The sequence below is a fragment of the Gadus macrocephalus genome, chromosome 21, assembly GCF_031168955.1.
Source record: "Gadus macrocephalus chromosome 21, ASM3116895v1".
Classification (NCBI taxonomy): Eukaryota; Metazoa; Chordata; class Actinopteri; order Gadiformes; family Gadidae; genus Gadus; species Gadus macrocephalus.
The window spans coordinates 16,728,622-17,016,979 of NC_082402.1; the positions used below are offsets into that span (position 1 = coordinate 16,728,622).

The 288,358-nt window shown below is 45.1% G+C and overlaps 7 protein-coding genes and 4 long non-coding RNA genes across 14 annotated transcripts in view; 7 read left to right on the forward strand and 4 right to left on the reverse strand.

The window, feature by feature from the left end:
• Window positions 1-1,530: 1,530 nt before the first annotated feature.
• On the forward strand, window positions 1,531-2,572 carry LOC132450392 (uncharacterized). The gene is made up of 3 exons (XR_009523823.1): window positions 1,531-2,014; window positions 2,185-2,306; window positions 2,401-2,572. It is a non-coding gene; the product is annotated as an uncharacterized LOC132450392 (long non-coding RNA).
• Window positions 2,573-18,762: 16,190 nt separating this feature from the next.
• Window positions 18,763-28,045, reverse strand: LOC132449676 (kinesin-like protein KIF25). Its single transcript, XM_060041441.1, is given in 14 exon segments — window positions 18,763-19,238; window positions 19,639-19,793; window positions 20,178-20,354; window positions 20,683-20,850; window positions 21,023-21,097; window positions 21,185-21,252; window positions 21,367-21,403; window positions 21,498-21,583; window positions 22,056-22,159; window positions 24,422-24,426; window positions 24,897-25,033; window positions 25,221-25,343; window positions 27,096-27,161; window positions 27,341-28,045. Coding segments are annotated over 14 exon segments (1,713 nt in total). The 5' UTR covers window positions 27,410-28,045; the 3' UTR covers window positions 18,763-18,795.
• Window positions 28,046-28,181: 136 nt separating this feature from the next.
• Window positions 28,182-30,775, forward strand: ccdc167 (coiled-coil domain containing 167). The gene is made up of 4 exons (XM_060041440.1): window positions 28,182-28,344; window positions 28,690-28,784; window positions 28,876-28,928; window positions 30,048-30,775. The coding sequence occupies exons 1-4, from the start codon at window positions 28,189-28,191 to the stop codon at window positions 30,164-30,166; spliced, it is 423 nt and encodes a 140-aa protein (XP_059897423.1). The 5' UTR covers window positions 28,182-28,188; the 3' UTR covers window positions 30,167-30,775.
• Window positions 30,776-93,188: 62,413 nt separating this feature from the next.
• On the reverse strand, window positions 93,189-95,718 carry LOC132449830 (uncharacterized). The gene is made up of 3 exons (XR_009523673.1): window positions 95,466-95,718; window positions 94,582-94,663; window positions 93,189-94,420 (listed from the first exon to the last, which is right to left on the reverse strand). It is a non-coding gene; the product is annotated as an uncharacterized LOC132449830 (long non-coding RNA).
• Window positions 95,719-102,814: 7,096 nt separating this feature from the next.
• LOC132450115 (G-protein coupled receptor 6) lies at window positions 102,815-106,798 on the reverse strand. The gene is made up of 2 exons (XM_060042119.1): window positions 104,851-106,798; window positions 102,815-104,649 (listed from the first exon to the last, which is right to left on the reverse strand). Exon 2 carries the CDS (start codon window positions 104,589-104,591, stop codon window positions 103,611-103,613), a length of 981 nt encoding a protein of 326 aa, XP_059898102.1. The 5' UTR covers window positions 104,592-104,649; window positions 104,851-106,798; the 3' UTR covers window positions 102,815-103,610.
• A 127-nt stretch (window positions 106,799-106,925) lies between these two features.
• On the reverse strand, window positions 106,926-200,004 carry fig4a (FIG4 phosphoinositide 5-phosphatase a). 3 transcript variants are annotated; one of them, XM_060042100.1, is made up of 23 exons: window positions 199,661-200,003; window positions 198,843-198,941; window positions 189,036-189,159; window positions 186,864-187,020; window positions 186,498-186,548; window positions 183,720-183,883; window positions 183,178-183,306; window positions 180,665-180,765; window positions 180,120-180,282; window positions 167,959-168,056; window positions 165,760-165,893; window positions 164,789-164,905; window positions 162,377-162,422; window positions 161,653-161,801; window positions 161,102-161,268; window positions 143,334-143,472; window positions 139,078-139,136; window positions 138,693-138,840; window positions 137,137-137,220; window positions 126,503-126,701; window positions 121,119-121,207; window positions 114,748-114,822; window positions 106,926-107,494 (listed from the first exon to the last, which is right to left on the reverse strand). In XM_060042100.1, the coding sequence occupies exons 1-23, from the start codon at window positions 199,721-199,723 to the stop codon at window positions 107,317-107,319; spliced, it is 2,733 nt and encodes a 910-aa protein (XP_059898083.1). In that variant the 5' UTR covers window positions 199,724-200,003; the 3' UTR covers window positions 106,926-107,316. The 3 variants fall into 3 exon arrangements, with proteins under 3 accessions (XP_059898083.1, XP_059898085.1, XP_059898084.1); XM_060042101.1 differs by lacking the exon at window positions 106,926-107,494 and adding an exon at window positions 113,230-113,923 and having other exon boundaries at window positions 199,661-200,004; XM_060042102.1 differs by lacking the exon at window positions 186,498-186,548.
• LOC132450137 (uncharacterized) lies at window positions 144,097-145,379 on the forward strand. The gene is made up of 2 exons (XR_009523803.1): window positions 144,097-144,321; window positions 144,376-145,379. It is a non-coding gene; the product is annotated as an uncharacterized LOC132450137 (long non-coding RNA).
• Window positions 172,609-176,517, forward strand: LOC132450133 (uncharacterized). The gene is made up of 2 exons (XR_009523799.1): window positions 172,609-175,924; window positions 176,432-176,517. It is a non-coding gene; the product is annotated as an uncharacterized LOC132450133 (long non-coding RNA).
• A 291-nt stretch (window positions 200,005-200,295) lies between the features above and the next one.
• Window positions 200,296-202,068, forward strand: LOC132449921 (adenylate kinase 9-like). The gene is made up of 7 exons (XM_060041819.1): window positions 200,296-200,378; window positions 200,489-200,603; window positions 200,839-200,902; window positions 200,980-201,032; window positions 201,118-201,214; window positions 201,340-201,452; window positions 201,895-202,068. The coding sequence occupies exons 2-7, from the start codon at window positions 200,511-200,513 to the stop codon at window positions 202,051-202,053; spliced, it is 579 nt and encodes a 192-aa protein (XP_059897802.1). The 5' UTR covers window positions 200,296-200,378; window positions 200,489-200,510; the 3' UTR covers window positions 202,054-202,068.
• A 57-nt stretch (window positions 202,069-202,125) lies between these two features.
• On the forward strand, window positions 202,126-214,967 carry ak9 (adenylate kinase 9). The gene is made up of 28 exons (XM_060041818.1): window positions 202,126-202,263; window positions 202,462-202,536; window positions 202,644-202,736; window positions 203,052-203,203; window positions 203,287-203,594; window positions 203,805-203,944; window positions 204,556-204,706; window positions 204,810-204,891; window positions 204,977-205,050; window positions 205,370-205,564; window positions 206,793-206,923; window positions 207,436-207,639; window positions 207,878-208,117; window positions 208,238-208,359; window positions 208,515-208,734; window positions 209,243-209,314; window positions 209,660-209,884; window positions 210,149-210,367; window positions 210,813-211,014; window positions 211,136-211,337; window positions 211,725-211,871; window positions 212,036-212,253; window positions 212,849-213,045; window positions 213,196-213,365; window positions 213,477-213,575; window positions 213,674-213,776; window positions 214,189-214,303; window positions 214,408-214,967. The coding sequence occupies exons 1-28, from the start codon at window positions 202,180-202,182 to the stop codon at window positions 214,614-214,616; spliced, it is 4,449 nt and encodes a 1,482-aa protein (XP_059897801.1). The 5' UTR covers window positions 202,126-202,179; the 3' UTR covers window positions 214,617-214,967.
• A 28,177-nt stretch (window positions 214,968-243,144) lies between these two features.
• si:dkey-119f1.1 (Structural maintenance of chromosomes protein 6-like) overlaps window positions 243,145-288,358 on the forward strand; it is a 201,691-nt gene continuing 156,477 nt past the window's right edge. The window contains exons 1-17 of one of the 2 annotated variants that reach the window (XM_060042093.1): window positions 243,145-243,292; window positions 243,774-243,891; window positions 259,146-259,272; window positions 259,364-259,469; window positions 259,903-260,039; window positions 260,278-260,339; window positions 260,432-260,512; window positions 260,640-260,741; window positions 260,904-261,023; window positions 261,152-261,250; window positions 261,525-261,671; window positions 262,149-262,237; window positions 262,348-262,512; window positions 262,741-262,919; window positions 263,845-264,046; window positions 287,827-287,941; window positions 288,041-288,195. In XM_060042093.1, the coding sequence (XP_059898076.1) occupies window positions 243,775-243,891; window positions 259,146-259,272; window positions 259,364-259,469; window positions 259,903-260,039; window positions 260,278-260,339; window positions 260,432-260,512; window positions 260,640-260,741; window positions 260,904-261,023; window positions 261,152-261,250; window positions 261,525-261,671; window positions 262,149-262,237; window positions 262,348-262,512; window positions 262,741-262,919; window positions 263,845-264,046; window positions 287,827-287,941; window positions 288,041-288,195 (2,003 nt within the window). In that variant the 5' untranslated portion in view covers window positions 243,145-243,292; window position 243,774. Of the gene's footprint in view, window positions 243,298-243,773; window positions 243,892-259,145; window positions 259,273-259,363; window positions 259,470-259,902; window positions 260,040-260,277; window positions 260,340-260,431; window positions 260,513-260,639; window positions 260,742-260,903; window positions 261,024-261,151; window positions 261,251-261,524; window positions 261,672-262,148; window positions 262,238-262,347; window positions 262,513-262,740; window positions 262,920-263,844; window positions 264,047-287,826; window positions 287,942-288,040; window positions 288,196-288,358 lie in introns of both variants that reach the window. The other variant, XM_060042095.1, reaches the window with a different exon arrangement.

The window sequence follows — 288,358 nt, forward strand, 5'->3', positions numbered from 1 at the left end:
GTGTGTGTGTGTGTGTGTGTGTGTGTGTGTGTGTGTGTGTGTGTGTGTGTGTGTGTGTGTGTGTGTGTGTGTGTGTGTGTGTGTGTGTGTGTGTGTGTGTGTGTGTGTGTGCTAACACGCTATTTCATGTTGAAATGCGACTGGGTTGGCTCTCAGATAAACGTGTTTCACGTCACAGGGTTTGGGAGGAAGGGGCGGGCCTTCTGAGAGGGGGTTCCGGGGGTTTCCCTCCGGTCGGGAGTTCTGGTTGTTGTAGTTTTCCGGTGGAGCTGTGCCTGCCTGTCCGATTGTGGAATCCAATAAACCTGTTATCAAGCTTACTTCGCTCAATACCTCGCCTGTGGTTATTACAATATCATTTAAAGTTACATAAAGTAACGGTTTAATAACACAAACACAGGAAACACGTGAGCTGCTAGTTTAGCGAAAGCAGCGTCCCTCGCAACCTGACGTCGTTGAAACATGCGAGCGAGCCGATTAAATCTTCCTAATAACTATAAAACTAAAGATCAGACACAATCACTGACTGAAGATTATGCAAGTAAAAAGTATATTTCTCGCTAGAAATGTTATTAGAAACACGTTTAACGGTGAATCGATCCTAAAATATTGCATTTCCCATTCAGATAATAAAGATCATACACATTCACTGACTGAAGATTATGCAAGGAAAATGTACATTTCTCGCTAGAAATGTCATTAGAAACACGTTTAATGGTGTATCTGTCCTAAAATATTGCATTTCCCATTCCGATAATAACGATTAATATGGCTACGCGCGTCCCGAGCAACCACGAGCGTCCACGAGCGGCCCCGAGACTTCAGAATGTCGTTATTTGCATGACCGCTAGAGGCGCTACATTTTGATACGCTCCAGTGGGTCGTAATTTGGGGCGGTACAAACGACCTATGCGGTCGTATTTTCTAGGAGGACAGGCTGGTCATTGAGGATGACCCAAAAGACATGAGCTTCAGCCTCAGTCAACAGTCAAGTTCAAGTGAAACCTCCAGTTGAAGTGCCTCAGAAGAGCAAGGGGAGTGGGATGAAAGAAAATGGATTGTGAATGAGTCTAGCATCATGCAACTGTTTAGAACATGCCATATATGTGCCGCACAAATCACGGATAAAAAAGTGACAACTACAGGCAGCCAACTAAAGATTGAATGGACATGTTTGAATAATCATCATGGCAAGTGGGCATCATGTCCTGATGCAAGAGGAATGGCACAGAATAACTTGCTTGTTTCTGCTGCTACGCTTTTCTCTGGAACAACTTTCACTGAAGTACACGAGTGGGCCAGCATCCTAAACTTGCAACTCTTGAAGAAATCGCAGTACTACTCCATCCAATCCGACTACCTTATTCCAGTAGTACACTTTGCATACAAAGAGCATCATGAGAATCTCATCAGGCGACTTATTAGACAAAAGGCTGAAGGCGAGTCCATAGAACTGTGTGGAGATGCCAGGTCTGATTCACCAGGTGAGTGTTTTTTTTTTCTTTAATACAATAACATGGAGGTATGGATTGTAAGACTGTTGGAAATGTTTTCCTCTGGATAGTAAGGAGGACTCACATGTTGTCACACTATTACATTCTACAGGCTACAGCTGCAAGTATTCCACCTATTCGTTTCAGCTTCTATCCAGTAATGAGATCATTCACTTTCAACTACTACAGGTAAAACTAAAATGCTGCTTGTCCGATTTGTGAAACTATACTCTGGGTGACAGAGTATAGATAAAGCATTATTCAGTGGGTGTATTGTATTTGTTTTTTTGCTATTGCTCATTCATTCATTTCTATTCTCTTTTGTCAATAGGTAACGGAAGCTAGCAGTTCAGTTGCCATGGAGTCCCAAGGCTGTAGGAGGGGCCTCAACCATCTCATTTTCAATGAGGGAGTAGATATAGACCTCATCACTACAGACCGGGCCACATCAGTTCGGAAAATAATGAGGGAGGAATTCAAGAATGTTCACCATGAATTTGATCCTTGGCATGTATCAAAAGGTAAATAGTTGTATCAAAACAATGTAAATTGTGAGTGACTCAATGACTCATCAAATCATAACCTGATAGACCTTCCATGTATCAAGACCACATATCTTGTACTGTGAAGGAGAACCTTCACATTTGGCTTACCCACATTTGTGGTAATGTGTTTCATTACTATTACACAGGCATAAAGAAAAAACTGGTAGCACTCGCCAACAAAAAGGAAAATCGGGTCCTGCAGGGCTGGATTCGGGCGATCCTCAATCACTTTTGGTTCTCATGCTCATCTTGTGGTGAGAGTGCTGAGGTAATAACCCCAATGTATAAAGAATGTATAAAGATTGCACTGAAATCCAGTCAGAAGATTATCAAATAGTCTTGAAATGTAATATATTCTGTAGGAACTGAAGCGACGGTGGACCTCAGTCCTCCACCACATCTGTGGGGAGCACACATGGGAGCAAGATGGAAGAAAGTGGGCATGCCCTCACCCTGCTCTAAACCCAGATCGGCAAAGGACAAAGCGATGGCTCCAGCCAGAGTCTCAAGTGTTCAAGTCTTTACGGAATATTGTTGAAGATAAAATACTTCTGAAAGACCTTGAGCAGATGACTCGCTTCAAACATACAGGTATATAGCATTATGAAACAGATCTATGCAACTTTTCAACCTATGTAGTCACTCTCTCAATGTCTAATGAAACACTTTAATTTACAGGATCTTTGGAAGTGTACCACAACGTTATGCTAAAATATCTGCCCAAACGACTGCATTTTCGGTACGACACCATGGTAGCCCGAACACAACTAGCCATCCTGGACAACAATTACAATGTCGGCCGACAGCAGACAGAGACTTCTGAAGGTATTGAGATTTCATAAGTAAGCCCCTAAATGTGTTTGTAACAACTTGGCTAAGAAATAATGTTCTCTGTGTAGGACTTCCAAGATACAGTATGGTGTTCCCAAAACAGAGAGGAATGGGTAGCCAAGAAGATCTATGAGCCTACAAGTCAGTACTTCACGCAACACCTTGTGAAACTCGTGTTGGAGAGAAGGGAGGAAAGAACACCGGAAGACATACCACATGTCCAGCGGCCTGCAAACATTGCCACTAAGGAGAGACCCCCCAAGGAAGATGTAATCTGGAAACATCAATCCAGATTCCCTCGCCACACTGATGCTTGAAAAACCAAGGATCCAGATTGTAAATTTGTTTATGTGTCAGAATCAGAATCACTTTTATTACCCCTTATTGTACAGTAGGCTACACAAGAGCAAAATTATTAGGCTTGGTTCCTCAACATACACATAGCTGCAAGAAAAAAATATAAAATAAGTATAAAAAGAAATAAGTATAAAAATAAATAAGTAGCAGCATTAATAATAATAAAGTAATGAGGTGTAATAAAGTGTGAAGTGTAGGGTGTTCAAGTGGTAGTGTTGTAAATGTGTTTGTAAATACAGTCGGCCTATGTCTCCCTTTACCATTAGTAAAACATGTTTAGGCCTACAGACACTAGTGCACTTTCTAAATAAAAACCTCAAAGATTTTTGAACAAAAGTTTTTTTATTGAGAAGAAATTAAAAAGTAAACGCAATGCAGTTAGGTAGGAACAGAAGGTAGGAACAGAAGGGTAAGATATACATTGGAATAAGAATAAAAATAATGAATTCAGAATAATTCCTCTATCTCACTGGGTTTAAACCCAACATACTGTCCAGTGGGGGATGGGAACACATCCCTAACAGCCCACACCACGCAACTGGGTAATGCAAGGCGATTTCCTCGTCCCAGTGGTTGACCTTTGAGGGCCCACTCCAGAATGACTCGATAAGCCACAAGTCGGTATTGCCTGAGGGTAACAAAACATGGATAGAGCAAAGACTGGGTCAGTAACTACTAGTAATGAGACGGTGGCACAGTTTTCAAAAACATTATAGTCGAGCTACATGCGAATTATACAAATTGGCATCTGAATATGAAATACATTACATCAATGTAGCTTACCTATCTGACAGTTGGCCATTCGGTCCTTCGGGTGTGGGGCGTTTCTTCCAGTTAATTTTAGGGACCCAGAAGAAAGTCTCCAGCACGGTTTTATTTAGGAGATGGCGCACTTCATTTAGAGTGATGCAGGGCGACACAGTCTCGTCGACCGAGACATTGAGGTTGGCCATACCAGCTGTGACGACAAGGTCCCACTCCGTGCAGCACCTACTTTCGTGCTCCGTCGGCATCTGCCTGCACTTCCCACAGGCACACCACCAATTTCCCGTGATCCTGGGGACCGCTTCAGCCGGAGCTTCAGGCGCCTCCCCGTAGCCCTGGCCTCCATCTCCCGTAGCTCCTCTTGGGTGAATTCTGGTTCATACCGATATCCTCTGCCGTCAAACTCAAAATCGAGTGCGTCCTCCAGAAGCCACCTTTCATATTCCATTTTCAATGATTTTCCCTAATCCGAGACTTCAAACCAACGTAAACAGCCCACCTTTCCGGTTCGGCGGAGTAATATCAACGAGCAGTAATGAGTCTTCCAACTGAAATCAACTGGCGATAAATGTGCAATAAAACACGCCAGAAACCATATATTGCGCCGATATATTTTTTTTAAACTTCACGAATGCCACTAACCACTCGGTTACTTGCACATTTTTGAAAACGAACGTTTAGGGTTGCTGGGTTGACAGGTTTGTGTATGCACACAGACAACCATTGTGAAGCAGGCAGGAGCGATTCAAAATGAGCCAAATACCCGAGAAAGGACTAATAGTTAAAATTTCGGTGTCACCCACTCTATTTCATCCTAAACAAACCAGAAAGGGGGCTCAATGTTCAAAATACCGGAATTGTCCTTTAAGCACCGTGTCTACTGACACAGTGCTTAAATGGGCTCGGTAGGAGGGGGAGACGCAGGAATGTTGTTGGATTCAACTATTTGTGCATGGCAGCAAAAAAATATCTCCCCATCAAGGCCAACAGCAGAGTAGCCTATGAAAATAATAGACTAATATGAATGCTTCTAATTTTAAAACACGATTGATTAGGCCTAGGCTGACATATGCTATATCAGTCCTAATCCTGAACGCACCGTGCGTACATTTTTCACGGCATTTTCCCCGAGACAGACAGACAGACACTTTATTGACCCCAAACTAACTTTCATAATCCAGCAGGTTACACAATACAAATAACTCTTACACAAATACAGACAGCCTATACAATAATACAGCGACCACCTCAGCAAAAGGCTCAAATGTAAAAAGAAGATATAAGCTACATTTAAAATACATGATGCTGTAGCCTACATAAAAATACAGATGCCACATGAAATATGAAAATAGGATACAATGTATAAATCAGTGTTTCCGCTAGAAGAAATTGGTGCCGGTCATGTGACCGGGAAGGTTTCATTTTACCGGTCAAATTGGAAGAAAATCGGTCGGATATTGTCCGTGTTTATTGCACTTAAAAAAATTGATAGGCAGGCTATATAAAGAAGAAGTGTGTGATCATATTTTGATTCGCCATGGTTGTTAAATACCGGTGCTCCGCAAAGCTTGCCGCCGGCTTTCGCTAGCTTGCCGCCGTTTAGTTCATAAACCTACGGTAGTCTATAGGGGAGCGTGTCTATGTTCCCCGGGTCCTATGTTCCCCTCTTTGTATGAGACTGGGGAACATATCCCATGTTCCCTGCTTTTCCCAAAAAAGGGTCCTATGTTCCCCAATATGTATGTGACCGGGGAACATAGAACCCTTTTTTTAAAAAAGGGTCCTATGTTCCCCGGTATAACTACCATTGCATGTCTTCACCTTTTGTGGAAGAGGGAGAGACGTCGGAGAACCTGACGCAGTATATTCATACGCCGGTAAACATACCCCGAGAAGCCCAATCCCTACGAGAGCTCCCCGCGCTACGGCCATCCGGAGGCGCACAGAGCTTATGGCCGTGATATTATTATACAATTATATTATATACTATTATATAAAGAGCTCCGGGAGTCGCAAGCGGCAAGAATCACTTTCTCCTCCATGCTGCAGTTCACCCCGGACTGCACTGCACTGAGTTGGCCGGTTGAACGCTGATTGGCTGTTACGTTAGACATGTCACTCTGTTGAACGCCGATTGGCTGTCATTACGCGAATGCCGCGTCAAAGTTTAAATATTTTTAAAGATTGATAGATTGCGGGGAACATAGGACCCTTTTCTGGGAAAAGGGTCCTATGCTCCCCGGTATGTATGGCTACAGGGGAACATAGAACCCTTTTTGGGGAAAACGGGGAACATAGGACCTGCTCAATTTTTTTCTGCTCAATGGTTGAATCTCCTCGTGACTGAATGTTTGTATACAGCGCGCATGCTGTATGAGCGCAGGGTTGATGCGCTCCACTTTCTGTGGAGAACCAGCGCCTTGAACATTACGCATAAAACGAAACCGGATCGTTTTCGCCCGTTTCGGCTCCGTGTGGACGGGGCCTTATTTCCAATCGGTCATTCTGACCGGAGACATTTAGAATTTTCGGTCCTCCTCATTTTTTTCCGGTCAAAGACCGGTAATTACCGGACAACGGGAACTCTGGTATAAATATGCAAAACTAGGATATAACTAGGCTATAATGAGAATACTTGGTTACAGCTGTGCAATGATTTTTGTCTATGGAATGATCCTGTCACTTTACTGCCACACATTGTGTGTGTCAGTAAAGTGATAGAATATAGGAGGTAGGAGAATCCGTGTATGGTTCGTTCTTTGAATATTCCGATTTAAAACAAAATCAGAAAAAAACAATTAACAGGATTGTTTTTTGGATTTTCTGATTTGGTTTTGAAACTGAAAAAGGGCAAAAGGAATAAACAAATGAACAGCATTTGATTTGTGTTTGTGTGTTTTGTGTGTTGGTGTTTTAAACCCGAAACAGAAAAACAAAAACAAAAATAGATACATGTATAGTTATAGGCTACACCAGAAGGCAGAACGCAGCGAAGAAAAAAGAGCCAACCACCTAAACCAGCAATAGACTGTCTAATTATATTTAGCCTTAATTATGGCCGCACTTGAACCTTATGGTGATTTTATTCGTGAACTATTTGACACTGGAAAGACACACAACGCGATCAGTACCTCTCTAAAGCAATTTGGTGCCCTGAAGTGCTCCGTTATGACGGTGAGGAGGTTCTGTGTGGAGCACAACCTTCAAAGAAGAAATCTAGTTTCCGATTTAGTTTCAGATCGTCCACTCGCAGACTAAGTCGCCGGCTCCCATGGGAAACAATAAAGCTGGCCATTGTAGAATGTGAGAGACTCGATGGAACGTTTGAAACGTCTTTATATGTATTTTTATTTATTTTTTAAAACAACCTCTTGCCTACAGAGCAAGCGTCTCTATCGATTGGGCCACGGCCACGGTGACCACACTGTTGTAACTGGATTTACTAATATATATTTATATGACGCTACAACTAACAACAAATGAGGAGAACTCCTCAAAGCAGATCTGTGCTGGCTGAACTGATTGGGTCTGCTTGTCTTGTTCAGCGATTGGGCGCAAACACTTCAAATGCATTGGCTGAGAGAAAAGAAGGGCGGAGATTATTAGCATACTAGAGAAACAATGTATTTAACGCCGTTGTGATGTGCACAAACGCAGCGTATTTTACGAGCGGTTTGATGTTCAAAACTGCGCTTTTTACTCACGCTCTTGAAAGGCTTAATTGGGGCGTAAAAAGCGACGCTTTTTTGCGCATGACGGCGTAAAATACGCAGTTTTTCTACATTTTACAGCGTTTTTTTCAGCGTAATGAAGGTGATACACAACTCAATTATGGCGTTTTCTGGCAGGGTTGGTTTGCCATAAATTGCGGCGTAAAAAGCTGTGTTTTTTTGCGCATGACGGCGCAAAATACGGCGTTTTTCTACATTTTTCCGTTTTTTACGGCGTAATGAAGGTGATACGTGACTAATTGATGGCCTTTTCTGTCGGGGATGGCTTGCCATACCGGTGTGGGCTAGTCAGAAACGTGCGGTGAGGTCCGTCGCTGGTGAGGCACTGACTTTTTCAGAGTCATATTTACAAATAAATATATGAACCCAATTGTTATATAGTACCGGCCTATTACATTAGAGGGCGCCACCTATGTAGGGAGGGTTTGTGCAGAGTCACAATGTTTATAGTCGAAACAGAAGATTATGTTAACAGGGCTGTACAGTGCGACAGCTTTGATCGCATTTGCTATTAATAGCAATTCCACAATTAGTATTAGTATTTAATTAATTACATACTCATTCAATACAAATAAAAGAATGTACTGCAGAATGTACTTGAAAATGAAGTCCATTCTCCTATCCTTCTTGACAAAGATCTCTGTGACTTTGTTGTAGAAGGCCTCCTTATCTTCTTTTAGTTTTAAAAGTCTCTCCGTCTCAATTGAGATGGTTGCCAGGGATGAAAGTCGTCCTTGGACAGTCCGAATCCGACTGTATGTTTTCAGTCTTTTCAGAGCAGAGAACGACCTTTCCACGGACGCTGTTGTAGCCGGTATAGTCAGCACCAGCTGGAGCAACTTTGCCGCCTCAGGAACAGTCTGCATCAGATCCTTCTGGGCTAAAAAGCGGAGGAGTTGTCCAGGGGATTTACATTCATTCCTCACTGTTTGTGAGCTGTACAGTCCGATGAGATCAGCCTTTAGTCTCACAAAGTCAAAGAACTTGGCATATTTGAACAGGCTCTGCAGTTTGGTGTCATCAAAATGTTGAGACATGTCATTACATTTTGGACAATCGACCAAACCAAGGAAAGCTAGCTCATCAAAATGATTAAATCTAACTTCAAGTTGAACTCGGATATTGTCCAGAATATTATGAAACATTTGTTTCCTCACGTCTCTGACTGACTCTCTTCTTCCGTCATCTGTCAGTTGGAGTGTGGCGCATTTCTGCTCAAATCGCTCATAGAAACTGTCAAACTCCTGTCTCTGGCGTTGGACCACTCAAATTGTATCGCGGATTCGCGCACAATAAAATCCCATGTCCATGATTTTGTTTTGGTGCACTCTGAAGAGTGCACCAAAGATGTCACCGAAGATGTCCTCATATGCCATAATGATAAAGCATGTTGATGCTTTTGACAGCCACCGCTCATATCCAACTGCCATCATTAGGGTGTCATTATCCCAATTATCTGGATTTTCGCCCATAATACGGAATAAATCCCGCAGATCAGATTGGTGCATGCTAATTGTCTGCTCTCGGTAGACGTCGCTTCACAACTTCATCCAATAAGTGGGATCGCTTTGTGGATTTACTGAAAAATGACGCTAGTCCCTCAGCGGTTTAAAAAAAAATCTACACTCAGGCATGCACTTTGTCGCATTCAAGAGCACCAGGTTCAACTTGTGTGCGTAACAGTGGGTAAATATGGCCTCAGGCACCCTTTCTTTAATCTTCGCCTGCACCCCGTTAAGCTCTGATGACATCACAGCCGCTACGTCATAGGTTTGAGCTACTAGCTTTTCGACACAGTTGTATTTCGCCAACACTCCCAGGACATACTCAGCTATAGCCGGGGCTCGTCTGTCATCGCTGACATCATCAAAGCCCAAAAAAGCTTCCCTCACTTCACAAGCCAACTCACTTTTAGCCACATAACGTAGAATGACAGAGATCTGGGCTTTGTTTGTGACATCTGTTGTTTCATCTACTTCTAAAGCCACAAATGGTGCTGCATTAATCTCCGTTTGGATATAATTTCTTATCACATCACCGATTGCTTCGATTAAATTGTTCTGAATTCTGTTTGACACGCCAGAAAACACAGTGGATGTCTCCAAATGTCTAGCTAACTTATCATCTTTCTCGGCAAAAGCATGTAGTAGTTCTACATAGTTTCCACGGTTAGAAGAGCTTGCACTTTCATCATAACCACGAAATGCCAATTCCTGTTTGGCAAGGAAACAGGTTGCGTTTATGAGGTCTTTTAAAATCTCTCGGTTTTCCTTTACCTTAGCATTGTGGACGCTAGTGTTGAGTCTCCGCTGTTCGTTCAAAGCCAAATCTATTCTTGATGATCCAAAGGTTTTCAAAGAAATTTGGTTTTGAATGTGAATTGTTGATCTTTCATGTTTGATCAGGCTTCTCGGTAGGTTTATCCAGACATTTTGTTGAGATGTTGAGAACAAAAGACAGGGAAAGCAGAAAAGGCGATTTCTTGTAGCACAGCCACACAGCCAGTCTTTTCGGCAGTGCCACTCGGTTTGAAAAGACTGTGTTAATTTCTGTCCCGTTGATTGAAGCAACCCGTTAAGCTCCGGCATTGGTCTTCCATCATTAATTACCTCTTTTTAGAGAATTACCAGTTTAGAGAAATTTCTGAGCTTGGCTATTGAATCATTGTCTTCCATGTTTGCAGTCAGAAATGTTTTTTTTTAAATAAACAAACTGATGTAGTGCACTTGACGTTAACGGAAGCATCTTACCCCCTTCAGTGAGGCAGAGGAATGAAATGAGGCAGCCAGTACGGCTGCCGCATTTCATGCTTTTTCAGCGCGGTTTTATGTCAGATCAGCATATTTAGTCTTTTTTCAAGACTAAATATGTTATACACATACATCAAATACATTAAATAGTTTAAGTAAAGTGCGATCATACAATAGAAGTGTCTACAAACATTACATTGGTGACAACGGTGAAATAGCAAAATGGGTTGAGCGCATGCGCTCTGAGGGATTTCTCAATTCTCGGTGAGGCAGCATTGCTTGCTGCCTCAGCCGGCCTCAACTCGCGTATCTCTCAGCAATTTTGATAATAAAAATGATTCAAATTATTGGAATCGTACATTAATTACATTTAGACCACAGATCAGTAGACAAATACCAATATATAATATATTTTAATTATTTAAAGGTTGGGTATGCGATTTGCGAAACGCCAGCAGATTTTGAAAATACACAACTCAAATGGTCCTACCCCCTCTCCTCAACGCTGACTCTGACTCCACCCATTCCAAGTACCTGGACGCGCAATCATGCACGAGCGCGAATAGAGATGCGCGAGAGCGAGCCAGGCTAGCGTAGGTTTTCGTTTAACAACATGGCACTACATTCAGCTGTAAGTTGCACCCAGTACCGCGGGAAGTAGGGGTGCTGGGGGTGCTGCAACACCCCCTGTCCGAGGCCCTGTCTTATCACAGAAAACGATCATTTCTAAAAACTCCGGCCAAAGTGGAGATTTCTGAAAACGCCGGTTATGTGTTGTCGTGTCAACGGGGAGAAACGGGATTTTAGGTTCTGAAGCGTCACATTATGCACCAGGAAATGCTTAACGTCATGTGAGCGCCCGCTGTACCGTATTGGTCCGAATATAAACACAAACCCCATTGTAAGACGACCTATATTTGGAAAAAAGATTTGAAGACCAGATCTTGTTTTTATGAATAAATAAATTGTATTCATTGAAATAATATACGAAAATAAAAAGGCATAGAATAAAACACTGCATTGCCACTAAACAGGATGTGTACACCAAAGACTATTCCTGACACTCCTCTGCCCCGCTGTGTTCGCTCTGGTTGTGGTCGCTCCGAACTGTTTCGGCCCGTGGCAAAGCGAGTCATCCTCGCTGCTGTCCAAGGCATTTTGAGACGCAGCATTTATTTAATGTTCATATGACCTAGTGCTGAAAAAAGGTTATATGAAAAAGTGTGAGGGTAGCGGTGGTGTGCTAAACTTGTTCTGTGAGCAGCTGGATGTGAACCATGGTGTGAAGAAAGTGAACACAACGATCGATTTTCAACTGTGCGCGCATGCACTGGTGTAATTGAGCTGCGCTGCTATATATCTTTTTTATCAATGTAACGAGTTGCGAGTCTAGTGCAGGCTGAGTTTTTTTTTTCCAGCACCCCCTGCTGAGAATACGTTCTCGCGGCTATGGTTGCACCAGATGTTATAAACATTAAACGGTCACATAAATCATTACTATTTTTAGAAAATGTATGTTTGTTTCATATAATTGTATTGGAAGTCCTGGTTTTCACTAGGGTTGCTGCGGTGTGGACATTTTCACAACGAGTAATACACTCGTCTCAACACCGGTATTACCGAGTATAAACGGTATAAACTTTGAAACTATGTCAACCGCCACACAAGCATCGGTTTTTAGACCCTTCTCGTCCTTCAGTTGCCGCCAACGTTCGAAAGCAGCGCCTAGGATTATTCTTGATTTCAGTTTTTCTCTTTCAGCGTTTTTTATTATCAATTACTCTCTGAAAAAGAGTTTTCCTTCTCTTTGCTGGTGGTGGTGGTGGTGGTGGTGGGGATGGCGTCTTCCATGGCGTCTTGTCTGCCATGGAAATTGTCTTCTACTGCTAGGTCCAAATGTGGATTAACTAGTTCCAGTAGCTACCGCAGGATAACAACAAACAGGAGCTTGCTCTGGGTCACGAGCTCTGGGTCACGAGTACTGCACGAAGGGGTCGCGCGCGGGGCGCGGGGGAGGGGGAGTGCAGTACGACCGTTTGATTGACGTACTTACTGTCCAATGCAACGAGGTGGCAATCCAAATGATTGGCTGGAGTTTTTCGAGCCCTGCCCGTTCCACAGATGATTGACTTGTTTAATTTTCATGTCAGTACTTCTAACTCAGTGGCTGTAAGCGGGTTATGATAAGGATTTCAAGTAATTTTGCAAAAATGGCCAAAAAAGCAAATTCCGTACCCAACCTTTAATTTTATCATAATTCGTTTTTTCTTTTCAGGATGACAGGTGAGGCACTGCCTCACCTGCCTCCCCTGACTGCACGTCACTGGGGCTAGTACATCCTGAATAATGGGAGCTGACTTTTTGACGCGCCACTTCGGCGCCGGTGTGTGCGGTGGAATCCCGGCGTCAGTCTGTGCTGTTCTTGGGTCCAACCTCACGCCCATTACAATTTCTTGTTTCACTGGTGCTAAAATGATTAATCTATTGGAAATATGATTGTTATCTGTCTCAAATGTATTCAAACTTGATCACTAACTCTTCACTTTATTTGTTTCCAACCATTTATCATTTAAATGGTGTGCAAGTTAACATTGATTACTCCTTTTAGACTCGAATTTAAATTGCAGTTAAAATCCCTTCACTTGATCCCTTCACTTGCCATTTAACATTTCTTTATGTCTTAAACTATGTGTCTTTATTTAAACAGATTTTCAACCTCACTTTGCACTACAGCACTCTACATTTTCTGCAGGAAATTCCTTTCCTAGTTTGTATCCTCATCTTTCTGCTGATAACTGTATTCGATGAATGAGTTTGAGACCAGATGAGCTTATGCATCGTACCTTCAACCAAGCAGGCAATATCAATGATGAAGTTTATATGAAAAAGGTAAGTTCAGCGCCAACATCATAGGACATTATACCAATGAAATATGAAGTGAAATGAGTCCACGCCTTAAACATGCTTCCTCCCCCACCTGCATGCAAGCCTTCCCACAGTCCCTCGTCAGTATGTCCCTATAGTTTAATACACACCATTCAAGAGTGGGACAGCACTGTTGCTTTTGTTGATGCAGACATTTATTTGCATTTCAAGGTTGATGATGCACTGGATTCTGGTGACTTGGAAATGTTTATAGATCACTCAGGACTGCGACACAACTCCGATTTTGTGACCACTCGTCTCCAACACTGCTCTTTGAATATATCAAAGATTTATTTGACATGCAGGTTTATACATAACGCAGATAATTTAGATTGTAATTTACAAAAGAACTGAAAACTTGATCACGATAACCGTACCTTTCAGTCAAGATGAGAATCAGAGTATCTGTTCATAGAATTCAAAGGCAAACCTTTCATGATTGACATAGTGTCTAGTTTGCTTAGAAACTATGTCAATCATGAAAGATTTCAGCTTGAGTCGCCACTACAACTACTACAACTGCACTGAAAATAATAACTTGTTGCACTTAATGTTGGGCCATGGTTTTTCAGTATTGTGCCATCATTGAATAATGATGTACGTAAGCCCTTTGCACTGAAAACAATACTGTTGTTTCTATTAAAACAAACTTGTATTAGTCATATAGATATGTTAAAAATGCATTTGAGCATGGAAAAGATGGAATTAATGCATGTTGGTTCAATATATAGGCTTAATAAATAAATAGGCTATGAATCTGAATGAATTTTTAGCGGCCTTCCCCTATGCACCAGAATACAGGAAATCACATCTACCAAAATCAAAATGTTCTTCGGGAGGACTCCCAGTCCATGCCGAAAAATTGTGGCCCTCTATCATATAAGTTGCCCATCCCTGGTCTATACGAATGGTTGCATATAGCGTGCTTTGATTTTGAAGCATTTGACACAAAGCAACTTAAGATGCAAAAGTTATCTCCATTCATGGTTCCTTTAACGTTTCAGGGACACAACAGTGTACAGTGAGAGGTGGTGCTTCACAGCGTGTTTACTTATATAATAAAGGTTGTCATAGTAAGCCTCTTCACTAAACTAATGCCAAATATTGCTAAGTCGCACTACAAATTAATTTGAACAAAAACACTTATTTTGAACATTTGATACTCTATTCTATGACAATAAGCTTGTCTCTGCATTTGAACACTAGAAAACTGTTTGGGTCGATCCTTTCTTGCTATGAATATGAATACTATGAATACAAAAAACACATGATAATGTTCTGTGCTGGCATGAATTTTAATAATAATATTTTTTTATTTCTACCAATATCTCACCGTTATAACATTCTCAGTCTCTCACTTTTGCTTGAGGTTGTTATTCTTCCTGTGCGACACTTGCTTGTGAAACTGCCGAGCCCTTGAGCCAAAACCCAGGGACTGGAGAGACTCCGAGATGAACCGCTGGGCGGGAGAGATGCAAAGCATCACAAGCAGCTTAGCATCTCCACTTAGTGGGCGAGAAGAGGAACTTGAGGGTTAAGGCCTAGAGAGGCAATTTACTTTAGAAGCATTTTGTCATACTTATCATCTGTGGCTGTCGCAGGCCTGTATTGAGCTCTTCTTCTCAATCATTATATTTGACCCGAAAGGAAGTGATTAGATTGCATACCTGTCTGACTACCTCCCTACCTATCTGCACTCAGCCTAGTGTGAGTGCACCCTGCCTGAGTCCACATGGCTAGGCAGCCTTCTTGCTGAAGCTGGAAAGCTATTCCTGTGTTTTGGGCCCTATCTTGCACCCAGCGCAATAGAGCTCGTAAGTCGCCATTGCTCATGGGACCTATGAGACCGAAAAAAGTCAATGGAGAGAAAGTAATTATTTTCTGATCCCAGTCTTTATATGCCCCAGATTACACATATGACATGTTGTTTGTGGATTTAAATGATCATTTTTCATGCAAAGAAAACTATAATTTAGTGGGTAGGAGTTTGATACGGTTAGTTTTTGTGTGCGGCGCTTTGTGGACTACAACTCCCGCTGCTCTCGACGCGTATGATATACGTCACCACCACTCGCAAACAGATCCCGCAGTCGGAACATGGCTGTGTCTTTTTGTATGCGTACACTAAAGTCACAAATGTGTAACAGTAAATATGAAGTCCTAAATATTTATTTTGCATGTGTACTCTAAAGTCATAAATGTGTAACAGTACATTTGATGTCGTAAATATTTTTTCTACCATTGTAAACACTAAATAGGGTTTACGAGTTCACAAGTCTGTGTTACAGGTGCACAAATCTTATCCTGTGCATCACAACTTCAAAGAGTGATACACTTGACACTTTTGCTACATCATTACAGCGCAGTTTGCATTTGTAAACCCAAATGTGAACTAATGCATCAGAAATTAGACATCTGTGAAATATTTCCTCACAAATGAAATTATATAGATCGCTATGTTCAATGAGCAATTTAATTAGCGAACACAAGTCCATCGGTTATACAGCGGCTCGACTCTGCTGCTACGAGTCTCGGCCGTTGTTTTTCTTGCGGATACTTTTGCAACACGTCTTGCAAAAGTACACATGTAGCCTACCACCTAGACGTGTTGTAAAACTACCTGCAAAAAACCCCACAGCTGAGACTTGCAGGAGCATATTGGAGCAGTTGTAACGATGGACTTGTGCTCGCTCATTAAAATGCTGAATCAACATAGCGTTCTATATCATTTTATTTGTGAGGAAATCTTTCACAGATGTGCAACTTCTGATGCATTACTTCACATTTGGGTTTACGAATGCACACATTTTGGGCATGTTCTCAGATTATAAAACACGGGTGTGCGAATGTGTTTTGCACCAACTGCGCAGCAATGATTGTAGCAAAAGTGTCAATTGCATGACTCTTTGAAGTTGAGATGCACAGGATAGGATTTGTGCACCTGCAAACAGACTTGTGAACTCATAGACCCATTTTGTGTTTATAAATAAAAATATTTAGGACTTCAAATGTACTGTTACACATTTTTGACTTTAGGTACACATGCAAAATAAATATTGTAGCGACCCAGCAGGACTAATATAATAATAATAATACATTTAATTTATAGTGCCCTTTTCATCCGAAGATCTCAAAGGGCTACAGGTTAAAAGCAAAAAAGCAAGAATAAAAAGAAAAAGGGGGTTTAAAAACATCTAAGAGTGGGAGCCAAAGGTTTTCTTAACAATAAATGTTTTAAGACCTTTTTTTAAAGCTAACAGTGGATTGTGGTGGGGGGGGGGGGGGGGGGGGAGTTTGTGGGGGGATGGAGTTGCCCTAGTTCAGCCTGATAGGCCAGTTGGGATAGGGGGCGGGAACAGCTAGCCTCCAGAGTTACAAAAATACATTACAGCTCAAATGGAAGATGACTTCATGCAGAGAATGAGCATTGCAATGGAGCGTGCAATGCTTAATAGCTCTAGAGGCAGCATAAGGTCCATGATGGGGGAATCACAAGGATGCGTTATAAAACCACATGAAGCGGGGAGCCATGCTGATGCTAAAAAAGCCAACAATGACTATGCAAATATGAGCAACAACTATACTGGCACCTACACAGCCACTAACGACGCTCATGCAGCAGTTGCTCTTGACAGAAATGCTAAGGTTCCCCTCAACGTACCATATTCCAAGTCTAACCACCAGTCTGGGGAGGGTACGGAGGCAGCTACTTTCCCTAGGGGGAGGCTTGACGGGTGTAGCCCCCCCATCGTTAGTTCCAGCTAGCCAGTGTTCGGGTTCGCCATATTGTTTTGGGCACTCCTCCAACCCCGTAGTTAGTTGCACGGAAAGGGTTATAAAGCCTGGTTCTCCGGTTAAACGTCATCATCAGCCCCGCAGTGTCGGGCCGCAAACGCTACAATATTTACGACTTCAAATTTACGGTTACACATTGGTGACTTTAGTGTACGCATACAACATCTGCAGTTACAGGTGCTAAAACTTTTGCTACGATAATACATTCATACAATAATACCTCCAAAGATTTCCCCCCGCAGCAAACTCGCGCCACTACACTTGCGCCCTGAGAGGCGTGTCGGTGAAAAGCAGAGGCCTGTTCCGGCGCAATTAATACATGGTGCTAATTTACGGGTCGAAAAAGCATTGTTAGCCCAGTTGGTGTTGCTATTTTGAAGCACCATGGCAGGTCCCAAACATGCAAACGATTAGCCTAATTGAAATATTATAACGATGATATGGATTGTGGAGAAAAAAAAATCCATAGGGGCTGCATGAATGATAACAATAACAATAACAATAATAAACTCGAGCAAAGTAGGCTATATCCCAGCCTTCCAAAACAAAAAATATAATGTTGGTTAAATTATTTGGGAAAGAACAGCTGATACAGTGGTAAGAAGTTGAACTTTTAAAACAATGCATCTGCAAACACCGTAGGCTACAGCAAACCCATATTTTCTTAACACAGACATCGTGTACAAGGTCATAACTTTTAGGTTTGACAAGTATTTGATCGTGAGAAAACATGGTTTTACCGTGTTTTACTGTTTAAACACACGCAAATTAAACCCCTTTACGCATAATACAGTCAATGGCAATGTATATTAACAGGGGGACACATGCATATTACAAATAAAAGTCGATAACGATAATGTAAACAACACTGGTAAGAAACTATGTTTGTTAATGTATTGCAGCATTTCATTAAATACTCCAACAGTAGCGGCCACAGGACCGCATATCATATATTGGTTAAGTTCTCTTAGCCGAAATTTACATGACGACTCTGAAGTTGTAGAAGAAACACTAATCCATGTGTGAATTAGGCCTATTTTTTCCCCATAGACTGAGCCATTTGAAGTTTGAAATTCATGTGGTCCTGCATCTGTCTTAAGCGGAGACTGCAAACACGCTGTCAAAATATTACCTCGTCAAGTTCAAATGCGCTCATGGCTCTTAAAGGGGATGGGAGATGGCACTCTCATGCACAAATTGCATGTTACGTCCAAAACCCACCTACGGGTTTCAGACCATCCCATTTTAGATTTGCGTCGGGCGCAAGATTAATTTATACGCCGATATAATCGCAACAGTGCCAGAGTTCCGCCCACAAAGCTACTTGCGTTTCGTGCTTCTCACTTGCATTTCAGACTGTTAAAATAGGGCCCTATGTCCGTCCGATGAAAACCAATTTTAACCCCTTGGCATCACTAGCACAACCACATAACGGCCAGTAACACACCGATAGCGTCCTGCAGCAGGTGTGTGAGCTTGCTGTTGCGGTACGGGACGTGAGGTCTCTGCTCCGCCAGCGCACCCAGGACGTCCGCCGCGCCCGTCACCCCCGACATGCCTGACCACATACAAACACACACACACACACACACACACAAAAAGTTCATAAAGGTGATGTCGCTGATAACTTCTGTGGACCAATCAGAACAGTAGTCAACAACCAAAATCTGTTCGCGTTTCGGTTTGCAAAACGCAAACAGATTTTGCGACATCGGTTTGCGACATCTCTCTGAAAAGTATTTTGTGGGGCCAATAAGAAAGCAGCAGGGGGCGACGTCACAGACATCTCCTCACCGACACACTCGCTGCCGGCCAGGTCCACCAGCTGGAGGCTGGTCCGAAAGAGGCCCTGGGCTCTGCCCGGCCGGGGGGAGGGGCATTGGGAGTGGCCAGGGAAGGAGAAGGAGGATGAAGGGGAGGCGGTGGCAGCAGAGTGGTCGGCAGAGGCGTGGCGGGGGGCGCCATTGGCCCGGCGACAGCGCGGGCTCCAGAAGTCGGTCCTCGGGCAGCGCTGCAGCTCTTGCTTGGCGCTCTTCAGACGGCGGGCTGCAGAGAGGAGACAACACAACAAAAACAACAACAACAACAATAAGGATCCATTTAGCTCATTTCTTCAGACGGTGGGCTGCGGAGAGGAGACAACACAAAAACAATAATGATCCGTTGAACTAAATGAATCCACATTACATTTGAATTAACTAGTTATGTAAAGATATAAGTAAATTTCATTCAAGTCATTCACGGAGCATAATTAGGAACCTCAGTGAGGAATCGCCTCATCACGTCTTAGCGTCTCAATGAACAGACAATCACTTGTTATTAATATCTGTCCCATATCTGTTAACTTTCTAACTTGACTTCGGACAGATCATGGGAGGATAATACAAGCATCCCGATCCTGAGGCGGTGAGTGTGAACAGTCAGTGAGTGTGGGGCCCCCACCCACCCAAGGCCAGGGCGTGGGGGCTGTTGGAGGAGACGGTGAGCGTGACCACCAGGTGGGAGCGGGAGGAGTGGGCGTGCACCAGGGTGGGGCAGCGAGCCCTCAGCTTTACCACTGCCCAGACCAGCTGCATGACCTCGGGGGCGCTCTTCACACACCTGCACACACACGCACGCACACGCACACACATGCAAAAGACTTTTGGCATTAAAGGTTCCTAGAATTTCTGCATCTGCTGGCAAGCCAAACCCAGTTTAGTTTATAAGATTAACAACTAGCTTCTGTGGAAATAAAATCGAAAAATAAGAAAAATCTGGTTACCCTTTCAACATCAATAAAAAAAGATTTCTTCACTATAGTCTAATCTTAGAACTGTAGGATATAAGAAAAGTTGCATAAGATCAGACCAGAAGCCCCGCAGGATTCAGCCCATCGATGGCATTAAACTCACAAAGTTCCATGTAGTGTAAACTAAAGGACCTGAAGAAGCCCTGCGGCCAGTTGATCTCCACACTGAACTACCCCTCCCCTGCTCTACCCACTCATAAGTGAGGGAGGGGACCTCGCTGGGGCCCGACGCGGTGGTGATGACGTCCCGGCGCTGGCCCGGGGCTCCGCCCTCCCCGTCGCGGGACAGGAGGTCAAACACCTCGTTGTTGTAGACCTCCACCACGGACACCTCCACCACATGGCTCTCGGACGGCTTCCCTGAGATCAGCCTGAAGCGACAGAGACACACACACATTAATCCTGAACAATAGATATAAAAAAAGTTTAACCCAAATGTACAATATATATTAAAAACTGATTAAATATATATTTTCAAATAATAAAATGTCGTCATGCTCATCTTCAAAACCGTTGATCCGGGGTCAGGTCACGGGAGCAGCTTCTCTAGCATAATATAATGTATTTTTTAATAATAAGATCACCCCAAAGATATGGTATTGTCTGTCCAATAGTGATGCAAAAAGGAGGCGTACATATGATGGAAATGTGTTGTAGGAAACAAGCTGGAGACAGAGAGCTGAGGCCTGAGTGTCTCACCTGAAGAGCTCCACAGCAGCTTGGGGGATGATGCCCTGCTGGTCCCCGGGGGAGGAGACACCCTGGGGGGCGCCTGGCTGAGGGGACCCGGGGGGCCCCTGGGAGCCCATCATGGTGTGGGTTTTTCCACTACCCGTTTGCCCGTACGCCATTATACACACATTATACCTGCAGGACGACTATGGATTAAATAGTCGTCCTGCAGGTATAGGACCTGAATCTATCACACACACGCGAGCCGGCACACACATACCCCCACACACACACACACAAACGCACATGAGCAGGCGCACACACAGATGCACACACACAGACACACACATATGGAAACACGCCTCAACCATCCAGCAGGGATGTGAGGAGAGGCTTCACCTCCTCAAACACTACGTTCTGGGAGTCCTCCGGTCCATGCACTCTGTCCAGAGAGAACAAGATGTATCCAGAAACATGAATATATATACAGAAATGTAAAGAGAACAGGCAGTTCCATTTTGTGCTTTACCTCACAAATTCAAACACCTTGTTGATGGCTGGATTTCCATTTTGAATGCAGTTCACCAACACGGTGTCCTTGATAAATGTCAAATGAAAAAATAATTAGCTGAAGAATATTACATGAGACTGGACAATGAAATTGCAAAATTGAAACAATCTGAAAATCAGTTAATCTGCTTTGAAACTCACCTCGCTGACATGAATGACCTCCTCTGACGAGATCACCCTGAGAGAAATAAAAAAACGTGAGGATGAAAAAAGCTTTTGTTGTCCTCAGTTGGCCAATAACATGCTTGTTTTGCTTTGAGGGGAGACCTCACCCTGATGGGGATGAGCAGGACTGGACCTGGTCCAATGGAAGCACAGGACGCACCCTACAGTGAACCCTGATGTTCCCCCTCAGCTCCTGGAGGTTGAAGAACAGACAGTTAGACACACACACACGGAAAAGACTCAAGACTCACTTGTGCATAGCCAACCCCCGTACCTCACCACCTCCCTTTACGCACTTATCGTATGTTGTACGTCCTGGCACTTAATGTACACACTTACTGTATTTCCTACTTGGTTACAGTACTCGTGTAGTCGTATCGTTTCTTATCCTACCTATCTTTGTTGTATACAGGGAATGGGTTAACCTAGGGATTGTTGGTGCTTGGCACTTGGTTCTATGAACATCCTTACTGCCCCGTAAGGAAGCAATATATTGTTGCTTATCTATCTTCTGATAAATGTATGTATTGTAAGTCGCTTTGGATAAAAGCGTCTGCGGAATGCCCTGAATGTTAATGTAAACGTAACACAGCTCCTCCCAAGCCTTTGTTTAGAAGACAGTTGGAACACATCGTTGGGAACCAAAGAGTGATCTCAGCTCTCACCACCAGGGTGTTGTGGATCTCTCTCCTCCTCTGCTTCTCGGCCCTGCACCTCTCCTTCTCCTCCACCAGGTCGCGCTCCAGAGCCGCCATGTGGGATTGCAAACCTGGCGGGACAAACGGGGCGGACGGTGTTCTTAAAAAAAGGCCAACATATTCAAGATATAACACTTCTAATCCAAGGTAAGAGAAGAGTACCAGCACGTTGCCGGACTCATTAAGAAGGCACATTTTTCCATTTGCCAGACAAAGCTATACCATAGCACTGCGTCTAGTCCTTCCCTGTTGAACCTTTTAGCACATAGACACAAGTAGGAGACTGAAACTGTCCTTCATTTCTGAAATGGATTAATTAGACACAATAGTGACGTTAGTATTATTGACCACAGCCTTTTATCCAAGCTGGCTGAGGGATGCCTACAGTTGACACAGTGAGGACTGAATCCAGAACCCTCCAGCTGGGAGTCAACATCCCTATCCTGCCCCCTATTTGACCCATTGTCTTATCCTGATCTGAATGATCTCATAGCGAGAGCTATGCTCAGCATCAGAACCGAGCATGAATAACCCAGAGGAAACTCCAGATGTTTGTGCCTAGGCATTGTGAATCCACAGAGCCCCCCCTTTCACCCTGACCACCAGCTACTGTGGGAGCAGCATACAACTCCAAACGGTAGAAACGTCAACCTTGAGGAAGCCAGTAAGGTACGGCTAAGGGTAATTGGGGGGCTAATCACCACGGCAGCCTAAGCCGCAGCAGTGCATGGCCTATACATTAGGTAACTTTAGATCAGAGGGACAAAGACAGACAGACAGGCTGAGGGGGAGTGATAAAGGGAAGGAGAGACAGGAGAGGTCAAACAAAGCAAGATAAAGGTTGATAGGGGGAAATAGTGGATAATGTTGACATTTGATCATGATAAGTGATGTGAAATGTTTATGTTTGGCCCGCTAAAGAAACAGTAATATACTTTGACACAATCCCAGAATAATGAACAACATATGAAGTGCAAGAACCACTACCTTGTGAGGAGAACACCTCACCTGTTTTAGTTAAAATACTTAGACAACAACAACTGCCACAAACAGGAAAAAACACAATAGGATGGGAAACCAAGAGCTCCTGAGTGAATCTGCACATCTGTCCACCGAGTCTGTGAGGTTAGGCAAGGCAAGGCAAGGCAACTTTATTTATATAGCACTTTTCATACACAAGGCAGACTCAAAGTGCTTCACATATTAACATTGTCATACAATTAGATAAAATAAGTAAAAGAAAAACATATGCAAAAAATAGAAGTTATTAAAATAGAAAATAAAGGCAAAGTTAAAAAAGCTTTTTTAGAAAGTGCAATGTATTTAAGATTGAGCAGAAAGCTATAGCAAACATAAAAGTCTTCAGTCTTGTTTTAAAGGTGCTCAGAGTTGGGGCAAGTCTTAAATCCTCTGGGAGTTTATTCCAGCTATTTGTTGCGTAGTAACTAAATCCTGCTTTCCCATGTTTTGTGTTTACTCTGGGGATAATTAACAGATTGGTCTCAGAGCTTCTTAGTGGTCTAAAAGGCTGATGTAGAGGAAGCATATCAGTTAAATATTTTGGGCCTAAACCATGTAGGGATTTATAGGTAAGCAACATGATTTTAAAATCAATTCTTTGACCTACAGGAAGCCAATGTAACGATTTCAGAATTGGTGTAATATGATCAAATTTTTTGGTCTTTGTTAGAACTCTAGCAGCAGCTTTCTGAACAAGCTGAAGCTTCCTCAGAGTTTGTTTTGGGAGACCTGTAAGGAGACCATTGCAGTAATCAAGCTTACTAGTGATAAAGGCATGTACAAGTTTTTGTAAGTCTGAGCCCTCTAAGTCTTGCTACATTTTTAAGGTGATAATATGCCGATTTTGTAACTGATTTGATGTGACTGTCAAAATGTAAATCTGAATCCATGATAACCCCTCGATTTCTGGCTTTGATTGAGGTTTTCAGGGACAGAGAGTGAAGGTGTTGGGTTACTTTAAGCCCTTCCGTTTTAGAACCAAATACAATTATCTCTGTTTTGTCCTCATTTAGTTGAAGGAAATTTCGGCACATCCATTCCTTCACTTGCTCAATGCACAGCAGATCTATGGGCCGATAGTCATTTGGTGATAGCGATACATAGATTTGCGTGTCATCAGCATAGCAATGATGGTCAATATTGTTATTTTGCATGATTTGCCCTAGTGGGAGCATGTAGATGTTGAATAAAGAGGGTCCTAAAATCGAACCTTGTGGGACTCCACATGTCACGTTGGTTGATTCTGATACAAAGTCGCCAATGGAAACAAAGTAGTTCCTATTTTGTAGGTAGGACCTGAACCAATTTAAGACAGTGCCTGAAAGCCCCACCCAGTTTTCTAACCTTTCCAGAAGTAATGTATGGTCTACAGTGTCGAATGCAGCACTGAGGTCAAGTAGCATTAGTATTGAGGTTTTGCCAGAGTCTGTGTTAAGACGGATGTCGTTTACAACTTTAATAAGGGCGGTCTCAGTGCTGTGCAGGGGTCGAAATCCTGATTGGAAGGTGTCATAGCAACCAGTTGATGCCAGGAAGTGATTTAGTTGCTGGAGGACAACTTTCTCAATGATTTTACTTATGAAGGGTAGATTTGATATTGGTCTGTAGTTGTTAATAATAGAGGCATCTAGGCTCCGCTTTTTTAAAAGGGGTTTAATAACTGCAGTTTTCAAAGCTTTTGGGAAATTGCCTGACTGGAGAGAGTTGTTAACTATCTGCAATATGTCTACTGCTAGGCAGTCGAAAACATTCTTAAAGAGGTTGGTAGGTTAGGGTTACTCAGTCTGCAGGTCATTTCCATGGCAACTGTTCAGTGTTGCCCTGGCCCCGTCCAGCTTCTCCAGGATCTGCTTGCTCTGGCCCTCCAGCTCGGCCACGCCATTTGCATACACTGCAAAGATCTCACTCAAGACCTGCTTCAAATTCTGCATGGAGTACACACGGAGATAAGATATAGGCCTGCGGTGGCTGTGTGTTCATCTGGTTTATACAGAGGCCTTATAAATGGGAGCATGGACGCGGACACCCACATTTACAGAGGATGAGTCTTGCCCCAACGTGATTTTAGGTGGACAGGTGGAATAACAGCATTTATTCCAGTTAATTGTGTACCTGGACTTCAGCAAGGAGCTTCCCCAGAGTCAACTGGGTGATGCTCTGGGCTTCCCTCTGGTGATGAAGTAGTGTTTTGGCCTTGGCCTCCCCCTCATGGCCCCGCCGCAGTCTGCCCAGACACTAGAGAAGGAGAGAGAGAGAGAGAGAGAGAGAGAGAGAGAGATGGGCTGTTTCCCAATGTCAAGGAAGCATGCTCAACGGCCGCCCTTTTAAGGACGCTACGTCATAGAACGCCGACAAGCACTGTTCCAATGTTGAGGACACTCGAAAGCCGCGCCATTTTTGCGTCCTTTGTTTTTGAGAATTTTTTCAAGGATGCATCGCTGCATCCTAGACGAGCCAAAACTACCCACAATCCTCTGCGTTCACTGGGCGGGTTCTTGAAAATGGCAGACCAGTACACGTTCAAATGAAGTGAAGTTACATTAGTTTTCAGAAATATTTTGTGCCGTATTGCTTTTTATAGATTCATCATGTTAATGCAAATAATCAAGCCTAAAGACCTGTGCCACTTTTCAAACGTTTTTGCAACTTAATGATACGTTGCTATATTTTGCATGGACGTAGCTGGTGTTAAATACCACTGTCAATTTACTCGCTCACAAGATTACATTATTTAAGTATACCTATTTATGTTTGTGTTGAATCGTTTTTTTTAGGGTCAGCCCAGCAAACGGAGGCTTTTGTGCGCCTTAGGGTGGCGCACAACATTTGTTTACCGGTGGAAGGGATAGTGCCACTATTCAATGTTGTAAAATTAATGCACAACCGATCATTTGCAATGTTTGTAATTTTGAATGAACGTATATAATTGTATTTTATACGATATACTTATGTGTTCAAAGCACTGGTAGATTGTAGGCATCAGTTAAATAATATATCCAAATAAATACATGTTTATCATCTCTTTCTTTGTCCCCCTGCATAATAGTAATCAACCGTACTGTAAATGTGATGCATGAATTAAGTTCTCAGACAATTTCACTTAGTTTTATAAAAATTGAATGGATTTTCCTTTTAATAAAGACGATTCGATCAACCGCAACAAAGCTTTTGTGACTTCCCCAAAAGAGGCTCCATGCGAAGGAGACATGACCGCATTCATAACAGACAAAAGTCAAATAAATATTGATCAGCTTGATTGCTGCCATGTTTTATTCATAAGCGCACATGTGTTTACAAGCGGACACACAGTATTAAAAAGCGGAAACGGAAGCGCTTCCACACTATCAAGTCGTTCCAAAGTCTGAACGTTACAAACGCTAGGAAGCACTCGAGCTAGCACTCTAGTCTCATCTCCATAGGAAGCAAGGACGGTCCTAGCAAGGCTGCAGCCTTCACTTTGGGAAACAGCCAGAGAGAGAGAGAGAGAGAGAGAGAGAGAGAGAGAGAGAGAGAGAGAGAGAGAGAGAGAGAGAGAGAGAGAGAGAGAGAGAGAGAGAGAGAGAATGTTTTTCAAAATTGTAAGGTTTCGATGGGAAAATTTGATGTGCATAAAATAAAAGTCTTGCTACTCAGTTGCCATAGTGCCCTCCCTCTTTAGACTGTTGATTCTTACTAGACATCACTACCTTATGATTGACAGGGATGATTGCACCCAACAAAAAAATATGACTGCACATTAAGTTAAGGACTGTAAACTAAATTAAAGATGTACTGAAAGTAGCCTATGTACTTCCATCTATCATATATTTCTCACAGAAAACTCATTCCCACATGACAATTTGGGATTGGATGGAATAGACCAGGCTTATAATATGATGCAACCATATAGAATGACATTACATTAGAATATTCATATACTAGAATATAATAGGCCATATAATCGAAAAGGTATATCAAAGAATAGGATAGAATACTTTTTGATCTTACCTCAGCAAGCCTCAAATGAAGAATTGCCTTTTCTGTCTCCAGCTCCAGAATACGCTCCTCTTAACTCTGACAAAAACAAGGTGACATTAGCTTCTCACCTCTTAAGGTTATCAACTGATAGAGGAAGAGGGTTGAAATGCTATGGAATGTTGTTCAATGAAAGCTACAAAAAAATTGAATAGATTAGGTCTATAATGTTAATAAGTAACTAATTTACACGTTCAAATCTAATAAGGCCTACTTACCCTTAGTTTGTGCTCTAAAAGATGAACTTGATGTGCAAAGATTTGGTCTTGGTTAATAAAGAGTGACATTTAGACAAAGAATTTAACAATACAAGAGAAACAACTTCAAAGGCCTCCCTCGGTCTTCTCCTGTGTCGATCCGGCACCACTGTTTTCTGTCAGCGAGGCTTATGGGATTAGGACGCTGTGGTATCAAGGTTTACCTTCTTGTGCAATAGACACAACGTGGTGTCTGTGGTCAGGTTGAGGAAACAGGATTTGTGAATGTTATTATTTCATACAGTATCTCTATATTGATACAATAATAATGTTATTCAAGCCTGATTATAATGTGTGTTTGCATCTTTATTATCAATGTGACGCATTTAAAAATGTGAACCACAGCGCTATTAAACTGCCGCGAATCACGGCATCCAAACCAACTCTGCAGAAACCAGAAGATAAAATGTAGTTGAGGAAGATAAATAAAAATACAGCCACCAAACTCCAGCATCTCTCTTAGTGGGCCTAGTCCCAGAGCGGGGTCATCAGTGGGCCTCACCCCGTCCAGGGCAGGGTCATCAGTGGGCCTAGGCTCCCACCCAGGGCGGGGTCTTCAGGGGAGAACCGCTGGATCAGTTCTGGATCAGAAAGTCCACTACTCTCGTGCAGAGACACACTTTTCTCCATGGTTAAACATTTGAAATGGCTTGTCATGAGCTATTTCTAATTTCAATTAAAAAAAAAACACGATTGGGGAATCGCCCCAGTAGTTTGTTAATACTGCAATATAGTTTTTATCCGCTTGGGAGCAGCAATGGGCAACATGTTCATCCATAGAGCGATGAGGAACACACGAAGAAGGGAGGATGAGACTTCCGTGTAGACCAGCACCGGAATGGCGACAGAGGTCTGCAGGACGTCAGACCTCAACAAATTATACCTCAATACCAGATCCACAGTGTCGTGACAAAATGACAAAATCAAAGGACAAAAAACGAGAGAAAATGAGTGTTGCCACTGAAGTAAGACATTACCTGTACTCTGCACCACTTACGGTCCGTTATTATATGGTGCAGAACAGGATCTTGTTACCATGACCCGAGTAGGGTCAACTTTACTGTCTCTTTAGTTTGTGAACACTGTTGAATGAGTGTCGAGGTGTCCCTGAGCAAGATAGCTCACCCTAACTGCTCCCAACGATCTGGATGTCGCATTGCAAGGACACGCCGTTGGTGTGTGAATGTCTGTATGATTAGGTGAACGTGTGTATGAATGGATGAAGTTTAAGCAATATTGTAAAGGGCTTTGAGTGGCCATTGAAAAGCACTGTATAAATGCAGTCCATTTACAATTCTCTTGTCTAATAGATTGATCGTGTGGAAGAACGACGGACTCGGTTCCAGGACAACATTGAGAAGGCAGAGTTCAGGACCAGACGCGAGGTGCTGTCGGACAGAGAAAGGTATGACGAGGACAACAATCATGAATCATCACTCACTTTGATCATCACATCAATGATTCATTTGAGCCCATTTCTATTTATTTTTCCACAGACAAGATTTGGAAGATGAAATTACCATCATGCGCGAGAGGGTGCAAAGGTTAGGTAGGATCTCAAAGAACTTGAAGGACAATTCCGGTATTTTGAACATTGAGCCCCCTTTCTGGTTTGTTTAGGATGAAATAGAGTGGGTGACACCGAAATTTGAACTATTAGTCCTTTCTCGGGTATTTGGCTCATTTTGAATCGCTCCTGCCTGCTTCACAATGGTTGTCTGTGTGCATACACAAACCTGTCAACCCAGCAACCCTAAACGTTCGTTTTCAAAAATGTGCAAGTAACCGAGTGGTTAGTGGCATTCGTGAAGTTTAAAAAAAAATTATCGGCGCAATATATGGTTTCTGTCGTGTTTTATTGCACATTTATCGCCAGTTGATTTCAGTTGGAAGACTCATTACTGCACGATGATATTACTCCGCCGAACCGGAAAGGTGGGCTGTTTACGTTGGTTTGAAGTCTTGTACCGTGAGCACTTCGGATTAGGGAAAATCACATAGAAAATCACTGAAAATGGATTATGAAAGGTGGCTTCTGGAGGACGCACTCGATTTTGACGGCAGAGGATATCGTTTTGAACCAGAATTCACCCAAGAGGAGCTACGTGAGATGGAGGCTAGGGCTACGGAGGCGCCTGAAGCTCCGGCTGAAGCGGTCCCCCCAGGATCACGGGCGGGTGGTGTGCCTGTGGGAAGTGCAGGCAGATGCCGACGGAAGTCGAAAGTAGGTGCTGCACGGAGTGGGACCTTGTGCGGAAGTTTATATGCGGTTGTGAGGTATCTGAAAACATAGTTCAATTTAGCAACTAACACGGATGGAAAACATATATTGCGCCGATATTTTTCTTTTTTAAACTTCACGAATGCCACTAACCACTCGGTTACTTGCACATTTTTGAAAACGAACGTTTAGGGTTGCTGGGTTGACAGGTTTGTGTATGCACACAGACAACCATTGTGAAGCAGGCAGGAGCGATTCAAAATGAGCCAAATACCCGAGAAAGGACTAATAGTTCAAATTTCGGTGTCACCCACTCTATTTCATCCTAAACAAACCAGAAAGGGGGCTCAATGTTCAAAATACCGGAATTTTCCTTCAATTGTGATCGTTGCGGTAATCCTGTAATGCTTTGTTTAAAGACGCAATGTTGTTTAATCTATTCCCCAGACAAGGACCTTATTACTCTACGAGGTGAGAACCGCCGGAACATGATGCTGTCCGTGGCTCTTCTGGCTCTCAGTGCTTTCTTCTACTACACCTTCATCTATGGAGATGAAGATCTCTGATCTCAGAACAGAACTCGACTTCAAGTCAGCTCGTTTTGTACGATATGGAGCAATGGCCTCTTTCGACTGGGAGGACAGATACATATATCTTTATCACATGTTAAAATGTTTTTAAATTATATTTTCGATATCCGAGTTTTGTCTTGTGCTTGCGAACTGAAATATTGTAATGGATTTCTATTTTGTAGCTGTTCAGCTCAGTGGAAAACGGCAATAGCCTGACAACCACATGTGTACATTGAATTTTCAATTTATATAAAAGCACATTCCTGTTAAGCTCATACAGAGCTGCCCCATTTCATTCATTACTTTACTTTTTTGCCTAACATTACTTATTTCTTTACATTCCTTAATTGAAGCTGTCTTAAATGCTTGAATGGCAAATGCATTTTAAGGATAGTAGTTGGATTTGGTTGAAGTCATACATTGCCAAAAGCTTTCCTTGTTGGGGGCAGAATTTGGACTAAGCTATTAAAACATGCCAACGTTTGTATTTCCATTTTCATGAGTTTGTTAAACGAATATATCTCAAAGGATATTCATTTATGTTTTGTTTACGTTGTTTGTACACAATACAATAAAGGCTTTAATACTTTTTCCTTACCATGATTAGGATATTGGTTGAATTACTTTAGTTCTGACTATTGATTAGCCAAATTATATTTTGATCCGTTATACCCTATGTCGGTTTGTTAAAACGGACCAACTTGGAAGTCGGCCGTGGAAACTATTTGAAAGAGGCAAAGCAGGGGCCTCTTAAGTATTCAGTTTTTTGCTTAGGAAATGTCCTTTCCTAACGAGATGACCCGGAAGTATGTGGAGGAAAGGTTGTTAAAAATCTAAAAATGTTTAGGAAGGTGCCTCGATGCAACGTCCTTTAGCATAGGTTACTCCTTAAAGGAGAAATCCGGTTTAAAATGGATCTGGGATATGTTTAAGATGATAATGAGATGGGATGTTTGTTTGGGAGCACAAAAGCGCATGTAAACGCATTCTTAAATAGGCTGTTCTACCAAAACGCTATAAACTGGGAACCATGGGGGCATCTTGTCATGGTAAAAACGAAATCGTTATTTTAAACAACTTAAAAGGCTAGAAGTAGCCTGACACTTCTTTGATAGTATAATATGGGTCTTAAAATATAAAACGAGTCATTGAGAACTTTGTAAGTGTACAGATTGTTTATTAGAAAGTACATTTTATACACACAATACCATCAGTAGATCACCCGTCTGTTGTGTGTGCAAACACTACGCGAAACACGGGAGCCTCATAAGTTCAACTGTTTACTGAAACTTATCCCAACGGACACACTCACCGGAAACACGTCATCCGTTACATTAACATACAGGCATGCTATCAAAATACGGGCATGCCGTAAACACTGTCATGGATACATAACATTTTCCCCCCTCTCCAGGGGAGATCCAACCCACATCCCTGAGTGAGATATAACACGAATATTATAGTATATAATAACAATAATAGGGTAATTATAGTAGATGATCAGAATACATTGTTAATGACTTCAGTCCGGCCCGAACATATTATGACAAGGCTATTTAAAAGGTAAAGTGCTTTAGAACACCAGACTAAAGTAACTCGAACAGTCTTGATGAGGTTAAAACCTGCAAGATAAAATGCAATTCATTCAATACATTCAAAGATAGTAATTCAATAAATTCAATACATTCAAACATAGTAATTCCTGAGGTAGCCCGGTTTGGCACGGGCACGGACTGGTAGTGCTGCAGGATTGACTGGGCCTCCAGAGTCCGGATCAGGATCTCGGCTGGCCTCCAGGTCTGCCGCGGTAGGTGTGGCCACTTTGCGGAGGCGGCGTGCATGCCACCGCGTTCCATCTGAGAGACGAAAGGTGGCAGGCCCCAGTTGCTCAGTCACCTGGAAAGGCGCTGACCAGAATGACAAAAGCTTATGGCCCCTTGTGGGCCTCCTGACCCTGACCCAGTCCAGAATGGTGAAAGCTGGGTGTTTGGCCCTGTGGGACCGGTCAAAGCGCTGTTTAGTTGCCTGCTGTCGTGCTGAGACTCGGTCACGTAGCTGATCAGTTGTTTCCCGCTGGGCCCCCTGTGATGTCAGGTGAGCAGGAACACGAAGCGATCCAGGGGTAGTGATAGCTCCCGCCCCAACATCAGAAGTGCTGGTGAGCTGTCTGTTGTAATGTGTTTAGCAGCTCGGTAGTGCAGTAGGGTCCGCAGGAGTGCTGCTGAGAATTGAAACCCCTCTGCTAGGTGAGCTCTGATACCATTTTTCAGCGTCTGGTTCATGCGCTCCACACCCCCATTCGCCTGAGGGTTATAGAAGGCTGTGCGTATGTGTCTGATCCCCCGCTCACTCAGAAAAGTCGTGAACTCTGCCGAGATGAATTGCGGCCCATTGTCTGTGGTGATTGTTGTGGGCATGCCCCAACGAGCAAAAAGCACCTCCAGAAAGTCAATGACTGCCTGTGTGGTGACTGACCCTGTAGAGACTGCCTCAGGCCACTTAGAGTACAGGTCATAGGCCACGATGAGGAACCGTTGGTGATGTGGGACGCCACGGAGCTCACCACAAATGTCCATTTGGATGTGCTCCCAAGGCCCAGCTGGCCACTGCAGTGGCTGAAGGGGAGGAGCTGGTGGGGGGCCGGTCTTTCCACTCACCAGGCAGGCTGTGCAGTCTCTCACCATAGCCTCCACATCGCCATCGATTCCTGGCCACCAGACCACTTCCCTGCAGCGCTGTTTCACTTTGACAATGCCCAGGTGGCCTTCATGGGCCATGGACAAGACACGTGGCTGTAAAGCGGAGGGTATGACTGTGCGATGGCCCCTTGCAACGCAGTGGTCGTTCCAGCAAAAGAGTTCATCTTTAAACCGGCGGAAAGGAGCTAGACTGGCTGGTAGGCCAGAGGCTGGAGGCCACCCGGAGTGGATGAAAGTGCGGAGCTGTGAGAGCACTGGGTCCTGTTCAGAGGCCTGTTGGAGATCTTGAAGTGACACTATTGCCTCGAGAGGGGAGTGGAGGAGCTGAATGAGGTCCAGGTCGCTGTTGTCTGGAGTCGGCTCCACAGCTGGAGGTGGGGTGGAGCGTGACAGTAAGTCCGCCACCACATTCTCTCTTCCCGGTGTGAACTGCAGTGTGAAATTGTACTGGTGAAGTCTCTCATACCAGCGGTGGATGCGCAGAGGCCTGTGCCCAGAACCAGATGTGGCCAGCAGGGCTGTAAGCGCTTGGTGGTCCGTACGTAATGTGAATGACCGGCCATACACGTACATATGCCACCGCTCACAGGCCCAGACACAGGCTAGGGCCTCTCTCTCCCCCACGGAGTACTTCTGCTGTGCTGAATTAAGAGCTCGGGAGGCAAAAGCAATCGGCCGCTCTGTGCCGTTGTGAAGCTGAGACAGCACAGCCCCCACTGCGTAGTTGGAGGCATCACAGGTGACCAGCGTCGGGCTGGGTGGGTCGAAGTGGGCGAGTACTGGTGGTGCGATGAGCTGGGCCTTCAGCTGCATGACCGTCTTTTTTAAGGAGCAGTCGTAGAGGGGTAGTGGTGGAAGAATACTGAGGAAGAAAACGCAAGTAATAGGCGGTCATGCCCAGGAAGGAGGCAATTTGGGCAGGGCTGGAGGGCATGGGCAGCCGTTGAATGGCCTCCACGTTAGAGTGCAGTGGGCTGAGGCCTTCTGGGGTCAGGCGAAACCCCACAAACTCCACCTCGGACGCAGAGAAAATACACTTCTCCCCATTCAGTGTGAGGGCATGGAAACCGCTAAGCTGCGGAGAAAACCGCTAAGCTGCGGAGGTCGGCTATATAATGCTGTACTGACTCACCCGCTTTTTGCCTACGCTGCCGGAAGATTATTCGGCGGAGAATTACCGTCTGTGGAGCAGCAAAGTGTGCTTCAAGGAGTTTTGTAGCTTCTCTGTACTTTTTTGCCTGTCCCAGGGTTCTGAAAATGCGCTGTCCCTCAGTACCGAGGCAATGAACAAGGAGTGCTCTTCGTCGCGGGTCGCTAGCATCCTCCAGTCCGAGAGCTGCGAGGTATGTTTCAAACGACTCCAGCCAACGAATCCACGGTACCGGAGGCTCGCCTGGTAGTGTAAGGAAAGGTGTAGGTGGTGGGAGTGAAAACTCCATCCTCGTCGCCAATGTTGTGTGTGCAAACACTACGCGAAACACGGGAGCCTCATAAGTTCAACTGTTTACTGAAACTTATCCCAACGGACACACTCACCGGAAACACGTCATCCGTTACATTAACATACAGGCATGCTATCAAAATACGGGCATGCCGTAAACACTGTCATGGATACATAACACCGTCGACGCCATTTTGTTTTCAAGACTCGATAAGTAGATTGACGAACACAGACTTTGTGAAATCCGTCAGCAACACACAAGCTCTGTGTTCGTCAATCTACTTATCGAGTCTTGAAAACAAAATGGCGTTGACGGGTGATCTACTGATGGTATTGTGTATAAAATGTACCATGACAAAATGCCCCCATGGTTCCCAGTTTATAGCGTTTTGGTAGAATCGGCTAAAAACAGCCTATTTAAGAATGCGTTTACATGCGCTTTTGTGCTCCCAAACGAACATTCCATCTCGTTATCATCTTAAACATAACCCAGATCCATTTTAAAACGGATTTCTCCTTCAAGGTATTATTGTAGAAAAAGTCTTTAGCACCTGTAACTGCAGATTTTGTATGCGTGAGTAGTAGATATTATATGCTCTTTGGGTCCATTCCTATCAGAACTCACTTCCGGTTGGGGGAGGGGGTGGGGGTGGAGGGGGGGTCCCTATTCACAGGGGCACTTCCTGTTTATGTTTTATGACGGGTCATAAACAAAAGTTTTAAAAAGGGGGCGACGGTTGCTGTAGGGTCCCCGCATTCATCAAGTTGTCTGCAGTGTTCTTTTCATTCAACATGGCCTGCTCATCAGAAGAAACCCCCCGATCAGATAGTGCTATTTGGTTGTATAGGGACCCTCGTACCCAGTCACCAATGGCTTCTCCCGCCATGGACGACTCTGTGTCGAGCAATGAGGACATTGAAAACCAGAGGCCTGACGGTATGTCCGACTTTAGTACGCCGGTGTCTAACTATGTCAATAGTTGTGGAGATGCGGTACTGCTTAATGCTCCACTCAAAAGAACGAGGCCTGTTTTAGGCTTGAGAGACCGGGGTGTCGGGGATTCATTCACCCACGTTGGCGAATACGGCTTGGAGTATGTAATATCATGGATCGATGGTTGGGTTATTTTGAATGTTAAAGATTGTGCTACAGAGTGGCGGTTGAACGTTCACGAATGGAATTTTTTCTTGGAGAATTTATGCCCCATGCTAGACGGTGTCCGGGGTACATGGCATGCGGGAACCCATGTATTCCAATGGACCTTTCAGTATGAATCGAGGATTCATCGCATGGATGCAAACTATCATACGAAGAGACCACAGGATTTCATTTTTTTCAGACGCTGTGTTGATACAGACGAGCTACCACAGTGCTATGATATGCATTGCATCGGTAGCTCTCCTCTACGCACCAGTGTTTTAGAAGCTGCTGATTATTTTGATAATGTCTTTTTCATGCAGTGGGCTGATCTGTCTACACTACGTGGAATTTTTGCAGAGATTGATTCTCTGGCTAAGACGAATGAAGCACCATGGAGCACACCTGATGATGAATGCCGAATGTGCCTGTTTGAGTCGTCTGTGTTTGATGAGGGGGTACATGGTGTGTTTGAGTATGTTTAGGGTTATGCTAGCATTAGAAAATGTCAGCAATGTATAAGAAGGTGGGGGTACATGCTAGTAGTATTAAGTGTGTTTTATTTTCCTTTTTAAATGTGTTTTTGATAGGCTATACCTTATATTAATATGTGTGTGTGTTTTTATTTTCATATTCTAATGGTATATTTTTGATACGCTATGCAGCACAGGTCAATGGTGAACATGTGCAAAGTGGGGGTGTGTCTATGGAGACTGCTGATTTAAAGGCTGTACAACCCGGACCCCACTGGCTTCAAGAGTATGCCATCTACCTGACCGGATTGAATCTGACCTTCCTACACATCGGAGAGGACAGTGAGCTGGAGGTGGACACTTCTATAGGAGATGACGGATGGCCTGTATCAATACAGATCCGTTTAAACCCTGCATCGTTGGCTGTTCTGCGATTTACCACGGGGCTCTGTGTGGTCGCCATCATCAACCATCAGAAGCAAGCGGCCTGCTGGGGATGCCAATGTGATTGCCCAAGTCAACGACGCCATTCATGCCTGCAGGGAGCGACACATCATCACTACGAATCCCACTATCATGACATCTGTGTTATCCTGGACAGACGCCCCTTCCTGTTACTTTTAGAAACTGTTTTAAAGAAGACTACAGGGTTGACTGTGTCCCCAGGAAAAATCTATGGCGTGGTCGAATCTTTTCTGTGTGATTTAATATGCAATACCTATGATACCGAAAAACTGGATTTAATGACCACCGAAGGTGTGTCCGATGAACATCTGCTTCTGATATATGAGGCCATACAAATGTGGCGTCCTACATTGTCACTAGGCAAACCAAAACCTGCCGACGGGTGGCGTTTATAATGGGGATTTTGTTTTCTTATGCGTATGATGTGGATAGCAAGTCTGTATCAGATAGACTAGCTGTTTTGATGCATGCTGCCATAGAAAATGATACGTATGTCCAACATAATGCTTATATCAAATGTACGTATAAGGGTTGGAATGATCTGGTCATGAAATTCTTGTGTGATAAACCTACTGATCAAATGTTAGCTGAAATATTTACCCATTTCCCCGATGGTGACTGTTTTAACGTCGGACATGTCATGTGCATATGTGCATTTGTATCGGATGTCTTGATGTTGAATAATGTCTCAAACGCCGAGGGTATTAGAACTGCTAGAATGATGGCTTGTAAAATGGTGCAGAAAAATGAGACTGTCTGTAAACTTTATTTGAGAATTGTTTTGAGCGGACAGACATTTTAAATAAAAGGATGGATAACTCTGAGCATTGTTTCAGTATTCGTTTTTTGTCACAGACATACGACATGGATAAACGGCTGCATAAGACTTATTATGATCCCTCCGGACCAGGGGGTTACGGCGGCATCAATAAACTAAGAACGGCCCTCGAGCATAGTGAGGGTGCAGCGCCTCCACTAAAATATATCAAGAAATGGCTGCTGAAGCAGGATCCCTACACCCTGCATGTACCTGCACCGATACATTTCCGCAGAAATAGAGTATTGGTTAGTGGGATAGATAGACAGTTCCAGGCTGATTTAGTGGATATGTCAGAGTATGCATCCGAAAATGATGGTGTGCATTTTCTGTTGACATGCATCGATGTATTCTCAAAACATGCATGGGTTCGTCCGTTACCAGCCAAGAGGGCTATCGACGTCGCTAAAGCTTTTGATGATATTCTTGGCGAAGGGCGTACCCCCGATAAACTGCAGACTGACGCCGGCAAAGAATTTTATAACAAGATCTTTCAGCGTTTGATGGAGCGGTACAACGTCAAACATTTCTCTACATATAATGAGACCAAGGCCAGTATAGTGGAACGCTTCAACAGGACTCTGAAAACCCGCATGTGGAGATATTTAACAGCTGCCAACTCCAAACGATATGTGGATAATCTACAGGATATGGTCCATGCTTATAACCATTCATACCATAGATCGATAAAAATGACCCCGGTCAGCGTTGATAAAGATAATGAGAAAACAGTGTTTAACACGCTATACAAAACCACTCACGAGCCGATGGTGGTGTTTAGATACGATGTTGGTGACACGGTTAGAATTTCAAAAGTCAGAGCTACATTTCGAAAGGGGTATGTGCAGACATTTACAGATGAATATTTTGTAATATCGCAGCGCCTAGCAAGGTGTCCTCCAGTCTATAAGCTGCAAGACTATGCAGGTGTCCCTGTCCATGGAACATTTTATGGGAAAGAGCTACAAAAAGTTATAGTGTCTAAAAACAAGGTGTATAAAATAGAAAAGATTATAGATAGAAAAAGGGAGGGGTCTAAGAATCTGATATATGTCAAATGGCTGGGGTGGCCGGAGGCATTCAATTCATGGATAGCTGAAAAGACACTAGTCGATGCATAAAGAGACATACAATCCGTTATAACCAGAGTGTACGATGGATAAGGAGGTGTCTGGGGGTTTCTATGTGACTCTGGCGAGTAATGCATCGGCAGGGATCTACCCACAAAATAAGATATGGAATTTTAGAACTAAATTAGCAAAAGCTATACACACCAAGCAGCCCTATGAAGTAGGCCTAATTGAAGCTCAGTACCCATGCAGCTGGCATAGTTTTCCTACCGAGGACGCTACGATGACCGTTCACGATAGTAAAACGGGTCATAGGACATCATGTCTATTAGTTGGCGGGCTTTATGAGAGTATCGGATCGTTGTTACTACAAATCAACAAGACTTGGGCCAAACATGATCCTGACTGTAGAGCCATACTACATCATGAAGGTATTAGAAACCGCGTTTATGTAGTAGGAGACGACCACATATCTATCGTCTTTAGAGGAAAACTGGCTGCTATGCTGGGTTTCGACGCAGGGGTCAAGCATGCAGCTCATAAAACGTATGTAGCATACGCCCCCCATCCCACCGATATTCACGGCGGGTGTTACAACATGTTCATATATAGCGACATTGTCGACCATCAGCTGGTCGGAGATAGTTATGTCCCCCTGCTCAGGAGTATTAATATAACCGACACCCGCAGGAGACACTGCATTCACATGTTCGACAAGCCGCATTACGTACACGTAGCCCGAGACCCTCTTGGAGATATTGAAATCGATCTAAAGTCTGACCAGAATACAAATATAAAATTCACATATGGTAAAGTGATACTCAAGCTGCATTTTAGACCTGTAAAACAGTAGAATTCATAGCACCATCTATAGGGATGAGGGGGTATAGACCGCCTTACGACGAGAACAAATATGTTCAGTATTATTTAAACCAAGCAGGGAGTGGGCTACCTGGCTATGAGGGCAGCAGCACACAATATGGAGCCGGTATCGGAGGGATGTTCCGTAGCCTCTTTAGAATGGCTATACCGCTATTTAGGCGTGGGGTTAGCATAGCAAAGCCTCATCTGAAGACTGCTGCTAAACATATTATAGGCGACGTTATGACCAACATAGCCCATGCTGCATCTACGCCCAAACAGCAGGGGTCAGGCATGAGGGTATATGCCAGAAGAGCAACAAAGTATCCTCCTATAGGTTGTGGGCGTACCCGTGCACCGGCACGACGCCGTAAACAGAATAAAAGATTGGCATCTATCAAAAAGAGACCCAAACCTAAAAGGGTCAGGAAGGCGGCAGCCCGTCGTTTTAGAGGGGCGGCTAACGATATATTCATCTAGTATAACAATGGCGCTGCTACATAACTTGTCAGACGAATGCATTAAGAGTGAACTGGACCTCTTCTCCCTGCCGATGACGCAGACTTCGATAGAAAAAAGTACATATATTGAAATACCCCCACTATCGGCGCTAACAGATGGTGGACCCATAGAGTTCTTTGTATCGGCCAGCAGCGAAGACTATATTGATCTAAACAATACGTATTTACACCTGAGGATCAAGATTACTAATGCCGATGGAACAGACTTGGCTCTGGCAGCACCCGTGGGACTGATTAACTATCCAGGATGCACATTATTCTCCCAAGTAGATATTACACTGGGTGATAGGCTTATCACCCAGTCGTCAAACACCTATCCGTACAGAGGCATAATAGAATGTCTGCTAAACTATGGAAACGGAACATTAGACACCCAATTTGGCTGTGGTCTATTCCAGAAAGACACACCCGGACATATGGATGCGATTCTTCCCGGAGGCCTCAATCTAGGCTTAGCGGCAAGGAGCGTATATACGGCGCAAAGTCGTATAGTGGAGCTGATATCTCCTATACACGTCGATATGTTTTTTCAGGAGAAACTGTTGATTAACGGAGTTGATCTCCGCATGAGATTCATTAGAGCAAAAAATAATTTCTGTCTCATGTCCGATGGTGCTGCGGAATACCGTGTCTCTATAGCGTCTGCAAATGTTTTCATTAAAAAGGTATCGGTAGCACCAGGCGTCAAGCTGGCACATGCCCGTGCGTTAAACCAAGCCAACATTAAATACCCTGTTGATAGGGTATGTCTAAAGAATGTATCCATCGCGGCGGGCAGCCGTATATGCACACAGGATAATCTATTTCTAGGACAAATACCCAAGATGGTTATTATAGGTTTTGTGAATAACGAAGCATTCACAGGGAGCTATGCCAGGAATCCTTTCAGCTTCCAGCATTTCGGCATGGAGTTCTTATCCCTATATTGCGACGGTCAAGCATACCCCTCTAAACCCTTTCAGCCTGACTTTAGAAATGGCCTCTATACACGAGAATATTTCCAGCTCATTCAGGCTACAGGTCGACAGCTCAAAGATAGAGAAATAGCCATTAATCATAAGGAATTTGGGGACGGGTATGCATTATTTTGTTTCAACCTTGAGGCAGATGAGGGCTGTGGACAACATGTATCGCTAGTCAGAACAGGGAATGTGAGGCTAGAGGCACGATTCAGAGCAGCATTGGCTACAACGGTCAATTTGATATGCTATGCAGTTTATGATTCTGTTATAGAAATATCAAATAGACGGCAGGTGCTGTTGGACTATTACTGAGAAAGGTGGTGCGATATGAATACTATAGAGCTAACAGCCGTGTGTCAGAAAATGGCACACCAGGCATATTTTCTTGGTGCGCTACCGTGTAATCACCTACCCCGGGAAATTCATCAGAGGCCTGCAATGGTGGTGGTCAACACCGAACCTTCACACATGGCCGGGGCACATTGGCTGGCTGTATATATTACGGCTGAGAGCCAGGGCTTCTTTTTCGACTCCTACGGCAACCCTCCCTCATACTCTGAGTTTCCTGAGACCATACAGCGTTTCCTCGATCAGCACTGTATAGACGTTGTTCATTCTACACAACAGGTCCAGGATCCGTCAAGTACCGCATGCGGGCAGCATTGTGTTTTTTTCTTGTTTAATATGCAAAAAGGGGTATCCTATCAAAAGTTTTTGAAAATGTATGGAGATAATTTACCCCGTAATGATGAAAAGGTTTATGACTTTGTTAACCGTGTACAACCTAATGTCTGTAATGAACATGATATGATGTGTGTGCAGTCATGTGTATGCGGATGTAACATGTAGCATGTGTTGTTGCTGTTGTTATGGTTGTTTTCTGTATTGATAATAAAAATACAATAATTTGATTACAGTTTAGTCGTACCGTTTTCTTTTATTTTTACGGATAACACATACATTTAGATACATAATTTAAAATGGTATCCACTCGGCCATATGCATTCCAGGGGAAGTAATAGATGACAATGGCTGCTTGCGCTTCCTCCTTTTAACAGACGAGACAGGCATAGATGCCGTCGCATTGTCGTCCGTAGTGACGGGGTTATGCTTATACATGTCTACAGTTTGTCTGAGCTGTTTATTAGGGATAGCCGATAGCGGTATATTATTACTGGCTAAAGATTTCAGAAATACATTCCATCCCTGTGGTCTGACAGATTCGACAACATTATAAGGGGCGGTAACATTCTTTAACAGATCAAACATATGGGACCCCTTAATAGTTTCGCCATGTAATATGATCTCCCCCTTGTCCGTCCATGAAACATTTTTAGATTTCTTTAAAGAGTCCAGGATATGTCTGGTATTGCTCTTGCTTCTGACGGGTATATGTTTCATTATATCCTTATAAATATGATCGCCGGTGCCATCATCGCCATCAACACCATGCGGTGCCGCCATAGACGTATGAACTGGGTCCCCCTCAGCAAGTGACAGAGTTAATTCTCCATGCTCGCGCTGCCCTTGCTTTACCATGGATAGATAGCGCTGCAGGACCGCTCCGTACCTAGCAGCTTTTTCATATAGGTCTGTATCGGGAGTGTTCAACACCATCGCAATTGCCTTATCCAGCTCATTTTCAGCAGTCTGTCTAACAGAATCCCTGGGTTGGGTATGCTTTAAGGCATCGAGTTGATGTTGAGGAACTAGATACATCTTGTGCGTATGATCCATTATAATCACCCTCCTCTTGAGAACAGGCTTGTAAACAACGGTATGGCCACAGACAGCAGGGGTAGGAGAAATCCACCGGTCTGATTGATTAGTCTTTTCTTTCTAGATATTAGTACATTTTTATTGGCGAGTATTCTGAGGTCCTTCTTTCGTCTACGCAATTTCGTATGCTGGCGTGGAGTCAGAGGTATTTTGCCTTGTAAAATGTTCAAGGCTATTTCACACAGCGAGTTGATAAAGTCGGCGTTGGCTGTCCTGAGGATAACTTTACGATGGGCCGGAGGGGCGCTATATAGTTGCTTAAGACGCTCACGATTTCTACTTATACGTGCGGACATGGTCTTTTGGGCTAATCACTTTGGCTCTCTGAGTGTATACAACATGCCGGTCTGACAATATAGCTGTTCTAAGTCTCATGTTGTCTGGGGTCATGGCTTTAAAGTCTACAAGCAGATAGCCGTAAGGCATGTCGGTAGCATCGTTAAAGGCTTCTAGAAAATATTTTGTCTTGCACGGAAACATCTGTTTGGCTATCAACATAATCTGATATTTGTCACGAGGGTTCTTAAACAAAACCATGTAATTGGTATTTAGACTAATCGTACGGCTGGTTTTACCCTGCATAAATAAATTCTGGACCAGATACATACAACTGAGATTACGATGGTGTACATATTTGGTAAAAACGTATTGAACCTCTATATTATTGCATGCATCGTTCATCAAGTCGTCAATAATGAGCAGATTTCTAGTATGGACTGGTAAGATTGCATCATCACATAGAGATTTGGGGATCCCTTCTACAAAGTGAATGTTCCTTATTTTAAGCAAATCATCATATATGGGCTGCCAGCATGAATAAACATATACTATATTTTCAATCTTTTCTGAGAATAACCGATCCATATTTTCAATGACTGTTTTGACAAAGTAGGTTTTGCCGCTGTTTGAAGGTCCCGATACTACCATGCTGAACGGGTGTTGAAGTCTAGGGTCGAACGTAGAGTGTACAACAGCCATCTCTGCGGTCTGTGTGCATCCCCTCTGATGGACGGGTGTATTGTGACCATAGAACATGAAACATTTGACGGTTAACATTCTTTATTAGCACGGTCATTCATCATTAATACATGATGCATAAAAAGTATATTCAGATACATGATGATACATATACATTTAACATGTGATTTGAATTTCTTTTAGCACAATATGAATACCCTCCAAAATATAAATGAATAAAAAACATGGATCATTTGAAAACAATATGTAAAAAGAAGAATAAAAACATGGATCATGTGAAAAAGTGAAAAACAATAAACAATATGGTTAATAGCCGTAAGGAAGCGTGGTGTAGTCGGGGAAGACCCTGCGCTTGTTGTAAACCACCCTAAGCCGTTTAACTACAGTAGCGTTTTTAAGCAGAAACCTAGTCTTATCCCGCTGGATGGTATCTACAGTGGTGGTGACGTCGAGGGATTGAGGCCGATGGTTGACAAAATCATCCAATAGACATTTCAGTGTCTGCTGGGTGACCACTTTAGAATTTGCTGCATTTAAAGTCACCCCTTTGCTTTTGACGACAGACTTGTGGTGACGGGTGTGGTAGGCATAGCTTTTAGGACCTGTTGAGACATATTCGCTAATGTAATCCTCCTGTTCGGTACCATACAGATCACCATCATTTATCTCATCGGTCAAGTCGCCCAGATAAGGGCCTAAAGGGGGTACCCAATCACCCTCCTTAGAAACAAAAATGATGCTGTCTGTGTCGCAATAGAGGACACGTTCCTGTAGTTTGTCTAGAAGATCGTAGAGCATGAGCCTGGCATGGGCGGTAGTCACAGCCCCCACAATCACGTTGACATCCCGCGCCCTGGCGAGACGTGCATCTACATGTTTCCATTGTACAAGGGCAACTTCATCAGAGATAAAGCAAAAGTGACTAATGTGATAGCTATCGCTAAACATGAGCTGAGTGAACCTTTCAGGCGCAGAAATGAGCTCACAAGTGGGTAGGTCTGGTCGTAGTGAAAAGCGACCCCACAGACTGTTTAGAATCAACTTGTTGCAATTACGCATGGCCTTGTTCGCACACATGTTGTCGTGATCCAACTGTATACCTTCCTTTTCCAGGTAGTTTTGCACATACGCCCGCTGTTTCGCTGCAGTATCCACTGTGCTGGGGTATCCTGAAGCCTCCTGTTTACGCTTGAGAAATGTTTTGACATACCCTTTAAACAGAGTCTTTGACAGTTTGGGGTAGTGCCACACCTCATGCATTTGGATTAGCACGTAGCCCATTTCAACTGCTTTTTGTAGCTCAAAAGTCACCCAGGTGCCTGTCAGAGCCCGTTCATCGTTGCAGTGATGACACGCGGCTGTCTGATTGAGCTCAGTGGCGCATGTACCACAGAGGGGGAACATCAGCTTCCCATGACACCTGTAGGGGAGCACGGGATGGTAGAGACCTCTGGGGGGCAACACGGTGCATTTGATGATGCCGAAATACCCATCCAAAGGACCAAAATTCCTGAAAATGATCTGGGGGTGCCCTACAGGATAAGGACAGCGAGCCTGTACTGTGGGGTAGAGAGAGGTAAAGTCATAGTAGCGTATTTTCTCACCGGGCTCGGCCTTGTGATACATTTTGATGGCATTGGTGCGACCCCCATAGAGAGAGTCTCGAGGATCAATCCTGGGTTGTATCTTCAGAGTAGCCAAGAATGCCTGCACTGCAGCATCTGTCTTTTTCAGACGGTGCCACTCACACTCCCACATGACCACGACTCTTAAACCATGATCTTTTTTGAGAGCCTTGACTTTGAGGTGAAACTGCACCCACAATTCGCCATAGGTCTTCTTGAGGACGGGGTTCTGATGTCCTGCATTGTAGCACTGTTCACACCCATGATAAAAGCATCCTGCAAATTCATAGGCTGTGTTTATAGACGGTGCATGTCCGTCTAGGAAGAATGGTCCATATTTAGCCTCTCCATGGTTGAGAGCATGCCGAATCTCCATGTTATTGGAGCGGGATAGATATTCAAGCCACTGGATGGATGCACATGAGAACGACTTTTGTTTTTTCTGATAGACCCCCTCGTAGGTCAATGCCAGGACGTTTTTCTTCAAGAACGACTTTTTGAAGGTGGCCATGCACGCCGAAGCCAGAGTGGCGTAGGACAAGGGGTCTATAGTGGCACACTCTATGAAATTTTCCCTGTAGATCCTACACGCCGTGTATAGGATCATCACATCATTGACGCAGTAGAGACGCAGCTGTTTCTGAAAGTCAAATTTTTTGTGTCGTACAGATCTGTACCAAATAGCGAAATCTGTCTTTTGATCGCTAGTCATGGCATCATACCCATAATATGAGATCTCAGGGTAGGCACCGACATAAGACTCGTTGGCCCGTGTGTTGAATTTATGCGGAAAATTACCTTTTGCCATATCATCAAAATCCAACGCCGCCGGTGCATTAGCCAATCGCATGGGCAAGAAGCTAAATGAGTCGACCCATCTCTGTTGGTAGGCGTCATCACGCATCAGAATGACTCTGCTACCCTTCATGACTATATTGGGTTTAATACCCTGCTTGGTCATGTAGTCCAGGACAAGATAGTTATCAAAGCCCGACGCATTGTGTGCTACAAATGTATACAACGAATACTCCCCTCTTCTGTAGCGTATCACAAACTCTCTTACACAATCTAGACCGGTAGCATACCATTCTATGCCTTCAGACGTTATAGCAGCCACACAGTTTGCTTCGTGACGACCATCATGCATGCGCGTTTCGAAATCATAGTATATGTATTTATCAGGCGGAGCGTCGTCATCATCAGAGTCATCCGGTGGACCCCCGCGACCACCCCTGCGTTTCTTTTTCTTTTTCTTTTTGTACGGCTGGATATAGCAATCATGTATTCCATCATCGGGCCTCGGCTCACCACAGTTATGACACTTTGCCACGCTGCATACGTGACCATTATCCTCCTCCTCCTCCTCCTCCTCCTCCTCCCCCACCCCCTTCTTCTTCTTCTTCTTTTTCGATATGATATACTGTCTACAACAACGATCGCAGTATTTGAGCTTTTCACAAGGTATCATGTCATGTTTGGCAGAATGCTTCTTGTGTGTGTTGTAGCAGACCTGCGAGCGGCATATACGACTACAGTCCTTGCACTTTATCGTGCGACCTGATAGTCTATCGCACACTGTCAGACACACATTGCAATGGATCGGGCATTTGTGTAATAGAATTCCCTCATGGGCCTTGTAACAATATTCACACACATATCCCGTACCAAAGAATGCCGTTCTGTTCTCTATGCAGTGATAATGGTTATCATGGAGGTACAGCCATACTGTTTTTGGATGCTGGGCCGTATGTGTCTGGAACATCTCCAGCTTCCTGAATGCATCATTATGATGAAATATCAGGATTTTAACATCTAGATGTCTCTCAAATTTGGAAACATCCGAGAAACCCACAGAGTGATCTGGGCCAAACCCCAGATCACTGTGTAATTTGCGAGCCGCCTCCAAATTAGTCTCTATGGCCGCTGTGTCACCCCCGGTTACCCCCTCATGCAGAAAATGTGTCATGCATAGTGAGAAACACAAATTGTCGTGAGTATTACTCGGTGTGTAGAGACTTAGCTTCTTCTTGTGTATGATTTCATCATAGGGAATGTTTTTTAACTTCAAACGTGCCCCACCCCGTTTGTTGTGGACCCCTGTGACCACCAACTCTAGCACATCATCCGTCAGACCTGTGTCGTTGCTCTGTATGACTTGGCTAATATGCTCCATAAACAAATCCGCATTGTAATCGTCACCCGTTACGAGCACAGCCTGTACATCAGAGGCCAATGAAGGGCCTCTCAGCACCACGTTTAAGACACTACCATCGGCTGCACTTTGCGAACAGCTTGTTATGACACCCGACAGCCTCTCCCTAATCAAATCAGGGACCTCCTGTAAATTTGCAAGGGATATACTTCTCAGATCAATGGACTGTCTAACCTCAAAGCCGTTAAACCGGGGGAATAATCTAGTATGCAACTCGTCATTATCTCCCCCCGTTACAACAGGCACAGGCGTACCACCATCAGCAGCGCCACCGTCAACATCACCGTCACCACCGCCATCATCATCAACAGCGCTATCGTCAACGTCACCATCACCGCCACCCCCCACCCCGCCAACACCTCCACCCCCCACACCATCACCACCACCACCACCGCCACCACCCCCCACGCCCCCACCACCGCCACCACCCCCCACGCCCCCACCACCACCGCCCTGTATAATCGACTCTATAGGGACCCCTACCACCACCGGGGGGTCCTGAAAACCCCCGCCAACCCCTTCATCACGCTGCGACACCTGCAATACATCGATCTGCGCTGATGTGTATAGACTCTCTTGTGCACTATCCAACCACCCCCCGACGGCGTTAAGTACATCTCGGGTGTTTGCCCCCGCATACAACACACCCCTTGTGTCTAAATCTCCTGGCTCCATGTCATCTAGACCTGGCTCGTTCGAAACATTTATCTGTGCTGCCTGATATAGAGCATTAGCCATGCTATGGCCCCATGCCTCAGCTGCCATTAACACACGCCTAGTTCTATCTACGGCAACACATATTTCCCGTATGTCTAAACAACCTTCTGCATGCATGCCCCCGCCCCCCACATGTCCTACGGCCGACAAATGAGACGTATCGTCGGTTGCGTCATACCTCATTGCCAGCTCTTCAAGTTCTAAATCCATAATGCTACCCCCACTATCAGATCTACGCCGTCTCTTGGGATTACCGTCTATAGATTTGAATTTCCTTTTTCTAGGGCTAATGGCGTTATCCATAGTGTACAGCTATAGTTTTTATTTTATTTTATTTTTATGGCAATAGATAGAAAAAAGAAATATATATATATAAATAATAATAATAATAATAATAATAAAAAAACGTTAATTAGTCAGGTATTAAAAGAAAAAAGTTTTATTACATGCAGTTTAAAACAAAAATACCCTCTCCACGAAATAAAAGAAAAAAATAAAACATTTAAAAACAAAACAAAAAAACAAAACAAATCAAATAGCATTCATCGTAAGCGTTGCTAGTGTGTCATTTATCACAGACATCTCGGTACTCATTGCCCGATAGGCATTGACGTTAGCCTCGCTAGCAGATTGAATTAGCCAGAATTTTCTAGCGGTTTTAGCAGCTCTTAACCTCTCTTGCGCATTAATTCTCTCTATCCCCTGTTTGTTGACACGCACAGTTGCCTCGGCCTCCAAATGCTTACGCTGAAGAGCAACGATAGCGCGACCATTACGCGTCTCAGTGTTTGGGGATTCAGCAGTCATACGATCACTCGCAATCTCGGCCCTGATGGTAATGAAGGACTGCTTAGTCTGCTTTTCGAGAGTCTGATATCTAATGTCAACACTTTTAGCAGCCGCCACACTCAGTTTACTCTGACGAGCAATGGTTAAGGAGTTTACATCCACCGATGCAGTTAACAATGCTAATTTATCAGCAAATTCTTTACGCCATTTAGCACATCGCACCCCTGCATGGTGTTCATCAACCGCAATTACGGGGGCAGCTGGTAGCAGCGGCACCGATACCTCTTGAGTGCTGAGACTCACGATGCACTGAGGGTCGCCGCTAGGGTCTTGAAGGGCGTGTAGGGATCCAGATGGAGGATCTGCAGGCTGCTGGTGTTGCACAGTCTCTGCACTGGTAGCCCCTAAGGATGTAGCAGGAGAGTCGATCCACTGTGCTGGAGTGAAGTCTCTATGTTCCAGAAACGATGAAGTCCAGGACAGGATGTCGTCAAGACCCTCCAAATCATAGGCGGTCACCACTGGTGATGGCGCACACTGGGGATCTTCAAGGACTGTTTGTAATAGAAAAAAGAAAAAAATCGGTATCAGTCCCATCATAAATCATTACACTCTATAGAATATATATATATATATATATACTTTTTTCATTTAATTTCCTACCGTGTTGTATAGCCCCATTCGGTTGCACTGTGACGATCTCTGTAGGGGATGCAGGCACATGGACCTCCACGGCACCGATCACCTGGCGTTTGGCATCGGACCATACAGCTCCATGTTGCGCGATTTGTGGGTTTATGACGGCCTGTATAACATGGTTAAAATTCTCCGGAGCTATAGCACTATGTGCGGCGTCCTTGCGCGTCTTTTTATAAGGAATTTGCGGCTGCTCTATGGTCAGCGATGAGCCGGCTATAGCCGCATCTATCCCCGCCGGCCTTTTCTTGGATAGTCGGCTCAGTCCGGGGGATCGCTGATTCACGGTGGCCGCGATAGGTACTAAACACGGATCAAAAAACAAAATACAAAAGTAATCATGGGTTAGGTTTGGTTGTTTTAGATGTTAAATAAATAGATAATTTATTTTGGTAATACGTCTATAGATATACTATTAGCGGGGGCGTATTAACAACTTACCAAAACTACCACTTGTCAACACATTTGTCTGGTCGGCTAGAATCGTTTGTTGAATGTCGAGCCATATATCATTCGAACCTGTTACACATGGAGAAAACACACATTTAATCGTTGTTCTACATGAATATACCATAACAACTAATAATAATAATGATAGAGCGATTGTATGGAACTAAATATTATACGCTACTATAAAAACAATAAAAAACAAACATACTTCCATGTGGCCCCAGCTGATGTTTCGCGCTCTCACCGACGGAGCCCGCAAATCGCTGCGGGGCCGCAGATCGCTGTGGAGTAATCACTGATTCAGTCAGATATAAACAGCTGATTCACATAGACAGTCATAATATAATCATAATACACTCATGTGAATACTTACAGTCAGTCGGCATAGTGACGCAGGACGGCTCGATGTTTTTTTTTTTCTTCCCGCTGCAACGATGCGTTTACTAACGTTTGGGGTCAGAGGTTGTACTCTGCTGATTCATTACCTCCGCATATTTATGCCTGATAAACGCCCATCTGCAAACATTCGCACCTGGGCCCACAACGTCATAGACTCCTGGCCAATAGGCACTGATCCCACCCCATTCGCACCTACCCCCTCGCCGTCATAGACTCCTGTCCAATAGGCACTGGACCCACGTCCATGTAGCTACCTATACTACCTATGACCTCATATTGATAAAATAAAGTTAATCCAAATACACTATATTAGATGAGAAATACTAAACTATCTTAATAGTATCATGACATCACCTAATATATTGTCAATGTGAACCATCGTCCGTATCTTCACTATGATAGTTCTACCATCGGCGGAGCCCATTACTTTTTTAGCCCTACTATAAATATATCTAAAATATTTATATATACATATATATCTATATCCCTATACAGATGATTACGGCCCTGTTATTGGCATCCCCATCACTATATATAAATGTATCTGCCAAATCAAATCAATCTGACTATAGTGACTAGGGTACATCAAACAGCACTTGTTTTCCAGTACCACCGACAGTGTCCCATCTCACACGCTTTATGACCGTGTCTACATCCCCCCCTTCCTCCATCAAGGGCCTCACCACACAGTCCGTATATACGACTGCCTGTCCTTCCAACGCACCTGTGCCCACACAACAATCACCCCTACAGAACACACACTATTGCATTGCATCCCCCTAGTACCCACACACCCACACACACACACACATACACAAAGAATTGTATCATATAATGCTGCTGCTGCTGCTGTCCATATATAATGCTAATAGAATCAAATCACTCTGCATACAGTATCGGGAGAGACTTGAAACAGCACTTGTTTTCCTGAAACATCTGTTGACACATTCACACACGCACACACACACACACACACACCCGCACACACACACACACACACACACACACACACACACACACACACACACACACACACACACACACACACACACACACACACACACCCACACACCCATACACTCCCTTCAAGATCAATCTGCCTATAGTGACAAGGGTACATCAAACAGCTCGTGTCGATCCACCTTTCACCAGTGTCCCATCTCACACGCTCTATGACCGTGTCTACATCCCCCCCTTCCTCCATCAAGGGCCTCACCACACAATCCGTATATACGACTGCCTGTCCTTCCAACGCCCCTGTGCCCACACAACAATCACCCCTACAGAACACACACTATTGCATTGCATCCCCCTATGACCGTGTCTACATCCCCCCCTTCCTCCATCAAGGGCCTCACCACACAATCCGTATATACGACTGCCTGTCCTTCCTACGCCCCTGTGCCCACACAACAATCACCCCTACAGAACACCCACTATTGCATTGCATCCCCCTAGTACCCACACACACCCACACACACACACACACACACACACACACACACCCACACACACACACACACACACACACACACACACACACACACACACACACACACACACACACACACACACACACACACACACACACACCCTCATCTACATACAGACCCCGCATCCCAGCGCCCCCTACAGGATCACCACTGTCATTACAAGGGTCATCCCAACACACAGGACTATGCTTTTATGATCTGTCATAAAACATAAACCGGAAGTGCCTCTGTGAATAGGGATCCCCCCTCCACCCCCCACCCCCTCCCCCAACCGGAAGTGAGTTCTGATAGGAATGGAACCAAACAGCATATAATATCTACTACTTGCGTGCACTAAAGTCACAAATGTGTACCAATAAATTTGAACTCCTAAATATTTATTTTGCATGTCTAGGCCTACTCTAAAGTCCCAAATGTGTAACTACATTTGATGCAAATATTTTTTATACCATTATAAACACTAAATAGGGTCTACGAGTTCAGAAGTCTGTTACAGGTACACAAATCCTATCCTGTGCATCACAACTTCAAAGAGACATGCACTTGACACATTTGCTACTATCATTGCAGCGCAGTTGGTGCAAAAACACATTCACACACCCGTGTTTCATAATCTGAGAACATTCACAAAAGTTGTGCACTTCCAAACGGAAGTTGCACATCTGTGAAATATTTCCTCACAAATGAAATTATATAGATCGCTATGTTCAATGAGCGAGCACAAGTCCATCGATACAACTGCTCGAATCTGCTGCTACGAGCCTCAGCTGTTTTTCTTGCGGATATTTTTGCAACACGTCAATGTGGTACAAGTCCATGGACTTATTATAGAATGGACGCAGGATTCCAAAATGGCGCCCTGTAGTGTTTCAGTCACTATATAGTTCTAAAACAGTTTAAGAAGAAGTTGACGGGCACACGGCAGACTGATGACTTAATCCAATCTTTTATTTGAAATCCACGGTAACAACCAGCGCGTGTTATCTAGGTCGAGCAGAGTACCAAGAGAGCACTCTGGTGGCGATTCTGCCTACCTATATGAACAACCAATAGATGCCCGCCACCTAATGCCAACCAATCACAATGGGGAACCTGCAAACGGATACAACTACTGTATAACATTCTGTGTTGGGAACACCACACACGCCCATTCATTCCTATGTAAACTGCTCAATGGCGCAGGGCAACATCAAGGAGAGATATGCTTCCGCATCACGGGAGCCTAGCCACGCCCTACTTCATGACGTACCGGATGCAGGAATATCAATGTTTTTTTAGCATTTTTAGCATTGTAGCATCATAAGCGAGAGGTCTGAGCGATCGCAGTCGCATTGTTTACCGACCATGGAAGTATAAGTTACTAATCCCCCGATGATTTTTCTATGTTTAACAATTATTATTTTATATTAGTTTGCCCCTTTTTGACTTAAGAAAAGCACCTTGTATATACCTTGATAGCAACACAACCAGTCATTTTCGTCTTGATTGATGACTATCTTCTCGACTGAACGGGAAGCATGTTTGCATGATCAATTTATAGAGAACGCATTGCCCATCCCCCACTCCGATCCCTCACCGTAGTTCTATTTCATGTAGGCTTCGCCTTATGGGCTTGTCCCGTGCACGTGCTCGTGCGCACTGAAAATTTCAACTATGCACCAATCGATTGTTGATTGATTGTTTACGATTAGGTAACCATGGCGCCACGGGCGGCAGCCTCTGTGTTTCGGTGCGCATTGTTTTGTATTGTTAGGGGTCCAAGCCAACAGGTTGGATCCCTATTGTTTTTGTAAGGATTATTATTATTAGGGGTCCAAGCCAACAGGTTGGATCCCTATTGTTTTTGTAGCGATTGTTCTTATTATTAGGGGTCCAAGCCAACAGGTTGGATCCCTATTGTTTTTGTAGCGATTTTTCTTATTATTCCCCCCGTGAAAGTGGGACTACAGCCCAAACCGTAAATGGTGCACACGCGCCAATTGCATGACTAGAACCAGGTCCGGCACCGCTACTCAGATAACAAAATCCAGACACGCCGGTTCCTAGGTGGCGCTATACCAAGGAATACGCGTTTTGGGCTATAACTCCCACACCGAACCTCCCACAGTCCAAAACGTTATACCCACAGATGCACTGGAGTCTGCTGCATCTTTTGGCATAGGCCACGCCCATTTGCGTTTTTTTCGCAAAATCGCGAAAACCGCTAAACTGTTTTTTCCCTATTCCTCCCACATTTCTTGACCAATCAACACCAAACTTTGCACACGACATCTTCAGACGCACACGCAAAGAAGTTATTGAACACTTTTTTGATCCGACCTTCGAAAACGAAACGGTAGTGTTTTGAATATTTGTTTATTAGCTACGTTACACTTCCCGTAGCTAAAATCCCCAAAAACCCCAAATTACACATCGGATCGAGTCCAAATTGAACATGCATGTTGGTGCTACCCTTAATGTCATTTCGGACAATTTCGCAATTAGGGGGCGCAATAAACTAGGAAATTGTATATCTTCTACAAAATTTCGCCATTAGGGGCCGCCATAAACGAGGAAATTGTTTATCTCCTAATTGGCCAAAGGAATGTTCTGAAAACGCGTTTGGGGATATAACTCCCACACTGAACCTCCCACAATCAAAACCTTTATATCCACAGGTTCACGGTAGCGTTTTGGACACATGCTTCGCGTTGTGCCGGCGAAATGCACATTTCTTGGACCCCTGCATAACTGCTTGCAGTTCTAGTTTTGTTTGTTAATTCAGTTTTATGCAACACCCAGAGCTTTGGACATTAGAGGAACAACTCCAGAGGATTTATTGTGAACTTTTCTGTTTTTTTTTCTGTTGTGAGGACATCCAAGCAGTGGACCAGTGAAGCGGTGGAGAACCTTCAGGCGTGTTTGGCTGCACCGACTCGGATGTGTTCAGGTCTGCCACCAACTGTCTGGACGAATACACAGAGGCTGTGACGTCATACATCAGCTTCGGTGAAGGCTGTTGTATTCCATCACGCACCAGGGTGAGTTATAACAACGACAAACCCTGGTTCACAGCCAAACTCAGGCAGCTACGGCTGCAAAAGGAGGAGGCGTTTAGGAGTGGGGGCAGAGACAGCCTTATAGAGTTGAAGTACACGTTTAGCAAGGCGGTGCGTGAAGCTAAGCGTCAGTACTCTGAGAAGCTCCAGCATCAGTTCTCAGCCAAAGACTCAAGATCTGTTTGGAAGGGGCTCAAGCAGATCACCAACTTCAAACCAAACCCCCCTCGATACATCAACAACCTGCGCCTTGCAAATGAGCTAAATCTGTTCTACTGTCGCTTTTGATAGACAAAGGGACAGACCTGACACCATCCCCCACGACACCTTCTTCCAGCCTCATCCCACTGACTCCCCGACCACCAGCTCTACAGGACCTCCACACCTTCATACCTCTGTGTCCCCCACCTCCCCCACCACAGTGACGACTCTCTGCCTGCAGGAGTGGGACGTCCACAGGCTCTTTAAGAGTCAGAAAAGCAGCCGGCCCAGACTCTGTCTCTCCATCCAGCCTTAAGCACTACGCCGACCAGCTGTCTCCAGTGTTCACGGACATCTTCAACTCCTCGCTGGAGACCTGTCACATGCCAGCCTGCTTCAAAGCCTCCACCATCATCCCCGTGCCCAAAAAACCAAGGACCACAGGACTCAATGACTACAGACCCGTCGCCCTGACCTCTGTGGTCATGAAGTCATTTGAGCGCCTTGTGCTGCCCCACCTGAAAACCATAACCGTCCCACTCCTGGACCCCCTGCAGTTCGCCTACAGAGCCAACAGGTCTGTAGACGATGCATTAAACATGGCTCTGCACTACACCCTCCAGCATCTGGACTCCCCAGGAACATATGCCAGAATCCTGTTTGTGGACTTCAGCTCTGCCTTTAATACTATCCTCCCAGCTCTGCTTCAGGACAGGCTCTCCCAGCTCCACGTGCCCGATTCCACCTGCAGGTGGATCACAGACTTCCTGTCTGACAGGAAGCAGCGTGTGAAGCTGGGGAAACATTTATCTGAATCCCAGACCATCAGCACCGGATCCCCCAAAGGCTGTGTTCTTTCCCCTCTGCTCTTCTCCCTGTACACAAACAGCTGCACCTCCAGTCACCAGTCTGTCAAGCTCCTGAAGTTCGCGGACGACACCACGCTCATCGGGCTCATCTCTGGCGGGGAAGAGTCCGCCTACAGGTGGGAGATTGACCATCTGGTGACCTGGTGCAGCCAGAACAACCTGGAGCTTAACGCTTTAAAAACAGTGGAGATTATTGTGGATTACAGGAAGAACCCAGCCCCATCCACCCCCATCATCCTGTGTGGCTCCCCAGTCGACTCTGTGGAGTCGTGCCGCTTCCTGGGCACAAATCATCACCCAGGACCTAAAATGGGAGCTCAACATCAGGTCCCTCACCAAAAAAGGCCAGCAGAGGATGTTCTTCCTGCGCCAGCTGAAGAAGTTCAACCTACCAAAGATTATGTTGGTGCACTTCTACACTGCCATCATTGAGTCTATCCTCACCTCATCCATCACTGTCTGGTACACTGCTGCTACGGCTAAGGACAAGAGCAGACTGCAGCGTATCATACGCTCTGCGGAGAAGGTGATTGGCTGCAACGTTCCATCCCTCCAGGACCTGCACAGCTCCAGGGCTCTGAGGCGGGCAGGCAGGATTATGGCCGACACCTCCCATCCTGGTCACAGTCTATTTGGAACTCTCCCCCCTGGCAGGAGGCTGCGGTCCATCAGGACCAAAACCTCCCGTTTCTTCCCCTCTTCAGTTGGGTTCCTTAACAGGTCCCAGGACCACCACCCCCACTGACTGACACTGACTCTGGCACTCATACCCAATCACCAATCACCAATTTGTAAATTCTTATACATTTTTAAGTATCTTTTACTTTATTATAATTTTTTTATTTATTCTATTTTATTCTATTTTATTCTATTTTATCCTATTTTTAATTGATCACTTATGTCCCTGCTTGTTTATATTGTGTTATATACATATCACTGTTTGTTCATTGTTCATTGTTATTGTCTTAATGTATGCACCTTATTCACCAAGCCAAATTCCTGGTTGTAGGAAAACCCTTCTTGGCAATTAAATCCTTTCTGATTCTGATTCTGATCAACGTGGGCACCGCCCACATTTCCCACGGTACCGTGTATATAAGGCGGCGCATACCGCCGCTCATCCTCCCTTTTCTTTCAGCAATTGTACTGATCTACGAAAAAGAAGAATGACTTCCAACCTTCAAACTGGTGGCAGCGGCGTGGGCGAGGCGACGGACCAACGGCCCTTTTCAGGGCCACTCGAGAGCGAACCTATAAGAGCTAGGGGGCCCTTTTCAGGGCCTCAGTGCGCCTCCTGTCCCGCTTCCCTGGCGCTGGGTGACGGGCACACGTGTTTTAGGTGCCTCGGCACTGCCTCGGCTGCCATGGGTGCTCCCGCCTCCTGCGCCGCCTGCCGCGCGCTGCCTGAAGAGGGGCACCTCTCCAGGCACCTCTTCTTCTCCCCGTCGGTGGACCTCTCTGAGGCCATCGACATCTTTAGGGCCGGAGTTCCGGACATCGAGGACGTCGACGACGACCACATCAAGGTGGACGACATCGCCTCCTTGGACGACGTCTTTGCAGACTTTGCGTCCGGATTCTCCAACTCTAGGGCTTCCACCGAAGCCGCGTCGTCCCCAAGGAGAAACCACGCCGGATGGCCGATCTTTTCGGGGAGATCATGGGCGAGGCGGCGGCCATCAAAGGCATCCCTATGCCAGCCCGCCTCTCATCCCCATGTCGGATGACATGCAGGGCGAGTGCTTTCGCACCCTATCTTCCTCCCAGCGGGCTACCCAGTGCCCCCTGTTCCCACCGGTTCAGCACCTTTTCACCGCTGCTGTTGGGGACCCTTTTACTCTGAAGGCCCCGGTGAAGGCCATCACTGACTTCACTAACGTGGAGGGGTGGGCTGATACTCGCCTGGAGCCTTCCCTGGCAGCGCTTCTCTGTCCCAGCGCCGGATGGCGTCCTAATGAGAAGCCGCTGCGTCCCGACCGCCTCCAGAAGCAGATTACCGGCCTGACGGACAGAGTGTTCGTTTGTGCCTCACAATCTGCGGCGGTCGACCTGCTCTCCTCTGCCCTGGTCTCCTTGTCGGCTGGCAGGGAGGCTTACGGCCCGGAGGAGGCCACAAGATGGCTGACGGTTTCCCTCTTCTCCAGCGGCATCCTCCAGCTATGCCAGCCGATAGCCGTTTCGGCCGGCCGGCATATGGCATGGGCCACCATGATTCAGAGGGCCATATGGCTTTCTCACACTGCGGTGCCGGAACGAGAGCGGGCCCAAATCGGTTTGGTGTTTGCGTTTGCGTGTGGGTGGCGCACGTGTCCTGGCTTGTGTGTAAAAACACTGGCTCCGATTGGCTACCATGAAGCCAATATATATGCCTTAGCCAATCATAATCCTCGACAGCACACTATCATTCCAAGCACACATCAATAACATCACCTGGTCTGCCTACTACCATCTACGCAATATCAACCGCCTCCGCCCATCCCTCACACCCCATAGCACAGCCATCCTTGTTCACACCGTGGTCACTTCCCGCATCGATTACTGTAACTCCCTCCTCTTCGGTCTCCCCCTCAAGTCCATCCGCAAACTCCAACTGGTCCAGAACTCTGCCGCACGCATCATCACCAGAACCCCCTCCATTAATCACATCACCCCTGTCCTTCAGCAGCTTCACTGGCTCCCGGTCAAAACCCGCATCCACTTCAAGATTCTGCTCCTCAACCTTCAAGGCCCTCCACAACCTCGCCCCTCCATACATCTGTGAACTCCTCCACACCAATACACCCACCCGCACTCTCCGGTCCTCCTCTTCCATTCAATTCACTGTGCCTCCCGCCCACCTGGTTACCATGGGGTCCAGAGCCTTCAGCAGATCTGCCCCCCACCTCTGGAACACCCTCCCACCTGACATCCGTAATTCCGACACTCTTTCCACTTTTAAGTCTCGTCTCAAAACACATCTTTTTAAACTGACATATTCCATCTAACCCATTTCACCCCACTTATGTAAATTGTTCAATGTATCTTGTTCTTGTGTTTTTTATGATTGTTGATTTTGTTTTTTTGTTTTTAAACTACCCTGTAAGGTGACCTTGGGTGCTTTGAAAGGCGCCCTCAAATAAAATGAATTATTATTATTATTATTATTATTATTATAATCGCTTATCTCGTTGTTAACCCACCCGTTCTCCTCACTAGCAGTTTGTGTTTGGAGCCAGGGGTGCGTTCGGATTACGCAGTTTATTCAATCAATTCATAGTAACGCACTGCATTTTTCGTACAGTAACGGTAACGGCGTTGACGGAAATAGTAATTAATTAGATTACCCAGTTACTGAAAAAACAACGGCGTTACGTAACGCCGTTCTTTTAAACAGCGTTATAACCAACACTGCTTGGTTCACACACAGTGTGGAGACGGTAGGGGCAGAGGAATACGGGTTATTCCTGGACAGCGTTCCTCAGCTGTCAGCTCTCCCTCTCTCCGAACGCTATGCGTGTTGGCAAGAGCGGTGCGTTCTACCATCGTGGTTGGACAACACGTTGAGATGGGGGCATCCCATACAGTTCAAGCGCCGTCCCCCAACCTTTATGGGTTTGGTGGAGACCAGGCTACGGGACCCAGCGGCAAGCACGGCTCTGGCAGCAGAGGTGGCCCGTCTCTTGGAGAAGAGGGCCATCACTGCCGTTCCCCCCCACGAGTCACACCTAGGGTTTCACTCCTGCTACTTCCTGGTTTCCAAGAAGTCAGGGGAGAAGAGGCCTATTCTGGATCTTCACGAGTTCAACAGATTCGTTGCCACGAGGAAATTCAGAATGCTCAGTATCAGAGCGCTGCTCCGATGTGTGAGAGAGGGCGACTGGTTCACATCCCTGGATCTCAAGGATGCTTACTTCCACATAGTTTCTCCGTTTTGCCTTTATGGGGGTGGCGTACGAGTACCAGTGCCTGCCATTTGGCTACTCCCTGGCCCCGCGCACCTTCTCAAAGTGTGTGGGGACGGCGTTGGGACCGCTCAGGCGTCAGGGAAAGAGGGTTCTCTTCTACCTCGACGATCTACTTATTCTGAGCAACTCAGAAGAAGCTGCGAGAAGGGACACCATGACGGTGATAAACTATCTCTCTTTCCTGGGTTTTGCCATCAACTGGGAAAAGAGCTTCCCGCTCCCCGGCCAGCAGATAGTCTACTTGGGGCTTTGCCTAGACTCAGCCACCATGAAAGCGATGCTCTCACCTCCTCGGCGAGACGCCATCCTGTTGGCACTCTCACCAGAAACGTGACCGCGCTATCCACCATGCGCCTGTTAGGGCTAATGGCAGCCACCCATCCCGTGGTTCCCCTGTGTCTGCTCTTTATGCGCAGACTCCAGCGGTGGTTTGCTCGCCAACGGTTGGACCCCATGCGACACAAGCTGGAATATTGGGGAAACCCCCCCGCATCAACACTATCCAGGGTGCTCGTGCACCTTCTACTTCTTCCCTCTATGCGGCAAAGTGGTGTGCTTTCTCTGATTGGTGTGACAGGAACCACACTGTCCCATCTCAATGCGAGGTGCTTGCGTTTGTACAATACTTATTTGAAAAAGGTTTGGCCTTTTCCACTATCAAGGTCTATGCGGCAGCCGTTTCGGCTGGCCATGCAGGCTGTGATGGTGGACTGATCTTCAGCCATCCACTGGTCAAGAGATTCTTGCGTGGGGCTAGACGGGTTAGGTCTGTTTTGCAATTGCTTACACCACGCTGGGATCTCCCCACGTGTTGCGAGAGTTGTCCAGGGACCCTTTCGAGCCTCTGTCTCAGGCCACTTTGGATGCCCTGTCCTTTAAAACGGCGCTCTTATTCGCTTTGGTTTCTGCCAAGCGGGCCTGTGAGTTGACTGCTCTGTCTGTCAGCCCGAGCTGCTTGTTGCTAAACGAGGACAGCTCCTTTGCGCTGCTCAGACATAATCCTGCATTCCTCCCAAAGAAGATTAATAGTTCTTTCCGAAGATTAATAGTTCTTAATAGTTCTTTTTTCGAGAGATATTGTGCTTAAGGCTTTTCACCCCCCGCCTCATTCTAGTGAGGCGGAGGTGGAGTTGCATCTCCTGTGCCCGGTGCGGGCGCAGGAGTTGGCGAGTTGGACTTGACTGCCAGTATTTCTCTCCTGCCGTTTTTCAAATGAAAAACGGACTAGAGGGGTTCCTATTGGCCCGCCAATTGACGAGTTGGTTTTGTCTGCCAGTATAGCACTCCCGACGTTTTTTTTCAAATAAGAAACGGACGAGAGAAGCCCGTTATTGGAGAGTCGAACTCCATAGCTCCGCCCCCGGTGGTAGCGGACCTAATGGAAACCGTATTACTTGATCATCGCCTTGGTTGATCTAGGAGGATTTCGTTTTTTATTAAGCAGTTGTGTTTTGCACATCCTCGGCTTATTTGAGTCTTATGTGCCCTGGTGACTTAAATTCTTTTGACTGGGGTCCAGCAGGAGTACATTGATTGGGCTCCACTCGCAGCTTCTCCTTCGCCCATAAGAAATGGAACGATAGTTATGATATTATAACTCTAGTTCTATGATTGTAGGCATAGCCATCTAGTTTCCCACCTGCTGTACCCTCCAAATGCTGAAAGAATAGTGTAGAGGATGAGCGGCGGTATGCACCGCCTTATATACACGGTACCGTGGGAAATGTGGGCGGTGCCCACGTTGATAGGCGCATAGTTGAAATTTTCAGTGTGCGCGAGCACTCGCACAGGACAAGCCCATAAGGCGAAGCCTCGACGGCTATGCCTACAACCATAGAACTAGAGTTAAAATATCATAACTATCATTCAATATGCGCAGCGTCGGCTCATCGAAATCCAAAAGGTACATTGTAAAGTTTCTTACAGTGGCTGGAGTGCCAGGGCAACCCCCTATTCAAAGTAAGTATTTAGCTGGTGAATATATTCACCAGCTAAATACTTTTTATATTCACAGAATCACATCTTGTATTGTCTGTGTGTTCCCTAATAGGACAAATTATTAGAATTACATGATTACTGAATTCATTCAAATACTGCATATGACATAAGCTAACTACTGAATGCATAGGATATATTAAGCTGTATTTGTCTATATGTTAACAGTCCATTGGAAAACAATCAATAACAAACAATTTGTGCTACATTTTCCCCTCACTCTGTATTTACATGTATAGTAACCTGTGTTTTGTAATCTTTAGGGCCAGAAGTGTGGATTATCGGGGACAGCTACGTCCGCCATGGAGAGAAGAGAGCCAGGGAAACCTGTGGCCCCCACCATGGCCTGGAGGCCAGGGCCAGTTGGTTTGGCTGGGGCGGACTGAGATGGAAGACCCTCATCCCTTTCTTCCTACAGGCCCTGAGAGGAAGAACAGCCCTGGATGTCCTGCTCATCCACTGTGGCGGCAACGACCTCGGACACCTGGAGGGAGTTGAGGTTGTTGCCGTCATGAAGCAGGACCTTCAGTACCTCCACCGGCAGTTCCCAGCGATGCTGATCGTGTACTCCCAACCTCAACGAGAGACGCCGGTGTGATGAACACATTTGTTAGTGTACAGCTAGGAGGCAACAGCGTAGAGCATCCTGGGATACGGGACAACTGCTGTGGTTTATACCTAAAAGACAAGATTCATTTCACCTATAGGGGATTTTTTTTTTTTTTAAAGCATTTCAGTCTCTTGAAGCGATTATCCAGAGTGGTTGAAACTGACACTTTCAGGGCCAAAATGTTCAGCTTTCTCCCACTCTGAATTGTAATTTCAACTGAGTTTTCAATACTGTAAAATATAATCCAGGTCCTTAACCTTTATTCAATGATGCTATTGATGATGAATGATGATATTTGATAAATCAGTAATTAAAACCTTTTTTGGTAGTCATTTGTGTTTATCACACTGTTCATTCATTCCCCTACCTTTCTTTGTTCCCCCTTCCACTCTTCTGCCCCAGCCAAACTGACTTACTCTCCTCTCCACGTTGCATGTAGCTTTCCCCCAAAAGAAAAAAAAAAAGAAAGTGTTCTGTTAAAATTGGGGGTGGGAGGATATTTGCAATAAAAGCTTTCTTATTGTAACACTTTTTGATCAAGTCCTATTTCTTACACATGCAGCCATTTGGACACCATTTTATGATAGCTGATAACCAAGGTGCACACTGTAATACTATAATCAAGAGGACGTAGGCAGTTCAAATAAAAAGAGATATAACTTTATTGATCTTTGAACTTTATAAATATGAAAGATTGCTCCATATAACACTAACAATATAATATAATACAACAATCTAATATAATATAACACCAACAACATAGTAAATGTATGTAGGCCTAGAAAAAATACAGTTCAATGTTATTGCTTAAGAAACAGATTCCTTCCAACTAACTTTACGAAAAATGCAATCAATAACTAATGCACAAATAAATGGTTACATATCAACCAGCAACGAAGTTGGAGTGGCCTACACACATAAATAATTGTAATACACCAACATTGTTAACTGTCATACATAGCTAAACAAGCAAATGACAAATGTAATACCAACGCTACTGAAATGTTAATTAGACTATTAACAATAATATAAAATAATACCGTAATGCACCTGTTCTTTGTCTTTCGATCTTTTGAATAAATGGATCAATGTATGGTGAATCGCAATGATCGCAAGCAGAGGAACGTGAGCAGGGCTGGACTGGGACCAAAAAATGGCCCTGGCATTTTTGGCCATGGCAGCCCACTATGATTATTTATACGACATGCGGAGGCACACAACATACCAGAGGATATATCCGCATATTGTGCTATTTCAACAATTAAAATAAAGCGAAAAAAAATTGATACGCTCTTTCACTATACTTGCAGTAGTTTGGTCTGGCTTTGCGAGACTATACTTGCAGAGACTTTTGCAGCTCGGTCAAATCCCCTCTGAAATTACTTATGCTTATAATATATGGAGTTTGAACCGTCTCACAATCAGCAAAAAATGCAAGAACACAGAACAACAGGAAGAATACAAAATATATGTATTATTTTATTAAGGCCTACACTAACTAAAACACAAGAAATTATAACACAGTAAGTCAAAGTGGCACCCTAAACTATAGAGAGAGAGAGAGAGAGAGAGAGAGAGAGAGAGAGAGAGAGAGAGAGAGAGAGAGAGAGAGAGGAGTCTCCGCGCCTCCTTTACGTTTCTTCTCCATTTTTCTGTCAGTTAGTGACGTGACTGATTGACAGCCGAGGCCCAAGGGGCGGGACCTCGGCCCTCTGCTGTGTGTGTGATAGGGCCAGGGCCAGCCCAGAACCAATCATAATGAGTTATGGCCTGGGCCAAAGTTTTATTGAACTTTCAGGTTAAGTTGACAGCCCGCGTGACCGAGAGGGAAGGAACGGACCTCGGCCCTCGGCTGTGTGACATGGCTGGCCCGGGCCGGATCCATTAAAAAAAATATATAAATAAAGTAAACCTCAAGTAAACCTCCTCGGCCCAAAAAGGCCTGCCAGCCCACCGGGCATTGCCCGGTTTGTCCGATGGCCAGTCCAGCCCTGAACGTGAGAGTTATTTAGCAGCAGCTGAACCAGTCTAAAAATCTGACACGTTAACGGAGCACTGAACTAGGCCCTCTCGGATGCCAGGTTGAAACAACATTTGTTTCACTACGACTCCTTTCATCTGCCCACCCCTCCTTCTCCAGAAAAAGATAATTAGAGAAAACGGCTAATAAAACGCTTGAGGTGGCGTTTTGAAAAGAAAAAACATGTTTTTTTAGTACATGGCATAAAGATAATTATGAGCCTTTAATTGATATCCAGAATTTTTTTGCGGAGACACATTCCTGTTCCCCACCGCTGAGCACTGGTGGATTGCGGAAGTATGCACTGTTCCTGTGGGCTTGTATGGCGACACTTCCATTGGACTCCGTTATGTCCATAGACATCTTATATGATAGACGGAGCATGGAATGCTACCGCCTACTGCCGCTGACGAGACGCGGGGCCGCCATCTTGGAGTGGTCATCCGCTCCACTCAGTGTAATCCGTTTGGCTGGAGCAATGAACTGTCAGCGCATTCAATCAATCATACCTCACTGAATACCACTGATTTTCATGCGTTTTTTTGTCATACGTGTAGCTATGATAAAGGCCACATGGTTTGGCGTGTTTTATTATTCAATACCAATTATACCAATAGAACGGTAATGTTGAATCTTAAGTAATCCCCCGATTTGAGCAGGAATACGCTGAACAACAGCCCGGCATCCTGTTTCTGCTGCTGTTGCTGCTCCCGGTTGACCACTCCAAGATGGCGGCCGTATTTCTCGCGTCCCAGCAGCCAATGCTCCGTCTATGCTATAAGATGTCTATGGTTATGTCCACATGACTCCGTTGTAGTGTTTTTTGCCGCCTACTTCCGGGGTATGGAGCCTCGCATAGTTCCAAAACATCAATTCACGGCGTAGGAGGTCATTCATTTCCATTGCTGGCCATGTGGTAGAAATTAACCTTACATTTTATGTTCAACTATGATTATTATTAGGCCTACATATCATATAGATACTTTAATAGTGGAAAACAGCTGATCACCTTTAGCCTAGATGTTATTTGCCATGTGGCACCAGTGAGTGAGTCCAGTCCATTCCCATCTGATGTGTCACACCAGTAAGAGAGTCCAGTCTACTCCCATTTTGATGTACTCTCTGAAGACAATGCTTACATTCACACGTGTGCATCATCTCTGTTTGTATAAGGATAATATATGTTCTAAGGTCACATTGGGATCCAGAAGACATGAGAATATACTGACATCCACACAGTGTGACCCAGAAAAACATTCTATGCACATCAATATTTGACGAAAGTCCAACTTTGTATTGAGTAAAGGATTGGGGATATAAGGAGCTGTACGGGATTCATTCGGTAGTGTGTATTCGCGGATACCATTCGGCTTTGTTGTCTCTCGTTTGCGGGTGACAATAAACTCTCCATCTATACTTGACCTGGACTCTCCGATTCTTCTTTGCTTATAGCTAGTTGAAGTGAATTAGATAAGTTGTTATTATTAATGCCACCACAGCCGCCAGTGGAGAGGAGACCTCGGGGAAGACCCAGGACTAGGTGGAGAGATTATATCTCAACACTGGCCTGGGAACGCCTCGGGATCCCCCCGTCAGAGCAGGTCAATGTGGCCCGGGAATGGGAAGTCTGGGGCCCCCTGCTTGAGCTGCTCCCCCCGCGACCCGACCCCGGATAAGCGGATGAAGATGAGATGAGATGAAGAGATGAGACAACTGAAATGGTCCTACCCCCTGTCCTTCAACGCTGACTCTGACTCCACCCATTCCAAGTACATGGACGCGCAATCATGCACGAGCGAACAAAGATGCGCGAGAGCGAGCCATTAGCTAGTTAGCTAGCTCCAGTAGCTACTGCAGGATAACAACAAACAGAAGCTTGCTCAGGGTCACGAGCTTTGAGTACTAGGGCTTTGACTCCGAACTTCGTTATTCGAATATAATTCGACTATCAAAAAATAAATCAAAATTCGAACGAATAATAGGCAGCCTTAATATTCAAACCTGTTATGGGCAGGCCAAGAGTAGGAGACATCATAATATTGTAATGACCACGGAAGAGGCAGTGAATGAAGTATTGATTAGACAGCGATTTATTAGAAACCTAATAAACCGTTGGAACGCGCAAGACCGGTAACCATAGCAACGCCGGTAAACAAACCTTGCGAAGCCCAATCAAGGTCTTACTGAAGGCATTTAATGGTCAAAATATTATTAATAAATGTTCGAATATAGTTTAATATTAATATTAATAAACAAACAAACTTTGAATATGATTTTTGGGCAAAAGTCAAAGCCCTATTGAGTACGTGCACGAAGGGGTCACGCGGGGAGCTGGGGAGGGGGAGTGCAGTACGACCGTTTGATTGACATACTTACCGTCCAATGCCACTCGGTGGTTCTGGAAATCATTGGCTGGAATTTTCGAGCCCTTCCCGTTCCACAGATGATTGACTTGTATAATTTTCATGTCAGTACTTCTAACTCAGTGGCTGTAAGTGGCTTATGATAAGGATTTCAAGTAATTTTGCAAAAATGGCCAAAAAAGAGAATTCCATACCCAACCTTTAAGGTTAAGTTTCTATTTAGTTAGTTATTGATGTAGGATTACTAGGATCAATAATAATAATAATAATAATAATAATAATATATTTAATTTTGAGGCGCCTTTCAAGGCACCCAAGGTCACCTTACAGAGCATAAAGTCATCATAAATCGTTTAAAAACAAACCATTGTGGAAAAACAAAAAAACAAAAACAAGACAAAACAAACAAACAATCAAGACAGTGATCAGTTAGACGTTGTGTGCGAGTGTTGACTTGAAGGTTGTAATGGTGTCTGACTGTTTTATGTGTGGGGGGAGGGAGTTCCAGAGCCTGGGTGCTGAACAGCTGAATGACCGGGCACCAGGGGCGGACTGGGACAAAAAATCGGCCCGGGCATTTTGAACCAGACCGGCCCACTAAATTCGATAACACACCTTTTCAGTCTTTTTGGTCTCTCGAATGTCTACACCAACCAGGCTTTTAGCTAGCAGGGTGTCTGCCCTATAGTCTACTAAAAAATAAGAAGAAATGGGACGCCCTACTTTTAGGCAGGACGGCCTAAAGACGCCCTATTTTTCTCCCGTTTTACCTGTTAACTTCGCTGAATGTGATCAAAATTCACAGTTTCAGTCGCTTCAGTGCTTAGCGAAGTCTAGAATCATACATATGCCCTGCCAATTAGAAAATAGCATTGCTGTATTCCCGCTACAACAACGTTACATCATGATTCCAAACGAAACATTGATTCACAGGCTCGCAGAAGCTACAGAAGACAGCTGTCTCACCGCACGTCACTGAACCTACTACTTTATGAGTTCAACAAGAGTTTGTGTGTTAAGGTGGTGGTCTTAATTAATCTAAATTCAATACAATACAATATACATCATACACTTTAAAGTTGTGTAGAAAGTTGTTTCTTTTTGTTAAAGTTGTTACTTGAATTTTGTACCTTGTTACCTAGTTTCAGTTACACGCTCTCTCTCATGGTGTCTTTCATCTCTCTCCCTAGCACTGTCCTCTTTTGGGGATGCAACCTCAACCTAGCACAACAAAACATGACAGACTGAGACTGAGGAATAGTTTTTTACATAATGATGCAGTCAAGTCAAGAATTATTACATTCTCTAAATAACAGACACGCATGCTGCATAGGCAATAGACACAATTATATACTTTAAAAAAAAAAGTGATATTCTTCCATTTCTGTTCATTGTCACTAACCAGCTACATAACAACTGCCTAACAGATTTTTCTTTATTTTTTCAAAAAAGTAGCTCAGCCTTGGGTTAGCCTACTACTCATCCCACAAACATAGGGTTGGCATTTGGCGTTAGAAGCTATTCTCTAGCACAGGGGTTTTCAACTGGTTTTGTCCCAGCGACCACAATTTAACTTCAAAAGTACACGGAGGCTATGCTTAACTGCAAATGCTTGTCAACTTCACGCACGGGACTGTACATTCTGAATAATGCATGGCATGACGTTAGGGCGCAATGCATTAACATTAGCACTTCACAGGCTACCATAGACTGGATATGTGCAAGGCTAAATTATGACAGTGTGAATCTCATTTATAATATTAAACTATTGAATGTGATTTACCGAAAAATACCCCTGGACCTTCTTCCCACAAGTCCGAAATATCTTTACTCCGACAAAATTATACCCACTGTTCCGAAATCCCATTGTTTCGAAAAGTGGAGCTGAATTAATTTTTTGTGGTGGAGGTGGTGTGGTTCCCGCCGCATCTTGCAGCACTTCGCACGCCAGTGCTACCACTGTTTTCACGTCTTCATAAATGAACATCATAACATCATCATACAGTACACCATGGCACATAAATGACACCACCCTATCAGTGTTTTCCCTGCTCGCAACTTTTTCTCAGACAACTTGTTGCTTTACCTCTGTGCTTCTCAACATCAGCATATATTTACTATGGAAACACCATAACTTCACCACAGTAGCCTAGCATTTTCATTTGATGTAGCCTACCAGTGGACTGCTATGTTCACAATTTCGGAACAATGGGCTGTCGGACTAATGACTTTCTTGTTGTCGGAGTATAGGGCTATCATAATTCGGTATCTGGACCGCGCACCAATAGGCTAACGGGCTAGCCCACCACTCAAACACACAACATTAGAGTGTAGGCTAACGGCTGGCTGTTTCAGAGTAGAGTAGGCTGAGGGCTAGCAACAGCTACAGACTTGTCTTGTATTTACAATGCAAACCAACTTGGCCATAGAACATAGGTCCTAAGTCAAACATATTTTAGAGACGTTTTAATTCATGATCAGTAAGCTTACCGTAGGTCGTTGTATCGTATCGCCACCAGCATCACTGTCATCCACGGGAGCTGATGATGGCCCTGCCGTGGCAAACATTTCTGATATTTTGCCACGTTTGGCAGCGTTGGCTTGAAGAGCAAGCCTCTTCTTGTCTCGCAGTTTCTCTGCACCCCCTTTTCTCTTTCTCTCCATTTTGGACTGGAGGATTCTCACGAAACATGCGTTTCTGTGCACCGACCAAGCTAAAGGTAGAAGGTGTTTGGTGATATGATTGGACGAGCCCCTAGTCAGTAAAGAAGACAGCCAATGGGCCGCAGACTAGCGTGCGCGTGTCAAGAATGTCAAGGCCATGGGCCACACTGAGTTTGTTTACCGTCCTAATGCATTATGTAGGCAGGTCCAAATCGAAAGGGGTTGGTGTTGGGTCAGCCCAGGGGATGTGATTGGGCCAGCCCAGTGTCAATAGGGCCGCTGATGAACTACTTTCTTGGGCCAGCCGGTCAGACCATTATATGAAAAAAAAAAAATAATAATAAAAAATTCGGGACTATCGGCCCATATTGCACCTCGGCCCACCGGGCAAACGCCCGGTATGCCCGACGGCCAGTCCGCCCCTGCCGGGCACCCATTGTAATGAGTCGTGATGTGGGGATACATAGTAGTCCAGCAGAGGTTGAGCGGAGGGAGCGGGAGGGAGTGTATTCTTGGAGGAGGTCGCAGAGGTAACTGGGAGCTAGATTGTGGAGAGCTTTGTAGGTGAGGAGTAGGGTTTTGTATTGGATGCGATAGTGTACTGGGAGCCAGTGAAGTTGGATCAGGACAGGGGTGATGTGGTCAGATGATTTGGTGCGGGTGATGATCCGGGCGGCTGAGTTCTGAATGATCTGCAGTCTGTTGATGAGTTTGGTGGGGAGTCCGGTGAGGAGGGCGTTGCAGTAGTCTATGCGTGATGTGACAAATGAGTGAACTAGGATTTCAGTGCTGGATTGGGTCAGTGATGGGCGGAGTCTGGCGATGTTGCGGAGTTGGAAGAATGCAGTCCGGGTGATGTTGTGAATATGGGTTGCGAATGAGAGGGTGTTGTCCAGGATGACGCCGAGGCTCTTGACTTTGGAGGAGAAGGGTACTGGGAATCCATCGATGATTATGAGTGGAGCTGGGGTGTGTTGTGATTTGGTGAGGGTGGATTTGGAGCCGATGAGCAGGGCCTCGGTCTTGTTTCCATTGAGTTTCAGGAAGTTCCTGCTCAACCAGCTCCGGATGTCTTCCAGGCACGTGATGAGGGAGGTGGGGGGGATGGCAGCGGTGGGTTTGGTGGAGATGTAGACCTTGAGGCGAAGGCTGCTTGAGCTGGCTGGTGGTGGCGAAGGATTCAAGATTCAAGATTCAAAAAGCTTTATTGTCTAGTATGTTGCCATACTAGAAAATTGTCTTTTGACTGAAGGCTTGGGTGTGTGTGTGTGTGTGTGTGTGTGTGTGTGTGTGTGTGTGTGTGTGTGTGTGTGTGTGTGTGTTATTTGTGTGAGTTCTTTGAGGAATGAGTGTTCTGTGTGTGTATAGCTATGGGGATGAATGATTTTTTGTAGATAGCTTTCCTGGCCAAAGGCATTCTGAATCTTCTGCCAGAAGGAAGTAGATCAAAACAAGGATGGAGTGGGTGGGAGGGATCTAAGAGGATGGAGTTGGTCTTCCTTCCCACTGCCTGGATATACAGATCCTCCAGCGCTTTCTGGTGTATTCCTATTAGCTTGCTTGCTTGCTTAGTTAATCTATTAAGTCTGCTTTTGCTTGCGTTTGTGAGGAAGCCGTACCAGGATGTAATGTTGCAAGTGATGATGGATTCCACCAGAGATTGGTAGGCAGTTGACAAAATGTCTTTACTGACATTGAAGGTGTCTAGTTTCCTCAGGAGATACATACGTTGTTGTCCCTTCTTGTAAACCCCATCTGCATGCTGGCTAAAGGACAGACGTTGGTCGATCTCTGTGCCAAGGTATTTGAACTTCACCACCTGTTCAACCACTTGTCCTTCCAGGGTCAAAGGTGAGGAAAGTGGATGTGGGGTGTTAGATGCCCTCCTCCTATGGCAACACAGTTCTTTGGTTTTGCTGATGTTCAACTGCAGTGAGCTTTCTTTGAACCACAGGGTCATTTCAGTGATATATTGGGTGTACTTGGACAGGGTGCTTTGATCTGTCAGTTTGGCCACCAAGGCCAGATCATCTGCATATTTAAATAGCTTGAATCCACTGATGTTGCATGTGATCTCATTGGTGTATATTGAGAACAAGATGGGAGACAAGACACAACCCTGTGGGACTCCAGTGTTAAGGATGATGTTGGACGATGTTACACCCTGGACCTTTACATGCTGGGGTCTGTCCTTTAAAAACTCCTTGATCCAAAGTGTCAGTGCTGGGTTGACCTGAAGCTGCTGAAGGCGATGCAGGAGTGTGTTGATGTTAACTGTATTAAATGCTGACGAGAAGTCCATGAATAAGACCCTGACCAAGGAGTTCTGTGAGTCCAGGTGCTTTGTGATGGTATCCAGTAGATGTAATGTAGCGTCCTCCACACCTCGTTTTGGCTTGTAGGCAAACTGCAGTGGATCCAGATTCTCACCGATGGTGGTGGTGAGCTCTCCTGCAACAACTCTCTCCATGCATTTGCACAGGATAGAGGTGAGTGCCACTGGTCTGAAGTCGTTCAGAGCTTTAGCCCGGGGCTTTTTGGGAACAGGGATGATGGTGGTCTCCTTCCACGCCCTGGGAACAAAACTGGCATCTAGGAAGAGCTGAAACATTTCCGTCATTACACCGCCCAGCTGACTTGCACACTCCTTCAGTATTCTGCCCTTCAGCCCATCTGGTCCAGGAGCTTTGGAGGAATGGAGATGGGAAAAGATGGATATAACCCGCTTCTCTTCTATGCAGATAGATTCTGGGGGGTATAGGAGAGTGACCATTTCCTCCATAGAGTCAGTGTTGTTGAATCTGGCATAGAAGGTGTTGAGTTCTTCAGCAAAGGCAGCAGGGTCTGGGCATTGTACTGCAGCAGTGTTCTTATTCCTGCCCATCATGGTGTTTAGGCTCCTCGATGCATGCCTTATATCTCCACTGATGAACTTCTCCTCCATTTTGTTTTTGTAGTTGAGCTTGGCCAGCTTGGTCTTCTGCTTTAGCTCCTTTTTCAGCTCTTTAACTCTCTGCTGGTCACCCTGGATGAATGCAAACTTTTTTAAATTGAGACAGTTCTTAAGGTCTTTGGTTATCCATGGCTTATTGTTTGCAAAGATCTTAATTTGTTTGGTGGGAATAACACTATCAGCACAGAATGTGACGTAAGAGCATATGGTATCGTACAACAGGTTAAGGTCACCATTGCATTCCCTGAAGAATTCTTCCCAATCTGTCAGCTCAAAACATCCTTTCAGTCTTTGAATGGAGTCTACCTCCCATGCCATGATGGTTTGGGCCTGTACTTTTTGGGTCTTCAATTTTTGTCTGTACTTAGGCAGTAGTAGTATTACATTATGATCTGAGGACCCAAGGGCAGGGCAGGGCTTGGATACATATGCACCCGGGATGTTTCCAAAACATAAATCTAGCGTTCTATTCAGCCGTGTTGGCGTTGTTACATACTGTTCTAACTGTGGGAGAAGTGCGGTGACGTCACATGTGTTGAAATCTCCCATCAGAAACACGGGCTGGTCAGATGCCCTGGAGACGGCATTGTCATAACATTCTAAAATGCGCTCTGCTGCCAGCGCGTTGTCAGGGCCAGGGACATAAACAAGAATTACTGTTATTAATTGAAATTCACGGGGAAGATAGTGGGGACGAAATGACACAGACAAGATTTCGTAGTGTCGTGAGCAGTGCATCTCACGAACTGTGAAGTTCGTTGCCCATCTGTCATTTACAACCATGCAAAGACCACCTCCGACTGATTTCCCCGTTACTTCTTTGTCCCGGTCAAAACGTATGAATGTAAAGCCATCCAAGCACACTGTAATGTCCTCAGTTAACCACGTTTCAGTGAAACAGAATAAACTTGTACTCCGATAATCTGAATCAAGCTTAACAAGTGCCGCAAGTTCATCCATCTTATTACGTAGCGATCGCACATTTGCCAGAGTGAAAGCAGGTAGTGGTAGTTTACTTCCCCGTCTCCTGATCCTGTTCCTGATCCCTCCTCGATCCTCTTTTCCTCCTTCTCTTCTTTATAAGCCGGTGTGTTGGTATGAGATCCAGCTGTTCTGGTGACAAATCAACTGTTTTGCAAGCATATCGCAGCTCCAGAAGGTCCGCTCTGGTGTAGGTGCGTCTCGATGCCATTTGATGCGCGGTGACCCCAGCAGAGAAACTATCTTCATATTCCGTCGTGGATTGATGTTTTAAATCAAACGATGCAGAACTCTCACTATCCATACTTCACAAACGTATTGCACCAGTCTAACTGGACAAAACTTGAAAAAAAATTCGCTATATAATGTTTAAAAAAGCCTTCAATCACGAGTCGCTCAAAAGAGGAGCGCCCCGCGTCGTTGCCACAACAATATGGTGGTGCACAAACAGGATGGTGGTGTCGACTTCTGCAGCTAGTGGTGGCGGCTTGTGCTGGCGAAGGCAGTTGGTGGTGGCGACTGCTGGTGGCTGGTGGTGGTGGTGGTGGTGGCGGCTGCGACTGCTGCGATTGTTGTCCTTCCTTTCGACCTGATGCACTTTACTATCCTTAACCTCAGCCTGATGTATGTGGAGTGTGATGGAAAATCCACATGTTGTATTGTTTTGGTCTATGTATGAATTTAAGTTTTGTTGCTATTCTGTGTAATTTTACATAGTGCCTACGTTCTACTCCTTGTGGGTCATCTAAAGTGTAAACCTTCAAGGGTCGTGTGATGCATTTTTATTGCCTGCCCTTTCTGTTGTTTTTCGTGTGTTGTAAATCAGCTTCCAAGCAATGCTTTGATGTATGGGCCGGTTCCTCGACCCTCTGGCTAGCGTCAACGAAGCCAGAGGGTTACATTGCACGGCCCCTCAAATGGCATCGGGGGGAGCTTCAATTGTAAAGATTACCATCTGGTAAACAAAGGCTGTTGGTTTATTGGGGGACACACCTCCTCCAGAACCCAACCCAAGGGAATAAGAACTCATCGATTCAAACACTCAATGGTCTGAGCGTACCTTCAGAGTATGAAGTAAGACGCAACGAGAAGCTCCCATCTGAGGCCATTGAGTTATATTACAAATATATATAACCAGCAATTGCCTGCAAGTATTGTGTGCTTTTTGCATCTAAATATCTCATCTGCTTAGACGCAATATCTGATAAAGAAATTGCCACGACAGGAGTATTTTCTATTAATAACTTATAATATTCCTCCCTGTGCCTTCACTGTGTTCTTGTTTTACAAGTTAGATATACACACACACAGAGGCGTCGTCAGGCCCTTTTTACTGGGGCACGTGCCCCAGTAAAAGTCTCCAGTGCCCCAGTAAAATTCCATTGATCATCATTAAATTAATCTGCAGAAGCGCCGCTCTCGCTATGGAATCGGCAGGATTCATCAAGTGCATCTCCTGCTGCCTCGGGAGTCTTCAGTCGAGCCTGCCACTTACCAGCCAATCAAAAAACGAAAGGGGCCACATAAAAGCCAATCAGAAAATAGCACTACTGTATCTGGGTAAGATTTAACGCAACAACCAATGAAAAAAATCAGTTATTTCCGGATTCGTCCACGTGACTCTTCTGAATGTTTCGTTGGAAACCACGGGAGCTGGAAACAGCGCAGAGTATAGTCATCTCCTGTTTTAACGTTACAACAAATGCACAACTTGTTTGACGCTAACAATGACAACTTGATTGCTGTTAGAGAATGTTGCCCACATAAATAGCACCAGTTTTTCAATACTGAGCGTCTGTAGCCTGTCGTTTTATAACACACACGCACGCACGCACGCACGCACGCACACACACGCACACACACACACACACACACACACACACACACACACGCGGAAAATGAATAATCTTCCAAATTTGAGGAAGTTTTAGTGGCCAAAAACTTCCTTAACACTAAAAAGGAAATTATGGATAGACAGGGTGTTTTTAACATACTGGATCCAACAATGTTCCCAACACTGAAACAGATAATTCAGATTGCACTCACAATTCCAGTAAACAGTTGTAGTTGTGAGCAATCTTTCAGTGTGTTGAGAAGGCTCCACACCTGGCTTAGGTCAACCATGGGGCAAGGAAGGCTTCACCAACTTTCTCTTTTGTCCATTGAAAGGGAGCAACTGTGCAAAGTGAGTCTAAGCCAAATTATTGACCGCTTTGTCACCATGAAGGCGTGGCGATACAGCTTAATAGTGAAAAAATAATAATTTAAAAAGGCTCTATGCAGTAGTGTATGGCCTTATTTAGTTAAATTTAAGAGTTTTGATGTTCTATAACAATTTCCAGGTTGATTGGTGACAATGAGCCACCTCACCTTAAGTCAGAAATTATATTTTAAACCTTGTTTCTGGCCTTTATAGTCCATGTCGTTCTGGCAAAATTATGCTGTTTCCACACAGCTTCTAAATAAATATAGATGTGTAGACTTCTCCTGATAAAGAGGTGAAGGTCATAAAGAGACTTTTTGTTTATTTGTCAGTTACCTTATTTGTAAATCTTTGAGATGTGTATGTGTTTAAATACATATCATTGTACGGTACTCATGAATCTATCTTTTAATCTTTACCTTTACCAGTGCTTTAATATAGCCTACAGTATGACAGTGACAATGATTTTGAAGCTCGTACATACCCTTCTGTATCCATCTATTTCATATTGTGCCCACGTAAGAAAATAAAATAAGTATTGGCAGTTGGGGGCCTGTGCCCCAGTAAAACTCTAGGTCTAGCAACGCCCCTGACACACACCTGTTTGCACATTTGTTGTTCTTGTTCCACACATGACTTACATTGTTTTATTTATTGATTCCCCCTGGCTCTACTTTGCTGTTCTTGTTCACTTACTTTATCTTTACTTCGTTGTACTTAGTCCTCGTTCCCACTTGTTTTTGGTTCCACAAACCTCAGCCTGATATATGTGGATATATGTATATGTGATATATATATAAGATTTTTTTCTAAACACTCAACATCTCAAACACTGGGTCCAGCTTTACATGGTGCATCCACCTTTGCAGCGTGCAGATGATAGGCAGTGGAATCTGCATTTGGGGGCTTTATAACCAGTGGTCCATTTTACTTGTATTGCTTTTTTAATTGTCTCCTTTTTCTCACCGTATTCCTCTCCTGTTAACACTTATATATACAATATTCTTCCCTGTTCCTTCACTTTGTTCTTGTTTTTCAAGTTGGATACACACACACACACATTCTTGTTGTCTCAACCATTGTTTAATAAAAAAAAATACTATTCATTCATCCAACATACATTTTTTATTCTTTAATATATGTGATACTTTGTGTATGGCTTAGTCTTAAAAGTATCATGGTCATGTGGTCAGCTCCTGCCTCATCAGAAGAAGTTGCCTGGAAACTAAATGCTAAATGGACAGTTGCTACTCTGCTTTCTCAATCGCTCTCTGACCACGGGTAAGTGAATCGGAATTACAAGCGAAATCAAGAAGATTCAATAGTCCAGTTGCGCAAAAATGAACATCTAGAATCGTCTATGATTTCAGAACAGATGTAGTAAGGTTAAGTCACTAAAGTCAGTAGCCTAGTGCTACCCATGCTAACACGAACGTGAAGCTTTCCCTCAAACTCAAAGACGTATCTAAGTAGCTTGCAGTTGTCACCTTACCAGTCCAAATGTAAAACGGATATTTACAAATATGCAACAAAAAAAAAAGTACTATATATGTGCTTTTTAATTTATATTTACCATTCAATATTGAAATCGCTGCTGTCAGTCCCATTGAAGAACGCGGCAGCGCGGCCTGTTTTGGAACTATACAGGCTTATATACACGTGACCACCCTGCCGGCGAGATCAGAGAGTGTCGCAACTCTTCTCTCTCTATGGCTCTGACATGGACCACCTAGACGTGTTGCAAAACTACCTGCAAAAAACCCCACAGCTGAGACTTGCAGGAGCAGATTCATTAAAATGCTGAATCAACATAGCGTTCTATATAATTTTATTGGTGAGGAAATTTTTGACAGATGTGCAACTTCTGATGCATTAGTTCACATTTGGGTTTACGAATGCACACATTTTGGGCATGTTCTCAGATTAGGAAATACGGGTGTGCCAATGTGTTTTGCACCAACTGCGCTGCAATGATTGTAGCAAAAGTATAAATTGCATGACTCTTTGAAGTTGTGATGCACAGACTTGTGAACTCCGAGACCCTATTTTGTGTTTACAATGGTAGAAAAAATATTTACGACTTCAAATGTACTGTTACCCATTTTTGACTTTAGAATGTACATGCAAAATAAATATTTACGACTTCAAATTGAATGTTACACATTTGTGACTTTAGTGTACGCATACAACATCTGCAGTTACAGGTGCTAAAGACTTTTGCTAAAATAATACCTTCATATAGGCTACTCCTGACCAACCTTTACGAAAGGAAAGGAGATATTTGTAACCCATAATCCTTTACGGCGGCAGTATTTAAAGCAACAGGCCACTAACGGAGATTAACCGAGATTTAAAACACTTAAATCTCGCCCTGACTAATTTAAGAGAGAGAGTGCAAAAGAAATCGAGGGGTCCGGAGCAAGAATTGACAAAAGACTTTATCGTGCAGAAAAACAACAACGACAACAGCCTGATTAGGTTTGCAAAGTCACTGGCTGAACTTCGGTCCCAGCCCTCCTTTATACACATACAGGAACTTCTTTAATACAATGGAGGTTCCCTTTGTCCCTAATGAGGTTTCCGCCTAGTCTCTTCGTCTCAGCGTGTTATCAACCGTGCCCCGGTCTGAGGTCCGCAGGGATTAGCCTTGTTAGTCAAAATGACCCACGCCTGAAAGGTGGAGGTCAACATGACTTGACCCCGCAGTTCCCAGGACATTTCTGCGTGCCTACCATCTGGTGTGAACCCAGACTCAGGCGTCATGTGCTTTCCACTATTTAAAATATTAAGCCTATTAATAATCATGGTTTACTATAGAATATACTCACTAATTTCTACCACACATCCCCCCTTTGTGACTACTAAGGTCACAACAAAAACATAACAGTCGTTTGGGTCATATTTTGCACTACATTTGATCATCGTTAAAAAACCTTTAAACATGTTCAGGAGTCTCAACCTGGTTTAAGGCAAAAAAGATCTATCAAATGTTCAACATGTCTAACTAGAATTCACACATAACACAGTATTTTCAGCATGCATTGAAAATAAGCATTTCAAAATATATGACATAAAAATATGAAACTCAAAAAAATTATATTTCAAAAAATAAGTAAACAATAGGAATTAAAACTAAAAGAAATTAAAAACTGAGAACTGTCAACAAGCTTGCATGGATTGGGATAGTTCTGATTATTGTCATGTACCGGTATACTATATAATGTGGGGGGTTTGGGCACCGTAGTAGCCTGGAACCCATTAGTCCAATGTCCATTTGTTATCAAATTCTCGGCATCTTTTCATGATTACATTCCATGGCATTCCGTCATATTTATCTTCAAGATATTTGTTATGTTGACTTGATCCTAACAGCAGAAAACATTTCATTGAACATATAACATACTTTTTCTGATATGGAATACCTTCTGTTCGTGTTGTATTTAAATTGACCTCTATATCATACTCCTGCTGTGTCCGTTCTTCTAAGCAAATTTCAAACGCTGTAGAGCGGCGACCAATATGGCGACACATTAGTGCCATAATTCACTAATGTGATAAAAGATGCATTCGGGCGTATTATATAATTCCACACGCGTAGATATTAACTGCGAGCGCGCAAATGATCTCTGCGCGAGCAAAACAGCCTCTCGCGCGCGCAAATTACCTCAGCGCGCGCAAAACAGCCTCTCGCGCGCGCAAATTACCTCAGCGGGCGCAAAACCTCTCGCGAAAGATGTTTTTACGCTCTTGCTCAAATTTAATTTTGGCACTATGGGGGAGGGAACCAAGGCAGGGCGGGCTTTCCTATGATTGGCCGTTTCTGATGCACGATATTTGATTGACAGCCCTCCTCAGCCCTCCTCTCATTCAATTCTGAATTGTACAGTAAATGGCTGAAACGATAGTTACTTATTGTAACTCTAGATTCTATGAGTAAAGGCGCAGCCTTTTAAGGCTATCACTATTGGGTTATCCCTAGGCGTGAGCCGTAGCACTGAACATTTTGTAATCCCCGACCACCAACAGCGTGGGCCTCAATTACGTCCGCGTGAGGCGTGCCTCAACGACGTCCGCATTTCGCAGATATAGTCGGGCGCCGGCGGACATTCTGCTCCCAATAAACAGCTTTTCTTCAGCTATTTAAAGGACAATGAGGCCGACACTTCTATGGCCGATTCTATGAGTATAGGCTGCGCCTATACTCATAGAATCTGGAGTTACAATACGTAACTATCGTTTCAGCCATTTACTGTACAATTCCGAGTTGAATGAGAGGAGGGCTGAGGAGGGCTGTCAATCAAATATCGCGCTTCAGAAACGGCCAATCATAGGAAAGCCCGCCCTGCCATGGTTCCCTCCCCCATAGTGCCAAAATTAAATTTGAGCGAGAGCGTAAAAACATCTTTCGCAAGAGGTTTTGCGCGAGCTGAGGTAATTTGCGCGCGCGAGAGGCTGTTTTGCGCGCGCTGTGGTAATTTGCGCGCGCGAGAGGCTGTTTTGCGCGTGCAGAGATCATTTGCGCGCTCGCAGTTAATATCTACACGTGTGGAATAATATAATACGCCCGAATGTGTCAGGGTGTGGGTGTCTCCCTGTGTTTCCCTCCTGTGTTGATTACTGTTCCCTCCCCTAATGTGTCTCAGCTGTTCCTCGTTGTGTTTGTTATTTAAGCCCTCGTCTTTCCTTTGTTCCTTGTGCTGTCATTGTGGTTAGTTGTGGTTGTCCGTGGTTGTTTGTGGTCGTTAGTCTCCCGAGTTCCCTGTCGTCTCCCGAGTTCCCTGTCGTCTCCCGAGTTCCGAGTTGTCTCCCGAGTTCCCTGATTCCTGTGCCTTAGCCTTTAGGCCTGAATAAAGTGCTGTTTCCTGAAACCGTCTGCGTTTGGGTCCTACCTGCCTGCATGCACCCTCAGCACCTTAACAGAATGACAGCACCACGAATGGACCCAGCGGACGATCAGGTTAGCCGTGAGCGGCAGGATTTATTTATTTTGAAGGCAATAGATCGCTGGAAGAGTTTGGGGTGCCACCCGGTTAGCCGTGAGCTGCAGGATTCATTTTTTTTGAAGGCGATAGCTCGCTGGGAGAGTTTGGGGTACCACCCGGTTCCTCCTGGCACTCCAGCTCCCGCTTTGACTCCGGTCCCCAAGCCCTGTCCGGTTCCTGAGCCCACTCCTAGCCTTCCAGAGGGGGACCGGCCTCTTCGCCTGCTTGAGGTGGTCCGCCCTCCGCTCCTGCCTGAGGGGGCCCGCCCCCTGCTCCTTCCAGAGGGGGACCGGCCTCTGCTCCTGCCGGAGGGGGTCTCCCCTCCAGACCGTCCAGGGGAGGCACGCTCCCCGCTCCTGCCTGTGGGGGCCCTCCTCCACTCCTTCCCGAGGGGGGTTCCCCTTCAAGGCCTTCCACCAGAGGGGACCCGCCCCCTACCTGGCCTTCCACCAGAGGGGACCCGCCCTCTGCCTGGCCTTCCACCAGAGGGGACCCGCCCTCTACCCTGTCCACCGGAGGGGACCCGCCCCCTACCTGGCCTTCCACCAGAGGGGACCCGGCCCTCTACCTGGCCTTCCACCGGAGGGGACCCGCCCTCTACCCTGTCCACCAGAGGGGACCCGCCCCCTGCCTGGCCTTCCACCAGAGGGGACCCGCCCTCTACCCTGTCCACCAGAGGGGACCCGCCCCCTACCTGGCCTGCCACCAGAGGGGACCCGCCCTCTGCCTGGCCCTCCTCCTGAGGGGACCCGCCCTCTGCCTGGTCCGCCTCCTGAGGGGACCCGCCCTCTACCTGGCCTGCCTCCTGAGGGGACCCGCCCTCTGCCTGGCCCGCCTCCTGAGGGGACCCGCCCTCTACCTGGCCTGCCTCCTGAGGGGACCCGCCCTCTACCTGGCCTGCCTCCTGAGGGGACCCGCCCTCTACCTGGCCTTCCTCTGGAGGGGACCCGCCCTCTACCTCGCCTTCGCCGGCCTCCTGAAGGGTTCCGCCTTCACCGCTGCCGGGCTTCTGAGGGGGTTCTGTGCCACTGCAGGTCTCCTGAGCGACTGAGCCCTCATCGTCCTTGCCGCCGGCCTCCTGAAGGGTTCCGCCGTCACTCTGCCTCTACTTGCCCCTCAGGCCGTCCGCCTGAGGCTCCCTGCCATGGCCTGGGGCAGTTTTCTGGCCGCCCGCCTGACGTCCCTCGGCTCTGCCCCAGTCCATTTATTTTTTTTTTGATTCCCCCCTCCTGGCGCCCCTCCACCCACCCGTTTTGGGTTTGACTTTCTTTGTTTTTTGCTTGTCGTGGGTCGCCTGGGAGTCGACCCTTAACGGGGGGGTACTGTCAGGGTGTGGGTGTCTCCCTGTGTTTCCCTCCTGTGTTGATTACTGTTCCCTCCCCTAATGTGTCTCAGCTGTTCCTCGTTGTGTTTGTTATTTAAGCCCTCGTCTTTCCTTTGTTCCTTGTGCTGTCATTGTGGTTAGTTGTGGTTGTCCGTGGTTGTTTGTGGTCGTTAGTCTCCCGAGTTCCCTGTCGTCTCCCGAGTTCCCTGTCGTCTCCCGAGTTCCGAGTTGTCTCCCGAGTTCCCTGATTCCTGTGCCTTAGCCTTTAGGCCTGAATAAAGTGCTGTTTCCTGAAACCGTCTGCGTTTGGGTCCTACCTGCCTGCATGCACCCTCAGTTACCTTAACAGAATGCATCTTTTATCACGTTAGTGAATTATGGCACTAATGTGTCGCCATAGACCAATGCTTAACAGTTGTTCGTTCTACAAGAGTCTCTTCAAGAGACATGGATGTTGATGTAAAGATCTTTGTCGCCATAGTTTATTTTTGATTACACAAGGATCTTCTGCTTCTAATGTAAAATTAAACGTTCTGTCTGACACTGCGTTAAAAAATATAAATTCTCTCACGTTCAATTGATAATTTCCGTTGTAGTCCCATGTTCTTCCTGACGTTACTTTTAGACACCATTTCATTGAATCAAATTGGATATGTAATTTACACCGATCTTTCCTATGTGCATGTTCATAATTCTGGCGGAGGGTTAATGCACATAGGTGTTCGTCATCCGACATAACAGTATACACAAAGTCATTGATTTGGTCTTGCGGTGGTATCTGAGCATACAAGACTATTTTCCCTTTGTTGTCAACCAGTCCTGAATGATTTTGGGCCGGATTATCCTGTGTTCCTCTCGGGCTTTCTTCAGTAGGCCTACCACCACCTAATTCCTGGCCCTTCCAGGTTTGTGTTGCCCCCGTGGTTTCATCCTTCCTCGGGGTCTGTGCTTGTGCCAGCGGAATCTGGCACAACCCGTAAAGGATCAGAAACAGGCTCCCCGTTTTCAGCATCATCATGTTGCTGTATCTCTTGGCTCGACTGGATCTGGGCCTGGGGCAGCTGGTCAGCCCCACGTGTGTCTGCGTCTGGCTCCTCCTCCTCACTCCTCACGTGCAGTGGTTGAGATGATACCACGTGGCACTTCCTTCCACTTGGATGGCTGTTGGTGTTGCGTTGGTGACTTTGTATGGTCCTTCTCTCCTGGGTTCGTTTGTTCCACTTTCTCCTGAAGACTCTGAGATACACATGGTCACCTGGCTCCACCCCCCTTGGTGGCTCCTTCTCCAACTCTGGAACTCTGTCTTTCTCCTGTTAAAAATAAGCCTGTGTATGCCAGTTAGTTGTCCCATATAGCGTCTTAATTCAGTTTCCAATTGTTCCAATGGAGGTCCTTTATGAGGCCCTCGAATGACAGGCGAAGGCATGGGTCGACCCGTAAGCATTTCATGCGGGGTTAGATGCATCGTTCTGTTAGTTTTCATGCGATAACTCATTAGTGTCAGTCGTAGTGCATTAGTCCTTTAAGTTAGTACTCTAATTTAATTTTGTTAATCTTTGTCTTAAGCGTCCGATTCCTCTCTCCACCATACCTTGTGGTTTGAGGAATGTAGACACAGCCTAATCTTTGTTTGACATGCAGATGTTAAATCACTTGTTTGAGTGTTTTCTGAATAAACGCTGCCCTATTGCCTGAGCTAATTTGTGACGGAATTCCAAACCTTGGCATGACTTCTCTAGTCAGAACCTTGATTACCGTAACCGCACTTTGGTCTTCTGATGGGACTGCTTCTACCCATCTGTTGAACACTGTTTTTTCAAATATTTCACACTTATTTAGCTGGATGTTAATCATTGTTTGCAAGTATGGTGAAGAAAAACCTTGTTTTCAAAAAATGTCCTAATTCTCCTCAATACCTCCCCCCTTGCGCAATGGTCAAAGCCATGCGCAGTAAATGATAAGCAAATCTAATAACGCCGTTGGTGCAACCAACGTCGAAACGTGTAACCTTAAGCATCAGCAAACTGAAACCAATCTTTTGGGAAGGGAAATCGAAACCTGTATGTTCAAATCCAAAGCCCAATATGGGTGGGTTTACCATCAGCCGCCTGAAACCACGCTGTTCCAAAGTCATGCACTAAACCGAAAAAACGTACATGCATTAGTGGCCTTCTATACCACAAAGGAAAAATTAAATAAAATAAAAACGCGACATGCCCCGTTCCAAGACCACTTCTGCTGCCATAGCTGACATATCTGACTCCTGTTCCCCCTCCACCTTTCATCAGCCGGCTTTTCCTATGATGGTTGCAGTCCGTCACTCCATGATCAAGTGAGCCAGTGCTCACAGTGACTCTGCCAAGTAATCGTGACTGTGCCTGACTTAGGTTGTCCCGGGCTTCAAGGTGGGATCTTACCCGTCGTTGGCTAACCAGCCTTCCATACAGGCTTATTGCAGGATGCCGTACCTGGGATACGATCAATCCCCACCTATATGGTGGTATAGATCGCAAAGTGGAGGGATGGAGACAGAGTCATCAGCCGCATCTGCCTTATGCAACCATATGTGTGCGTAATGAATACAAATCAGGGCGACTATAAAACAAAAGATAATTTATCAGAGTTAAAATTATTAAAGTGTTGCAGCAGTATTAGTGGCATTTGAAGGTAAACCCACTACTTCCGAATCCAATTTGACAACATAGCACGTATGACTCCTTCCCAGCAGATGTGGCGTCAACCCACCTACTGTCCTTTACTAGGGAGATGTGAAAGAAAACAAAAATCACAATATTAAAACTTGCATTTTTCAATATTGGGCGACTCACTTTTGTCTTCACAATTCTCTTCATAATCCCACCCGATTGCCCTACACTATCTATTGAAATTGGACGACCTAATTAAACCTTTTATTCTACCTATTGCTTGCATTTAATGTTTTCCATATTTTGATTCACTACTATACCAAACCCAAACCTCTATGTTGATCTTAACTAGTTTATCTCAACACTGAATTGATACATTGTTTCTATTTACTAATTAACCATATTGTTTTATCTGAAGTGTGCTTGTGTATCCCCTTGTGTATTAGGGGAGAGGATTCTCCCCTACCTTGGCAGCCCTGACACACACACGAGAACAGGCTCACATACGCATCCTTTCTTATTTTATTGAACTTATTTATTTTGTATGACATGTCATTGTGGATAACCTAAATTAGAAATTTGGATAACGTTTTATCATACTTATTTGGTCTAATTTTTAAGTATTGCCGATTGTTTTTTCTAAATTATAAGATCACTTTTAATAAATTGTCTATTACTTATCATAATCTCGAAGGAAATATTTTATTTGTGTTGTTATCTTGGCACCTAGACCTCGTCAGGTCCAAGCACCAAAATAACATCCACCTATCCACGCAGAGTCCATGGGTTGGGTCTGCTCCTCTTTTGATGAGTCACTTTACCCTGGCGCCATTGAACCCATTGACTCCTGTGGAGTGTGGTGTGCAGACAATTTTTTAACTCTAATTGCTCATGTTTTGGAGTCTAAATAATTATTCCTAAATCCTGTAATCACCATGTAACTTGCTCAGGGACACAGCAACACTCAGCTAGGAGAGATGGGGATCGAACCAGCAACCCTTTGGTTACTAGACAACTGCTCTACCTCCTGAGCTAAACGACCCCAGCCACCTCTCCGCTGATTTATTACCTCCGGGTCGGTCCGCATCCGCCCTTTTTGCTTTCTATACATTCCACTCCCTTCTCCAAACACCTTCTCCCTCTGATCCAACCTGTTGTCTCACCAGTGCTCTGTGTACCAAGATGTAATGATATATACCACATGATATTCCGATGCGATGGAGAGTCTCCAAGAGCCACAGAATCACCAATCCCAGCGGTGGTTCTAGGTTTTTTCTAAAACAGTGGACATGGGTTACATACAGGAACCAATTACAGAGTACATCTAAACGCACAAATAATGTATTAGGCACAATGCAAATTCAATCTCTTTCTCTCTGTTGTCTCTCTGTCCAGCCCCCACCTGCGGGTTTTTTCATTACTTACGTTCCTTCTCTCTAACTTTCTTTACCTCTCTTTATCTACTTCCTTTGCTTTCACAAATCTCCATAACCATTTTCACTTTCAGTAATCCTTTCCTTTCCTTTCTGGTTTATTCGTTTTTTGGACACTCTCCAAAACTAGATTTAAAAAGGCCATCGAAAGATATGAATCTCCCCAAAGAAAATTCTAACCGGAAAGCCTTCTCCAATCTCATCGTCACTTCTCGTTGCCAATCTACACACTCTTCCTCTTCTCTGTCTCACTCTTCACAAATCACTTCATCTGTCCCCTCTAACTCAACTCAATGCTAACTCTTACTCACTCACTCACTCACTCACTCACTCACTCACTCACTCACTCACTCACTCACTCACTCACTCACTCACTCACTCACTCACTCACTCACATATACAACTTAAAATAGGAATTCACCGATTCTCATCCTTGGAGCTGTCATAGGCATTAACTGCGTGTGTTCCGAGAATCCTAAAGTTTTGGTGAATTTTCCTGCCATGGGGAGGTGAGAGGCATAGTGTGTAAGTGGCTCCAGTGTGGGCCATCATTGGCGTGCCTCTATATTTTATCAGAACCTGCAGTATTGGTCCCTCATCAGCTTGTTTTGTGATTGCTACAAGCTGACCCTCCCCCTGTGGATTCTCTGGGCACCCCTAGTATCCCTGACCCATGAAGGGGCCCTGCTGTCCCCGGTTGTAGTTCCCTTGATCTTGCCTCCCCTGATAACCGTTACCCTGTCCTTGCTGGGATGGAAAAGGGTTAATCAAACAATGTTTCTTAATATGTCCTTCCTGGTTGCATCCAAAACATATTAAAGGACCTCTGCGTTGTCCTTGGAATCCCTGCTGTTGATTATTTCTATTCTGTCCTTGGGACCCCTGCTGCTGATTATTTTTATACTGTCCCTGGGACCCCTTGTTGTGATTCTGCTTGTTCCCACCCATTGGGTTCCCATTGTTATGTGTGTGTATATTTATGGCAGGTGGAGTGGGTGACCATTGGCTCTGAGGCTGTTGTACTGGGGGGGAGAATGCCTGTTGAGGAGGTTGGGTTTGTGGTGCGCCCTGCTGGACGGCTTGCAGTATTGTATCAACAGGTTCTGAAACAACCGCCTGTTTCTTCTTCTCTTTCTCTCTTTTTGTGAGTTCTTCCAACTGAAGCTGAGATAGCTTCCTCTGCACCTCTTTGCTTTGTTCCTGTATCTTGTGTTCATTTTGCCGATATTTGTCCACTGCATGAACCACATGATCGCAGAAGTCTCTATGAGATTTATTTGTAACCAGTCCAACCACATCTTCTAGCTTAACTTTGATTGAGCTAGGTAGAATCTCTATCACAGAGTTTCTGAACATGACCGAAAACACAGGATGGATCTCAGGATCCTCATTCGTCTCCAAGCGCTATCTGTCCACTTGGGCCTGGAGGTAGAATGCAGGATTCTCTGTGTCATTGATGGGGAGGCCTCTCATGTTTTTATGATCGATATGGGTAGGGAACTCCGTTCTGAGTGTGTTCCACATCGCCACTCTGTAGCGATCAAGTGTAGTCCCATCATACATTCCATCCATTATGTCCAACCCTCCATTCCTCAGTACAGACTCCATTTTAGATAACCCCAATACTCTTGCCAACAGAGCTTTCAGGTCCCCCACTGCCATTAGCTTTCCCACTGTGAGTTCCTCAAATGTTCGAATCCATTTAGACGCCCCGTTATGAATGTTAGGGAGTTTAGAAATAACTCCCTCCAAGTCCTGTGAACCCCACGGTTGATAGTGGACCTGTTGTCCTTTGACTAAAATAGGAAAAATTCCTGGGACGGTGTCGGGTGCCTTTTTTCCCCTATGTGATTTCCTTAGTTTCTCATCTAACTCGAGTGGTGTGAGGCTTAGTACTGATGTACTGCAGCCAGGCTCCTCTGCCCCTTGTGTCCCACTAGACCACTCCTCCTTTCTTTCGTTCCGCTTCTTTAATTTCCTTTTAGGATTCTTAGTAACGTGTTCATGTTCAATGCCATCCTTCTCCTCTTCTTCATTCCCACTTTCAATCTCACTGGAAGTAATTTCAGCATTGCTATACTCTTCCCTCGGTTTCCTAATCCCCTCATAACAGTCCATGTGTATGGGTGCGCCCCTCCTCCCCTGTGTGTTACATTTATTATCTCCTTCATCTAGTGTGACTTCCCCTTTAACTTCTAAGTTGCCTGTTAACAGTGGATACATCTTAGTTTCTTTGTACGGCGGTGGCTCGAGTTTCAGAGGCAAAGATTGAGCCTCTTCTTTCTTTGTGATTATTTTTCTGGCCACCCGTTGTAGTGCACGCCACCTCTCTCCCTCCTCTTCGAACAAAGCTAGCACTAACTTCTCCCTGTCTCTCTTCTCCAAGGCCTTTTTACCACTTCTGTTAGGTTTGTAGTTCCTTATTACTACCTCCATGTCTCTACACATTGTTGGATCAAAAGTCCCTCCCGCGGGCCAAATTGTACCTGATTTAACTGTCCGCTTCTCCCACTTCTCAGAAATTCGTTTGATCTCATTTCTGAGGAGTGGATTGTCTCTGCTCAAAACTTCTACCGCTGTTGGTGCCATTTTTAATTATTACTTTATTACCTTATTTATTTTTTCTGAATTACACTATTTATTAATACAATTTATTTGAGTTTATTCTACTAGTTAGTTTAAATACTTTACTATCTCTAAGCTACAAACGTGAACTCCCCCCAAGCGCTCGTCTCCCTCCCGAAGATTGGAATGTGGCCCCCACCCTTTACTGCTATCAATTACCAACTCTGCCTTGCAGGCTCCTGCTCGTCCCCTGTGTGTTTGCTCGTGCACGTGCAGTTAGTCAGCGCGGTGATGTCAAAGAGGATTTACACATTTATTCAGTACTTCAACAAATTAACTATTCTCTATCCGTCTAATTTATTTATGATTATCAACTAATTTAAACAAATTAACTATTCTCTGTCCACCTAATTTATTTATGACAGAATCAACAACAACAAAAAATGAACCGGGTCGTAAAAACCTCAGAGGACTTAATCCTAACACGACTTAAATACAGACAATAAGCCGGTTCATACAATTTCTTTATCTTATATTAAAAAATGTCCGAATTGTTTGTAATTAATTACAAATAAAAAGTTGACCGAGCATAGAAACTGGCCTTTTGGTTAATCACATGAACGGTCGGATGTATAATGAATCAATCAGAACTTCAAACAAGAATGATTGCCACAAAGCACCAAGATCAGAATTAAAGACTGGCCCCACCTCCAGATCCAATATCTGCAGTTTAAATGAACTCATACAAACGATGCTTCGCACAACTAGTCTATTCCTTCAAAATAATGGCTAATCACATACACACTCGACCAGATTACGAACAAACAAGAGACTCTTCAAAATACCAACTCAAACGGTACTCCAACCAAGAACCTTATCTATTCAAAAGTGCGAGAATCTGCTTTCTCAAAAATGCCAACATTGGAACTAGAAATTCACCAGTCGACATCCCAAGCAAACCTCTAAAATAAAAATGAATTCATCAACGGCAATGAATTCCAACAGACAAGAAACTTATCTATTCAAAAGTGCGAGAATCTGCTTTCTCAAAAATGCCAACATTGGAACTAGAAATTCACCAGTCGACATCCCAAGCAAACCTCTAAAATAAAAATGAATTCATCAACGGCAATGAATTCCAACAGACAAGAAACGTATCTATTCAAAAGTGCGAGAATCTGCTTTCTCAAAAATGCCAACACCGGAACTAGAAATTCACTAGTCGACATCCCAAGCAAACCTCTAAAATAAAAATGAATTCATCAACGGCAATGAATTCCAACTCAACTCTCTGTGATTCTTTCAAACATCCAACAGGCACTTCAATCGACCTGCGGACCTGTTACTGTCCTATTGGAACTTTCCCACTAATTCGATCCTCTAGAATACAGCCACAGGACTTTATAATAGGTCTATTTGACCAAAATATCAAAACACCAAATAACAACAACTCGTTTACTCGTTTCAAAATAGGGAACCACAATGCGTCTTGGTCATTTAGAACCACAGCGCCTAGGGCATATGTGCGCGCACACGTCAATCTCTTCCGGAGCTCCCGTCTCTCTCACTCGCTCGTTTATCTATAATTTTAGTTCGTTTGATCAAAGAGACACTTTACCTGCTGCTCGGCTTTCAGACGGGGCAAGAACAGATCAAACGACTCTATCCTATATATGGCAAGACAACTTACCCTTGAGCTCTGGTCGTATGATCCGTTCGCGTCCCGTCCTCTGGCCCGGCAGCTGACGAGTCCCTATTTCATCCTGTTCGTGACGCCAATATAACGGAGATTAACCGAGATTTAAAACACTTAGACTAATTTAAGAGAGAGAGTGCAAAAGAAATCGAGGGGTCCGGAGCAAGAATTGACAAAAGACTTTATCGTGCAGAAAAACAACAACGACAACAGCCTGATTAGGTTTGCAAAGTCACTGGCTGAACTTCGGTCCCAGCCCTCCTTTATACACATACAGGAACTTCTTTAATACAATGGAGGTTCCCTTTGTCCCTAATGAGGTTTCCGCCTAGTCTCTTCGTCTCAGCGTGTTATCAACCGTGCCCCGGTCTGAGGTCCGCAGGGATTAGCCTTGTTAGTCAAAATGACCCACGCCTGAAAGGTGGAGGTCAACATGACTTGACCCCGCAGTTCCCAGGACATTTCTGCGTGCCTACCATCTGGTGTGAACCCAGACTCAGGCGTCATGTGCTTTCCACTATTTAAAATATTAAGCCTATTAATAATCATGGTTTACTATAGAATATACTCACTAATTTCTACCACACCACCGACAAAGTTTACCAACTACACAAAGATGCATGAGAGACGGTGTAAAGCAGAAGAAGAGAAGAAAATAAAATACCAACTTCACATTTAAGAAAGAACACTGGGGGCAGTCAATTCCAACATCAACATAAGTATAGCCGCTTTTTTCACATGTGAATTGGGATTTGAGGGGCCTTAAATATTCCCGTTGGCCAAGTCCGACCTAAGTGGTTCTCACTGTTGGCGACAACCTGATTGAAATCAATACGACAAGAACACATGGATCGAAAGAGCACTTGTTGTAGTCCATCTTCGGAAAATGTTAGTTTCACTCTATTGCCGCTTTTCCACTGCATGGTACCAGCTCGACACGACTCGACTCGACTCGACTCAGCTCGCATTTTTTGCGTTTCCACAGCGAAAACATGGTATCTGGTACCTGAAGTGGCTGCTTTTTCTAGTACCGCCTCGCTCTAGGTTCCAAGCGAGCTGAGCCGATGCTAAAAGGTGACGTCGGCAGACGGCCGGCCACTGATTGGCCAGAGAGTGTGACGAAGTCACGAGAGCGACATGGCAACCATGCTGGTAACAGCCATAGCAGCGCCGCAGCCAACATATTCCACTTCTTCAACTTCTTCAACATGCCAGCTAATAATACGAACACGAATACCATCGCATCGATGTCCTCCATTGTTGTTATGTGGGTTCTGTCCATGTGTGGGTTGCGTAGGTGTTGTTTGCGTCGCGTACAAAAAATACGTCACGGCCCTTTCGCGCAGCCGACCCCGCCCACGTCCAGGAGGTACTATTTGCGGTGGAAAAGGACCCGTGCTGCTACCGTGTCGAGTCGTGTCGTGTTGAGTCGTGTCGAGTCGAGCTACATGTGCGGTGGAAAAGCGGCATATGAGACTTATGGCGCGTTTCCACTGCAGGGTGCGGAACGGATCGGATCGCAAAGGTGCGGATCGGGTCGCGTTTCCACCGCCAAAAGTGGGCGTGACCCAGACTTAGCCGTACCCGTTTTGGCCTCGTTTTCAGGACTCCTCCGTTGGGGTACTGAAAACGAGATGAGACGCCTGAAAGGGTCCCGGGAAATTCTAGCTACACACCCCCTCCGTTGATTGGTCGACAGAATCATCACTTCCGGGTGACGCAGGGATAAAAACAAACAAACAGTAGCCTCGAGGTATTATTCTTTACAATTAACATGTCGCGTAAAACGCTTGCTTGGGCGAACAAGGAGGTGGAGACGTTCGTCTGCATTCTTGGGGAGGAAGACGTTGTTTACGATGTTTACGTAGCTGCCGCGGCGATCGACATCCGGCCTACCACAAAGGGTACTGTCGGCAGTGGAAACGCGACCTCGGAACTGAGCTGGGCTATACCGCCCCCTCCCTACCGCACCTTTCCGATCCGATCCGTTCCGCACCCTGCAGTGGAAACGCGGCATTAAGTCAGCAATACTCGCCTTCGCGCAATGACGTTGGTTAGGACAAACTCATTTTGAACAGTCTGGTTATGTCTTAACAATGATCGTGACCTTACATATGGAAGTTCAATCATCTACGTTTGAAGCCTGGAATCTGTGTGTGCGTATAATAATAATAATAATAATGCATTTTATTTATGGAAGGTGACTCAAGGTCACCTTACAAAATCAAACATCTATAGTAGCAAACAAAAATAACAACAACAACATAATAAAACAGTGTACAACAAAACAGTGTACATATGGACGATGTTAATGGAACTGGAGTGTTGGATGTCAAGAGGCAGAGAGTTCCAGAGGTGGGGGGCTGAGCGACTGAATGCTCTTGACCCCATGGTAACCAGGGCCCAGTTTCCCGATAACGATGGATCTTCGCTCTTAAGATCATTCTCCCGATGGATCTTTCGAACCATCGACAATTACTTTGGAGCGTTTCCCGAAACTCCTCTTAACATGAACGCGCTGTCACTGCACTCACGATGATCGTAGGATTGTAACAGTCCACTGACACGGTACTGAAACGGGCTATGTAGAAGGGGGAGACGCAGGAATGTCGCAGGAAAATGGGGTTAAAATGGGTTAAAATATCCCCCCCATCAACGCCAACAGCAGAGTAGCCTACGAAAATAATAGACTGCAATAATATGAATGCTAAAGATATTAAAACACAATAGGCCTATGTCACACTTCCTGCTTCCGGAACGCGTAGTAGGGTAATCCAACTTCCGGTCGCGTCTAGCAGCAACAACAATGGCAGCTCCCGTTCGCAGTTGTTCTTGTAGTGTACCGTGTTGCTCTACATCAGGACGTATACAGCCATACATCAGCTTCCACGCTTTCCCGAAGGACAAAATAAATCTTGGTTGAGATAATTTTTTGCCCAGTACTGTCCTAACGTGCGAGTGATTCTAGACTGCACAGAAATCAGGTGTGAGGCACCCTCATCACTCACCCTCCAGTCTGAAACATTCTCCCACTACAAGAATACCAACACCTTCAAAGGTCTGATTGGCATTGCTTCATGTGGAGTTATCACCTTAATTTCTAAGCTGTACACTGGTTCCATATCAGACAGAGAAATCACACAGCAGTCAGGAATCCTTAGTCTACTTCAGCCAGGAGATGCATGCATGGCTGACAAAGGCTTTGTCATCGACAAGATGCTTTCTGAAGTTGGGGCCACCCTCATAATGCCGCCATTTAAAAGAGGTGCCAGGTTCACCAGTGAGTATCGCCCAATTTAGAATCTTGGTGGAGAGGGCCATCAGAAGGGTCAAAGAATATCATATCTGGGACACGACCATTCCTCTGACTCTTTCAGGCTCTGTCAATCAGCTGTGGGTAAATTGTTGCTTGATGTCTAACTATCAAGGTCCTTTAGATGTTAAGGGTGATGTCCCAGTGTTACACATTAAAACACACATGACGTCACATGACTATTTTCAAACGTTTATTAATGTTCTTTGTTTACATTTAGCAGAAAGAAATTAAAATGGTGTTTGTTTCCATCCGTCCTTTTCAAATGTTTATTTAATGTTCGTTTCCAGTTCTTTTTTTTAAATATAAATGTACATATATACATATTTACATTTAACAGAAAGAAATGAAATGTTCTGTGTGTTAGGCAAGGCAACTTTATTTATATAGCACTTATAAGGGCAGACTCAAAGTGCTTCACATACAAACATTGTCATACAATAAAATAGATAAGTAAAAGAAAAAATATGCAGAGAAATTAGTAAAATAGAAAGTTAAAGGCATTTTAGTATTAAAATAGAAAATAAAGGCAAAGTTAAAAAAGCTTTTTAGAAAGTGCAATGTATTTAAGATGTAGCAGAAAGCTAATGCAAACATAAAAGTCTTCAGGCTTGTTTTAAAGGTGCTCAGAGTGTGTTACCTTAAACAAATGTTCAGGAATGTTCGTTTCCAATTCTTTGATTAAAATATTTACATATATACATTTAACAGAAATAAATAAATTTAATGGGGTGCGTGTATCCCTCGGCCATATTTACTTGGCATTCAGGAGGTATGTGTCCATGTATGTGCTAAAATAAAACACCTAACCCAAACCTTGGGTTTCCTGACCACAAGTTGGTCAGTGGGTTCCGGGCGAATCCCCTGGAGCAAAAAGAAAAAATATGTCAGCACATAAATCATATTGTCAGTGTAGCAACACTTAAGTCAGTGTTAGTCGCGTCTGTCTATATACAAGAACTTCAAATACTATATTGAGTAGACTATACAGGATGTTTGGCTAGGCCTGAGGTATACACATAAACCTGTGTCCTTGGTCCACGACTGCAGAACACTGGTGCACGACAGAGGCACGCTTTTCTCCCCTGTGAAGTGGTAGTCATGTGTCTGGAAGAGCAGATATAAAACAAAACATGACAATCTGCAACAGCAGACATGAAACAAAACATTATCATCTGCAACAGCAGATCTGGAGAAAGAGAGAGCATTTTGGAACAGCAACAAGAAACAATAATAATAAAAACACACACAGACTGAACATGCAACTGGATCTGTGAAGGTCTGAAACCATGCTCTAGGTCTAGGCTATCCATTATGCTACATATTACGAGGTGGGCCTGTTGTTTGAATCACAAAATGTAAATCTGATTAAAGTGGTCAGAAAGGTAGGCCTAAGTAACAGTCCCATTGATTCACAAAAGACTATGAAAAGCGAGATAGAGTTTGATTTCAGACTCAGGCCTGACTTCCTAGCACTATAGCCTGCAGGGTGTGAGGCTCATCGTTTTTCTTCTGGGAACAGTAGCAGTTCGCCCGAACTGCTACTTCCAAATTAACTAAATCTGACACTGCAGTAAGAGAGGGAAAGATTAACACACCATACAGCAAAATGTATGGGCATTGGTAGCTTATGACAGCCACCCAGCCACTATGTTCTGACAGTAGCCTGGAGCTAATCTGACATACTATCGACACTTACATGTACGGCAGTGGCTACCTACCTATACCAAACCTCTTGGGGTTCGTCAGGCAAAGTTTCAGAGACACTCAAACTAAATATGTATTCCTACCAGTATAAATAATATTTTTGCGATTAATTAAAAAGGATACGTTTTAACTGACATGTATTACACTTAGTGCTATCTGTCACAGTCAAGCTACACAGTGTCAACAGATTTGAAACACTTACCTATGTAATTAAAAATGTACTTCTCCCAGAATAACTTATATCCTTTGCGTAGTTTAGATGTTTCGACACGTAAGTGCTGATTTACTATCCTTAGGACGTCGTCGTAGGACAATTTAGGTAGGTTGGAGAGACTTGGTCCAAAGGTATCGATCTGCCTCCGCCATGGTAAACAGTTTAGCTAAGCTAAGCGGAAGAGCAGTTACCCTACTCCGCGAGCTTCTTCCGGTCTTCAATTGTTCCGTGACATAGGCGATTACATAGGGCGATTAGGCCTAGGCCGACATATATATCAGTCCTAATCCTGAACGCACTGTGCATTTATTCACGGCATTTCCCCCCCTGAAATAATTCCATATAACAAAAATCCAAAATAGCTGTGTGACAACTACATTTATCTTAATGTGCTGATTTCTTAAACATATTTTGCGCAGCAAGAGAGCCGACTTTATCTGATTCAGCATAAGTTTGCATTGAATGGCTCTCTAGTATAGAATATTTGTAGAAATTAAAAATGCAACGTTCCATTCATACATTATCATTAAAACGCGGGGGGGGGGGGGGGGGGGGGGCGGGGATATAGGACGTAAATATGTAAGGAATAATCACCGAGAGGCCGGGCAATAAACAGTTTGATATGCCCGGCTCGTGGACGGCTTACCGCCCGAGACGAAGTCGAGGGTGGTAACCTTCCGCGAGCCGGGCATATCAAACTGTTTATTGCCCTGCCTTGAGGTGATTATTCCGTTTATTCTACTTCGCGCCGGCCAACATAATAAATTCGTATTGCATTCGTATTGCATGCTTATTAAATGTATACTCTGTTTAAGTTCATCTCCCTCGAAAAGTAGTTCCCTTTAGAACTACGGTGAATAACGTTAGCTCAGCTGTAGGTAACTCGTTTCTATAGCAACCAGTGCCACACAAGGCTGGATCTGATCACTAGTTTAATAACGTAGCTGCTACATTCGTATCAAGTCAGCTTTAATGACGATCGATCAAACATGCACTCCTTGGTTTATTTTTACTATGGACCTCATCTTGGAAATGTATGTGATAGAAAACGATGCAAGCGGTGTATTGATCTACTGTGCTAAGTCAGCAGCAAGTAGAACCGACAAGTCAGCGGGCAATATGCCGGATTAATGCACCCCTCCCAGCCAATCAGAATCGAGCATTCTTAAATGAAGTAGAATAAGGGCTATTATGACACGGCTCTTCTCAATGCCGTGGAACGCTCTGTTCACTTGCATGGGCCCTTCACAACAACGCCAGCTTCTTTGGTTGCTAAGCGACGTCAACATCTTCGGCTAACCATTTCTCTGCTGATCAACACTACGTATGGTAGGTTGGTAACAAATAAACACCTTGTGAAGTTATTTTTTCGTTTGGCAAGTAGCCGCTCATTATCAAAAATAAGCCCCTTCAGGTCGAAGCACCTCCTTTCGCGTCGGTGTCCGGTTCGCCCTGTCTGGGCTTATTTTCCCGATAATGACCGCGCGTTCTATTATCCCACTTAACGTCAATATAACTGCATGTGGAAAGGGAAAATAGCTTTATTTGTAATTACAATATAATGCTGCTGTATTTTCAGAGACCCCCACAGATATTTGAGTTTGCTACTTTCATGGGAGCCAGACCTCTCTCGGAGCTCAGCTCCCACTGGCTCCCACCTAACTCGAACCCTGGCTATAGGTCTTTCTACACTGCAGAGCCGGTTCAGTTGCAGCTTGGCACGCCCGGCGATTTCACCTTCTTATCTCAAGTTTCCTGTGTAAAACCGAGGGGGTCAAATCCCCCGTTCATCACGGCGCGGGGTTTCTTGGTTCAGTGGGCTGTGCACGGAGTCTCTGACCTCTTTAGAATCATTTGTATTATTTCATACTCCCGAATGTTTTCATTTTTTATGAATGAAGACACCCTCATGCAATAATGAGTTTAATCTATAGTAGGCTAACGATGCTCTTAGCGTCCTACGAGTACCCTGGAACACTCGTTAGCTACGAGCGTTTTCAAGACGTTCGTTACCAACGATCCTTTCGGGAAACTGTGAAAACATGTACGATGCTCGTACGACCCACTCTGCGATCCACTTAGGCTAACGATGCTTTCGGGAAACTGGGCCCAGGCGAGCTGGTGGGAGGGTGAGCTGGATGGAGGAAGATGATCTGAGAGAACGGATGGGTGTCTTGATATGGAGAAGCTCGGTAAGATACTGAGGGGCAAGATTGTTGATGGCCTTGAAAGTGAGAAGCAGGATCTTGTAGATGATACGATATTTGATGGGGGGCCAATAAAGTTGCTGCAGGACAGGTGTTATGTGACCGATGAAGTGGGTTTTAGTAGTGATACAGGCTGCAGAGTTTTGTACCAATTGTAATTTATGTATGGACTTAGCAGGTAAACCAAAGAGGAGAGAGTTGCTGTAGTCCAGACGCGATGCGACCAGGGTGTGAACCAGAATTTCAGCACTGTTGGGGGAGAGAGATGGGTTCAGGCGAGAGATGTTACGTAGATGGAAGTATGCTGCTGACGAGTGACATTATTGATATGGGACTGAGATGATAGGGTGCTATCCAGGATGACACCCAGACTCTTGACCTGGGGAGAGGGGGAAATTGATGAAATGTCAATGGAGATGGAGAAGTTATTTATTTTAGAGAGGGTGGATCTGGTGCCAATAAGGAAGATTTCAGTTTTGTCGCAGTTCAGTTTGAGAAAGTTTTGGGAGAACCAGGATCTGATTTCCTGGAGACAATCGGAGAGGGAGGTGGGAGGGAGGGTCTTGGAGAGGAGGAGAGGAGGAGAGGGGGGAAGAATGGGATCTACATTTTTTGAGTTGGACAAACTGAGTACGTCCAGATAGATATAATTTAAACCAGTCCAGAGGTGTGTCAGATATTCCACGAGAGGCTAATCGGTCGATGAGGATGGTCTGGGAAATGCTGTCAAAAGCTGCACTCAGGTCCAGGAGGATCAGGATGGTGAGTAGTCCAGCGTCCGCAGCCATGAGGAGGTCATTGGTTATTTTAACAGGAGCTGTTTTGGTGCTATGAAGTGGGCGAAAGCCTGATTGGAACTGTTCGTAAAGAGTATTGTGAGAGAGGTGATCATGAATCTGAGAGGCAACTGTTTTTTCCAGAATTTTTAAGAGGAAGGGGAGGTTGGGATTGGGTGGAGATTGTTGAAGTTGCTGGGGTCAGCACTGGGTTTCTTGAGAATAGGGGTTATTGCAGCTGATTTGAGGGGTGACGGAACAGTACCAGAGATGAGAGAGGAATGGATAATTGCAGTTATAAGAGGGGTCAGGGATTGAATGCAAACTTTAACCAGTATTGTAGGGAGAGGATCTAGTTGGCAAGTGGATGGTTTAGATTTGCGGACAAGGTCGGAAATTTCAGCAGTATGTATGTTTATATGTACATACTACTTCAGTTTTCTCCGCAACTGTTCATTTGGTGGACTTCCTTGGAGTGGCTGGGAGCCTCTGGAAGGGAGTGTCGACGGGGAAGTATGAGAATGAGCGGCTCTTTGAGAAAGCTCCCAGCAGCAAAATGGGAGGCCAAGCTATCTTTTTAGCTCAATTAAAGGCCATACAGCAGAGCTGAACTCCTTAGACGAGGGAACCCACTGAACCAGTTCAACTCCTTCCTGGGTCTTCAGTGAGGGGCTTTGGACCTTAAGCAGGTCTGCTACAGCCACACACACACACACACACACACACACACACACACACACACACACACACACACACACACACACACACACACACACACACACACACACACACACACACACACAGACACCACACACAGGCACACACCTCTATAAAGCTTTCTGGATTCAGCCAGAATACTGACCAGGGCGCCAGCCTGGGCAATTAAACCCTCTCTCTCATACCCTCTCACACACACACACACACACACACACACACACACACACACACACACACGCACGCACGCACGCACGCACGCACAAACGCACGCACAAACGCACGCACGCACGCACGCACACACACACACACACACACACACACACACACACACACACACACACACACACACACACACACACACACACACACACACACACACACACACACACATGCACCCACATACAATGCATAACTTTGCAACTAACCACACAAGTTCAAACATAATGACGGGCTGCATATTCTGGTTGTGTGCGTGTTTCACTGTTGCTAGATAGCTAACCCTAACCAATGCTGCATGATGTCATATGGCAAAAACAAATGGTGCATGGTTTATGTTGATTTTGTTAGTGAGACACAGGCAATTTGTTTGAGTGTCTGTGTGTATATTTGTGTGTATGGGTGTGTGTGTGTGTGCTAGGTGTGTGAGCGAAGGAGAGAAGGAGAAACTATCAATTGATATTCCTGAAATAATTCCACTCTGTAATTGTGATAGTGATAGGAGGGCCACTCTCGTCTTCAACTTGCAAGCATTACTTAATGCTCTATGGCTGAGACTTAGACTAACTTATGCTTTTTCCACAGAGGCTATCAGTTCAGCACTGCGGCGCTGTCCATTTCCCCCTCCCCCTCCTCCCTCACTCTGGCTGTATCCATTCATGCAGAATATGCCTCCAGATGATGGAGGTCACGTTAATGAATAACTTTTGGATCTGATTATTATGAATACAATTCAGTTTCCTCTGTATGCTAGGGTTGGCTATCATAGTATGGGTCAGCCTTACATCCAGTGGCTTCTTGGTCGATTGCATACTTCATAATAATGACTCTGAAAAAAGACAAAAAACATCTGTTGGTACCTGGTGGATCAGCAAAGATGTGAACAAACATCCCAGTCTGAACCCAGCGTCCATTAGCTGTCTGGAGCAGCCTCCAGTTCCAGAGCACTCTCAAGTTGCCAGCTGAGGGCCTAATGTCTTCAACCTTTAACCAAGACCAAGCTCAACAACATTTATCTTAGTGGATGTCTTTGAGGCGTTGCACTGGTTGTTTTAGGCATTAACAATAAATAATTTGACCCTTTGAACTATATGCAAGAGAGTTCCAGCTGCTTAAGTAACACTTAGAGAGATTCCTAGGCCAATAGTTTCTGAGTGTCCATGTTAGGTTCCTTTAAGGTAAGGGATAAAGGAACAAACAACCAGAGGTGTAAATATTGAAAAGACACACATGAAAAGTAGAAATATATACTATATTGTGGGTGTTAGCACAAAGTAGGGGTAAGGGGACCAATGGCGGAGACAATCGAAAGCAACTGAGCAGAAAAAAACAATGACTATAGAGCTGAGCTCCACAGAAAGAGAAGAACCAAAACCCTGACTAGCCTAGCGACAGTGAAACACAACAAACATGAATGGCATCCACAGCTAACCTAGTGTGTCAAGCTGATCTAAGTTGGGCTGTGTGCAGGGTACCCCTGCTAACCTAGTGTCTCTAGACAAGGTGATCTACGTGAGCTATGTACAGGGGGCACCAGCTAACCTAGTGTCTCTAGACATGGTGATCTACATTGATCTATGTACAGGGAGCCCCAGCTAGACAAACAAATGAGGAACGGCTCAAAATGGAGCACTTGGCAGCATGATCCAAAGAAAGGGACACACCTACTGGGGCCATTTACACTGCCTGGTTTCAATCAGGAACACCTCCCACAGGGAGGTACCTGTGGGAAGACAGAGGAAAACAAGACATGCACACCAGCACCACTGTGCCATCGTCAAAGCAAGGTACAAGATATAACATCCCATCGATTGTATCCCTGGTTCCCTACACACGTCTCCCTATCCGCTGACGCCTGTTGGAACACGCTTGCAGATAAACCCATTGTGTCTAGAGCAGGGGTCACCAACCTTTTTGAACCTGAGAGCTACTTCATGGGCACTGAGTCATACGAAGGGCACCCAGTTCTATACACTCCTCTGAAATAACAAATTTTCTCAGTTTGCCTTTAGTTATATATTACTATTAATGATTAATGATACTCATCTATGTGAAGTCATGTTAATTAATTAAGTCATGTTAATGATTTCTCACAATAATTATCAACAATGACTTAAAAAAGGTGGGAAAGAGTTGTTCAAGAATGAGTAGTGCTATTTTTTTAACAGGCCTGCGGGCGCCTCATGTGGTCCTTGCGGGCGCCATGGTGCCCGCGGGCACTGTGTTGGTGACCCCTGGTCTAGAGAAACAGGGGGCCCAGGTAACTGCAGCTCCTCGGGTTAGAGCCAAACATCTAGCCATGAGAGATGTCCTCTATGCATGGCCAGATGTCCACCATGAATGCTGACTTTTTTATCGTCTGAAATTAACCGGTTTTACATTTACATTTACATTTAGGGCATTTAGCAGACGCTTTTATCCAAAGCGAATTACAATAAGTACATTTGTCATAAGAAGTGCAACAATGTATCGCTGTCGGTACAGTAAGGATGTTCATAGAACCAAGTGCAAGTACAACAATCGCTAGGCTAACCAATTCCCGGGGTTACAGCAATGATAGAAGCTACTGCAGTTGCTACACAGTTAAGTACTATAATACAATATAGTTCTATTAAAAAGCTTGCCAATATCGTACAATTGCCCAGTTCTAACAAATGCATGTAAACCTACACGTGGCATAATCTGTCCTTGTTTTGTGTAAGCTTGACGAATTGGATAGAATCTCAATAATTGTCATGAGGAATCTTGGCTGGATGCCGGCAGCACCTAGCCTGGCACCGCCCACCTACCTACTTCCGCTCAATTTTCCTTTCACTTCAGTACTAGGTCTGGGTCTGCTTAATGTAAATGCGTTCCATGTAAACCAGATTTCTGGCGGTCCAATCAGCGAACAGAGGGAGTGGCTGAGAACGATGACGTCTAGGTCGCGCGCCAGTTTCAGTTGTAGTCAGAGGAAGACAATGGAGAAGGATATGAGAGAAGCTATTCGGTCTGTTGCAAGAGCAAGAACAAGCTTTGCAGAGTTTTGTTGGTGGCAATGATGTTGTGGCGCTTCTCCCCACCGGGTTCGGGAAAAGATTGATTTTCCAGCTGGCTCCTTTAGTGGTGAAGGAGCCGGTCCCGTCGCATGACATACGTCACGACCAAACGCTATGCGATTGGTTATGGCAGATCCAGGGTGGCACTGGGCAGATCCAATCATTTTAAAACTTCTACAGACACCCGCCTCCAAGTGAGTGAACGTTTGTCAAATGAGCAGTTCCAGACCTTCTGTACAAATGAAATGAAGTACGATGGTCTGGTAGGACCAGGCTAGGCAGCAGCTTCCCTGTCACCGCTTGTTTGTTACATGCTCATGCACATCTTTCTGAACCCGTGCTGGGAGCGCTTGTACCGTGTGTCATTAGTCTCTTCAAGAGAGAGAGAGAGAGAGAGAGAGAGAGAGAGAGAGAGAGAGAGAGAGAGAGAGAGAGAGAGAGAGAGAGAGAGAGAGAGAGAGAGAGAGAGAGAGAGAGAGAGAGAGAGAGAGAGAGAGAGACAGAGAGACAGACAGACAGACAGACAGACAGACAGACAGACAGACAGACAGACAGACAGACAGACAGACAGACAGAGTTTTTTGTGTTTTTTGTGCGTGCAGCATTGAAACACGTGAGAGAAATTGATCATGTCGTATGAATAATCAGTTTTATTAATATATTCCTTTTAAAAATAATCATAAATGGAACAATACAAAATAGAAAATGACCCACAATACTGACAAACTTTTTAACACACAATAGGCCGATGCATTGGCATTTTTACATTTAATAAAGTGCAAGATTACAGCTTTATTTGCCTATTTCCAAAATCAGACCTTGTTCACAGCATTTAAACGTCATCTTATTTTGTTTTAAAGACGTGATAAAGTGCATATATGCGTGAGATCAAAATTTGTAGCGTCACACATTCATTGGTGCGTCAAGTAACAGAATGTCAATGGATGCACAATGGGTTCTCTCCCCAGAAACACACACACACACACACACATATGCACCCATAAAAAAATGGACAGACAAACAGACAGACGCACACACTGACAGACAGACAGACATACGCACACAAGACAGACAAACAGACGCACACATTGACGGACAGACAGACAGACAGACGCATACACACACACATACACACACACACACACACACACACACACACACACACACACCCTCTCAAGCTCAGACGTCACTGGGCGACCTGGAGCGGTAGGCTGCGTCCCTGAAGCAGCCGCAGAGCAGCAGATAGAGGGCCCGCTGGATCTCTTGGTTGCGGTAGGCATAAATGATGGGGTTGATCATGGAGTTGTAGGTGGCGGGCAGCAGCGTGGCGTAGGTATACACTGCCGGGTACGCCCTCTGGCCCACCAGGCAGTAGGTGGCGAAGGGCAGCCAGCTGGCGCCGAAGGTGCCAAGGATGATGGCCAGCGTGGACACGCCCTTCTTGGTGGCCACGTAGTGTGTGGCGCTGAAGAAGTGCTGCTGCAGGGCAATCTGCTGCGCGTGGCGGCACACGATCTTACAGATCCGGACGTAGAGCGACAGCATGAGCACGAAGATGAGGAAGAAGGAGGCGGCGAGCATCGTCAGGTTGGCGCGGGTCAGCGGCCGCACGATGCTGCAAGTGTCCGGCGCACCCAGACAGTTCCAGCCGAGCACAGGCATCAGGCCTAGGACCAGCGACGCCCCCCACGTGAAGAGCAGCATGCTGTGCACGTAGCGCAGGGTCCGGTCGGAGAAGTAGGTGAGGGCGTTGTATAGAGAGAGGTAGCGGTCCACCGTGATGGCGAGCAGGCTGCTGATGGAGGCCGTGAAGGAGGCCACCAGGAAGCCGACCGTGATCAGGCTGATGGCCTCCGAGGAGACCACGTACTGGAACACAAAGTTGAGGATGAGGCCCACCCCGGCCAGGAGGTCCGCGGAGGCCAGGCTCCCGATCAGAACGAACATGGGGGTTCGGAGGGTGGGTGTGTAGAAGATGATGGCCACCACGATGGCGTTCTCACAGGTGATGACAGTTCCCGACATGCAGAGCATGATGTCCCAGGGGTTGACGGGGAACAGCAGCGGGGCGGAGGAGTACTGGAGGCTGCCGTTTGGCTCCGAGGACTCTGCCGGCCAGGGCACCGCCGCTGAGGAGTTCACCATCCCAGCTCCATCCATATGGTCCACCTCAGCGCTTTACCATGGAGACTATATTATACTCGAACTCTGGGGGAATCTAAAATCAAAGATAATCAGTTAAAAAAAAATATATATATAACCAGCTGTTCCAAACGCGCTGGCCGCGGTCCTGGAACTAAGATCGCAACTTAAATCTGTTTCGTTTTTGGAAAACGACATCAGACAAACATAGCGAGGGGGGCATTAAGATCTGTAATAGGTTTCCTTTTTTTATAATAATAAATTTCACCAAACATACCTTCTTAATGATCGTAGAAAGATGATATTTCAGCGGCCAAAATCAAAATCAACTCCCGAGATTTGTTCCGTTTCGCAGGTACCAGAGGTGGTCTACCGGGAGATAGGACCGGGGAGGGTCGGTGGTCTACCGGGAGAGAGGACCGGGGAGGGTCGGTCGTCTACCGGGGGAGAGGACCGGGGAGGGTCGGTGGTCTACCGGGGGAGAGGACCGGAGAGGGTCGGTGGTCTACCGAGGGAGAGGACTGGTGAGCAGAGGGTCTACCGGGGTGAGGACCGGGGGAATCAAGAGCAACAAAGTCAGAGTCGGCGGGAGGCGCGTGGACTGCTATAAAGCCAAGTGACGTCAGGATGTTTTTTTTGATGTTGTTGCTTGGAGAGAGAGAGAGAGAGAGAGAGAGAGAGAGAGAGAGAGAGAGAGAGAGAGAGAGAGATTTTTTAAATGTGCCTGCAGTATTCAAACACGTGAGAGAAATTGATCATGTCGTAAGCATAATCTTTTTTTTACATTTTTTTTATTAATATATTCCTTTTAAAAATAATCATAGATAGAACAATACAAAATAAAAAATGACCCACAATACTGAAAAATACTAACTTTTTAACAGTTATGTTAGTTATAGGGTTCACGGTGCAATCCACTTTTCGGTCTGTCAAATATCAAACAAAGCCAATGCATGCATTAAGATGTGGTTTGTAAATATGTCCATGCAGTGATGAAGTGGAACTATATAAAGTAATAAGAAATCCTTCTAATCCAGCAATGGGTGGCTGCCATTGGTTTCAGGCTGAGCCAGGATCCGGCTCTATGTCACCATGGCATTAGTTACAGCACTCACACACACACACACACACACACACACACACACACACACACACACACACACACACACACACAAAGAAACACCAGGAAGTCACCATGCCACTGCCATCTCTCTCTCAGTATATATTGCTCTCTCGCAGTATCTCCATCTCTCTCTCTCGCAGTATCTTTCTGTCTCTGGCTCTCTCGCAGTATCTCCCTCTTCTCTCTCTGTCTCTCACAGTATTTCTCTGTCTCTCCCAAGTTCCAGATGTTGGGTTGCAACACCTAGTTCAATGAATCATGTGAATTGTGCTCCCTGGGACACAAAGACCTTGTAATACCCAGAAGGTACTGACTGTTCTGATGTGATCTGCTCTTCAGACCCATACCATAATGATTACCTCACACACTCCACACCCCCTTGTCAAACCATTATCTAATGTTAGATTGACACATGCCTCCAATAAAAAACATGTATATTATATAAAACAATTGTACTACCTTTTGTTTGCATTGTTTAATTAATGATATAAAGCAGCCTGGCCTGAATTTGGAAAAATTAGGGAAATGCTGAATTCAGTCAGACAGTAGGACAGCTGACGATATAGAGCTGTAGTCGAACCCTGGTGCTAATCTCCCCCCAGTGTGAGGTGGTGCACCCTATTAAACCAAAGCCGCCCCACTGCTAGAAGTGGTCAACCATTGAAAGGGGTTTAATTTCGAGTTCCTCTGCAGACTGCTGGAGGTCTTCAGCGTAGACAAGCCATTAGAGACAACCGCCCCAAAGTGGCCACAGTTCAAAACACAACAGGACCTTCCAGGGCAAGGGCCTCTTCTGTTGGAAGTAGTTCACCAATGCTTAGAAGTAGACCATAGAGTCTAGGATTGAGTCTTCACAAGTATTAGACCTTTGCAAAAAAACAAACTATAAAGAAGCAATCATAATAATATAACTCATACTGGATGTGTAAAAAAATAGTAGGACTACGAAGGAGACACAGGGGGCTCATCAAAACTAGTTTAAGGATTTAATCTTACACCTTTCAGTGTGGTGATACTCCCCATCGCTGGCGGGCATCACCACACATGCTCATATACAACGGAGGACATGCCCATTGTGGCCTTTGAACCGCTCTACAAACTCTGCTGTATTCAACCAGTGGAGCCAGACATGGAAACATTGGGTTTTGTTTATGTGTGCGTTTGTGCGTGCTTGTAAAGAGGAAGTATGAAGGACTAGACTTTAATTGAACATTTAAAAATAGTACATATTCATTTCAAATACTTTATTTTAAAAATAAATACAATTATATTTCACTGATTTAAAATTAAATTAAAAAATGATTGTAATACACACATTTAAAAACAGTCACTTTATATGCTCAAGTATCACTTTTAAATAAAACATATTTCATAATAATTGACAGCTTAGGAGTATGTACAAAGAATGAAAAAAACATTTACTTATCAGGATCAATTATCCAGATGCCAGCAAAGTGTTTCTGCTATCCACTTAAAATAAATAAATACAAAATAAATTGATGATTCAGCAATATGAACTTTCCAGGCAGGGATGCCTATCCTTATCCCCTGCAGACCAGGCTGTTGCCGTACGTTCAGAGAACTCCTGGCTGGCTGGAGGCCTCATGGTCACTGGCAGCCTCACATGTATCTGTTCTTGATGTACTCCCGGTACATCAGCACGTCCTCCCTGCACAGGGACCTCACCTGGCCCTGGCCCGTCATCACATGGCCCTCGAACACCTCGCGGCTGTCAGGGTCAACCTTGGGGGGGGCCGTGGCGTAGACGCTGTCCACCTGGAAGAGAGACACCGGATCCCTTGGAGGAAAACAAACCCATCAAAGTGATGGAGAGGAACGGAAAGGCTAAATTAAAGAGACAGTAGAAGCAAATCAAAATACAGGATGACAATTGGAAAGTGGGAATGCTGAATAATCGTATTCTAGAGAATCAGCGCGCAGGGAAGCTGAGTGGAGACCATGATTAATGTTGTGAGATGCTGTCTAGCTGATGAACAAAATCAAACAATTACAGCACCAGTTTGCCCTCAAGTCAGTCAACAGTCAGTCAGCTATCAGAATGAGATCAAATGAGCACCACGGCTCACCTAGCCATGATGCTAAACTGAACAATGTCTCATCACTATGATAATAGTCCGCCATTGAGTCGAGCCATATCGCGGCACTAGTAGCCTAAAATGGATGTGAAAATGTACAGTTAGGAACGAGTTCAGCCAGCATAATTTAAGTAAAAGCACAACCTTGTTTTTAAATAAATATTGCCTAGTTAAACCCTACTATTGTAGAGGGTTATTCATGAACCAGGCCTAGACCCTACTATTACCCCACTATAAACCCTACTATTGCACAAGGTTAGTCATGAGCCAGGCCTAGACCCTAGTATTACCCTATTACTGTACAGAGTTAGTCCGGGTCGGGCCTTGGCGCCCTACACAAAACACTGGAGGTTGGTCCCAAGTTTTTTCGTTGGTGTAATGGTGTGTTTGAGATGCATCGTACACCTCCCACACAAGTTGCTCTTGTGACGTAATTTCCTGGCTTGTAGCACTTATAGCATTCCCTTTTGTCTTTGTGGGCATCGCTACACGAAAAGTTGGGGAAGAACAGTCATTAGCTAGTCATTGTTAGCTAGTAGCTACATTAGCCTCTTTAGCATACTAGCTCGAAAACAAACTACACAAAAAATTACATTGTAATGCTGGCATAGAAAGACGGCAATGCATAAATTGGTGACCGGAATAAAGCAGCAATGTAGTGTCTCAGAGCATTAAAACGACCAACGTGGTACAAATACTAAGAAGATACATCTCCTTATGGGCGCAGCAACCTTTGTTTGTAGAGTAGTACGGTTAACCTCACTGAACTCGGTTGACTCTCAGTATCCAAAGTGGATACGACCGAAAGGGGGTGACTATGGAACTCATGCGGCTGGAGTAAGATGCATCTCGAACACACCATAAGTATGCAAGGCCAGTAGCGAAATGTTTCTGCTGAAATATGCAAAGAAACTGAAGAAAACCACAAGCCTGTGGAAATGTCTTTCTATGGTTTCATAAAGCTAAGGTGACACCTGTCAGTGTCCACATTGCCCTGTCCCGCCGTACAGGGCTATGTTTAAATAATAAAACAAAACCTCAGCAAGGCAACACCACAGCAAAACCTCTTCGTTTTTAAAACCTCTGTCGCGGGTGGACAGTGCATGAGCCGTGCACACCCCCCCCAGACGCTTCCTTGAGTCCTTGATGTCTGAGAGCGGTTTAGGGACAATATAATAACAATTGGTCTTCAATAGGAATGGCAGTGCTTTCCAGGAACAGTCGTGAGGCTCACTCTGATCGGCAATCATCCCCCTGGAGAAACTGGATACAGAAGGAAAGAAGGAAACAGCAGAGGCTACAGGAAGCCTTTTGCTGGAGCCCGCCAATATTAAGGCGCGCACGCGCGCACACACACGCGCACACACACACACACACGATGACTGAAGCTCTCTTGCTCGATGCATTTTTCAGCATGAGGAGGAGCATACCTATTATCTGTTCTGCACACAAAGGGCACAAGAGACAATCTGCTGATGACTTTTGAAACGTTATTGTATATTTGGCAAGACATTTCAGTGCAATCACTAATAACATGTGCACCACTTACGACATATCATCAGTTCCAAAGTATTGTCCCTGTCACTTTCTTCAAAACTTGGCATTAGATTGATTTCAGTGAGAAATAAGTCCCAGACTCTATTAAACATGTCCTCTTGACCTTCCACTTTGCATGGGATCCGTTCATAGGTGACTGTTTTACACATCATTTACTTCCATTCTTTGGAAGAAGAGGAGGCAGATTACTTTTCTAAACTTGCATCTCAAAGGCAGTCAAAAAGATCAGGGTCCGAGATATGAGGGCCTCGGACTGCAGACCTGAAACTTCAGGGGTGTACCATTCCCACCAGGAGCATACCAACTCCCATCAGCTCCAGGGGCATACCATTCCCATCAGGGGCGTACCACTCCCATCCGCTTCAGGAGTGTACCACTGCCATCAGGAGCGTACCACTGCCATCAGGAGCGTACCACTCGCATCAGGAGCGTACCACTCGCATCAGGAGCGTACCACTCGCATCAGGAGCGTACCACTCGCATCAGGAGCGTACCACTCGCATCAGGAGTGTACCACTCGCATCAGGAGCGTACCACTCGCATCAGGACTCAGTAGCGTACCACTCGCATCAGGAGTGTACCACTCCCATCGTGAGCTTACCATTCCCATCAGGAGCGTACCATTCCCATCAGGAGCATACCATTCCCATCAGAAGCGTACCATTCCCATCAACACCAGAAGTGTACCACTCCGATCAGCTTCAGGAGCGTACCACTCCCATCAGGAGCGTACCACTCCCATCAGGAGCGTACCACTCCCATCAGTTTCAGAAGCGTACCACTCCCATCAGTTTCAGAAGCGTAACACTCCCATCAGGAGCGTACCACCTCCCATCAGCTTCAGGGGACGTTCCTCAGCGCCAGTCGCCACCTTGGCAGACGTTTTCTTTGTTTGCGTTTTTTCAGATGGGTTACGAGTAAAATGGTGACTTTTCTGGAAATGAAATCATGGTATCATATTTCGCTGAGAGATGCTAGGACTTGGCCGAGCCCCGCTCCTTTTGAGTGGCCCTCTGGGGGGACCACGTGACTCAGAAACTGAGTTCTATAGAGATGGCGGGTCTGTGCTGGCGAGTGTGTAGGCAGTGACACATACAGTGTCTGACGAGTTCCAAAATGGCGGTGCACGTAGTTGCAGCGGCTCAGTGCTTTCCCTGTCGGTACTTCTTATGTATGTGTGTGTACATGTTGTTTTGTATCTGGTCTACATTCTGTGCGGAAAACAACTACAGCCGGCAGGATCACCTGAAGCTTGGAGTTTGCTGCGAGCAGAGTGTGTCATCTGACTTTCTCCACTCACACAACATTCCTCCGGACATCGCGAGGTGCCCCGGCTCTTCATGGATTACCATCCTAGCGGGCAGGCGAAGAAGGCGCAGGGAGAGGAAACAGAAGCGAGGCTGCAGGGCCGGCGCGCTAGCAAGGCTATGGAGGCAACCCCACAAACCACCGCTTCCCAGCATCTTCCTTACCAACCCCAGATCCCTCGCTAACAAAATGGACGAACTTAGGCTACAGGTTGCAACCAACACTACCATCAAGGACAGTTGCATCCTGTTGATCACAGAAACTTGGCTTCACTCAATAATCGCGGACTCAGCTATACAGCTAGCAGGCTACACATCAAAACGCCAGGACAGGACGAGTAACTCCGGTAAAAGCAGTGGAGGGGGACTGTGTGTTTATGTCAACAACATCTGGTGCACTCACACAGTGGCTATAGACCATCACTGCTCCCCAGACTTATGTATGTGACTATCAAATGTCGGCCCATTTATCTCCCTAGAGAGTTTACTGTCGTCTTGATCACTGCTGTTTACATCCCACCGGAGGCTAATGCTAACATAGCTCTCAGACTTTTACATAGCAGAATTAGCAGTCAGCAGAGCAAGTATCCTGATGCAATGTTTATCATTGCGGGGGACTTCAATCACGCTGACCTAAAAGCAGTGTTCCCAAAATTCCACCAGCACGTTAAGTGTGCGACCAGAGGAGCTAACACATTGGACAAGGTCTACTCAAACATCAAGGGTGGCTACAGGGTCAGGCCACTACCACAGTCTGACCACCTGTCACTGCTTTCTGTTCCTGCATACACCCCCCTCAGAAAAACTACTAAAAGGACTGTTAAAACATGGCCCGATGGAGCCTCTCAGCAGTTGCAGGACTGCTTTGAAAGGACCTGCTTGGAGATATTCGAAGATCCAGACCTGAAGGTGTTTGCAGACAATGTATTATGTTATATTAAGAACTGCATAGACATTGTCACAGTGGACAAACGCATTTGTGTCTATCCCAACCAGAAGTCCTGGATGACTAGGGAGGTCCAGCAGCTGCTAAAGGAGAGGAACACCGCCTTCAGATCAGGTAAGGGGGCTCTGTACAGCGCAGCACGCTCCAGTCTCAAGAGGGGCATCCGGAGGACGAAGTCGGATTACAGGAGGAGGATCGAGGACCACCTGGACAGCAACAACACCAGGCAGGTGTGGCAGGGAATCCAGAACATTACCAACTACAAGACCAACCCAGGGGCTGCTGAAGGTGATGTCTCGCTGGTGGAGGAGCTGAACCACTTCTTCGCCCGTTTCGAGGCAAAACCACCAGATGCAGCAACGCCACATCCAGCAGCCAACAGCGACATCATCCTCACGGTAGAGGAGCACGAGGTGAGGCGTACACTGCGGGCTGTCAACACGCGGAAGGCAGCTGGACCCGACGGCGTCTGTGGACGTGTGCTGAAGGACTGTGCGGACCAGCTGGTGGGGGTCTTTACTAAGATCTTTAACCAGTCACTCTCCCAGTCCACTGTCCCATCCTGCTTGAAGTCCTCCACCACTGTCCCCCTGCTCAAAAAAACAAATATCACCTCCCTCAACTACAGGCCAGTAGCACTCACCCCTGTGGTGATGAAGTGCTTTGAAAAACTGGTTCGTAGTCACATCATGTCATTCATCCCCGCCACCTTTGATCAGTTCGCTTACAGGGCTAATAGATCTACTGAGGACGCTGTGGCCACAGCCCTCCATGCTGCTCTGCTTTTAATACAATCCTCCCCCACAGACTGGTGCTCAAACTGTCCGACATTGGAATACCACACTCAACCTGCCTTTGGATTAAGGACTTAACGGACCGCACTCAGAGGGTAAGAGTGGGCCCCCACACCTCCACCGCCTCAGCACTGGCTCCCCACAGGGCTGTGTGCTGAGTCCCCTGCTCTATACCCTCTATACCCACGACTGCACTCCCGCCCACCACAGCAACTCCTTCGTCAAATTTGCAGATGACACCACAGTAGTGGGGCTCATCTCAAGGGGGGATGAGACCGCCTACAGAGACGAGGTGGAGCGTTTGGTGGGGTGGTGCAGTGCTAACAACTAGGGCTGGCCCGAATTATTCGAATATTCGAATACTCGTTCGGAAAATTAGTATTCAAAGCTTAAATCAGTATTCTGAGCTTCGTTTTTAGTTTTTTTCCCGTACGTGACGTTACCAGAGCGAGGGAGGCAAAGCGTCAGCGACACCGAGCAGAGAAGCGAGAGAGGTGGAGGAAGAATAGATATCTTGTTTCCCTTTACTTTATAACACAACATTAGCGGGATCTCTGGAGGAAAAGTAATACTTAAAACCTTAGCTTAGTTGTTTGTTTACGTTCGCTGTACAGCGCCGCGCCAATCAACTGTGACTGGCTTGCTGCAGAGCGTGAGCGTCTTGGGAATACCCGTTCAATATAATGGATATAATATGGACACATAAGACAATCAATATTCGGTATTTGTTATGGATTTATTGTACAAATTCCCTGAAAAGATGCACGTTCCACTATGAATTGAAAAACTCCCGTAAGGGCTGAGATGGCAGAGAACAGCTGATTTGGAAGGGAGCAAGCTGTTCGCTTTCACGGGGAAAAACTAAGGAACTTCAACCTACTTAGGCCTACTAATTAACGTTCAAAAGCTATTAAATCTTCAACAAAATATGCAGATACTGTCAAAATCGGTTCCAGGGAGTATATAGGGATTATTAATGTTGTTTTTGATGGTGTTTTTTTCTGGAACGAGTATTCGAATATTCGCTCGGAAAAACCAACGAGTATTCGAAGCCTGAAAAATGGCATTCGGGCCAGCCCTAAAAACAACTTGCTCCTCAATACAACAAAGACCAAGGAGCTCGTTGTGGATTATAGGAGGAAGAAGACGGTCATCCAGCCGCTGATGATAGGCGGGGTCTGTGTGGAGAGGGTCTCTGACTTCCGCTTCTTGGGAGTGAACATCATGGAGGACCTGACCTGGGGCGACAACACCACTGGGCTAGTGAAGAAGGCCCAGCAGAGACTATACTTCCTGAGAGTTCTCAGGAGGAACAACATCCCCCAGGAACTGCTGGTGTCCTTCTACCGCTGCTCAATAGAGAGCATATTGACCTACTGTCTGTGTGTCTGGTTCTCAAGCTGCACTGTGGCACAGAGGAAAAGGCTCCAGGGGGTCATAAAGGCAGTGCAGAAAATCACCGGCTGCCCTCTTCCCTCTCTGGACGAACTGCACAGCTCCCGCTGCCTTAAAAAGGCCAAATCCGTCCTGCAGGACACATCACACCTCGGTCACAAACTGTTTGAACTACTGCCATCAGGCAGGAGATACAGGTCCATGAAATCAAGAACAAACAGACTACAAAACAGTTTTTATCCAACAGCCATAACCTCACTAAATGTTGCTACCAGAGCATAGTTGTGTTGTGTATCCCATTTGTATAGGCACATTTATAATTGTGAATGTTTGTATGGGTGTGTCTTATGTGTTTTTTAGTGTACTTAGTTGATGATAGTTTTTATTTATTTATACGTACTACCTCAATGTGATGTTTTTGCACTGAACAAGGACTGCACTTAATTTCGTTGTACTTGTTACAATGACAATAAAGATATTCTATTCTATTCTCTCAGTAGTGCATGGGTGCTTGTGGTCAGCATGTGTGTTAAAATAAGCGATGTAAGGCGTGACGGTGCCAGCAGGGTGGGTTTGGGGGGGCATATTGGCCAATCGCCAGTAAGCCGGTGGGACTTCACGTTGCTGCCTCACATGTGTAAGCATAAGCATACGCTTCTGAGAACAACAAAAGAGAACAGAAAGCATGGGCCGAGGGCTATCGACCAGAGGCCCGCACAGCCAGACACCTGGCGCTCCCACAGAGACACCACTTAGTGCACCCTGCCATCTCAACCCCAACCGGCTCTGGAGGTCTAGACCAGCAGAACAACACAGCGGACCACAGGCCGGGGTTGTGTGTGTGAGGGACAGGGTTGTGTGTGTGAGGGTTGTGTGTGTTTGAGGGACGGGTGTGTGAGTGCGAGAGATGTATTTGTGAGTGTGCACGTGCCTTGCCATAACAAGGCTCTACTCACAGGCAGATGAAGTCTGCTAGATGTACAGCTTCATTCCTCTCCACTTTGTGTTGGCTCTTGCCCAGATGTGCAAACCTGTAATTCAATGTGCAGACACACACACACACAGTTTTAGAACAGCAATTTATTAATTTACTGTGATGCATTTAGGTCTTATTCCAAGGATTAAGAAGATACTATTCTATAAATTTTGCAGTGCTCGCCAAACACACATATACGCCTTTAACATCAAAATTTGTTACCTTACAGCGGGCTTTAATAAACAAAAGCTCTCAGTTCAAAATGGTCCCGATTATCTGAGGGCACTTAGTAATAGTTGTTTATTGTTGTGGCAAAAGGAACTCCTCTATGTAGAGGAGCATGAATGATTAATCATTATTGTAATACATGAGAACAGCAAAAATCAAGAGACTCATTGACCTAGATCCTGACTACATCTGATGATAATGTGTGTCACTTTTCTTTGAACCACAGCCAGACAAAACTTTGATCAAGAGCACTTTTGCACAGATTCCATCATGGCGTTTTTCTCCCTGGAATTCAGCGTTACCCAAATGTTTGGTGCTTCATTTTCCACCTGGGTCAGAGTCCCTGCTAGCTAACCCACGACACAAATCATCCCCCTCGGTCCAAACATGACACCACGACAACACTTCAGAACCAGAGAGACCAGTAAAGGCTCTATTGGAGACACCACGACAACACTTCAGAACCAGAGAGAGACCAGTGAAGGCTCTATTGGGGACACCATGACAACACTTCAGAACCAGAGAGAGACCAGTAAAGGCTCTATTGGGGACACCATGAAAACACTTCAGAACCAGAGAGAGACCAGTAAAGGCTCTATTGGGGACAGCATGACAACACTTCAGAACCAGAGAGAGATCAGTCAAGACTCAATTGGGGTCACCGTGACAACACTTCAGAACCAGAGAGAGACCAGTAAAAGCTATATTGGGGACACCATTACAAGAACCAGAGAGAGACCAGTAAAGGTGAGGTGTGCTAATTAGTTCGGCAAAGGTGTGGATGGAGGGGAACACACGGTTGTTACTGTAGCCGTGAGCACCCACTCCACCGACAGCATGCCACAGCAATATATTTATTAGCACAAAAGGACTTTAGTACCAACACTGGTGAAGTACCATTTTATATCAGCCTTTCTACTTTTATAATAAACGGGAACACCTCCCAAATAGAGCTGACCTATTTGACCTTGGATTATTTCTGCTACGCCATCCATACCGAGGCATATAGGATGGCCTCCACACAGTAAGAACCGATTCCTTTTCATTTAGATACGCTTCTGAATTGGACAGGAGTGTCCACATCGTTTGGATACTGAATTGGATAGGATTGTAAAAACCTTTTCCTATTGCCGACGGGGTTTGGATATCCAAAGAATTGCCAGTCTCATTGGATTGCTCACCTGTGGTGGAGCTTGGAAGTCTTAATTGAAAAATCATCTGTATTTCGACTTTTTGACTTGTTTGGATAAGCTTCTGAATTGGACAGAAGCGTCTCATTGAATTGCTTGCCTGTCGATGAAGATTTAATTGAAACACCTGTAAGTCATCACGCTGTTATCCAGTGCAGACCGCAACCATGGTGGGTACACTTATATATATTTCTTTGCCGTTGGAATTGGAAAAACTTGGGACCGAATTTAAATGAATGACTTTCAGTGCTGCAGCTTCCTAAATAAGGGCTACATGTTGTTCTGTTAATTGAAAGAAATTTAAAGGTAATTGTGCCGTTTCGTTGAGCACTTTGACTCGCTTAATGCACAAAGATCAGTGTAGAGGATGATAAAATGCCAGAGAAGGCCAAGACTGCTTCTGAGGCTACTGACGAAAAATATAATAAAATAAGCCTCGTCATTGATGATTCGGGGAAACGCACAATAAAATTAGCAGCTAAGCGATTTACAATGCTGTTATCTGCAAAAAATCCCAATTTATGCGAGCTAATAAAATTAAGCAAAGGATTAATGAGCTTCTTCCTGGAAAAATGACATCTCAAACTGTGTCTGATGTGAAGGAATACTCCATATTCCATGTTGTGCAAAGAGTCTTTAGAAACTCAAACTACTTTGCTGGAAATGCCTATGATCCTGAACATGACAAGCAACAAAATTGGCTTGCACAGAATACAAAGGAAATTAATACATTTGAGAATGATGTGAAGAAAAAGTTGCCTGATGCTGCTGTGGACTATGAGAAACTTGATATGCTGTCGATAACAAATTCCGACATAAGGCCTGAAGATAGTATATCCAATGTTTCAAGAAATGGGTCAAAACATAAAGGCTGCTGTCCATTCAAATGCTTCCAGTGTTTTCTGTAAGTATAATGGCAAAGGCTGAAAGGGCCGCACTTTTAGAGTCTGCAGCTGTTTTGAGAAAAATGCATGACCTTGACGCCAAGGAAGATGCCCTTCAAGTTGAAAGAGCTAGTTAAAAGGAGCTAAAAGGAACAACCAGTGGTTGAGGCCAAGTTGGTTCCTGCTACAGCTAAATTGTCTGTATTTGAAAATGAAGATGGTGAAGTTGTTGATGAGTATGAAGAGGATGACATGAAAGCCTATCTTCATGCTCATTTGGAATCACAAACAACACGTTATTTGAGCACAGCTCCAGTCTTGCAACTTCCTAAAATTGTCTCGGTCCAACGGACCATCATCTGCCATTGGCTGTACTAAAAGAAGGCCGCACATTCCAGAAGCCCAGTCTTCAGTAAGGTCTAGTAACCCATTGTCTTCAGTTTCATATGGATCTGAAGTGCCGGGCAACGCCCTCAGACCCACCAATGCTGCACCAGCAGGACTTCAGCAGTCGATCTCACAAGGGAGGCGGCCTACCCACATGCACGAGTCTGAGGTGCAGGGAAACGTCCCAGCTTCCAGATTCGGAATCCCTACATCAGCAGGATTTCAGTCATCGACCTCCCAACTGAGTGAACCTGAACATGAGTAACAATGAAGCACCTAGAAATGGCCCTGGATCCAGATTCGGCATCCCTACATCAGCAGGATTTTAGTCAGCGCCCTCCCAACTGAGTGAGCCTACATACAATGAGGAACAATGAAGCAACTGGAAATGGCCCTGAATATAGACTCACCAACGCTTCAACAGCAGGATTTCAGCCAGTCACCTCACAAGGGAGTACACGCATGCAATCACAGTCCCATCATTCCCCTCTTGACAATATTCAGCATTTTACTCTGCATGACCTTATGCAACAGCAAAACAATATCACTGCTCAGCTAGTTCAGAACCAGGCCTTACCATCTCTTCCTCCACCAGCTATCCCAGAGTTTGATGGTAATCCACTGAAATACGCTGCCATTATTAGAGCCTTCGGGCAAGCTATTGAAAAGAAAACTACAGATAAACAAGAATGTCTTTATTACCTCGACCAAGACACCTGAGGGCAGCCAAGATAACTGGTTCAGAGTTGCTATAACATGGCTCCTGGGCAGGGCTATGAGAGAGCAAAGAATCAATTGGAAGAACAATTGCTGGCCAACAATGAAGGCTGATGACACTGATGCTCTACATTCTTTCCATCTTTTTAAGGGACTGTTGCAATGTCATGGAAGATTTACAGCATATGGAGGACATGAATGTTCCATCCAATCTTAGATCGGCAGATAATGATGAAGTTGCAATATAAACTGAGGGAAAAATGGAGGTCTGCCACCAGACCCTTCCTCTAATCCAAAGAGCCGATTTACTCGAAGGGGCCAAGCTACTGTTAATGCCATCAATACTGCCTCCGGACCAACCACATCAGCAGCTCGGCACCAACAGCGCAGATGGACCGCTTCACAGAGCAACAACGAAGAGTCATGCGGTGCGTGTAAGAGCCAAAATTCTGTGGAGAAATGTTCACAGATTGATGAGATGACACACAGGGAGATATTGTATGCTCTGAAAGTAGGGGCCGGAAGTAGTAACTATATTCTCTCTATTGTGCCTGTACAGATGAGGGCTAAGTCCTGGAGCACGATTGTGAACACCTATGCCTTTCTAGAGCCTGGGAGTTCCGCTTCTTTCTATACTCAACATCTCATGAGAAAACGGAATCTTTCAGGAGTCAAGACTCACATTTTTCTTTGTACTCTTTGCCATGAGAGGTCTGTAGAAACATTCTTGCTTAGTGGTTTCGAGGTTTCTGGCTTGAACAAAGAAAACTTTACTCAGAGGACCATGCCTGTGAGCAGAAATAACATTCTCACTCAACAGGACCTAGAGGGATGGAATTACCGCAAAGGCATTAAAGTTCCCAGTCTTGAGGCAGAGGTGGACTTGCTGATAGGCATCAATACGTTGAAGCTCATTGAACCATGGGAAATAATAAATAGCCAAGGCGAAGAACCATATGCTGTCAGGACTCTGGGGTGGGTCGTGAATGGTCCACTGAGAGATGGTGAGCCGCGCAAAGGCAAGTTTTTCCGTCCTGCTGTCACTGCCAATAGGATCTCAGTGGCCAAGCTACAGGACTTATTGGTTTCCCAATACAATCAGGATTTCAATGACAAACTGGAGGAATGGCCTAAGACCATCATTGACCAACCTTTGATCCCTGTGGATAACCATGAGGTGAAGAAAGATCCGCTGGTGTTTTCGAAAACCTTTCAGATTTTAATAAGCTGAAAACATCTGTGGCATGGATGCTCAGACTCAGAGACGTGCTTCTAACCTTGTCCCAAAGGAGAAAGGCTCTTGAAGCCTCTGAAAGCATTTGCTATGACAATATAGGCTGAGGAAATGACCACCCTCATGCCGAGATGCAAATGGCAAAATAGGCGCTCCGTGAACAGTTACTGTCACCAGGTGACCTTGAGAGGGCAGAAGGTGCCATCATCTGCTTTACCCAGCAAGAGAGGTTTCCTGATAAGTTTGCTGTTTTGAGAGATGGAGGATCTGTAAAGCAAAACAGCAACCTCTACTAGCTTGACCCAGTGTTGCAGGATGAATTGCTGCGGGTGGGAGGAAGGCTCACTAGGGCTGCCATGCCTGAAGTGGAAAAACATCCTACCATTCTTTCCAAAGAGAAAAGTGTTCAAATTCCTCTTGAAGCATATCCATCAACAGCTGGGTCACGCAGGTAAGGTAAAGGCTTTATTGGGTACACCGCGACAAGATCCAGAGAGAGACCAGTAAAGGCTCTAATGGGGTCACCACAACAAGAATTAGAGAGAGACCAGTAAAGGCTCTATTGGGGACATGGCGACAACACTTCAGAACCAGAGAGACCAGTAAAGGCTAAATTGGGGACACCGCAACAAGAACCAGAGAGAGACCAGTAAAGCCTCTATAATGGACACCATGACAACACTTCAGAGCCAGTCAAGAGCGGTCAGGGGACCTCAGTCAATATTATAGACAAAGAACAAAACAAATGCTGTTAAATAGAATCAGCAAAGTCCACAGCAGGAGCAGAAGAGGCTCAGTAGGGGTCAGGATAGAGTGAGGGCACGGGGTAATGGGTTTGCATTATCAATGAAAAAATCACTGTGACTACCCCGGTGGTACGCGGTGATATTAAGGCAGGAGGAAGCCTGAGTAAATCACAGAAAGGTCAAAAGATGTGTGAGGGAGCGACGTGTTCACCCCGAGTATTGGGAAATGGACACACTGTACTGGAGAGTATGGACAAAAACGAGGGGCAATTCCGTTTTTTAAAAAAAGTGTTTTATTATCTTCAAAAAATTCTAAACCTAAATAAACAAACATAAATCCAGGATTCCAAATATAAATGAATGCTTAAAAAAAAAGAGCTTTTAGCAACTTAGCACAGATTAGCATAAAATGACATTATTAATACTGGCCTCCCAACAAGTCAGCACCTACCCTCACTCATGACAACACAGAATGATGCCGCCTTCAAAACTGTCTTTAGGCAAACCTTCCCTTCTTCTGAAACAAGAGTGTTTAGGAAACGCCCCTCAGAAGTTCGTAGGCTATGACATAAAACCGGAAAAACAGATAGTTTGTGAGACTTTACTTCATAACATCAACAAGTATGAATGCCTGAAGGGACATCTTTGCGCTTCTTTGCTGAATCAGATGTGTACCAGAACTATGTATCGTAATGCAAATGTTATAATGGGTGTTAAGTTCGCCTCTTTGTGCTTGCTGCAAGTTCACTTTAGTCTATCAATGAAATGGGCAGCCATTGTTATGACGTGATCTCCAAGGACTCGGGTTGCTTTACCACTAACATGGGGAACATTTCCTGGCCAAGGCGGAATGACCTACTGCGGCGGAAGTAAAATTCCAACAATCTGTTCGCTGATTAGTGAGAATAGGTTCACTTTCTTATAAGTTTGTATTGGATAATGGTGAAGAATTGGGTCTACTTTACCGCTGGTAGATCAGCAGGTCCTCGTCAGCAGGGAGCTCGTCAAGGTTTATCCCGTACGGCGCCCTCACAGGCAGCTGCTGCTGGCACTCCTAGGGCACAGGTCAAAGGTCATCCTTTAGGCGGCTAAACATTAATACGGTCAAATGCGGATAGTTTTTACTGTAACACAAACTCTGCGGACAGGAAAAGATGTCAAAACACAAAAAACTTTTATTTGACCCATTAAGACTTCCAATCATAACAAGTCATCTTAAAGAAACTAGAATTCACTTTAAGCTTAAGTGACTTGCAGTGTATTCATAACATTTCATTTCAGGTACAAGAACGGGTAAGGCAAGTTTCTCCAGGATGCCTCCATGTAGATTGAGGAGGACTTGGTGAGGGGACCTCTAGTCATCTATACTCTATACTATATATTGTAACCCTGCGTTCACACCAAAAGATGCAAAAAGTTGCCACGCAGCACGATCCCATTCAAAGTGAATATAGAGACGTAAAATTTGATTTGCGGCGCGGCAAAATCTGATGTGCAGCGCAGCAAGCCCGTGCCCGCTGCCGGGCACGGGCGGCGGGCGCGTTTACGTATTTTGCGGCGCGTCAAATGCTGCTCGAGTTGAAATATTTCAACTTTTCGGCAGAAAACGCGTGATGACAGCCAATCAGCAACACACACGATTAAATTTGATTAAATTTGGGCGGGTGGCGGTTAAACCAATCAAAATCAAAATATTTATTCTTCTTTTTATTCTTATATATAACATCTTCCGGCGGTGAATTATATTTGATAATTCACTGTTGCTAAGCAGATCGCTGTCAAGGAATGTGGATCTTTTTTTTGTGGTAACTTGTCAACCCCAGCGTCTTCGGTTGCTAAGCAACGTCAACGTCTTTGGGGGGGGACTATTGATCAACGCTTCGGAGATGGCAGCGCAGGCAATAGGCTATCCTAGGACTTTAGCCTTGCAATATATTTGCTTCATTGGATCAGTGTCCTTTCAAGAACACGCAAGAGCTTTCTAGCCTCTCGTCAGCAGCGCCTTGCATCGCAGTATAAAAGCAACCGGCGGATAGCGGGCGGATGCAGCTTTTAAAATTGGTAAAAAAACATTGCTGCGGATGGATGGCGGATGCATTTGTGATGCGTTTGAGGATGAAATAATAGCCCATCCGCGCATCTCTAGTGTGTGTGCGTGAGCGTGTGCATGTCTCAGAAGCACGAGGCCAACCCATGGGTGTAACGTGACAGCCTGAGCCGGAACCCCGGCCCTCAACCCTCATGAGCAGCCCCCTGCCGGGGGGGCGGAGAGAAACCCAACCCCCACCTGTAACGAAGTGATTTAAAGGAGCAAGGCTCGCACAGTGAGCGCGTTGTTCTCAGAGCGCCTTGTTCTCAGTGCATATATCGGAGATTTAAGACACGAAATGGGCAATATGAGGAAATGGATTTATATCCATAAGAAATCTGTAGTACTGTACATAGCAGCCTCTCCTTGCATCTCAGAAATGTCATGGTAAAATTGTAATCACCACTAAATGCTAAAATATAATCATGCCGCATAGGCTGCAATATGTGCAGATCAGCTGCCAGGGTCTTAACTGGCATTAGGCCCTGGCAGCATATCACCCCCACCCTGATGCAGTTCCACTGGTTACCAGTCAAGTTCTGCATTAAATTCAAAATTCTACTCCTCACATACAAGTCCCTTTACACTCTGGCCCCCCGCTATCTCTCCGACCTCCTCCACCCCTACACCCCCCTGCGGTCCCTCAGGTCCTCTGACAAGGACCAGCTGGCAATCCCCCGCACGAGGCACGAGACTCAAGACCTTTGGGGATAGGGCCTTATGCGTGTCCGCCCCCACACTGTGGAATCAGCTCCCCCCCCCCCCCCAACATCCGCTGTGCCCCTTCCGTGGAGACTTTCAAAAAGCACACCTTTTCTCGGAGGCCTATGGCCTCTAACTCACGACCCCACCCAGCGCCTTGCGCATTTTGCACTCTCACTCACTTGCCTACACACACACCCTCACCTCCCACTCTTGTGAAACAACCTTGAGTATCCTGAAAGCCGCTATATAAAATAATTTTTATTACTGTTATTATTATATATATTTATAACAATAACGGTATTTATTATCGGCTTTAGGACTTTTTACATTAGCTTACATTATAAAATGTACAACAAATTTCTCTTATATAAGTCTTATTGATCAGTTTTAGGTTTGCTTCATTGACACTTGGGGACTCACTTGGGCAAGTGATTCTACTTTAACAAATTTGAAAAGTAAAAAAAATGTTTCTACGCTTTTCCTGTCCTTTATGAAGATCGATTTTCTACTCAAACAAAACGTTTGAATTGAACAGAAAGTTGAGAACCACATCAGGGTTTATAGCGACATGCTTTCCTGAAGCGACCCCTCACCCACTAACCCCCCCGATCAGGGCTCTACACTAACTTTTTTTTTCAGGAGCACTCGTGCCCCTAAGTAAAAAAATTTAGGAGCACAGGGAAAAAAAATGGGGGCACAATAGGTTTTTGTTTAGAACATTTATTAGCGTGCAGAAATTGCACACACCAACAGCAACAACTTACTAAAGCAAAATTAAGACAAATAAATAGAAAAGATTACGTTTAGGCTATGCAAAACAGCACCAATTTCGGCTTCCACCGTACCAGGGTTATTGGGCTGGGTGCGATTTATATAGAAATCGGGACAGCGAGAATGCCTAGTGGACTCGATGTGTTTCACCACAGCATCGCGTTTCAGATTAGGTTTCCCCGTTATAAACAGAGAGGAGCTTGCCATTGCCGATGGGGCTTCCTAACAAAATGTACAGAACATTTTCATGTTCTTAGCATCATAAACTAGCCACCCGAAATCCTTCAACCAGTCGGGTTGAATTTGTAGACTTTATCGACTACAGTAACAGCATTAACTTTCTCCACGCAGTCTATTCATAATATTGTAATGACCACGGAAGAGGCAGTGAATGAAGTATTGATTAGACAGCGATTTAGATACCTAATAAACCGTGGAACACACAAGACTGGTAACCATAGCAACGTAGGTAAACAAACCCCGCTAAACCCTCCCATAGCGCCTCCCGCGCTACGGCCATCCGGAGGCGCACAGAGCTTTTGGCTGTGAAATTATATATACAATACAATTATATTATATTATATACTATTCTATATAGAGCTCGGGGAGTCGCAAACGGCAACCATCACTTTCTCCTCCATTCTGCGGTTCACCCCGGACTGCACTGCAGGGAACGGTTGGCCGGTTGAAAACTGATTGGCTGTTACGTTACGTACGTCACTCAATGGCCACGCTGTTGAACGCTGATTGGCTGTCATCACGCGAATGTCGCGGCAAAGTTTAAATATTTCAACTCGAGCAAAAGTGGCGTGCTGCAAATCCACCTGAAATCCATGTGAACGCGCTCGCCCGTGCCGGGGAAAAGTGACGCGCAGCAAATGGAATCGCTTCTTTGTATGGAATCGATTCGCCCCTTCGCGTTTAGTGTGAACGCACAGTATAGTGCGCTGTGGAGAAGTCACTCACATGCGTGCTCCTGTTTTGTATTTGTCGTTCGCACGCCGAAATATTCACTCGCAAATGCGAGTGAAATGGGCGCACTGTAGAGCCCTGCCCCCGATACATCTCCCCCCTCACGCACTGAACCCCGATCCATCTCCCCCCTCACCCACTGAACCCCGATACATCTCCCCCCCACCCACTAAACTCGAAACATCTCCCCCCTCACCCACTAAACCCCCATACATCTCCCCCCTCACCCACTAAACCCCCATACAACTCCCCCCTCACCCACTAAACCCCCATACATCTTCCCCCTCACCCACTAAACCCCCATACATCTCCCCATGCCTAGACACCCTCCCACTGGCCAGGAGGGAATGAGTCAAACATATCTGTTCTCATGGCAACATTGTCCCAACCTGGGTCAGTGGCGTGGGGGTAGGGTATATCATACTGCGACCCCCCCCCCCCCACACACACACACACACACCAGGGATGGCTGGGTCACATTATCTCTGGGCTCATGGTCCGCTATCCAAGTAAACAACAGAGTATTATTAACTGTATTAATCCAGGAAACTAATATTATAAATATACATTTATCCCTGAGGCAGTGAAATGATGAAGATCAGGATGCATGATTAAATATTTTTAAAGTGCCACCTCATAACAGTCAAGACACCATTATGTCAAACAAATGTAATGAACATAAAGCATTATAATATCAATTATTTTCTTTATGTAATCCAATGATCCAGGTAAAATATATATAAACATATTCCAGACAATAATTAAACAGTTCACAATGTAAGCCAAACAGTTTTACTGTAGAGTAAAGGCAATGGAAACAATTCACTTTGCTTTAAGCTTCTTCTACTCCGCTCTGAACGCAGTTGTCATCCTTTTCGTGATGTCAAAAAGCCTTCTAGTATACGCTTTGACGTTGAATTGTACAGATCACACAGAGGACACGCCAATGCTGCTTGAGCCCCCCCTCACACACAGTTCCCGGTAGACTACTGGTAGAACCTTTAAGGCACCGCTAGCAATTTTCACTAAAACAGCAAGGGCTATAGATGTAGATGTTGTAGATGTAGAGGATTTAGAAGATGTAGCAGTGGATGGGCTGAGGGACAGACAAGCAGAAGGCTGCCATGCAAAACCTATGGACGCTATTCACCATAAAACCTGTAGACTGAGCAGCGCTCCCGTATGTCGGAACTTGTCCGGTTTCCAGGCATTCTTTGAAACAGGAGCATGTTTGCAAACCAAAGAACCTGAATTGATATAGTGAGCGGATCACTTGGAACGCATTGGGGCGTTCAGATAAAGCACCACAGATCCAAACTCTTCCTCAGCGGAGTCTTGCTATTGATTCTCTCAATAGTTTGGAGCCTTTACGACAAATAATACTATTACAACTACCGGTACTCGATAAACTAAAACACTCAACATACACCGTGTTTTCTCATATCGTTCTCATATTTTGAAAAATGAATCCATGATAGACACATTTAAAATAGCCGTTGCTAGAATGCATTTTATTTAAACCCTTCTTTTCTTACCAAGAAAGGAAGACAGGAACACAAGACAGGAACACTGATTGAGAGAGTTTATCTTCTTCTGATTGGGCGACAGTGCAGCGCCCTGTCGCCCAATCAAAAGAAGATAAACTCTAGGCTAGACCTTCTCCTTCGGTGTGCCATGTCAGACTAAAGGTCAGGAGAGAACTTCAGGGGTCAAAGGCTGCTGTCCTGAACCCAGATTCTGCTCCAACGGAATGGAACCAGACCAACCCTTCATTGGTGTGACTATTTGGAGCGCGAGGGTGTGTGTCTCTACCTCGTGTGTCCGTGTGCTGTCCCCCGACTCGGTGAGCAGCTTGATGGGGGTGGAGCGCTGAGAGACGGAGCCGTCATCCTCGCGTTCGTCCTCCGAGTCGTCCTCCGACGTGCTGGAGATGGCCTCCTCGCTGGGGGGCGGGGGGGCACTGGCCGCCGTCTTCCTCTGCACCACCGCCTCCTCCTTGCTGCTCTTGTTCCTGGACGTGTGCGCACAAAGGTTCACCAACAGGCAGACACAAGGAGGTACACAAACATGCACACACAAACTCAAATCAATCCAACAGGACAACAAGAACATAAAGGCATTAAAGTAGGGCGCAATCAACCCATATCCAAAGCGACTTATAATACACACATTCATACACCGACGACGACAGCAGCCAGCTCATCAGGAGCAGTCAGGGTGGGGGACACCTTGACACTGGAGCCCGGGAACGAACTAGCAACCTTTCTCCGCTCATTCAACCCACTCTACCTCCTGAGCTACTGTCTCCCAGACCTGACCTTTCTACAAGTGAAGACATTCCGGAGAGGACATAGGGATTGTGGCGGCTCCTCAAGGGCCAGATCAAAGTTTAATGAACATGGAAAGTGCATCGTACAGTGTACACAGGTCTACACAACGGAGAGCAGAGCGATGAAAGGACTGGGAAGGCTCAATGTTTGCTGACAGACTTTTCCAATAAAACACTGAAGCAAAGCCACAACATAACGGGAGTAGTGTCAACAGATGTTGACAATGAAACTATTATTGTGGGCGGTCTTTTATTATATACTGTGGCAGACGCCAGGGAGGGGTGGTGATTGAGGGGAGGTATGTGGCAGCATGCTGGCTCCACCCCCAAGCTTTACAGGGACTGCCTCCCTTAACAATGCAAGCCTGAGGTGCATTAGGCAGGAGTGCTTGGGGATAAAAGGGAGGATGCAACCACATGGAGGGAAGCCTACTACGGAGTGCCTCTGTGTGAGCCTCTGTGAACTGTGTGTGGCCAAAGAGTGCAGGAAACCTGAACATTGACAGATTATTTGTGTACCGACCGCTTTGCGTGAGAACCCTCCTGGTGACGACCCCTGGACTACGGACTACGGACTCTGGATTACCCTTTTCCCCACCCTGGTGACAATTATTTGTCTATTTTTAATAAATCACCTTATTGAACTGCTCTCTGTGTTGTGTGCATCAATTGACTTGGTGGCGTGGAAACCCCACACCCACTGGCCCGCTACACGTGGTGGAGAATGCGTGCTTGTAGCCAAAACCAAGTTAAATAGATAGACCAACACAGGGACAATAATGGAAGCGTTGATGAAACAGCTAGTGGAAGTGAGCATGACGCATCAGGCTACGACCCGGGAGCTGGTGGGAGCGCTAGCAGCCGGACATGGCGGCGTGGCTGCAGGCGCTACAGCTTCCCGTCCTGCCCCCAGCAGGTTTATTTTAAAGCAGACAGAGACTGATGATAAAGAGGCATACCTCAATACCTTTGAGAGGATGGCGGTTCGGGAGAATTGGGATCCAGCACAATGGGCCAGCCTACTCGCACCGTTCCCGTCAGGCACAGCACAGAAGGCGTATCAGGACCTGACGGACGATCAGGCGTCTAACTATGAAGGCCTGAAGAAGGAAATACTACGCCGGTATGGATACACGTTGATAAGTAGGTCACAGAGGTTGCATGAGTGGACTTATGATGCAACGGCGTCGCCGCACTCACAAAAGCATGATCTAATTAGGTTGGCCAAAGGCTGGCTGACGGCTGCCCCACTGACGCTTACGGCCACAGAGAAGGATAAATTCTTGCGATCTCTCCCATACGAGGCTAAAAAGTTAGCCAGCCAAGCTAACCCGCAGAGCGCAGATCAGTTGGTGGAGTTGGTGGAAGGTCACCAGGCGGCTGTGGAAGTCCTACGCAGTGGACGTCCACTGAGGGGTGAACCCAACCCTCGCCCAAAGGAGCAGGAGCGGGAGCGGATAAGGACGGAGGACCACGGCAGGATCCCGGCCAGGGAGAAGCCAAGAGCCAGCCCCCCCGAGACGACGGCCCTTCCTGAACCCAGACAGACAGCAGAAAGTGCTACGAGTCTGGCGAGCCGGGACACATCTCATGGACCTGTCCGAGTCATGATGTCTCGATGCCGTCGGCATCAGCCGGTGAGTTAACAACCGGGCGTCCCTGTAGATTGCTGACGGTTTGCTGGGGGGAGGAAAGTGGTCCTTCCCCAGTCACTCCGGTGAAGGCCAACGGAAGGGACACGACAGTCATGTTGGATTCCGGGAGTATGGTGACCCTGATCCGACCGGACTTCGCCCGGTCCCCGAGCTTGAGGGACACTGTGGCAGTAACATGCATACACGGGGAGACTAAGAACTACCCCACTACCCTCCTTCACCTACAGACCACAAAGGGACAATACACAGGACCAGTGGGAGTCGTCCCAAACCTGCCGGGGCCGGGTCTTATTGGGAGGGACTCCCCACAGTTGGCCCACAGCCAACTGTGGGCCAGTTTGGCCGGAGAGAGGGGAGATCGGGGGAACCTAAAGGAAAGAGGACACCGGAGAAGGGCGAGGGCCGATAAGAGGGAGGTCCGGATGTGTGGCCTACATGAGGTGGACCCACAGGGGTCAACTGAACCTCTATCGGGAAGTGACGCAGGGGACACAGGACAGGAGGCAGGGGAGGCGAGTATGGACAATCTGTTCCCGAAGGACCATGAAGCAACGCTAGAGCCTGCCTCATTATCGGGACAGTTCGGAACAGCCCAACTGGAGGATCCCAACTTGACGAATGCTATCCAGCAGGTGACCGTGGTGGACGGGAAGGCCATCGAGGGGGTAGGTCTGATCACATACCCTCATTTTGCCATCAAAAACAAGTTGTTGTATCAGGTCGTAAAGAGGAATGATGAATGTGTAGAGTTGTTGTTGGTGCCCCGCCCCTTTGTTCAATCAGTCCTGCAGCTGGCACACTCCCACCTTCTTGGGGCTCATCTAGGGGTGGAGAAGACCCTGGACCGGATCAAGGCAAGATTCCATTGGCCGGGGGTAAAGAGGGCAGTGGAGGATTACTGCCGCAGTTGCCCGGAGTGCCAACAGGTGGCACCAAAACCACATTTCCGTGGCCCATTAATTCCCCTACCCATTATTTCAGTTCCTTTCAGCAGGATTGCCATGGACCTGGTGGGACCACTACCCAAGAGCAGCCGGGGGCACCAGTACATCCTGGTGATACTGGATTATGCCACTAGGTACCCCGAAGCCATTCCACTGCGCACCATGGCCTCAAAAGGAATTGCACGTGAGTTGGTCCTGATGTTCTCCCGGGTGGGCATTCCCGAGGAGATCTTGACAGACCAGGGAAACCCGTTCATGTCACGAATCATGAAAGACCTCTGCAAATTAATGCAAATAAAACAGTTGCGCACCTCAGTATATCACCCGCAGACCGATGGACTAGTGGAAAGGTTCAACCGGACCCTGAAGCAGATGCTGAAGAAGGTGATGGAGGCGGACGCACGGAATTGGGACCAGCTGCTTCCCTATCCGATATTCTCGATCAGAGTAGTGCCCGAATCGTCGACCGGCCACTCTCCATTTGAACTCCTCTATGGGAGACGACCCCGGGGGCTGCTGGACATAGTGAAGGAAGCCTGGGAACAGCAACCGTCGCCCCATCGAACCATGGTGGAACACGTGGGAGACATGAGAGACCGGATGGCCACCTTGTGGCCCCTGGTGCGGGAACACATGCAGGAGGCCCAGATTGCCCAAGCACGGGTCTACAACAGAGGGGCCCAACAGCGAGACTTCCAGCCCGGAGATAAAGTGCTACGAAGTACTTGAAAAGGTAGGGGAGGGTGAATTATAGAGTCCGACAGCCGGGACGTAGGAGCCCGACTCAAATTTACCATTTGAACCCGTTAAAGAAATGGAATGCCCGGGAGGTACTCTGCTCTATTCCTCCAAAGGCTACCAGTGAAACCGGGCCTGCCAAGGTGCCCCTAGGGGAACAGCTGAGCCCAGCACAGAGGCAGGAGCTCATGGAGTTGGTCGACCAGAACCAGGATGTGTTCTCCAGTGAACCGGGCCACACCAATCTGGTACAGCACCACATCATCACTGAGCCCGGGAAAAAGGTGAAATTGAGACCCTACCGCATATCAGAGGCCAGGAGAGAGGCCGGCAGGACCGAGGTAAAGACTATGTTGGAAGCGGGAGTCATTGAGGAGTCAAACAGTGAGTGGTGCAGCCCCATAGTGTTGGTGCCGAAACCCGATGGCACCATACGCTTCTGCAATGGAAGCGTATGGAAGCTAAATGAGATATCTAAATTTGACGCCTACCCCATGCCCCGAATAGATGAACTCATAGAACGGCTAGGGACCACCCGGTATATCAGCACGCTCGACCTGACAAAGGGTTATTGGCAGGTACCCTTAGCTCCCGAGGCGCGGGAGAAAAACGCTTTTGCCACTCCTGACGGGCTGTTCCACTACAGGAAGCTACCCTTCGGATTGCACGGGGCCCCGCCCACCTTCCAGAGGTTGATGGACCGGGTACTCCGTCCCCATCGGGGGTGGATGACGATATAGTCATCCATGGGAGTGAGTGGGACACTCATGTGAAGCAGGTGAGCGCAGTATTGCAGGCCTTACAGGAGGCGGAGCTAACGGCTAACCCAAAGAAGTGTCAGCTCGGTCTGTAGGAGGCAGAGTACCTGGGCTACAACATTGGGAGGGGATGTGTGAAACCCCAGATGAAGTAGGTGGAGGCGATACAGGACTGGCCACGGCCCCTGACCAAGAAGCCGGTACGCACGTTTGTGGGGCTTACCAGCTACTACCGGAGGTTTATTCCCCACTTTGCATCCGTAGCCAGCCCCCTGACAGATCTGACCAGGGACCGGCTGCCCGCCCAAGTCACATGGACCGAGGAGACGGAGAAAGCCTTTCAGGACCTAAAGAGTGCACTGTGTTCAGGACCCGTGCTGGTAACCCCGGACTTCACCAAGCCAATGGTGGTGCAGACGGATGCGTCGGAAACAGGGGGGGGGGCAGTGTTGTCACAACTACATGAAGGTGAGGAACACCTGATTATTTATATCAGCCGGAAGTTGTTGCAGAGGGAACAAAAATACTCCACGGTGGAGAAGGAATGTCTTGCCATCAAGTGGGCCCTGGAAACCCTGAAGTACTACCTGTTGGGGCACCACTTCACCCTGGTCACAGATCATGCACCACTGGTTTGGATGTCAAGGAATAAGGACAGTAACGCCAGGGTCACCCGCTGGTTCCTATCATTACAACCTTTTGCCTTCTCGGTTGTTCACAGGTCAGGGGCAGCCCATGGGAATGCGGATGCCCTATCCAGGAGGGATGCTCTGGGGAGCTGGACCGCCACTCCCTCCCGGTCGGAGCTGAGGGGGAGGGTGTGTGGCAGACGCCAGGGAGGGGTGGTGATTGAGGGGAGGTATGTGGCAGCATGCTGGCTCCACCCCCAAGCTTTACAGGGACTGCCTCCCTTAACGATGCAAGCCTGAGGTGCATTAGGCAGGAGTGCTTGGGGATAAAAGGGAGCATGCAACCACATGGAGGGAAGCCTACTACGGAGTGCCTCTGCGTGAGCCTCTGTGAACTGTGTGTGGCCAAAGAGTGCAGGAAACCTGAACATTGACGGATTATTTGTGTACCGATCGCTTTGCGTGAGAACCCTCCCGGTGACGACCCCTGGACTACGGACTACGGACTCTGGATTACCCTTTTCCCCACCCTGGTGACAATTATTCGTCTATTTTGAATAAATCACCTTATTGAACTGCTCTCTGTGTTGTGTGTATCATTTGACTTGGTGGTGTGGAAACCCCACACCCACTGGCCCGCTACAATACTACTATACTTTCCTTATGTTGCAGCTTTTGCATTTGTGTTGTGGCTTCTGAGGTCATGTTGCAGCCTTTGTTGTCTTGGTTTGACTTTTGCAGTTGTGTTGCAGCCTTTGCATTAGTGTTGTGACTTTTGCCGTTTTGTTGTGACTTTGTATTTTCTTATATTGCACCTTAGAATTTCAAACAGACATTTTGGACATGCAGTTGGTTGGATAAGTCTGGATTAACTTTGAGAACAATGCCTGAGCCTCATGACCCGCCTCCTACAATAACGCCAGCCTCCAAAAAACTGTCAGCTGGATGTTATTAGAGCCACAAGTATGAAGGTATTATTGTAGCAAGTCTTTAGCATGCGTACACTAAAGTCATGTGTAACAGTACATTAGAAGTAACAACTTCTAAGGGTCATGCACTTGACACTTTTGCTACAATCATGCAGCACAGTTGGTGCAAAACACATTCGCACACCCGTGTTTCATTATCTGAGAAAATTTTTTGCCTTCGTAAACCCAAATGTGAACCAATGCATCTGAAGTCCCCCCGGAAGGATTGCCACCTTGTTGTGGTCTGGGGGCTTGCGTGCCACAATGACCCCAAGGGCTATACCGACGGGAACTTAGGCTCCTGGTAGGGTCGGTCAGGTCGAGGGATAGAGGTCTGACAAAGTGCAATCCACTGGTCCTCGAGGTTGGTGGTTGGGCACAGGGCCAACAACCCAGTCCCGTAGAAAAAGTATTGTTACGGAAACAGCAACAAAGGAAAAAAAACACTACTGTGTACAATGGGTCTCCGGAGTTATCGAAAGATAATAGAATGAATGTCAGAAGTGAAAGCCGTAAGGAAGCTACTGACAAGAAGGTGGGTGCCCTCAACACAAAATGAAGACCAGGATTGGATTCTGGAATGTGCAAACCTTGTACCGAACAAGTAAACTCGCTCAAGTAACAGCAGAAATGAGAAATTACAACCTGCATATTCTCAGAATAAGTGAGAGTAGGTGGACAGGAACAGGCAGACACAAAACCAACACAGTACTCCGGAAGGGATGACAACCAACATCATGAAGGGGCAGACATCATCCTTAAAAAAGGAATGGAGAAATGTCTGATGGAATGGAAACCTGTAAACAGCAGACTCAAGAAAGTCAGATTGTGGGGGAAACACATTAACATCACAATCATCTAATGTTATGCACCAACAAATGACTGATGAAATAACCAAGGACATATTCTATGATCAGCTCCAAGCAGAATTAGAAGAAGCTCCACAACATGATATGAAGATAATAATGGGCGATTTAAATGCAAAAGAAGGCAGCAATAACAAAAACTATGAAAAAGGCCATGGGGAGGGAGGGCTACGGCATCATGAATGAAAATGGAGAGGCTGTTAGAGTTATGTACCGCTTACAACCTTGTCATCTGAGGTACCCTATTCCCACATTGCAACATCCACAAACTCACCTGGTGTTCCCCCAATGGAAGAGACAGGAACCAGATAGACCATCTAATGATCAACGGCACCTGGAGACGATTACTCTTGGACGTTAGAGTCAGGAGAGGAGCTGATGTCGGCAGCGACCATCAACTAGTCACACTAGTGCTTAAGTTAAAATTAAGGAGAGCTGGGAAGAAGATAACAGGACAGCAACATTTTGACGTGGAGAAATTACATGACCCCAAAGTGAAGGCCACTTTCATACTACAGCTGACAAACAGATTCCAAGCTCTGGCAGACATGAGTGACAACACGCAAAAAGGTCCTGATGATGACAACATTAAATGGGAACAGATCAAAACTGCTTACTCCAATAGCAGTGAAGTCTGCCTGGGAATAAAGCAAAAGAAAAGAAAAGAGTGGATTACAGCAGACACCTGTAAAGTCTTAGCAGATAGAAGAGCCCTTAAAAATAAATTAATGGAAGCCAGGTCAGAAAGGATTAAAGATAAATACAAGCAACAATATAGGGAAACCGACAGATCAGTTAAGAGGATGGCAAGAGAAAACAAGAGAAATGATATAAACAGTTTTGCAGACCAGGTAGAAGAAGCAGCAAACAAGGGAGAGCAAGGTAAGGTAAGGTACAAAATCACCAGAATAGTCTGCGGTAGGTACCATAGAGCTATAGATACGCCGATCACTGACAAACAAGGGCGAACTCTTACATCAGAGGCAGAAGTAGAGGCAAGGTGTGCTGAACACTTCAGCAAGGTCCTAAACAGACCCCCACCAACAGCAGAAGCAGAGATACAGGAACCTGAGACTGTCCTTGATGTTAACACTACACCACCAGAAGAAAAAGTAATAGTTTCAGCCAAGCGAAAGAGAGGACGACCCAAAGAAACCTGGCGACGAACAGTGGATAAAGAACTGAAATCCATGAAGTAGACCTGGAGTTCTATCCAAAAGCTCGCCCAAAACAGACAGGAGTGGAGATCCTTTGTTGCTACCCTACATGCCAGTAGGCATAAAGGGCAGTAAGATAAGCATCCAGAGTCGCAAATCGGTGAAATATTTCCTCACAAAAAATTATATAGATCACTAAATTCATTGAGCATTTTAATGAGCGAGCACAAGTCCATCGATACAACTGCTAGAATCTGCTGCTACGAGTCTCAGCTGTTGTTTTTCTTGCAGATACACTTGCAACACTATGGGCCCTATTTTAACGGTCTGAAACGCAAGTGGAAAGCGCAAAGCGCAAGTAGCTTTGTGGGCGGTTCTACGGCGCTATCGCTATTTTACAGGCGGATAAATGACACTTGCGTCGCGGCGCAAGTGTCAAAAGGGTTGGTCTGAAGCAGCCTAATTACCCGTAGGTGTGGTTTGGGCGTAACGTCCAACAAACCAATGAGAGTGCCAGCTCCCATCCCCTTTAAGAGCCATGAGCGCATTTGAATCGGACGAGTTGATATTTTGACAGCGCGTCTGCAGTCTCCGATGAGACAGATGCACATGAATTTCAAACTGCAAATGGCTCAGTTTATTGCCAAATAATATGGCCTAATTCACACATGGAATAAGGGGTTTTCTTCCACAACTTCAGAAATACTGAGTCCTCAAATAAATTTCGCCAAAGAAAAACGTAAATAATATAACATATGATATGCGGTAACTGATCTATTTAATGAAATACGCAATACATTATAAACATTGTTTCTTATCAGTATTGTATGCTATCCTAATATGCATGTGTCTCCGCGGTAATAGACATTGCCATTGATTGTATTATGCGTTACGTGTTTAGTTTGCGTGTGTTTAAACAGAGCACACACGCGCGCCCGCATTCATTCATTCTTTTTAACACTCACTCGCGGTAAAACAATGTTCTTCACGATCAAATACTCAGCAATCCTAAAAGTTATGGGCATGTAGGCCTATACGATGTCTGTGTCAAGAAAATATGTGTTTGCTGTACGGTGTTTGCAGATGCATTGATTTAATAGTACAACTTATTACCGCTGCATCAGCTGTTCTTTCCCAAATAATTTACCAAGAATGTGCGGCTAGGTAGATGAGAGAAGCAAAGTGTATGCGCGAGGTGCACAAGCAATCCGTATGCATCGCATGCGCATGTAGGCTATGCATCCGCCCTTAAAATAGCATCTGAACAACGCGCCACTGACTTTAAACCAGGTATTTCCTGGTCAGTAGCGCAATGGTATTCAGCAACGGCAAAATAGCGTTTGCGCCAGAACACGCCTCCTCCTTCCGCCGAACCGCCCCTTGGGGCGCATGATCAATCCCTAATTTACCGGCGAGTGGCGCTGGTGGGAAAAGAACGCTCTGCGCCAGTTGTAAACTAGCAACGACACATGCGCCAGTGACTAAGTCACTTGCGCCGGATGCAAGATAGGGCCCTAAGTCTATGTGGTACAAGTGTAGCAAAAGTGGGAGGGAAAAAAAAGCTGCCTGAACCAATTAAAGTTGCCGGCGGGGGACAGCATTTTACAAACTACACTGGGACACATTCAAGCATACTACTCTTCCTTTCTGGAGCCTTGACAGAAGAGAAGAGGGTATCTTCTCTTCTGGGTATCTTCCATAATGTTAAATGAAAAATGAATTACGTAGTTAGTGCATGAACATGCCACAAGTGTCCTTCAATGCATTTTAATGGTCGCCATATTATATAATAATAAGTTCAGATATGTCTCGGATACTGCACTGCCTGTGTGAAGTTGCCCCCCCCCCCCCATACCCCCCAAATTATAAAAAAATAGATATTTACGACTTCAATTTACTGTTACACATTTGTGACTTTAGTGTAAGCATACTTACTTATGCTACAATAATTTTGCTACAATAATAACTTCATACACCAGCTGGTACGAACCCCAGACAAAGAAATCCCCATTTCCTTGCTCTTGCCAGGTTACCTTGATTAGGATTGAGCATGAATAGAAAACAAACAAAAAATATATTTTTGGTTTGACGTTAAATGTCCCAGGGTAATTCCCTGTATTCAATTATTTAGTATAGATGTGTGAAAGTACAATATTTTTTGTTCAGGTTAGTGAGAATCTGAGTGGGTCTTTATGCAGATGTAAATAAGCAGGGTGGTCGTGCACAGTGATGGTAATGATGCATGACAAGAGCTGGCCAGGTTTGTTGTTTTTCACATATCAGGGCACAGTGACACAAGAACATCGGGTGTCATTACACAATCCCCTCCTCCATTAAAAACAACAATAAAAAAAAAAGAGACAGGCTGACACACACACACACACGCACACACACACACACACCCCAGCACGGACTTCCCGGTCTCCTCAGGCTTGCGCACAGTGAATGGGCTGGGGTCCACTCCCACCGTCTTGGGCATGAACTCCCTGGAGGGAAAACACCAGGTTAGGTCATCACGTCTTCATCCCGTCGCCCGCTTCTACTTAGGCAGTGGTTAATCAACCCGAACTTCACCTGCTCCGCATCCCTACCCGTCAAATATGGTTTGCCAATAAAGGAGACAATAATCCTACTTATGATACAGTGAGCAACAATTAAAACGAGTTATGACTATAACGTTATTGTTGTTTTATCCACTTTACTTTACTTTTAAATCAGCTGAAAACAAATAGTTTTCCACGGTGCTTTGCTTGTTGCGGATTCAGCACGGATACGAGGGCAAGAGGGCTACGGGAGAGAAAATGCTCCTAAGATGATGTCTCATTGAAATCGCCCAACAACAAATGGTGTAAAATTCAGAAAACAAAGAAAGGGAAGCATTGGGAACATCCATAGTCAAAGATATGCAGCTGATAGTTAGTTAGGCAATTCACTTACCATATGAAACATCAAAGAGAAAACTGACAAAGACTGAGTGAGGCTGCACACCTTTTGCACATTAAGCAATCAGTGTGCACAGGTTAAAACAGCCATCACCATCCACACTTACACCGGGATTCCACCGCACGCGTTACGGCCGCGTTACAGCTGCTGCACGGAACGGCGGCGACTCTGCACCTACTTGCATTTCCACCGGGCGCGATACGGCAGCGCAACGCTGCCTTGCGAGCCAGCAGTATTCAAGTGAGATCACGAGATCACGCGATAATCCTAAACCTAATGTACTCAACTTCCAGTCCCAAAACGACTGGAATTAAATGCCACGCTTTGTCCTTCCGGCCATTGCCCTTATAAAAAGGATGATTTGGTACATAAATGACTTCATGTTGCTGAACTTCGACAATGAGTCTCTCGTCGTCCATGTTGCCGATCCTCTGAGACCCTTTGATTGATTGACTGCTGACCTGGTGCCACCGGTCATGACGTAATAATGTTGATGTGAAGTGGTGAAGGGCTACATGAGTATTGTTTTATTTTGAAAATTGACCGGATGCTCTATGGCTTTTACTTTTTCACTTCCTGCCCTGCTTGATCTGCTGTTGAAATTGACGCGGTTCAGCAACGGCTTGCGTCAAAAATAGAAATGCTACGGAATAATAGCGCTGCGGCACGGCGAGCCGCTCCTGGGACGCTGCTGAGACGTTCCGCAGCCGCGCCCGGTGGAAACGGTCTCATTGATTAGAGTGGAATCTATCTGCTGCGGTGACCGCGCCCAAGATGTGCCGCATCCGTAACGCTGCCGTAACGCTTCTGGTGGAATCAGGCCTTTAGGGAGATCTCCTGCGTGGCAACATGGATCATCAGGCCATGTATTATGGGGAAGAGGACCCAGTCCCTGTGTAAATATGAAGGACTTATTCTAAGGTGCGCAGTCGGTTCTACCCTCTGCATGTTGAAGGAGAGCCAGAGCCTGTGCCAGTGGTGTGTGAGGCATGTTTAGGAGTGTTAGTGTGGACACCTTGCGGAGTTGGTCATGGCGATGCAGAAGGTGTCGTCGAAGGATGTGAGCTCGTACGGCTTGAAGAACTCGGTGTAGATGTCGATGGCCTCGTCGTAGCGGTTTACACGCTTCACCTTCACCTTCCTCATGTTGTCCTTGCAGGCCACTACACACATTTTACATTTAGCGGATTTTGCTGAATCTTTTATCCAAAGCGACTAACAACCTGCGACTAATTACCAGCCAACCTGCACTACTCTCTCTCTCACACACACACACACACACACACACACACACACACACACACACACACACACACACGCACACACACGCACACGCGGAATAATAATATCATCATGGTCCCTCTCCATGGTCACGTGCTATAAAAGTGTCTGCTGGTTACCTTCGTCGTAGGCCACGGGCAGGAAGGCCAACACTCCTTCAGACCACCAGTATGTGTAGCTTGAGACGGAGAGAACGAGAGAAAACAGGAATTTTACGCCTGGGGGGGAAAGCTTGAATCCCCTCAGCAGCTCAGAATGGTGAGGCCGGACTTAACCTTGTTATGAAAACAGCTGCGGAACGTCGGGATACATTGACTTTTACCAACTCAATACAACCCATTTGTGTGAATGGAAGTTGCCATGGCGATGGTCTCCTTTGGCTGATTTGAAGGACGAGCACAGAGAGCCTGATCTATGAAGTGAGCACAGCCATTCAGCAGTATAATACATTTTGTCTTACAAGAAGGTTGTCTCATATCTGGCTGTAGGTGAGTTTGGAAACTAGGATTCCTAGTGTTTAGAATTACGATTGCTTGTACTAACTTTCCATCTGTTACTGCTGTGTGATTTAGGCTTGTGCTGTTGTGATCAGTTAAGAGGTCGTTGAGGCTAGTTTCTTTCACTTAAGGCGAGAACAAAAGGCTTGATAGCTGGGCGGAGGTAAGTCTGCCTAGTACTTAGCAGAGTCAGGAAGCTGACTAAACTCAGTATAATACATTTTGTCTCATATCTGGCGGTAGTTGAGTTTGGAAACTAAGATTCCTAGTGTTTTGAATTACGATTGCTTGTACTAACTTTAACCCTATTGCCGCTGTGTTAGTTTTGGCTGCCGTCACTGTTTTTTAGTAATAGGTTGTTGAGACTAGTTTCAGTCACAAGGTGACAACAATAGGCTTGATTGGTGGGCGGAGCTACGGCTGCCTGAGCTACCTTGTGCATTTAAAGGCTAGCTATTATTAGCGTCAGGACCCTGCAAACGAAGACCCGGGAAATAAAGGCTAAGGGAGTCTCTCTGTGGGAGTCCCTCGAGGAAGCCCGGGGAGGCCACCTGCCCAAATGCAGCTATGTGTCGTACCTCACTCATTGTCAGGATTTCCACCCATAGACGGCGTTACCATAGCTCCTCTGCTCGGCGCAGTAACCCGCCTAATCTGTGCCATCCACCTACCCTTGCTTACAGTGTTCTTGAGGTGATGGGAGGACTCTGGAACTGCCAATCGGCACTGAAGAAGGCGGACTCGATTTCAGCCTACACGTCCCTCATGACCCTTCACTTCCTGGCCCTGACAAGAGACTTGGATCACTCCAGAGAAGTCTGCTACCCTCTCCACCGTCTACTCATTCTCGCACACCCCTAGACCATCTGGGCGAGGAGGAGGGACCAGACTCCTCATCTCGCCCATGTGGTCCTACCAGGTCTTTCCACTAGAACACTTGGCCAGATCTGCGTTTGAACTCCACGCTGTAACTGTCACCCTTCCTATCAAGCTCTCCATTGTGGTGATCTACCGTCCTCCAGGTCCCCTCCGTGACTTCTACGATGAGATGGATGCCCTCCTCAGCTGCTTTCCTGAGGATGGCACACCACTCGTTATCCTTGGCGACTTCAACATCCTGCCAGAGAAGTTACACTCACCTGAACTAACCAACTTTTTCGCCACCTTTGACTTAACACTATCCCCTTCTCCTCCCAAACACAGGGCCGGGAACCAGCTTGACCTAATATTCACAGTCCTGTGGCACCTCTTCTCTCTTCGTTACCCCGCTCCCCGTATCTGACATCATTTCAAGGGGAGATTTTTCTCTCCCCTTGAAATCCTCTCCCCCCCTCCTCTCTAGTCTCCACATTGTCACCACCTGCCGTAACCTCAAATCCCTCTCTCCCTCTACTGTCTTCACTACCTTCTATTGAACGATTCTCTCAACTATCTACAGAGGAATCTTCAGACACTCTGCTATCCTCCCTCTCCTCCTCCTTGGATTCCCTCTGTCCCTTCCCCTCCAGACCAGCGCGATCCTCACCCCCCCCACCTTGGCTGTCCGAACCTCTGCGGACTTGTAGAACAAAGTTGCGGGCAGCTGAGAGGAAATGGGAGAGATCAGACTGTCCTAATGATCTATCTCACTATCTTTTCCTTCTTTCTGATTTCACCTCCACTGTGTCAATAACCAAATCTGCCTTCTACCGGACCAAAATCAACTCCTCTGCCTCAAACCCCAGGAAACTGTTTTCCCTGTTCTCGTCCCTTCTCAACCCTCCCTCACCCCCACCTCCTTCCTGCCTCACTGCTGATGACTTTGTTACCTACTTTACCCCTGCCTCCATCCTCCCATCCCCTCCTCTGTCTTTACCCAATTTATCCCTCTCACCTCTGACGAGGTCAACAGAATAATAACATCTAACCATGCCACCACCTGCCCCGTTGACACTATCCCGTCCTCTCTCCTCCAGGATGTCTCAAGCGACATCCTGCCATTTCTCACCTCACTTATCAACTCCTCCCTCACTTCAGGCATTGTTCCAGCGTCTTTCAAGACTGCCAGAATAAAGCCTCTCCACAAAAAACCAACTCTTAATACCATCGACATCCAGAACTACAGACCGGTATCTCTTCTTTCATTCCTCTCTAAAACACTGGAAAGTGCCATTGCTAACCAACTGTCCTATCTCTCATCCAACAACCTGCTTGACCCTCACCAGTCAGGCTTCAAGAAGGCACACTCCACTGAGACGGCTCTCCTCGCGGTGACTGAGTCCCTCCGTGCTGCCAGAGCCTCGTCCCTCTCATCAGTTCTCATTCTCCTCGACCTGTATGCAGCATTTGACACGGTGAACCACCAGATCCTCCTTGCCACTCTTGCCGAACTTGGCATTGCTGAATCTGCTCTTTCCTGGTTCACATCCTACCTGATGAACCACACCTATCAAGTAACATGGAATGGCTCCTTGTCCATACCTTGCACGCTTGCAACTGGTGTCCCTCAAGGCTCTGTACTGGGGCCTCTTCTGTTCTCCCTCTATACCAGATCTCTGGGCTCTGTAATTACATCACACGGCTTTTCCTATCACTGCTATGCTGACGACACGCTATTTCTCTCTTTCCCCTCATCTGATAAAGCCCCGATTGCAACATGCATATCGGAATGTCTGGCAGACGTCAGCACCTGGACAACTGCCCATCACCTGAGCCTTAACCTCAACAAAACCGAGCTCCTCCTAATCCCAGGGAAAGATTGCCCACACATGGACTTACTGGTCACCGTTGAGAACATCACTGTATCTCCTTCTCCAACTGCCAGAAACCTCGGTGTGGCATTGGACAATCAGTTATGCTGCACCGCAAACATCACTGCGGTGGCCTGATCCTGCAGATTTGCACTTTACAACATCCGCAGAATCCGGCCCTTCTTCACAAGGGAAGTAGCTCAGCTTCTAGTCCAATCACTGGTCATCTCCCGCCTCGACTACTGCAACTCACTCCTGGCTGGACTTCCTGCCTCTGCGATTAAACCTTTGCAGCGCATCCAGAATGCAGCAGCGCGCCTCGTGTTCAACCTACCAAAGTTCTCCCATGTGACCCCCCTCTTCCGGGACCTCCACTGGCTCCCTGTAGTAGCTCGCATCAAATTTAAGATGATGGTACTGGCATACAAGGCAGTCGATGGAAGTGCCCCTGCCTACCTCCAAGCATTGGTAAAGCCACTCACCCCAGCTCGATCCCCCCGCTCAACTACCTCAGCTGGACGTCTGGTGCTGCCATCTCTAAGAGCTAGCAAAGGTCGATCAGCAAAGTCACAACTTTTCTCGGTTTTGGGACCTCAGTGGTGGAACGAGCTCCCTGCCGATCTCAGGACTGCAGAGTCGCTCACCATCTTCCGAAAAAGACTCAAGACTCGCCTGTTCAGAGTCCACCTCGACTCTGCATAGCCACCCACCCCCTTCTGGCCACCATTGTACATTGTATTGTATTGTGTTGTATTGTATTATAGTACTTAACTGTGTAGCAACTGCAGTAGCTGCTATCATTGCTTTAACACGGGGAATTGGTTAGCCTAGCGATTCTTGTACTTGCACTTGGTTCTATGAACATCCTTACTGTATCGACAGCGATATATTGTTGCACTTCTTATGACAAATGTAATTATTGTAAGTCGCTTTGGATAAAAGCGTCTGCTAAATGCCCTAAAATTAAAAAAGAAAAGAAAAGTAAATTAATGTGTAGCGCATGAATGGCTGAACCTTCCCCTTGGGCTATGGAGTCCAGATACACACATCTACTCCAAAAGGCCAGACTTGTATTACATTGATAGAAAATAAGTTGTGTACAAACTTGGCAATGTGTATGCATGCTCTGTGAGCCATGTGCCAGCTGACCTGCGTCTCTCCTGGGCCAGGACCATGCTGCTCTTATGGTGCAGGTAGAAGTCTGTGGGCAGCTCCCACAGGTGGGGCCGCTGCTCAGAGGGCTGGTACACCTGGAGGAACAGGTTGATGGCGTCCTGCCGGTCTGCGTCTGGAGGAGAGACCCAGAGCCACCAACCAAGTGAGTTGGTTGAAGAAGAAAACGGTTTTGACAGCTCCGCCTAGCCGCTCGGGTTGAACAGCCAGGGCCTGGGGACATAGGAAGCCTCACTAACACTAACCTGACGCCATTGACACCCAGATGGTAAGATTCACAATACTGCAAATGCAAGGGCCTTCATCAGTGGGCCATAGACTAATCACAATTGGGTTACCATAGTCGCAAATAGTACAAATACTGATTACACAAACAATTATTGACATGATTGACATGACATCTTTGAGATTATAACTTTAAGAAGCAGGCAGGGCAGTGAAAAGGGATGCATCAATGGGTAAACAGTTATGGTTTGACTTGTTCTGTTCTTCCTGCCAGAGCCCTGTCTCTGACCCCCACTGTGAGTTGAACGGACCAAACATCCGTGTTGATCCCCCCCACTACTATGAGAAGGTCATCTAACCACTCATGTGAATTCCCCTTCATCCTGTTCCCATCCCCCTTCCTCCTAGACCTCAGTCTCCCATCGTACTGGAGGAGTTGACTGGAGCATTGGGGGGAGGGTTACCCCCCCAATGCAAGTAGGCCAATAGGTATCAGGAAGTTGCATATTTTTGTATGTGACCAGTAGGGCTGTAACGATACGCGTATCGAAACCGAAATCGCGACACTCAAAGCCACGAACCTGTCTCGCGGTGTGAGAAGGCAGAAGCGCGATACGCCCTTTCTAACTCTCCGGTCAAATTGTCCGATTGAAATTTGCTAATAATTTGTCTAAATAATAGTCTGCTGACAGCGCCCCTTCCTATCGATGCCGTAAGTATGCGACGAGATGCCCTCTCTGTGATGACAGTTCTCCGTGGCTACGGAGGATTGCATTTCTCCACAGCCGTCGAGGTCCTCATATGCGATATGAACGACATTTATCCAGAGTGGGCCAAGCGCGAAAAAAATTGCCTGTGTGATCCTGTCTCTATTGTTTTGTGTGATTTGACTGGCAGTTTGTCTGCTTATAGGTCGGAATGAAGCGGCCACCGATTATTGACAGGATGGGTACTTTATTCTACCGGACTCGTTCGCTTCCTCACAAGACACACGCACTACCGCCCGCTCTCCTCGCTCGTCCACTCACTCGCTGACGTCACTCACACACGCATACGCACACTGCCATTCTCGCGCACACACATATGCTACTCGTAACACTATGCCTCGTTGTTGCAACGTTCATGTTAGACGTTCATGTTTTTCCCCATCTATTGAAAGTTAGGCTATTAAACATGTTGCATTCTATACGGCCTGATTATGTCATTATTTAAGCTACATAGCCTAATAAAAAGCGCTAATAAGGATATTTGACTAAACCAACCAAACAGTTGAGGGTTTTTGCCTACCAGCAAAAAGCATCCTCCAACTGCAATCTTTGGTTAGTTATTTATTAATTTAGCTATACTTTAATAGTATTCTTTCTGTTCAAATCTGTTCAGTGTTCCAAATTATTTGTTATTAAATGTTACATTAAGTTAATTGGTATATAAGTGTTGTTTAAATAAAATGCTTTTTAAATGTAAAAAAATCGTGGGATGTATCGAACCGTGGGTCAAAAATCGTGTTACAAACCGAATCGTGAGTTTGTGTATCGTTACAGCCCTACTAATAAGGATATTTGACTAAACCAACCAAACAGTTGAGGGTTTTTGCCTACCAGCAAAAAGCATCCTCCAACTGCAATCTTTGGTTATTTCTTTATTAATTTAGCTATACTTTAATAGTATTCTTTCTGTTCAAATCTGTTCAGTGTTCCAAATTATTTGTTATTAAATGTTACATTAAATTAATTGGTATACAAGTGTTGTTTAAATAAAATGCTTTTTACATTTTAAAAAATCGTGGGATGTATCGAACCGTGGGTCAAAAATCGTGATACAAATCGAATCGTGAGTTTGTGTATCGTTACAGCTCTAGTGACCAGGTAATGATGGGAAGGTATCTGACAGCATTGTCATGTGTTCAGTTGTGTGATGAAATAAGAACATAGTAAAGGGTAACACAGAGAGATGGTAATAGGACGGTGAGATTGAATGAGAGAGCAACAGATGATAAGGGGAGATGACACACTATCATGGGACACATAATGGGAGAGTAGTGCCCCGTGCCCACTACCTCCGTCAGTTGACCGTTGCCCATTGACTTTGAATGGGGACGGACGCGCAATGCATTGTGGATCCGTCCGTTCAGTTGGAGCGTTCGCCACCGTCAGAAAGTTGAAAAATGTTCAACTTTTTCGGCAGCGACAGGTTCCGTCATACAATCAGATCGCGTATGCTTGGGCTTGGCTGACGTATGCCTCTGCAAAGACTACTCCCCCATCCGTCAGCCACGCCTTCCCACGTCCGTTGACTGACGGTGCAGTGGGCACGAGGCGTAGGGCTGAACGATTTATCAAATTCAAACCAACATCGTGATGTAATAGAACGCGACTTGGAAAAAACGCAATGGTTGCGCTAATATTTTTTTGGGATTTCTTCCTGCCTGGAGATCAGTAAGATTCATATTTATTTTTCTTTTACAATTCAATAGTTAAATAAAGTTATAATAACAATTCATGCATAAATTAATCTTAACACATAGACCTGGCCTAAAGTAAATAACAGATTATATGTCGACTGCTTCCAATGTTGTGTTGTTCATACTATAGAATGATTTATTGCTTGTTTAGTGAATAATAAAGACCATAAGGAACTTTAAAAAGGAAAAACACATAGTAAATTGTGACAGCAATGTTGGTAGAAATAATCGCAATTACATTATTTCCCAAAATCGTTCAGCCCTATGGGAGGGCAACAGATAATAATGGGACAGAGCCAGACGGAGTAACAGAGTGTAACATAGAAGAGATTCCACCACGTAGCAGGATGGTAGGTTGGTTGTTGGGGTTTCCTGCAGGAGCCTGCCAATAAATGATTGAACATTGCAACTTGGCTCTATGATCTATTTAGGACTTGGAAACTGCACCCTGCTTCGAACCATCTCCATACTTCATCATTTGGCGAGCCAGCCAGGAGTTAAACAGGAGGACTTTAAACAGGAGGACTACATTCAGAGCCAACTTATACATGTGATGAGCTAGCCAGGAGTTCAACAGGAGGACCACATCAAGAGCTGACTTCTATAGCACCTTGCTCACAGAGGCATCCAGGTGAGACTCAGACATTGGGGATCAGTGTCGGCCTGAAGGTTTCTCAGCAGCCAAAAAGATGACGGATAAGTTGGAAACAAGTGTGGTCAATAACCACCATTTGTTTAAGTATATACACAAACACGGTTAAACTGTGAGACTCATGATGATGATTCATTGAGAAGATGTGAGGAGAACATGAGTCCTCCATTGCTAGATCAAGTAGGAATATTTAAGTATAATACACTTTCTGGGCTCTTCAATTCTGACCACAACAATCTCAACACCCAGTATTTTCAAATTTACATTTACTGACTGCACTGACAAACCATCAACCTTCTACTCATCTTCCCACAGCTCTACCACTTCGCCACATGGACAAATCAATCCCCAAGAGCAATCAGACTAGATTTTGAGGAAGAGCTGTCTTCCATAAGTTGGTGAGCAAATGGTGCTCCTGTTTAGTATGGTCAAAAGGCCTTGGTAGGCTATGAAAACAGGTTTACCAGAAGTAAACATATCAAAATCCCTGTCCATGATACTAAAGTACACTGTGGCAAAATCCACCGTCAAAACAGGCTTTAGAGAAACGATGTGTGCATCCCTTTAAGGCCCAGCTAGCATCGGCCAGAGAGTTTACATATGCAAACTTCAAACAAGTCGAATCACTTTGGCTTTTTTAGAAAGACTTTCAATTTGGCATGCATATGGCATCTCCCCCTTTTAGCCATCTTAGACTGCCAAACATACATCATTGTGACAGATATAGCTGCTTAAAGGTAACAAATATGCATATATTCAACATAAAAATGTTATATCTCCGCAAACTTAGGCTCTCGTATAGTCCCACCTGGTACATGTGGGTCCACTTTGTTGCCTCAACAATCTGGGGATCAGAATCAGGGAATGTTGTGGTCATTGGAATAATTCAAAATGATCTGACCACTCAGCACGAAAGCTGTTCATCATGACGAATGGTGCGTCGACACAATGTTTCATGGATATTGCAATTCCTAGTGGAAATGGCAGCCTGTTGACATTTGTACATTCAAGTACTGATTATAGCGCCACCTATGTGAGTATCTGGACTATCTTTTGCATCCCTTATTCATTCGTTCTTGAAGCATGGTAATTTAGAAAATGTTTATCCATGTAGTTAAAAAACGATACAATACTAACGAATATGTAACCCAGGTTACTAGGCCTTATCAGAAGTCCAGTTTCAGTTAATTGATTAGATCAATAAATTAATAAGATAAATAGATAAATAAATAGGGTTTGATTTAAAATAGTCTTCCATAATATGAAAAGTATTTATGATTGAAATCCTAAATATGTCAATAAATAGATTAAAAAGATTAATGTACACAAGGTTATTTATATCTGTTTAAAAATAATATCTTGTTTATTTCAAATGTGGCGAATGTGCCTTTCTCAAAGTGTACAAGATTCGGGTGACATGAGGAGTTCACGTAAGACAACGTAGCGTAGCCAATCAGACACCGTCAAGGTGTACGTGCCGTTTCTCTCTCTCTCTCTCTATGCCGGACCGTTGTCGAGGTGGCGGCATGCAAACTTTCTCTTGAAGGAAATTATTGCTTGCGTGAGAGCCAGATATATCGAGCAAGGTACGTTTTATTACTCTGTTTTCTGGGAATAATTGACGCAAGCAGAAACCAGAAAACAAGCCGTTTTTTCGTTTTGACAAGAAAACGAAAATCTAAATTTCAGTTCGTTTATTTGTTTTTTGGTTCTTACTGAGCGAAACGAATTTACCACTCAATATCTGGTTTCCGCCGGTGGGCGGGTCCTCTTATTGGCTAGCGTGCTTCATTGCCCTGTGCTCTTCATAATAAAAGTTCTTCCGTTTGATAATGTCGACAAAAATATTACTGTATTATAGACACTAGCAGACACAGAGGACCACACCACCCACAGTCAAGACTGACACGGCTTCAAATAACAATAATAGTATTCATAATAATTTGAAAATTAGAATTCATGAAGTTATGATGACTTCAGTGCAGTTGATGTTTAGCCACAGTTACAGTTTTTCTCAGTCGCTTTGGTTCATTTCTCAGATCAGAATTGAAATTCTCAAAACTACCTGTTCAATCTTCACATCAGTGTGTCACTTGTGCACATGAAAAAAACAGTTTCTCATTTATTTGAACACGTTGCAAATGCTTTGGTACATCCATGCACATGATTATGTACAATTCTCTGCTCTTTCCTACATTATCAATTGCTTATGTCATGTTGATCAAAATGTATTGTAATGGTCTCTATGGAAGAGTCTCACCCCCACAACATTTAGGTATTAGTTCATTGCATAAGTCTTTACCAGCTAAATGGTTACACAAGTTGTCATAATATGTCAAGCAAATTTCTATACATTTCTATACACTGGCATTAGACTCTTTTTTCTAAATCTGTCCTGAATTGGTCAATTGTTACCACGTGAATCTTGACTTTCTCTAAAGAAGGGACATGTGTGAAGTGTTAGATCAACCAACGTTCAACCAGTTTACTGGAATAGCTCAAAGGTGCATCTCCTGAACCATGAACTGGCAAGTATATATATAGCTGGAGCACGACACAATGTTACATTGTCTGAGAATTTGTGGCCCAACAGAGGAGTTGTAGGATGACTGCACTGTAATTCCTACAGCAATGCATGTACAGTTGACCCTAAGGAGATTTTCCTATGTTCACATTTCTAGCAATGACATGGTCTATCAACAAATTACAGTACAGTCAAAGCGTAAATGTGAATCTTGTCCAGTCTCTTGCAATCAATCTCCCACATACACTAAGGTGTAACTTACAATTCACAATAATTGTCTTCAAAACTTTAGCCAGAGTTTACATCAGAACATCCCTCCAGAGTACACTGTTATATTGACAACATGACTAAGCAATTTGACTGTCTTATCCGTAGACAATGACACAAGGACTTCATTGAAACAGATGTTTACTTTTGAGAGATTAACTAAGGATTTTGAGCAAGAGACTGGCTTTTGCAGGTAATCCATGGCGTTTTGCTATTTGAACACATTGTTTTGAGAAATGCACTTACTGCTTTGCAAATTTCAATTCTGATCTGAGAAATGTACCAAAGCGACTGAGAAAAACTGTAATGCATGCAGAGCAGACCTGCGATCGCTGGCTGCTGATTTCCTCACAGCCTGAGAGCTATGAGGAATACAAGTGATCACAACACATTTCTGACAGCTGAAAATTGCGCATTTGTTGACCTTTATCCATTTAAAGTAAACAAATTATTTTTTCTTGTTGAAAGATATCTTATATTGTTTTCATATTATTCTTTACTGATGGTGTTTACAGAATGCGAGTGCGTGTTATATTGAAAGCGAGGCTGGGTGTGCCTATGAATATAGGCTACAGTGAGTTTTTTAAGGTGCTGTACAAGCAAATCATATTGTCTACTCTGTACAGTGACAGGGAGTGTAAAGTAACCTACTTCATTCAATATCGAATAGGCTACTGTAGCCTACACTATGTACAAATGGTTTTGCTCATGTCAGTTGTGACAGTCATTTTAACGTGTCAGCAGGCAAGCTTCACTCATTCCAGGATGCATTATGCGTTGTCCTATAGCCTACTTGGAACATGTTTTGGAATGGATCTATAGTAGCGTATAGAAATTTGCTCATAACAGGCCAGCTGGAATACAAATCAAACTCTTTGTATTCCAGCTGTTTTTTTTGTGATGTTTTATGATGTTTCAATGTTGCGTTGGTAATGTGTTAGACAGCTTAGATGTTCTTAGATGTTTTGTTAACCTGATTCCTATCCCACTCTGTTTAAGTAAAAGTGTGCTACTGCTGCAAAATCTCTTTGCTTTTGTTTTCTTTAATGTGTTTGGAAATGACTTTTAATGATGTTAACTAGATCTCATAACTGGCCTAAACACATAAAAAAATGGTATATACCCTATACCGTTTGACTATAAGAATCTCTATTCATGTAGTCAGTCAATGATCAAACTAGTAGCATGAATATGAATTACAGTCCAAGCGGGTTAGGCCAGGCAAGGCAATTTTATTTTTATAGCCCGTTTTTACAAACAGTTTGTCTCAAAGGGCTTTACATAGCATGAGCATCATAACAACATCCTCTTCCCTTAAACCCTCACATTGACTGAGTAAAAACTCCCAGGAAAACCAAGGGGAAAAATTGCAGTTGGTTCAGACTGGGGGTGGAGCTGTGGAGAATATATGGAAACACAGAGAGACTGCGAGACGCCAAGGCCAAACTACAAGGTGCGAAAGGTGAGGGGGGGTCTGCCTCTCTGACCCATGGGGAGAGCTGGTTCCATAGTAAAGGAGCCCAGTAACTGAATGCTCTACTTCCCAGTCTGTTTTTAGAGATACTGGGAGTCACTAACAGACCTGCATTCTGGGAGCCAATAAAAATCTGATAAGTCATAATAAAAATAATGACTCATTATTGTGCATTTAAAGATGTATATTATTACATTGCAGCATTATTTGGGGATGACAATACAAGACTTCCATTAATGTGCATTTGAAGGAGAGTTTGCTTTGTATTCCAGCTGGCAAATTTCTATAGGCTACTATAGATCCATTTCAAAACACGTCCCAAGTAGGCTATAGGACAAAGCATAATACATCCTGGAATGAGTGAAGCTTGCCTGCTGACATGTTAAAATGACTGCCACAACTGCCATGACCAAAGAGCAAAACCATTAGTACATAGTGTAGGCTACAGTAGCCTATTCAATATTGAATGAAGTAGGTTACTGTACACTATGTCACTGTACAGAGTAGTCAATATGATTTGCTTGTACAGCACCTTAAAAAACTCACTGTAGCTTATATTCATAGGCACACCCAGCCTCGCTTTCAATATAACACACACTCGCATTCTGTAATCACTGTCAGTAAATAATAATATGAAAACAATATAAAATATCTTCCAGCAAGAAAAAATTATCTGTTTACTGTAAATAGATAAAGGTCAACAGATGCGCAATGCAGGGCTCTCCATTTTTGAACTGAGTTCAGAGTGAGATTTTGTCTGCGGGGGGGGGGGGGATATATTAATATGTGACTGCATACAAATTTTTTCAACAGACATGGTGACTAATGTATGATAGTTATTATTAGTTATTATAGTTATTATGTTATATTATTGGCCCTTAACACTAATATTCAGAAACAACACTGCCTCAAAAGGATATTGGCCTAAGCAACACCAGTAGAGGCATATACTTTTCCCTGAACTTTTAAACGTTGCAAACGTGCAAAACATACATTATATTTATGTGGCATTCAGTCCAATGCTTAAAAATATATCTGTGGCATTCAGTAGGCCAATGCTGTGGTAAAGTGTGCAAAGAGTATGAATATTTGATGGAGTATGAGTAAGTGTTTCCTTCTGTTACATAGATAGAACTTTATCAATCCCCTGCAGGAGAATGGAGAAATGTGTTAATGTTTGTCCCTATAAAACAATAATGGTAAAAAAATAATACAAAACATGACGGTAACTCTAAAGTCAAACCGTCCAATCTGAAGGCTTTACTTAACCACTCCCCCTACTCACTTCCACCAATGCAAAGCGAACAGAACTGAGTAGGGGAGGGCGTAGCCCAACTAGTTTGTGACAGACCCAGAGGAACGCAACGCAAATTAAATGTGAACATGTATTGAGGCTTTAATAAAATCCCGGACGATTTTGAAATTTCACCCGGACGCATTTGATTCCTACCCTTCCACTGTTAAATAGCGGCGCAAGTTGTGTGGCGTGTGAATGGGTTGAATTGCGTGCGTCTCACGGAGAGCCCTGCGCAATGTTCAGCTGTCAGAAATGTGTTGTAATTAGAGATGTCCGATATTATCGGCCCCCCGATATTAGCATAAAAATGTAATATCGGTCAATATCGGTATCGGATTTTTTTTGCCTTAAAACCGATAATTATTATTATTATTATTTATTTATTTTTATTTATTTATAGCTCAAATAAATGTTTTCAAAATTGTGCAGTACAGTGCACATTGTAATTGACTCATATTTGTGCATTTATTCAATTAAGGTTATTGAGTTTTAGTTAAAGAAACATACTGCTATGTTGCACAGGTACAATGTTTTATCATTTGTGAAGTCAAGTTTGCCCTATTTGTTGTGGGCATTGTCAAGATTATCTCAGGGAGAGTGTAATCCAAACTGTTGTCTGAGACCATTAAAAAATAAAAAATAAACATGGCACTTTTCCCTTAAATTAAGTTGAAGTATTTTTCTTATTTTGCACAGACAATGTTAACATTTGGAAAGCCTTGTTGCATTCAAGAATGCATCCAGTGGGGCATCACAATAACATTAAGCATGTTGTGTTAATTCCACAACAGGAGATATGTAATGTTACCTAAATTAGGTTTGAGGAAAAATAACCCAAATATCGACATCGGTATCGGCTGATATCGGAATCGAAAATTTAGAGTTGGACAATATCGCATATCGGATATCGGCAAAAAAGCCAATATCGGACATCCCTAGTTGTAATCACTTGTATTCCTCATAGCTCTCAGGCTGTGAGGAAATCAGCAGCCCGCGATCGCAGCTCCTTTGATGTGAACGCGCACAGAGCGCATAGTTCAGAGCCGGACAATGATGTCGTAGTAAAGCCCTCAGGTCTACTCTGCATGTATTAACTGTGGCTAAACATCAACTGCACTGAAGTCATCATAACTTCATAAGTTCTCATTTTCAAATGATTATGAATACTATTATTGTTATTTGAAGCCGTGTCAGTCTTGACTGTGGGTGGTGTGGTCCTCTGTGTCTGCTAGTGTCTATAATACAGTAATATTTTTGTCGACATTATCAAACGGAAGAACTTTTATTATGAAGAGCACAGGGCAATGAAGCACGCTAGCCAATAAGAGGACCCGCCCATCGGCGGAAACCAGATATTGAGTGGTAAATTCGTTTCGCTCAGTAAGAACAAAAAAACGAATAAACGAACTGAAATTTAGATTTTCGTTTTCTTGTCAAAACGAAAAAACGGCTTGTTTTCTGGTTTCTGCTTGCGTCAATTATTCCCAGAAAACAGAGTAATAAAACGTACCTCACTCTATATCCCAACGTTTTGAATAATTATCGGCAGCGCAGAGAACGAAGTTATTTTTGTTGTTGCTGTGGGTTGATTAGTGGACCTTGTTTGTGACGGAAACGAAGGAGAACGTGAGTTGGTTATTAACAACTATAGCGCTAGCTCATGCCATTAGCCACTGTAATACTTTGTTGCATATTCTTTATACTTCGTTGCATATTACTGAACTCCCGTGTCCCTGTCTCTTCAAAAGCGGAACCTGGACTGATGAGCAGTGTATTCTGCCTTGTACCCGGAGTGTGTGTGTATATGTGATGTTTGAGCCTCTGGTGAGTAATCTTTATTGATGTTCGTCTGATGAACAGAGTTGAAGTGTGCATCTGTTAATGTTAATGTGGATTACCGGGGCATTAATTTCATGTATGTTTTAAAAATGTTTTACATTACGTTGTTTTAGTTAAAGGCCCACTATGCAACTTCGGGCATTTCTTCGCTGTTTTCTTGGTTTTGGCACGCACATTTCTCTACACAACGCCCCCTACAGCTTCGTAGTAGATATTTCACAACACTGTCGTAACAACTCGTTGACGACCCTTCCCCATGCACTTCTCCGCGAGCCATGTGGATTTGTTTTCAAAGAAGCCGGCGAATGCGTGGAGCCATGTCCGAAGTAGATGTTCATAAAGTGTAGGCAAGGTTATACATTTTTAAAAGGGTGTATTTGTATTGCAATAAACATAAATCCATCCTTTTTTATAGTTGACGGGGAGAATTTATATCCTAGATTATAATTGTTTTATTTTAGGTTGAACAGAACAATCAGTGTAAGAGGTTTGGCCAACATAATAATCTAAATAAACAAGAACCAGCAAAACACCCATGGAAACAAAGGTGTTTATATGGTTGCAACCAAGCAAGCTAGAAACATACAGGGCTCACAACAAAACGGTCGAGAAAACAATTTTTACAGGGCTCACAAAATGGAGACTATCAACATCAAGAATACCACGAAGACAAAGGCCACCCAAGGGTACTTTCAATTTCAAAAGCAACACGGCTGAGTCGGCGTCTGATTTGCAGTCTTCTTTTTCTTTCAGTTCACGCTATTCCTGAAAAGCTTGCCCAACGTTTACTCGTGTCTGGCCTCTCTGCCGGTCAGTCTCCCTTTTCTCTTCTTCTGTTCCTCCGACATTGGGTTTCTCTGTCTCTTTTTAGTCGGCTGATCTATGATGAATATAACAATCCCTTAGTGACTTGTGTTTATATCGAGCCGGTTCCGTGTTTGGGGGTCTGTGCCGTAAAGCAATTCGTTACTTCGCGAGACCCGAGACTCCCGCGAGAGTGGGCGGCGGGTCGCCGGCAGAAACATATTCCTTTTCTCCGCCAAGATGCGCAAGGGTGAGTCGAAACAACGAACAATCGAACAAAAATTTATAATAGAACCATCGCAATGACTCTTAGCCTGTTATATTAAGGTAAATCAAGCCAAAAAAGTTGCATAGTTCCCCTTTCACTCGTGTCTGATCTCTTTTCTGGTCCATTCTTCTTTTGTTCCACCGACGGTCGCCTCTTGGGTCCCTTATCAGTCGATTTATCCATGATGAATACAACAATTGCCTCGCAACTGGCTGTTTATATCTAGCCGGTGCCATGTTTGGGTGTGTGTCTGTGCCGTAAAGCATTTTCGAAACTACAATCTGACTACATTTTCGAGGATATCCGCTGCGTCACATCCGGATTGTGTCGGTCCGAACAGAGCAAGTTGCATATGCGCTTTTTCGCTGGAGAGGCGACATGGGTAAATGACACACCCACCAATCGACCCAGAAATGGATGCAGAACCATCAGCATAACTCTCAACCTGCATACTTAATGTAATTTTGGCTAAAAAAGTTGCATAGTGGGCCTTTAAAAGTAAAGGAGATGAACGGAAAGAAATGTTCAGCCTCAGTCTCATGTTAATGTTGAGAATGTGTTAAAAAGTAGTTAACATGATTATTAGAAAACAATGTATATGTATAAATATGTGTGTTAATATGCATTTATTTACATTTAGCATTAAATGTAGTATGTACTACTTAAGTAGTAAGTATAGTTTATTTATATGAATGTTATAGTGAACCTTTTTCTGGCCTTTATAGGCCGGGTCTTTTTGCTTGTATGGATTCCTGGTGAGATCTGCATGAAGATTCTTCTCCCGCTGGGATTTCTCCCATCTCTGGAGAGGTAGTGGGGAACCTCAGTGGTAGTGGCGAGCTACCCAAACCAAGGACTGTTATTTTGTTACCAAGATTCTGATTTTCCCAGTGGCTGGATATATTGAGAAACTGGTTGATACCTCATGTTTTTTTAATTTATTATTCCTTTATTTTACTTCTTTAAATCTACACAATATAGCTCTTAAAAACGTACTTGTTGATTGTGTGAGTCCTTTACTCTGTCACTCAATGCATATTGCTAATACCCCTTTCTCCTATAGCGAACTAGACTTCTGATTTTCCGGCCCACGAGTTAATTACTAATGCACTGATAATTACATCTGTATCTCCCAGTCTTCACCATCGACGGTTAGAGCTGATGCTGGTTACAAATAGGTCCCCAAATGAACACTTGATGGAAACAAAGGTGGTTTGATTAAAAAACCCTGGTCATTTTGACACTAATCTTTTGGTTAATTTTAACCTTGCCATTACTTATGTCCAGAGGTGGGTAGGAACACGCTACATTTACTCCGTTACAAATACTTGAGTAACTTTTTGGATAAATTGTAATTTTAGGAGTAGTTTTATTGCAACATACTTTTACTTTTACTTGAGTAAATATTTGAAGAAAGAACGGTACTTTTACGCCGTTCCATTTGGCTACGTGACGTCGTAACTTTGTTTTTTTAGATCTTTTCTTTTATTACATGCAAGATCTATTTCTATCACGTGAATATTCCTTAACCCAAGTGAAGGAGTTCAAGTACCTCGGGGTCTTGTTCGCGAGTGAGGGTACTATGGAGCGTGAGATTGGCCAGAGAATCGGAGCAGCGGGGGCGGCATTGCGTTCGCTTTACCGCACCGTTGTTACGAAAAGAGAGCTGAGTCGCAAGGCAAAGCTCTCGATCTACCGGTCGATCTTCGTTCCTATCCTCACCTATGGTCATGAGGGTTGGGTGATGACCAGTGGCGGTTTTAGGCACGGGCGAACCAGGCAGCCGCCCGGGGCGCCATCTTTGTGGGGGGCGCCAAATCACATGGGGTGCGCCACGAGCAGTTAAAAAAGAATAAGCGCTGCGTAGCGGTTTTCAATGAAGTACAAAACATTGTGTGGGGAATTGGTGTTTTGGCGCCCCCTCTGGCTGCAGGCGCACACCTGCTCGTTGAGAAGGTGCCGTGCACAGACGGAATGAAACCCCCACTGAAGTCCGTAGGGTCATGATACAACCCCCCCCTTGGAGGAAGTCTTGCCCGGGGCGTAACTGGACGTAGAACCGCCACTGGTGATGACCGAAAGGACGAGATCGCGGGTACAAGCGGCCGAGAGGCAATTGAATAACGCCTGCACACACACACAGGCACGCACGCACGCACGCACAACGCAGAGTGGTAATCGGGAGAGTTGGGAGAATTCCCTGTGGCCCGTTAACGTTTCGGGGGGCACCGGGTCAACGTCGCCACCAATTCGGTTTTGTCTAGAGGGGAGTAACTGAGCACCCCCTCCCGAAGTGGTACAGCCCAGGTCGGCCTTGAATTGGTCAGAAAGACGTAACAGCTAATGACAACATTGAATTCTCATGCAGGCTCGAACAGAGTGAGACACACACACACACACACACACACACACACACACACACACACACACACACACACACACACACACACACACACACACACACACACACACACACACACACACACACACACACACACACACACATCCAGCTTATTCCATGCTTAAAGCACCCAGGCTACTATGCGGCGAGCTGGGGCTCTCATGTTCTCCCCTGCGGTGTATTCCTTGTCCGCATCCCCTGCCATCCAGTTGTCATACGATTCATGCAGACTGGTTTTGAACGGCTGATGCCATGGATGTACTTTGTTAATAATGTCAGTTAACAGTTATACGTGTATTGGTTTTAATTAATATAATTTTGGATAAACCAAATTTATTTTATTTAAAGGTTGATGTATTTAAATTTGCAAAGATTTAATTTGTTATTGTTTTAGTTCAAGGGTTATACATTTTATTTTTAAAGACCTTATTTATTTTATTTAAAAGGATGTTATTTAAATTATCTTCATTTGAACATTGCTGTTTTATATTTTGTTGGTGTCTATTTTGTACCGTTTGTGTTGCTCTGTTTATTTAAAAAATAAATCGGAGAAACTCAGTACTCAGTACTCTTGAGTACTTGAGTAGTCTTTTCACTGCATACTTTTTTACTCTTACTTGAGTAATTATTTTTACGAGTACTTTTACTTCTACTTGAGTAATTATAATCTTAAAGTAACAGTACTTTTACTTGAGTAAATTTTTTAGCTACTCTGCCCACCACTGCTTATGTCTACGACTTAACACACAAGAAAAGTTGTTACTGAGCTCTTCCTTATATCAGGGAAAGATTGCCCTCACATAGACTTACTGGTCACTGTAGTGTTGAGGACACCTTGATGTGGTACTGGACAATGAGTTATGCTGCACCACGAACATCAGCTCGGTGGCCCGATCCTGCAGATTTACCCTCTACAACATCCGCAGGATCCGGCACTTCCCCCCGAGGGAAGCAGCTCCGCTCCTAGTCCAAGTGCTGGTCATCTCCCGCCTCGACCACTGCAACTCGCTCCTGGCTGGACTCCCTGCCTCTGTGTTCAAACCTTTGCAGCGCATCCAGAACGCTGAAGCGCGCCTTGTGTTCAACCTGCCTAAATTCTCCCATGTGACCCGCCTCTTCCGGGACCTCCACTGGCTCCCTGTAGTAGTAGCTTGCATCAGATTCAAGATGATGTTACTCGCATACAAGGCAGTCAATGGAACTGCCCCTGCCTACCTCCAAGCGTTGGTCAAATCACACCATCTAGCTCAATTACTTCAGCTCGACGTCTGGCGTCGCTAAGAGCAACTAAAAGTCAATCAAAGTCACAACTCTCTTCTCTCTTTTGGTACCGCAATGTTGAGCTCACTGCCGATGTCAGGATCGCAGAGTTGCTCAGCAACTTCCGCAAAATACTCAAGACTCACCTGTTCAGAGTTTACCTAGACTATGCATAGCCACCCCCTCCCACCCCTCCTACACAATTGTATGGTGTACGTCCTGGCACTTAATAATAGTTCTTAGTTGTGTAGCATCTTATCCTAGCTAAAAGCTATCTTTGTTGAATACAGGGAATGGGTTAACCTAGCAATTACTGGTGCTTGGCATTTGGTTCTATGAACATCCTTACTGTACTGACAGAGATACGTACATTGTTTCTCATTCTTCTGACAAAGTCTCTGGATAAAAGCATCTGCTAAAGGCCCTAAATATACAACTTTTGCAATCCTAAAAAGACGCATCACACGTTCCACATTTCAGCCGTTGACAGCACACTTGTTCCAACCACTGTTCACCTTATAGTCGGGATCAAAAAGCAACTATTATGACAGGCCATCAAAAATGCCCTCTGCAAATATAGTATTAAGAGAAATTAGGAATAGGTTTAAGGCTACTATTGTCCGTTATAGCTGTTCTCCTTAATTAGTCCAAACTATTCTGCGTAGTACTTTGTGCATGTGTACATGCCTTCACGTCTTTTCTAAAAAGGTATACAACGCATTTGCGTCTCTCAAATGATACGCACAACAAGAACTCGGATAGAATAAGCTCACAATGATTAAATAAGAAACTTCACAGTTATACAGAAACAAACCAATACTAAAAACTTACTCTTTTTATATTAAAACCTTAATTTTGCTCCTTTATTGTATTTTTGTGTGTAGGTATATATATATATATTTTTTTATTCTATAATAAAATAATATGTTACTTAAATTGCATACAATCGTGTTGTATGTTTCCGTTAGCTTTATTCATATTTGACAAAGTTTGGAGGAAGTGGGTTCGACCAATATTCATGAAAGCAAAACACAAGGGACTGGTCTGGGAGGACAGGTGCTATTCAGAGATGTGTTGCTCCCAATCGGTATCAGGAATGAAAGAGTTGGATCAGTGTAACTGTTTTGCAACCATAAGAGATTTGAGAATTTACTTGGACTTGTGAGCAAAGATAAATGTGCGATCCAAAGCTATGCACCAGTGAACGGCCGGGCCCTCCAAGGCTGAACGGGCGCCGGGAAATAAGAATGCCTTCAGGGACCACTGCTAATATCTCAACTCTGTGACAATGACCAAGAGAAGACTTGATGAAGCACAGCTGTCCATGTACATTTTTTCAAAGCGATGATTTAAACCACCCTGTTCACGCATCAACAAGTCCATGCACACGAGGCACGTTAGACGACTCCGATAGGACTCTTACAACGGAGTTAGGGTTAGGGAGACGATGATTTTCAAGGTACACTAAAACCTATGTGTTAACTCCTGACACGTGCCTTGTTTCAACTCCTGTATAAAAAGCGGTATACAGTCCTGTAGTGAAAAGGCAATGTGTACTTTATAATAGCTCTGGTTTTACAGTAGAGATGTAAAACAAAGATGTAGTAAAGACCCAGAGGCTGGCTGGTTATCAAATGTTGTTTGGGTAAAATGCTCATCAGATAGTGTGTGTGAGTATGTGTATGCGTATGTGTATGTATGTGTATGTGTTTGTGTTTGTGTAGCGATAACATGAAAGCTGTACTCCATACACAAGAGGAGACACTGTATTGACTTGTGATGATGAAATCTGGAGCTAACTCGTAGGAAGGAGAGGAGACGGATGGTACTACAGAGAAAGCTGGTGGGAGGTGGGGGACTGGCGGTGGGACTACAGAGCGTATGGTTGGGTGGGAAGGGTACTTTGCCGCGCCCTGCGAGTACACCACGGGAGCAACTGTTGTGCTAACTGAGCTAAGCATGCGTGTTTGTGCCTGTGTGAGGGGGGGTCAATGAGCAGAGCATTTTTTTGCATGGCCCCCCACCGGCCCCAGTGTCTCCATAGTAACAGGTGACTGGCGGGTCAGGTGGGTCTCCTGGTTGGGGAGGGGCATGGAAGAGGAGAGGACATTTGGAAGCAAAGCATGGGTTCACGCTGGTTATTTTAGGATCCCACTTGAGGGTGTAATGAAAGGAAGCAGCTAAAACGATTGCAGGAGTTTGGTGTGTGCTATTAAGAGGCTGTGTCAGTCAGTGTTTGTTTGTGTGCAGAGGAGAGAAGGCTGTGTGCTACCTGAGAAGGCGTTGCTGTAGTAGCGGGACAGCGTCTGCATGATGTCCTTGGAGTGTTGGGTCCAGGGGGCGATTTTGCGGTAGGTCTTGACCCTGTGGACCAGTTGGGAGCCACCGTACTGCAAGGAGAGAGTGTCTCCGTGGTCCTCGTACAGCTCCTCAAACAACCTGGGACACACAGTGGAAAGTAAACCATCTGTCCTGAAACCCTTCGGGGCTCTCGGCGACCTCCATCTTCCAAATGCAATCCCAAGCTGGAGCTGTATTTGAGCTCGGGTCTATTCATGGACTCTTTTGCGTTGGGTAGAATCAAGTGCATTCTCAAAAGGAACACGTTAGTTTTTTTGCTTCCATTGCTTTTTTCGTATCGGGGCAACCCGGGTACTCTGAAAATAGTGAAACATAACGGTCATGCAGATAATTGTTTGATTATGTACAGTCAATTTCCTACATATTGTACCCTTAAATATAGATTATAATTGACTACATTATTACAAAATAAGGCCCATGCCCAGATGCCCACTGTGGGGTCCTGGTAGAGTCTGGGTTTACCTGACGCAGTCCGTATCGAACTGAAGCTTGGGCTTGTCAATCATGCCGAGCGCGTACAGCTGATAGGCCAGAGCACACTTCCCCACCATGAACTGGGCAGTGTTGGTCCGGTCCAGACAGTCCACACAGTTGGTCCGCAGTACCCCAGTCTACAGCGAAAGCGGGAGGAACAACCAAAGGTTTGTCAAGCAGCTTAGCAAAATACCTATTGAGCTGAGAATTGTGACGTTGATAAAAAGTGTCTGAAATGTCCAAGAGCTCTCATCCTCTGGAAGATATTGTTGTACTGGCTCCGGTATTTTGTCGAAGTAATTTAAATGTCATGGCTTAGTTTAGGAACTGGTCGGTAAATAATAATGTTTGTGTTAAAAAACATTGACATTTGGTAACCGTTTTTTCGTTATAGATTTGTAAATTCATATTAGTCTTAAAAAGGCAAGACTAAGTACCATGTATATTTCCTTACATTATATTCCTTATATTTGAGCTTTAGATCAATCCGCCCACACCAGTATACGCAACATTGATGATGTGTGGGAGTGCCTAATGTAGCATCATGTGTTAGCTGCACAAAAGGGAGAGTTACTAAGGTCAGATACACAGCCTAGTCTCACAGATCAGATTTTAGAGTCTAAACTCTGACGGCAGACTAGCGCCGATCAGAGTGAAGGAGCTGTTTCACTTTATTTCACTTCATAGTGAGGCGTTGGGCTCCACTCCATACCTGAAGACGTCCTGTGGATGTGATGTGACCGCCAACGTCTCCCCACCTGTTACCACACACACAGACAGAGAGAACCCTGGTCATAATTCAATCATTCACCACATAAGCTGGACAGGTTTCCAAAAGAGTTGGTGAGGACGGTTAAGAAGAGTCTAAAGGTGCTCTCCACCAGTTCAACACAGTGGTGCTCCTAGTGGGGTACTGGGATAGAGCTTTGAAAGAATATTTAGCAACTTTAAAACAGGAGCCAATGATGACTTTGTTTCACTTCCCTATGTTGTCGGCTGGTGGAATAAAATACGTGGATTATAAAGCCTGAGCTATACTTTATTTTTACACCAGCACGCAGACAAGCAGCTGTGCTTTAAACAGCCTTGTTGACAGACGTGCCTGTGTACTGTGATGGAAAATCGACATGTTGTTACGTTTTTTGTCTATCTACGAACTTACTATTTTATGTGATGCATATATTGCCTGCCTTCTACTCTCCTTGTGGGTCATTTAAAGTGTGAACCTTCGAGGGTCGTATGATGCATTTTATTGCCTGCCTGTTCCTATGTTTTTGTGTGTTGTAAGTCATCTTCCATGCAATCCTTTGATGTATGGGCCTGTTCCCAGTGTGCGAATTATACCACGGTCTCCGGGGGAGCTGGGGGGGGGGGGGGGGGGGGTGGTTGATAAAAGTATTTCGATCACTTATTAAGTTAATTCGTTACTTATAATGGTTTATTCGTTTCCCAGTATCATTTCTTAATTTTGAAGAAAGTTTGGTTCATTTTTGAATTGTAAAATAAATCAAATATTTTTTTGGAAGTTGCAGAGTTGCTCAAGGTTAAAGGAGTGCTTCAGACCAACCTTAAATAATCCACGGACCACCAAAGTAACGTTTGACTGTTTAATTAAATCAACTCAGAGCAGAACACACAAGCAGCCAGCCTATAGCGGCAGCCTAACCATGAACAATTATAATGCCATTATTATTAATAATACAGCTATAAAACAACACACAAACGTCTCAATGCCTGGAGAGGCTTGAAACAAGCTTGTGTGATTGGGGCTGCAGACAGCGCCCCCACGCTTCGAGCGGCAATAATGACGAGCATTAGGCTACGTTGTTTTCATGAATCATAAACTCAAAATATAATTTTATTTTCACTTATTTTACACCTTTTAGAAAGACATGCCCAAAATAGCATTTATTTGGATATCATATAAATATTTTAGAGCTCCCCCAAAATTTCAAAAACCATGTTTCCAGGGGAGCTCATGTCACCACTAGGGGAGCTATAGCTCCCCCTGCTCCCCCTTAATTCGCACACTGCCTGTTCCTCGACCCCCTGGCTAGCGTCAATGAAGCCATAGGGTTACATGGCACGGCCGCCACCCCCTCTAATGGCATCCAGGGGAGCTTCAGTTGTAAAGATTACCATCTGGTAAACAAAGGCTTTTGGTTTATTGGGGGACACCCCCTCCAGAACCCAACCCAAGTGAATAAGAACTCACGACTCGGAACAATCGGTGGACTTCTCCCGAGAGTACCTTTAGAGAATGAAGTAACACGCAACGAGAAGCTCCCATCTGAGGCCTCAGATTATTGTAATGTTTGCCTGTTTTATTGTTTGTTGATGCATGTTGTGATGTATCTTTGTTCGTACTTTTATTACAAATATATATGACCACCAATTGTCTACAGTATTGTGTGCTTTTTGCATCTAAGTATCTCATCTGTCTTAGACGCAAACTCTGATAGAGAAATTGCCACGACAGTACTCTGCATGTTGCTGGAGGATTCAGAGGGAAAACCACAGAACACTGACGTGAATAACTGGATTTGAACGATGTCAACAATAACCGGGCGACACTTGACGAGGTGACATCTCGTTCAGATCATTGTAGAAACAGGGACAGCAGCGGCTTATTTCCCACGTTGTTGACACAGATTAAGTGCCAACTCAACATCCCCGACATACCCTTCATGGGCATAATGTATTCTGAGGACTCGTAGCTTTAGCTTGTGAGGAAGGGCCTCCCAAAGCTCCAACTAGAAGCAGGATGAGCCAGGCATGTGCATGCAAACTAACACCAATATAAATGTGCAGATAATCTGCCCCAAAGCATTGTGCAAAGAATCAGCACGAGAAAGATAGTGCCTATGGGTACCAACCCACACCCTGGGCAGTGAGGCACGATGAGAGAGACAGAGATGAAGAAAGAATAAGGGAGAATCTGATCATGTAAAGCTCTCTGGAAATAAATGGATACAGCTTTTCTTTTACTGTTTGCATTCCCTTGTTTTAATCACATTTATGTTAAAACAGTGATAGACATGTGTGTAATGGTCTGTATATAATCGGATCTGATTTATTCTCTTCAGAACGTCACAACAACAGGGAGAGAGAGGCGGGGCCATACCTCTCGTCGGGTCTCAGGGTGTGACAGTAGAAGTCAGAGCGGTTGATGTAGAATCCCGTTCTTTTGACCACGTTCTCTGCGATCATGCTGAGGCGGTCCAACACGTTGCAGAGTTTACTGCAAGGAGAGAAACAGAGGAGGCCACAGGGTGCCAGGGAAGAGAAAACTTGAGTTTAACTTCAATAATCGTCTTATTCTTTACCTTTAAATCATGATCATAACCCCCTCTGCAAATCTGTTACTGGAATTCATTATGTTATAATTAATGTGTATGGAAAACTGATCACGACTGAATCATTCACCAGCATCATGGGAAAGCTGTCCAAATTAACTAGACATACAGCTGCAGATTTTCCATCAATAAAGTGCAAGTGTGTACCTTGAAATAATTGTGTTTCATTATGTTGGCACAGTTACGCAGTGGTTGACATTTTCAAAATGGGGCCACCAACTGATGTGTGGGCTGCACAAGAGCAGCTGACCCTGTCTGGCTAGCATAATGGTGAGGAGAGCACAGCATAGAGCCTGGGCTGAGAGGGAACCAGCCGCAATGGGGACTCAGTAAAAGGCTGTCCACCCACTCAGCCAATCCCCAAGGAGACCAGAGCTCCAAAACAGTCACCCACACTTATCAGCACCATGACTCAACTGTTGCACAACATCCCAATTCTACCTGTGGTTCCATAATCCAGATTCATGTTAATAAGGAGCAGGGAGGCAGGATAAGCATCTTGTGGTCTACAGATAATCTGCAGACCTTCAATGCAGACAAACCCCTACTGCCTCATTAATGACATCAACAACAACAAAAGTTCATTTTGACCAAAAGGATTTCTGCTAAAGGGCTGAATAGTGTTCCTGGGGGCGCCTGCATGTCCTTCCCTCTCTCTCCCATACCTTCCTGTTGATCTCACTCTATCATAAAGCATAAAAATGCCAAAACATAAAAAAAAAGGCTGCTCTGGGTGTACCTCTTGGTGTAGCGGGCCATGTCCCAGGCAATGTAGTCAATGCAGTGCTCGGGCGGTAGGAACTGGTTTAGGTTGATCACTGCCGGGTACAGCTCCTCACTCAGGATCTTCTCATGTTTCCTCTTTTCGCGTTTCTTAAAAAACATCACAAAAGAGAGGGGAGACAGCGTTACCTCTTGTAATATGCCGGGCCACAGTTGTTGCATTTATACTAGAGCTGTCAAGCGATTAAAATATTTAATCGTGATTAATCGCATTAATGTCATAGTTAACTCACGATTAATCGCAAATTCTTTTTCTATGCTAAATATCCCTTGATTTTTTTGTCCCATAATTCTTCTCATTTTAATTCTCTTATCAACATGGTGAAGTGCATCGGCTTGCCTTGTGCAAATGATTTTTTATTGATAACAACATTGGCATATACTGATCAAAACAGGACGATACAAAAAAAGAGCCTATAGTGCAATTAAACGACTGCTTTGAACAAATGTAATTTGAACATAGCAGTCAGGCTACTGCTTCTTTGTTTTGAGGCAAAGAAAAAAAAAAATATATATATATATTTTTTTTTTTACGTTAATCGCGCGATAACATTTTTAACGCCGTTAAATTTGGTTTGCGTTAACGCCGTTAATAACGCGTTTAACTGACAGCTCTAATTTATACGCAAAGACGCTAGCTGGTACTTCCAGGGACGCATGCATCAGTGACACACATGTTTCCTATGCAATGTATCAGCTCCCAGGGGTTGAGGCAGGACTCCAACAGGAGACGGGATAGTGAGGGACGCAGAGTGTTCATTCTGAGGACGAGACTGCCCAGTAGAAACATGGAGACAGGTGCACAACTCCCTCCGCTGTCCTCCACTCCAAGCCCCTTCAAGTCCACTTTAGCCTCCTCTTCAGTGAGGAGTGCAGGGAGAACTTGTACCAACCTCGATGGACATGCTGAATGGGTCAAACGCTCACTAACACCACACACACAAACAGACACACACACACACACACACACACACACACCACAGAAGATGCCTACATGCATGTTCAACAACATTGAGCGCCGCTCCATTCACACTTGTCCACGATCTCTGTACCTGCCCTATTCCACAGCAAAGGATATGGTTTTAAATCACCAACAGTTTACGGGCATCTAACTAAGTCTGTCCTCGGACGCAGGACAGCAGCGTGTCTCCCTTGCAGCAGTGAGACACCCAACTGCACCATCTGTTCAGTAGATATAGTCTGTTGCCAGTAAACACGTTTAAAAACACAGCTCAGCGGCCCTCAGTCAGCAGAATGTGAGCTGTGTTTGTTTCGTGTGGTCACATTCGATTCGGAGGACTCTCCACAGCGTGGACTGTAATACTGACCAAAGCCAAAGGCTTGCTTTGTGATTTCTTCAATGCATTATGAGTGCCTTAAGTATCACTATTTGAGATAGAAAAAAAAAAGAATGGTTTCAATTTATGGTTGATGGTTATAAAGGGATGACAAATCTTTTTTTTTTACTACCAATTACCTTTACTGCCCTGTCTTGATAGCACTTGTTTTCATTTTAATGTCAAGTCCCACTTATTACTTCCAATTTGTCATCCCATTTTTATAGTGGTACCAGGAATTGCTCTACAAAGAGTATCAAATAAACAAATGAATCAGTGGCTCTGAGGTTTGACTTTATTAAATCTACCAAAATAATATTAGATATATTAGAAATTTCACTGTACCTCCAATTGTACTACAATGCGTATGCTCGCTAGCGAGCTCCATGTTATTACACATTACTAAAGCAATCTCACTCAGCTTTATTTCCCTGACCTTCTTAAAAAAGACAACCAATCATCATCAATAAAAAGATTAATCTCCTTCCTCAAACTGAGACTGGGGTTCTTCTTCATAATGATACTTCCTGAAAACGGGGGATGCAACCAAACTTGTTAGGGTGCCATCCAATGAAAGTTTGTAAAAAAGTGTCCTGCCTCAAGTCCTGCCGGGACATCGACTACACCTCCTCAGGGACTGAGGACTTTCAATTACAGTGGAACACGCTCTCTCTCTCTTGTGTGTGTGTGTGTGTGTGTGTGTGTGTGTGTGTGTGTGTGTGTGTGTGTGTGTGTGTGTGTGTGTGTGTGTGTGTGTGTGTGTGTGTGTGTGTGTGTGTGTGTGTGTGTGTGTGTGTGTGTGTGTGTGTGTGTGTTACCTTGACCAGGTTGAGGATGATGATGGGTGATCCAAAGCGCTGCAGCATCTGGTCAAAGTGGAGAGCGGCGACGTAGGCGTACGGGTCTGCCTGATCCACTGGGAAAAGGGTTAATGGACTGCATTTATACAGCGCTTTTCTAAATGAGAATATCACACACACACACTTATTTACTTAGTGTGTGTTATTTATGTCCGGTTAGTTCAGTCGGTAGAGCATGAGAGTCTTAATCTGAGGGTCGTGAATTCGAGCCCAACATTGGACTTTCAAGGCTTTAGACATCAGCGCAAATAGTCTGTCAAGATGAGTGCAACCATGCTTATATACATAGTCTGTGTCAAAGGAAAGCTGAAATCTTAAGGGGTTGATGGGATTAATGCATATTGATAATTTTTTTGGATTGAAAAATGGCAGGGCCTAGTAGCTGAACATGCCCGGTTACATACGGCTGGTCTCACAGATCAGCTCATATCCCTACTCCTGTAGGTCATACGGCTGGTCTCACAGATCAGCTCATATCCCTGCCCCTGTCTGACATACAGTCTCACAGATCAGCTCATATCCCTGCTCCTGTTTGACATGCGGCCTCACAGATCAGGGAAACTCATATCCCGACACACAGGGGCGTTTTGGCATTCTTTCCGCATCATTTAGTTTAGACCAATCTGTAGGCCCATATTTTCCTTGAATGTAATAACCAGATTATTGGTCTCGGATGATGTCCTCGTAATCAAACAGGAAGCCCTGCGAGTGGCTTCATGTGGCGGCTTGCAGCCAACTTGACTTTGAAAAGAGCAAATAGTTGCCATGATCACATTTCATATATTCATGGGGGCTCTAATTTTGCCCAGACAAAAATACCTAGATCTCAAAAAGTCTGCATATTCATTGAGTGTTTTCAAAGCCACTGTTGGATTGTCTGCCAGCTGGAGTTTGCTTTGGGCTGAGAGTTCTGGGAAGGAGGTGGGCGTGTTATCATCAGGGTTACCACCCATGCAAACTTTATGATACTTTTATAGTATCGTTGTCGTGTATGAAAATTACAATGAAAAACAAATTATATAATAAACATGAAACAGAAGACTGTGTGATATGCAATTTCAAATGGAATTATAGCATCCAAACTTGTGCCCTTCAAAGTGTCTGCAGTCAAAGTAAAGACAAAACCCATTCAACGTAGAGAATATATTTTTAGTAAGGGATTGTGCATCACATACAGTCCAACTAGTCGTTACATGTTCCATAAAATATTCCATAAAATCGGCAGTTTCAGGCTAGAATAGTAATTTACCACATTAACAATGTCTAGACTGTATTTCTGATTAATTTAATGTTATCTTCATTGAAATAAACAGTAACCTCAAACTTTTACACGGTAGTGTAGGTAAAATACTTCCTGGCTTCAACTTTATTCATCTTGACCTCAAAAGGCTGTGGTAAATATGAAAGGATAAGGTGCGGCTAGCTCCTCCCCTCTCTACTGCCTGGATAATCTGCCCTGAATACACAACGGCTTCATCCTCATAATAACAACAGGTTTGCGTATTTTAATGTTTAGTAATAAATAGTGCGAGCTGCCTGCAGCAGTCGACCTCACAGGTCAATCCCCTTTCATGAGGGGATGGGGCGTCTCAAGACCACTGGCTGACCAAGAAACGCATCTCGACCGAGCCAAGCATTTACAAACGTGTCAATGAATTTGTTAATATTATGTCTATGTGTATTTGCAAGCTCATTAGGCTAGTTAACATGCATCATAGATAGTATCCTATTGCAACTAGATAACCAGAATTGGTTTATGGAAAATGGGCTGTTGACAAGCAATGGACATCAACTTCAATAGCTGCATCTTTGTTTTGTTAAACACAGGGTATCAGACGAGCTGCCCCCTCAAAGAGATGAGTTTATGTTCATGCATTATTAATAATTTCCATCACAGTGTTGAATGCCTATTCACATGAGTGAGAGGTATGGTAGTTGTTTATATCGATTTATATAACTTAAGAGCAGGCGCGTCGTTAGCAATTGAAAACATCCGGGGCTTTAGCCCGGGGGGGAGCACCGTCCTGACTCCTGCGTGCTACGGTATCTTAATTAATTAAGGGCGCCCCCAACACATAGGTCGCCTATGCCGAGCGCCAGCAGCAAAAATGAGACATTAGAATAGCCTAGATAGCCTGCATGCACCTACCCGATGTCAAGAAGCCATCGCTGCTCCGACGGACCTTTCTCCCCCAGCCAGGCAACGGCAAGTAAGTAGTAGTCTGCTTTTATGTTTCATTTTTAAAGGTCCCATGACTTGCTATTTTATGCATTCTTTAATATAGGTATTAGTGGGCAACTAACACAGTATTCAAAGACGTTCCCGAAATTCAGCCGTGGTGCAGAGTTACAGCCACTCCGAGCCAGTCGCACATTGAGCTTCCCCCAAATGCGCTGTTTTGATGTCTGTAGCTATAATGCAAATATGGAGGAGCGAGGCGGGTCAAGGAGGAGGATGGGGGCCCTGAGCAGCTTGCAGCCACGGTACCATGCGCTCTGTTTACAGTGGATGTATTGCAATGGCGAGGCGCACACAGCCTTTAGCCGTGTTCTGTAAATATTCTAGAACACACGGAGTCCTGGAGCTCTATACCTAAATATTATCATATAGCCTACATAGATATCTATATCATATAATATATATTATCACGGCCAAAGGCTGTGTGAGCCGATATTATGAATCTCAAACGACCGCGTTGGGTTCTCAGACGTTCCTGGTTCTTCCACGTCCACATCAATGTGAAGTAGACGGAACCGCGACAAGGAGGAGAAAGGGATTGTTGCCGGGCAGCGCTTAGGCACCTCCGCCTCCGGCGAAGGTCCCTCAGCGGGGCTCAAGCGGGAGACATTCGCCGCCAACAATCCCTTTCTCCTCCATGTCGTGGTTCATGTTCTTGAGGGAGTCAAAGCCAAAGTTCCTTCCCCCCAATTCATTCTCAACCTTGGCTGAGTTAACCCCCACTACGAGTCTTGTTGTAGAAATACCAGAGACGAGAGTCTGACGTGTTATGCGCCATAACACCAAAAGCAGAACAGTTATCCAAATAACAAGGAAGTGTACAACACTTGCGATACAGTCCTGGAGCTCTATATCTAAATAATATCATATAATACATAGATATCTATATCATATAATACATATTATCACGGCCAAAAGCTGTGTGCGCCTCCAGACGATATTATGAATCACAAACGACTTTGTCGGGTTCTGCGACGTCTCTGGTTCTTCCACTTTCTGCCTGCTGCCGGGTGCCCGCTGCCGGGCGATGGTGCCTCGCGGCAACCGCCGGCATGTCGCAGTTCATGTACTTCAGCGAGTCAAAGCCAAAGTTCCTTTCCCCCAATTCCTTCTCAACCATGGCTCAGATAACCCCCACTGTCTCGTTGTGGAAATACAAGAGACGTCAAAGAACCGACAAGAAATACTTGCATTCCAGTGTGTGTATTCACACACACACACACATGTGGCGCTCACACGGTCGTGTCTCATTGGCGGGCCAACGTCTCTGGGTGGGCCAGGTAGAGTAAGGGGAGGAGCTTAGATGCTTTATGACGATAAACATAGACATAAATAAAGACATTCCAAATCAGCGCGCTTGAGCCTCCGTTTTTTCAAAGGCGAGCAGAACAGCTAGTGCTCGTTTTACACCAAACATAAGTTTTAGCCACTGGGGGACCATAGGCAGGCTAGGGGAACTCATATTTATGTTAGAAAACCTCACAAAGTGAGATTTTCATGTCATGGGACCTTTAAGTTATTACTTGTTGTCAGTGTAGGTTTAATGTTACAGATAAAAACATGATTTATATTTAGTCAGCATTTCAGAGTTCTAATGTTTTCCCGGAATATGCATTCCTAAACTGTTCACGTCATGTTCTCTTTAAGATCGCATGAGATGATATGTACTATCGCGCGACCGGTAACCAGGAAGTAAACACTCGCTTGCATGAGATGATATGTGCTATCGCGCGACCTGTAACCAGGAAGTAAACACTCGCTTGCATGAAATTATATGCTTGCCTGGTAAAAAAAACGAATCAGAGGGAAACAAAAGAAAGACCTGCACACATTCTAAAAACCTCCCACAAATCTTGATTTCACAACAATTCCATCAGGATCTCCTTTGCTCTGTGATTCTAAGGAAGATCGAAATGATTGAAATGTTAAGTTAAGTGTTATGTGATTGAAAAAATGTGTGGGAGCTTTAAGAATGTGTGCAGGTCTTTCTTTTTCTTCTTTCTGATTCTTAAAACTCTGCCTCTTGATCTCAAGCAGGCGTGTGTTGAATGATACAATGAATGTGATTGTGAATGTTACAATACGTTGTGTTGCTTTAGATCACTGAAGCTTAATTTAAATAATGAAAAAAGAATCTTCCCAGCCTGTTTCTGTTACTTGCTTATGCTGTATGCAAGTTGTGTAAGAAGCTTATCTCCATATAAATCTGAGCTGTACATGAATCTGTTAATGAAGTCTCATTTCGACTCCTTCCTCCACTTCACTATTCAAGTGAAGTGGAGTTAACTGTTGCTTGCAGTTAACTACAGCCGCCCTTCCTGGGTAACGCCGCCACCAATCCCTGGTCATCCATTGAAGCCATCTCTCTCACTCTGCACAGTGTGATGGAAAATCTACATGTTGTATTGTTTTGGTCTATATGAATTTAAGTTTTGTTGCTATTCTGTGTAATTTTATATAGTGTGCCTTCTGCTCTCCTTTTGGGTCATTTAAAGTGTGAACGTTCGAGAGTCGTGTGATGCATTTTATTGCCTGCCTGTTCCTATCTTTTCGTGTGTCATCTCCCAAGCAATGCTTTGAAGTATGGGCCTTTTCCTCGACACTCTGGCTAGCGTAAACAAAGTCAGAGAGTTACATGTCACGGCCGCCGACCCCACCTTAGCCTCGGGGGGGGGGGGGGGGAGCTTCAACTGTAAAGATAACAATCTGGTGAACAAAGACTTTTAGTATTGGGGGACCACCCCCTTCAGGACCCAAACGAAGTGAATAAGAACTCATTGATTGGAAGACTCAGTGGACTTGTCTGAGCGTACCTTCAGAGAATGAAGTAACACGCAAAGAGGAGCTCCCATCTGAGGCCTCAGATTATTGTAATGTATGCCTGTTATGTTGTTTGTTGATGCATGTTGTGATGTATCTTTGTTCGTACTTTTATTACAAATATATATAACCACTAATTGTCAACAGTATTGTGTGCTTTTTGCATCTAAATATCTCATCTGCTTAGACGCAATATCTGATACAGAAATTGCCACGACAGTTGGGGGCTCGTCCGGGATATCTAACCTGAAGATTCTACGAAATATCAGCTTCCAATACAGGTCTGAGGATTCGTTCTCAGTCCCAAAGCTCTACCTCGCCTCCAGGTGACTGTAACCAGACTGTAACCAAACCAGAGGTCGAGGAAAGGGTGCCTGAGGGGATAAACTAGTGGTTCTTCAGTACGGTATCCAAAGGAAAAAAGAATTCGAGCAGGTGAGATCACAATACTGTTAAAGCTTCAAAATAAAATCCGTTACAGGAACGGTATATAAATGTTTCGGTAAACGTAAACTTATATCTGAACTTAGGCCTCGTTCAAAGAAACTCTGTTATAGGAACATGCGGTAGCTCCGTTTCGCTTCCGTCAATATATATATGGCTATATAGGTAACAGAAAGGGCAGCTAGGGTCTGTCAGGGACGGTAAAGGGAAACCCGTTGAAGCGCGGTTGGTGTTATATATATATATATATAAATAATAATAATAGGTATTCATTAATAAATATATGTATATGTGTGTAGTAACAAGGAGGTTTCGGCGATATTAGATAATTTGTTAAATAATAATTAGTGTAAAAGGATCTAAAATATGGGGAACAAATCTGGAAAAACTGAGATAACGGGACCTGCGAAGGTGATGTTGGAGAAGCATGGTGAAGCGGCTCTGGAGGGTTTAAAATATTGGTGCAAACTGGGTTTTCCTGAAATGGGGAGTTTTAGCTTAAAACGATTGTTGGAGTCAGAAATGAAAAAGAAAAGTTCCAAACTATGTTGGTGCGCATTTTATTTGTGGGAAAGAGAGGGCCAGGATAGAAAAAAAAAATCAGCCAGGGACAGAGAGCGTAGAGAGTGTAGGGATTTTTAATCTCAATGTCACCCGAGATATAGACCCGGACCTGGACTGCACCGGCGGACCGCGTGCAAATCCCCCTTCTCCTCCCCCGTATGACAACGCCCATGAAGCCGCCTACCCTGACCCCGAAGAAGAGGAGAAAGCCCCCGCTCGCAGCGCGAGAGAAGATAGGCCTGCAACTCGTAGCCAGGGGAATGCTCCACAATCATTCCAGCAGGCGACGGCCACACCGACCAAGCGGGAACCCGTCGCCAGCCGCTTGAGAAACCAGGGAATGGCGTTCTCCCCAACTCTTAAACATGGGGACGTGATGGATGGACAATTCCCCATGATCGAAGTACTGAACCCCCAGGATGGCAGTCCAGCATACGTTTTCCGTGCATGGAGACCCAGTGACATTAAGGACATAGCGGAATGGCTCCCAGACCCATCTGCAGTGGGAGGGGCTGCCTTCGCCACAGCCCTTCAAGAGTTGGTCCAACAACACAAGGCCTCCATCAGCAAAGTTCGCCAACTCTGTACGTACAGCCAAGGCGACATGCCCGGGAGGGACGAAGCCAAGAAGCTCCAGCTCACCCAACTGGAGGCCCTGGAGAATCCTAAGCCCACCCGTCGCAACAGAGACCAAAGAGGCGACCGGCCGAAAGAAAAGAGAAAGGAGAACGCCGGACGATGGAACTGTCATTATTGTGGAGCCAAGGATCATTGGATCAAAGACTGTCCGAAAGAAAAGAGAAAGGAGAACGCCAGACGATGGAACTGTCATTATTGTGGAGCCGAGGATCATTTGATCAAAGACTGTCCCAAGGAAAAAGAGAGAGGCAAAGATGGAAGGGGGCATTCGCATTGACGGGACGCAGGAGCAGACCAGGTCCAAGGAGGCGGTATGAACACCATGACACAAACACGCAAAATGGTCTCAACGTCACAACGCACACAAGCACCACATCCAAATTATTGTTGTATGGTTCTCACCAGCATTACGCGACCTGATCAGCTAAATGTAATATTATATATGGTTATTATATATAGTTATGATATATGGTTATAGTAAACAACGGGCTATTGTAGACAGTGGATACTCGATTTTTACAATCTATCACAACCAATTTAATGGTCAACCATATCACACAGCCATGACCCCAACTGACCCAGACTAACCCCGACTGACCCCCGACTGACAACAGAAGTGTATTGCCTAATATTGAAAATGCAGATTTTTATATTATGATATTTTGTTAATGTTTTATGGCCAAAATGGCAACAAGGTGAATTAATGAACGTATGAGAGAGATTGGAAGTATGTGTTATGGAAGGAGAAGAGATAGATGAGAACGGAAGGCAAGACAAGATAAGGAAAGGGGTGGGGAGAAAGATAACCCATCTGCATCAAGTTTTGTTCAAATAGATCCGGACCTGGACAACGCTCCTCCTCCTCCTGCTTTCAGCCCGACCAGTGGCCCAATACAGTGCAAATACCCCACGTCACAACTCCTCTGCATCAGACTTTATGAAGTTACAGACCATGGGAGGCCCACCTGAAGAGCTACGGAACGGTCTGCTGGACGACACAAGGAGACAGTCCAGCAGGACCAACAGCACCAGAGTGGTGGCCTCCATGGTGCCTGTGTAGCCATAAGGAAGTGGCCTGAACATTGAGAAAAAGGAGGGTCGCAGAGACGGGAGAGACGTGGGGACAGGCACTTCAAAGGACAGCCCGTGATGCAAATGAGAGGCAGAAAGCAGAGAGAGAGGTGGAGGCGTGTCCAGGCGGATGGAGAGAAGAGCAGTGTCCAGGCGGATGTAAAGTATCGCACTAGTAACAGCATTCACACATATTACAAGAGAAAGATCTAATGTGTAACTAGGACTGTGTATAAATTGTGTGATAATTTCTTACATCTGAAAGGTTTGAAAGTCATCAGGAAAAGTGGTTTGAAGAAACATAGACAAGTAGAAAAGTTGAAGGTTAAAGAAATGTGTTAGACAAACAAAGTTCAAATGTACGACAGCGGTAGAATTCATTAAGGCACAAAACGTTAAAATTGAAACCCAAAAAGCATAACCATGATGTATGCTACAATGTTTTTCAGAATTAAAGTAGAAGGTTTTTGGTGCGCTCGCAACAGCAAGCCATGCTTACAGGCCTGGGCTTTCCCTTATAATGGTAAATTGACACATGGGAAAGTTCATGCGTCAAGAGGGGGGATGGGGAGCCCACAACAACAACCTTGGGTATACCAAAGCAAACCAAAGGAAATAATTACTAAAAAAAAAAATTAAACAAACCCCATGTAGGTCCCTCAGAGACATCATGAAGGACAATGGGAAAGAGAAGAGGAATACCGTTTAAATGTTGGGTTATACTGTGTGTTATTAATGCTGACTGGATTGACAATTAATATTTTAGAGTAGTAAACATTAAGTGCTTGCCAACTACTCAGGTGTTTGTATCACGGAAGCAGCATTAAGGACACATCAAATAAGAATATTTTTGTTTAGAAATGTTTTTAAAAGGTAGCCTTGTTTCTTTGTTTTTTTTTTTTGTTTTTCTGTTTTTATGACTTTTGAATATATGGAAACAGAGGACTTGATTGTGATGTTATGTGATTTTATGCTACCTTCTGTAAAAGCGAACGGTGGTATAAATATCTGTACTTGGAGGCCATGGTCGGACATAGTAGATTATGAACATATGCATGTTGTGATTAAGTGATCATTTTAATCCTAAAGGTTGCATCATTTTGTGATTATAAATAATCAAAGGGGGGATTGTGATGGAAAATCTACATGTTGTATTGTTTTGGTCTATATGAATTTAAGTTTTGTTGCTATTCTGTGTAATTTTATATAGTGTCTGCCTTCTGCTCTCCTTTTGGGTCATTTGGGCCCCGTCCACACGAAGCCGATTTCATGGCGAAACCGCAAAGGTCTTGTACGGTTCAGCCTTCCGTCCACACGAAGCCGGCGAATCCGCTGACCGAAACCGCAAACTCCTCGGAGGTGGTTTCAAATCTACCCGGTTTCGTTTTGGATTCGTGTGGACGCCTGAAACCGTAAACAATGACGTCATCGCCCCACCCCTCGACCCTCTAGCCAATGACTGTTAAGCCCGCGGAGTCTCAGAACTCACAACAACAAGGATTTCTGTAGCAGAAGCAGCGCCCCTTATGGGCCTGGAATGTATACTACAGCGTTTCTACAGATCTACCCGGTTTCGCTTGACTCCGTCTTTACGGAGATACTGCGAAACCGGATAGATCGAAACCGTAACGGTTTCGCCTGTTTCGGCTTCGTGTGGACAGGGCCTTAAAGTGTGAACGTTCGAGAGTCGTGTGATGCATTTTATTGCCTGCCTGTTCCTATCTTTTCGTGTGTCATCTCCCAAGCAATGCTTTGAAGTATGGGCCTTTTCCTCGACACTCTGGCTACCGTAAACAAAGTCAGAGAGTTACATGTCACGGCCGCCGACCCCACCTTAGCCTCGGGGGGGGGAACTTCAACTGTAAAGATAAAAATCTGGTGAACAAAGACTTTTAGTATTGGGGGACCACCCCCTTCAGGACCCAAACGAAGTGAATAAGAACTCATTGATTGGAAGACTCAGTGGACTTGTCTGAGCGTACCTTCAGAGAATGAAGTAACACGCAAAGAGGAGCTCCCATCTGAGGCCTCAAATTATTGTAATGTATGCCTGTTATGTTGTTTGTTGATGCATGTTGTGATGTATCTTTGTTCATACTTTTATTACAAATATATATAACCACTAATTGTCAACAGTATTGTGTGCTTTTTGCATCTAAATATCTCATCTGCTTAGACGCAATATCTGATACAGAAATTGCCACGACAACAGTCACACTGTTGCCGCTTCATTCTCATTGTCTCATAATCTCATTATTAAGGCTGCTGTGGATGCTTTAAAAAATAAACATTTTTCTCTTAGGTAAAATCAAACCAGTGGGATGTTAGATTGAAAACCTCCAAAGCAATGTATTAAAAATTGAAAGAACAGTCCTATGTGTAGTTTCTTTTTTGGGGATTTTCAAAATGAGGTACCAAGCTAGAATGGATTGTCAACCCACTGTTTCTCAACCCTCTCCGATTATTACTATGAGTAGTAGTATTGCATGCATACAGTTCTCACATCAGCGCCACAGTAAGCCTATAGAGGCTGCAACCATTTGCTTCTCAAAAGATTGTTGTGTTTTAGAATGAACGACTACTAGAGAGACAAGACAGGCGCCGCTACTATGCTAGCTACTAGGTAGTAACACCAGACCAGCATTAATCAATCAAAATTAAGCTATCGACTGGCTGCTTTTCACAAACCTGAGCTGATCGAAGTGTTCTCATCAGGGGTTGCGGGAGATGATGCCACACTCTCCACCACTTGTTCTTGCTCTGCCCTGTTCTTCCCAAAGAATTTTCTTATATCCATCTCTTATAATAATAATAATAATACATTGGTTTTATATAGCGCTTTTCTCGGTACCCAAAGACGCTTTACAAAAAAAACACAAAACAAAAAGGATACAAATGAACAGTACAGTACATACATGCATACATACAAATATTCCCAAAACAACAATACAGAGAAAGATAGGACAATGAGAAAGAGAGAGAGTGAAACATTTTTGTCAGGTGTTGTAAGTGATGTTGAAGAGATGTGTTTTGAGTTGACTTTTGAAAGACTGCAGTGAATCAGAGTTACGGATGGCCAGGGGGATGGAGTTCCAGAGGGTAGGGGCGGCGATCTTATCAACGATATTTTATAACTGTACTTGACCTGAGAAGACCTCTGAGAAGTGGCGGGCGCCAGGGTGTTGCCATAGCAACACCAGAATTTGTTTAGCGACACCAAGTTGGCTAGATTTATATATTATGTATTTATATATTTTTTTTTATTTATAAGAATGAAAGAAATTGTGTAATGAAAGAATAAAACAATGATTGATGCATTTTTGTTTGAATAACATCTTGCTCCCGCGACCAGTGCCAGCGCCGGCATTGCAAGGGGAGGGATATTACGTAAATTCGCAGGAGGCGGGATAAGTGCGGCCGCTGTCACTCAGGTTTGTTTTGGTTTGACGCAGACAGCACGGAGGCAGAACAGACCGCAGAACTCAACGCGATCGTCCTCAATGTTGCTGCAACGATGCAGCATTCATTCAGAAGAGCAGCTAGTACTTACGTGTACGAAAGCAGCTATTATTACCGTATTATTATTTTTTTTATATATATATATATATATATATATATATATATATATATATATATATATATATATATATATATATATATATATATATATATATATATATATATATACACACACACACACACACACGTTTTTATACGGCAGAGATCCGGGGCTGATCCCGAAAGATCTGGGGCTATAGCCCCGAATGCCCAGGTCTAACGACGTGCCTGCTAAAGAGTAATGAACCCACTGTGTTCGGGGTAAATGATATGTATATACTTCCGTGGGCATACACAACGTCAGGCTGGTTGAAGACGATATAACTCCCTACCTAGGGGAGATAACATGTTCAGGGGGGGTGGATATAGATTTGTATGCGAACGTGTGTAGCCATCCATGTGAACACCTCTGCATGTTTAATTGTATGTTTTTTTTACCAGCAGCTCGATTATTGTATAATAATGCTAGTTAGATAAGAATTAGACATTGTTATTACCAGTAATAGGAACAGGGTAAAGTTAATTAGGGATGTAAATATAGTTTATCTGTGCACGTGTCAGATGTATAACTGTCATTTACTTATCAAGTAGAATACTTATTCATTCTGTCTGTGTTTCCAGAACCACTCGTTCCATCAGGTCATAACTCCACCCTTGGTCGTAATAAAGCTCAGCATCCTGATTCAGTTCTCACCGGACATCCTCCAACAGACAGCCTATCCATTACACCCTAGATCAGCTTTTACAAAGTGAGTGACATGCGTGGCTTGGGAACTGGACTCACATCGTATGGGGGGCTTGGGCATCATGGTGGAGATGTCCTGGGACCAGTAGAGGGGCACGGAGCCACGCACCTGGACGTAGGAGGAGTAGCTTCCCGCTGTGAAGGACATGACGGAGGCGTCGTGGATTATCTGCTCCGTCTCAACCTCGTTGGCCACGTCGCCCTGGGTGCAGATGTGAGAAAACAAGCAAATCAACAAGCCTTAACGTAAAGGGCAACCCTTTAGAGTGCTTTTGTTATTCTAGTGAACAATAGGAGGAGAAAAAATGAATCTGCTCCAATTACATGATTAGCGAGGGCTAATTATAAGCAAACTATCAAGGAGTCTGACATCCATGTTTTTCCTAGAACCACAATACACACACATCTACTGTACAACGGCAGGTCAGATTCACTCACACACACACACACACACACACACACACACACACACACACACACACACACACACACACACACACACACACACACACACACACACACACACACACACACACACACACACACACACACACACACACACGTTGTCTTGGAAAGCCTTTTACCTCACAGTTGGCACCTCTTTTGAGGAAGCGAGTGCCAGCAAACCTGCTGGAGCGCCTGGCGATGAGGGTGACGTGGACGGGCCGGCCGTAGATGACCAGCTCTGCATTGCCGGGGTTAGGGAGCATGACTTAAACCATCAACCACCAGAGAGGAGTAAAGCACTCCCTAAGTCCCTGTCCCAAAGAAGACCCATCCCACGCACCACAATGACTACAGTAGCGCTCACTTCACATATAATGAAGACATTTGAGAGACTTGTCCTCTCCTCCCTCTGCACTAGTGTATCTACTCAAATGGACCCTTTACAGTTTGCATATCAGCCTAACATCAGTGTCGATGATGCCCTCATTTACATGGTGCAGAGGGCATACACACATCTGGACACCCCTGATGCATCTGTAAGGATAACATTCTTTGACTTCTCATCTGCCTTTAATACCATCCAGCCACGTCTGCTAGGGGAGAAGATGGAGATGATGAAGGTGGATCCATTACTGGTACTGTGGTGTTTGGACTACCTTTATCCCAGACCACAGTATGTGCGCCTACAGAACAATATTTCATGCACCATCCTCAGCAGCACAGGGGATCCACAAGGAACTGTGCTGGCTCCATTCCTGTTCACCATTCCTGTACACAGCTGATTACAAACACAACACTAACAGTTGCTTCTTGCAAAAATATTCAGGCGACACAGCTGTTGTTGGCCTCATTAAAGGGGGAAATGAGGAGGAGTACAGAGACACCATAGACAACTTTGTGGAGTGGAGTACACACAAAAATCTCCATCTCAACACCACGAAGACATAGTTGTGGATTACAGGAGGGGGAGGAGGAGGACTCAACCAACACCAATCAGCATCGGGGGCACTGTGGTGGAGATGGTCGCCAACCACAGGTACCTTGGTGTGCAGCTCGACAGTGAGCTGGACTGGAAAAGTCATATGGAAGCGGTGTACAAGAAGGTACAAAGTCGACACTTTCTTGAGGAGACTAAGGTCATTTAACATCTGCCAACCCCTACTGTGGCCAGTGCTCTGTTTTTCGCTGTGGCATGTTGGGGAGAAGACGCCTGCACAGCGGACAAAAACGGACTGGACAAGCTGATCAGGAAGGCCAGCTCATTGGTCGGGGCTGAGCAGCTAAAGGTCCAGCAGGTGGCAGAGGCCAGAATCCTCAACAAACTGGCCTCAATAATGTCTAACCCCACTCACCCACTCCACGCCCTGAAGGTGATCAAGAACAGCACCTTCAGTCGGAGACTAATTGCACCAATGTGCAAAACGGAGCGGTACAGGAAGTCCTGTGTACCAGCTGCCATACGGTTTTATAATGCACAAAAATAACTGCACTTTGTAGTATTTATTATTGTATTTATTGTTTAAGTATTTAAGTATTTTAGCTATATGAGGGAATGTGTGTGATTGTTATGTCTGTCCAAACGCTGTTGTGACACTGTTATTTCCTGTAAAGGATTATTAAAGGATCTATCTATCTATCTATCTATCTATCTATCTATCTATTCGATTAGTATCATAATGCTGATGATGGTGTGCACTGGACACTTGAAATCAGTTTCTTCTCCCTGGAAAGGTGCGCCAGTACATTTTCCAAGAAATGACTCAATTTATGTTGCAGACAACAGAGACATTGATTATGATGTAAGCATTACAAATTAGTCTTCAACCACAAAACTAAGCCATGATGGAAGGGAAGCGGCCCAGCAAATTGAGCCCAACACTGGATCACAGAGCTAGCAGACGGCAATATTATCTTCCACTTGAAATATGACTTGAATGTGTTTTTTTTTTCTCCTTTTCTGAAGGGAATGTGAAGCTTTACGTCTCAAGATGGAAAGCGTCATAATATGGGTCCCAGGACTGTGCTGTAGAATAATAAATAAGCCTGTTGATTATGTTCTGCCCATGCACCAGAAAGTAATGAATCAATGCTACAGAGTCATTGAAAAAATAAGAAAAAGAAATGCATTATGTAAGAAGAAAACCCACATGCACTCACCTTGTGCTACCAGTCCAACCTTCTAAACGACTATTCACTTACCAGATTGGAGGCATCATTCCTGGCCCCTGTTTAGTCAGCAGACCACCATTTTTTAATTGCCATTTTGTATGTTTTATTTTATTTCTATCTCATAGTTGGTTCTGCACAAGTTCTGGCAAAGATATGTACAAAAACGTACCTAAAAATTGGATTATGCATTTGATGCACTCAACAATTAAAAGCTAACAATTAAATAATTAAGAAACACAGTTCACTTAAATGTAACAAAATAAATATTTGGCCTGTTAAGCCCTTTGAGACTGTAATGGTGATTAAGGGCTATACAAATAAAATTGAATTATTGTAAATATTGAACTAATGTAGAATATGAATCAATATATTGTTTTACCTCCATATTTAATGTCCATAGCATTACAAACCCAATGCACTATTGTTGAATACACCAAACACACGACCAGAGAAAGCAGCAGCGCGCTTTGAAGAAGGATACTGGATTGGCCGCAGAAGCCGTGGATGATGTACATCAGCCAATCGTGATGCACGATGTCCTTGACCCGCTCCAGGAGCTTCCCGTTCCAGACATACTTAAGGTAGGGTTCATTCTTCAGCCCGTTCACCACTGGACACAGCACAGAACCATGGTCACAAACACATTTTCCCAGGTTGGGTCAAACTATGAAAAGGCCAGCTTGGTCGGGGAACATGTGCCAACACTGAACACAGCTAGAGACAATGGGGAAATGGTCAAGATTTCAGGAAACTTCTTGAGAGCAAGTATTTGATTGAACTGTGTCTTCCTCATAATCATGGGAAGACACAGATAACGATTGACCAACATGATTCTTAATGTGGACACTTCGAGGGCAGTAAAAACCAAGGAGTGTCCATAGTGGAGAGGTGTGGATTGGCCACGGCTAAAGTCTGCCAGGACAGAATGGCATGGATTGGCATGGTCTCAGTTACAGACAAAAACATTAAATTGTCTACTTAATCACTACAAATGATTCATTTAACGGGGGGATGGAAAGTGACCTTGCATGGGAAGTCCCTCGTCCTCGAAGATGTCGAAGCTGTCCTGGCGGCTCTGTGAGGGGTGCTCCTCGTCGACCGAGGGCTCCACCGTGGAACTCAGCTCCCAGGGCCTCAGCAGCATGGTCAGGTTGTACTGCAGCGAGTGGCTCAGGTCGTAGCTATAGCTGGAGGACAGCAAAATACACCAACAATAATAAATCATGTAGAAATATGGTAATATACATATTTGAGCTTTTTAAACCTTCAACTTATATTCTATATTTAGCCAAAAAACAACGTTGAAAATGTTTATGTTTTACCATGCAAACAAGCAGTACCAGTGGGTAGTAACGACATTGCTAAGTTGGACAAACTTATACTATGTAATATAATGAATGAATTGAGGCAAAATGTATCGAATTGGCCTGCAAAACATAAATCTTAATATGGCCGATCAAATGAAGATGAACATTTGGCTAAACTGTAGAAACAGATGAGCGAGTCCTTCATGGAGAACAGGGGCAGTGTGTGGTTGAGTGCTGTCAGAGAGGAGTTACATAGTGATCCCTTTGGAGTTTCTGACAATGTTTTATACACAGCTTTAATTGGATTTCCTTTTTTATTGATCGCCATGCCATGTTGGCCAGGCACATCTGACAGATTTTCTTTTATATCTACATGCAGAAGAAACATCCTCTTCCTCGGATTACAATTATACTGATAGGGGCAATTAAGCAAGTGACCGGCAATAAATCTCTTCATGAGATCCTGTACAAATCCCGCTCTCAAATCCATTCATTGCTCTGGTTCACAAGCTAGAACATACTGATCTGGGGCCGTATTCACAAAGCATTTTATCTTACCGCTAGGAGTGCTCCTAACTCGCGCTAAAACATTTTAGGTAGGAGTTTTTTCTTAAAAGTTATTCACAAAGCCGCTGAGACCTACTCTTACTAAGAATAAATCACAAAGAGTGAACTAAGAGTGACGCGCCGTTGCTATGGATTACGTCAATTCTCGTGCACGAGTTTAGATCGGTGATCGGTCAGTTCGGTGATTGGTTGTTCAGACGAGCCCACTGAATCACCGAAAAACAAGGAAATAGCCTAGGCTAGAAATGAATTCCTATTAAGTAGTTATAGTGCAGTTAGCAGAAAAAACAATGACAATTTTGTGCAGACCACGATAATGACGTTGTAGCCTGCACGTTCAAGAGAGAGAGAAAGCAAACAATAAAAATACGTAAAATTTAAAAGAAAATAAATGTTATGAACTACACAAGTGTTGACTGATTTGTGCCAAGGTGTTTACCTAAAATGTGTTTTCAAAGTGATCCCTAAATGCCGGCCAAATTCATTGTCATGTTGATCGCCATCATCATCATCATCATCGTCTGGCTGTGGAATGTTCCTCCGCTTGCAGAGGTTGTGTAGAATGGCACATACAGTAATGACTGTGCTTGCCCTCTCTGGGGTGAGGCGTATTTCGCCGTGGAGGACATGAACCGACGTTTCATCTGCCCAATTCCTCTCTCCACAACATTTCGTGTATGTTTGTGTGCTCTAGCATATATGGAAGAAATCAGTAAACAATAATAAATATGGATTCAACAAATAAAAGGCGTCAAAGAGCCAATACGATGTGTTTCACACGTAGGACTAAGCGTAATATGCGTAATCACTTACATGTTATACTTTAACTGTGCTCCCGGTTGTGGATTGAGGTAGGGTGTCTAGAGCCACGTCTTGCATGGATAGTCACTGTCTCCCAGCAAGTGACACCCAACTGGTACATCTCAAAAAGCTGCCTCAGACCGCTCTCCATTAAAATGCGCGAATCATGGGTAGCTGAAGATCCAGGCCACTTTGCAACAACATCCAGGCTATGTTAAAATTTGCATCAAAAACAACCTGCGTGTTGATGGAATGCACTTTCTTCCTATTGACGAACACGTCCTCGTCTTTTGATGGCGCAATTATTTTTATGTGCGTCCCGTCAATAGCACCGACCACACCGGGCATACCTGCAATTGCCATGTAGTTGGCTTTGATCCTGTGTAATTGTTGAATGTCCAAAGGAAAGTTTATGGCACGGCTGACTGATGGTTGCGATATTTTTAAATCGTCGGCATTGCAAAGTTGCATTGCACCTGTTGCTAAATAACGTAGTATGGCCAAACATTTTATTTCGGGACTAATCGGATTATTCCTGTTGGGGATGTTATTGCATTGCGATTAACTCCACAACAAGTTTAATACCCTAACATTTCGTCTCGCAGGCATTTACGATTCTTTGTGAATAGGTCTTACTGAGTTAGGAGTCCTCTTGAGGACTTTTAAGCTCTCCTCGACTTAGGTGCTACTTTTAGGCCTAAAATACTTTGTGAATTGTTCTTAGTGAAAAAAGTTAGGAGTCCTAAATTTAAGAGTGACACGCCCATTATTTTTAGGAGTTACTCCTAAATTCGCCAGTTAGGACCTACTTTTAGCCCTAAAATCCTTTGTGAATACGGCCCCTGAGCAGCAAACGTTGATGCATTATAATGGAACCCCATGTATCATAATTGGGACCCATGTAATATAATGGAGACCCATGTACCATAATGGGGATCCATGTAATATACCATGCATTATAATGGGGACCAATGCACTATAATGGACCAATGTATTATAACTGACCCATGTATAATGGACCCATTTATTACCATGGACCCATACATTATAATGGACCATGTATTATAAAGGACCATGTATAATAATGGACCATGTATAATAATGGGGGACTCTGAACCCATCTTACCTGAAGTAGAAGTTGCTGGACAGGTCAACATTCTGAAAGATCCTCACATACCTAGGATGAGCACAGAGCATATGGAAACAAACAAATCATAGCATAAAGAATGAAGGAAAGAAAAATAATAATAATTAAAAGAAAGAATTAACAGAAAATGAGAAAAATAATTAAAGAAAGAATAATAAAGAATTACAGAGAGAAAGGCAAGCAAAGAAGACCAGTGGGTTTCAGTGGGACCCTGTGAGATGAATAGAATAAAACAATGCAACTAAAAAGGACAAAAAGTAGTGCAGTACTTGGCGTCTGAGTCATTAAGAAGTACACTAAGTGGCCTCGTCGGGTGTGCCCCCGAGTCATTAAGTAGTGCAGTACCTGGCCTCATCGGGGTGTGTGACCCTGACAGAGTCATTTGGGATGTAGATCATGCTGGTGTCTTCTACTTTGTAAATGGAGTGACCGCCAATGTCGGCCATCTTTCTGCGCTTGGTGATCAACACAATGTAGTAGCCCTCCAGGAAACGCACAAACCCTGACGGGAACACACATAAACCGTCATTCAACTGTGATCAGCAGTTATTTAATCAGGGTGAGTCCCTTGCATAGATACACCTTGTAGGCATGTCGCTTTCAATGTATTCCTACTCACTATTAATATGTTTAACACAATGGCCTCAAACATAGTTTTACCCAGACGAAAACAAGGCCTGCATTATACTAGTCACCCTTGATTTGGCTAGTGGAAAGTCATAGGCCTGGTATTAACACAGTACTAATTGCAAGACATATTACAATTACATAATAATAAAATATAACCGCAAGCGGCGATTAATTAAAAGTCAAGAACAAACTAATGGAAGATGTAAAAATATAACATATAATTGTCATATTTAAGGAAAGATGTTCCACTTAAAAAAATTAACTGCAGCCTCATTCACATGGTCAAAATGTCTATTGATAAGCACACAACATCCAGAAAACTCAAAGCACACATTTCTCAAGTGAATTAAGGGCTTTCTTCAAAGGATATACCTGAAAAATCTTTTAAATTCTGGGGAAATTAAACACTTGTAGTCAAGAACACTAACGGAAGAAATATAAATATGACAGAGTTCATTATGAAGGAAAAATGGTTAATAAAGAAGTTCCCCCTGCCATACTGTGTCTTGGCAGTCCGATTCTTGGAAACTAATGAGCCGGAATGTTGATTGCCTGAGGAATTTCAGGTGCTGTTCAATGTTGTGTTTCTTAAATGAGTGGCAATGACAGAATTTCATGTTCAGCTTGTTCATAATGCTCTAATCAGGATTCAAACTCTCAACCTAAGGATCACCAGTACAGGGCATTATCCCGTTGAGCCTCTGACATTCCTGAACTGCATGAAGCCTCATTCACACGGTGAAACTGTCGATTGATATCACACAACCTCAAGAAAACTCCAAGCACACATTTCCCAAGAGAATTAAGGGTTTTCTTAAAAGAGTACAGATCTGAAAATGTGCACTGTTAATGGTATCTACCTAATGATAGCTGTATGGTAGTTATACAATAACAAAATGGTCATATAGGCAAAATGGGTTGGAACTGGACGTTTGGCTTTTCTATGAAATTGTGGGAAAAGTAAACATTTTTAGAGCAGAAGACCAGGGTGAAAAAGATGCATCTGATTTTAGAGATTAATATGATGAAAGAATTTTGAGTCCAGGTCAATCTAGTAAGGATAAATAAGGCTAGTTCATAATCTTTTTGAACTAGCCTTGAACTAGGGGGGGGGGGCATTGGTATCCAGCTATGAAGATAGGTAAATCAAGGAAGATCAGCACACAATTATAGTAGGATTCACATTAGCCTATCCCCCTTTTCTCCTCTAAACACCCAGAATTCAACTCGCTTGTGAAACTCGATAACAAGGAGATATCCAAGTCATCAATTTAAGTATAAGAAAGTGGTTCAAAAAGTAAGGAGTGTAATAGATATGACATAATTCTACCATTTGACATTTAATTGATTATGTCAAATCAGACCCTGGTTATGTTACTGTGAACAATACACATATTCCTCAGCTTGATTATTGAATCCAACACAAAAATGAACCCCTCAATGATTTGGCCCTTGAATACAGCCAAACGCTTCCTTTCACATTTCGGCAAATGTCATTCTAACATCAATTCAAGCCATTGAGTTCAAAGGCTACATGCAGCTATTGGCCATCTTAAATTTGCAAAGACTATCCACTTTGTTTATTCATTGATAAAAACAGGTCACAACTATAAAAAGGTAAATTCCTTTTCAAATTTAGTTTAACTTGGTAAACATTCACAAAACATCTGAATCAACAATAACAAAAGCACATCAGTTGTTCCAATTCTGGTTGGTTTTAAATTCAGGTTTTCTATTGGATTATATTTGTATTGATTTCACCAACGTTTTTTCTTGCTAAAATCCCTTTTAAATATTGTTATACGTATCATACCTCAATCCTTTATTTCCTATACACATGAATACCTGACTGCATCATTTTCCATAGTTGGATATTGGCCATCTTACCCACAATGCCGTAGGCAGAGACCGCCCGGGACAGCCCAGAGGATCCCTTTTGCCCAATCTTAGTCCGGTTTCCCAGATCCAAGCGTCCAAGCAGTTCCCTGACCTCCTGCTGGCTGTACACATGCTGCAACCAAAGAGAGAACATTGGATCATGATCGATTAGTAGGAGCTCAAAAAGAATACACATTTATTATTCAACACTGTAGATGATGATGTTTTGAATCCTAGTTATAGGGGTGGACAACAGGACTTTTACAATTAAAACCACGAGGTCTGTATCCACTACACACCTACCAAATATCTGTGTCAAAGGTCAAAAAGGTATATTACGTGTCAGAACTTTAAGGGATCGGTCTGAGAATTCCGCCCCCTCCCAGCTGGACTATATCAACTGGTAGGCTTATCCATCAAATACCTGGTAGGACACTGATGGAAAATCCATATGTTGTTTAGTTTTAATAAGTTAAGCTTTGTTTTCTCTTTTTTCCAGCCCATCTGTAGACTGGTGTTAGCTTGTGGCCCTTTGTTAACCTGTTCCCTTGGCTGAACCGGTCCCCAGGACCCCTTATCTATACCAGAAAGAATCCTGCATGCCAACATTTCCCCCCATGTGATGTATGGACAAGTACATTTCAGGGAGGGGGTGAAACCGTTAAAAGGCTTTGTTTAACTGTATTGTGGGCTCACTCTGCTAGAGGGGATACTGATGTATGCCTGCTAGGGCTGTCACTTTTTATTCGAAGTTCGAATATTCGTTCGTAGGTGGGGTGAAAAGTTCGAATTCGAAGTGTAATTCTCCATTCGAACTGTAAAAATGCGCTATAAAGAAGAGAGCGGCGAGTGGCTTCTCCTCAATAAAGCGGCCCTCCTGGATCCCCGCTTCTCCCGGTTAGTCCACCTTTCCCCTGCACAGAAACATCTCGTGACTGAAAGCCTCTCACACGAGCTCACTGAAACGGAGACCGACACTGATCGCACACGACAGGGAGAAAAGTCCGCTGCTGCGCTGGGCGCGATGGGCAGCCTGTTTGGGGACTCAGCACGGCTGACACAAGCAGCTGCAACGGTGACGGAGAGCTGCGAGACTACTTGTAATTTTCTTTCCGTAAGGAATAAAAAGAGCAGCATGCCGTGTTGGAGGTCGGCCTCACAGATTGTTCGTTTATATAGGCTGTGTGTGCCATGGACGACATGCGCTCCGCATATCGCGCTCCGAGCAGGGGGGGGGGGGGTCGAATGTATTCGAATGTATTCGAATTAATTATGGACATTCGAAATTCGTTCGAATTTCATTTTTGGAAAAAGTGACAGCCCTAATGCCTGCATTAAAATAAGTAAATGTTCTACAACTATTGTGTGATATTTTGGATCTTGAAGTCTTATCTGTCTGACGCATTATCTCATAAATTGTCACGACAACACTACCACTTGTGATTTCACCATGCCAAAAAGGCATGGCAGATTTTGTAATGGCCTGTACTTCCTTGGAAAGTCCTAAAAAACAATCCATCATGATAAGAAATTGTGCTAGTGATTTTGAATAAATGTAAGTCGTAAAGTGCAGCATTTCTACTTGCTCTAAAATAATCCAGTAATCCATGCTAAACGATCATCCATAGTATCACATCGTATAACTGATATTCTGCAGATAGAAAAGGCTGGACAGATCCTACCTCTCTCTTTGTATACAATAATTTCACTAAACACTCCCTAAACTCCTCCCACTCGGCCGAAACCCTTCCAACTCACCAAAAACCCCTCCCACCCACCAAGAAAACCCTCCCACTCACCAAAAAAACCCTCCCACTCACCAAAAAAACCCTCCCACTCAACAATAACCCCTCCCACTCCTACCAACGGACCAGCCAAGGTACACTAGCTCTGAAAAGTCCCCGCCTACTAATTGGTAGGGGCAGACTCGTACACATTTCAATTTTAAGTATATTTTCAAACAAACTTTCCAAAGATCCCAGTTGGGGCGTGTCAGCTAGTGTTGACTCGTTCGCAAACTAATCAGTTTGATCTTTTATGGCTGGCGGGAAGTCTGAACCAGCCAAATCTTTTATGGCTAGTTCAGACTACACGATTTCAGCCCGATTTTGCCCCGATTCGTTCTTCGCAGACAAATTTGAGAGTCGTACACGATTTTTAAAGGTTGGCAACGAGACGAGGTCTTGTAATGTGACATGCTTGCGATCTGCGATGTTTTCGTCTGTGACGATCGAAAACCCCACGACGAAAAGTTTGGCACGTCAGAATTTTTTGGGGAAATCGCATGGCATATCCATTGTTGACATTAGGGAACCCCGCCCCCAGTTGCGTGAAGGAACCCCAGGGACAGCTGGAGCTCACGCGCAGTGTTAACCAACTGACTTCACTGCACTACGCTGAGTACACAGTAACTACTACAAAAATGAATACGATCAATAGCAAGAAGAAGAATGCTAAAAAAGAAAACGAGAGAAAATGGAACAACATAATGGAGACAACTTCGGTTGAAATGTGGCAGCAACGTCCCTGTATTTTCAACGTGTCCACAAAGGAGTTCCACGATAGGGTGAAGGGATACAGCCTGGTGAAAAATAGCCGACGCCCTTAGATGCCCTACCCGGTAAGTTTGGAGGCAACAGCTGTTGACGTGCCAATAGCTATCATAACCTTCTATCATAAACTTCAAACTGCCAGCATAATGCCTTGTGCTAGGTACTCTGGATCCATTGTTGACACTCTGTCGCTAGGCTACGTTGTTGCTGCAGGTACTTTGTATCGCGCAATACAACTACAGTGAGGAGTTGCTGCATTGAGCAGATATAACAACTACTGTGTGGAGTGCGGTAAATGACGAGACAAGAGACGGGTCGAGTCGGCTTTACTCTCCACTTCAATTAAACAAGTGTTACTCCAGCATGAGTTCAAAACGTAACTGCCGTAAACCGGAACTGTCGTAAACCGGAACTGTTATCCCAAAACCCTTTTCCTTAAAAAGGTACAGTCCCTTGGTGAATGTCTTATCATTGTAGTTGTGGGTCACCACACAGGCCCCCCCAGAATTCAACCAAACTAACAGGTCCAGACCGAACAGGTAACCTACAGAGAACATCGGACGCCCACTAGTGTTAAACAGAACATACTAGCACAAAACAGTCCCTAGAAAAATCAACGGCTAGGGGGGCGGACCAGGCGGCCAGAACGGCTGCGCTTAACAGGAGAAGGGCAAAAGGCAGGAGCAGGTGTCGAGGCTGCCGCAGGGGCAGGTGTCGAGGCTGCCGCAGGCGGGCACCCCCGCCGCGGGGGCTGAGCCAGCTGGAGCGGTTCGCCAATATCCACATGAGCAGGCTTGTGCCGATCTATAGCCACCCGCTGAGGCCTGCCCCCAATATCCCCAACAAAGTTCTTAGGCCCACCCTCCAAGACGCGGAAGGGCCCATCGTAGGGGGGCCGCAGCGGGATACGGTGGCCATCTTGGCGGATGAAAACGTACTTGGCTGACGGTAAATCCCTGGGAACGAATGACCGGGGGAGGCCATGGTGAGATGTCGGAATGGGAACGAAAGCGTCCGCAATGTCCCGGGACGCAGCTCGATGGGAGGCAACCGACCACGGGGCCGTGGCGTCCGGAAGAAACTCCCAAGGGAGGCGCAGGGGCTGGCCGTACACCAGCTCTGCCGACGAGGCCTGAAGATCGTCCTTGGGGGCGATCCACATTCACATGGTCGAAACGCCTCTCCGGCACTTTGAAGAGTGCCAAGGGGGCTTTGGTATGATGAGTCAACTTTGCACGCTGGCATGCCACACAGACAGCGGCCCAGGCCCCGACGTCCTTCCGCAGGCCAGGCCAGACGAACTTGACCCCCACCAGCATGGCAGAGGCCTTCACCCCCGGGTGGGAAAGGCCGTGGATCGGCCTTACGCCTCCAGCCAGCAGGCACCATGGGGCGCGGTTGGCCAGTGGAGACGTCGCAGAGGAGCGTAGTGTTGGCCGTGCCAAATACCACATCCTCCGTGAGGAGCGCTGTGGGGGCCGTCCTGTAGGCCTGTACCTCAGAGTCCGTAGCCTGATCCCCAGCCATAGCTGCGTAGTCGAGGCCCAAGTGGACGGAACCAATAACCACCCGAGAGAGGCAGTCAGCTACAAAATTGTCTTTGCCGGCCACATGCTGAATGTCAGTGTTGTACTCAGAGATGGCGGAGAGCTGACGCTGCTGTCGACCAGACCATGGCTCCGAAGACTTGGCCATGGCGAATGTCAGCGGCTTGTGGTCAACAAAAGCCATGAACCGACGGCCCTACAACAGGAAACGGAAATGACGGGTGGCGAGGAAAAGAGCCAGGAGCTCCCTGTCGAAGGCGCTGTATTTCCGCTCGTTGTCACGGAGCTTCCTGCTGAAAAAGGCCAGCGGCTGCCAGGCTCCGCCCACCCGCTGCTCACACACAGCCCCCACGGCGTAATCAGAGGCATCCGTAGTAAGAGCGACAGGGGCGGTCGGAGACGGGTGCCCCAGCAGAGCAGCCTTGGCCAACGCGGTATTGGCAGAATCGAAGGCAGCCGTCATCTCTGTGGACCAATCCAACACGTCTGCCGGCCTCCTGCCCCGCAAGGCGTTGTACAAGGGTCGCATGAGCTGGGCCGCATGGGGGAGGAAACGGTTGTAGAAGTTCACCATGCCCAGGAACTCCTGCAGGGACTTCACAGTGCGCGAGCGTGGGAAACTGGCGATGGCGTCCACCTTGGCCGGGAGGGGAACCGCCCCCTGCAGGGTGACGTGGTGGCCGAGGAAAGTGATGGATGACCGGCCAAACTCGCACTTGGCCGGGTTGACAACGAGAACATGCTCACTGAGCCGACCGAACAGCTGCCGTAGATGCGTCAGGTGGTCGTCTGCGAACGCACTGGCAACGAGAATGTAGACAGGAACGGCATGTCCCGCAGCACAGAGTCCATGAGGCGCTGAAACATCTGTGCTGCACCCTTGAGGCCGAAAGGCATCCTCAGAAATTCCAAAAGTCCAAAGGGTGTGATGACCGCCGTCTTGGGGACATACTGCGGGTGGACGGCACCTGATGGTAACCGCGTACCAGGTCCACCTTCGAAAAGTTGGCGGCGCCGGCCAGGTGGGAGGAGAAGTCCTGAATGTGCGGTACCGGTCGGGGGTGGTGGCGTTGTTCAGGCGACGGAAATCACCACAGGGACGCCAACCGCCATCAGCCTTGGTCACCATGTGCAGGGGGGAGGCCCACGGACTGTTGGAACGGCGTACGATGCCGAGGCGCTCCATGGTGGCGAACTCCTCCCTGGCGATCGCGAGCTTGGCAGAGTCGAGGCGCCAGACCCTTGCATAAGACCGGGGGGCTATCCATGGTGATGTAGTCCTCCACACCATGCTTAGCCACAGCCGATGAAAACGTGGGCGTGGTGATGACAGGAAACTCAGCCAGCAGGCGTTGATACAGGTCCCCGGTGGCGCACGTGTTTGCAAGACAAAGCCCCCCCAACCCCCCCAGCGTGCAGGGGTACGAAGCAAAAGAGAGGGCGCCGATCAGGCGGCAGTTCATAGCATCCACCAGCAGCCTGTAGGCGCAGAGGAAATCCGCCCCCAGTGGTGGCGTAGACACGGCAGCCATGACGAAATCCCAGCCGAAACTTCGGCCGCCGAAACACACCTCCACATACCTCGTGCCATAAGTACGAATGGGTGTGCCGTTGGCGGCGTCCATCGGGGGGCCATGGCTGGCAGCCATAGTGGCCACAAGCGTCGCAGGTAGGATGCTGCGCTGAGCCCCAGAATCGACCAGCAGCCACCGGACGGACAAGGTATCAGTGATGAACAACAGCTTGCAGTCCCGACCAGCGCTCACAGCTGTTAATGAGCGCTGGCCCGGGCTTTTCCCAGGGCCCCAAAACTGCAAGGCTGGCGACACTGCTTGGCCTTGGCCCCAAACCTGGCATGGTAGTAACAACACCCGTCGTCACGCTGTCGGCGGGCTGTCACGGCGGCTGCGGGGCCGACGTGTGCTGGAGGGGCAGCAGCGCATGGACAAACTGCTGCCTGTTGGCGAGGAAAATCCTGTCGGCCTCCAAAGCCACCGTCTGGTAGTCCTTGGAGGCAAAGAGGGGGGAGCTGGCCAGTGCGGTAAGCACGGGTGCTGGAAGCTGCCGCAGGAGGATGTGGGCGAAAAGGAAGGAGGGATCCGCCGAGCCCAGCACAGCCAGCATCCTCTCCATCAACTCGGACGGCTTGCTGTCGCCCAGGCCGTTGAGGGAAAGCAGGCGGTCCGCCTTCTCCAGCTCCGACAGTTCAAAAAGGTCCACGAGGAACGTCTTGAGTGTGCCGTACTTGCCGACAGCTGGAGTAACCTCCAACCGCGCCATAGAACTGGCCGTCGTCGAGGCATCTAAGGCTGCTACCACGTGGAAATACTTTGTCACGTCCTGCGTTATTCCTCTCAGCTGGAACTGGGCTACGATGTGTTGGAACCACGGCCGTGGGTTGTGCTGCCAAAAGTCCGGTAACTTGACGGTGGCAGCATAGGCAAGGCAAGGCAACTTTATTTATATAGCACTTTTCATACACAAGGCAGACTCAAAGTGCTTCACATATAAACATTGTCATACAATTAAATAAAATAATAGGTAAGTAAAAGAAAAACATATGCAAAAAATAGAAAGTTAAAAAAGGCATTTTAGTATTAAAATAGAAAATAAAGGAAAAGTTAAAAAAGCTTTTTAGAAAGTGCAATGTATTTAAGATTTAGCAGAAAGCTATAGCAAACATAAAAGTCTTCAGTCTTGTTTTAAAGGTGCTCAGAGTTGGGGCAAGTCTTAAATCCTCTGGGAGTTTATTCCAGCTATTTGTTGCGTAGTAACTAAATCCTGCTTTCCCATGTTTTGTGTTTACTCTGGGGATAATTAACAGATTGGTCTCAGAGCTTCTTAGTGGTCTAAAAGGCTGATGTAGTGGAAGCATATCAGTTAAATATTTTGGGCCTAAACCATGTAGGGATTTATAGGTAAGCAACATGATTTTAAAATCAATTCTCTGACCTACAGGAAGCCAATGTAACGATTTCAGAATTGGTGTAATATGATCAAATTTTTTGGTCTTTGTTAGAACTCTAGCAGCAGCATTCTGAACAAGCTGAAGCTTCCTCAGAGTTTGTTTTGGGAGACCTGTAAGGAGACCATTGCAGTAATCAAGCTTACTAGTGATAAAGGCATGTACAAGTTTTTGTAAGTCTTCGGTGGACATGAGCCCTCTAAGTCTTGCTACATTTTTAAGGTGATAATATGCCGATTTTGTAACTGATTTGATGTGACTGTCAAAATGTAAATCTGAATCCATGATCCATGAGCATAGATAGCGCCGACGTTAGCCGCGCTGCCAGCGGCGGCCTGCGCCGCAGCAGGCGAGTTGTTATCACCATCGATGTGTAACATAATTCAGTAACCAACTCGCGTCGGGGGTCACCAATTGTGGAGTAAGGTAAATGACGAGACAAGGGACGGAGATGGGTCGAGTCGGCTTTACTCTCCACTAGGGCCCGACCGATATTGATTTTTGAGTGCCGATGCCGATTTTTTTCAGAAAAAAAATTACGGTTACGATTTAATCGGCCGATTAAAAAAAAACAAAAAAAAACATATAAAACATAGTTTTTGATACCTTAAATATACTTTAAACACTTTTGACGAATATGTGAATTGAATGCAGAACCTTTGAGTGTTTTAGAATACATTTACAGTCAAAAATGAGTGTAATGTAAAATGTAAAATAAATAACTAACTCCCAATGTGCTGCGCTCGTGAGCAGTGACTAACACGTGCGTGCTGAGCAGTATGGTCTCACCGTTAGAGTCTACAGTATAACAAATTAACATGGCCTGGGACCTAAACAAAAACAGGCACAACATGCTCAAACAACGCGTCTTGTGTACATTGGTGAGGTGAGCGCGCAGCTGCCTGAGCGAGCGTGCTTTCATGTTGTACGGTAAAATTCAATCTCCTCTTTTTTACTCCAGCTAAAGTTGTTAGTTAGCAAGGCGAGTAGGAGCGCAATCTGCAGGATACTAATCGCAATAACATTTATAAAAAAAAAAAAAAAAAATTAAAAATTAAAAAATCGGTTGTAATCGGCGTCTTTTTGGCCGAAGCCGATTATTTTCAAAAAGGCTATAATCGGCCGATTAAATCGGCAGGCCGATTAATCGGTCGGGCCCTACTCTCCACTTCAATTAAACAAGTGTTACTCCAGCATGAGTTCAAAACGTAACTGCCGTAAACAGGAACTGTCGTAAACCAGAACTGTCGTAAACCGGAACTGATATCCCAAAACCCTTTTCGTTAAAAAGGTACAGTCCCTTGGTGAATGTCTTATCAATGTAGTTGTGGGTCACCACAACTGGAACCTTTATGACAAATGTAAAAAACATTTGTCAGTTCTAAACCTTCAATTTTCTAAATATCTTGCTAACGTGAATGATACAAATATATATCTGACAATCGTGTAGTCTAAACCAGCCATTAGACGAACAAACCATACTGGTTCTTCTCTCTCGTTCGTTCTCAGACTCGACTTCTCCCAGACCCACTAGTCGCTGACTTGCTGACAGTTCGTTCACTCACTGTGTGAGTGGTGACGAGGGACCAACTGAGAGACGTCTCGACTCACGAGAGCCAGCCAATCGTATGCTGTTCTAGGACTGAGTCTAGGACGCTTAGTGAGTGTGTATGATAATACGATTAGATATCATTGAAATGGTAAAGGCATGTTGTCTTTGTATTTTCTGTGTCTTGCCAGATTAATAAAATATTTGAATGCCTCGTCAATCTGTCTCGTTCTTTCATGGTTCGTTCTGCCGCATGCGACCCGTACACACATTCCAGGGCTTGTATCCTTTCGATAATATGCTCTCTCTTAGGTCCTGATATATAGTGGAATTGCGTTGTTGTTTTCCATCTAAAATAGCTGTAATGTTTTTTTCTTCGATGAGAGCAAGGAAAAGTTTTACCTTTTCATCGGTCCACACGTAGGCTATTATTATTCACATTGGCCATCTGTTGCATGGACGAATTCAAAGGATACATTGTACATATTTATAATTCGAAATTCGTCCCAGCCTTTATAACAGATATTCTAGGGTCTATAGCATATAACCTTATTGTCTCATTATATATATATATTTTTTACAGTTCATTTTTCAGAACCTACCAGCTCTCGTTGTGAAGACTAGTCACCACAAAATTATTTTCAATGGGAATCGCGACGGTCTATACTTTCAACATACAGTGTACATATTTGTAATTTTAATTCGTACCAGCCTTTATACCACAAATACTATAGGGTCTATAACCGCGTTTTCTGATTACAGTTTAATGCATTTTTCACAATTTACCAGCACTAGTTTTGAAGGCAGTGTTAATTTTGGCAGCTATTTTAGATTTAGTCTTGGGCTGCACAGGGTTGGGTAGGGTCTGTTTATGAGAGCCTAAATCATCCGGGACCCCCACCATCATTGCTAAATCAAGTATTTTATCTTGCTGATATGTTAAACATCCAATAATCAACTACACTCCCCATCCCGCTGTGTTTAGTTAAAGTTGTATTGTTGACGTTTGAGAATAAGAACGAGGAAGGAGCGTTCATTCCATGATTCGATTCACCGCTACCGGAAACCCTACTGAACGAACGAACAAACGAACGAACGAACGAACGAACGATTCGCGAACGACTCATCTTGGCGAACTGACCGACGCGAACTGAATCATGGAAACAAATCAATAAATCCACCACTAGTCTCAGCGCCCGGTACCTTGTCGTCGATGATGACCAGATCCTTTGGTTCGGTGCGGTCGATCTTCAGCACGCGATGTTTGGTTTGAGCCTGATTACTTCCCACTATGAAATACCGCTGAAAACATAGAAAATGGTCATCAAATTATAACAATAGTTCTAATAAAAATGGAGCTCAAAAAGGGTTTCAACAATCCTGGACAACAAAGACATCATGTAATGATAATGTCCGTCATTAAGCTCAGTTGGGGTCCGGGCCCCTAACCTGGGGCCAGAGATATCAACACATATCCACATGTCATTTGAACGTCAACATTATATGTATATGAATCAATAAATATAGCTATTCTTAAACATTAGAATAGTTGTTTGTCTTCCTAGTTGTTTTTTTGATGATTGTCAATAAGCATTTTCACTCTTTAAAAAGCCAAATATTATCTAATCATTAAAATCAATCATGAAAGTGCATCTAGAAGGGGGGTGGGGGGGGGGTGCAGTACTTTAAAGCATAGCTAAACTGAATTGAAACTTAAATGTGCCCTCTGCTCACACGAGTGAAAGCACATGACCAGGGTTGTGTTAGTTATTGCCATCATGCATATTATGGGATTAAACCCAATGTTAAAGAATATCAGGATCCCACAGAACCAGATGTCATTGTGCTGCCACCTGCTGATATAATCCATACAATTGGTACCTGCACTTATTCCAAAAAAAGTATAACGATGGAATATCATAGAAAAGAGAAAATCGGTCTAATTGTTTCATTGTTCATTCAATGATACAACACATTCAGTTTGTTTGCTGTAGTTTCATTATCATCAGACTGTAACTCACGGCTCTTGTCTCGTACACCACCAGGCTCTGAACCCCACTGATGAGGGCCGACGACTGAGGCATGTTGACTCTTTTGGAGAACTAGGGAAATCAATCAAATGGTTCTGAGTCAGTAAGAGCAAGGCATGTTTACTCTGCAAAGACTGGTGTACAGATAATTAGCACTATGCGTTATCTATACAAATGTACACATGCCTTTCCTCTGAAACAAAGTACAACGTTGAACTTCACGATGTTATAATGGGTAATAGTTTGGCTGGCAAGTCAGCAGCATAATCAACGTTCCTAGCTGAAGAGACGCCTGTGTTGCGTTGTTTGTGTCAGGTGACTTCCTCCTTATCTTATGACGCTGCTAACAGCAGCAGCGTTGCCAGATTGGGCCAGATTGGGCAGGAAATCTGGCAACACTGACGGGCAGCCGCGCAGTCCAAACATCCCGAGTGGATAAAAGCGAAATCATACGCTTTTGTATAAGCACAAAAACGTAAGCGTTGCATTTACATTTTGATTGTTTTTATTGTACCCAAAATAGTTTTCCAGTTTTTTTTTAATTGATGTTGTTATTATTTGGTACAAATTCGTTCCAAAAGGGAAAATGCGAATTCCTGCTACAGCTTCTGGTTACTATGGTTACCGTATGCATTGCGTCGGCAACAGGTTCACACTGTACCGTTAAATGGTCCCCGAGTCTTTCTTAATTTAACTACGATAAATAACGGTGAGTAGTTGTGTAAAGACACAAAGCTATTGATATGTTCACACATTATTCATAATTATTGAAACAATTACTTTAATGACCACTCTTCTCCGTGTCTAATTTAAATGCAGTATCTTTCTTAAGCCGGCTGATATGGACCGACTGGTGGACAACTTATGTGAAGATGAAGCTGAGACAGAGTTACTTCTGGCTAAACCCACTTGCTTTATTATTGTTGGAAAGCCGGTAATCGCACAAACGCGTGCACGCACATACGCGCGCGCGCGCGCGCACACACACACACACACACACACACACACACACACAAACACACACACACACACACACACACACACACACACACACACACAAACTCTCTTTATTTTATTCTCTGACGGCATCTTGCTACTCTTTGACAATAATTGTATACTTCGTTGATACAGAGTACTGTAGAAAGCTATAACTTTTTGTTTTGTATCAGGGGGTAGGTAAATCCAGCCTGGCCAAAAGGTTATCGGAGTCGTGGAAGTGTATCTGGATTGATGGCAAGTATTTTGTATATGTTTGCACATAAAAAAGAACAAAATTGTACGAATTTCTTTAACATTCTGTTTTGTTACAGATACAGAATTGATTTACAAACAATTCAAACGTCAAACAAAAGTGGGTGTGGAGGTAAGCATCCTTCTCCCTCTGCTATTGAGCCTTTTAATGTTACTACTCTGCTAATTTGTTGTTTCCATGGTCGGCCCGAATCCAGCTCACGCAGATCTTAGGTGAAGGACGATGTATTCCTGAAGCTCTGGTGCTCCAGCTCATTATAGAAAGGCTCCAGTCACCAGATGTCCAACATTATGGTACCTCCACGGAAGCATATCCAAATAAACAATAGTAGGCCTACAACAGTAAAAATGTGATAGTGTTTCAATACCCTTGCATTGCCTTGCCTTGATAATGAATGGTTTATCATTTGATGGTGTAGGGTATGTATTGAGCTGCCTTCCCTCCATGTCAGAGGAGTGTCTGAAGATACACGACCAGATAGAGCTGATCAGACACCTCAAGCTCAAACCGGACGTCATCATCAACATAAAGGTCTCCCTCTCCTACCCATTTTAGTTGGTCACAGTGTACTTGTACCCACTTCATGTTAGACTTGGCAATTACAACCTACAGATGGTATAAACAAATATATTACCTGATGTTACAGAGCCCCAGGGTCTGTGTCAGCCTAACTCACACAATTATACATTCAAGATCTACATAGACAAGACACACACACTTTCCTTATATTCATGTATGGTAAATATTTCATCAATCAATTAAATTGAGAAATAAATTCAATGAGAAAATTGAATTTATTCAATTTGGAAGATGAGAAATTCATTTATTTCCTAGTTTTAGGAATTAATTTCCAAAGCAAGCTTAATTTTACTTTCATAATTCATACAATGCAATTTAGTTGCAAAGCTTGACGTTCCTGCAAGTTGAATGTTCCCACGTTGGTACTGCTGATGCATTGACTGTCTGTACTTAGTGTCCAGACGAGGACTTGATCAAGAGGCTGTCTGGTGTGAGGCAGCACCCAGCAACCGGCCAGATGTATCCCAGACCAGAACATTCAAACAAAGAGCCAGAGAGCAGAGCGCAGAGTTTGCTTGAGGAAGGGGAAGAGGGTGAAGAAGAGCAGGTCTGAATCATGAGAGAAACCCTTTAAAACAAAGACTGGTAACTTATACATGTTAAAGAGAATTGAGTCAACACATTATCTATCTATATTGTGTGAGAGCAGAAGGAGCTTCAGAAGGATGATGTCGACCAGATGGTGCGGATACAAGACAACTTTGCAGAACAATGTTCTCTAAGGATCAAATTGTACAAAGACACCATTCTGAGACCCCTGGAGGTAAGTCTTGTGTTATGGCTTAAAAACTATATCTGTTTAAATCTATTCACTGATTAATTAGACCAAACCATACGTAAACATCTAACAGTCTAGTATTAATCTAAAAGTGAGGACCCTGCAATAAAATTCAAGACCACGTTTGTATTGATACGTTTTTGTATTCAGTATTGGTAAACATCTTTACCGGTGATCTCTTAGGACTACATGGCGGACCACAATCCTCTCTACCTTTTTGAACTGGATGGAAACAACAGACACGATGAGCTTTACATGGCAAGGCCCTTTTCACAATCAGGCTATTCAAATAATTTTGTTTAAATCATTATACACTCTGTTCTTCTTGCATCAATGCCATTTTGTGGATGGCTTTGGTTCTCCAGTCTGTTATGTCTCGTCTGGAAGCGTTGGCATTGAAACGCGCTTCAGTACCCGTCCTACTGAGTCAATCCGACGAGCTTCTTCCTACTGAAATGGTAAGCTCTTGCATTCGAGAATACTCTGTTAACCGATGCCGTGGGTCTATGAAGAAGTGTAATTTGGAGTTTACTTGTTTTAACTTGGTAACTTGGTCAGAAAACTTGATACACAGACAAATGTGATGGATTGTCATTTAAATGAAAGATTATCAGCTGGAGACTTCTCTAACTCCTGTGTACCCTAATGTCAAACGGCTTTCGCCCTTGCTTTTCTGTTGGATTTCAAGTAAAACAGCTCAACAAGCAAATAATGTAATCAAGGATTCTCTCCTGACTCCGTACGATGTACGCTGAAGTATGTGCTCTTAAAAGGACACTTTACAGGAGGACCTGCACAGAGTCATGTCCTCCTCTGATAACGTGGCTCCTGGTTTCCGGTGGAGGAGGAGTCGCTGGGGCCGGACCTGTCCTGTAGCTCTACAAGAGGGCAGCATCATTCAGGGCACGTCTAAGTTCTGTGTGGGGTGAGTGTGGGGCCGAACCAAAACTCAAAAAAACAATGAAAAGACATTCACCTGTTTACGTCCCACATGCATCCGCTTAACAGATTCCAGGCCAAGGCTTACTTCCTGTCATCCAAGGAGGCCTACCAGAAGTTTCTAGAGAGCCCTCAACGGTACCTGCGTCCTCCGATGCCCTCCCCACCCTGTAAGGTGTCCGTGGTGGGGCCTCCGCTATCGGGGAAGAGCACTCTGTGTGGCCTTTTGGCCCGGCACTATGGGGCCACAGTGGTGGACGTTGAGGCACTAATGCTCCTGGCCGCACTGGAGCAGGACAAAACCACAGAGGACGCCATCCATACAGGTGTGGAGGAAATAGAGATGGAAATGGATCAAGATGACCAACAGGATGAGGGTAAGCTATAATAAACTGTTGTTAGCCTTTATTCCACTTGAAATTGTTTGAATCTATCTTTAATCCAATAATATTCCTCCTCCATCCTCCTAATATTATGTCCAGCATTTCAGCGGGTTTTCCTGTCTGCTTTAATTTAAGGATATCTTCTGCCATCTTATCTGAGCTATCTTTTCTGACCTCGTAATGCCTGTCATCTGCTTTTTACAGTGAAAGATGATCACCCAGTGGTGAAGGAGTTTGTGTTAACTGAACCATCCTTTAGCGAACCGTCCACAGACCAACCAATGGGCTCAGATTCTCCTCCTCCAACATTGATTTATGAAATGTTGGAGAGGCGCATTAAAGAGGTACGGTTCCCATTTGGTAGCTGCAGGTGCCCATTACATTAAGAAAACTCACATTGGTAGCTGGAGGTGCCTTGATCATTAATATCAATCGGGATCTTAATCAACTTAAACACAAGTCTTTAAAGATCCCTTTTTTACCTGCGGGTGTGATGTTGATAAGCCATTACAAGCTGTTTCACAGTCTACCTTTTAGTGACAGTACACATGAGTTTGTCCAACAAGATGGACAAAGGGTAGATCAAGCTACCAGCCTACTCATAGGACTGAACCAACTGGTATGCTGGACTGTCCATCATATATTTGGGCTGATAGACCAGCATACCAGTTGCTCCTTCTTTTGATGTCACTTGAGTAGTTTGTCAAATGGCTTGCAATGTTTAGATTGTTAGTGCTTTGCACAAAGCACTTGGTTCTATGAGCATCCTTACTGTACTGACAGCCCTATATTGTTTCACCTTCTTCTGACAAATGTAAGTAGTTCGCATTGGATAAAAGTGTCTGCTAAATTCCCTCAATTTAAATGCAATGGCTGAACAACATCCCACATTGTGGTAAAATAAGGCACCTCTAAGCTCCGTGAAGCTCTTGCTCAAGTTGTTGTCATATTGCAGATTGAAGAGGCAGATGTAGACGCAACAATAAAGGCTGGCTGGGTCTTGGACAACTTTCCTAATAACTTCTCCCAGCTCGCCAGCCTACAGAAGGCCCATGCTGGGGTGTTGCCAGACTTATTTGTTTGCCTCATAGACGCCACTGACAGAGGTAGGAGAGAAACTCTAGACTCAAATCAAACACACAAACATGCATGCACTCTGGGCAGGGTTAGGGGCACACACCATCACTTGATCCCTTGCTCTGCTTCTAGGGAGCACTCTGTTGAAGAGGATGTATGAGATGGACCGGGGGTCGGTGGACAAAGCCCTGAGGAGGAGGCTGGAGGAGGAACGGTAAAACTTGCTGTCAGATCCTATTACAGCGGGGTTATTGAAACAGTTTCATTAGGTGCCATCCTTCTGACTCTAAAACTCAAAGGGAGCCAGGGCAGGAGGCTGAAGTGGGGGATGAATTGCAGCCTCAACTGAAGACCGTAGAGGAAGAAGCCGATGGTGAATTCTCTTATTTTTTATCTATACATCATTTATCTGTTTTTTGTCTGAGCCAATCCCCCCCTTCTTCATCTGACTGACAAGTCATTTATAAATGTAAAGACTAAACAACATGAGACCCAGTTGCCTGTTTTACATCCAACCTTCCCCTGTAAATAAACTAATACAATCTTTCTCTCAGCAGTTTTCCCCAGGTTTACCTGTTCACCTGTCCCCTATTAAAGAAATGATCCTCCAGCTTGACTCCCTTGTTCTCCTGTCCCCTACTAAAGATATGGTCCTCCACCTTGCTCCCTTGTTCACCTCTCCATCCTTAAAGATATGGTCCCCCCTGAGCAGTGGGGGATGGGCTACCCAGACGTTCCAGAGATGGATGGCCATAGACTGCGGATCAAGGAGTTTTTGGGGGAGTGGGACAGCATGGCGCCCGCTATTACCAGCAGCTTGGTCTTGCTGGACATCAGCAGTAAGAGCCCCGGGGACCTCTTGAATGAGGTGGTCCACCAGATGGAGAGTAAGTGCTGATAGTGTGTCTGTTTCTTTGTCTGTCTGTCTGGGCGTGCTGTGTGTCAGAGTTTGACACAGTATCCTTGTTTAAATCCATCGCAAATAGAAAACTAAAATGATAAAGATGTATTATCATTATTATCATCTCTTTAATATTAGCAACGGTGTACCGTCCCCTTTGGTGGAACCAGGGGAAAAAATAAGGACCAAACACAACAACCAAATAAAATTCATGGAGTCAAGGTAAAGGTGGCAAAAGTAAAGGGATTTAGTTTCACAACTTAAGACAAAAGTATAACAGCCTTCAAAACAAACCTGTGGGGGAAGAAGGGACCAAACGGTAGTTGCCAAACAAATTAAACGTGATGAAAGTACAACAAAACTAGGTCTTACTATTCACTAACTGCAACCAAAACTAAACAACAAAAGGCCTCAAAAACCAATCCAAAAAAGAGAGATTTACGAAAAATATAAGGGTGGCAACAACCAACTGACCTAGTGTGTTAAACAAAGAAGTACCCTACTTGAATGCATGTGTAGGGTACCCAACTTACCTAGACACCTACTTCCCACCACATACCTTTTACAAGTTGAACTAAGGCTCAAACAAAACACAACGGAAGGGCTGCGACAGCAACCATTATGCCAGCGGAGATCAGAGAGAGAGCCTGAGAGTTCGACAGGTGTCTTCCATGTATGGATGAGCCTCTATTCTGATTGGCCACAACAGTGGTTGAGGGAAAACCACTACAGCTCCTGTTGAGAAAAAGAAGGGGGACTGGAAAATAGACAGGAGGAGAAAAACAGGCACACAGATCCCTGGCCCGTAACAAACAGGCAGCTAATAACTGTTCCAGCTTTAGCAAGAAAACGAATTTGATATGCAGTCCAAGATAGACAAGTTTTAGGAAATAGTTGACAGAAAAAGTCTAAATGATATCATGTATATATTATATTATATTTTTTAACATTATAAAATACAACACAAAACAAGAGAGCTAATGGTCACATGATAGATTTGATGGTAGCCGTGATTTTAGTTGTAATTTAAAACTGGTCAAATGGACTTTGGACTTTGTGTGATATGTGCTCTGTGTTCAGTGTTAACAGCATTAAAAGTTTTGGAAATAAAAAAAACAACTTGGGACAATCAACAATAAAAGTTGGACATTTTCTATTTAAATATCCCATGGTATGTATACATTGTAGCTATGGTTATGGAACACCCTCCTCAGAGCCGTTCCAGTACGTTGGGTGGGAGGTGACAGAGGTGGACCTCCAGGAAGAGGAGGACGACTCTCAGGCACTGGAGGAGGTGATGAAAGAAGAGGAAGAGGAGGAGGACCCAGCAACAGGAGAGAACCAGGTCATACGCTTACAAGAAGAAATATTAAGATGCAGTTAATAAAAAATATCCCTGATAACATATATTAAGGATTTTCGGGGGGCAAGGCAGAACGTCCAGAACAGTAGTAGAAATTAAAAAAAGAACACATTTTTAACTGAATTCAGTACAAACAAAAGGAAGGAGTTAGTCCGCTTGCTCCGCCCTGGTTCTGCTTGCGATACTGGTGTGCAACCTCTCTCCTCTGTGGCTGATGAGAGACTGATGTTTATGTAGGGGGAAGGTTAAGGAGGTAATGCAGGTAAGCCTGCAGCAGCTGTTCATAGTAAAAGGAATCATTGAATGAACTCACCCAGCCTCTGTCGGTGTCCTCGGTTCAGAAGTCTCTCCCCAGACACTGTGGAGGGCTTTTAACCCTAACCCTGGTCCATCCACAATGAAAAAAGGAAACAGACATTATTGACTTGAATACATATAAGTGACTATGACCTTTGATCCTTCATTCCCCCTTTGTGATCCCCTCACCACTTCAGGACGATACAGCATCCAAGAGATTGTTTGGGGACACCCTTCATTTCTGCCCCGTGGCTCTGAAAGACCGCCACGTCCTGGTACCCGGGATGGACGACATTGCTGCCAAGTACCGCGAGAAGATCTACACCTTCTCTAGCATCAAGGCCCGGGACCGCTTTCTCCTCCAGCCCAAGGAGTTTTTGGCAAAGACTGGGCCTCTGAAGGTACTGTAACATGTCAGGGAAAGAAAGAAAGAAAGAAAGAAAGAAAGAAAGAAAGAAAGAAAGAAAGAAAGAAAGAAAGAAAGAAAGAAAGAAAGAAAGAAAGAAAGAAAGAAAGGAAGAGAATAAGAAAAGATAGAAGGAGAGAAAGAAAGAATGAACGAAAGAATGGAAATGAAGAAACAAAGAAAGGAAAGACCCAGACGAAGGGGCCTAACTCTTCTTCTTGGTTTCCCCTCAGCCCCCTGCACTGAGGGTCCTGATGCTCGGTGCCCGGGGGTCGGGGAAAACCTTCCACGGCAGCTGGCTGGCCCGTCAGCTAGGCGTCTTCCACATCCAGTTCAGAGAGCGCCTTCAGGAGCTGATTCTCGCCAAGACCCAGAGCCGGGTGGTCCGTGCCGACGAGGCCGAGCGCCCTGAGAAGGAGGACCTGACGGAAGAGTCCGGAGGAACAGAGGCGCCGCACGAGGAGGAGCCTGAGGTCAGCCTTCACAGATCATGGAGTACTGTATAGTGCAGAATTACTCCTCCTTTAGGTGTCCTGTGGAGGTCTCCCTATGGCTGTCCAGTCACTGCAGTGGTTGTGAATGTGCTCCAACAGGAACAGGTGACGCTGAGCGAGGACGAGGCGGCCATCAAAGCTTACCTCTCGGATGGGGACCCACTGCCTTCAGAGATACTGGACACCTTGCTGGCCCTGTACTGGGAGCAAGAGCCCTACAGGTAATGTCCCCTCCTCAACCCCCCCCCCTCCTCTCTTGGACTCCTCATTCTCATCACCATATGTGTTTCACCATTTTACTTTAAGTCATACTGATGATGTTATGTTTATATGATTTACACAGAACTCTGTGATGTGTTTCCTGTTACCCTCTCAGGTCCACAGGCTTCATCCTGGAGGGCTTCCCCCAGAGCCCGGAGGAGGTGACCTACATGGTGGAGCAGCAGCTCTTCCCTGACCTGGCGTTGGTCATGGCGGCCGACCTCAGTCACGTGGTGAAGCATCTGCTGCCACCTCGTCTCAAGGCCTGGAGGGAGCGGCGCGAGCGGCGCAGAACCCAGCTGCAGCTCGCAAGGGACCTGAAGCATAAGCTTCAGGTGAGCCAGTGGGAGTTCAGTGTGTACCTGGGGAGGGTGGGATGCTCATTGAATGAGGAGTGAAGGACATATTTCTGTGGCCATGTCCACACTAATGCGGATGCATTTGAAAATGCACATAGTTGATGGTCCATCCACACTGAAACTGTTTTGGTCCACCAACAACTGACGTTTTCAAAGACATTTGACAACGTTCGACTTTGCTAAGTGGATCCATTTGGTCACCTGTGCGTCTCCTAGTGTAGGCAGGGAATTAATGCTTATGTAAATGGAGCGGTATAAGAAAACACTGTTGTATGGATGTGAGGTAATCCAGACTTGTGTTCTGGGTGTGCCCATCAGAGACGAACCGGGAAGGGGAAAAAGGCTTTTTGTACGGACATACACAGTTTGACTGTGTGGATTAATGGTGCTTTTTGAAAATGCTGCGATAAGGAGCTCATACATAACAGCAGCATTCTTAGATCTAGCTGGAGTAGCGTGGATATAGCATCTGTCTCTGCTACAGGAGGAGGCCATCATCAAGAGAAGAGCTGAACTACTCGAGAAGATAGCCTTGGAGCTGGCGAGAGGACAATCAGTGAGCATAAAACGCACCCAACCATGCACACACAAACACACACACACACACACACACGCATATAAAACATGTGCACGCACACACAGACACAGAAACACACACACAGAAACACAAACACACACCACTGACAAAAACGCATGCAGGAACGCACGCACATACACACACACACACGCATATAAAACATTTGCACGCACACACACACACACACAAGCGCAAACACAGAAACACACACACAATCACACATACACATACACAAAAACACTATAAAATTCAATACAGCACAACCAACATCTAAACAGACCAATCCATTTCCACCACCTTCTAACCCTCATGACCTTCACTCAGCAGAAAAGAGGCAGTGATGAGGAGGAGGATGACGATGAAGACGAAAAGTCTGGTGACAACGTAGAGGAGGAAATGGAGGCCATACTGCGTGATGAGTTCCCTCCAGAGGAGGACGAGGACGATGACAGTGGGGGTGAAGAGAGCGAGGAGGCGGCCGCTGAGAGGCTGGAAATGAAGATAGGACTGTGCTTAGACATGGACGACAACGGCCTCTCCGTCGTAACGGTACAGACCTCATAAACATCCGTTTATGTAATCTTTAAAGAGGGAGAAAACAATACTGACTTGTTTCTGCTGTCAGTAAATGGTTTATGATGATTTCCTGTATAGTGAAAGATCGATTCTTAATGGAATTGTGACTTCTGATTTTGATTCTTAATGGAAATGTGTTCACTGCACATCAGTGTTGTTTGAAAGTAATCAAAGCAGTGCTTCCAAATGACTAAGAAACACCAAAGAGCTCTAAATGTTTTTCAAATGTCCTACTAGGAAATCCTGGTTGAACAAAGCATCCCCAACGTGTCTGTGAAAGCAGCCCGGACATTGCAGAGTGTTCGCTCCCAGCTGCTCCAGGTGATCCAGCCCCTGCTGGCTAACAGGGAGTCCCTCTTCCAGAGATGCCAGCCCCTCAGCTACAGCCTGGCCCGCAAGCTGCTGCGAGCCTCCTACAAGTCCCACAGTGCCTACCGCTCCTGGGACCCTGTCAAGGTGCGTCTAACACTGCCTGATTCATTCAGGCATCAGCAGACATTTGACCTGATATGTAAAGTATACAAAGACACCAAAAATGTACTATAAGATACACTTACAAGCGCAGTAGCCGACAGAATTCTCTTTTACAATCTTCTTGACGTTCACGACTACTGGAGCCTTGTGTTGTGAGATACAGGCAAAGTTGTTTCCTTTATAGTTTTGTAAGAGTTATTTCTTTACCAACAGACATATAACTTGTAGGAGCACTTTGTGAAGTCAAAAGAATCACTCAATACAATAACAATCCAATACAAAAATATATGTACATTATTACTATAAGCTCTCTCTGTTTGTGTCTGTCTGTCTCTCTGTCTATCTTTATCCCTCTCTCTCTCTCTCTCTCTCTCTCTCTCTCTCTCTCTCTCTCTCTCTCTCTCTCTCTCTCTCTCCCTCCCTCCAGTATGTAGAAGGAGACCTGATCCAGCCAGTCCACACCCCATACGCGCTGCTCTTCCACCACTACATATATTTATTTTCCTCCAAGGCGACCCGCAACTCCTTCATGCTCAACCCCATCAACTACCTTAGGCAGAACAAGCCCAACCCCTCAATACCCATTAGAGTGGCTGTGATCGGTCCACCCAAATCTGGGAAAACCACAGGTTAGAGTCAAGTGTGTCAGAAGCCACCGGGCAATTTAGCCCTTCTTTTTTCCGTTCTTTCTTTCTCCTGCCTTCTTTCTTTATTCTTATACCAACACTGTACTTCCTCTCTTCCTGTCAGTGAGCCAGATGTTTGTCAAGGAGCACGGCCTTGCACGGCTCTCCATCGGCGGGGCCATGCGCATGGTGCTGAGTGCTCAGGGCCACACGGAGCTGGCTGCACAGATGAAAAGGCACATCTCCTCGGGCCTCACGGTGCCAGACGAACTGGCTGTCCAGTGCCTGGAGGTGGCGCTGATGAGCCAGGTGTGCAGCACACGAGGGTGAGATGTAGGAGATGCAGGGAGCGGGGTTGTTGAGATATGTTGGCTTTAAGTCTGCCATAACATTACAAAGTAATTTTTCAAAAAAAAGGGAATTCTTGAATTTGAAAGAAATGGAAAAACAACAATGTTACTGTGTGTGTGTGTGTGTGTGTGTGTGTGTGTGTGTGTGTGTGTGTGTGTGTGTGTGTGTGTGTGTGTGTGTGTGTGTGTGTGTGTGTGTGTGTGTGTGTGTGTGTGTGCGTGCGTGCGTGCGTGCGTGCGTGCGTGTGCGTGCGTGCGTGCGTGTGTGTGTGTGTGTGTGTGTGTGACGTGTGTGTGGTCACTAATATGGGTAACATGGGTCAAAAAATAAGTAAAGCTAAGCTGTGTTTCTTACCTTGCCAGCTACATCCTGGATGGCTTCCCCGTGACCCTGAGGCAGGCAGAGCTGATGGAGGCTCGCAGCATCATCCCCATGGCGGTACTGGAGCTGGCGCTGGACACTGCAGAGGTGCTCAAGAGGGGCCTGCTGGACAAGAGCCAACCCAACAAGTATAGCGCGAACCTCAACAACAGCATCAGCCACCACAGCCACGCATCTGAAGTCTTGGGCTGCTAATAAAATTTTGTCATGGATGTTACTGGAACAGGATGTACAGAGCAGGATTTCTGAGCTGCTCTGGCAACCTGATTCTCCCTCTAACCCTGCATCCTAGGCCTCACCCGATGCCCGACAGCTCTGAGATCCTCCACATCCGGAACGCTCACTACAAGCAGGAGGCAGTGGGAGTGAGGCGTCACTTCCAGCAACAGTACGGGAACTGGACCCTGCTGCAGGGATCCAGGAGCACATGGTGGCTCTGGACCCAGGCTCTGGAGGAGATCCGCCTGGGCATGAATCACATCCACAGCTACTTGGACAGGAGCAGTAAAGGTAAGACTGGAGCGATAATCTATCTATACTAGGGATGTGCACGGGTACACGTGTAACCGATTAGTAAATCATAACCGTTTAGGGAAAAATAAGTAAACGATAACCAAAAAAAAAAAAAAAACACAGCGCCATTGTTTCATTCGGAATCGCGACAGGAAATGTACATATTTATAATTAGAAATTCGTCCCAGCCTTAATACCACAGATACTCTAGGGTCTATAGCATATAACCACGTTTTCTGAATACAGTTTAATGTAACAGTGAGCTGACAACATCCTAATTAACACCGCAACTGCAAGTTAACCACACAGAGATAACCATGGCAACCGGTCAAACAAATTTTATTTTTGCGATCATTCTGCTCGCACATCCGCCGTGTTGATAAACAAATAATCCCCCTTTTGCGCGACTGCGGTCCACTTTAAAAAATTAAATAAAAAAAAGATTAATTAATTAAAAAACGGTTAACCGTGTACACGAAAAAAAAGGGGTTGTGTAACCGTTTACACTTTTTTTTTTTTTAACCGTTCACACCCCTAATCTATACTTCTGTCTTATCCTTTTGTATTGCTCTTAACCTGATGTATCATGTAGGCCAGGCAGCCTGCATCAACAGACTATGTATCACCCCCAAGGAGCTCCAGTCTCGTCTGGGGGAGTTTGGTCTGTATTGCCCGGTCTGTCTTGCCCTGTTCTGCCACTTGGTGGACACTTCAGGCAATACTTTGCTGGCATTGGCAGCTGAATACAGGGCACACTTCTACAAGATGTGTTGCGCTGATCACCTAGAGGTACATATGGCAATTCATTCAGTTGATTATGGCAATAATGCAAAAATGCTAAATGCCCAACTCTTGCTTGCTATTTAGCAGCATGTTATTTCCCATTCAAAAGTTCCACCATTGAATAACCCTGATGTGATTGATCCCTGGTGGCTGTAGAGGTTTCTGACCACTCCAGGTGCGTTTGTTACCCCTGGGTGTCCACACCCCCTTCCACCCCCTCACCTACTGCCCCAGGCGCTGACAGAGAGTCAGGTGAAGGACAGGTTCCCCCTCCAGCTGATGATGAGGGGCTACTGTCCAGTCACTTATCTGGATGGGAAGCAAAGGTAAGACCCCCGGTAGAACACAGCCGTGTATGTCTAAAAGGGGTCAACAGGTTTCACAAAAATGATATTGTGAGGTAGAATTCTTATTCAATCCGTTGATCCTTACCTTAGGTACGAGGCTCTGATCCGAGGAAATATGGCATTTGCTGTGGAATATCGGGAACGTATCTACATTTTTGAGACAAAGCAAAAGCAGGAGATGTTTTTACGGTAGGCCTATTCATCGTTGTAATGTTGTAATGTAACTGTTTTAATTAAATGGTTTTGAAGGTGAACGATCACCATACATTTATCTGTTATGGATTAAGGCTGCCTGAAACCTATTGGGACCAGAAGCTTCCCCACAGGATGCCTCCTATCTGTGAGCCTTTCAGACTCACCTCACTCCCAATGTTGGGTTACTTGGAACAGGTAAGAACCAAACTCATACACTCATGAACAGCGGTTTTCAATGCGTTTGACGCAGTCGCTGACCAAGTCAGTCATAGGATGGCCACAATAATCAAAGATAGATATGAAGGTCTGTTTCATTGTATCACACTCACATTTCACTCATGGCTTTTTGTTGTCAGTTACAACATTTTCTAAAACATGCTACAAATCACTCCATTCATTATGCTCCAACTTTATCTATATTCAACATTCAACATTCGACATTCAAAATATTGATGTTACCATACCTTGAGTGGCAGGCAGGTCAGAAAAGGTTTGCCAGAACAGATTGCGGATGCCTATTGGGTGTAAATGTTGAAAAAGGGTGGTTAATAAAATGTTCAGCTGATATGGGCTTTGACTCAAGTCTGCTCTTCTTCTCCTTGGTCAGGGGGTGGCTGAAGCCATCATCAAGGCCATGACAGCTGTTGGGTGTCTCAAACCAAAGTATCCCTTCCTGAGTTTGAAAACCTCCGCCCTCCTCTACATCCCCTTCTACTTGAAAGGTAAACAAGTCCAATGAAAAAGTGAGCCCTGATCAGGCATCAAGTAATCAAGTATAAATAAATAAAAATAAATCATAACAATAAATAATAACTTCTTCCCGCAGCCTTTAACCCCCGTAGTTCAGTCTACGTCCGCCAGAAATACCGGAAGAAACTGGCTTCGTTTGAGGAGAGCTGTGAGCTCATCCCCTACCTGGACTCCATCATGGGGAAGACATGCAGACCTCCCAGTACAAAACCTGTTGACTTTGAGTTTAAACTGCACAGGTTCCTGGCCTTAAAAGACCACCCAGGCACTGCTAGTTTGGTGTAGCATGTATGAGTTACAGTATTGAGGGGTGTTAAGGATGATATCAATTGGATTGTGTGAAGTTTCTATATATTTCCTGGATTCATTTATGGTTTTGTGCCTGATAAAATAAGGCACATTAGGTACAATTATTGCCATTCATTATTCAAAATCATTCAATTTAATAATTGTATTTTTTTTCTCAACCAAAAATGTATGCATATTCATATGCATTTGCTCTCTATTGATATTTGTATTCCTTTAGTATGGTTTTAATTACTTTGGTCTAGGCCTACTGGGTGTCTGAGTTACTGGGCTATGAATACAATGCTATTGGTGTATGGAAGTGACTCGTAAAATACCTTATTTCATCTTTTTCTTTTGTTACAAACATAGTTTCATAACATACAGAAGGAGTGGCACTGTAACTAAAGCACGTTCAAAAAAACATACGTGGAAAATACTTTCTTGCAAACACAAAGTCGCACAATGGTCATCCTTATTAAGATACAGGTAAATGAACAATGGCATAACCATTATGAAGGTATCATAGACTATAGTATTGCTGAACAGAGATACTATAGTCTATGACTATATTATCTCTGTTCCAATGCCAATTAAGCAGGTCAATCTTGTAGCATTTGGCGGATCTATGGTCACACCAATTGGCACAGTGACATTACCATGCAAGCTAAATGAACAGCTGTATAACCTACAGTTTCAAGTCGTGAAAGGAAGTGTTCACTCCATTCAGGGCCTACAGGACAGCCTACATATGAAGCTAGTTGCCTTCAGCAGGGAGGTGTTCAACCTGGACTGTGTTAAGGATCACACCCTGTCGCAGAAAATGTTTAAAGCATATGCAGACCTATTCAAAGATGAGGTCGGTGACTTACCTGTAACATACTCGATGAAGGTAGTTCCAGGGATAACACCGGTTGTCAGCCCTCCACGTCGTATCCCAGCTGCAATGCAAAGAAAAGTGGAACAAGAGCTCCAAAGAATGCAAACCCTGGGAGTAATTGAACCTGTGGATGAGCCCACGGAATGGGTTCCAAATTTAGTGGCCACACACAAGAAAGAGACGGGTGACGTGCACATCTGCATAGACCCTTGAAACCTAAACAAGGCCCTCATGCGCCCTCCCCATCCCATGCGCACGGTGGAGGAAGTTGCCGCACAGATGTCAGGTGCCGCTATCTTCTCCGTCCTTGATGCTAAATGCTCCTTCTGGCAAGTCAGACTGGATGATGCCTCATCCCTCCACACGACATTCACAACTCCGTATGGACGATTCAAGTTCTTAAAGATGCGGTTCGGAATTTGCACAGCCTCAGAAGTGTTTCAAAGAGCCATGGAACAAATCTTTGCAGGATATCCATGTGCTATAATCGTGGACGACATCATCATCGTTGGCAAAGACCCTGATGAGCATGAAAGAAACCTGAAAAAGGTGAAACTGGGACTGAATCCCAGCAAATGCAAATTTGGACTCAACGAGATGAGCTATGTTGGGCACACATTCACAGATAAGGGGCTGAAAGCAGACCCTAAAAAAATAAAAGCAATCAGTGAAATACCACCCCCAGAGGTCAAGCCAGCTCTTCAGCGTTTCTTAGGGATGGTAAACTACTTGGGCAAGTTCATTCCAAACCTAAGTGAACTAACCACACCGCTACGTCAGCTGCTCCACAAGGAAGTGGTGTGGAATTGGACGGAGCATCAACAGAATACTTTTGACAGGCTCAAGACCTGCATCAGCAGCCCACCTGTACTCCATTACTATGATGTGAGGCAACCGGTGACACTCACCTGCGATGCATTACAATATGGTTTAGGGGCCGCTTGACTCCAAGAGGAGAATCCCGTGGCATACGCGTCTTGCACACTGACCCAGACGGAGACGAGATGCGCCAATCGAAAAAGAACTTCTGGCAGTGGTCTTCGCCTGCTACAAGTTCTATGACTACATCTACGGCAAGCCGGTTGTGATTGAGACTGACCACCAGCCCTTGGTCACCATTCACAAAAAGCCATTTCACACCATCCCAGCTCGCCTGCAACGCATGATGTTACAGTTGCAAAGCCTCGACCTGACTCTCACCTACAAAAAAAGGAAAGCACCTCTACTTAGCTGACACCCTTTCACGTGCACCGAGGTGCAACGTCAGCCCCCAGAAGGCAGAACGGCCAGAGTTTGAGGTGATGACAGTTCAACTAATATCCCCACGGCGTCTTGAAGAACTCTGTCAATACACTGCTGACGACACAGTGCTGCAGAAACTCACCTGTTTCATTCAACGGGGCTGGCCGAGACGTCCATGCAGCGTATCTAGGTGAGACCATTCTTCAGTTTCCGTGATGAACTCACCGTCGTAGACAGGATCATCATGAAAGGAAACAGGGCGGTCGTGCCCACTGCCCTGCACTCGGAATACCTGAAGGTGCTACACGGGGGACACCCATGAGTTGAATCCACTGAGAGGGCAAGGGAAAGTGTTTTCTGGCTGTCGTTATGGCATGCGGCGTCTGTAACTGCCTGCGGCCTCACCAGCAAAAAGAGCCGCTAAAACTGTACACAGTCCCAGACCTGCCTTGGTCTCTTGTCGCCACAGACATGTTTGAATGGAAGACTCACCATTACCTGGTGCTTGTTGATTCGTACTCTGGCTTGTTTGAAATTGACCGGCTCAGTAGCCTGTCGTCATTGACTGTCATCAACAAGCTAAAGCGTCACTTCTCAGTCCACGGCATACCACAGAAGCTGTACTCGGATAATGGCACCCAGTATACCAGCCAGGCTTTCCATGACTTCGCCCGATCTTGGGATTTCCAGCATGTGACGACTGTGACGAGACAGTCCAGAGTATCCTGAGTCCAATGGACTCAGCGAGAGGGCCGTAAGGAGCGCAAAGAGACTATTAGAAACCACAGAGAGAGACGGGACAGACTTCTACCTGAATCTGCTTGGGACACGAAACATGCCCAGAGACAACATCTTGGGCTCACCTGCACAAAGGATGTTGTCCCGTCGCACTCAAACCATTCTTCCCATCTGCAAACAATTGCTGAAACCAGCTGCAAGAACCCCGACCAGCATCAAAGCACAATTAACAAAGAAGCGGCGGACACAAAAACACTACGACCCCAGGAACCGGACCAGGTGGTGAGACTCCAAACACAAAGGGGACATGATAAAGTTGGAGTGGTGAAGCGGAGGTGTGATGAGCCACTTTCATATGTGGTGGATTATGAAGGGAAGGAATACGTGTACCCGACGCGTATTCCAAATGGAGTCCCAATGGGACTCCATTTGATATGCCGATTTAATGATAAGTATAAACAACAGGGTTTGAAAATAGATTCACCAAAGAAAATATTCACAAATTACAAAATACAAATACAAATCACAAAATACAGCAAATTACACACGTGCATATAAATCCCAAAAGGTTCTCTCACTCCAGTGTTGCCGAGCAACGTGTGTGTCCATCAGGTTAAGTTCATTGACTCCGAATCTCACCTGCTGACTCCTGCAGAGCCAGCTATTCCTATTTATGACTTAATGAGCCCTCAACGCCTGTGACGTCAGTACTGACCCTCATCCTAAACACACGCCAGCCTAGGACCTATTATACTACTTTTCTGGTCTTAATATCTTATTAATGACTCCTATAGCGCAACCTGACACGAATCACAGCACAAAAAACGATGTTGATTTTCGGGAAACTCTTCCTCTCATCTGGCCGCTTTCAGCATTCTCTGTCAACGCTCGGTTTCGTCCTTCTCCGCCCCCTCGCCCCCCTCCTGCCAACCCAACTCCGTTGTGATTGGTTACCTTCCTTGAAGCGCGTGCGCGGGCAGATTTGACCAGGCATATTGGGGGCGTGGCAGGAGTGCCTCTACATTTCCCGGAAATGTGAACAAGTTAATCGCAAACGTTGTTTAGCGCTCTGCAAAGCCACCCCAGACTATCAGCAGGGAATATGTCGAAATGCATGTACGTCATTATTTGACACTTTAGTATGGTTAAACATGACTATCAATCATTATAACAACGTTCATAGGTCATAAAAGTCGAAAAAGCTTTAAACTGTATTGTAAATGAAGACATATGCATCCTGTGTGTGTATGTGTGCGTGTGTGTCTGTGTGTGCGTGGGTCTGCGTGTGTGTGCATGTGTGTGATACATTGGCAAAGGCAGGCTGGATGCCATCTATAGCCTATATATGGACCTATGATGGCACTTATCAGGATGGAGCTTCAAGCCCTCCGCAGCTACTCTCTCCAGAACCTGACACAGCGAGGCAAGTGCTGTCTTGAAGGAGCCCCTGTGTGCCAGTATATCGTCCAGGTAGACGATACACTGCTGCCAGGGGATGCCGGCGAGCACTCTGTCCATCAGCCTCTCGAAGGTCGCAGGTGCATTGCAGAGGCCAAAAGGGAGGACCCGAAATTCCCACAATCCTCTGCTAGTGCAGAATGCAGTATTGGGTCTGGCATCAGGGGTGAGAGGGCACTGGAAGTAGCCAGAGTGGAGATCGAGCGAGGAGAACCAGGACGACCCAGCTACGACATCTAAGGCCTCATCAATGTGCGGGATGGGTTAGGAGTTTTTCCTTGTTACTGCGTTAAGTGGCCTGCAGTCGACACAGAACCTCCACTTACCCACCGTCTTAGGCTCCATCACCACGGCTGCTGCCCAGGGACTATCTGAGGGCTCTATGAGGCCCGCCTGATGCATCTCCCACAGCACCTGGTCCGCAGCCCCGATGACGGCGGGGGTACGGGGGCTGGGCCTCGTATCTCCCCAATTACGCAGACCCTGACTCGTTTCCCTGGGCACTCACAGCTTTAGGGCACTCTCTGACATGGTGGCCAGGCTGCCCGCAACCCCAGCAGACCCTCTGCCCTCAATGAGACAGGGAGCGGCGGTCCGCCTGCATAGAAACAGCGTGAACGAGTTCAGTGAGCTCGTCCACCCAGGCTGGCTTCTGTGAGTCCTCACTCTTCTCCCTTGCCGATCTCACCATCGGCTGAGGGGCCTCTTGCAAGGTCTGCGGGTGGGCTAGCTGGGTCTGCGTGCGTAGTTCTGTAGGGGAAAGGGCCTGGAGAAACTGATCCCGAGCGAGTTCGCTCTGCACGGCTGGCGGCATGTGGGCATATGCTTGCCAAGACAGGCTCTCGATATCGTTGGCCAGGGCCAGCAGCGTCTCCCCCGGCTTCCTGCGCCCATTACAGAGTTCTGAGCGCATTAGCCCCGGCCTAACACACAGTCCAAAACGCCTCCTTAGTGCCCTTTTTTTTAACGCCGGCCAGTTCCCGTTGTGTTCTTCCCCTCACCAGAGACCCCAAAGCTACTCCACACGCCCCCTCATCCATCTCTATCTTCACCTGACAGTCCGCAGGGAGCATTACTGTTGTGGAGAAAAAGCGACAACAAAAACAGAGCTAACGTCGATAGCAACTTTAGCCAAATCGCATAGCAGGACAGAGAATTTTTTTTTTTTGTAAAAAGCTTTCACTTCTGACACCAATGTAATGACCTCGTCGGTGACATAACGATGTTGATTGTATAAATTATATATCCTATAATCAGCAACGGTTCGTCAACTATAGCAAGGATGCAGTCAAAGGGCTATCAGAACAAAAAGGGCTATCAGAACAATGCAGCATTACGGTTTGTCTCAAACTCTGGCTTCCGAACACACCATTGTAAATTGTATGAGAAAGTTGGTCTGTCTTCCTTATACACCCGTAGGATGGAACACTGGTATATGTTTCTTTATAAGGCAATTTTACACGATCTGCCTCCGTATTTGTGTTCTCTAATGGTTCCTAAAACAAACAGTGATCGTATCACTCGGTCTAGCAGTTTGATTATGTATAACGTTCCTCGGACTCGCACTACGTTTGGTGAAAGTGCTTTTAAATCTTTTGCCCCGTCATCATGGTGTAAGCTACAGGAACACCTTAAACTGGAATCCCTAATCACCCTGAACAATTACAAAAGCAATTACTGATCCAGTCGGTGCAAGTCGCGGGAATAGTGGCAGTAACCGTGTTAGTTGTGGTCGGCTGCTGTTGCATTCCTTGCGCACGAGGGCTACTGAATTGGCTGATCATCACAGCGGTGGGTGCCCCAGAGGCGCCGGGTGCCATCCAGGCTTACCTGGGGACCGAGTATGGCCTGGTGGGTTTGAATGAGGGTCCACTGGAGGGGCCCGACCTGATCTGGCTGGAGAACATAGAATAGTCCCCGGGGCCACGTTTTGCACAGCACCTGTAGCTACATTATTCAAGATGCCTGGGGCCGTATTCACAAAGGATCTTAGGGCTAAAAGTAGGTCCTAACTGGCGGATTTAGGAGTAACTCCTAAAAATAATGGGCGTGTCACTCTTAAATTTAGGACTCCTAACTTTTTTCACTAAGAGCAATTCACAAAGTATTTTAGGCCTAAAAGTAGCACCTAAGTCTAGGAGAGCTTAAAAGTCCTCAAGAGGACTCCTAGCTCAGTAAGACCTATTCACAAAGAATCGTAAAATGCCTGCGAGACGAAATGTTAGGGTATTCAACTTGTTGTGGAGTTAATGCGCGATGCAATAACATCCCCGACTAACTAATCCGATTAGTCCCGAAATAAAATGTTTGGCCACACTACGTTATTTAGCAACAGGGGAAATGCAACTTTGCAAAGCGGACGATTTAAAATTATCGCAACCATCAGTCAGCCGTGCCATAAACTTTCCTTTGGACATTCAACAATCACACAGGATCAAAGCCAACTTCATGGCAATTGCAGGTATGCCCGGTGTGGTCAGTGCTATTGACGGGACGCACATAAAAATAATTGCGCCATCAAAAGACGAGGACGTGTTCGTCAATAGGAAGAAAGTGCATTCCATCAACACGCAGGTTGTTTTTGATGCAAATTTTAACATAGCCTACTGGATGTTGTTGCAAAGTGGCCTGGATATTCAGCTACCCATGATTCGCGCATTTTAATGGTGAGCGGTCTGAGGCAGCTTTTTGAGATGTACCAGTTGGGTGTCACTTGCTGGGTGACAGTGACTATCCATGCAAGACGTGGCTCTAGACACCCTACCTCAATCCACAACCGGGAGCACAGTTAAAGTATAACATGTAAGTTATTACGCAGATTACGCTTAGTCCTATGCGTAAAACACATCGTATTGGCTCTTTGACGCCTTTTATTTGTTGAATCCATATTTATTATTGTTTACTGATTTCTTCCACATATGCTAGAGCACACAAACATACACGAAATGTTGTGGAGAGAGGAATTGGGCAGATGAAACGTCGGTTTCATGTCCTCCACGGAGAAATACGCCTCACCCCAGAGAGGGCAAGCACAGTAATCACTGTATGTGCCATTCTACACAACCTCTGCAAGCGGAGGAACATTCCACAGCCAGACGATGATGATGATGATGATGATGATGATGATGATGATGATGATGATGATGATGATGATGATGATGATGATGATGGCGATCAACATGACAAGGAATTTGGCCGTGTGGAACCGAGTGGACAGGCATTTAGGGATCACTTTGAAAACACATTTTAGGTAAACACCTTGGCACAAATCAGTCAACACTTGGGTAGTTCATAACATTTATTTTCTTTTAAATTTTACGTATTTTTATTGTTTGCTTTCTCTCTCTCTTGAACGTGCAGGCTACAACGTCATTATCGTGGTCTGCACAAAATTGTCATCATGCGTGTATTCTGCTAACTGCACTATAACTACTTAATAGGAATTCAGTTCTAGCCTAGGCTATTTCCTTGTTTTTCGGTGATTCAGTGGGCTCGTCTGAATAACCAATCACCGAACTGACCGCTTCTCGTGCACGAGAATTTACGCAATCCATAGCAACGGCGCGTCACTCTTAGTTCACTCTTTGTGATTTATCGTTAGTAAGAGTAGGTCTCAGCGGCTTTGTGAATAACTTTTAAGAAAAAACTCCTACGTAAAATGTTTTAGCGCGAGTTAGGAGCACTCCTAGCGGTAAGATAAAATGCTTTGTGAATACGGCCCCTGGTCTAATTGAATTACGAATCATTATACAGCCAATGATGTGTCATGATTGATATTGCATAGTGTTGTTTGGTTGCGCATGTAATATGGTGTTTTTGTATCACTACACTGATGATTGGACTCTTGGGTTTTTTGGGGTCGGATGGATACATGTTCCTACCTTCTGGTATGGGCGAGTTGACAACTGGCGGTGGCTCACATCTCATCATCTAATCTCATTTTCGACCGCTTATCCGGGGTCGGGTCGCGGGGGGAGCAGCTCAAGCAGGGGGCCCCAGACTTCCCTTTCCCGGGCCACATTGACCAGCTCTGACGGGGGGATCCCGAGGCGTTCCCAGGCCAGTGTTGAGATATAATCTCTCCACCTAGTCCTGGGTCTTCCCCGAGGTCTCCTCCCCACTGGACGTGCCTGAAACACCTCCCAAGGAAGGCGCCCAGTGGGCATCCTTACCAGATGCCCGAACCACCTCAGCTGACTCCTTTCTAAGTAAAGGAGCAGCGGCTCTAATCCGAGTTCCTCACGGATGGCTGAGCTTCTCACCCTATCCCTACCCTTCTGAGAAAACTCATCTCGGCCGCTTGTACCCGCGATCTCGTCCTTTCGGTCATCACCCAGCCCTCATGACCATAGGTGAGGATAGGAACGAAGATCGACCGGTAGATCGAGAGCTTTGCCTTGCGGCTCAGCTCTCTTTTCGTTACAACGGTGCGGTAAAGCGAACGCAATACCACCCCCGCTGCTCCGATTCTCCGGCCAATCTCACGCTCCATAGTACCCTCACTCGCGAACAAGACCCCGAGGTACTTGAACTCCTTCACTTGGGCTAAGGACTCATTTCCTACCCGGAGTAAGCAATCCATCGGTTTCCTCCTAACATCTTTTGTCCGTAAATAAATTCATGCCCGTACGTAAAACACTAGCGACTCCTTCCGTAAATTTACGGAAGCACGGATACGAAAAACATACGTATGTGGAAACGAGGCGTTAGTCTAGCCGGAGATCGGCTACTTAAATCGTCGTGCGCAGCTTCCTAGCCCCTCCTCTGACAATGGCGTCACCATTTGTGGGTGTTCCCGTGGACCTCGGCGCACTTCTCGTACAGGCGTCTCTCCGGAGACAGAGGGTTATACGGGACAGAACCGATCCCTTGGCATTGTCTGACGATATTCAGATTTCAGACTTTATTGTCATTGTGCAAACAACGAAATTGGGGTTCTTCATGAGAGATACAGATTCTCATCAGAGGGTGTTCGTTATTTGATCGTCCTTTTGGACCTTAAGTAGAGAATGATTACTGTTGCCTATTGTGTCTCAGTGACAGAGTGCTAGAGTGGAGGTAGCGCGTCAGTCTTGAATATAATGTTGTTCGACTCCCAAGTGACGCGAATTTATGTGAAGCCTATAAAGTCCTAATTCTCATGCATATGGAATAGCCTACTTATTCACTAAAGCTTATGGAATTATATTTTTGTGCTTATTTCGAACTTGAACCCAAATTTGGGCACCACATCTATGGGGGTAAAATGCATGATGATAGACCGGCGAATTTGAACCCCGGTCGCTGGCGTTCGGGTCTTATGCTAATCCACTACGCTACAGCCGCTACCTCTCAGCGGTCGAAAACATGCGATACATTTCTTAAATAGGGTGCATTTAAAGTGAATTCCCTAAATGATAGAATAAGGCAGGATGGACGTTGCTTATGCATTTTTAAATCATCATCATTCTATTTGGATTATTGGCGAACAATTCTGCATTTGGCATAGTTATTTTACAGACAATATGCAGAATATTTTAATTTATACGCATATAGACTGCTTGATCTATCGTAAAGGTGAGAAAAATGACGCAAAAAACGCCCATCTCACATGAACGCGCACTGAACCTAAAGCGGAAAACCTGTGCCCTGTACCACGAAGCTCGCTTAGAGGGTTAGCGAGGTATGTTGAGCTCCAAGCCTGGGTTAGTTGTACCACGAAAGTCGATCTCTGTATCACCACATGGTGACTTATGCTCGCAACCAAACCTGGTCGGGAGCAGTTTTTCGGCTTAGTCTAGCCGGAGATCGGCTACTTAAATCGGCGTGCGCAGCTTCCTAGCCCCTGCTCTGACAATGGCGTCACCATTTGTGGGTGTTCCCGTGGACCCGGCGTACTTCTCGTACAGGCGTCTCTCCGGAGACAGAGGGTTTTACGGGACAGAATCGATCCCTTGGCATTGTCTGACGATATTCAGATTTCAGACTTTATTGTCATTGTACAAACAACGAAATTGGGGTTCTTCATGAGAGATACAGATTCTCATCAGAGGGTGTTCGTTATTTGATCGTCCTTTTGGACCTTATGTAGACAATGATTATTACTGTTGCACATTGTGTCTCCTCGACAGAGTGCTAGAGTGGAGGTAGCGCGTCAGTCTTGAATTTCTGCGCGGGGGGTTCGACTCCCAAGTGACGTGAATTTATGTGAAGCTTAAAAAGTCCTAATTCTCATGCATATGGAATACTTATTCGCTAAAGCATATGGAATTATATTTTTGTGCTTATTTCGAGCTTGAACCCATATTTTCAAGGCCGTGCTGGCATATAGACTGCTTGATCTATCGTAAAGGTGAGAAAAATGACGCAAAAAACGCCCCTTTCACGTGAACGCGCACTGAACCTAAAGCGGAAAACCTGGTTCAACTAATTGAATCTAAAGTGAGCTTCGTGGTACCATTTAACTCTGATTGCGAGTTGCGGCTCTGTCGAGCCAGGTTTACCCAAGAAAGCCTGGGTATGTTCAGCGAGCTTCGTGGTATACCCCACAGGTTCAACTAATTGAATCTAAAGTGAGCTTCGTGGTACCATTTAACTCTGATTGCGAGTTGCGGCTCTGTCGAGCCAGGTTTTCCCAAGAAAGCCTGGGTATGTTCAGCGAGCTTCGTGGTATACCCCCCCGGTCTCTGTCATATGTGTTCCGTGGTATCATTGGAAAGCACTCGATCTGCTGCACAACATAAAACTGATATCTGATTGGCTGGACTAGATTTCCGACCGGACGATTGGTTCGAATGTATCACGTGGTATGCTCTCAAACTTCCTGGTTAGCTTTTGCCATAAGAATCTTTAAAGGCCGTTTTCTCAAAATGAGTTTTTCCTCACACGCCAAGCAAGGAATCTCCACTTCTGTAGCACCTACATGCACCAAACTTTAGAATCTTATTCTCAGCTACTATATGAAGATTTCTACAGTGGGATTTGTTGAGATATCATTCTTGGCCTGATTTACATGACATTTTATGCATAAAAATAGGGCGGCAATAAAAAATGTTAAGGCATTGGCAGTATTTTCTGATTAACTGGATAACGAAAGGAGATATCCATAATCCCCTTTGTAAATATTTTTCTATTTAATATAGTAACAACATGAAAAAATAATTTTGAGCCTGGCTTTTTCCAATGGTCCGATTCTTCGTTTAAAAATGTATGCATATTTGCGCATATTTTATTAGATATAGCCTAATTAGCATATCTTAACATACAGTTACAGAAAACTTCCAATGCATTTTCTTCTTCTAATCATGTGGCTAATCAACCGGTAAAGTTTCATAAAGATATCTTTTTTTTTTCTTCATATTCAGTCATGTCCATTTCCCCTTCTTTACCATTTCCCTCACTCCTGCCTTTGCCCCTCCTTTCTCTCTCCCCCCTCTCTCCTGTACCTCAAGCTTCTGCCTCATGTATGTGTGTAACTCCTCTGGGCCCATTTCAACCTCCTCAAGAAACCTTTCGGCCGCCTCCACCAGAATTTTGATAGCATCAGACCTTTTAGTAATATTCCTTGCCGCCAACACAACATCTACAATGAATGCAAGAGGTGACTGTTTTTCGTCTGTCCGCATTGTATCCCCTTTTCCTGTCAATGAGGGAGCACTGGTCCCTACTGGCCTGTTAGCGTCCCTTCTGCCCTTAACTTGTCTTATTGCCTCTGCATAAGACATATCCTTCCCAGCTCTTACTTTCTCCACTTCCACAGCTGTTATATGGGACTCACACCCTCTGAAGGAAGTAATATGGTTACCACCACAATTGCAGCACTTTTTTTTCTCCACCTGGAATTGCTTAAAGTCATGGTCCCCCCCACACTTTCCACATCTCCTGTCCCCTCTACATGCAGCTGCTGCATGCCCAAAACGTTGGCATTTGTAACAACGCAATGGTGGACGTCTGTACTCTCTCACTGTAAAACTCATATACCCTAGGAATACTCGTACTGGCATGGTTTCCTGCTAGAAGGTCAGCAATACAGCTGTGCCATCTTGTTTGAATCTGCGGGCAGACTCAATCTCAGCTCATCTTTTATGAAATAAAAGATGAGCCACAAGTCACAAGTTTGAGGGGATTTAAAGCTTTATCCTTTTTATCTTTGAACTTAAAAGGAACTTGTATTCTCCTTCTTCCTGAACCTTTGAAACCTTCTGGCTGCCTTGATCACTGTCTGTCGCCCTCACTATTTGATTCATCAGACCTGTCCCTTTTATTGGGACATCCTTCTTTCTGTTTCCCTTTCCCCCTTGACCACCTCCCGAAGCCATCCCAAAACTATCCCCTCACGGGGAAGCCTTGATAGATTCAGTCCCAAAGTTTCGTTGTGATACAGAATCCGTAGCAGCCCCAAACCTGTCCGATGCAATAAACAAAGCTCGCCAACAAGCCGCGCGCTGATTCAAACTCCGCTCCTCCCAGGGCCGTGCGCTGCTCTACTCCAGAATGGAACCGCACACAGTGTTGCCAGATTGTGCGGTAAATCTGGCTCAATCTGGCACGATGGCAAGTCATCGTGAATCATTTTCATCATATTTAAATTCTTGAAAATGAAGGCTTCATTGTGTTGTGTCATTGTAATTGTGTTAATAATTAGTCAAACAAACTAATAAAGAATGCGTTTCCAAGCATAGACCAATCTCACTTCAAAATCACACAAACTCAGAGTTCTGTAATTGAAAAGCTTCCTGTTTCCAATTTGGTTTATCGTTTATTCGCTACGCCTCTCCTCAGTTCTGAAGAGATAGAGCTGTCGTTATTATTTTTATTCAGATAATTCGTTGTAGCCATTTAATAATGATATATTTAATTAGTTGTATCTACTAATCGACACTACCTTCAAGCACGCAACGTTAAATTGATCAGAAATACACTCTAGACATTGTTAATTTGATTTTTAATGGAATATCTGCATGGGTGTACAGCGACCCTTTTCCAGCAACCATCACTCCTGTGTTCTAATAGTACATTGTTTAGCTTATTGACTAATTGATGATTAGAAAATCCTTGTGCAATTATATTAGCAAAGCTGAAAATTGTTCAATATAAGTGCATTTTTCAATGGAAATCATGAAATTGTCTGTGTGACCCCAAACTTTTGAACGGTATGGTTTTTTTGACACGAAGTCCTACCTTTGAGCATGCATTGAAAGTCAACACAACAAAAATAAGTGAGATAAGAACACAATTTAGACGACCCTCAAGGAGAGTAGCAGGCAGGTAAGTTATGCATCACACAAAATAGTAAACAAACCAGAATCTATGAAAAAAAAACATAACCACATGTCGATTTTCCTTCCACTACCCCCTTTGATTGTTTATAATCACAAAATCATAACATGCATATGTTCACAATCTATTATGTCTAACCATGAAAGAAATAGAAATAGAAATATAAACTTTATTTGTCATTGGGTTAAATACAGTGTATTTACACAACGAAATAAAGGTGCAGATCTTGTTCTGCAAGAACATGGCCTCCTAGTACAGATAGGAGATCTTCATGTATTGGTACGCTGCATTGTGTGGGGGGTTTTTGGACCTTGGTTTAGTCGTTGCTCCTGTTCGCTGTCATCAGGCCCTGTATACCGCGAGGCCGGCTCACATGGAGAGGTTACTAGCACATCACACGTGAGCCCCCTCCTGGTATCTAATCGTCCAATGTTCGTCGCTCCTTGGCAAGGGTACGGCTCACATGGAGAGGTTACTAGCACATCACATGTGAGCCTCTCCTGGAACCGTCACCTTATCGTGGTGGAGAGGTTTGCGTGAACCTGAGGGCTGTGTTGTCTGGAGCCTTGTGCTCCTGGTAGGGTCTCTCATGGCAGAGTGGTCTCAGGTGAGGGGCCAGACTAAGAATGGTTCAAAAACTCCAATGAATATCGGAATAAGAGGAGATGTGACCCGGCCCGGAGGAAGCCCGGGGCCCCCGTCTGGAGCCAGGCCCAGACGGAGGGCTCGATGGCGAGCGCCTGGTGGCCGGGTTTGCCACGGAGCCCGGTCGGGCACAGCCCGAACAAACTACGTGGCACCCCCCCTCTCTTCATCCCATGGGCCCACCACCTGTGGGAAGACCCGTTGGGGTCGGGTGCGCAGCCACATGGGTGGCAGCGAAGGTCAGGGGTCTCGATGGACCAAACCCGGGCGGCAGAAGCTGGCTCTGGGGACGTGGAACGTCACCTCGCTGTGGGGAAAGGAACCGGAGCTTGTGAGGGAGGTGGAGCGCTATCAGTTAGATCTGGTGGGGCTTACCTCCACGCACAGTCTCAGCTCTGGTACTGTACTCCTGGATAAGGGTTGGACTCTATTCTTCTCCGGAGTTGCCAAGGGCGTGAGGCGCCGGGCGGGTGTGGGGATACTCATAAATCCCCGGCTGAGCGCCGCGGTGTTGGAGTTTACCCCGGTAGACGAGAGGGTCGCCTCCCTGCGCCTAAGGGTTGTAGGGGGGAAAACTCTGACTGTTGTTTGTGCGTATGCACCAAACAGCAGCTCAGAGTACTCGGCCTTCTTGGAGACCCTGAATGGAGTCCTGTATGGGGCTCCAGTAGGGGACTCCGTAGTTCTGCTGGGAGACTTCAACGCCCACGTGGGCAACGATGGAGACACCTGGAGAGGCGTGGTGGGGAGGAACGGCCTCCCTGATCTAAACCCGAGCGGTCGTTTGTTATTGGACTTCTGTGCTAGTCATGGATTATCCATAACAAACACCATGTTCGAACATAAGGGTGCTCATAAGTGTACCTGGTACCAGAGTACCCTAGGCCGAAGATCAATGATCGATTTTGTGATCGTGTCATCTGATCTGAGGCCGCATGTTTTGGACACTCGGGTAAAGAGAGGGGCGGAACTGTCAACCGACCACCAACTCACCATGTGAGTTGGATCAGGGAATGGGGGAAATTTCCGGATAGACCTGGTAAGCCCAAACGAGTAGTGCGGGTGAACTGGGAACGTCTGGAGGAGGCCCCCGTCCTAGGTATCTTCAACTCACACCTCCGGCTGAGTTTTTCTGGCATTCCTGTGGAGGTTGGGGGCATTGAGCCGGAGTGGGCGTTGTTCAAAGCCTCCATTGCTGAAGCTGCGGTGGCTAGCTCTGGCCTCAGGGTCTTAGGCTCCTCAAGGGGCGGTAACCCTCGGACACCGTGGTGGGCACCGGTGGTCAGGGAAGCCGTCCGATTGAAGAAGGAGGCCTTCCGGGATATGATATTCTGGAGGACTCCTGACTCGGTTGCAGGGTACCGACAGGCCCGAAGGGCTGCAGCTGCTGCCGTGTCGGAGGCTAAGCAGCGGGTGTGGGAGAAGTTGGGAGAGGCCATGGAGAAGGACTTTCGGTCGGCACCAAAGTGTTTCTGGAAGACTATCCGGCACCTCAGGATGGGGAAACGGGGAACCATCCAAGCTGTGTACAGTAAGGATGGGACTCTGTTGACCTCAACTGAGGAGGTCGTCGGACGTTGGAAGGAACACTTTGAGGAACTCCTGAATCCGAATAACACGCCCTCTATGTTGGAGGCAGAGCTCGAGGTTGATGGTGTTTCGTCGTCAATTTCCCTGGTGGAGGTCACTGAGGTAGTCAAACATCTCCGCAGTGGCAAAGCCCCAGGGATTGATGAGATCCAGCCAGAAATGCTAAAGGCTCTGGGTGTTGAGGGGCTGTCATGGTTGACACGCCTATTCAACATCGCGTGGGAGTCGGGTACAGTGCCAAAGGAGTGGCAAACCGGGGTGGTGGTTCCCCTGTTCAAAAAGGGGGACCAGAGAGTGTGTGCCAATTACCGGGGTATCACACTTCTCAGCCTCCCTGGTAAAGTCTACTCCAAGGTGCTGGAAAGGAGGGTTCGGCCGATCGTCGAACCTCAGATTGAAGAGGAACAATGCGGTTTTCGCCCCGGACGTGGAACTACGGACCAGCTCTTCACTCTCGCAAGGATCCTGGAGGGGGCCTGGGAGTATGCCCATCCGGTCTACATGTGTTTTGTGGATCTGGAGAAGGCGTATGACCGGGTCCCCCGGGAGAAACTGTGGGAGGTGCAGCGGGAGTATGGGGTAAGGGGGTCTATCCTCAGGGCCATCCAATCTCTGTACTCCCAAAGCGAGAGCTGTGTTCGCGTCCTCGGCAGCCAGTCAGTTTCGTTCTCAGTGGGTGCTGGTCTCCGCCAGGGCTGCGCCTTGTCACCAATCCTGTTTGTGATATACATGGACAGGATATCGAGGCGTAGTCGTGGTGGGGAGGGGTTGCAGTTCGGTGGTCTGAGGATCTCGTCACTGCTTTTTGGAGATGATGTGGTCCTCATTGGATCATCGGCCTGTGACCTTCAGCACTCACTGGATCGGCTGGCGGCCGAGTGTGAAGCGGCTGGGATGAGGATCAGGTCGATTGCCGAATGCGCCGGAGTTCAGTTCAAGGAGGAAAGTTTTGGAATTTATAATTTTTATAATTTATATTTATAAATAATATATAGCAAGTTTTGACACGTAAATTAAAGGAATTGCATATGTAAGTTACAGTTACAAAATAATTGTTCGCTACAATCAAGCATGGCACGTTGTTGACGGAAGACGCACTGCACACGTGATTGACGCATAGAGTGAAGGACAGCTCAAGCACCGGAGAAGACGACCCATCCACAGCTTGAAGTCAAGAGAGAGATGGTTCGTGTTGGTGTTTTCCCCGGCTGCAGAAAAAAAAATGAAAAGTTACACTCCAGAAACTTTCCATAGACTGCCATTGCGGTACAATGACCGATCTCTGGTAGACCATTAGCTTATTGTTCTGAATATGGACATTGAGACGCCAATCAAGACGCTAATGCAGAAGGATCACCGTGTCTGCAGTGCTCATTTTGATAAGGACGACTTCATCATTCCCGAAAGAGCTGCTGACCCAAAGAACCCAAAAGGAGTTTCATTGAAGTGGAATGCAATCCCTCGAGTGCGGCAGGTGGCTACGGATAGACTTGAGCTAAAGTTGTTCGCTTATTTTTTGTGGTGGGAATTTACGGACCACGTCAATCGTTTTCTGTTTTCAACCGGGTAGAATAAAGTCATTAGAACGTTAAACAATTGCGGTCATATATTTGTGTAAAAACGGTACAAGACCATACAACAAACAATAAAACAAACGTTGCAAGGAGAAGTCCATTATCAGCTTCCACTGATAGATTACCATTTTATTAACCAAATGGTAAGGTAGTATTGGGGGGCTTGGCAATATGCATACTGTCTTGGCAATATGAATTCCTGGCTTTAGCCAGGAATTCAAATTGTACCTTTTTCTTACACAAATATGACCGCAATTGTTAAACGTTCTGATGACTTTATTCTACCCGGTTGACGCAGAAAACGATTGACGTTGTAAATTCCCACCACAAATCCTTGTAAACAATAAATCGAGGTGAGCCTACCTGGACAACTCACAAGATCATCTTTCACTTCCTCGAATGAAGTTAGGGCTTAAAGCTTTGTTTCGTGACGCATCCTCCCCCACACCAATTGTGAACAATCATATAACACGAAAAACACGGCAACGGTGATCCTTCTGCATTAGCGTCTTGATTGGCGTCTCAATGTCCATATTCAGAACAATAAGCCACTGGTCTACCAGAGATCGGTCATTGTACCGCAATGGCAGTCTATGGAAAGTTTCTGGAGTGTGACTTTTCATTTTTTTTTCCGCAGCCGGGGAAAACACAAACACAAACCATCTCTCTCTTGACTTCAAGCTGTGGATGGGTCGTCTTCTCCGGTGCTTGAGCTGTCCTTCACTCTATGGCCGTTTCTCAATTTGCGTACTTGTGCGTGCTCGTGGACTCGTGAAACGTCATCAGTCGTTGCCCGAGCACTGTTCCAATTCGAAGCACGCATCAAGCGAGTACTGTCGTAAAACCCAGAAGTGTTCTTGATGCGTGCTCGATCTCGCCGTTTCACCGAGCATGCATCAGAGCTGGCTCGTGTGTGCTTGCAATCGCTATAAATCCCAGGATGCATTTCGCACTCGCAGCAGTACGATGGCGGACAATATGGAGAAGACGCACAACTGTAGCTTACGTTACTCTTAACTTATATATATATATTTATATAATATAATAATAATAATAATATATAAATATATATATATAAAGGCGTGTGTGTATAGCTTATACACATGACAGGACACGCATATCTTTTCAATTTTTATTCATTCAGAATATTTACATTTACTGTACAATTCAGAATTGAATGTGAGGAGGGCTGTCAATCAAATATCGCGCTTCAGAAACGGCCAATCATAGGAAAGCCCGCCCTGCCTTGGTTCCCTCCCCCATAGTGCCAAAACTAAGTTCGCGCGCGAGAGCAGAACATCATTCGCGAGAGGCTGTTTTGCGCGCGCAGAGGTAATTTGCGCACGCGAGAGGCTGCTTTGCACGCGCAGAGGTAATTTGCGCGCGCGCAGAGATCATTTGCGCGCTCGCAGTTAATATATACGCGTGTGGAATAATATAATATGCCCGAATGCTTTATGGCACTAATGTGTCGCCATAGGGAAGGCGATGTCGAATGGCACATGCATTGAGAATGGAACACCACAGGGAAGTGTAATCAGCCCAGTTTTATTTAAAGGCCCACTATGCAACTTTTTTAGCCAAAATTACATTAATTATGCTGGTTTAGAGTTATTCTGATGGTTCTGGAACCATTTCTGGGTCGTTTGGAGGGTGTGTCATTGCCCCATGTCACCTCGCCAAGGAAAAAGCGCATATGCAACTTGCTCTGTTCGGACCGACACAATCCGAATGTGACGCAGCGGAAGTATCCAATCGCGCCTCGAAAATGTAGTCAGATTGTAGTTTCGTGCTTTACGGCACAGACACACACCCAAACATGGCACCGGCTAGATATAAACAGCCAGTTGTGAGGCAATTGTTGCATTCATCATGGATGATCAATCGACTGATAAGGGACCCAAGAGGCGACTGTCGGTGGAACAAAACAAGAATGGACCAGAAAAGAGATCAGACACGAGTGAAAGGGGAACTATGCAACTTTTTTGGCTTGATTTACCTTAATATAACAGGCTAAGAGTCATTGCGATGGTTCTATTATACATTTTTGTTCGATTGTTCCGACTCCAGGCCAATTTCCACCGGAATCGGCACGGAAGCGCCACGGCAGCGAAGCGGCTGTGTTCCGTACTGCAATCCCCACTGGAAGCGGCACGGACACGTTCCGACAGATGGCTCAAGACGTGAATAATTATAATAAGTATTCATGCAATATTATTCACAAGTTATATTGAAACCATATATATTATAATATACATTATAATATATATATATACATAGGCCTACCTTATAATCAACCATACACATGACATAACCCATTAAATACGGTAGACCTATGATTTCTAGATGTCATGGCAACCTCGCGTCCACTCGCGACACTGGACTTGCGAGGCATCGACGCAGACTTTCATTTCTTCTTTGCCACTGATTAGCTATTGATACCATACCATAGATAAATAATAATAATAATAATAATACATTTTATTTAGAGGCGCCTTTCAAGACACCCAAGGTCACCTTACAGAGCATATCAAAACAGAATAACACTCAAAAGAAAGGGGGGGACCTCACTAACCACCACCGATATGTAGCACCCACTTGGGTGATGCACGGCAACCAATCGGCGCCAGAACGCTCACTACACACCAGCTTGAGGTGGAGAGTTAGGGATGAGGTGGAGAGTGAGGAAATTCCCAGTAACAATCCGTCCCAGAAACATAGAAGACAGTGTGGGGAGACAGGACGGAGAGACTGTCAGGCGCTTGTTCACGAAGAACCCGCGGCCCGCATTAAATAAGAAAGTTTCAAAGCTAAGACAAGAGGAAACGAGGGGGAAAAAAAATTGTCAATACCCCAAACTATGCTCCTATAAGGGGGGCACAGTGTAGGGATTAGCAAAAAAAAAACACCTCAACACATAAGCATCACATCAAAAACATCACAAACATATGGGAGGGGGAAGGGAGTTGGGGAGGGGAGGTGTCACAACTCAGACACCGGGAGGCGGACGCGGCCAACGGGCGCATCACATCACTCACGGCATACTGTGCTGCAACGGGGGAAGGGGAGGGGGGAGGGAGTCCAGTAGGCGGTGAGTCCAGGGGGTGTGTGTGTAATCAGTCTTGTGTGCGTGTGTGTGTGAGCTCAGGGACTCCATCTCCCATGGACTCAACAGTGTCTCTCCCGTCTGATAGCTGGTGACGAGGACACGACCGTCGCCGTGGAGACGACCTCGAAGAGTTCCGACCAGAGATAAAGTTCACAGGAGGTGGGGGGTGGACTTTGTGGGGGGAAGGGTGGCAGGGCATCCATCTGCATAACAACCAGGGAGAGGAGAGATATCAGCCTTCCAAGGCCAAAGTGGGGGGGCCGAATGAAGATAAGGATTGCTTTGGGTCAGGCCGACTCTGCAATTTTTGCCAACCTTAGAGTCTCTCTGGTACTCTATTATACAGATAGACTGTATAATATATCAATACCCTGTGAATTGCATAGGGATCGATGTGAGCTCATGAATATTCATGCGCAAAGGCAAACTGATTGGCTGTAGTCGTGTTCTGAGACACGGCAGCGAACCGGCAACTTTCAGAAATAGAAGAGACAAGTATCGTAAACGAAGTGCCGGTTTGGGGACGGTTCCGTGCCGTGCCGGTGCCGTATCCAGTGGAATAGCCTACGTTCACTTGAATGGTTTCTATTATTTTCGGCGAGCGATTCGCTGCCGTGCCGCTTCCGTGCCGATTCCAGTGGAAATTGGCCTTGCGCATCTTGGCGGAGAAAAGGAATATGTTTCTGCCGGCGACCCGCCGCCCACTCTCGCGGGAGTCTCAGGTCTCGCGAAGTAACGAATTGCTTTACGGCACAGACCCCCAAACACGGAACCGGCTCGATATAAACACAAGTAACTAAGGGATTGTTACATTCATCATGTCTAACTGATCACTGTTTTGATTGTTTGTTTGTTTTGTTTTGTCTTGTTTTTGTTTTATTTATTTTTTATGTTTATTTATTTTTTAATTTTTTTCCACAATGTCTTGTTTTTTAAACGATTTATGATGACTATATGCTCTGTAAGGTGACCTTGGGTGTCTTGAAAGGCGCCTCTAAATTAAATGTATTATTATTATTATTATTATCATAGATCAGCCGACTAAAAAGAGACAGAGAAACCCAATTTCGGATGAACAGAAGAAGAGAAAAGGGAGACTGACCGACAGAGAGGCCAGACACGAGTAAACGTTGTGCAAGCTTTTCAGGAATAGCGTGAACTGAAAGAAAAAGAAGAGTGCAAATCAGACGCCGACTTGGCCGTGTTGCTTTTGAAATTGAAAGTACCCTTGGGTGAACGTTGTCTTCGTGGTATTCTTGATGTTGATAGTCTCTGTACAAATGTGTTTGCTCAACCACTGTAAAAATTGTTTTCTCGACCGTTTTGTTGTGAGCCCTGTATGTTTCTAGCTTGCTTGGTTGCAACCATATAAACACCTTTGTTTCCATGGGTGTTTAGCTGTTCGTCTGTCTCGTCCCCCAGACACAGACTGAATCTCCGAATCCAGGTTCTTGTTTATTTAGATTATTATGTTGGCCAACACTCTTACACTGATTGTTCTGTTCAACCGAAGATAAAACAATTATAATCTAGGATATAAATGATCCCCGTCAACTATAAAAAAGGATGGATTTATGTTTATTGCAATACAAATACACCATTTTAAAAATGTATAACCTTGCCTGTCATGTACTGAATTACCATGCAGCAATGTGGGAACGTATTATTTGTTGCACTCAGGAATGTGTTGATGTGACGCACCGGAAGACTACGGGGCAGTTGAAGAGTAAACAAGTAAAGAAGACACACATGGTTGAAACGGTCTCGGAGTGATTGATTTAATTCGCAACAAATGTCTCCGTCGCATGAGGGAGCTGCAACGGGAAAGACTGAGACGGTGAATCACATAGGGCAAAAACACGGGAGTGAAAAATTAAAAAAAAAACAAAGCCAGCAAACAAGTAAGTTGGAGCAACGTTGCTACAGATGTGGCAACACGGGTCACTTTGGCAAGGACTCTAGTTGTCCCGCTAGGGGAAAAAAGTGCCATAAATGTGACGGGAAAGACCACTTTTCAAAAATGTGTAAATCTAAAAAACAAACAGTTAATAACGTTACAGAACAAGCCGAATACGCCTTTGTGGTTAAGGATGGCTCAGCACAGAACAGCTTGGATATGCGCCTGGGAGGGGTACATCTGAACATGTTGATTGACTCTGGGGCTACATGTAACGTAGTGGACGAGGGCACATGGGAAAAGTTAAAGAAGCAGAAAATCCAGTGCCAGTCTTATGTGGTGGGGTCAGAGAGGAAACTATACGCATACTCCTCCAACCAGCCACTACCCGTAAAGGGGGCTTTTAAATGTGAGGTAACGGTCGGAAACGCTACCGAGCAAGTTGAATTCACAGTCATTCAGGGACATGGGGAGTCACTGTTAGGCAGGGACACCGCCACGAAATTGGGAGTATTGCGAATTGGCACAGACATAGCTACAGTGCAAGACCTGAAACAGTCTATGCGATCACAGTATCCAGACGTCTTCCAGGGTGTAGGAAAGCTGAACACCAAACAAATCAGTCTTTACATCAACCCCGACATCCAGCCGGTAGCTCAGCCCTTACGGCGGATACCGTTTAACCTGAGGGGACCTGTGGAAAACAAAATTAAAGAGCTGTTAAATATGGACATTATAGAAGAGGTCAGCGGACCGACCCCGTGGGTCAACCCAGTTGTCATTGTGCCGAAAGCAAACTCAGAGATAAGACTGTGCTTAGACATGCGTCAGGCCAACCAAGCCATCGTACGGGAGCGGTATCCCATCCCAACAGTGGATGAAATCCTGCAGGGAATGAATGGATCCAAAGTCTTCTGCAAACTGGACCTGAAATGGGGCTACCACCAGTTAGAACTAACCCCCCCGTCAGATCACAACATTCGCCATACACAACGGAGTATACAGATACAAGCGGCTGATCTTTGGCGTGTCTTCGGCCAGCGAGCAATATCAACACGAAATCGCCTCGGCACTCGCTGGAATAGAGGGTGTCGAAAACATCTCGGACGATATCATTGTTCACGCTGCGGATCCAGAGACACATCATCAGCGTTTGCATGCTGTCATGGAGCGACTACAACAGTGTGGACTTACCTTGAATGGAGACAAGTGTGAGTTCAACATGGATCGTTTGGTCTTCATGGGAATACTGCTGACAGACAAGGGCATCGGACCGACTGCAGAGAGAGTCAGAGCGATAGCTGAAGCCAGAGAGCCTGAAAGTGCGTCGGAAGTGAGAAGTTTCCTTGGTCTGGTGAGCTATAGCAGCAGATTCATTCCAGACTTTGCAACGGTGTCAGAACCTCTACGACGCCTGATCAAAAAGGACACGGAGTTCGTGTTCGGCGAAGAACAGAGAAAAGCGTTCAGTGAGCTGAAAGGGGCACTGGCAAAGGCTGGAACTCTGGCATTCTTCGACAAAGACGCACCTATACAAGTCATCGCAGATGCGAGCCCTGTTGGCCTCGGTGCTGTGCTTGTGCAGTGTCAACTAGGCGAGAGGGTTCCGATATACTACGTCAGTCGGAGCTTGAGTGACTGTGAAAAAAGGTACTCTCAAACGGAGAAGGAGGCCTTAGCTCTTGTGTGGGCTTGTGAACGGTTGCACCCTTATGTGTACGGCCGACAGTTTGAGCTTGTGACTGATCATAAGCCGCTGGAGGCAATCTACAGCCCGCGCTCAAAACCCTGTGCCCGGGTGGAGAGATGGGTCTTGCGGCTACAACCATACAACTTCAAGGTGGTGCATGTGGCTGGCAAGAAAAACATCGCGGACTCACTGTCGAGGCTGATGGGGGAAACAGCCCTCAAGGGAAAACACGCACACGAAGCTGAGGAATATGTGCGGTTCGTTGCGGTGAATGCCACCCCCAGGGCACTGACAGCGAGAGAGGTGGAAGAAGCCTCAAAAACCGACCCGGAGCTGAACGAGGTTAGAGAGGCCATAAAGACAGGACACTTTGAGAAATGTATGCCATATGCACCTACTGCAGCTGAACTGTGCGTAATAGGATACATAGTTCTGAGGGGGACGCGCATTGTGCTTCCCAGCACTCTACGCTCAAGAGCGCTTACGCTGGCGCATGAAGGACATTTGGGCATAGTGGGCACAAAACAGCATCTCAGAACTAAAGTGTGGTGGCCAGGGATGGATAGGGCGGCGGAGAAATACTGCAAATCATGCCACGGGTGTCAGATCACGTCACGCCCAGACGCACCCGAACCACTCAGACCAACTACACTTCCCGAAGGGCCATGGCAGGCTCTAGCTGTTGATTTACTTGGGCCCTTACCATCAAAACATTCGATTCTAGTCGCAGTGGACTATTACAGCAGGTATTATGAATATGAAGTTCTTACCTCTACGACAACTGACAAAGTCATCGACAGCCTCGAGAACATGTTCAGCAGACACGGACTTCCAATGACACTAAGATCTGACAACGGGCCACAGTTCAAGTCTGACGAGTTTCGTGATTACTGTGCAGAGAAAGGAATTGTACATCTCAAAACACCACCAAAATGGGCTCAAGCAAACGGCGAAGTCGAGCGCCAGAACAGCTTGCTCATGAAACGAATCAGAATCGCGCAATCTGCCGGATTGGAATGGCAGAAAGAACTCAGGCGATACGTCACAGTGTATCGGGGAATTGCGCACAACACCACAGGAAAAAGTCCAGCCGAACTCTTATTCAACAGAAAGATGAGAGGGAAGCTGCCTGAGATTACACCAACATTCATGGATTTTGAACTGCAAGACCGAGATGGAGAACAAAAAGGACAGTACAAACTTTACGCAGACGATCTGAGAAAAGCTGAGCACTCTGATGTGGCTATGGGAGACACAGTGCTGTTAAAACAAGAAAAGGTGGACAAAGTCAGCACAAACTTCAACAAAACACCACACACAATAATCCACAAACACGGCAACCAAGTGACTGTAGAATCACCGGAGGGAGCTCAATACAGTCGGAACACAACTTACGTGAAAAAGTACATCACAAGCCAGCACGAACGGGAAGACGCGAGCGCACAAGACTACCCAGCGCAACAGCAGGCCATGAACTCTCACGACGGTCCAGCTGTGCCAGCTGTGCCCGACGGACATGTCTCGAGACCTCAGAGGCAAAGGAAGCCTCCCGAGAGACTGAAAGACTTTGTGACGATTTAATACAGTGGCAATGAGTTACTGAATTTGCTTATATGGAAATACAGTTGACCGTTCTTGTTAACTGAGGTGTTTGCAGTTTTAAATAGATACCTTGGTGAATAGTTAATGCAATGGTTAATGGGAAAATTCTAAGAATAAGAATAAGAAATCATTTTCAGATAAAGGTTAATTTACATAAGTTACAATGTGAAGTTTTTCTAGAGATGAGTTGATTAATAGCAGAGCTACGAGTTTTAATTACAACAGGTATTGATTTAGGTTTCTGATGACATTAAGTTCTGATCCAAGCAGGGCTCTACAGTGCGCCCATTTCACTCGCATTTGCGAGTGAATATTTCGGCGTGCGAACGAGAAAAACAAAACAGGAGCACGCGTGCGAGTGACTGCTCCACAGCGCACTATACTGTGCGTTCACACCAAACGTGAAGGGGCGAAACGATTCCATACAAAGCAGCGATTCCATTTGCATCGCGACACTTTTGCCAGGCACGGGCGAGCGCGTTCACGTGGATTTCAGGTGGATTTGCAGCACGCCACTTTTGCTCGAGTTGAAACATTAAACTTTGCCGCGACATTCGCGTGATGACAGCCAATCAGCGTTCAACAGCGTGGTCACTGAGTGACGTGTGCAACGTAACAGCCAATCAGTTTTCAACCGGCAAACCGTTCCCTGCAGTGCAGTCCGGGGTGAACCGCAGCATGGAGGAGAAAGTGATTGTTGCCGTTTGCGACTCCCAAGCTCTATATAGGATAGTATATGATATAATATAATTGTATTGCATTTATAATATCACGGCCAAAAGCTCTGTGCGCCTCTGGATGGACGTAGCGCGGGGAGCACTACGGGAGGGTTTAGCGGGTTTGTTCGCCTACGTTGCTATGGTTACCAATCTTGTGTGTTCCAATGTTTATTAAGTATCTAAATCGCTGTCTGATCAATACTTAATTCACTGCCTTTTCCGTGGTCATTACAATATTATGAAAATACTGCATGGAGAAACTTAATGCTGTTACTGTAGTCGATAAAGTCTACAAATTCACCCCCGACTGGTTGAAGGATTTCGGGTGGCTAGTTTATGATGCTAAGTCTGTACATTTTGTAAGGTAGCCCCATCGGCAATGGCAGGCTCCTCTGTTTATAACGGGAACCCTAATCTGGAACGCAATGCTGTGGTGAAACACATCGAGTCCACTTAGCATTCTCGCTGTCCCGATTTCTATATAAATCGCACCCAGTCCCAGCCCAATAACCCCTGGTACGGTGGAAGCTGAAATTTGTGCTGTTTTGTGTAGCCTAAATTGAATCTTGTCTATTTATTTGTCTTAATTTTGCTTTAGTAAATTGGTGCTGTTGGTGTGTGCAATTTCTGCACGCTAATAAATGTTCTAAACAAAAATCTATTGTGCCCCCATTTTTTTTTCCTGTGCTCCTAAATTTTTTAACTTAGGGGCACGAGTGCTCCTGAAAAAAAATGTTAGTGTAGAGCCCTGGATCCAAGTAAAAGGGGGATGTCATGTACTGAATTACCATGCAGCAATGTGGGAACGTATTATTTGTTGCACTCAGGAATGTGTTGATGTGACGCACCGGAAGACTACGGGCCCGGGCAGTTGAAGAGTAAACAATTAAAGAAGACACACATGGTTGAAACGGTCTCGGAGTGATTGATTTAATTCGCTGTTAAGTTCATAGGTTTAATCCTGAAAGGAACAGTTAACAGTATAGATGTAACATTGCCTACACTTTATGAACATCTACTTCGGACATGGCTCCACGCATTCGCCGTCTTCTTTGAAAACAAATGCACATGGCTCGCGTAGAAGTGCATGGGGAAGGGTCGTCAACGAGTTGTTACGACAGTGTTGTAAAATATCCACTACGAAGCTGTAGGGGGCGCTGTGTAGAGAAATGTGCGTGCCAAGACCAAGAAAACAGCGAAGAAATGCCCGAAGTTGCATAGTGGGCCTTTAATGTAATGGTGAATGACATTTTTAAAGACATTGGATCAGGGTTTGGTTTCTCATTGTTGACGGACGACGGAACAGTGTGGAAAAGAGGCAGGAACATCACACACATAACAGAGAAAATCCAGGAGGCATTAAATAAAATAATGGAATGGGGAAGCAGGTGGGGATTTAAGATTTCAACGGAAAAAACTAAATATGTTGTATTTGGCCATAGGAAAACGGAGGGTCAAGGTTTGCAAATGTATGGGCAAGCAGTAGAGTGGGTAAAATAGTTTAAATTATTAGGAGTAATTTGTGATGAAAGACTTATAAAAAGCAGATAGACAGTATTGTGAGCAAGTGTGGAAAAGTTATAAATGTCATGCGGTCCCTATCAGGAAGTTTGTGGGGTGCTGGCCAGGATACACAGATGATGATTTACAGGGCAATGGTCAGATCGAGGATAGATTATGGGTGTTTGTGTTACGGGACGGCAGCAAAAACAATTCTCAAGAGATTAGATGTAGTGCAGGCAAAGGCACTGAGAGTCGTCTGTGGGGCCTTCCATTCCACCCCAATTGCAGCCTTACTTGTGGAAATGGGGGAGACCCCATTGGGAATCAGAAGGTCTAAGCTGGCAATGCAGTATATCTGTAAATTAAAGTCAATGAGGAAATGGGAAGGATGGAGTTTGGGGAGGAGGGGGTGGCCCCTGTAGTGCACTGGCCAACTATACCACCATGGATTCTACCAGTGCCAGAGATAGATACAAGATATAAAGGCTAAATAACAAATGGGGACAGTACATACAAATATACACTGATGGGGCTATATATATATATATATATATATATATACATAAACATATATACATATATATTTATTTTTTTGGATTGTTTGTGTGTTTATTTATGTTTTGTCCTGTGGGTGACAGCAATGTGCCGCAAGGGCATACAGGCTGACGGAAAATAAAAAAGAAGAAGAAGAAGCACATAAAAAGCAGGCACATACACATTCCGTGGTGTACTTTTCTTCAGTCCGTGTTTTGGAAGTGGAGGCTGACTCAGGTGAGGTAGGCACTCCGGTGGCATGTTATAGGCCCCAAGAACATCTTTACTGGTACCAAATGTACCTATGCTACGAACTGTTGTCGGGTCTCGCTGTATTACATTGCGCGCGAATTCGTTGTTGCGATGGTGTCATGTCTACCGTCAGTTCGGTTTTGTGTGTGTGCAAATTGTGCCATGGATAAAACGGTGGACTTCCAAAGGAGCATTAAACGGTCAAACTGAATTGGGGACATTCGTTTTGATTCAGAAAGTAGGTTTACTTGTATTCGAACACGTTGATAACTTATTGGTTCTACATTGCGATAGTCTTAAGTCGTACAGTCCATGACAGTTACATTCTACGATATTAGGAAACGATGGTTTATTTTACTACTCTTTTGTCCAACTTGTTGTATTTTGAAACGACCAGGGGTCGTTAAAAGACGTTTCTAATTAAAGATAATTTACTTCCTTGTTTCTGGCAACCGTTGCACATTAGGATGGCTCACAAGAGAGCTCCGTCGGAAGGAGAAACCCCTCATAAACGAGTCAGACGTCAGCAGGAAGACGCAGAGCAAGAGAACAATGTCAGACCGAACTATCATCACTCTCAACAGGTACACTCAATGCCACAGAAGTCATGTTTTATTTAGTTCGTGTTTATGGAGTCCCTTTTTTATTTTATATGTAGCCCTTGGCTTTTACCCCTATAATCAAGAAGATGGTGCCCATTGTTTTTGTTTACGATTTTCTATCAGTTCTCACCACACAACGACGTCTCATCTTCGCTCCTTGAATGTCGATATGTAACGGTAGGGAGTTATTGAAATATACTACGTGTAAAAAAGTCTAGAAATTGAATGTTCATTTTTGCCTCGAAAGTTGCACTGGGTGCCTTTAACGAGACTAGTTTTGATTTCCTATATTTGGTAACCATATAACAAGAGCATCCTTAATAAATATTAAACACTAAGCATACACAATATCAACACTGAATTAGTAAGCAGCCAACAAATAGGTAAGTAGTTGAACGTTTACTTATTTTAGAACAAAATATAAATGCATGTGCATGTCACAGATACCATATCACAATAAACCATATCACAATACAGGCTATAAGTAAGAATAAGGCTTCAATTTACCTTGAATTTATGGGTAATGGGGGCTGTTGTCAGTCTCCTTGCTTCCACTTGGACTGCCAAGCTCTCATCTGGCGAGAGCATCTTTAGGGTCTTAAAACGTGGGGAGAGGAAAGCGGCAATTTTATGGATAGGGGAGATGATCACAGTGTTTCCCATACATAGACCATTGTGTGGCGTGGCGCCACAGAATCAACATCGAGCGCCACGAATTGATTCTGTCTTTTTTTTTTTTCAATAACGCGATTTGGAAATCTAAAAATCGTTCCGTCCATTCATCTCTGCATAGCACTCGTTCTCCCTGTCATTCACACGCACACACACACACGGAGCGAGAGCGACGATGCTAACACATGAACCCACCGATGTCACCCGTCGCTTAGCAACCGGACAGGCTGGGGTTGATAAGTTACCGGACTACTGTAACTACTATGGAGTGGTAATATCAAAGACGTGAATCAGGCAATAAATCCAATTTCCTTGACAGCGGTAAAGTTCGGTGTGCATTAAAGTACAGACGGAGTGGACCAATTGCGAACTACTGCAGCTGCTCCAAGTTAAACCCCAAACTAATCGGAATAAGTATTTATAGCGGACTACACCACCTATTCTATTCCGCATAGAATTGTATTCCGAACCGATTGAGGCGTATATCAAAGCTGCAAACTTGTCGCTTTTCGGCGACAATCGCCGTTTTCTTGGTCAATTTGGTCATTCACGTGAATCGTGTAGAACCGGAGAGTTTTGTTTTGGGGAGGGGGGGTCCAGAATTGCGAAAAATTATTGGATCATTCTTATAATTGACATTTCTCTGGGCCAATCGGAATCTTGAAGCACATAGCGCCAACTGAGCTCGCCATTGGATGAGACGGTCGCCTGGCTACCGCGCATGCATGCGGCCAAACAACGCAAGAGAGCTTGCGAAACACTCGTCCAGAGGGGTGTTCCACGAACGGAGGTTTAACAAACACTGAGTTAACGTTGAACTCTAGGTTGATTTACCCTGTGCCGACTAACCCAGAGTTTTCGGTTCCACAGCATTAGTTCAAATCAACTCGGGGTTGGTTAACACAGGGTTGTGCGCGTCCACGCCAAACCTAAAAAGACGTGATGTATGGATCATGGAAACCCTGATCGAAATGGCGAAACGGGCCGCTTATTTCAAAGAAATGGAACTTCAGGTTCCCCTGGAGAGCTATGACGAGGAGAAGGACATTATCACAAGAAAAGGGAACGCTAAAGCCTCTGCAACCCGGAGAACCAAAGCCTGGCAGCGGATCGCTGACCGCGTAAATGCGTTAGTTACACGTCAAAAGCATGATCCTTAATATTTCAGCCATGAATATATAAATATCCCAGTTAAGCATTCTTAAAGATCCTACCACATAACCCCTTTCTTCTAAAAAAATATGTACTCCGATGGCTTCCAAGCGGTCAGCGGATCAAGTATAAAAATGAAGTATAAAAAACATACAAACTGGTAAGCTTTTCCCACCATCGTATTGGTATAAATTTAAATAAGCCATTTTTTTAAGCCAATCGTGAAAAGGCCGACAGTCGGCAGACTGGATCTGGCCCTCAAATTGTCTTGACCCCGGTGGAGGAGCTGTTAATAAACATAAATTCAGGGCGCCCTGGCATGGAGGGGGTACCTGGAGGTACCTACCTCCTCAGAGAGTCAGGGGCCATACCCCACTGGTTGAATGTAGGTTTTTGTGTTTTCTTGTATTTTATATATTTTTTGCCTTCGAAGTAACGCATGCAAACCATGTGCTTGCCACAGCGCATACTATTCCAAAAGTTTATTTTTTTGGTAACTGGGTAGAAAACCTAAAAGTGACAATTCATCAACTTCACAGATCAAGATGGATTAGTGCGTGTAACGATCAAACATTCTCCAGTGGATGCAAGTCCACTGGAGACTATAGTATAAAAGAGAGACTATAGTATAAAATAGTCCTCCACTGAGGACTAATTTATACTTTGTGTTGTAAGTGCCTCTCGGCATAGTACTCAGACAATATTGCTGTTTGTATGATAGGAGGCCGATACAAATCTTGGATGGGTCATCTGAAAGGACTGAGATGTGCTCAGCATCTCCAACATTATAGCCTAGATAAAACTACCTTTTGCAAAAAACGGAGGGCTACGCAAATAGTCTGGAGTGAACTGAGGCCAGGTCCTCGATTGGTAGTGTTGGCTATGTAAGGCTATTTAAATATATTAAAGATTTGCGTGAGAATCTATAGGCCTATCTCTCCACTCCAGCAAAAAGTCATTTGATATGCCAAGTTGTCGAGCCGTGGTCTTATCAATCGCTCCCGGTGGATGCACGTATAATTTGCGCTCCGATATCAGCAGTTCTCTCATCAAAAGGGCATGCCATTGTGAACACATGAAATCTGCGGTGAACGCGGGTTTAAATACCCAAAACAGGGTTATGTTTCAAACTTAACCTGCGCAAAACCTGCTCCGACCAGGTTTGATTCAGAGCATATGTTTCTATAGCAACTAACATACCGTGATCCTTTTGGAACGGAAAACCTAGGGTTACAGCAAACCCTGGGTTAACTTACCCGGTTATGTGATAAAACCGGCTTTGTGGAACACCCCACAGGCGTGACAGTTGTAAATAAAATATTTTTTATAAGCCTCAAGGATGTTTTGACTTTGATTTTTGATAAAGTATGCTGAGTTTTGTTAAGTCATGCTCAGACTAGTGTAATTTGCATATTACAATCCAAAAAAAATCCCCCCATGACACTGTCACCTTTTTTCCTCTGAGGAGTTTGCAGGTCTGGTATATATATGATACTTTTCTATTCCGATTGAGCTGTTCTTCCACATCTATGCGAATCAGATGTGTCCGCATGTAAACGTGGAGTTACATGCACACTCACTGACGGCCGTGCCGCCGTGCTGCGCCTGCGCCCCCCCCCCCCGCGCACCACACATTGGTCCTTGGTCTGTGGGAAACACTGGATCATCTTCTCGCTCAAGAGCTCTCCGGCACGTCTGCGGATGTGTTGCATGTACAATGGGTCGCTGTACCTAGACTCACAGTGCCTCCGCAGCCCTTGGTACCACAACAAAACGGTGTTGATAGTTGGATATTGGTCTCCCTCCATATCCTCTGAGGCATGTTTGAAGGGGGTCAAGAATTTGCCAACTGCATTGGGGACCTCCACCTGTATGCCGTCGAAGCGGTGTTCTTGACCCTTTTCTTCGAGCAGTCATCGAATCTCACTGTGTTGCCTCGCGATTGAGTTCATCATCTCTGCCTTACTATTCCACCTTGTTTCACTCTCCTGAACCGCAGCATGCGGAAGGCAATTGTACTGCCAGACTTTTTAAGGTAAGCAACCAGATGCTTGCACTGAATAATCTGGTCAGTCACTTCGCCCATACAATCTGTTGCGTCCCTTTCTTCGAATGTGTGCTTTAGAACAGCGTTGAGTACGTGCGCTGCCTCGGGTACCCAATTACAATTCTTGAGTGCGGCCTTAATGTTGGGGCCCTGGTCACTTACAAAGACAACCTTTGTCATGGGAAACGCCAACTTCAAGAAGTTCTTTGGTAATCTGTTCTTGTATGTTGGGGGCCGTTTTTCTGAGGTGGAAATCACTCGACTGAAATTTTTCCAATCTTCAGTAACAAAGTGACATGTTAGTACTGTGTACGATCTCATATGAAAGCTGTCAGTCCACATCAGGGCTGTAACGATACAGAAACTCACGATTCGGTTTGTATCACGATTTTTGACCCACGGTTCGATGCATCCCACGATTTTTTTAAATTTAAAAAGCATTTTATTTAAACACTTGCATACCAATTAACTTTATGTAACATTTAATAACAAATAATTTGGAACACTGAACAGATTTGAACAGAAAGAATACTATTAAAGTATAGCTAAATTAATAAAGAAATAACCAAAGATTGCAGTTGGAGAATGCTTTTTGCTGGTAGGCAAAAACCCTCAACTGTTTGGTTGGTTTAGTCAAATATCCTTATTAGCGCTTCTTATTAGTCTATGTAGCTTAAATAATGACATAATCAGGCCGTATAGAATGTAGGGCTGGGCGATATATCGAATATATGCGATGTATCGCGAGATGATCTCCAGGGGATGTATAAAATGCCCATATCGCGAACATCGAATATAAATTGGGACGCAATGTTTATTTTTGCCGCCGCCGGCATACTCGTTGTGCTTTCACACGACGGGGCGACAAGATCTCATACAAAGTGAACGTAGAGACGCGTATCTGCCAATCAGCGTTCAACAGCGTGGCCACTGAGTGACATGTGTAACGTAACAGCCAACCAGCGTTCAACCGTCAAACTCGGTGCAGTGCAGTCCGGGGTGAACTGCAGCACGGAGGAGAAAGTGATTGTTGCCGTTTGCGACTCCCGGAGCTCTATATATAATATAATATAATATAATTGGTTATATAATATCACGGATAAAAGCTCTGTGCGCCTCCTGATGGCTGTAGCGTGGGGAGCTCTCATAGGGATTGGGCTTCTCCTGGGGCTTTGTTTAACGCACAGCGTTCCCTTCTCTCGCTATTTCCGGTGGCTCTCTAAACTCACTCCCCCCGCCCATTGCGAGTCCACGAGATTCTCATGGACGCGCGTGTGTGACGTAGTCTGGAAGGCGCGCTGCTGTAGGTGCGTGTACCTCCGACTGGTGAGTGAGAACAGCCAGAAAGAGAAAAAAGGATGGAAACTGAGGATTTGGTTTCGAAAAAGAATAGCACTGGATCCTTCGTCTGGCAGTGTATATATAATAATTATTATTCAAACTGTTAATAAATAATTAACGGTTTGAATAAATGCTGTGTTGGTAAATCTAACTTGCTGTGATTTTCCTTTTCTTATGTGCAAGTTCTAAATTGTTCCAATAGAAAGCACTGATGAGTTTAAACAATATGTTGTTTCATGTAATCTACATGCAGACTTATGTTTCAGTAATACTAGAATTATTACTGACGTAACATTATGCCAGACATGGTTGAATCGAGCATTTATGATGTGCTCTAGAGGAGATTCAAAATATATCGAGATATATATCGTGTATCGAGATATAGTAAAAAAATATCGAGATATTCATTTTGGCCCATATCGCCCAGCCCTAATAGAATGCAACATGTTTAATAGCCTAACTTTCAATAGATGGGGGAGAAAACATGAACGTCTAATAATTAATAATAATAAAATTCAATAATTTCCCTCGGGATAAATAAAGCATCTTGAATCTTGAATCTTAAATCTAACATGAACGTCGCAATAACGAGGCATAGTGTTACGAGTAGCATATGTGTGTGCGCGAGATTGGCAGTGTGCGTATGCGTGTGTGAGTGAGTGACGTCAGCGAGTGAGTGGACGAGCGAGGAGAGCGAGCGGTAGAGCGTGTCTAGTGAAGAAGCGAACGAGTCCGGTAGAATAAAGTACCCATCCTGTCAATAATCGGTGGCCGCTTCATTCCGACCTATAAGCAGACAGACTGCCAGTCAAATCACACAAAACAATAGAGACAGGATCACAGAGGCAATTTTTTTCGCGCCTGGCCCACTCAGGATAAATGTCGTTCATATCGCATATGAGGACTTCGACGGCTGTGGAGAAATGCAATCCTCCGTAGCCACGGAGAGCTGTCATCAGAGAGCTTTAAAATGGTTAAATTCTTATTTCATTGTTCAGCTGCGGCATGAAATAGTTTCTCTTGCTTTCTCTCTATCACCAACACATTGACAACATACCTGTCTCTGTGAAGAGCCCCTCCTTTCTGTGCACGGGAGGAAGGATTGTTGTTGGCTTTTCCACAAGGAGAAGGCATTAATTGAATAATTTTATCAGTTAATATCTGTTTAAAGGGCTCAAGACCATTTATTATGTCGATGTAGGAGCGCTCTCGCGTCCTCTCCCGGCAACACTGCTGGGATTATTTTCACTACTGGGATTAATTTCGCTACTGATAGCTCCCTTATAGAAACAGCTCGGCTGTGTTCTAGGTTACCAGATTTATTTGGTAAAAGTTTTTCCAGTCAGTCACTTACCGGTGAAGGCAGCGTTCTCGCGCCCTCTCCCTGTAACACTGTTGCGTATTTCTTTCGGTCACTTACCGGTGAAGGCAGCGCTCTCGCGCCCTCTCCCTGTAACACTTGTGTGTTTCTTTTCAGTCACTTACCGGTGAAGGCAGCGCTCTCGCGTCCTCTCCCGGGAACACTGCTGTATATTTGAGTGCGTCATTATTTTCAGTCACTTGCTGGTGAAGACTGCGCTCACGCGTCCTCTCCCGGTAATACTTTTTTTGTTTTTTCTTGAATTAGTAGTTTACTGGTGAAGGCAGTGCTCCCTCTCCCAGTGTTCTGCTGATGGCTCATGTGTGTGGCGCCTGTGTGGCCCTCCTTGAGCCTGACGATGGCCATGATCGTTGCCCTTCTTGCCTCGGCTTCGAGCATTTGAGGGAGGGCCTTACAGAGAGGGCCTGTATGAACTGCGGCTCCATGCCCTTGGCACTCAGGCTGGCTAGGCTCGCAGTGGTGGAACAACCAACAGCTTTCGACCATCCATCAATGGCGCCACTTCCTCCGGCTCAGCCCGTCCGTTCTTGGCGTCGGGGTAGAGCAGGCCCCCCCCCCAGGAAAAGGGCTAGGGACGAGCTAGCATCCAAGGTGGATCGCTTGTCGTCCGACATGGAGAGGATACAGGAACTCCTCCTGACCCTGCAACCTGGGGCAGGTGGCGCTGTGGCTGACATCCGGCCTGACCCTTCCTTGGGGGATGTGCCGGGGACGGACGATGTCCTGTCGCTGGCGGCATCAGCCAACCTCTTGGGAAGCCTCAAACGAAAGGAAGCCTCAAACGCTTTTGGGGAGGCCTCCCGCTCCTCTGCTCAGAGCTCTGGGCACAGCACAGAGGGTAACCCCATCGGGGCCGTCATCCGTACGGCCCTGGCTCGCCTGGGGCTCGATGCTCCTCAGGCAGACTTGGCTCAGCCTAGCGCCTTTTTCAGGCGCAGCCCTGCCACAGCCCCTTTCTCTGTCCCTCCTTCGGAGGAGTATTTAAAGGAGCTACACCTCTGCTGGAAGGATGCCAAGGCTCTCCCCCGTCCTTCTTCCAGTGCTCGGGCCTTGGCTGCCATGCGGGATCCAGCACAGTATGGTTTGGGTCGCATGCCACCCGTTGAGCCCGCCATTGCCTCCCTCATTTTAACCCCCGATCAGGCCTTGCGGCCGGATGCCAGGTGTCCTCGGCCCCAGTGCAGGGTCACAGACGACCTGCTTTCAAAGGCCTATGACGCAGCAGCACGTATGGGGCGGATTGGCAACTCCCTCTCCCACCTAATGCTGGCGCTCTCGACCTCACTGCAACAAGCTGCAGTTGAGCAGTCTACGCAGGACCTGAGCGACGCGTCCCTACAGGCCTTTGCCCTCATGTCCAGGGAATTGGGGCGTGTTATGTCCACCCTGGTCCAGACTCGCCGCCAGGTTTGGTTGGCTCAGTCGCCCCTGACGGAGGCGTGCAGGACGGCCCTTAGAGCCGTGCCAGTGGTACCGTGGAGCTGTTTGGGTCAGCTGCCCTGGAGACGCTGGAGCGAGCTGCCCAAGCTAGGCAAACCAACCTGCAGTTGTCGGGTCTTCACAGGAGTGTGTCCGCTCCTGGCAGGCCTAGAGCCCCCCCGGCTGCCCCCCGGGGCCGCTACCAGCCACCACGCTCTTACCCAGCGAGAGATGAGGGCCTACGCAGGTCTCGGCGGTCCGCCCAGCAGCCCGCTGATGGCTTTCGCGCCCCCGCCCGCCCATCGCCCGGGCAGCCTCGGGCCGCGGAGCCTCACCGGTACCCCTCCAGAGCCGACAGAGGCCGGGGGGCCAGGCGCTAGGACCACGGGGCCGGTCGTCGGCTGTTTTTCCCAGCAGCAGATCAGCTACTGGGCTGCCTGTACTATAGACCCCTGGGTGGTTTCCACCTTAACCCGGGGGTACGAATTACAGTTCCGACGCCGGCCCCAGGCCTTCGGCCGGGTCAGGATGACAGTCGTCCAGCTCTGGCCCAGGAGCTATCCGCCCTCCTGGCCATGGGTGCGATCGAGCCAGTGGACCCTCAGTTACAACCCGGGGGGTTCTACTCTGCGTACTTTCTGGTAACCAAGAAAGACGGCGGATTCAGGCCCATTCTAGACCTAAGGGGCCTGAACACGTTTTAAAAAATGTTACCATTTCACATGCTCACCTCGGCGGACACCCTGAGGGTAGTTGCCAGGGGGGAGTGGTTCACGACCATAGACCTAAAGGACGCCTATTTTCATGTGCCGGTTGCGGCACACCACAGGCGGTTCCTAAAGGTTTGCCTATCGGGGCAGGCATTACCAATTCAGGGTACTTCCCTTCGGGCTTTCCCTCTCCCCGAGGGTTTTCACCAGGGTTGTGGCGGCAGCCCTCGCACCCCTGCAGACGCAGGGCATGAAGGTCCTGCCGTATCTGGACGACTGGCTGGTCTGTGCGCCCTCCAGGTCCCAGGTGGCCCAGGACACGGCCCGCCTGCTGTCGCACGTCACCCGGCTGGGCTTGACGGTGAACCTATCAAAGAGTTGCCTGGACCCTTCCCAACGGGTTACCTATCTGGGGTTGGTCCTGGACTCGGTCGCCATGAAGGCCTACCTTTCACCTCGACGGGTGAACGACATCCTCCGCCTCCTTCCCCTCTTCAGAGCCGGCAGGAGGCTGCTTTTTATTCATTTTCTTCAGCTTCTGGGCAAGCTGGCAGCTGCTTCAGCTGTGGTGCCTCTGGGCTTACTGTCCCTGCGCCCACTCCAAATGTGGCTGAACAGCCTGCACCTAGATGCCAAGTGGCACAGGCAGAGGAGGGTCAAGGTGACCCTGCCGTGTCTTGTCTCTCTGGCTCCATGGAGAAAGAGAGTGTATCTGGAGGCAGGCGTGCCCATGGGCGCAATCCCGGCGCGACGGGAGTTGGTGACAACCGACGCCTGCCTCTCGGGATGGGGCGCAGTGTGGCAGGGCAGGACTGCGCAGGGACGGTGGTCTGGCCGGGACGTGGCACAACACATCAATGTGCTGGAACTCCGGGCTGTGCAGCTGGCACTAGCCAGCTTTCTGCCCCATTTGACAGGCCGGCATGTCCTGGTCCGGTCGGACAACATGGCCACGGTTTCGCAGGTGAACCACCAGGGGGGCACCAGGTCAGCACGGCTTCTCCGGGTATCCCAGAGCCTGTGGACTTGGGCTTCTCCCCGTCTGGCCAGCCTACGGGCAGTCTATTTGCCGGGGGCCCAGAATCGGGCGGCAGACTTCCTCTCCCGACGGAAGCCTCCACCGGGGGAATGGCGGCTTCACCCCGAGGTGGTGGAGTCAATGTGGGGCCTCTTCGGCAGGGCAAGGGTGGACCTCTTTGCCTCGGAGGAGTCGGCGCATTGCCCCCTCTGGTTCTCCTGGGCAGAAGCCCAGGAGAACCAATCGGCCAATCGCGCTGGCGCACGATTGGCCGGACAGGCCTCTTTATGCCTACCCACCATTGCCTCTGGTTCTGCCGACACTCCAGAGGGTCCTTTTGCAGGGCCACCGGCGCCTTCTGGTGGCCCCCTTTTGGCCGGGGAGGCTCTGGTATCCACTGCTGCTCATGCTCTGCTGCAGCTCGCCATGGCGCCTCCCCGACAGGAGGGATCTCCTGTCCCAGCTGGGGGGTCAGATCTGGCATCCCGACCCCTCTCGCCTACAGCTCTGGGCTTGGCCACTGCAGGGCCCGACCCACTGCTGAGGGAGTGCACTGCGGCTGTCAGGGGTATGGTCATGAGTGCCAGGGCACCATCGACCAGGTTGCAGTACGGAAACAGGTGGAAGCTGTTCTCCAACTGGTGTGCGGCTAGGGCCGTGGATCCAGTGCACTGCGCTGTGACCACGGTGCTGGAATTTCTGCAGTCCCTCCTGGATAGTGGCCGGTCGCACTCCACCTTGAGGGTCTATGTCGCTGCCATCTCCTCCCTACATGATATGGTTGACGGCGCCACGGTAGGGTGCCACAGATTAGTGTCCCTCTTTCTAAGAGGGGCTTTGAGGCTGCGTCCCCCTACAGCCATGCGGTCTCCAGCATGGGACCTGCCGCTGGTGCTGGAAGCCTTGTCATCTCCTCCCTTCGAGCCTTTGGGTCAAGGGGGGTTGAAGTGGCTGTCCATGAAGGCTGCCTTTTTACTCGCCATAACATCTGCCAAGCGGGTCGGGGAGTTGCATGCCCTATCAGTGAGTGATACATGCCTGAGGTGGAACTCTGATGGCTCGGGGTGTCACTCAACCAGGAGCGTCTCCACATCATGGGCTGCCCTGAGAGGGGTGCCCCTGGGGACCATCTGTGCCGCGGCGTCATGGGCGTCGCCTAGCACATTCTCCAGGTTCTACCGGGTCAACGTTGCCACTCCCCATCCAATGGGCGTGGCCCTGATACCAAGCTCTGCTGCCTCTGGTCAGTCGGGGGGGCACCTTGATTCTTCGTGACGTTGTTGGTATTGGCCATCCAGTGCTTAATGCACCGCCTCTGGCGGTCAGTAAGGATGAAATAGAACGCAGAGTTACGTATGTAACTTCGGTTCTATGAATCCTGGATGACCGCCAGAGTTACAGGTCACTCAGAAGTCTCGTGGTTCGCGAGAAGATTCTGGGAACAGATCCTCTGTCGACACCGGGCTATATAGCCAATCCGGTGTCTCGAGGGTCACATGTGACCTTGTTGGTATAGGTACTCGAACTGCGCATGCGCGAGACGGATAAATCCAGTGCTTAATGCACGGTCATCCAGGATTCATAGAACCGGAGTTACATACGTAACTCTGCGTTTTACAAGAAAAATGATCATCGTCCTTTTTATTCACGGAAGTAAATGGGAAACCTGTGTTTGGTGTGCTCACAGCATGTTTAATTTTACATAATTATGCCATATTTTTACCGGTCCGGCCCACTTGGGAATAGATTTTCCGCCATGTGGCCCCTGAGCTAAAATGAGTTTGACACCCCTGATATAGATGTTAATGTGTCAGAGTAAATTCAGCTAGAGCATCGTAAGAAATGTCAATCTTCAATTTTTCGCCTAGAGAAAACACATTATTTAGAGTGAATACCACCTTGAAACTATGGGATAGTAGCCCAGAACCTTTAGGGAAACATGTAACAACATCTTATGAGTACCCTGTTTCAGGATAAATGCTAATGAAGTGATTTTAGAGAGGTTTTAGTACAGGTACATTTGGGCACTTTTGGGAACCATCAGTGCCATTTGACCTTTCTAAGGTACCAGACTGTAAAACAAATTTTATTTCACTGACATATCACTATAGGTATTCATTCCATCCAAATTCAACAGTTTTGACTTGTTTTGAAAATTCACCCAGACCTCTGTACATTTTCCCAGTCAAAGAAAACCATACAATCGAAATGAAGTTTGACTCCAACTGGAGCAGATATATTTGAGAACAACATATAATAAAACAACTGTAAAAACACAGCTAAAAACTACAATCACTAGGGATAAAGATATATATATATATAAACAGACAGAGGTGGGGGGGCTGCTGGAGCAGGAGCAGTCGATGAAGGTGGCTCATAATCAGCATCATCATCACTGTGGAACCCAAGAAGAAGAAAGAAAATAATGTAACTTCAAACAGACAAGTAACAATATGTTGGGGTAAACAAGACCTGTACTGGGGAAGTCAACTAACAATCCAGTTTGCACCAGTTTGAGTGTGTGCATTTACTAAATTCATTGCAGGATAATAAATCAAATCCAAGTTTATTTATCACTTGTACAGCAATGCTTGGTTTGCTAGGTCCTCTCAACAATGCAAAAAGGAATAAAGAGAAGAAAGTTGTATCAAATAGTATCAAATAAACTGTGCAAAATATTGATAATGATAATTGATGCAAATAAATATCAGGCAAAGAGTAACGGTAGTGAGTGTGTGGAATGAGTAGAGTGAGTAGGGTGATCGATAGATAGATAATATCTAATAAGGTCAGTGTTTCCCCCACGTTCACACAGCAGCGGCGCGCCGCCGCTGCTGAATTTTCTCCGCCGCTGCAATAAAAATCCTTGTCCTAATTATTATTATTATTTTTTTTTAAGTAGCTCCTTTTAGAAAATGTACAGCGCGTAACGTCAATTGCGCAACACGCGGCACATCGTCACGTAACCAACATCAAAGAAGAAAAATACACAGCGAGTGTGGCAGTTGTTGGCAGTAGGCTACCCTACACGGTTGCAAAGTTACATTGATTCTAGCAGTAGCGAGTGAAGCGGCAGATCGAAGGAAAGAGAGAGACAGAGAGACAGAGAGAGAGACAGAGAGAAAGAGAGAGAGAGAGAAAGTAAGTTGCTAAAATGTGTCGCTACATGACCACCAGTGTTAAAAACCCTCTGAGCCCAATCATTTTATTGTATCTATAAACCGTGTTTTTCCTCTAGTATTGTGTGTGTGTGTGTGTGTGTGTGTGTGTGTGTGTGTGTGTGTGTGTGTGTGTGTGTAGGCCTATGTGTGTGTGTGCGTGTTGTCGCTCTTTTTGGGATCACTCATAGCCTTTACAGGAGCTTATATCCAGTCAGGAATTTATAGCCTAGGTATTTTCGGGAACTTTGAAAAATGAATCCATACTGTTAGATCCGATGTTGTTCTTTGTTGCCATATAAAATCCGTTTTCATCGCGTATTTTAGTCAGGGATTTATGCTAATCGCCTGTAAGCATGTGGTCATTAGCATAAATGCAGGGAAAAAACCTAAGGACTTCTTAAAAGATCATGAATAGTTTCTATTATGTATAACTTATATTTATTTTATAATTTTCTCATCACTTTTTGACTCCCCAAGACTAAGAAGAAGTGTTTTAAGCAATAACAAGCTTATCATCACTCTCTTGTCCTCTTCCCCTGACTCTCACTATCTCACAAAGGAGCTGAGCTCACCTGAGGTCTATTTGTAGTGCTAAGGCTCACACTGATTGGTATTCAATTAGCTTTATTTTTTATTTTTCATGTGTGTGAGTAAAAAACAGTTATGCTTTGGGCATAGCAACCATGTTTAGTGTTTAAGCATTAGGCAAAAATCTGTAAATAAATTGTGCAAATTATATTTGCGTTGTGGCATTTTTTGTTTAAATATTACTATACAAAAATATAAAAATCTGTAAATGAAGACACAAAAGGCAAAGTTACAACACCAATAATCCCATCTACAGTAATACACAGGACTGTTTGAATAGGATTTAAATGCATATTCTCCTCTCAAAGTGCACCAGATTCATGCATTCCAATGTAAAGGGTACAAAAAAAAATCGGCCGGGGGGGCATACCCCCGGACCCCCCTAGAGGGATCGGGGACCACACCACCGCTGCTGAAAAAAATCCTGCGGGAAACACTGAAGGTGATAGATCGTCAATTTGACACCAAATCAATAAGTAATCGATAACAGAGATTACATACCTTTCAGGTTATGGAATTCGATATTCTGAATCACTGTTGTCCGTGTCCAGTTCTGGCAACAGCAAGTCACTGTCGTCAGACGACGACTCGAGAGGGACTACAGTAGCCCCACTGTCGCTAGTAATGATAGCGAATGCCTCCGCAAAAGTCTAGGTCTTTCTCCTGCCTGCCATTATTTATTTTAAAATAATAACAAAAAGAAGAAAGGCAAGAAAATACCAAATAACTAGCTAACTACTAGCTAACTAGAAATGCAAACGATGTAATAAGCGTGTAGTAGGAGCGTATGTCTCTATCTAGCGGAGTGTCTGAAAAGTGTTCAGAAAGTTCTTGGCGCTTCTGGCGCGAATTATGCTGACCTTCCAGTCAAACCCTGGAAGATATCTTGGGTATCCATTGGTCAATTTGGATGATTGACCCCTCTATCGAACCGTTGGAGCCAATAGAGTCGAGGGACGGTCAAATCGAGGGACCCAAATTCATGTAAAAAAACACTTCGCCAATCAAAAGTATCACATTGTATAACGTTTTTTATTTGTTTATTTATTTTGCTCTTCTTTGGATGCTAGTTCAGTGAGTTTCCGTCGTAGAGTGATGACAGTGATATCATTGGAATCTGTGAAGCCTCAGCTTTCATAGTTGACATATAGTTTGTGTGGGTGGCATGAAGTAGCGAAATCGGCGACGGCCAGTAGGAGCGCATGCACGTTTTGCGTGTTTTGCTATGGGCTCATTTAGTTGCTTGGTGTTAGAATTGTATTTTGTTTAGGTAAAAATGGTTATCATGGGCTTTTAGCCGAGCTTCTTCCCGTTACGTGGGTATGCACCAGGGACATGTTGGAGCATGGTGGTGCTGTTTACAGCTGTTTACAGCACACGTTGGCGCAGCTGCCCCCGCCCCCGGGGGCGCTCGGGTTTAAGAGGTTAAGAACAAATCTCTTAACCTAATTACCGGCCAAAAGTTTGTGGCTCTGGTGGTGCAAAAGAAAAAGACCAATCAAAACATTTTACTAATTATTTCTAGTGAGTTCATCCTTTCAAATGATTCTGCACTCATGAATGCTACGTGACCAAACGCCATGATGACTGTGGCAGAATGGGGTGAGAGCAAATTTGTTAGGGGCCACCAAATAAAAAAGATGGTAATAGAACGTCTTGGTCGTGATCCTTTGTTTCATTTGCGATCATCTGTATCTGTCCTGTAAGACATGTTAAAGGTTAATGTGGTTTCTGTGCTCAACTCCAGAGCACGGCTGAGGAGGGAGAAGCAGGCATTGTGGAGAGCATCACCCTCAAGAACTTCATGTGTCACACTCTCTTGGGCCCATTCACCTTCGGCTCCAATGTCAACTTTGTCGTTGGCAACAATGGAAGTGAGTGCAACCACCTTTTACAATACGTGTATGACTCGTGGCGAAGGATTTACGTTGTGTTCAACTAAACGGATGTGTTCTTGTGCGTCAGGTGGGAAGAGTGCTGTCCTCACGGCGTTGATCGTAGCCCTTGGCGGGACTGCCCAGGCCACCAACAGAGGCGCTTCTCTCAAGGGTTTTGTTAAGGAAGGAGAGAGGTAAAGAAAGTGCCGCAGCTCTCCAAATAATGGGAATCTTGGGATTTTTTTTTATTGCCAATTCCCCACTTTGTGATGCCTCGGGAAAGATGTTTTAATGTAAACTCCTCAATGAAACGTAAAAATAGCGTAACCTAGGCTAATCCAAACCTTTTTCTGTCTCGCATGACAAACGCTGTTCAAAGATGACAATGTCTCCACATAATATAAGATAAGATATACCTTATTTGTCTCGAGAAATTTAGTTGTTCCAAAAAATAAGGACAACTGATTTTTTTTTTCGTATAGGTTTTAGTATTTGAAAATAAATAAATAAATTGAGAACCATTAAAAAATCAGGGCTTTGCTGAACAGTCGGAAGGGGGAATCGGGCACAAAATGGGGCAAATGATCCTGTAGTGTGTACCCAGCTTAATGTTCATTGTTCTCCCAGTTCTGCCGAGGTGTCGGTCACTCTGCGGAACACAGGACGAGACGCCTACAAACTGGAGGATTACGGGCAAGCAGTCATCATAGACCTGAAACTCACACGAGATGGAATGAGGACCTTCAAACTGAAGAGCAAATCGGGTAACGACTTAACTATAACTAACTATAAAAAATATAGGCTTAGAGATGTATGTTTATATTTGCCATACACATCTGTATAAAGCATGCACTACAATTTCCACAGCTAATACCAGATTCTGATCATCACTGTTTTAGTGTAGTAATACTAAGAAGTCAAAACCAATCAGTGTGTGTATCTTCCTGATCGTGGCAGTTTTGCACCAAAATATTTAATATTTTAAATTCTCCCCTCATATAGGCCAAATAGTGTCGACCAAAAAAGAAGACCTCATGTCAATTCTGGACAATTTTAATATTCAGGTACAATACTGTTTTCATACTTTTTATCTCAAGGCACGTACATTTCTGAATCCAGATTGACTAGTTTGTTTTTGGCAATTGATTTTTTTTAGGTCAATAACCCTGTGTCCATCCTCACTCAAGAGATGAGCAAACACTTCCTACACTCTAAAAGCGAGGGGGACAAGTACAAGGTAGAGTGACATATTTCATATAAATTACGTCATTGCTCGGCGTTGACCATGTGAGTGTTTCAGACTTATTTTTATTACGAATATACGATTTAATTGCTTGTACAATTTTCCTTTTCCACCATTTCAGTTTTTCATGAAGGCAACTCAGCTGGAGCAGATGAAATTAGACTTTATATCCATTAAAACAGCCAAGCAGTATACTGAGGAGAAAGTGTCGCAGAATGGGGAGGTGAGCACCGAACCATTTAATCAGAACAAACAACCGGATCCATTTCTTCATGGCCGCGTAGGAGGTACCTTTGTCCCGTTGGACTCTGTGTAACCCATGAAACCAGGACGGCCAGTCCAGGCACATCCACCCGGTGCTCAGTTGTGTATAACTGCATTACAGTGTCTGCGGGATCTGAAGAAGACATACCTGGAGAAGGAGGACAACTACAAGAGCTTGTCTTCGCTGGACGACATGCAGGCCAAGCTTGAGGAGCTGCAGAAGCAGATGGCCTGGTGCCTGGTAAGACCACCCTGTCTCCTCTCTGGTCCCATGTGTTGCTCTGTCATCCTGCTGGTCAGTAGATGGATACCTTGCAGTAGAAAGAGGGCCACTAGTGTGTGTAAAGTGCAGGTGCTGTTGTGTGGCAGGTGGCTGAGATGGAGGCAGAGCTGCTGCCCGTGCGGCAGAAGCTGAAGTCAGACCAGCTCTCCACACAGAAATTCGATGACAAAGTTGAAGAATGGAAGGTTCGACAATAGCTCTCATGGCACTATTCAATAAATAAAAGCTATTTATTTATTAACCATATTACCTTTGAATATCTCGTACTGTTTCTGCTGGGAAGATTCTGCCATGTTTAGCCCGACGTGTGTGTGTGTGTGTGTGTGTGTGTGTGTGTGTGTGTGTGTGTGTGTGTGTGTGTGTGTGTGTGTGTGTGTGTGTGTGTGTGTGTGTGTGTGTGTGTGTGTGTGTGTGTGTGTGTGTGTGTGTGTGTGTGTGTGTGTGTGTGTGTGCACACAGAACAAGGTCACTGAGGGGGAGCGGAAATACAAGCAGATTCACGACCAGCTGAACGGCCTAACAGAGCGCGTCCAGGAGCTGCAGCCCCAGTCCACTCAGCTGAAGGCGGTGGCCCAGAGACAGGACAGCCTGCTCAAGGCTGGCGAGGTCAGTACTGAACCACACCTGCTAAGGCTGGGCTCACCAAACTGGGATCCGTGTTTTTCTGACTTAGTCAGACTTTTCCAAATTTGTGACGCATGTTTATCTGTCAAACACAGTAGCATCCAGCTGCAGATTATGGGCTGATTATGGTCCCACGTTCATGCAACACAAGGCGGTTACGGACCCCTTTCCGTCCTTGCGGACCCTCCTTACATCCACCACAAGGGCCTGATGTGCGCCTCCCAAAGATTGTAACCTTCCGTCGAGGCGACGCAGCAGCAAGGGCTATGATTGGTCTGATTACTAAAACCCAACGCAGAACCATAAGAGGTTCAGGACTGCGTTGAAGCGTCTATGTGGTCATTGTGTTGCGTGAACGTGGAACCAGGAATCAGCCATCAACAGTTTAGCCGCCCGAGTTTTCAACGTGTGCGTGCGTGCGTGCGTGTGTGTGTCTGTCTGTGTCTGTGTCTGTGTAAGGTGACCTTTCATCTATGCAAGAAAAGCTTGAAGATCCTGGAGTCGGACAGGGGCCAGCTGTGCTCACGGATCAAGGAGCTCAAGCTCAGGTAGGTTTTCTTTTTCCGATGTTGCGTGAAACTCAAACGTTTTTTGTTTTTTTTGGCAGTTCCTCATCGGTGAAATTCATAACCCCTGATGTCTTTGTGGTTTGGTTCAGCATCAGCCAGGCCACCGGAGCAGAGAGCCAGCTGAAGGACCGACGCATGCAGGAGCTGCAGGCGGAGCTGCAGGATCTCAGCCATCAGGACTCCACCCTGGGCCAGCAGATCGAACAGTACCAGCAGGCCACCCACCGGGCCAAGGAGGAGCTCGGAAAGCTCAGGTAGCCCACCAGACGCTCAGCAGTTCATGGGTGTTGTTGTTGAAGATAGTGGTTACCCTTTCTAGCTGTCTGAATTGTGATCTTCATTTTGACACAGTTTTAGTCTGATGCCATTTCAATACAATAAAGGTATATATCAACTGGGGGTTTGAAGGAGATACACGGCAGTGAATCAGGAAGAGGAATCATTGATGCTCCAAGCTAATGTTTTTTTCTCTGCATCTAAAGGAACGAGCAGAGCGGCCTCCAGAAGTCCATCGACGCCAACAGCAGGAACCTGCTGACGCTGAAAGCCAGCAGCTCCAACCGGCTGAGGCGCTTTGGCGAGCACATGCCCGGGCTGCTCAAAGCCATCCAGGATGCCCACCGGGCCGGCCAGCTAAAAGAGAGGCCCCGGGGCCCCCTGGGTAAGAGGTTCATATTGACTGGGGGAGTGTGTTCATCATGTGTTGTTAGTTTGGCCCCAGATGTCCCCCGTTACCTTTGTAAAGGATCACTCGCTCAATGGCCGTCTCGCATGCAGCTTCACTTTGAAACCTTCAAGCATGAAGGTGGTTATTGGACGATGCAGTGGCGGTTTCTGTAATTGGCCCTTTTTGGACTTGATGCAATGATGTCTCGATGAAGTCTCTGCACTGCCAAAAAGGACCTCATACAAACTAGCACGTCAAACACTTTGCTTTCAACGTGTGTGTGTGTGTGTGTGTGTGTGTGTGTGTGTGTGTGTGTGTGTGTGTGTGTGTGTGTGTGTGTGCTTTGCTATCACCCTTCAGTCACCAACCACCTCCACTGTGTCGAGCGAGCACCCCAGGACAGAGCTGGCTCTCTTAATGAGTTTGTTCAGTCTCTTCCTGTCAGCAGCAGTGATGCTGCTGTTCCAGCACACCACACCAAAAAAGATGGCTGATGCCACCACAGAGTCATAAAAGGTCCTGAGTTTCTTCAGCAGAAAGAGTCTGCTCTGTCCCTTTTTTTGCAGCGGGTGTTGATCATCTCGCTACAGTCCATTTTATTGTTACTGTATAGGCCCTGTATGAGTCCACAGACTCAATGTCGAACCCCTGGATGTTCCCCGGTGTGGGTGGGGGATGTTTACGCCTGCGGAAAGTCCACCACCAGCTCCTTAGTTTTCTCCGCGTTGATCTGGTGGTCGTTCCATTGGTACCAGTCCACAAAGTCCCGGTTTAATCCCCTGTACTCAGTGTCGTCCCCGTCCCTGATAAGACCGACGACTGCAGAGTTGTCAGAGAATTTCTGGAGCAGTGTGAGAAGTTTTATGTGAAGTCTGCAGTGTAGAGGTTGAAAAGGATTGTCTTGTGGCTCTGTATGCAGGATACTGCATTAGCCTGAAGGACCCCCAGATGGCCCTGGCGGTGGAGGTCTGCCTGAAGGGTCAGCTGCAGGCCTTCGCCTGCGACAACCACAAGGACGAGAACGTGCTGCAGGGCTTGATGGCTCGGGTCTTCCCCTCCGGCCAGAGGCCCGGCATCATCACCAGCCGTTTCCTGGATCGCGTCCATGACACCAGCAGGAGGTGAGAGCTTGTTGAAGGGCAGCAGTAGCTCAGGAGGTTGAGTGGGTTGGGCACCTCGAGTGTCGAGGTGCCCCTGAGCAAAACGCCTCACCCTAATTGCTCCTGACGAGATGTCTGACGCCCTGCGTGGTTGACTTCGCCGTCGGTGTTTGAATGTGTGAATGAATAAGTCGCTTTGGATAAAAGCAAAATCCCCTAAGTGTAAATGTCATGAACGTGACATTTGATGTCACTATAGAGCCCACTTTGATGATGAGCTGTGCAGACATTGGAAATGCTGCGGCTACGGTTACCTGCTCTATTGTAGGCGCTTTGTGGCTTGGCTGGCATCATTTCTTGCTGATCAACACGCCAGCCATTCCACTGCATGACTCGTTTGAAGGTGCTGGAATAATTCAGTGTTTCCCATACATAGACCAATGTGTCACGCAGTGCCACAGAATCAACACCGAGCGGCACAAATTGATTCAGCTTTTTTTTTCTTTTAAGCGATTTTTGAAATATAAATATCGTTCCGTTCATTCATCTCCGCATAGCACTCTTTCTCCCTGTCATTCTCGTTCACAAATGCACACCGAGACAAGCGCACATACATTCCAATGGTTCGCGGGTACATTACCACTTATTGGATAAACCTGCGTATCATACATGCACACGCACTGACAGCGGATTCGCCCGCCGCCGCCTTCAAAGGCAAACCCGAAGCAGCGCGTAAGGGATAATGTATAGAACGCCGGTCATTATCGGGAAATTAAGCCCCGAGAGGGCGAACAGGACGTGTCTTGCTTTGCCCTGAAGGGGCTTATTTTCGACAATGACCGGCAATGTCCTATATCATCCCGCTTATTACACGGCTGCTTGCCAAAACGAAAAAATAACTTCACATGCTGTGTCTTTTTACAATTTATTTGTTACCAGCATTCGTAGTGTTGATCAGCAGAGAAATGGTCCTCCATAGACGTTGACGTCGCTTAGCAACCGAAGACGCTGGGGTTAAAAAGTTACCGGTACTTGCGCAGTGATACTTAAGACGTCATTAGAGGCAAAAAATCCTTTGTTTTCCTTGACAGCGGTCAAGAAATTCAGTAGCGATGGGGATCGTTAATATTTATTGATACCGACACCATTTTCGATACTCCAACGATCCGAGTCTTTATCGATACCACTATTGATACTTTTCTATTATTTGGTAGAAATACTACACATTTTATTGATGAGGAAAATATTTAGGAAATAAATAATTGTGTTTTAAATGAAATATGTAGTTAATAAATATTGGCATCAGTAGTTTTAATTATATATTCTAAAATGATTAGAGCGCTATACAACTGTATTAACTATACAGAAACATGAGTAATACACAGTGGTGGGCCGTCAGGGCCAGCAGGGCCTTCTCTGCTGGCCCTGTCAATTTTTTTTTTCAAAATAACATTTATTTGTGTCTGAACGCGTCCATTTTTTGTAATGGTTGGAAACGCGAATACATAGCTGGAATTTGGGCAGTAGGCTTAATGGTAATGCTGAGTGTGGATGCCGTTTAATAAGCATATTAAATAAATCCGTTCACTGCTACCCCTGTGGGCTTAAATTCTGGCTGGAATAGCTGTTGTAAAATATGTGGCATAGAGGCCTATTTGTATGTTTCATTTTTGTTAATAAACTGGCGTTGCACTTGTAATATTGTTGCTATAGGCTATTTTATTGAATCCGTTGAAGTTGCGAAAGCATCCGGTGAAAATAACAATAACTGAACACTTGTTCACAGTTATTGTGCCATAAGGAAAGATCTGTGTGCCATAAGGAAAGATCTGATGGTGATGCTGCATTACTCTAGCTCTGCGGTAATGCAAAATGGTGTGCGTGTGCGCTGTTGTTGTTTCTGAAGATCAACTGTCTTGTTGTGGATGTTATCAGGGTAGCCGCGGGGTCTTAAAAGTCTAAAAAATGTCTTAAATTTCATGTTCCTAAATTAAGGCCTTAAAAAGTCTTAAATTGCGTTACCCAAGTCTTAATTTTTTAAAGATGGTCTTAAATTAGGATATGTTTTCGTATGTCAACCGGACTGTAACACAAGGGGAAAATAGGGGGCGTTTTGCGTATCGGGGGTTTTGCGTAACGTCAGAGAACGTCTCATTTATTGGAGTATGCGCGAATAATACTTTGGGTTTTCGCGCCGGCAATCTCAACAAACATAATCAGTCGAGAGGAGACGCCACATCATGGGGAAGCAGGGCTCTCAAGTCTCACGCATTCGGCGTGAGACACGCAATTCGACCCATGCACACGCTCACACGCCACACTTCGTATTTCTCACGCAGAGAAATTACCAGGATAGCGCCCACCAACTTGCGCCACTATTTAACAGTGGAACAGGTAGGAATCAAATGGGTTCCCCTTACGAAGGGTGACCAGACGTCCTCTTTTGCCCAGACATGCCCTCTTTTTGAGACACTTATAAAAATAAATGTGTCCGGGTGGAATTTCAAAATCGTCCGGGATTTTATTAAAGCCTCATACGTGTTCACATTGAATTTGCGTTGCGTTCCTCTGGGTCGGTCACAAACTACTTAAGCTACGCCCTCCCCACCTCAGTTCTGTTTGCTTTGCATTGCTGGAAGTGAGTAGGGGGAGTGGTTAAGTAGAGCCTTCAGATTGGACGGTTTGACTTTAGAGTTACCGTCATGTTTTGTATTTTTTTTTTTGTTGCCATTATTGTTTTATAGGGACAAACATTAACAAATTTCTCCTACAGGGGATTGATAAAGTTCTATCTATTGAACAGAAAGAAACACTTGGTCATACTTTACACACTTTACCACAGCATTGGCCTACTGAATGCCACAGATATATTTTAAGCATTGGACTGAATGCCACATAAATATATACCGTATTGGTCCGAATATAAGACAGCCTTTTTTCCCCTCGAAATAGGTCTGAAAAAGTTGGGTCGTCTTATATTCGGGGTCTAGTATTCAGAGCGCAGTTTCTCTTCTTCGCCTCTCCCTTTAAATGTCAATACACATTCGCGGCCGCAGGTTGCGCCAGAAATTGGTTCCGGGAAGAAGTAGTCCAGCGTCCTTAACAACCAGACCGTTACCGGTGTTTAAAGACAGGCTGACCATTAGAGACAAGTGGCTCAAAAGTGGGTCAGGTCAATCAACAACAGCGGAGGAGCTATGATGCCAATTTTAAAATAATGGTCGTCAATAAGGCAGAGTCAAGTAACAACTGCCAAGCTGCCAAGAAGTTTGGGGTCACGGAGTGTAACGTAAGAAGATGGCGAGCACCAAAATAACGTCTCAAAGACGTCAACAGTCAGCGCAAATCCTACCGTGGTCCTCAAAGTGGCCGTTTCAGTGAGGTTGACCGGAGAGTTTTTGAATACGTCAGAGAAAACGCGCTTTGGGCGGAGCCGGTGGAAGCGGAGCAGCTGGGGAGCGATGACAGCGAGAGCAAACACAGCGGGGCAGAGGACGTGTGTGAGCGATCGAGAGAGATCGGAGGAGAAGTTTGGCGAATTTTAGTTAAGTTTAGTTAAATATGTGGCCTGTATTTTTCTAGGTTATTTAAAAATGTTCCCAATGTTGCTTGATTATTGCTTGATATTAATTTTGAATCATACTGTACATATTTTGCCTTGAAAGTGCCGTGGCCTTTACTGGCATTATTATTATTGTCATTAATATAACAAGTGTTTAATTCACTGTTCTTTGTAGAGATGTTCCGATACCATTTTTTCCCTCCCGATACCGATTCCGATACTTATGCTGTGGGTATCGGCCGATACCGAGTACCGATACCAGTATGTTACAAAAATGACTGTGATATGATTATCATTGTGGTAATGCCTGGGTCAGGTTAAACCCTTTGTAAATGAATGAATGAATAAGGCAAATTAAAGCCATTTATTTTTAAATAGAACAGTATAAAAAACAGTAGTGCAACAGCAACTTAAATAATAGTTATTTTAAAAAAAATAATAAAGTGTAGCCACAATATCTTTAAATACAAAAGTCATTTAAATAGAACAGTATAAAAAAACAGTAGTGCAACAGCAACTTAAGTAAATCTATTCTTTCAAAAAAACTTACAAAAAAACTTCTTTCAACACCAAAGTAAACATTCAAAAAATACAAATCAAAAGAGCAGCAGCTACATAGTAAACAAAAAATACTTTAACAAGTAGGCTACACATTGCAGTAGCATTTGAGCAATTTACTATTGTTCATAATTTCAAGAGCAAAGGCAGATTCTTCTTCAGGAAGATGAGCATTTCTGCTCTCTCTCCTCCTAACCTGTTCCTTCTTGCATCAACAATGTTGGATGCTACACTGAACAGTCTCTCACTGTCAACACTGGTACAAGGAGCACAGAGAAACTTTGCAGCAGTGGCAGCCAGGGTGGGAAACCGAGTTTGGTTGACTCCCCAGTACTGGTATGGGCTGTCTGAGCGCGGGACCGTTTGTTCTGTCAAATATGTTTGTATTTGAACCTTTGTGTGCTTGTGCTGCTTGCCCCACGTTCCTCGCCATGCTCCTGTAGGATTTCCTCAAACAGGCCATTGAAGCTGCTCTTTCTGCTGCTGCTGCTGCTGCTGTCTGGCTGTGCTTCCATACGTGGGGCTTTATGGGGGTTGCCTGGCACTGCCTCTGCTCCCTCAGGTGTGGTCCTGCTGCTCTGTAAAGCCTCCATCTTCTCCACCTCTTGTGTCAGAGCATCCTTGGCATGCTTGATGCTGTCTCCACCTGTGAAGTATCTGAAACAGCATAGGAAAAATATTAAATGTCTTAATGTGTAAAATAAGCAAATAAACAACCTCCTCCATAGTAGCATTTAATAGTAACATATTGCAATAGTAATAAATAATAATGCAATATGTAGTTAGCCAAAACACCATTTCAAACGTGTTTATAATATAGACATTTAATAAAAATATTAAGACGACATACCTGTCTTTGAATCGTGGATCTAAAAGAGTGGCAACTGCATACAAGGGCTCATTCTCGATGGTCTTAAATCTTTTCTGGACAGCCTCAAGAAGGGTTTTTTTCATGGTTTTTATACCAGTGTCCTCCCGAGCAAGCAGGCGCTTCAGCACTGTGACCGAGGGGATGACTTCAGCTGCAGATGAGGTGGAGGAGCTCATCTGTCTGGTTAGTTCTTCAAATGGTGCCAGAACAGTGATAGCTTTCTCCAGTAAAGCCCACTGGTTAGCAGTAAGGGTCACTGGCAGGTCGTGGTCAGCTCCATATGCTGAAATTGACCACTTCTGCTCCAGTAAACTCTGCCATATAATAAGTACTGTTCCACCTTGTTGCTACGTCTTGGTGCAGACGTTTGACGGGCATTTGCAGATCTTTTTGAAGATCATCTAGGCGTGTAGTAGCCAGTGGCGAGTGTTTAAAATGCCCGACTATTTTCCTCCCATTCGCCAGTGCGTCACTCACGCTTCTCTGTGACAGTAGACCTTCATGCACCACCAGCTGGAGAGTGTGGGCGAAGCATCCCAAACTCGGTACATCCATCTCATCCATAGCTTTCTTCATGTTGCTAGCATTGTCGCGCAAAACAACATGAATGTTGGACTTAGGGATTTTCCATTGTACTAGCATCCCCTCAATTGCTTCGGCAATTAATTTGCCAGTATGTGACCCTCGGAACTCGTTGGCGTGCAGCACCGCACTTCGGGGGGTAAATGATGTCTCTCTGTCCACCCAGTGTGACGTTAAACTCAATAAAGACATGGGGCACACGTCGGAGCTCCAAATGTCAGTGGTGAAGCTAATTGCATGCGCGTCTTTCAGCATGCACGAAATGTGTTCCCTTACTGCCTCATATAATTTGGGTAGCGCAGTTTCTGAGATGTAGTTACGACCAGGCAAAGAGTACCGTGGCTCCAAATGCTCCATTAAGCGGCGAAATCCCACATTTTCGACGACGGACAGGGGTTGATCATCCAAGACAATAAATTCAACAATTTTGTCTGTTATCTTTGTGGCTTTTGGGCTGTCTTTGGGAAATTTTTCTCGTCGCTGGAAGGCAGTTTCCAGCGTTTGCTGCTGCAGCTCATCCTTCCTTTTCCCCTTTGATTTAAATTCGTCGTGCTCTTTAGCGTAACGCGTCTTCAAGTGTTTTATTAAGTTGCTAGTGTTGAAATTAGCAACACTCGTGCCACCCCTGGAAATCTTTTCACGGCATACGTTGCATGTCGCAGTCTTGCTGGTGGGAGCATCCAGCGTGAAATATTGCCACACCGCCGACATGATAACGCTAGCTCCTTGATTGACAGGTGATCAATTCTTCTTTGCCCCTCTAAAACAGCAGGCTGCAGATGGCAGCACAGCGCAACTGTTTTAAGAGCCGCGAAGAAGAACTGTGTCAGCGCTAACGGAGCTAACCAGTAAATAGCTTTCTATTTTAATAAATTACGTGGTATCGGAGGTGCCTGGACTCCAGTACTCGCCGATACCGATACCAGCATTTTCGGCAGTATCTGAGACATTTCCGATACTGGTATTGGAATCGGAACAACTCTAGTTCTTTGTTCTGCAAATCTGGTCTGCAAATCTTTTTTTCTAAATGTTTGTGTTGAAAAACGGGGGGTCGTCTTATAATCAGGGTCTTATATTCGGACCAATACGGTAATTATGTTTTAGCACGTTTGCAACGTTTAAAAGTTCAGGGAAAAGTATAGCCTCTACTGGTGTTGCTTAGGCCAATATCCTTTTGAGGCAGTGTTGTTTCCGAATATTAGTGTTAAGGGCCAATAATGCTTACTATCATACATTAGTCACCATTTCTGTGGACGGGTTAGGGTTAGGGTTCGGGCTGGCTCCATACATTACGAAGGAGTTAGTAAAAGAGATCAACGAGGCAAGTGGTGGATTCATTGAAATGGTTGAGGAAATTTGAATGCTGAGAAACTACAGCAATTTGAAAAGAGTTTGTTTGTTTATATTTTATATTGTGTGTTGAAAGTTTGATATTTAAACCAAAAATACAGCTACACTTTCACACCATCACTTTGTGTATTGTTTTTTTAATCTTTTATTATCATTTCTGGGTACATGGTCTTAAGAGACATCAGTCCTCTAGACTTTGAGTTAGGCCCTCAGTTTGGCTCTTTGATTGGTGAGTGCTAGGGCTGTCAACGAATATTCGAAGTTCGAATATTCGTTCGAAATGTATCCAAAAACGCGAATTCGAACGTGAAAATTAATATTCGAATGTGAAAAAACACTCCCGCGGTACAAGCGCCTCTATCTGTTTTGTGAATGAGCCTCTGTCTGTTCGCGATGTCCCTCATAATATTCGAATTCGAAAACACTCCCGCGGTACAAGTGTAACAGACTAGTATTGTGAAGAGCGAATGTATTTTATCCCCTCGGGGTTTCCGTACTTGGATATAGGTATTCCAGCTCTCACGCTGTGACTGGGTGACTTCTGATATGTACTAAGTAAACGAGACTATTTTCCCTTCCACGCTTGTGTCATTCTTGTCATATAAATATCTAAGTGCCAACGCTCGGTTACACAAGCGCCTATCTGCTTTGTGAGTGAGCCTCTGTCTGTTCGCGATGTCCCTCATAATATTCGAATGTTAAAAAACACTCCCGCGGTACAAGCGCCTAACTGCTTTGTGAATGAGCCTCCGTCTGTTTTCGCGATGTCCCTCGTTTTAAAGTAAGGAAATGCCCAGCAGGAAGCCGCCGCCCACCAGCACTCTCAACGAGACGTGTGTATGTATGTATGTATATATATATATATATATATATATATATATATATATATATATATATATATATATATATATATATATATATATATATATATATATATATATATATATCCCACTAATTTGAACCATGGTTTTGTCGCATTATTGACATATTGACGGCAACTGCGTAAAATAGGCAACCAGATATTCGAATAGTTCGAATTCGTGATTTTTTTCCAAACGAACATTCGAATGTCATTTTTGAGCAATTTTGACAGCCCTAGTGAGTGCACACTTATCCTTTGGCACATTCATTAATGTATTGACATGAATGTTTCATATGTTCCAAAAAAACATGAACATATGCACGACCGCGTTTTACGACTGCTTAATGGGTGCGATGTAGGTCTTAATTTTCATTGAAGTGGTCTTAAAAAAGTCTAAAAAAAGTCTTAAATTTGGGTTGATCAAACCCTGGTTATGCAGTAGGGTTGCCGCGGTGTGGACATTTTCACACCGAGTAATACGCTCGTGTCAACACCGGTATAAACGGTATTAACTTTGAAACTAGGTCAACCGCCATCTTCTCCGTCAACTCTCCTCTCACACTCGGTGACAGCGGCTGGCAGCGCGCCAATTCTCGGCGTCTTATAACGTTTTATATATCATAATATCACGGCCAAAAGCTCTGCGCGCCTCCGGATGGCCGTAGCGCAGGGAGCTCACGTAGGGATTGGGCTTCGCGGGGCTTGTTTACCGGCGTTTCTATGGTTACCGGTCTTGTAAGGATGTGCGCCAATTCTTGGCGCGCCAATTCTCCCGCACAGAGTAGAACTGTGAATTCTACACATATTAATTTTCTTAATTATAATTATATTATTAATTTTTACTGAAATGTTTTTTATTACTGAAAGAAAAAAAAGAAAAAACTCGGTGTTGGGCTCAACACCAGTAACACCGGTAATACAGTATACCGCGGCAACCCTATTATGCAATAGCGCATATTGTGGCTGTGTTGGCTGCATCGGCAACTAATGTGAAATTTGTGTGCATGTCTGAGTGTTTGGGCGTTGGCCGTTGGTGGAGTTCGTTACTGAAGGACCTGACTTAAACCCCACGGTACGCTACTGGTAATACAATATTAATTATGTTTCTCATAAAAAAATGGATTTCCTGTTTTTTTTGTTACATTTTAATGCACTATGATAGTCGTTTTACTGAGCCAACCTGAATGCATCATCACGCGAGTGAATGCTGACGATTAACAACGCGATTATTTTTTACTGACGGGACTAGAGACTAGAGATAGACCGATATGTTTTTTTCAGGGCCGATACCGATTATTAGTAGTCAAGGGGGCCGATAACCGATATTTGGAGCCGATATTAATTTACAGAAAAAGGAAAAATATTGGCGTCAGAATTTTGAATAATACAAACTCCAACACTTAACTTAATTTAAATGCTTTTAACCACTTAATCGCCAAAACGCGCCGGCGGGCAAGTTTTAGTTACACCACCCCTTCCCCCCAACATGCTGGGTCAATTTTCGGCATCATTCAGTGGAGTGATATTTGCAGACTTTGTCTACTAGAGACAAAGTCTGTGTGCAATTACCGCTAGTACTTTGAGTGGATGATGAAGACGGCCGGTCTGTGGTGCGGCAGGAGGAGGAGGCGGCGACAGTCAAAGGTACTGCATTTGACCTTTATTTGATGCAAAATGCTCAGCGATCCTCGTGAGCAAAGTTAACTGCCAGACTTGGACACGCTGCAGTGATTGGATTAATTTTATTTGAATGCTGTGAAGCGACTCAAGGGACACAACATTACGTTGGACCTACGGGCCCAAAAAAAAAAGAGGGACGGGACGCGATAGTGGTATCGATAAGCCCAAACGTTAATGATTTTCGGGTTTTTGTAAAAAGTGGAATGGGTCCTTGATAGAACCGGTTTCGGTCCCCATCCCTAGTCATCAGGGCCCGGATTCACAAAAGTGTTAAGATAAAACTTAAGAAGATTCTTAAGAAAAAATATAAGAAGTTCCTAAGAATCTTCTTAAACGCTATTCAGTAATGTATGTCTCACTTGAATGCCGGTATTACATGGGGCGGGGACGGGGCCATCTCCCTCTGGTTCATGGTTGTCTGGAACATCCGGAAGAGGCAGCCGGTACATCATGCAGATGTTGTGCAGGATGAAGGCACAGGTGATGATTTTACACCCCTTTTCAGGGGTGTATTGGAGCACTCCACCAGAGCAGTCAATGCATCGAAATCTGGATTTGACAACCCCAATGCACCTCTCCACAACACTTCTTGTTTTGCGTTGTGCACGGCTGTAGCGCTGTTCAGGCTCTGTTGCTGGGTGGAGGATTGGAGTCATCAGCCATGGTCGTAGAGCGTAGCCACTATCACCTTGGTTAGGTGGTGGATTGGTTAGGAAAGTAGTTAGGTCAATTATTGAAGTATTATACAGTGAATGATTTTGTGTAGTCTAAATCAGGGGTTTTCAAAGTGTGAGAGAGTGAGCCCCCCCTCAGAGAAGAAATTTCAGCTGAACCCCCCCCCCCCCCCCCCTGGATTACTTTCTTCTGTGACCGCAGTTCATTTAGCTTCCTATCAAAAAACTCCCGGGGCTTGGTCACCAGACTTGGGTGCTTGGTCGCAATGTGATGCCGGAGTCGACATACCGTCATTAGCTAGCACCTCTTTGCAAACCACACACTGTGGCAGTGGAGCATCTTCAGATCCAGTCCATGAAAATCCCAAGTTTAAATATTCATGGTCATACTTTCTTCTTTTTTTGACTGCCCCAGACTCTGTCTCCTTACTCACTAGCTTTAGATACTAAAAACCGATCCATTTTGCTAAAGTTAGCCAGCAATATTATTTTCTAGGGCTGTCCATGACTCTGAATTTTCTGAGTCGAATCAGATCTGCCTTTTCAGTCCAGAGATTCGGACTGGGGTTATTCGGCGGGGTTTGTTTACCGGCGTTGCTATGGTGACCTAAATTATTATAAGCAACTGAAAACGATGCCGGTTTGAAACTAAAACTGTGATTCTGAAAAAAGTATAAATGCTATCAAAATTCCGTTTCGATAGTATTGAAGATACAAGTGTGTAGATTTGTTAAATGGTTTGCACGAAGATAAACGGTTGAAAATTGATTTAGTTATGTTACTTCTACAGTTGAAGTACGACTGATGATTTGAATCATCGACTTTCAGGGTTTTTTTCGGGTTTATTTTTTTCTCACGTCGTGCCCCCCCTGAAGAACTCTGGCGCCCCACAGTTTGAAAACCACTGGTCTAAATTAAAATTCATCACTAGTTACTCACCTAACAACCATCCATCTGGCATTTCTCCTTCATTAAATGTTATGCCTGTTCCTGAATTCATCAATATGAAGGAGTCGTGGGTACTACCTGGCCACCTTGCCACAAGGTCAGTAACCCTTAGTGTTGCATCACAGATCACCTGAGTGTTAATGGAGTGGAAGTTCTTTCTATTGACAAAGCCATCCTCCTCATCACTTGGTGCCTATGAAATGAATATAAGTTAGTTAGCACATTAATCCCCACGTAACACACACACACATATATATATTGACTTGAAAAGTCTATATATATATATATATATATATATATATATATATATATATATATATATATATATATATATATATATATATATATATATATATATATATATATATATATATATATATATATGGGATGGGCACGAGTAGTAAATTCCAAACTCGAGTGATCGAAGGAATTCCTCGAGGATCAATCGAGTACTCGTTTAATCGAATCTATTTTTAGAATGCAACGCATCTGCAGCAGGAATAGGCCTGATGATGAACGGCAATATTACCAACCAAACATGTAATGCGTATTCTCCATCAAAACAGTCAGTTATCAGAGTATTCATTATTTATTTTTGCAAACGTTTAAAACACATTTTCCTTACAAAAATAAATATGCGTCTCACAATTTAAATCACGTCAAACCAAGGCCAGTAACGGTTAAAAAATAAAAAAAAATAAACAAGTAGCCTAACCATTGTAAATAATTTAAAGCTGCAAATAAAACGGCAGCAAATGGACTATGGAAATACTCAGCGTTGTGATCTTGCTTCTGGTCTGGTTTCCCGAACTCACCGTTGTGTTTCAGGAACATATGTTGCCGCATAGTACTTTCTGGTAGCTCGATTTCGCTTGGCATATTTTACATTTCACCTTATGATCTCCTATTTCTTTAAAGTATTTCAATTCTTCCCTGCGCTTTGCTTTAACCGCCATCACTTAACTTTTTAAATTCTGGCGTGCCTGCACACGGCACGGAACGTGCCACACAGAAATGGATACATTTCATTTTCTTTGTGCCCACGGCATGCGTTAGTGGCGCAGACAGAAAATTGATACATTTGCTTCAGAAAACTTTGTTTGTGTGTGTGTATGCAAACTCGAGTTTGCCTGTCCACCAACCGAGTTCATTTGTAACGAGGAGTACTCGAGTAATCGATTCCTCACGCCCATCCCTAATAAATATATATATATATATATATGTATATGTATATGTATGTATATATATGTATATGTATATGTATATATATATATATGTATATATATATGCAATAGATCACGACAGGCTGTGGTATGTGCTCATTATACCACTGTTAAGGGGCGTTGTCCGGCCCCGACGCGCAGCGGAGGGCCGGCGACCCCCTTCACAGTGGTATAATGAGCACATGCCACTGACTGAAGTGATCTATTGCTTTTATACAACGGTTACTGTTATGGCGAAACGAAAGTCATAGACACACTACATTTAAAAAGAAACCAAGAAAGTCAAAGTAGCCGTTTTACTGTGCGCTCACAGACTACCAAAAAGTAGTCCCTCCTGGCTGCCGCTATGCATCGACGGTCGCTATGCAACACACTTTAGCGTCCCTCCGAGAGAAGGCTCCGATAGAGCGGTTCGCCGGCAATTTATCCTATGGAGCAGTTCACTCGCCGATTTTAGGCTTCAGTGAACTGTGCTATTTATTTTATACAACTGTTAAAATTATGGCAAAATGACTCCACACACACACACTAGTAAAAACACGGTTGTATTCTTTGACACTTTCCACTTCAAGGCGCGGAGTGATACTTTCACAAAATGATTGGGCGTCATAGCAGTTATGTATACGCTCATTATACAACAGTTAGGAACCAATCAGATCGCTGGATTCAGGGCCCCCGTTGTGTGTGTGTATATATATATATTAGAGCTGTCAAGCGATTAAAATATTTAATCGTGATTAATCGCATTAATGTCATAGTTAACTCGCGATTAATCGCAAATTATTTTTCTATGCTAAATATCCCTTGATTTTTTTGTCCCATAATTCTTCTCATTTTAATTCTCTTATCAACATGGTGAAGTGCATCGGCTTGTCTTGTGCAAATTATTTTTTATTGATAACAACATTGGCATATACTGATCAAAACAGGACGATACAAAAAAAGAGCCTATAGTGCAATTAAACGACTGCTTTGAACAAATGTCATTTTAACATAGCAGTTTTTTTTTTTTGTAAATAAAAAATTAACGCGCGTTAATCGCGCGTTAATTTTTTTAACGCCGTTAAAATTGGTTTGCGTTAACGCCGTATATATATTTTTTTTCCCCCAAGTCAATATTTTTATGACATATAACAGCATAATGGATCCAAAATAACAAGAATAGGATATTTGTACATTATCATACTTTGATTGCAATATGTGTCCCGTCAACTGCTCCCAATACGTTTGGAAACCCTGCTATTTCAAAAAATGCTTTTTGGTACGAATGCATTCTGCGTCTGTTGCTGGAAACTTGATGAACTGCCGTGCTCTTCTACAGAGTGCATTTGTAACATCTCTGACCACTCCACTAACGGATGATTGGCTCACACCCAGGGTGCCCCCCCACCACCATTTGAAAAGACCCAGAGGCAAAAAATCTCAGGGCAGCCATAATTTGTGTTAAGGTACGGCCACACCAAACGCGTTACCTGCGTACCACGCGTATAAAATCGGCAATTTTTCCATAGGGAAGCATTGGTTTACGCGCGTATGAGGTGCGTACACGCGTATCATGCGTACCAAGCAACATTTTACTCGCTGTAGGGGCGTATGAGGCGCGTACATATACACGCGTATATATACGCGTGCACATATACGCGCGCACATATACGCGTGCACATATACGCGTGCACATATACGCGCGCACATATACGCGCGTACATGTACGCGAGGAGTTCAAAAAATTGAACTTTTTACGCTCATACGCGCCGCAATAGCCAATCAGCGTTGAGCTTGACCCGACGTCACTGGCAGAGAGTAGTGAGCTTGGACAGAAGCATACGGCCGACATCTTTCTTTATTCTGTGTGGAAATAGTAACATAGTTACGCCATTAAATGCTTTTATGGAAACATTTTTAGCGAGAAATGTGCATTTTACTTTCATAATGTTCGCTCGGTGAATGTGAAGGATGTTTGGTTTGATAGTTATGACGAAGAGGGAACGCTCCGTTCACTTGCATGGACAGAGTCTCTGGTTACTAAGCAACCTCAACGTCTTGGCGGACTATATATCTGCTGATCAACACTACGAATGCTGGAAACACACCAGACACACTATGTGAAGTTATTTAACCCGATTATTGTTATTTATATCCGAGATTATTTAATCTAACCCGATCTAAACTCTATCACCCAAACACGGCGGCGTTTGGGTTTCCTACCTCGGACTCCAGAGCAGCCATGTCCATGGCAGCCACGGCCGGCAACTTTCTTTATTCTGAGTGGAAATAGTAACATAGTTACGCCATTAAATGCGTTTATGGAAACATTTCTAGCGAGAAATGTGCATTTTACTCTCATAATGTTCGCTCGGTGAATGTGAAGGATGTTTGGTTTGATAGTTATGACGAAGAGTGAACGCTCCGTTCACTTGCATGGACAGAGTCTCTGATTGCTAAGCAACCTCAACGTCTTGGCGGACTATTTCTCTGCTGATCAACACTACGAATGCTGGAAACACACCAGACACACCATGTGAAGTTATTTAACCAGATTATTGTTATTTATATCCGAGATTATTTAATCTAACCCGATCCAAGCTCTATCATCCATCCAAACACGGCGGCGTTTGGGTTTCCTTCCTCGGACTCCTAAATCCAGCGCAGCCACAGGCTGGGGGGGGGGGGAGTTTTGGGCGGTCTCATCTACGCGCGTATGCGTACGCGCGTATCTGACCATTTTTTACACAAAATGGTCAAGCAACATTTTCGCTGCGTTACGCACGTACATGGTACGCGAGGTACGCGCTTGGTGTGTTCGCACCTTTACAACTGGAAGGGGTGACGATCGCCTTGTTTTCCTTTTCAGGTCATTTGATAGCATATCTGCTAAATAAATAATTGCAGGCCTAGGGAGCCTATATTGTCGAATCAACATGTGATCAGGGAGTATAAGCGGATCCATTCTGTCTCTCAATGGCCTTGGTGGATTTTCCTCCCTAACTGCCACCCAAAGAACTTCCATCTAAAATAAAAGAGCAATATGTTTTCAGTGACTTGGCCTACTGAAATGATCTAATAATCTAAATAAATACAACTGCCTTCTTGATATACTTAAGAGAAAATTGAAGTATAATCAAACATCCTTGATAACTATTACTTCTCAACACTGTCTGGTATTATCAATAGTAACTGACAGAGTTTAGGCCCATTTCATTCAATATTGTCAAAATAGGCTTTTTTGATATAATAAAACTAGTATGACAAGCTTAAATTCACAACATTGTTTAACATATAGTCTTGGGTTAAGCAATATATTAATGAATTCATATAAATGTCGTAGATATGTTTAAAGAAAGACTTACCTTTTCACTGCAGCTGGTTTAAGACTGGTGAGGTGTTATCTTAAAGTTGTGAAGAAATTTGAGAAGTCTGTGCGCGCGTCGATCGGTGCATGCGTGCAGGTGTCAATAATCCGTAATTTGAGACCTCTCGAGCCTTCGAAGTAAAGAAAAGTGATTCCGGAAATGATTTTGTTAGGGGACCAATCACATTCCTTGCCGTTGCGTCGACGGAAGGTTAAATATTGGATGCGCATGCGCACGTTAGAATTTAGATCTGGTCCAGAAAATCAAGCACGACCCGACACATTAACTGTAATTATGACCCTGAGCCCGATTTCGACCCGACATTTTTTTTAACACATTATTTAACTTTGTACACATTTGTTACTAGGCCTACTCTGCTAAATATATATGTATAGAACGCCGGTCATTATCGGGAAAATAAGCCCCGACAGGGCGAACAGTACTACGACGCGCAGCGAAGGTGTCTTGCTTCGCCCTGAAGGGGCTTATTTTCTACAGTGACCGGCGACGTTCTATACATTATCCCGCTTATTACACGGCTACTTGCCAAAACTAAAAAAATTACTTCACATGGTGTGTCTTTTTACAATTTATCCGTTACCAGCATTCGTAGTGTTGATCAGCAGAGAAATAATTTGTCCGGAAAGACGGTGACGTCGCTTAGCAACGGTAGACGGTGGAGTTGACAAGTCACCGGACTACTACCAAAGTGAACGGAGCGTTCCACAGCATTGAGAAGACCCGTGTAATAAAGACCTTTAATATTTCTGTTTATGGCATAGATTTCTCCTCAGATTAGGCCAATGATAAAAATAAAAACGCTCGATCAAAGGCCCGGCCCGATCCGGCTTGAGGATAGTGCTGGGAAATATCGGCCCGCGGGTCGGGACGGGCTCGGGCAGAGAATCTAAACACTAGGGCAGGTAGAGCTACGGAGAGGGTCTCCGACAGGGTCTCCCGTATGCGTCGATTCACTGGGGACGCTGGGGACAAGTACCTACTAGTTTTCAGATAACTTCGATAACTTGTTTAACTAAGTGGATATGGTAGGCAACACCACGGGATGAGACCACTGCCACATAAATAAAGGTAAGACGCAATCTTTTTGCTTAAGATTAGCTGGTGCTGTGGCGAGGTATTTGTTTTGTCAAGTGGTCGGCTCTTTTAACACTTTGATTTTAGCCATAGCCACCAAGTAACATAACTTATCCACGGTTTGCGTTCGTACAGTGTTGGGTATATTGAAGATGACGATAGTGAAGTCGGTGGAGTCAGTCTCACCAAAAGACAAAGTGACTTTTGGTCATTCTTGATTTGCTTGAATTCTGTCATAATTGTGTGTGCTGGTCAGAATGCCTGATGTAGATTGGATGAATGCGTGTTGTGAATTGAGAACAGCCAGCTCATGATGTGATATAGCGGTCACTGACGGGGGATATCGCTGTCTTTTATTTCTGAAAATATAAAGCCCCGACAGGGCGAACCGAATCTTGCTTCGGCCTAAAGGGGCTTATTTTCCTGATAATGAAAAGTTCAAGAAAAGTTGAAGATAATTTAACGTTATGCAAATTAGTACTTCATTCTATCGTTCTGACTTTGCTCCTATCATTATTGTTGTCATGCCACATCTTTGGAGGAGCTATGCTGGACCAGCTATGCTGATCTTCTGCATTCATTTTCAGAATGAGAGAGTTTGAGGAGAAGGATGCACTTATTGTGCAGCAGATGGACGCAGGGTACAAGTGCAGTTGGAAGTGGTCTTGGCTAAAATTATAAGCCACGACTGAGGTGAATTAAGTGAAGCATCACTTTCCACTGTGTGACTTTTTCAAAAAAATTGAGAAAAAATGATGTGCTAATTGCACACTCTGCATTAAAGAAATTAATTATGCCAGCAGGGGTGTACATGCCCTGTATGCACACTGTAACCCTGCGTTCACACCAAAAGATGCATTTGCTGCCCGAACGCGTTGCCGCCGAAGTTTTGCGGCGCCGCAAATCAAGTTTTGCGGTGCCGCAAATCAAGTTTTGCGGCGTGTCAAAAGTTTTGCAGCGCGGCAAAGGTTTTGCGGCGCGTCAAAAGTTTTGCTGCGCCGCAAAAGTTTTACTGCGGTGCTTCTGAATTCATTCACAACCATGGCCGACATTACGAGCATTGCATGTCTTTACCTGTTGTGGAAGAGGGAGAGACGTCGGAATGCCCGTCGTTTATGGGTTCATGAGACCATTCGGAGCCGTACAGAGCTTGGTGAATTTCACCGTCTTCTGCAGGAGCTCCGTCTGGACGACGAACGCTTCCAGCGCTATTTGAGGTTGACTCCGGCCCAGTTTGATGACCTGCTAGCTAGGATCGGTGCTAGGATCTCTCGGTTGGATATTTATACTTATATATTTAAGCAATAGATCACGCCAGGCTGTGGTATGTGCTCATTATACCACTGTTAAGGGGCGTTGTCCGGAGGGCCGGAGACCCCCTTCACAGTGGTATAATGAGCACATGCCACTGACTGAAGTGATCTATTGCTTTTATACAACGGTTAGTGTTATGGCGAAACGAAAGTCATAGACACACTACATTTAAAAAGAAACCAAGAAAGTCAAAATAGCCGGTTAAAGAATACAAAAAAGTAGTCCCTCCTGGCTGCCGCTATGCATCAACGGTCGCTATGCAACACACTTTAGCGTCCCTCCGAGAGAAGGCTCCGATAGAGCGGTTCGCCGGCAATTTATCCTATGGAGCAGTTCACTCGCCGTGTGCCTAAGCTTTCGTTAGTCTCTCCATCGCCTTGCTCACTCCCGGAGTAACATCATTTACACCCTCTCCATCATCCAACATATGTTTTACTTTGTAACTGTTTCTACTTCCAGGCGCGGAGTGATATGCAAACCTTCACAAAATGATCGGGCGTCATAGCAGTTATGTATACGCTCATTATACAACAGTTGGGAACCAATCAGATCGCTGGATTTAGGTCCCCCGTTGTATAAATATATGTATTGGACACTTCACATAACTGGCCACGGTGGTGTTGAAGATCACCAGGTATGCGGAGACTGCAATTATTATCTTCTCCTCCATTTAAGTAACACTGATTGGCTGTTACGGCATGTCACTCAGTGGCAACGCCTCAGTGGCAACGCTGTTGAACGCTGATTGGCTGTCATCACGCGTTTGCTGCCGAAAAGTTGAAATATTTCAACTCGAGCAGCATTTGACGTGCCGCAAAATACGTGAACGTGCCCGCCGCCCGCGCCCGGCAGCGGGCACGGGCATGCCACGCTGCAAATCAGATTTTGACGCGCCGCAAATCAAATTTTGCTGCCCGTTTTCTCGGCAGCAAATGCTGCGGCAGCAACGCGTCTCTACATTCACTTTGAATGGGATCGTGACGCGCGTCAACATTTTGCATCTTTTGGTGTGAACTAGGGATGGGCAAAATGATTCTTTTCCGGGAACTAGTTCTTTCAGTTCAGTTCACTATAACGATTCGTTTATTTGATTCGTTCGTTTTGATTCGTTCGTTACGTCAGATTATATCTTAAAGGTCCCATGACATGAAAATCTCAATTTATGAGGTTTTCTAACATAAATATGAGTTCCCCTAGCCTGCCTATGGTCCCCCAGTGGCTAAAACTTGCGTTTGGTGTAAAACGAGCACTAGCTGTTCTGCTCGCCTTTGAAAAAACGGAGGCTCAAGCACGCTGATTTGGAAATCTGTGCTCATGACGTCATGAGGAATCTCAGCTCCTCCCCTTACTCTGCCTGGCCCGCCCAGAGACGTTGGCCCGCCAATGAGACTCGACCGTGCGAGCGCCACATGTGTGTGTGTGTGAATACACACACTGTAACGCAAGTGTTTCTTGTCGGTTCTTTGACGTGTCTTGTATTTCCACAACGAGACTGTCGTGGGGGTTATCTAAGCCATGGTTGAGAAGGAATTGGGGGAAAGGAACTTTGGTTTGACTCGCTGAAGTACATGAACTGCGACATGCCGCCGGTTGCCGCGAGGCACCATCGCCCGGCCGCAGGCAGCGCGCGGTTCAGTCGACTTCAGGTTGATGTGAAAGTGGAAGAACCAGAGACGTCGCAGAACCCGACAAAGTCGTTTCTGATTCATAATATCGTCTGGAGGCGCACACAATATGTTATATGATATAGATATCTATGTATTATATGATATTATTTAGATATAGAGCTCCAGGACTGTAACGCAAGTGTTGTACACTTCCTTGTTATTTGGATAACCGTTCTGCTGTTGGTGTGATGGCGCATAACGCGTCGGACTCTCGTATCTGGTATTTCTACAACGAGACTCGTATTGGGGGTTATCTCAGCCAAGGTTGAGAATGAATTGGGGGGAAGGAACTTTGGCTTTGACTCCCTCAAGAACATGAACCACGACAAGGAGGAGAAAGGGATCTTTGCCGGGCAGCGCTTATGCACCTCCGCCTCCGGCGGTGGTCCCTCAGCGGGGCTCAAGCGGGAGACATTCGCCACCAACAATCCCTTTCTCCTCCATGTCGTGGTTCATGTTCTTGAGGGAGTCAAAGCCAAAGTTCCTTCCCCCCAATTCATTCTCAACCTTGGCTGAGATAACCCCCAATACGAGTCTCGTTGTAGAAATACCAGATACGAGAGTCCGACGTGTTATGCGCCATCACACCAACAGCAGAACGGTTATCCAAATAATAAGGAAGTGTACAACACTTGCGTTACAGTCCTGGAGCTCTATATCTAAATAACATCATATACATAGATATCTATATCATATAACATATTGTGTGCGCCTCCAGACGATATTATGAATCACAAACGACTTTGTCGGGTTCTGCGACGTCTCTGGTTCTTCCACTTTCACATCAACCTGAAGTCGACTGAACCGCGCGCTGCCGGCTGCCCGCTGCCCGCTGCCGGGTGATGGTGCCTCGCGGCAACCGGCGGCATGTCGCAGTTCATGTACTTCAGCGAGTCAAATCAAAGTTCCTTTCCCCCAATTCCTTCTCAACCATGGCTCAGATAACCCCCACGACAGTCTCGTTGTGGAAATACAAGACACGTCAAAGAACCGACAAGAAACACTTGCGTTACAGTGTGTGTATTCACATTGATGTGGACGTTGAAGAACCAGGAACGTCGGAGAACCCAACGCGGTCGTTCATAATTCATAATATTCATAATATCGGCTCACACAGCTTTTGGCCGTGATAATATATATTATATGATAAAGATATCTGTGTAGGCTATATGATAATATTTAGATATAGAGCTCCAGGACTCCCGTGTGTTCTAGAATATTTACAGAACACGGCTAAAGGCTGTGTGCGGCTCGCCATTGCGATACATCCACTGTAAACAGAGCGCATGGTGGCTGCAAGCTGCTCAGGGCCACACCCCCACCCTCCTCCTTGACACGCCCACCGAAACAGCGCATTTGGGGGAAGCTCAATGTGCGACTGGCTCGGAGTGGCTGTAACTCTGCACCACGGCTGAATTTAGGGAACGTCTTTGAATACTGTGTTAGTTGCCCACTAATACCTATATTAAAGAATACATAAAATAGCATGTCATGGGACCTTTAAAAAAAATCAAAAATAAAAAAACTTTTTTTTATATATTAAAAAAAAGAAATTATTGGTCGTGGGTCCGGATAGGACCGTCAAGACCGCAGTCCGCCGTTTGGAGATGCCTGCTATATAGTATGTCTAACGTCCCACCAATATTTATACCACTTGCTTACTCTCTATATTTCATTCATGGTTTTACATTTATAATTTTATTTTACTTTACATTTAATTCTTCATTGTTCAGGCATTACAGAACTTGCATGGTCATAAATAAAAAATACGAACTGCAGTTTAATTTCTTTGTTTGTTCTTAAATTGACGTAGAATGGAGCAAAGACTCCTGGGATTGGGAAATGCGTTTATCCAATAAACAGATGGAGGTCAAGTCTATTTTTCGAAAAAATGTAGGGGGATATATGAGTCGAATGGTATGACCCAAGATATGTCAGACAGAGAAAGCGCTCATATTCGACAGTACCGCCTTGTCATTGGTTTACCCAGGTGCCATTCCAACACCATTGCTACCTCTCATTGGCTGAATCTTTGAGAAAGTTGTAGACTCAATCAATGGAAGTCGCGGGGAGACGGAGCTCTGTTCGTTTGTATATTTTATTTACGTGACCATATGTTTGGTTTATGTTAAAAAAAAAAGAATCAAAGAACCAGTTCTTCTTGTTTTGGGGAACCAGTTCTTGTCGTTCACGTTCGGGATTCGTTCGTTGTAACGAATCAGTCGCGACCGACACATCCCTAGTGTGAACGCAGGGTAAGGCAGACATTCATCGGAAGAATGTGACAACAATAACTACACAGTGTTGCACAGCTTCTCCGAAACCCTCTTCCAGAAACCCCCAAAGCAGCAGATAAAATCAGGGACAGTGCCAGGCCTACACTGCCATCTTTCTAGGCATATAGCATATAATATAGGCCTTCTCATTTTAATAGGATATTATGCCGTCATATTTTTTCAGACTTCGGGTAGCTCTCTCTTTTTTTGTCATACAGTTTGCATCCCTGCATTATACTGTGGGTGTCAGAGAAGCATAACCCTCTCTCGGGAGCTGCCTTCATCGTCTGAAAAAAAATACCTTTACGTCAGTAAATCGCCCAGCCCTAATTTTATATAGGTAGATATTGGTTTGGGTATCGTTTGGGTTTTATCCGATACCGGTGCCTACTCGGTACTTTTCAAACGGTTCCGGTGCTAAAACGGTTCTCAAACTGGTACTTAAAAAAAACGGAACGGCACACACTTTCATACATGCACGACTTGTTATGAGCTTCACATTAAGCAGAAAGTCAGCGGACACTGAGTTGAATGGCAACAGTGTTTGCTAGCCTACTTGATATGCAAGATTTACGGTTGGCATTAAATTACTCGACTTACACTGTGATTTATCAGTCACAGTGAGTGCTGTGATAAATATCTTTTTGAAATGAGAAATAATTTTAATTACTCACTGAAAGCAGGCAGGCACGCATCATGGCGCAACATTACTGCCAAAGTCATATTAAGTAATATAACTCATGTGCGCAAGGCAGCCACAGGATACGCCAACTTTGTTTTCAACCGCTCTGTACCGCGCTGTATTAATTCCAAAGTTTTGAAAAGAAAAAGTATTTGAAGCGAATAACGACTCTGTTTTTGATTCGTTTATTTGGTTTTTGAACAGAAAGTTTTGGATGTATGCATCGGCTTTGAGTTTGTTACTTTCAAATTACATTCGCTCGCAACACACACACACACACACACACACACACACACGTTCATTCACGTTCACCCACTACAACCTGCCGATCTTCAATCAAAACATCAAGTAAGCGATGCCACGGCGCGTTGACAAGTCCGTCCCGAGTCTCGAGGCGCCCATAGGCTTTATGGTTTATATGTTTGAAAGCCGTGACACTCTTTTACCAGTTGGCCTGAAATACCACGCCTCGCAGTCATGGACCTATAAAGAAAGTCGTAGTCGTACCATGCGTGCTTAGCGCAACATTGTAAAGGGTCTCGTCTGAGTGTCGCGCAGCGCTGCGTTCCGAACATTGTTTAATCAAATACACCGGTTAGGGCTGCACAATATATCGAATTTTTATCGCGATGACGATATTGGCGTCCCACGATGACACGTAGTGTTCCCGCGATATTTTCGCGATATTTTTCAATGAATAATCGTGGTAACTAATCGTGATATCAATATTGATCAAAATAATCGTGATAATCATTTTGGCAATAATCGTGCAGCCCTAACGGGGCTGGGTAGCGGGTATGGCATACCTAGCGGGTATGGCGGTATATAAAAAAATCATATCCTAACGAAAATACACACCGTTATTCAGTGTGAACCGGTATAGCGCCCAGCACTAACGCAAGTTGACGCCGCAACACCATTGGGGCGGGGCAGGGGGCGTTAAAAAACGTCAGGCACCGTTATGAGGCACCGAAATGTGCATTGTTATTCGATCTCGTTGCAACCATTTACGTCGGAACCGGTTCCCTAATGGAACCGAGTTTCGCTGCTCAACCCTAGATATTGACAAAAAACATGTCATTGGTCTTGTTTTTTTTCTTCCTCCAGGGGTGTAGACCACCCTACCTATCCATCAGTACTACAGTCTCTAGAGATCGAGGATCCTGTTGTGGCAAACTGCCTTATTGACCAGAGGGGAATCGAGAGGATATTGTTGATCAAGGTAACCTCCTGTTGTGCTCTGTCCATCACAATCACAGACCTGTTAATTAATATTTTCGTCACGCTAACCTTTCCTGCGTGTTGTTTTTTGTTCTACTAGAATGCCGCTGAGGCTCGTGCAGTGATGGCCAAACCCCCGAGGAACTGCACTCAAGCCTTCTCCGTGGAGGGAGACCAGATCTTTGAAAACCGGTCGTGGTCGGCTGAACAATCTAGACCCAACTTCCTCTTCAGGGATGTGGAGGAGGAGATCAGGTGGGATCTCTACTCCACAACCTAACCCCCGCAGCCTTTTTTTTTTTGTCAGATTATGCTGCAATGCTTTTGCCAGTGTATGAAAGAGATTTCAACTCGCTGACAATATTTATTGTTGTACTCTTTGCATTGTTTTAACTGCTCAATGCTAACCTTGCATTTT

Bases quoted from the DNA above. Each gene is read 5' to 3' on its own strand.
- ccdc167 (XM_060041440.1), top strand. From the start codon at position 28,189: ATGAGACTTCCGTGTAGACCAGCACCGGAATGGCGACAGAGGTCTGCA. The intron at 28,345-28,689 runs GTAAGACATTAC...CTTGTCTAATAG, and splicing joins AAATGAGTGTTGCCACTGAA to ATTGATCGTGTGGAAGAACG. The intron at 28,929-30,047 runs GTAGGATCTCAA...TCTATTCCCCAG, and splicing joins CGAGAGGGTGCAAAGGTTAG to ACAAGGACCTTATTACTCTA.
- LOC132450115 (XM_060042119.1), bottom strand. From the start codon at position 104,591: ATGGATGGAGCTGGGATGGTGAACTCCTCAGCGGCGGTGCCCTGGCCG.
- fig4a (XM_060042100.1), bottom strand. From the start codon at position 199,723: ATGCCTCAGTCGTCGGCCCTCATCAGTGGGGTTCAGAGCCTGGTGGTG. The intron at 164,906-165,759 runs GTACACCCAGAG...CTCTCCTTGCAG, and splicing joins ATGGCCCGCTACACCAAGAG to TAAACTCTGCAACGTGTTGG. The intron at 137,221-138,692 runs GTGTCCACACTA...TTTTCCCTCCAG, and splicing joins GCCATGACCAACTCCGCAAG to GGAGTTCATGCCCAAGACGG.
- LOC132449921 (XM_060041819.1), top strand. From the start codon at position 200,511: ATGGACCGACTGGTGGACAACTTATGTGAAGATGAAGCTGAGACAGAG. The intron at 201,215-201,339 runs GTACCTCCACGG...TTGATGGTGTAG, and splicing joins ACCAGATGTCCAACATTATG to GGTATGTATTGAGCTGCCTT. The intron at 201,453-201,894 runs GTCTCCCTCTCC...GTCTGTACTTAG, and splicing joins ACGTCATCATCAACATAAAG to TGTCCAGACGAGGACTTGAT.
- ak9 (XM_060041818.1), top strand. From the start codon at position 202,180: ATGGTGCGGATACAAGACAACTTTGCAGAACAATGTTCTCTAAGGATC. The intron at 202,737-203,051 runs GTAAGCTCTTGC...TGCTCTTAAAAG, and splicing joins AGCTTCTTCCTACTGAAATG to GACACTTTACAGGAGGACCT. The intron at 205,051-205,369 runs GTGAATTCTCTT...CCATCCTTAAAG, and splicing joins CGTAGAGGAAGAAGCCGATG to ATATGGTCCCCCCTGAGCAG.